The sequence below is a fragment of the Erythrolamprus reginae genome, chromosome 8 (genome assembly GCF_031021105.1).
Source record: "Erythrolamprus reginae isolate rEryReg1 chromosome 8, rEryReg1.hap1, whole genome shotgun sequence".
Classification (NCBI taxonomy): Eukaryota; Metazoa; Chordata; class Lepidosauria; order Squamata; family Dipsadidae; genus Erythrolamprus; species Erythrolamprus reginae.
In genome coordinates this window covers 31,388,088-31,676,445 of record NC_091957.1, presented here as the reverse complement: position 1 = coordinate 31,676,445, position 288,358 = coordinate 31,388,088, and the positions used below count along the sequence as shown (strand labels likewise).

General features: G+C 42.7%; 3 protein-coding genes across 4 annotated transcripts in view; 1 reads left to right on the top strand and 2 right to left on the bottom strand.

Annotated features, from left to right (window-relative positions):
- The window catches only part of ALG13 (ALG13 UDP-N-acetylglucosaminyltransferase subunit), an 83,762-nt gene extending 78,750 nt beyond the window's left edge, over positions 1-5,012 (bottom strand). Inside the window, exon 1 of the mRNA XM_070760129.1 lies at positions 4,846-5,012. Within this exon, the coding sequence (XP_070616230.1) occupies positions 4,846-4,926 (81 nt within the window). The 5' untranslated portion in view covers positions 4,927-5,012. The remainder of the gene's footprint in view (positions 1-4,845) is intronic.
- A 23,966-nt stretch (positions 5,013-28,978) lies between these two features.
- On the bottom strand, positions 28,979-29,257 carry SERTM2 (serine rich and transmembrane domain containing 2). Its single transcript, XM_070758287.1, has one exon. The coding sequence runs from the start codon at positions 29,255-29,257 to the stop codon at positions 28,979-28,981; it is 279 nt and encodes a 92-aa protein (XP_070614388.1).
- Positions 29,258-139,162: 109,905 nt separating this feature from the next.
- Positions 139,163-279,789, top strand: DCX (doublecortin). Of its 2 annotated transcripts, none has more exons than XM_070759585.1 (7): positions 139,163-139,220; positions 141,931-142,321; positions 182,227-182,567; positions 249,683-249,785; positions 252,437-252,559; positions 271,167-271,261; positions 275,422-279,789. In XM_070759585.1, the coding sequence occupies exons 2-7, from the start codon at positions 141,958-141,960 to the stop codon at positions 275,476-275,478; spliced, it is 1,083 nt and encodes a 360-aa protein (XP_070615686.1). In that variant the 5' UTR covers positions 139,163-139,220; positions 141,931-141,957; the 3' UTR covers positions 275,479-279,789. The 2 variants fall into 2 exon arrangements, with proteins under 2 accessions (XP_070615686.1, XP_070615685.1); XM_070759584.1 differs by having other exon boundaries at positions 252,437-252,574; positions 275,422-276,629.
- Positions 279,790-288,358: the final 8,569 nt, after the last annotated feature.

The following is a 288,358-nucleotide window of genomic DNA, read 5'->3' as shown; positions in this document are numbered from 1 at the left end:
CTAATTACGGGGCCAAAAAGACTTGGATTATTATGAGACATGGAAACATTGGTATCAATGGATTGAACATAGAAAATAGAAAAGTAGCAGTTAAAAAAGGACCATAATATGTAAATATGTAAATAAGTAAATAAAAATGTATTTGTAATAATGACAAAAGAAATGAGATTAAGTGTAAAGTGTTCATGCTTAGACAAAAATGGAACTATGTAACAATGTAGAAATGCTCAAAGAATTGTGACAGTTATTTTAAAGAAAAGATTTGAAAACTAATAACATTTAATAAAATAGGAAAAAAGAAGGATAACGGCTATGCTGCACACCCACTCGCATCCACTCATTTTCATCACACCTAAGACCTACGCAGTGCTCCATCAAATGATCTAAAATGGCATGATGGGTTGGCCACCTGCTTTCCTTGCTGTCAATCAACTTAGCAGGCAGGCAGGCAGGCACTTAAATCAGAGACAAAGCATTGCCTTTTAGCCACCAATGTGGAATGCAAATTGTAGATTAAGTCATTTTAAGAAGCTGTAGAATTTTCAGAAGAGAATAAATAAGGACAGGAAGTGACATTGCACTCTTAAGTACCTAATTATTTGTTACAATAGTTCAATTGCCTTATAAAATAGATTATGTAGGATAAAAGTTATATAAAAGCTATGGAACTCTGCAAATATTGTTTCTGAGTAAGTGTACTGAAGACCAAACTGTCAAACTATACTTGTTACATTCTCAGACTGAAGCAAATAGGCTGCAGTCAGGTCCTCAATTCTGGAGAGAAAATACTGACTGCTGATCGGCTAGTCTGTCTGGCAGCTCTCTATAAAAGGCTGGCTGTCAGACTGAGCCTTTGTTGTCTCGTAAACAGTTGCCAAATAAAGAGCTGTTGTTTTGAAGCTACTTCTGTCTGCCTCTTCCATTCAGCCTATCCAACACTGGCGACGAAGGATGGGATTGGAAAGCAGATAGGCTACAAAAGAGCTGAAAACCTCGCAACCGAGCCCAGGGCAGTAAGGTTGTTCTTTGACAAACAACCTTTGTAAAGTGCCAACTCAGTCAATATGATGATGCACGCCACACCAAGTGACTTCAAGCCAGCACAGGAGCACTGGGACACCTACATGACTCGTTTTGAATGCTTCATGGAGGCAAACAACCTCTTTAGGCTGTCGGACAGCTACAAATGAGCGCTATTCTTGAGCTACTACAGCACAAACGTGTTTGAGATGGCTCAGGCACTTGCCGAACCAACGCTGGTCTAGACAGTCACCTGGTCTGCCTTAGAGACAATGATCAAGACCCATTATGCCCCGAAACCCTCCAAATTCGTGCAGCAATCTGCGGAGCCAGGAGAGGGATTCTATTAATGAACATGTTGCTGTGTTGCCCAAGGTTGCTGCCCATTGTGAGTTCCGCGATCTAGATGAGCTGCTGCTTGACCGAGTGATTTGTGGGATTCGGTAAATTAACCTCCAATGGAGGTTACTTTCAAAGACCACCCTCGCTCTCCAATCTGGCTGGTGCTAGTGGGGCAATTAACAGACCATAGATGCAATGTTTAATCAGGCTTGAAAGGAGGCACATTTTTTAATGGGCATGCATGAATGCACTAGGAGTCACTTTTGAGCAAGTACATCCACAACGGGACTCACTTTTGTTTGTGCATGTCGGCCTTGCTGCTCATGCATGTACTGGAACTCCCTATTGAGCATTAAGGTTTTAATAGTTTAATTATTTTACTTGGTTTATAATCTTGTTTATAAATTATAATTCATAAAGTGCCCTGAGTCACCTTGCAGTGGAGATGGGTGGCATGTCTACACTGTGATTCACTTTTGAACATGCATGCAGACATTGAAACCCACTTTTGATTGTACATTTATGTCCACACTGGGATCCAGTTTTGGCTGTGCACATCTGCATTGGGACTCACTTCTAATGGTGCAGGCACTTGAGCATTTGAGCATTTTTGTTCCCACTAGGACTTTCTTTTGAGCATGCCTGCATACACTGGGGGTCTCTTTTGAGCATGCTTAAGAGCTGTGGTGGCACAATGGTTTGAATGCAGTACTTCTGTTGACGGACTGTAGTTAAATGTCTTGCCAGCTCAAGGTTGACTCAGCCTTCCATCCTTCAAAAGTCAGTAAAATGAGGACCAAGACTTGACCCTGAAAAATGGGGTGGTTTATAAATATAAGTGCTACAGCTATTCTATCAACAATCTGTTTCTACTAGCTTGATTTCTATTTATATGGTTGCTGACAAGGGACATACATAAGCACACCACTGTGCCTACCGTCCCTGCCCTATTGTCTTTTTATTGTTATCTTTTACTTATCTTATGTTTATACTACTACTATCCTATACATGTTTGACAAACAGAATAAAATAAATAAATATTACCCTCACCCTGCTATTACACTGCTCATTGCTATTAGATAAATCGGTTCATTCTGAGAATCATCACCACTCCTGCACTTTTGTATATGACTCTAAATGTTTTGTTTTATTTTTATTTATTTGTCAAATATGTATCAGATAGTAGTAGTTTTTTATAAACATAAGTAAAAAGTACAGTGATCCCTCGATTAGCACGGTCTCGATTAGCGCAAAACGCTGCAACGCGGTTTTTCAAAAAATATTAATAAAAAAATAAGTCCGCGCTAGTTCTCTCACTTTCTCTCCCTGTTGCCGGCGTGGTATATGAGAGAGAAAGAGAGAGGCAGAGGTCGGGCGCATTACCGGGAGGTGGAGGCGGCGTGGGGACGCTGGGTGCCGGGGACACCGAGGAGGGGGTGGACGTGGCCTCTCAGCTGCAGAGCCGAACAAGGGCGGAGGCAACGGCGGAGTCCGGCGCTGGGGCCATGCGGGGCCGCTCATCCAGGGGGGCGTGGACTGGCAAGTCGCCCTCCTTTCTCTTTCTTTCTCTCTTATACCACACCGGTAACAGGGAGAGAAAGAGAGAGAGCGGAGGGCACCTTGCCGGTCCACGCCCCCCTAGATGAGCGGCTCCGCATGGCCCCAGCGCCGCCCAGGCAAAGGGGAAACCCCAAGATCGCTTGCCGCTTGCCGTATTGCAGCGAAGGAGGCGAAGCAAGGCTCCAAGCTGCAATACGGCAAGCGGCAAGCGATCTTGGGGTTTCCCCTTTGCCTGGGCGGCGGGAAGACCAAGGGAAGGTTCCTTCAGTCGCCCAACACCTGATCCGCTCCGCAGCGCGGCAGCAGCGAGGAGCCGAAGATGGGGTTTCCCCTTTGCCTTTACCCCATCTTCGGCTCCTCGCTGCTTCCGCGCTGCGGAGCAGATCAGCTGTTGGGCGGCTGAAGGAACCTTCCCTTGGTCTTCCCCGCCGCCCACACGCAAACTCCACCATCTGCGCATGTGCGGCCATGAAAAAAAATGGCGCGCATGCGTAGATGGTGTTTTTTACTTCCGCACCACTATAACGCGGAAATCGATTAGCGCGGGAGGTCTTGGAACGTAACCCCCGCGCTAATCGAGAGATCACTGTAATGATAAAAGAGGACAGTAGGACAGAGAACGGTAGGCACGGTGGTGCATTTATGCACGCCCCTTACAGATCTCGTAGAAACGGGGAAAGGTCAACTGTAGACAAAAGAAAGAAACCAGTCAGGTAGTGCATTCTAGGCGTTGATCAATCTATTGCTGAAGTTGTATTTTCTGCAGTCGAGTTTGGAACAGTTTGAATCTATTATCTATTATTCAATAATTATTCCTCAGTAATCTATTATTCAATCTATTTAATAATTATTATGCAATAACCTATTATTCAATCTGTTGAATCATCTATGTCAGTAATGGTGAACCAATGGCATAGGTGCCACAGGTAGCACGCAGAGCCATATCTGTTGGCATGTGAGCTGTTGCCCTAGTTCAGCTCCAGCAGGCATATGCATGCCGGCCAGCTCACATGGAGTCTACCGAGAGAGGCGGCATACAAATCTAATAAATTATTATTATAATTATTATTTTTGGTGTCTGGAAGGCCTCTGGGGGAATGAGGGAGAGGCTTCCTGGGAGCCTGGGGAGGGTGAGAAACGAGCCTACCGGACTCACTAAAATGTGGGAAATGGGTTGTTTGTGGCCTCCAGAGGGCCTCCATGGGACATAAGTAATTTTCACCCTCCCCAGGCATTGAATTATGGGTGTGGGCACTTGCGGAGGTGAAATGTGTGTACTCCCGCTTTTGGCACCCAATGGAAACAGGTTCACCATCACTGATCTATTTTATTACTGTTACTATGCTTGTCCACAATACGCTCACTTTTAACCAGAGGTCTTCAAACTTGGCCACTTTAAGCTTTGTGGAGTTCAACTCCCAGAATTCCATGCTGGCTGGAGAATGCTGGGAGTTGAAGTCCCCAAGGCTTAAAGTAGCCAAGTTTGAGGACTTCTGCTTTAAAAGGGGCGCGTCTGCATTGGGGCACACCACAGGGACTCGCCTTCGAGCATGCACGCAAACGGGACTCCATTTTGAGAGGAATCCTGCCCTCAATAATTCCTTTTCTTTGGGCAATTCAAGCTGCTTCCTTCCGAGCGAGCCAACTCCTGCAAAGTGAGGTCTCGGAGAGGAGAATCGCACAGCTTCCTTTCCTCCCCACCAGGATTTTCCCACGCAAGAAAAGTTTCAACAGTTTCAAAAGACCCCAAAACGTCAGCGTGCTTGAAACGCAAAGGGACCACAGAGACGCAGCAGGCCGGAGCCTAGAAAGAGCACAGGAAGTGACGCAGAAAGGCGGCCGGTTCTTTGCTCTGAGGCGCGGCGGGAGCTTTTCAAAAAATGCTGTCGGGGGAAGCGGGGAGAACGGCGTCGGAAGACTCGCCTGGGTCGCTTCTGGAGTCGTCACGGCGGCAATGAGGTCGTCGAAGCTGGTGGTGCCGACCGTCACGAAAACGGATTTCATGGCGGACGAAGAGGAGGAGCGATGATAGAGAGGATGGCGGCTAGGACAGCCCTGAATAGAGCTGCCACACTTCCGGGACGAAAGATCGCCGGAGGGGGTCGCCGTAAGACCAAAAGTGCCTGGACTCGGGATGTTATAGAGATATGAAAATAGACTTATCCCCATGTGTGGCGCACGCATTCCGGGCTCCAATTAAAAAAAAACACCAATTTTTACAACACTGTAATGGCAGATTTAAAGTTTAAACGGACCCCAAAACACCTCGAATGCTGCTGCCCTTTACAAGTGGAGAGTTGCAGCAGCTCCCATGACGATTGGCCAGCAGCAGTGCCGATGGGGGTGTATGAAATATGGAGTCCAAAGAATCCAAAAAAGTGTTGCAGCGTGAAAAAGACCCTTCAAACTCTAGTGCCTTTTCGTCTCTACATTACTAGGTAAGCAAGTAAGAGAAATATTATGTTTTTGAGTTCTGCAATTATTATTTTGAGGTGTGTGTGTGCAAATGCTTCTCAGCAATGTTTCAGTGCCATTTAATGCTTCTGTTTCTGTTAAGGAGTTCCAGCTTTAGCAAATTCTTTTTTTTTTTCAAATATTTTTATTAATTTTCTTTAAAATGACATACAAACTTACAAACATTTAACATACAATGTAGGGATGTATCATCCCTGCTCTTCTCAAAAGTATAATTGCAGATACAGAAAAAGGAATACACAATTGAATATCTAATTCAATACTACTAATACAAAAAATATCTAATAAGAAAATTTAGTGTCATATAAGAATTTCTAATTAATTTCAAGTCAAAAAATTCTTTAGGAAAAACAAATCTCTAATCTATCTATATAAACTAGATCTAATATAAATCTTAATAAGAAAAAATCATCTAAGATATCTATACTTATTGCTACTCTTCTTTCTTTATTTTTTTATTCTTATCTATCCATTCATAAACATTGTTCCATGTTGCGTAAAATTTGGTTTCTTCCTGTTCATTCAAGCGTCTTGTCATCATGTCCATTTCCGCGCAGTCTAATATTTTTGCAATAACTCCCTCTTCTTTGGGGATATCTTCCCCTTTCCAATTTTGCGCGTATATAATCCTTGCCGCTGTAAAAATATGTATAATCAAGTACAAAATCTCTTTTTTATAATTTTGGTTAGTAATTCCTAGCAAACAAAACTCCGGGGTGAAATCTATTTTCTGCTTTGTAATTTCTTTTGTCATTTTTTCTATCATTTTCCAGTACATTTTAGCTTTATTACAGGTCCACCATTGATGGTAATAGGATCCTATTTCTTTCTTACATTTCCAGCACAGAGGTGATGTCTTTGGGAACATTTTTGCTAATCTACTTGGTGGGAGATGCCATCTATAAAACATTTTAATTTGGTTCTCTTTCAAAGAAACTGATTTTGTCATCCTCCAGTTGCACATCCAAACTTTCTCCCATGTATCTAAATCAATTTCTTTACCTATGTTTCTACACCAATGTATCATACTATCTTTTAATGTTAATTCAATATTCTTGTGGGTAATCAAATATTTATATATTTTTCCAATTACTCTGTTATGATTTTTAGTGATTAACTCACTTAACAGGTTTTTACTTCTGCTAAATATGTAGAGTATACTATCTTTCTGGTATCTGGATCTAATCTGTGCATAATGCCACCAATCAATTTGTATCCCTTCATCTTGTAATTTAATTCTAGATTTCAATTTCATTTGATTGTCTAACAAGTCTTTATATCTTATATTTCTTGTATCATTAATGGAATTTGGGTGTATTATTGCATCCAGGGGGGTAACCCAATCTGGAATTGTTAAAAAGTGGTTTTTCTTTATATCTTTCCAGACATCGAGTAAGTATTTTCTCAGCGTGTGTCTTTTAAAGTAAGAATGGTTTTTATCTTTATCATACCACATAAATGCATGCCAGCCAAGCATGAGGTCATGTCCTTCTAATATTGATGTTCTCATATCCTCTAAAGTTATCCAATTTTTAATCCATGTTAAAGCGGCTGCCTGATAATATAATTTCCAATTTGGGAGCGCAAAACCCCCCCTCTCTTTTATGTCTTCTAACATATTTATCTTAATTCTTGCCTTTTTCCCTTGCCATAAAAATTTTTTAACCACATTTGTTAAGTCTTTAAAAAAAGTGGCCCCTGGATTGATTGGGATCACTTGAAATAAAAATAATACCTTAGGTAAAATATTCATCTTAATCGTAGCGATTCTTCCCAAAAATGATATTTTTAAATTGTTCCATATTTCTAGATCCTTTTTAATTTCATTAATTAATTTTATATAATTATCATTTTTTAATGTTATTGTTTTGGCTGTTAGCCATATTCCCAAATATTTTACTTTTTTAACTATTTGCATTCCAGTAATACTTTCTAAATTACTTTCTTGTATTTTACTCATGTTTTTAGTTATAATTTTTGTTTTATTTTTATTTATTTTCAAACCTGCCACCTTACCATATTGTTCTATTGTTTGGATTAATCTTGGTGCTGTGACTAACGGATCTTCCATTATAAAAGTCAAGTCATCTGCGAAAGCCTGGACTTTGTATATCTCTTTTCTAACTGTTAAACCTTTTATCTTTGGGTCTGATCTTATTTTTATTAAGAGTGCTTCTAAAGTCATAATAAAAAGAAGAGGTGATATGGGACATCCTTGCCGCACTCCTTTATTTATTTTAAACGCTTCTAATTGTTCATTGTTTAATATAATTTTTGTCGTTTGTTCTGAGTAAATAGCGTCTATTAAATTAACAAATTTGGGGCCGAATCTCATTTTATTTAATTGCATCTTTATAAATGTCCAATTCACGTTATCAAAAGCTTTTTGAGCGTCTAGGAACATTAAAGATAATGTTTTATCTGAATGTTGCTCATAGTACTCTAATACATTAATAATTGTTCTAAGATTATTTTTAATTTGTCTACCTGGAAGGAAACCATTTTGGTCTGAATGAATTTTGCTATTTATCACATTTTTCAATCTATCTGCATATATTGCTATAAAAATTTTATAGTCTACATTCAATAAAGATATTGGTCTATAGTTTTTAATTTTTTCTTTTGGTGTATCTGGTTTGTGAATTAAAGTTATTAAGGATTCCGACCATGATTTAGGAATTTTACCATCTACTCTACATGCATTGAAAATTTGGAGCATATTATTTCTTAATACTTCATTTTCTATTTTATACCACTCTGCTGGAATAGCGTCCGGTCCCGTGGCTTTGTTGTTTTTCTGTTTTTTAATAACTATAAGGAGTTCTTCCATTGTTATTGGACTCTCCATCTTTTCTTGTTGCTCTTCTGTTATTTGTGGTAACTCTGCACTCTCTAGGTATTTAAATACGGCTTCTTCTTCAATATTATCATCTTTGTACAATTCTTTAAAAAAGTTTTGAACTATATTTGCTTTTCCCTCTGGGTCATATTTTATTATTCCATCTTTATCTTCTAATTGTCTAATTAATTTAGATTGTCTCTGTTTTCTCAGTTTATATGCTAACCATCTACCTGATTTATTTGCATGTTCAAAATATTGTTGCTTAGCTTTCTTTATTTTTTCCAGTATCTGATTTTGTTCTTGTAATCTAATTTTGTGTTTGATTAAATTTATTTTTTTCCCCAAGTCTTTATTTTTCACATTTTGTTGTGATAGAAACTCTAGTTGTTTTAATTCATTTATTAATTGTTCATATTTTCTTTTTCTTTCTTTATTATATTTTGCAGTATAGGATATTGTTAATCCTCTTATGTATGCTTTAGTTGCATCCCACAAGTTCTGAGGGGTGGTGTCTGTATTTTTATTGATTTCAAAAAATATTTTTAATTCCTTTTCCATCCATTCTTTATATTCTTTCTCTTTCAAAATATTTCTATTCATTTGCCAATTGTAATACTTTTTAATATTTCTCATATAAACTATAACTGGATTATGGTCTGCCCAAGTATTAACATCTATTTCTACTTCTTGTATATACTCTGCTGTTGTTTTGGGGGCCCACACCATATCTATTCTAGTCCAAATTTTGTGGGGGTTTGAGTAAAAGGTATATTGCCTTCTATGAGGATGTCTTTCCCTCCATATATCATTCAATAGCAATTCTGCTTTCATTTTTTGAAAAGTTGAGGGCAATAAATTCTTTTTTTTCTTTTTACAACTTTTCTTCACCCCCGAATGGTCTAATTGTCTATTTGTTATGGCATTAAAATCTCCAATAATTAACATATTTTCCAAATTTAATTCTAAAATTTTTTGATGTAATTTTTCATAAAATGCAATTTGGTCATCATTTGGGGCATATATAGAAACAATAGCAAGCGATTTGGGTTCAATATCAATCTGGACAATCAAAATTCTACCTTCATCATCACTATATAGTTGTTTGGAATTTATAGAACTCTCAACATACATTGCCACTCCTCTTTTCCTTTGGTCTGCTAATGCAGCATACATCTTTCCAATTTTATTATTTAACAATAAATTCCGATTACTCTTTTTTATATGTACTTCTTGAAGTATCACAATTTGAGCTTTTTGATTCTTAATTTTGGAAAAGATTTGTTTTCTTTTTTTTGGTTCATTAAGTCCATTGACATTTACTGAAAAGATTTTTAAGTCTCTCAATGTGGTCATTTATTGTATTTCTTGGTTTCGCGTTGAGGTTGCTTTCTTCTGGTCCCTTGGTCCTGCTCCTCCACTTGAGCAAATGCCCCCATGGCTTCGGCCTGCATTGCTTCCAGTTCTTTTGTTATCTGTTCCATTTCGCATATTCCACTGTTTTCATAGAAATCTCTTGCTTGGTCTAGATTCTCCAATTTATATCTCGTTGATTTCCATGTCAATGATAGACCTTGTGGAATAAGCCAACGAAAAGTTATATTTTCTTTAATCAGAAGTTTGGTCAAGAAATGATAGTCTCTTCTAGTCTCTCGAACACGTCTCGGAATTTGTTTTAATATTTTTATTTCTTTACCTTGGTGTTGTAATTGTCCCGCTCTTGACCAATGCAATATATCATCTCTCATGCTTTTTCTTACAAATTTGATGTGAATCTCTCATGGAAGATTAAAACGGCGAATATAGCTGTTAGAAATTCTGAAGACTTCATCGATTTCTTTTTTTATGTCATCTGGGTCCATCTGGAGGATTTTCCCAATAATGTCAGCCATAATGGCCTTTAAATCTTCATCTTTTTCTTCTATTACGTTTTGAAATCGAAGTCCATATGACGCACGTTGCATTTCCAGATGTGTGATTGATTCATCATACCCTCTGTAACGTGAAGCAGCTTTATCCTCCAAGTGACCAATTCTTTTCTCCACCTTTTCCGCCTTTTCTTCCACTGCCTTCATTCGTACTTCATTATCTTGCAAGGCTTGCTTGATCTCCTTCATCTGGTCTTTCATTTCACCTGTGTCGACTTTCATTTCCGCCATCTCTGCTTTAATTTCATCTCTCTGTTGTGTTGCATCTTGTTGAGATTTTAACATAAAGTCATTTAATGTTGTTAATGTCTCTTGGATTGAAGCCAGAGATGGTTGTTTCTCCCTGTCCTTTTCCTTGGTGAACATAGTTGCAGATAAAGTCTGCTGTGCGGGGGATGGATGTGGTGAACTTTGCGGGGAAGAAATAACAGTTGTTTGCTTCTTGATTGTTTTAGTATGGGTGGAAGTACTTGACATTTTCAAATTTAAATTTAGTGTTATTTTATGTTAGCAATATGTAAACAGATTCTATAAATTCCAAACCCTCAGTAACAGTTATACTAAATTGATAGCAATTAATTAATAGCAATAAAAATTCTAATTCAAATAAAAGGCTAAATTTCAAATACACTTAAAGTATAAAATATATCTAATTAATGCTCAACTTATTAATTCTTATTATGCTAGTCAAAGTTTATATCAAGAAGATGTAAAGAAGAAAAAGAGAAGAAGGAGGAAAGATTAGTTTAACACAGCAGCAAAAATAAGAAGGAAGAGTCAGCAAAGTGGGAAGGAGGATAAAAACATGTGAAGAAAGGGGGCAATCAGAGTTAAAGACTATTATTCAATTAGGAGGGACAGGAGACCAAAGACCAAAAGAAAATTTAGCAATGCATAAACAGAACCAAGATTAATTGTAATATAATGTAATATAGAATTAAAATTCAGGAATTAAAATTATCAAAGGGAAAACGCAAAAAACAACAACAATTGATTGAAGATCTAATTTGTTGTCAGAAACACCTTAATGAGTACTGCAAAGGTATTCCGTTATTTGAAGAAAGGTATAGTCTTTAAAAAATTTATAAAACTTTTTCCAAGCAAATGCAGTTTAATTTCACGAAGTTAAAATGAAGTCGGTCCGTCTCTCACAGCCCAGGAAAAAATCTCTCCGCTATAAATCCAACGAAAATGCTGTTAATCCAAAACCGCTATTAATCCAAACGAAATCCAATGGAAATACTCCAACAAAATAATCCAAGGAACGTCGATTAAATAATCCAAATTTTAAAGTTCTCAAATGTAGGAAAAGAGTTTTTTTTTCTTTATATATATTTATTCAAAGTTTGTAAGTAGATAGTGAGCAGTCCTGGTCCTTCCGCTAGAAAAATCCCAGCCCGGACTTCATTTTACAATATTCCGTAACCAAATGCTTCAGAAAAGGAAAGAAAGTTTTTTCAACCAAATAATATCATTTTGTAAATAATAAATCCTTTAATGTCTCATTTTAAAATCTTCTGGATCTCCTTGTTTGCAAAAATTTAACAGTTCAAAACAAGTGAAAGTGGTTAGAATAAGTTCCGGCTGTTAATTTGCGCCTGGATACAATGTTGTTTTAACAACTTTCTCTTTCGCCTTCGTTTAAACTCCGATTCAATTTTCTTATTTTTCAAACTTCTTGTTTACCATGGAACATAGAAATTTTTTACCTTAGTTGTAGCTTCTTTGGCAATATTCCTTTTTCAATTAAAGTTGTTCAGTTTCTCTGCTTTTAACTCTCTTGATGTTTCTTGCTTCCCACTGGTTAGGTGGGATCGCAATGGCCGTGTCCTCTTGGAGGAGGACCGGTGCTCCCTGCACCAGAGCTGCAGGATGAACCCTCTGTCCCGGAGCCTCGGCGATGGCTCCCCGGGCAGAGGGGAATCCCCTTTTCTAGGATCGAGCCATCCGGACTCGATCCGATCGCGCTGGGGCGACCTCTGGGAGGGTTGGAGGGGTCTCGAGGCAGAGCCCTGCCAAGAGCCTCCGCTGCGATCCTCAGCGAAACCGGAAGCTTTAGCAAATTCAATTTGTGCTTTTTGCAGATTGTTCTTTCAGGCTGCAGCAAAAGTTCCCTCCCCATTTGTTCTCTTGTGCAGCTAGAGTCACGCATTGGATTGTATACAGGCCACAATTCCGTTGCTTTCATAACTTAGTAACTTAGAACTAAGGAGAAATTTTCTGACAGTCAGAATGGTTGATCAGTGGAACAGCTTGCCTCCAGAAGTTGTGAATGCTACAACACTGGAAGTTTTTAAGCAGATGTTGGATAACCATCTGTCTGAAGTAGTGTAGGGCAGAGGTCTTCAAACTTGGCAATTTTAATACCTGTGGACTTCAACTCCCAGAATTCTCCGGCCAGCATAGGGACGAAAGCGCTCCCAGCGAAGGGTCTGCGAGAGGGGCGGGGTGGGCATTCCCGAAGCGCTCGGAGAAAGCGCTCTCACAGCCCCCTCGCTGACAGAGAGAGAGAGAGAGAGCAACAGACAGAGCGAGAGGGAGAGGGAGAGAGAAAGTAAGTGAGAAAAAGAGAAAGAAAGAGAGATAACCAGAGAGAGAGAACAAGAGAGAGAAAGAAAGCAAGAGCGAGAGAGAAAGAGTGAGAGAGAAAGAAAGCAATAGAGAGAGAGAAAGAAAACAAGAGAGAGAAAGAGTGAGAGAAAGAAAACAGAGAGAGAGCAACAGACAGAGCGAGATAGAAAGAGAGGGAGAGAGAAAGTGAGAAAAAGAGAGAGAGAGCAAGAGGGGGGGGGAGAGAGAGAGAAATGACTCTTGATTTAAAGCATATGAGATCATCCAAGGGCATGGGGTGAGGTATCATCAATACGCCGATGATACCCAGTTATACATCTCCACCCCATGTCCAGCCAACGAAGCAGTGGAAGTGATGGGCCGGTGCCTGGAGGATGTTAGGGCCTGGATGAGTGTCAACAAGCTCAGACTCAACCCAGACAAGACGGAGTGGCTGTGGATCTTACCTCCCAAGGACAACTCCATCTGTCCGTCCATTACCCTGGGGGGAGAATCACTGGCCCCCTCAGAGAAGGTTCGCAACTTGGGCGTCCTCCTCGATCCACAGCTCACATTAGAGAAACATCTTTCAGCTGTGGCGAGGGGGACGTTTGCCCAGGTTCGCCTTGTGCACCAGTTGTGACCCTACTTGGACCGGGAGTCACTGCTCACGGTCACTCATGCCCTCATCACCTCGAGGCTTGACTACTGTAACGCTCTCTGCATGGGGCTACCTTTCAAAAATGTTCGGAAACTTCAGATCGTGCAGAATGCAGCTGCGAGAGCAATCATGGGCTTTCCCAAATATGCCCATGTTACACCAACACTCCGCAGTCTGCATTGGTTGCCGATCAGTTTCCGGTCACAATTCAAAGTGTTGGTTATGACCTATAAAGCCCTTCATGGCACCGGACCAGATTACCTCAGGGACCGCCTTCTGCTGCACGAATCCCAGCGACCAGTTAGGTCCCACAGAGTGGATCTTCTCCGGGTCCCGTCAACTAAGCAATGTCGCCTGGCGGGACCTAGGGGAAGAGCCTTCTCTGTGGCGGCCCCGGCCCTCTGGAACCAACTCCCCCCAGAGATTAGAACTGCCCCCACCCTCCTTGCCTTTCGTAAACAACTTAAAACCCATCTCTGCCGCCAGGCATGGGGGAATTGAGATCCTCTTTCCCCCTAGGCCTTTACAATTCTATGCATGGTATGTATGTATGTATGTTTGGTTTTTATATTAATTGATTTTTAATCATCAATACCAAATTACTATTTTACACTGTTTTATTGTTGCTGTTAGCCGCCCCGAGTCTCTGGAGAGGGGCGGCATACAAATCCAATAAATAAATAAATAATAAATAAATATGGTAAAAAGCACCCAAATTATAACAGAGAAAAAAAAACCCAGCCCTCACCTGTTATACAAATCTAATTAATAATTAATAATAATAATAATAATAATAATAATAATAATAATAATGGAAATGGTTCAAGAGTTCACACACACACATACACACACAAGGGGGGAGGAGACAGGGATGGAAAAAGAGGAGAAGTGAGAGGGGGAAGGAATGAGAGAAAAGGGGAGGGAGAAATGAGAAACAAATGAAACTGAAAAGGGGGAGAGACAGGAGAGGGACTCAGAAATGAGAACAGTGGTAGAAATTTGAGGAGGGATGATTGATTATTAAATATGGATTGACTATGGAATATTGGTAAAAGATATGTTTAGGTGTTGTTTAATATTAGGATGTATTAATTTAAAAAATTGGATTAGAATTTTAGAACTACAGTATACAGAATTACATAGGTAAAATTAATGGAAGATACATATGATAAATAAGGGGTTTATGATATGTACTGTATGGTTTTATGAGTTTGCATTATGAATTTAAAATATACTTGGAAATGTAGAAGATTGATGAAAGTTAATAATAGTAAATGCCAAGTGCCTGAAAATTAATTGAGCTTGGAAATGTTGAATGAAATTATAGAAAAGTATAATTTATGGAAATATATTGATGCATTGGTGTTCAGATAGATTTTCATAATATTACTAGATTACTATGATACTATGATAAATATTTAAGAAATGAAGATTTTAAAGCATGGATTTATTAATACTTGTGTTTTTGGTTTTGCTGGTTGTTTTAGTTTTAACAGTAATAGATTTTGGTTTTGTTCTATTATTAATTTCTTTTAATAAAAAAGAAGGGAATTTTTTTCTTATTTATTTGTTTGTTTATTTATTTATACATACATACATACATACATACATACATACATACATACATACATACATACATACATACATACTTCTATGCCGTCCAGTCCCAAAGGGACTGCCGCTCAGACACTGCCTGCCACCCACTTAAACTTCTAAATAGTAAGAATTCTTGGCTCAATTTGGGGAAAGGGGATCCAGGTAGTCCTCAACATAACCACAATTGAGCCCAGAATCTATGTGGCTAAGTGAGACATTTGTTAAGTGAAAAAAGAAAGCACATTATGGCATAGCAGAATGAGCAAATTCAGCTAGAGATGGCACTATAAGATTATAAGCAACAATAACCAAATCCTGCTGGTGTGATGCTTGCAGCCAGAGTTGTATTCAAAGAGGTCTGATACTTGTGTACACACAGCCTGGGAGGGAGAGATACTAACCTCCACGCATATGAACTTGTCTCAGAAAACATAAGCTGATTATAGGAAGTTGAGTAAATTCCCCAATGAGGGCAATGTTATGCCACAATCTCTGATGCCTTTGCTCTGGCTCCTGCTCACCCTTGCTGATCTTCGCTTCTTAATGTGCTGTGACTGCAAGTTATTTTGTTTAATCCTCCTTAAGGACCGTGCATTGAAAAATGATAACACTCATAACCTAATCTCTCCCATATTTTTAACATCATGTAAAAGGACATTTTAAATGTGCTCTCTGATTAACTGACAACTTCCACCATCAGCAACTTCGATCCCTTGAAAGTACGGTAATCCCATCAAAATCCAACTGGGTCGTTAATTATGTGCCATTGGGTTGGGATTGACTCTTTGCGGTGACATGGATAGATTTTCCCTGCAATGATGGGCGCTCATTATCACTCTAACGGAGTCTGCCCACCAGGCTGAACATCTTCTCTTTCTTTTCCCCTTTTCTCAACATTAAAGCCTTCTGCAGAGAGTTGGACCTTCGCATAATGCATCCGAAGTAGGATGATTTGAGTTTGGTTATTTGTGCCTCAAATGAGAAAAACTGGGTTCATTTTTGTTTGATGTTACATTTGTTTTCTCAGCTGCCCATGGTATTCTCAGGAGCCTTCACAAATTCAACGGTTAAAATTGTTTAACACAGGGAGGCCTCAGCTTATGACCACAATTGAACCCCAAATTTATATTGCTGTGCGAGACAATTGTTCTGTGAATTTTGCCCCATTTTACAACTTTTCTTGCCACAGGTTTTAAGTGAATCATCCCAGTATTTGAGTGTGTTCCCATGGTTGTAAAGTGAGTATGGCTACCCCGTTGACTTTCTGTTCCCAACTGTGGCTCCAAGTCAAAACCTATCTGTAACAATAATAAAATGTGGCAACTATTTGGACAGGGAGTCTCTATTCACAGTCACTCATGCCCTTATCACCTCGAGGTTCGACTACTGCAGTGCTCTCTACATGGGGTTACCTTTGAAGAGCGTTCGGAAACTGCAAATTGTGCAGAATGTAGCCACGTGAGCGGTCAAGGGTCTTCCTAGGCATGCCCACATCTCTCCAGCACTCCGCGGACTACATTGGCTGCCAATTGGTTTTTGGATGCAATTCAAAGTGTTGGTTATGACCTATAAAGCCATACATGGCATCAGACCAGAATATTTGTGGGACCGCCTTCTGCCGCATGAGTCCCAGTGGTCGGTTAGGTCCCATAGAGTCGGCCTTCTCCAGGTCCTGACAACTAGACAATCGCTTGGTGGGGCCCAGGGGAAGAGCCTTCTCTGGGGAGGGGGCAGCCCTCAGGAATCAGTTGCCCCCCCAAAGATTTGCGCTGCCCCCACCCTCCTTGCCTTCCGCAAGAGTCTCAAGACTCATTTTTGCCGTCAGGCTTGGGGCCACTAGACTCTAGTCCCCTGGCCAGCAAATGTATTGTGAGTTGCTGATTGAATGGGAAGTGAGTGTGTTTTTATGTTTTGGATTTTTTAGACCATTAACTTAAATTAATTGGATTTAGGATGTTATATTGTTCCTCTATATGTTGTAAGCCGCCCAGAGTCCTCGGAGAGGGGAGGTATAAAAGTTCAATCAATCAATCAATCAATCAATCAGTCAGTCAGTCAGTCAAAGTCCTTATGCCTCTAGAAGAGTGCTGGTGAACCTTTTTTGGTTCGGGTGCCAAAACGGGGTATGGGGGTGTGCTAGCATGCCTGCAGGTGCCCACACTCCTTCCCTCCCTCCTCACGCATGCACACCCTCCCCCCCGCGCTGCCCCCCGCGCTTACCCACAGGCCTTACTGAAACCTGGTAGGTGAAAAAAAAAGCACTTCCGGTTTGCCATTGTGCTGTTTTTTGCGCTCAGAGGTTTCAGGAAGCATCCCTGAACCCTTCGGAGTGCAAAAAACAGCACAACGGTAAACTGGGAGTGTGTTTTTCTGGACTTCTGCTTCGTCCGTTGGGTGATTATTTTGCCTCTGGGTATTCAGGGAAGCTTTCCTGAAGCATCCAGAGGGCGAAACAGCCTTCCCCAAGGCTGAAAAATCAGCTGGTAGACTGGAGCTGAAACATGGCAAAGTCTCATGTGCCCTCCGATATAGCTCCACGTGCCACCTGTGGCACACATGCCATAGCTTCGCCATCAGGAATCTAGAAGGTACACAATCCTTCCTTTTTATGACCTGTTCAGACCATAAATCATAAGGAGGGAATAAGTCATGATCTTCCTTGCAATTAAGCCATTCTTTGGCACTCCAAGTAGAACTTTGGAAGATGCGGTGGACCATTCTTGGAAAACCTCCCGTGATGGAGCATCCACAGTACTGGGAAGCAAACTACAAGAAATCCTTGATTTACTACCCACAGTTGACCCCAAAGTTTTCTGTTGTTAAGTGAGACATTTGTTAAGGGAATTTTGCTCCATTTTATGGCTTTTCTTGCCACTGCTGTTAAGCAAATCCCTGCAGTCGTTAAGTTAATAACCGGGTTTTTAAGTGCATCTGGCTTTCCAGTTGACTGATTGATATGACCTTGGGACACAGCAACGGTCATAAGTATGAACCAGTTGCCAAGCATCTGAATTTTGATCACCTGACCATCAGGAATGCCACAATGGTCATGAGAGTGAAAAATGGTCATGTCACTTTTTTTTCAGTGCTGTTGTAACTGAATAGTCACTGAATGAACTGTTGTAAATTGAGGACTACCAGCATTCCATTGATTACTTCCTCACTCTCAGGAAGTTCGATTTCTTTCTCACAAGCTTCCACTGAAGACCCCTTGTCCTGCCCTCAGGAGATTTGGAGCATAAGTCAAGCGCCTAATCTCTGTAACAGCCCGTTAAGTACAGGTAGACCTCGACTGACAATAGTTCATGTAGTGACTGTTCATTAAATCCCAAGTTACAGCGGCACTGAAATAAGTTACTTATGGCTGTTTTTCACACAACCAATCCAACAATCCCTCTCTGTGATCAAAATTCAGTTGTTTGGCAACTGGCTCATATTTATGCCTGCTGCAATATCCTAGAGCAGTGATGGCAAACCTTTCCTTCCTCAGGTGCCAAAAGTGTGTGTGTGTGCTATCGCGCATGCATGAGTGCACACACCCATAATTCAATGCCTGGGAATGGTGAAAATAGCCTCCCTTTGCGCCCTGGCCCCCTGGAGGCCTGAAACTGCCCATTTCCCAACATCTGGTGGGCCCAATAGGCCCATTTTTCATCCTTCCCATGCTCCAGAGGCTTCTCTGGGGCCTGGAGAGGGCACAAATGCCCCCTTCTATCCCCTGGAGGCTCTCTGGAAGCTAAAAACACCCTCGCAGAGCCTCTGTGCAAGCCAAAAATCAGCCGGCCAGCATACACATGCCCATTGGAGCTGAGCTAGGGCAACAGCTTGTGTGCCAGTAGATATGGCTCTGTGTGCCACCTGTGGCACTCATGCCATAGGTTCTCCATCACTGTCCTAGAGCAATGATGGTGAACCTTTTTTTTTTTTGCTTGGGTGCCAAAAGGGCGCATGTCTGCATGATAGCGTGCACATACGTGCCCTCCCATAATGCAGTGCCATCCCCCCTACGCATGCACACACGAATCCATCCCCTTGTGCGTGCAGACCTCATTGAAGCCTCTGGACGTCCAGTAGTCCCATCGGGTCCTCTTTTTTTTTGCCATCTGGAGGCTTTCATGAGGAGGGTGAAAACGGCCTCCCCTGCCCTCTGGAATGCTGAAAATCAGCCGGCTAGCATGTGTATGCGCACTGGCGCTGTCATAGGGCAACACCTAACGTACCCTCAGATATGGCTACGCTGCCCCCTAGGTCCTAGAGGAGTCATGTGGCCACCTTTTCTGACTTCTGACAAGCAAGTCCATGGGGGAAGCCAGAGTCACTTAAAGATCGGATTGCTAACTTATCGACTGCAAGAAGTCACTGAAGAGCAGCAGCAAGGAAAGTTGTATAATGGAGCAAAACTCACTTAACCAATGTCTCACTTACTCAACAGAAACGTTGCACTCAATTGTAGTCATAAGTTGAGGACTGCCAGCCTCCACTCTGCTGCTTGCATCGGCTGTCATAGAATCTTGGGAGGGGGGGCAGGAGGTTAGGTATTTGGGTGAGGTGGGGAGCATGCTGGAGGTTGCTCCCCTTGTGTTTGATTAACAGTGTTTCCCAACCTTGGCAACTTGAAGATATCTGGACTTCAACTCCCAGAATTCCCCAGAAATGCTGGCTGGGGAATTCTGGGAGTTGAAGTCCAAATATCTTCAAGTTGCCAAGGTTGGGAAACACGGGATTAGAAAGGTAGGGAGGAAAGTTCTCATTGTGGACTGCTAGGCTACGTGGGCCTGTTTATAGCCTGCTCAAGATCAACGGCTTCGCCAGACCAGATGTGGAAGACCAAATGGCCGTTGGACCTACCTGACATCTTGGGACATGGGGATTGGATGAATTGCTCAGGGGTGTGTGTGTTATGAGATGCTTTATATATGCATTTTATGCACCTTTTGCCTCAGAACTTGCTTTCCTTTGGTTGCTATCACTTCTTGTCCAGTAAAAATATTGATTGATTGATTTAAATTTGTATGCCGCCCAATCCCGAAGGACTCAGGGCAGCTTACAATAATAAAATAATAAAAACAGTATAAATAATTGATTTATAACATTAATAATAATAAAAACCCTTGAATCATATCCATACAAACACCACATCCAACACCCCAATCAAACCATAAGTTCTCACGGCCCCCAGGCCTCCTGGAAGAGCCAGGTTTTCAAGGCCTTCCAGAAAGCCAGGAGGTTGGAGGCAGTATGGGCCTCGGGGTAGGTAGTTGGTTCCAAAGAGTTGGGGCCACCACAGAGAAGTCCCTCCCCTGCGGCCCTGCCAACCGACACTGTTTAGTTGAAGAAACACGGAGAAGGCCAACTCTGCAGGCTCTAATTGGTCGCTGGGAGGTATGCGGCAGGAGACGGTCCCGTAAAAGTACCCATGTCTATCAACATGGAGTTGTGTTTTTTCTTTCCTGGACTTTGAATGGAAGCACACCTGACAACTATCTGTGTAGGAAGACACTTCTCCCTCACACACACACACCACTACAATCCTTCTCGTCAGCAGGCTAGACGTCTCCCAGTTCTCTCAACCTCATAGCCTTGGACAGATTCTCTGCTTTCTAGCTTTAAAACAAACTGAAGTCAGGCTGGATTTGCCACAGAGAAGCAGAGCTGCCTGCATGGCCCTGAGTTCAGCTGGGGATACATTTCAAGCTTCTGATTGTTTTCTGTTTATAAACAACTTGCCCCAAGGTGCTCATTAGCTGCCAGGACTGCATGTTCAAGCCCAAGGTAGGCTGTGTTTTTGGCTGGTTTTGTTTTTCCATAACCAAGGTAAAGGCATCTAGGTAATCTTTTGAGACTGCAGTGTGGCTAAATACCATACGCCATTGCCATTCCCCTCAGCCTACTCAGGAGGTGCAGATAGTTTGTGAGCAAGGCGCAGCCTGTATTAAACGCACCGCCCCCCTCAGGCACACTGAATCATTGCTTGTGTCCGTCCTACCTACTCCTTCGGGACTTAAGGGGTAGGCTTCCATGGTTGGGTGCTAGATCCAAGCCGTCATCGTGGCACTTACGACCTGTCCTCGATATCCTGTCCTACAACCATCACAGCGCACTGTACCAGGAAGGCTGCCACGTCAGCAGCCTGGCACACCCAAGCCTCGCTGGCGGAAGTGTGCCATGCCGCAGTGTGGGCTTCTCCACTGCAATTCGTGAGACACTACAGAGTAGCTGAGTTCATGTCTGCAGAGGCGGACTTTGGCCGTAGAGAACTACAATATGCCTTGCAAGCTGACACTCGAGGGTGTATCTGTAATTCCCACCCTAGGACAAACTGCTTGGGTATCCTGGATGATAATTCCACCCCAGCGACGGGCCACCATTCCTGGCATCACTGGAACAGGACCGGGAGCGTGTGTGCATGGCACAGGATTCAGCTTCTGTGCATGCGCAGAAGATGAATCTTCCACGAGGACACACTATTTCCCAGTTTTTAAAAAGTGAAAATAAGGTAAATTACCCCTCTGCCTGCCATGCCGGTTTGCCCCCCACCCTCCTACCCTGACTATTTGCCCTCCTGCCTGCCCTGCCCATTTGCCCGCCCTCTGCCTGCCCTGCCGTGAGCGGCGGCTCCACCACGAGCGGCCCAAGTGCTCCACTGCTGCTCCCAAAGACCACAACTCGCTCGCGGTGCCATTGCCGCACCAAGAGATGCCTGCGGTGAGGGAGAATAGAAAGCAGGCCATGCGGCTGGAGCTCAGGCAGGCCACTTTTGCTGCTGTCCCCAGCTGCTGTACTAGGTGCCGCAGTGAGATTTGGCTGCTGCACATGTGCAGCAGCCGAAATCTCACACAGACGTCCTTCTGGCAGCAAAGATTGCATGCGCAAAAGCAAAAGACCCAGTATTTTTCCCCGGAATCGCACCGGAACAGCGCATGCACGCCCGGTGGCAATGGAGCTATGCTACACGCTCCATTGCCGCTACCAGAAAGCGCCTGGCCTTTCCCTGTTCCACCCATTGTGGTGAAGGGGTGTTGGCACTAACCTTAATCCGCTCCTTTTTGTAGGGTGGAACCATCATCCAGCCTGGCTCATTGTACATTGTTGCTGAGTGCGGACAGAGCAGCGGGGTCACTTCTTCCTTGCAATTTTTTTTCTTTGTTCTGGATCTTCTATTGTCTACTTTTGAGCATGTTTCACCTAGGCAAGGACTTCCAAGTTCTCTAGCCAGGCTCTGGCATTGGACATGGTCCTCACGCCCATTCCCAGGGGCTAGTGGCACAGGGCACATGGACTCCACAAGAAGCCAGGTATGCTATCAACTGGCTCGAGCTCCGTGCCATCCACCTGGCCCTCAAGAGATTTGTACATCATCTGACAGGCCACCACGTACTAGTCCTCATGGCCCTCTTTCTATGCCACTGGATCAAAAATGCATAAGCGTTTATGAAATCCCTATACAGATAGTCCTTGACTCAGAACCACAATTGAGCCCAAAGTTTCTATTGCTAAGTGAGATGTTTGGTGAGCGAGTTTTGTCCCATTTTACAACCTTTCTTGCCGCAGTGGTTAAGTGTGGCAAGAAAGGCATTAGAAAGATTGAGAACCAACCTTAAGTTGAGCCCAACGCCTCTTGAATGCCATTGATTCTTTATCTAGTGCCAATTTAGTACTGAAGTTTAGTTGACTAGATACTTCTGTGTAGGCTTGAGTAATAAATCATCTTAACTGGAACTTAACCTGCAGTCCTGATTCTCTCCACCTGACATCTCCTGGAAAATGTTTATCCGGGCTTTGGAAATAACTCCTTCCAAACTTGCATTACAGACCCCATCCCACCCCCCGCCCTTTCTCAACATTAACAAGATCTGTAAAGGTGGAATCTCTTTTCATATAAAAACAATTTCTAAATTGTGAATTACTTTAGCATTCTAATTTACCCTTCTACATATTTCTATTCTTTGGGTTTTTATTTTATATTGTTTGGGTATTACATTGTTTAAGTTGTAGGCTCTTGGAAGTATACAAATAAAAAAGGAATAAGTTAGGTTTCACAAGGGGTCTTTCAGCAAATAAGTGTCTTTCCATATATGGTCCTTCTCGTTGTCATCAGCAATATCTTCCCTCACCTTTATGGAAGTCAATTCATCACGTTTGCAACTCCCCAATAAAGTATCTGCAAGGGGATGAAAATTTCTAGCTTGGATAAGCTTTCATCTGCAAGCACTTGGTTGGAGTTGTTTGAAAGAAATAAAGGTGGTTTGGAGAGTAGGTCGATCCCCTCTTTTTTGTAGTACAGTGATCCCTCATTTATCGCGGGTGTTATGTTCCAGGACCACCCGCGATAAACGAAAATCCGCCGCTAGCCGTGCGATGCCCTTGGCCGCCACAGCTGCCTCCTTGAAAGCGCTCAGGGATCCGAAGGGGAAGAAATGTGCCCGCCGCCTTCTCCTTGTCCCGTCCAGAGCAGAAAAGCCGCCGAGGCAGAAGACGGTGAGCTTATCGCTTCCCCCTCGGCTCCGCCACAGCCTCCCGACCCCAAGCAGCCATAGAATCCCAGCCGCCAAGGCCTCCCCCGCCCTGCCCAGCCACTCACCCACAGTGGAACCACACCACCAGCTCCGGCAGACACTGCCACGCTCCCCTGCTTCATTCTGACGTGCCCGCCCAGCTTCTGTGTGGCACGCCTTCCGTTTCCCCCTCAGTTCCGCCACAGCCTCCCAACCCCTGGGCAGTCCTCTCCCCCACACAGCCACTCACCCGCAGTGGAACCCCACCGCTGGCTCCGGCAGACACCGCAACACCCTCCTGCTTCCTTCTTACGTGTCCAGCAAGCTTCTGTGCGACACGCCTCCCACAAAAAATCCATGATGAACCAAGTCCGCGAAAGGTGAACAGCTAAGTGGCGATGGAACACTGTAGCTCCTCAGATATTGGAACACTGCTATCGCATCCTTAGTCCTTCCCCCCCCCTCATTAAGTTAGACATACCCAATTCCAGCAACCATTCATCACATGGTTTAGCCTCAGTACGCTAATCATCTTTGTTGTATTATCATCCTAGGATGGTGCGTGTTGTATCCCCCTGAATTATAAGGGGGATATTAGAAGAGGGTGATTTGACTCATCATTTAAAAAGCATATTTGCCTGTTTTGGTCTTTTCTCCGAAAGCTGCTGTAGTCAAGAGAACTGGATTGTGATCCCGGTGGATTTGCATGGTTCAAATGAACACCAATTATGGTGTTTACTCTCCACCAGGGGTTTAAGCCACCGTTTTGTCTTAATTATGAGGTGAATTGTGCACTGAAAAAAGCCAGCCTCCTATAAAAGACAACCCCCTCAGGTAATTTTAAAAATCTTGAATGCCAATCAGTGTTCCCTCTAATTTTTTTTTGGGGGGGGGGCGGAAAAGTATAGTGTCTGAGCAGCAGTCCTTTCGGGACTGGGCGGCACAGAAATAAATAAATAAACAAACAAACAAATAAAAACCCACCCTGTTTTGCCTCAGAGAATTTCAAAATAAAATACTGTACTGTGTGTCTATAACAGTGAGCTCATAATAGGGCAACTCTATCAATATCAAAATGCCACTTAAATAGTTGAGCTAGTTTCAAACTAGATTTTGATTTTCTTTCTCTCTTCCTTACTCCCATTCTTTTTCTTTCTCTTTTCCTTCCTCTCTTTTTTCTATCTGTTTCTCTCTCTTCCTCTCTCTCTCCTCCCCTCTCACTCTTTCCCTCTCGGCTTCTGGGCAGGTTTGGAAAACTCTGAGTTGATGATGATTTTTAAGTGAGCGATTGCTCACTGCTCAGCTTAGAGGGAACTATGATGCCAATTATAAAATGGTTTCTCAGCACGCTTAGCAAAGAAGTAATATGCTTGTAAACTCCTTCTCCCTCTCCACCCCCAAACCCCCTATCCTTCACCCACACGCAAAATTAGTTCACATGATCACAAGAATATTATATGATTTGACCTACCATATGAATTTCCATCACTCAATGAGCTCAAAGTTGTTGGGATTTTCCTGCTGCATTTTAAAAAGTTCCATTAATTTTGTATTTGGTGAAAATGTGAAATGCAAAAAACTTGCCAGGACATAATCATTGACAATTGGTATGAGTAGAGTAGAGTAATAGAGTGGAATGGGATGGGATGGGATGGAATAGATGGTCTTGTGAGTATGAAGTCCGTAGTGAATCGCAGAGAATAATAAAAAATAAAGAAACCATTAGAGAGCACTTCACCAAGGTACCATCTTGGATCAATTCACGGTGAATGCAAGAACTTAGATAAATAAATGTTTCTTGACAGGTGTATTATAGGTTCAGTTACAGTTGTATGTTAAGGTCTACCTGTAGCAGATTCTTACAAGCCTGATTGTGCTCTCTCCTCCTTAATCTTTATGATAACTAGGGAGGTGAAATGCTTTATTGGACAACACTTCTGGTTCAGACTCCAATTTGTCTTATTTAACAGTTGTCTTGAAACTGGCTTTTCCTCCTGTTCCTCAAGATTAAATACCTTGCCCTTTATATTTTCACAATCCTAAGCATTACGTAGGCTGGGTAGGGTTGTTAGGTCAGGTTCTCAATTTGAAGGAACTCAGAGCTATGTGGTTATTTATCAAAATAATGGTATAGGGATTTCTGCTTGATCAGAAATTCTAATCCACTCTTCTAGTGGGTTAGACTAGAAGACCTCCAAGGTCCCTTCCAATCCTTCTATTATTCTACCATTCAATTGCTGCAACCCCAGATGAAGAAGTTTTATTATCACATCTTCATTCCTCTCCTCACCCCCTTACACAAATTACCCAAACTCCCACAGGCAGAAAAAATACAGTGTATCTGCTAACAAAATACAATGATACCTCGTATTATGAACTTAATTGGTTCTGGGAGGAGGTTCATGAGGCAAAAAGTTCGTATGATGAAACAATGTTTCCCATAGGAAACAATGTAAAACTGATTAATGCGTGCAAACAAACAAAAAATCAAAAACGGTGCTCCGCTGGGTGCCACCGCCTGGCTGTCACCTTTTGGAACAGCCGGGCGCTTGAACGCCAAAGCTGAAAAGTTCGGCAAAAGTTTGGGTTCAAGAGGCCGCCGAGAAGTGCCGCCACCCGGCTGTCACCTTCCGAAACAGCTGGGGGGCTTCTCGGCGTTCTCCTGAACGCCGAACCTAGAAGTTCGACAAAGTTTGGGTTCGGCGTTCGGGTTCGGGAAAACGCCGAGAAACACTGCCGCCCGGCTGTCACCTTGCCAGAAGAGCCATGGAGCTGTCGGCCGGTCGGGAGGCTCAAACGGAGGTAGGGAATCCCAATAGGGAATTCCAGGGGCGGAGCTTTGACATCACGGAGACGTCCTTCCTGGAGTCCACGTTTCGGCCGGCCAGGAAGGATGTCTCTGTGACATCAAAGCTCCGCCCCTGGAATTCCGGTGACAGCTGGGCGGCGGCACTTCTCGGTGGTCTCCCAAACCCAAACCCGAACTTTTGCTGAACTTCCAGGTTCGGCGTTCGTGGCAGCAGGTTTGTAAGGCGAAAAACGTTCGTAAGAAGAGGCAAAAAAATTCCGAACCCCGAGTTTGTATCTTGAAACGTTCGTAAGATGAGGGGTTTGTATCACAAGGTACTACTGTACACTACTATTGCTTTTGACACATTGGAGAATGTGTCTTGTTATTGTTATTGTTACAACAGCTGAGATGGGTGGTTGCTAATTTTAGCATGGCTTGAATTGGGGAATTTCAAAGTCCACAGAGATAGGGATACTGGCAGATAAATGTTCTATAGCAGGAGCTCCCCTGCCAGTTTATTTCTAGACCAGACCTACATCCTTGGTAAGTTGTATGCCTAGTGCAATTTGCTATGAAGTGATCTCCTTCTGTGAAAGTACAGGATGTCCTTGACTTAACACAACACTTCTCAATTATTTTCTGTTACGTCCCCTCCCCCAGGAAAAATAAACATTTTGTGCCCCCCTACAACTCCGTCACGACTGTAAATAGTATCACGGCACAACCTGCCAGCCCCAAATTGTGCCCCATTGTAAGACACACATCCTACATGACACTTCTACCAGTACCTCCATCAGGTTCCTTAGTGTTGTGTCCATGGAAACTCAATCTAAAAGAAAACGTCTCACGTTTGAGAAGTTGAGTTTGAGAAGTTTGATTGAACTTGCAAGACCTTTATTTTAGAATGGGCTTCCATGGACCTAATACTAAGGAACCTGATGGAGGTACCGGTAGAAGTGTCAGGTAAGCCATGCATCGTCCTCCCTGCGGCAAAAAACCTCATGTTCCCCGGGATCGCCAGTTTTACTTAACTTTGTTACCTTTAGTTGATTTAGCTTTTTAATCTGTATTTATTATCTGCATTTATACATTGTATTGTACTTTTTTCTTTTCATTTTTTATTTTCTGGGATGAATTAGTACAATTACACATCTCCTTTTTTTAATAAGGACCAGCTGGAGTTTCTCAAGTTGGGAAATCAGTGTCTACCAAAATCTATTTCAACTACGTATATGGAATCTTCATTCCAATCCTGATAGTAGCATTCATCCAGATCCTTGTACATCATTTGTGCAGAATCTGTGTATTAAACCAGAAGAAGCCACACTTTCTAAAATGGACTTGGCTCCTGCATTTTGATGTCTCAACAGAAACTATTTGGGTATGGTAATTATATGTTTGGACCAGAATCCTTTGGCTGGAAAGTAGGTCTTCATTTTGCAACCCAAATTTCTAATTCCCATAAGGCAAAAGCAGTCAGAATTTGCTTTCCTTGTTTGTGACACCCCCTCTCCAAGAACTAATTGTGCATCATTTGCCGTTAGCACTTGTATCATGCACTAAAAGACACACCTGAGACAAGCTTAAGCAGGAATTCCATCATCTGGAAATTATAATCTTTTAATAAATGCTTAAATGCTTTTTTTATCCAGAAATTCACCAAAGAAACAGCCAGTATAAACTGTCCAGACTTTGAAAACATGAGTAAAAATGATGAGTATTGGGTTGTTTTTTAGTATCATGTAAATGTATCTTGCCAGTTTGCATATATTTGCATGCATGACAGCTGGTTGCATGGAACATCACAACGGGTGCCCGCACAACTCCTAAGAATAAGCAAAACTTGGTAGAATTTTAATATTCCATCTTTTTTTAGGTTAGATTCTCCACAATCTGTGACTCCTTCCATAAATCCCCAAAACAGTCCTGCTGCATTGGGAGCCTGGAGGACAACTTTACATTCACCTAGGCCTCCAGAAGATTCTAAAAAGTAACTTCATTCAACCCTTCTAACCAATAGTACAGTTCTAAATGCAAAACTATAGGCCAGTGACAGCAAACCTTTCCTTCCTTGGGTGCTGAAAGAGCATATGCATGTGCTATCATGCATGCGTGAGTGCCCACACTCATAATTCAATGCCTGGGGAGGGCAAAAACAGTTTCCCCCCTCCCCCCCGGAGGCCCTCTGGAGGCTGGAAACTACCTGTTTCCCAATTTCTGGTGGGTCCAATAGGCTTGTATTTCGCCCTCCCCAGGCTCCAAAGGCTTCCCTGGAGCCAGGGGAGGGGAAAATGTCCGCCCCATTCCCCAGGAGGCTCTGAGGAATCCTAAAACTCCCTCCCAGAGCCTCTATGCAAGCCAAAAATCTGGTGGCCAACACACACATGCACTTTGGAGTTGAGCTAGGGGAATGGCTCACCTGCCAGCAGATATGGCTCCACCATGCCATAGGTTCGCCATCACTGCTATAGTTCCTCTCTCCCAGCTAAAGATGATGGTGATGCTCTTTTGAAAATATGAGACAAGCCTTGAGGAGGCAGAGCTGCTAAAATAAATCTAAGCCAGTCTATTAAAATCCTTGCAGTCTTCAGCTGTCCTGAAGCCTTATTTGCCTGGACCGTTATCAGCTGGGCCAGCAGTGGACAGTATTCCCACATTCCATCCAGTGAACCGAAACATGCATCTTCACATGTTTCTGTGCAGCTCGTTGTGTCCCATTTTTTAAGGGCTGGGAATCCTGGTATGCATTTCCACATCTGTAAACTCCTGGACGGTCTCTGTTCTCTCTGGAGATGTGGCAATGGGAGATATAACATGCTTTAAACGGAGAAGCATCGTGAAGAGAAGAATGAGCAAGATGGCTAGCAGTGTCAGGAACAGGCCCACGTACATATACAAGTTAGCATACTTATCTGCAGTTGCTGCTTCTGTAGCCAATGTTGGGTGTGGGTGAGCACGGCCAGTAAGATTTCCATGGTGTCTGAAAACAAGTTCAGTCATTGCTTACTCAGGCCTTATCCATTCTCCTCCGTTCACTCATAAACACGTTGCGACTTTTATTACACAGTCCAAGAAAGGGGTCCTTGTTGGATGCATGCATTGGAGTACGGAGTAAATTCTCAGAGATGCTATAAATCTTTTAAGTTATATAGGAAAGCTCTTTTCATGGGCAGTCATCTTCTTCCAAGTCTTTGCTTGCTCTGTGAAATAGAAGACCCAGATCATCATCACCATCATCATCGTCATCAACCATTTCTGCTTGAAGGAAAAACACACATCTGTGATTTGCAAGGGCTTTTCAGTCAATAGCATTGCACAACTAACGATATATCCACATAAGGTTTAATAAATACCCGTATTGAGCTGGTTTTGATCAGAATCTTTGGGGTCTTCGCCAGAAAAGGAAGCATCAAGTTGAGTTCAGAGTGAGCAACCTCAATGATGCTTTTTTCAACATCTAATTTTAAACCTCTGTTACTGTATTTTATTTCTAAACTGAGCAACATGAGTCAATTAATGCACATTTCAATTAACGTGTTCTGCAGTGGTTCTCCATTTTCTAATGGACTGCTTCACAACTGCTGAGAATTCCAGTTGGCTACTTAATAAACTTTTGTTGTTCTAGTTGTAGCTCCGCCTTCTTTCAGCATTAACATCGTAAATCAAAATCAGTACTATATTGCAAAAATTCTGAGTTTATGCCAAGGCTTGCTTTGCTTGATGGCTCTGAGCCTGTCAACAATCTCAAATGTACTGTAAAAATAATACTTGAAATTATTGCATGGATAGTGAGATATTTGTGAATCATTGGAATGGAGCTGAGCAATTCCTATTGTTTTCCTTCAAAACTGTCCCATTCTGGTATCTTCAACCATGCCGGCTATGAATATGGTAGATGGTGTCAAACCTGTGATTTGCTGTATTATAAAAGACTCTTGATGGTGAAAGAAATAGATTTAGCCAGGGAGTCTCCAAATTTGGCCACTTTAAGACTTGTGTTCCAAAGATGTTTTTCAAGAAGCAACTGGACTTTCTGTTTTTTCTTTGAAGACATTTTGCTTCTCATCCAAAAATCTTCTTCAGCTGATAAGAAGTGAAATGTTTTCAAAGAAAAAACAGAAACTCCAGTTGCCTCTTGAAAAAGCACCTTTTAGACAATCATGAGACCTGGATGACTGAGCATCTCCATAGACATTAAGACTTGTGGACTTCAACTTCCAAAATTCCCCAATCATAATGACTGGATGAAGAATTCTGGGAATTGAAGTCCATAAGTCTTAAGGTTGTCAAGTTTGGAGACCCCTGATTGAGATAGACAAGCACCCCTGAACAACAGATCCCAACTTCCCTTTTCATCATATTTCCTCCCTCCCCATCTTTTTAGCTGGATTCATTTTTTATAGTATTGTATCAATTATTGGGTCTTATTCAGTTTTACCTTTTAACGTTGTAAGTCACACAGAGTTATGGAGTGTAAGATGGGAGACGAGAGAGAGATGATAGGGATAGGTAGATAGATAATGTTCTGTCTTGCACGGCAGCCTGTCGGTAATTAGCCCCAAATGAAAGCTCAAACACACACATAGGTTTCAAAATAAAGCAAAAGTCCTTTTTACTAGACGTTTCTTACTTCACAAACACAAATTAAAGCAATGTCTCTTCCTGTGCCAAAATCCAGACATGAGACCAAATTGATAAGATAACGGCACACACATTTGCTTCCCAGTCAAAAGTCTACTCACAAAATTAACTCTATAAATGTCCAACTCTGAATCCAGGTTTGTCTCCAGAGGCACGAACATTGACTTCTTGCAAAGAACAGCCTCTAAATTCCACCCCTTAAATACTCTCGGGGAGTGCTGACTATGCACAGCTGTGCTCACTTCTTCTTTCTGATCTTTTTCAACTGCTCCTGCCAGCCCCTCATCCTTCTCACCCGAGCATTCAGTTGGGGGTTGCACATCCCCAGTTGGGGAATGTATGGCCTTGTAGGTTCCTCACACCCAGACTCTCACACTTCCTCTGGCTCGCTCTCTGACTCTTCTGGCAGCCACACAAGCCGGCTGTGCTCAGATGGCCGCGGCTCATCAGGCTCAAAGTCTGTGGCAGAGAGCCTGGCTGCGAGCCAACTGCAACAGATGGATTGGCGGACAGACAGACAGACAGACAGACAGATAGATCGGAGAGAGATAGATTTGATTGATTGATTGATTTTGTGATATTCCCCATCATGTCACTAGGATAACATGAAAGCAGCCTTCCAATATTTGAAGGGCTGCCACAAAGAGGAGGGGCCCAATCAATTTTCCAAAGCACCTGAGGGCAGGACAAGAAACAATGCATGGAAACTAATCAAGAAGAGAAGCAACCGAGAATTAAGGAGAAACTTCCTGATAGTGAGAACAACTAGCCAGTGGAACAGCTTGCCATCAGAAGTTGTGGGTGCTCCATCACTGGAGGTTTTCATGAAGAGACTGAACCACCATTTGTCTGAAATGATATAGGATCTCCTACTTGAGCAGCAGGTTGGACCAAAGACCTCCAAGGTTCCTTCCAACTCCATTATTCTGTACTGTTCTAAGCATCCCACAAGCAATGTCAACGGGGGAAGCTAAATTCCCTTAACAACTCTGTGATTTACCTAACAACTGCTGTGATTCATTTAATAACCATAGCAGTTGTGAGATTGGACAAAACTCACTGAACCACCACCTTGCTTAACAAAGAAAGTTCTGGTCCCAATTGTAGTTGTAAGTCAGGGACCAACCATAACTGTAAGTTAACTTTCTTTTTTGTTTTCACCTTTTTCAAGCTTAGGTTCATTCCATCCCATTTTTGCCTCCTTTTTGCTCAAAAACCAAAATGGGGCTACCTCTGAAGAGCGTTCGGAAACTGCAAATTGTGCAGAAAGCAGCCGCATGAGCAGTCATGGGCTTGCCCAGGAATATACATATCTCTCCAACACTCTGTGGACTAATTGGTTTCCGGACACAATTCCAAGTGTTGGTTATGGCCTATAAAGCCCTACATGGCATCCCCACCTTTTCCGGCCCTGTTTCCTCCCAGAAGATTGCTAGAGAGACCGCATGGAGGCTTCTCCCTGCCTTTTCCAGTTACAGTTTCGGAGGCTCGGGTTTGTAAGTGGAAAATGGTTCTTGAGAAGAGGCAAAAAAATCTTGAACACCCGGTTCTTAGCTAGAAAAGTTTGTAAGTAGAGGCATTCTTAGGTAGAGGTGCCACTGTATGTTGTAAGCCTCCCCAAGTCCTAATAAATAAATAAAACCAAAATTCTTCTAGCTTAGTCATGAGTATTTGAAAAATCTGTGGTGGTATAGTGGTTAAAATGCAGTGCTATCGCTATTTGCAGGACATCAGATTTAAAGGCCCTTCTTCCCCAGCCACTAGTAGTAATAAGGCTCCACTCAGCCATGTAAAGGTTGCACTTGTTCTCCTGCCTGATTTTATAACTACAATATGGACCGTTGGAATGTCCTGAAAAAGAGGCTCATGTCTCATTCTTAAAAGCTGTTATTGCTACAGCATGGTTTATCGCTAATGTTACTTTTGAAAATTAGATGGCCTGATAGGGAGACGGTTCACCTGGAGTTCAAGTGGATTACAGTCCAAAAGCCCCAGCCTAATAAGGGTCTATTGGACACTTCTAAATTTAAGGAAAGAGATTAAAAGAGGGAAATAATTACAAAGATGAGAAAATAGCATTTAAGAATCTACTTACTCTAAAATTTGCGGTCAGATCATCACTTTTAATTTAAGGGAAGAAACAAGGCTAAATATATTGAGAATAAGCATATGGCTGGTGCTTCTTTAATAAAACATAGAATAACAGAATTGGAAGGAACCTTGGAGGTCATCTAGTCCAAATCTCTGCAAGGGGGAGAGAGTCTATATTAGTCTTCAAACTTGGTAACTTTAAGACTTGCGGACTTCAATTGCCAAAATTCTTCAGCCAACATAGCTGGCAAGTCTTAAAGTTGCCAAGTTTGAGGACACCCTAGTCCAGCGATGGCGAACCTATGGCACGGGTGCCACAGGTGGCATGCGGAGCCATATCTGCTGGTACGTGAGCCATTGCCCTAGCTCAGCCCCAATGTGCATGTGTGTGCCGGCCAGTTGATTTTTGGCAAGCACAGAGGCTCTGGGAGGGTGTTTCCAGAGAGCCTCCAGGGGGATAGGGGAGGGCATTTTTACCCTCTCCCGGCTCCACAGAAGCCTTTGGAGCCTGGGGAGGATGAAACACGAGTTTCAAGTTTCAAGTTTTATTGGATTTATATGCCGCCCCTCTCCGAAAACTCGGGGCGGCTATACTGGGCCCACCAGAAGTTGAGAAAAAGGCCGTTTCTGTCCTCCAGAGGGCATCTGAGGGGTGGAAGAAGCTGTTTCCCCGCACCCCACATGCCTTTAACTGTTACAGCCTAATCATCTTGAGATATTTAAAATTTAGAACAGCTTAAAGGAGGTTTTAGCTAAGAACATTTTTGTACAACATAAGAAACTGAACAGCTATTTTTTATCCGGATGTCAAAAGTTAAGGAGGCAGCATTGGTCTTTGCATACCATAATTTGTAAAATTGATCTATTGAAGAGCAACTCAATGTTATTGGGTTTTTTTAACTGTATTGTGAATGGAGAGGGGGAAAAATAGACATTCTTTGTGGGGGGGGGAATTATGGGTGTGGGCACTCACGCATGCATGATAGCGCATATGCATGCTTTTTTGGCACCCAAGGGGAAAAAAAAGGTTTGCCATCACTGCCCTAGTCTATACCACTTCAAACAAATGGTTGTCCAGTCTCTCCTTACAAACTTCCAGTGATGAAGCACCAACAACTTCTGAAAGTTAGCTGTTCCACTGATTAATTATTCTAACTGCCAATAATTTTCTATTTAGTGCTGGGTTGCTTCTCTCCTTGATTAGTTTTAATCCATTGTCTCTTGTCCTGCCCTCTGATGCTTTGGAAAATAAGTTGACCCTCTCTTCTTTGTGAAAGCCCCTCAAATACTGGAACACTGCTCTCATGTCATTTCATAGTCCTTCTTTTCACAAGACTAGACATACCCCAAAATAAATGCCGATGACCTCTGTTATTCGAATGCCCATTTATTATTTGCTGATCTTGTCCATATTATTGTCCTATCGTATGTATAGTTTAGCCTCAGAAAACAACCACTGGCATTCCAGGAAATTCTCACTGCTGTACTTTTCTTAACTTAACATGCCACCACCAAAAAGATTGTTGTGAGGATAAAAAGAAGAGGGGTGAAAAAAAATCAAGATTACCAATAAAGTTAACCAAAGCTCTTAGATTCCCGGTGTTTTAATTAAGTGCATTGGTGCACACTGGACTTCTGTTCAGATTTCAGGTTAGCAAAGTATTAAACGCTTGAATGTGAAACCTTAAATGTCTTTAACAAAGATTGCAGAATTTAAGGAGATCTTTATTTCCTGATCCAATTTTCTACTGAAGCTACTAAAGCAGAGCTTCAGACATTGAGTGACAAGCATTCCTTTCAGCGAAGAAATTTCATTAAATTCTCTCATTCAAAGTTCTGGATGAGCAAATTTCTTAGGCTCTCGATAGAGAATGAACATTTAACTTTTACCCAGGTGTGTGTATAGAGAGAGGGGTTTGTGTAAATTCAAGAATGAGACTAAAAGTACAAGAGTGAGCAAGCAATGGTGTAGGGCTAAAATTAAAACAGGCTTAGGCACAAAATCTCTGATTTTCTCAGAAGAACTTCAGGAAATATGCAATATGATTTCAAGAGGTTTTGAAGACGAAGTTGGCTTACACACACACACACACACCGCTACCTGGATTAAAACCTTCCATTGCAATCAATTATCTGGTGTAACTGGTTTATAAGCTTGCCTCCTCCCCAATTCAGGAAACTGATATTTTAATGCATGCTTTTTTTTAAAAAAAAAATTGAAATCTTGAGAAGTGTATTCATTTCTTTCCTTTTCCAACAGATGGGTCCCCCAGTCCCTCTCTTTTACACACAAACCTGATACACTGAAAGTCTTTTAAGTAGAGAGAGATTTTAAGAAGTGTAACCCATTACCTTTTGCTGCCGAAAGGAACCCACAAGGACCCTACCTGGCGGCTATTAGAGAGGCATCCTCTTACAGGGGGTCCAGATCGGCGATATCTTTGCTGTTGGGCTACTAGACCCAGAATATTTGGCTTTCCAGAGGGAGCACAGTTGAAGTAGGGTTCCTTCTGAGTGTTCACGGTCAGCAGTGCGACAGGCAGAAACTGGTACTGCTTCTCCCTTAGCTGTCTCACTTTTCCAGCTGGGTTGCACATTCTCCTTCAGAGGCAGAGGAATGGCAACAAATCCATCTGCCGTGCGGACAGTCGATTGAGAGCTGATTTTACCCACCGGTCCTCTTCTTTCCTTTCTTTAAACAGTGGAGAGACTTGAACAGATTTCCCTCTCTGCATACAGCTATGTTTCATGAGAGAGAGTGAGAGAGAGCAAGAGATGCTCCTGGCACCAATAGCAAAGTTTTGACAAGCTTTTCCTTTAACTCTTTCTATGCCCTGGATTCCTTTCTGGGTTGAACCACTAGATAAAAAGCCAAGACCAATGCCAGGAGATAAACTAGAACTAACTCTCTTCTAACATTGAGAATCCTCATTGATTGGGGAGTTAAATAAAGCACAGAGAGTTGTTGATGTTATCTACAATAGAAACTCCAGTGGAAATTTTATCACCTAGTGGAATTCATTCCCAGAAGATGTAGTAAAAGCACTTAACCGAAGTAGGTTTAAGAGGAGATTGATTAAATTCCTAGAGGATAGCTCTATCAAAGGCTATTCATTTTAAAGACTCAATGTTGTCTCTCCGTTGGAACCAGGCATCTCAAAATAATTTCAGGAGAGACAGAGATCAACATCCCGTCTTTGTGAGCACCCCAAAAGAATCTGGTTGGTCATTGAGAAAAACAACATGCTGGACTAAAACAGACACCCGCCCACCTCCGTGTCTTCTTTCTCCTGGCCATCTCTTCAAAAATTGACCTTTGCACATTTCTATGTGTTTCTGTGTTTGTGTTTTTAAGAGGCAGGGGAATAGTCTATTTCTTTGCCAAGGAGCATTCTGTTGATCACTCAAGTGAGAACCACAAGGTTATGAGCACTTACATCCTTAAAGTTGTATATATGCCAAGTGCTTTTCTGTAAATAAAGAAACAAACAGAAATTCAGATTTCACTTGGCAAAGCGCGAGCTTGGAAATGTGAAGGTCTACAAGGAGATCTGAGGATAGCCCATAAAAAGAAACCAAAGAATAACAAGGCAGTAGGAAAGATAAAAACAGTCAGAACATGGATGTAAGAGCCCCTCTTTGAAGGAGAGGGGTGCTTTAGAAATATGGATTATAAATAAAATAAAAATGCATAAAATTCTCAAAAAAAAGTTATGGAGTTCTCCATGTCAATCAGCAATGGATAATAGACATTGGCTTATGGATGTGAACAGGAGGGCACTTGCAAAACTCAAATTAAAGGAACTGTTGGAATAAACATTTATAAGAGATAAAAAAGGTAACAGAGAAGGAAGAAAAACAACAGTAACATGTTATAAAGAAGGCATATTGTATAAATAATGGGGAGAAAAGAAAGGAAATAGAAAAAACTATAAAGCGTTTCATTTTTAAATAATATAAGCATGAATGGAGTCATCCCCCATATTCTGTAAATATTTACAGTTTCTTTTCTTTCCTTGGACATGAAAGACAAGAAACAATACATGGAAACTAATCAAGGAGAGAAGCAACTTGGAATTAAGGAGAAACTTCCTAACAATAACAAAAATTAACCAGTAAAGCAGCTCGCCTTCAGAAGTTGTGACTGCTTCACCGGAGATTTTTAAGAAGAGACTAGACAGCCACCTGTCTGAAATGATATAGGGCAGTGATGGCAAACCTTTTTTTCCTCCGGTGCCAAAAGAGTGTGTGTGCACACATCATGCATGTGCAAGTGCCCACATCCATAATTCAATGCTTGGGGAGGACAAAAACACCTTCCCCCGCCTCACCCCCGGAGGCCCTCTGGAAGCCCCTGTTTTCCCAATTTCTCAACTTCTGGTGGGCCCTGTAGGATTGTGTTTCACCCTCCCCAGGCTCCAAAGGCTTCTCTGGGTAAAAACGCCCTTCCCCATCGCTTCGGAGGCTCTCTGGAAGACAAAAACATCCTCCCAGAGCCTCTGTGTGAGCCAGAAATCAATTAGCTGGCACACACATGCATGTTGGAGCTGAGCTAGAGCAACATTTGCATGCCAGCAGATACGGCTCTATGTGCCATCTGTGGCACCCGTGCCATAGGTTCACCATCACTGATATAGGGTCTGCTGCTTAAGCAGAGGGTTGGACTAGAACAGGGGTCAGCAACTTGTGGCTCTGGAGCCGCATGTGACTCTTTCATTCTTCTTCTGCAGCTCCCTATCACCGATCGGCACCATAATTTTGAGGGGTGCTTTTAGTTGGGGGAGGAGGGAAATAGGGCATGCCAGGAAGAGACCCTCTGGCAAGGGACAGGTTTTCCAGCCAGCTCCAGAATAGATAGAGCTTTCGGTTAGGACTGGTAGAAGAGAAAGGACGCCATGCTAGAAGGAAGACTCTATGGTGGGGGAACTAGACTTCCGGTCGGCTCCAGAATTGAACGGGGAGCTTCCAGTTAGGACCTTTGTGGTTTTTTCAGTGTTTAAGATTGCCGACCTCTGGACCAAAAGTCCTCCAAGGTCCCTTCCAACTCTCTTATTCTATGTTCTATCCCACTCTATACATTATAGTAAAACCCTAGCAGCAAAAGCCCAGCTTACATAAACATGTCCATTCATCACGGCTCGACAGGATCTTTGAATTCCATGAGTGATCAATTACAAGTAGTCCTTGACTAAACTTTCATTTAGTGACTGTTCAAAGTGACCATTTGAAGTGGCTATTCCTCTAACTGACCACAAAATAAGCCAGAAGATCAATTTTCATCAATATAATTGCTGTTGTCTAAATGTCAAAATGATCATAAAAATTGATTATTCAAATGTATTAAAAAGATAAAGTCTCCTTCAATTAAACTCACCCTTATTTATATACGTAGAAAATGTATATAAGGGGTTGGGAATTATTATTATAATTATGGACAGTTGCACAAACAGATATTCAGACTGGATTTGGAATATTTATACCACTATTGAACCCTATCCAAGGACCTGGATTTTTGATAGTGTTAAAAGGTATTATTGCAGGATGTAAGCTGTTTTGAGTAAAGCTGCCTTTTGCAATTGACTGATGGTGATTTTGTCAGTGACGATGGACTTTAAATTGTACATCAGTTATTTTGGGATTGTACCCACGGAGTCTATTACTATTAGTACTACCATTGCTTTCTATTATTTCTGATACTTGAAGGTTATTCTTTTCAGAACTGATGCAACATTATTGTTGTTGTTGTTGAATCCTGATTCAGATTAAAATCTTCATTTCTACATTTTTCAATTCAGATTTTATAAAATCATAATAAATAACTGCATTCATGATACAGTGGTACCTCAAGATACGAACCCTTCGTCTTACGAACAACTCGTGATACGAACCCGGGGTTCAGAAAAAATTTGCCTCTTCGTACGAACTTTTTTTGTCTTACGAACGCCAAACCCGAACTTCCGGGTTCAGCATTCGGAGGCTGCTGGAAAGCCGCCCGGCTGTTTTAAAAGGTGACAGCCGGCGGCGGGGCTTCTTTCCGGGTTCGGGAGGCCACTTTGGGGTTTTGTCTGGAAGAGAGGGCAGGAGGTCCGGCGCTGGGGGAGGGAGTCAGGAAGGTCCTCCTGCTCTCCCCCCCCAGCGAAAAACACAAAGACGGTCTGACAGGCAGGGCAGAGCAGCCTGGAGCAAAGGGAGTCTGAAACCGCCGGCGGCTTCAGCTTCCCATTGCTCCGCGGGCGGCGGCTGACCGCCTTTGTATTTTTGGCTGGGGGGGGAAGCAGGAGGCGCAGGATCGGCGGGCGTGGGGTGAGGCAGCAGGTCTGCATCCTGGGCGGGCGAGGAGGCGCGGCCGAGCGGGCCAGCGAGGGTGCATCCAACTTGAGGGGCTGGCGGGAGGAAAGCAAATGTCTCTCTTCGTTGCGCTGCCGCCAGCATGGCCTGGTTGGCAGCGGAAGATGTAACCCAGCCCACGGGGCCGGGCTCCGTGGCGGAGACCGCCGGCCACTCAATCGGGCCGGCAGGGAACAGAATGGAGCCTTCCGCGGCGGGGCTGGTAAGGGGGAGAGCCAAGGGGGGAGCCGAGCCCAGCCCCGTGACATTCGCTTTCCTCCCGCCCGCAGCCGACTGATCGTGGGCTCCTTCGCAACCTCGGAGAGCTTCCTGGGCATGAAAGCTCGCGAATCCAACACGGACGAAAACCAGGAAGCTCTCCGAGGTCAGGAAGGAGCCCACGATCAGTCGGCTGCGGGCGGGAGGAAAGCGAATGCCACGGGGCTGGGCTCGGCTTTCCCCCTTACCAGCCCAGCAGGCAGCCGCCGCAGAAGGCTCCATTCTGTTCCCTGCCGGCCCGATTGAGGGGCCAGTGGGAGGAAAGCAAATGTCTCTCTTCGTTGCGCTGCCGCCAGCATGGCCTGGTTGGCAGCGGAAGATGTAACCGAGCCCACGGGGCCAGGCTCCGTGGCGGAGACCGCCGGCCGCTCAATCGGGCCGGCAGGGAACAGAATGGAGCCTTCCGCGGCGGAGCTGGTAAGGGGGGGAGCCGAGCCCAGCCCCGTGGCATTCGCTTTCCTCCCGCCTGCAGCCGACTGATCGTGGGCTCCTTCGCAACCTCAGAGAGCTTCCTGGGCATGAAAGCTCGCAAATCCAACACGGACGAAAACCAGGAAGCTCTCCGAGGTCGGGAAGGAGCCCACGATCAGTCGGCTGCGGGTGGGAGGAAGGCGAATCCTCCGTGGGCTCCGTTACATCTTCCGCTGCCAGCCAGGCCATGCTGGCGGCAGCGGAACAATCGCCTTCCTCCCGCCCGCAGCCGACTGACCGTGGGCTCCTTCCCGAGCTCCCTTCCTGAGCCTCTCGTTCTCTCCCCCCCCCCTCGCCCCTTCGCCTCCCTGTGTTCCTAGGAGAAGTGCTGGGGATTGAGGCAAGACAGACCTTCTGCTCCTCACCAGCACTTCTCCTAGGAACACAGGGGGGTGAAGGGGCGAGGGGGCGGAGAGAGAACGGGAAGCTCAGCATTCCGTCAGCCGCAGCGCTGGTTGTCAACTTTTCTTTTTAGCACTGGGCAGGAGCTGACTTGCCTCCCCAGTGCTAAAAAGAAAAGTTGACAGCCAGCGCTGCGACTGACGGAATGCTGAGCCTCCCGTTCTCCCCCCCCTTGCCCCTTCCGGTTTCACCGTTCGGGAGACCGCTGGGTTCCCAGCTGTCTCCGAACGCCAAACACCAAAGCCGAACTTCTGCGTTCGGCTTCAGGAGACAGCTGGGAAGCGGCGCGGCTCTTTTAAAAGGTGACAGCCGGCCTGGGGGGCTTCCCAGCACCCCCCTGAACCCCGAACCCGGGTTCAGGGGGGTGCTGGGAAGCCCCCCAGGCCGGCTGTCACCTTTTAAAACAGCTGCGCGGCTTCCCAGCAGTCGCCGAAAGCCGTTTTTTTGCGGGGGGGTTTTTGGTTGCACGGATTAATTGACTTTACATTGAACCTTTCGTCTTACGAACCTCCCCCCGGCACCAATTAAGTTCGTATCTTAAGGTACCACTGTATTTCAAATTCATGATAATGATTCCTGGTGGTGCAGTGGTTAGACTGCAGTATTGCAGGTTAATTCTGTTGATTGCTGACTGCCCAGCAGTCTAGCAGTTCGAATCTCATCAGCTCCAGATCGACTTAGTCTTCTGTCTTTCTGAGGTCACTAAAATGAGGAACCAGATTGTTGGAGACCAGATGCTCACTCTGTAAACCACTTAGAGAGGGTAGTAAAGCACTATGAAGCAGTATATAAATGTAAGGGTGTTGCTTATGACTGATGATGTCAAAGGTATCGTTCCAAATAAGGCTGCCTTTTGTAATTGACTGGTGGTGGTTTTGTTACTATTATTTTTGCAATAATATGCAATAATCTATCTATCCAACTAAATATGGAAGTCTCACTGATTTCAGTCCTATGAACAATATATCATCTATATCTGTCTGTTTTTGTCTCTCTATAATTTTTGCTATCTTTTTTGTCTTTCTTTTGCAACATTTTGATCATTTTATTAAATAAAGATTCTAAAAGAGAGGAGGGGGAAAGAATAAATTCATATAAATTGTAAATTCACTTGAACAGAATCATTTAAGATTGAAAATATTTATTCTTTCCTTTCCTTTTACTCTCAGGAAAACTAGGGAGAGAGTATTCTGAAACGCTTCCCACACCTCCTTTTGTGAGCTGAGATACCTTCACATGTCAGTTGTCCAGCCTCTGATTCTCCATGAACAGAGTTGGAAGAGACTTTAAAGGTCATCCAGTCCCCACCCCGCTCAAGCATTAATGGAGAGCTAAGCAATGGAACTGACATGAAGATGGATCCTCCAACAGGAATTTATCAGAACCACTTCAGTGCAACAGCTGTAGTGCTAAACTTCTATTTGGAAATAAAACGTCTAAATAGAACTTCTATTTGGAAATAGAGTTTCTCTGCATTCTTCAGTCCGTTCTCCCAAACAAGTGAAATCATGTGTTAGTCCGAAGCCATCATGTGGAGTTAGAGACTTTGGCCTGCCACAGTAGAATAGTATTATGGGAACTGGGAGGGGTAGTTGCATGATAGGGAAAGTTATTAGCCACAACAAATTCCTTTCTCAGAGTCCAAGGTTTCTGCATTAAGGAATGTAAGGAGGTGGTCGGTAAAATCCCTGCATTCGGACTGGTCCTTGTGATGAACTTGTGGGTGTGGGGATGTGGGTCAACCTTAACCTGGAAGGAAGTTAGTATCAGGAAGGCAACAGCATGACCAAAATGGCTCTGTTAATAAATCGAACCTTGGATTTGGACTAGAATCTGATTTATTTCCTAAATGCTATATGGGGCGCTGAAACCATGGTTATTAAGAGATGCTGTCAAACCAATCAAAAATGCCAGTGAGTGTCAACCAGATTGTTCAGGGCACCAGAGGACAAGACAAGAAAGAATGAATGGAAGCTTATTAAAGAGAGATCCAACCTAGAACTAAGGAGAATTTTTTCTGACAGAGCAATTGAATAGCTTGCCTCCTGGAGTTGTGGGGTGCCCCATCCCTGGAGGCTTTCAAAAATAAACTGGATAACAATTTGTCTGGGGGGGAATAAGGTCTCCTGCCTTGAGCCAAAGGTTGGATTAGAAGACTCCCAAGTTCCCTTCCAGTCCTGTGATCCTACTGGATGTTTTCTGTTGGGGTCAGTTCAGGTGAAATGGCTATCCTGTGACCACTATGGTGACCTCTGCATCCATCCAGAAAATGTAAGCTCAAAACATCTTCCCCACCCCAAAGTTTGTCTTTTTGGAACCATGGGAAATGAGACAATGGTGAATTCAACAACAGTAGTCCTTTCTCTGTATAACTGAGTCATTTGGGGGAAAACAACATATGATTTTATCATGAATATGTCTTTATATCCAAACCCTAACAAAATTAGGATTTGGTGGGTGAGCCAGAGTGTTGTATTTTAAAAAAAGGAATCCCTGTGTACTAAGCTATGAGAAAGTGACTTAGGAGAGTTCTCATGGCCTTTTGCCCAGGGTGTTTGTCCCTATTTTCCTGTTTTGCTCCCCAAAGACCTCAAAGTGATGTGCTCGTTTTCCTTTCGCAGATTATTCTCAATAACAGCCTTGGCTTGCCTAGCTTGACCACTCAAGATTCCAAGGTAATATGTGAACTAAACAAAAGAATGGAATTATCTCATAATTTTATTTATGGTGTATAGGGTGCTCAGGGAGGGGTAGCACCTCTGGTGTAAGGGCATGTCATATCCTTTTAGGGCAACTCATTTGGAGCAGTTTTTAGGGCAGCTAGTTCACCTTTGGTCCCCACCTGTCACTTAGCTCTCACCTGAGGCTCCTAGTAGCTGTAGCATGTCTGGCAGCCACACCCCAGGCAACAGCTTCGACAGGATGGCCAAACCAGGCCGAGATTTGCCAATGGAACATTGACCTTTGGCAAGATATTCCCCCCAGAGATCCGTTCTGCCCCCACCATCCTCGTCTTCCGCAAGAGACACAAGACTCATTTTTGCCACCAGGCTTGGGGCCATTAGACCCTAGCCCTGGCCGAACGAATATAGTGTATGTTTGTTGTGTGAATGGCAATGACTGATTTTAACACTATGGGAATTTTAGATTAACTGTTTTAAACTAATTGGATTATGATGTTGCCTTGTTTTTTATATGTTGTAAGCTGCCCAAGTCCTCAGAGAGGGGCGGCATATAAATCCAATTAAATAAATAAGATAGGGACTTGTCTATCCCAAGCATGTGAAGACAGATTCTGGCAGACTGAGCAGATGAAACCGTAATCAATGTGGTATGCTAAGAGCATGGCAAGACACGAAAGATGTCAGAAATTAAAAATCCCTAGGTAATATCATAATGCAGAAAGTAGGCCTCAGGTAAGAATGCTGAGTCATTCAGAGGCAGTTGAGTGTGCAGCAACCTAGCAATTATTATATGAAAAGTATTTAACTAGGCAAGAGCTCCTTGCTCTTTCTCTTTGTCTGTTCGCTGTTAGCTGTGTGGTGTTGCTGTTCGTGAGAAATATGCTTTGAAAAAGCTGTTACGCTGTAAAGTTGGTTTCTGTGAGTTATTGAACTAAGATAGTTGTAGCAAGGTACTAGTAAGATACTAGTTTTTTGTATGTTTAGTATAGACAGTAGTAGTAGTAGTAGTAAAAATATAAAGAAGTAAATATATTTTTCCACAATTTCCTACTGCTGTTGTGTTTCATTGAAGACTTCAACTCCATTTCTACTGGTCTGTGGCTGGCTGGCTGGCTGGTTAGGTTGGTGGGCTGACTGGACTGGTTTGCTGCTTGGGCACAAACAGGCTACCTTCCACAAATGCAAGCTCTGATAAAAGACACCCTGGCCAACCACTAGGAGAAGGAAAACTCTGACTGCAAACCTGCACTGCCTTGTGACTATATCCATCCTTGGAAAAGGCTTCAGGAATAAACCTTGAGGCAAAATTCGGGGCCAGAGTCCCCGAAGAGTTCGTGACTGTGTACAGCCACGTTCTGATAACTCCTGCAGCGTAGCTGGAACCAATCGTATTGGCCTTTCCATTGGATGATTTCCGTGACATGGAGAGGGGGGAATCTGCTGCTTGGGTAACAGTCTACCCTTCATATTAACTGTTGTGAGTGGTCCCCAACTAGCCCAGTTAGTCACAGATTCTGAGGAGAATGAACCAGGTCCATCTTGGAACCCTAGGCCAGTGTTCTTGACTACTGAGTCAGAGAGTGAGAGTGAGGGAGAATTGAAACCTGAGGAACTTCCATAGACCCAATGATGATAATGTCTGAATCAGAGGAGTGGGAAGACATTGGGGGTCAGGAGCCCCTAATAAATGTCTAGGTCAGAAGGTTACGAAACAGACAGGAATATCTTTATTGGAAAAGTTTCAGAAGGTGAGCCTATGAAAGAAAGTCTGGACAGTATATCTCTAGGAAACAGTTGACCACATCCAGACAGTATATAAGTGAAGGTTTCTGGGTAATGGGATGTGGAGTTCCAACGTTTATAATGGTGGAAGTCCTAGATTCAGGGTTCCAGAAATGCTCCACTGGCAATCTGCTTTTATCTTTCTAAATTCATCGAGCAGAGATGCAGCTGTCTGAGGAAAACCTGGAGATCTGTGAGTGTGTATCTGTATGTGTGACCAAAGAAACATTATCTCACTGAGAAATGTTTTAATTTGCTTTGATTCTCGGCTGCAGCCCGTTTCTTATCTCTTAGCCTATTTAACCGGGAAAGCTGCCAACTTTGTTTGTTTGTTTATTAGATTTCTATGCTGCCCTTCTCGAGGCTGCGATTTCACTGAGGCTTCCCTTGCTGGGAAACCCCACCTCTGGACTTCCATTGCCAGCGAAGTGCCCGTTTTTGCAATGCTGGAATTCCCCTGCTGGGATTCCCCTGCAGCATCGCAAAAACGGGGAAGTCCGGAGGTGGGGTTTCCCATGGAGGGAAGCTTCAGGGGAATCCCAGCAGTGCAAAAATGGGCGCTTCGGCTGGCGAAAGGGGTGAATTTTGGGCTTGCATGCATTAATCGCTTTTCCATTGATTCCTATGGGAAACATTGTTTCGTCTTATGAACTTTTCACCTTACAAACCTCATCCTGGAACCAATTAAGTTCGTAAGACAAGGTATCACTGTATATTGCTGTTAAAATAAAAATCAAAACATTTAAAAATAATAAAACAGTAAAAAAATAAAACACCCACCACACATACATACATACATACAACAAGGGACAGGGCATCAGTATCAAAATGGTAGCTGTCATTGGGATGATTAAAACCCCAACATTTTATACATACATACATGGGACACCATTCTTTGGTTGGATCACCCAACAGGGTAAGTCAGGAGCCCTAATATTTTTTTTAAAAAATTATTTATGAATTTCGATTACAGAAAGATAGTTTTTAAATACTTTTTAATTATTGGATTTGTTATACTGTTTATTATTGTTGTGAGCCACTGCGAGTCTTCGGAGAGGGGCGGCATACAAATCTAAGAAATTATTATTATTATTATTATTATTATTATTATTATTATTATTATTATTATCATCACATAAAGGAAAAGAACATCTTATTAGTCTTATACAGATCATTTCCCATTTCGAATTCATTTTGTGTACATCTTTACATCATTACTGGTTATAATCATTTCATTATAGGGAAAATAAAGACATCAAGAACATAGCTTATATATACAGTATGTACAGTTATTTGTATCTAGATAAATAAAAGAAAATTGCATGAATATATGGTTGTCCCTAGATTTGTACATTTACAAATCTATAATATATTCCTGTTTTTGATCCATATGCACCATTTTCCCCATATTTTTTTAGTTTCATTGTCTTTTATTCCCTTAATATCTCTTGTCATTTCATCCATTTCTGCACATCTATAGATTTTTTTCAATAATTTGACTTTCTGATGGGATGCTTTGATTTTTTTCCATGATTGGGCGTAGGTTATTCTTGTTGCCATGATTATATGCGTCACTAGATGTAATATTTGTTTAGGGTTCTTTTTATTCCAAATTCCCAATAAAAAACCCTCCAGGGTAAATTCAATCTCCATCTGCGTAATTTCTAGCAGCCACTTATGTATAGTCTTCCATAAAGTTTTGAGTTTAGAGTAAGTCCACCACATGTAATTATAGTCCATGAACCCTAATTTTTAAAGCATGGTGGCTAGGTTCAAATAAATGCCAAACCATAGCTAAACAAATATACGATGGATTCCTAGGAGGAATGAAGTCTGCCTTATTCTAAGGGAAGGCAGAGGCATATAAAGTCCCACCATGCTCCCTATAATCTGCAGAAGTGAGGTTCAGCTTCTTCCTTGCATTTTATAGAAGAGAAATAGAAATAGAAAACCTTAATATATTTCAGTGATCCTTCTGAAAGCTGGGTTGCAACTTCCCTTGTAGATCATGATTCTTGGATCCATATCAAAAGCACAGCTGGACATGCCAAAAATGGGTTGTAAATCACTGACTGATCAACCCCAGCAACTTTCAAGTGCCTCCCATCACATCAGCTTTTTGTGTAACTTTCATCAAAACAAGTGAGAGAGGAGTGTGGTTATTTTTATTAGAAGCGGGCCTCCAGGGTTTATGTTGACTCTTTTTGGTGGCATGACCAAGGCTGAATTCAGCCACATGACAACAAGAAAAATCCTATTCATTGGAGCTGCAGGAGATGGCTTCATCTAGTATGAGCTCCAAATAGATAGATTAGATGGGTTTTAGCTATATGATAGATAGACAGATATCAGATAGATAGATGATAGGTAGGTAGGTAGGTGGGTGGGTGGGTGGGTGAGTGGGTAGGTAGGTAGGTAGATAGATAGATTTGATAGATGAGAGAGAAAGAGAGAGATGATAGAATATTATTATTGCTGTTGTTGTTGCTATTATTATTATTATTATTATTATTATTATTAATTAGATTTGTATGCCGTCCTTCTCCCAAGACTCGGGGCGGCTAGCACATTCTATATGCAATATGGAATACAGAATACCAGAGTTAGAAGGAACCTTGGAACCTAAGCCAACAGCCTGCCCAAGTAGAAGATCCTACACCAGTAGTGATGGCGAACCTTTTTTTCTTCAGGTGCCAGAAGAGTGTGCATGTATGCACGAGTGCCTCCACCCCTAATTCAATGCCTGGGGAGAGCAAAAATGCCCCCTGGAGGCCCTCTAGAGGCTGGAAACGGCCTGTTTCCCCACTTCTGGTGGGCCCAGTAGGCTCATGTTTCTCCCTCCCCAGGCTCCAAAGGCTTCCCTGGAGCCAGGGGAGGGTAAAAACACCCTCCCCCATCTCCTGGAGGCTCTCTGGAAGCCAAAAATACCCTCCCAGAGCCTCCCACGTGCACATTGGAGCTGAGCTAAGGCAACAGCTTGCGTGCCAGCAGATATGGCTCCGCGTGCCATCTGTGGCACTCGTGCCATAGGTTCGCCATAGCTGCCCTACACCATTCCAGACTAATGACCATTCAATCTCTTCTTAAAAGCCTCTGGTGATGAAACACCCACTTCTGGTTCCACTGTTTAATGGTCCTCACTGTTAGGAATTTTTTTCTTAGTTCTAGGTTGGAGATCTCTTTCATAAGTTTCCATCTATTACTTCTTGTCTTCTCCTTAGATGCTTTGGAGAATAGGTTGTTCCACTCTTCTTTGTGACAGCTAGCTAGCTAGGAAGGTAAAATAGGTAGAGTGACAAAAGATTTGATAGATGATAGATAGATAAGTTAGATATACCTTATGGTGGCGCAATGGTTAGAATGCGGTATTGCAGGCTAATTTTGCTGACTCCCAGCAGTTCAATCCTGAACTGCTCAAGCTGACTCAGCCTTCCATCCTTCAGAGGTTGGTAAAATGAAGACCAGACTGTTAGGGGCAATTTGTTGACACTCTAATGTCTAACCACTTAGAGCAGTGGTTCTCAACCTGGGAGTTGGGACCTCTTTGGGGGTTGAATGATCGTTTCACAGGAGTCGCCTAAGATCATGGGGAAAAACAAATTTCCCATGGTGCTAGGAACTAACGCTTCTATTCTGGCGCCGTGGAACATATTTTTACAATCTGACCAATCGGGCATTTACAGTGGGGATGTCCCTCTGACCTTCCTGCCAATCAGCTTAAAGCTTTGTTGGAGAATTGGCACTAGACTTATGGTTTGGGGTCACCACAACATGAGGAACTGCATTAAGGGGTCGCAGCATTAGAAACATTGAGAACCACTGACTTAGAGAATGCTGTAAAGCATTGTGAGACAGTTTATACATCTAAGTGCTATTGCTATATATTAGCTACATAAGTTAGATAAAATAGATAGCTAGATGAAATAGATTAGACTTCTGTTTAAAAAAATAATTTTTATTGAGTATAAATATTTTTTTTTAAATTAACATATTAATATACAGTGGTACCTCTACTTATGAACTTAATTTGTTCCGTGACCAGGTTCTTAAGTAGACAGTTTGTAAGAAGAAGCAATTTTTCCCATAGAAATCAATGTAAAAGCAAATAATGTGTGCGATTGGGGAAACCACAGGGAGGGTGGAGGCCTTCTCTCCACCTTTTCTGGCCCTGTTTCCTCCCAGAAATTCCTAGAGAAGCCCCATGGAGGCTTCTCTCCTCCCATCTTCATCCCATGGATGCTTATATCTGCATTTGGGTAGTATTGTAGGTAGCATCAATTGGCATTCAACCAATTGGTTCCTTCTCATCCTCCAAATTTCAAATTGTGTACCGTGATACCTCTACTTATGGACTTAATTCGTCCCGTGACCAGGTTCTTAAGTAGAAACGTTTGTAAGAAGAAGCAGTTTTTCCCATAGGAATCAATGTAAAAGCAAATAATGCGTGCGATTGGGGAAACCACAGGGAGGGTGGAAGCCCTGTTTCCTCCCAGGAGATTCCTAGAGAGGCCCCATGGAGGCTTCTTCTCACCTTTTCCGGCCCTGTTTCCTCCCAGGAGATTCCTAGAGAGGCCCCACAGAGGCTTCTCCCTGCCTTCTCCAGTTACAGTTCTGGAGGCTCAAGTTTATAAGTGGAAAATGGTTCTTGAGAAGAGGCAAAAAAATCTTGAACACCCGGTTCTTATCTAGAAAAATTCGTAAGCAGAGGCGTTTTTAGGTAGAGGTACCACTGTACAAACATAAAAAAATACAATCAGGATTCAGTTGAAGCCTGTTGTCCACAATCTGCAAGCACTGCAAGGGGTCACCAGAAATGGACATGTAGTTTCATTTATTTACTTGTTTATTTACTTCATCTATTTATTGTTTACTTCTTTATTTTTTTATTTTTTTTACTTCAAATGATTTCAGCATAAGTCACCACTAAAGATAATTTTGAACACATCTTTCCAGAAAAGTTAACTTAGCTCGCCTTTTGGGGGTGGGTGGGTGGGGAATTTCAAGAGTTCTAGTTATATTTATTAGCATTTTGATTTCCTTACATTTTATTCAATTCAAGTATCTGAATTTCTCCCTTTTCATGCTTGCCTTTTTGATTCATAGTTGCAGTTTTATTTGGGGTTCTTCTTTGTCTCCAGAAAGGCAAGGGAGAATGAAGGGTGGGAGGAATCTTCCCTAAAGCTGACAGCTTAACAAATTGAAAGTTAGAGAACCAACTGAGAAGACCTATTTCAAATTAGTTTCCATCTGCTTTTTTTCTCCAGTTCCAACACATGACTCTGTCTTAAATACGCAAAAGCTTCTTTCTCCTTCTTCTTGCAAACCACTAAAGGATTTCCCTCTAAAACTAAACGAAATTTTCTTAAACAGACACACAAATTGCCTTGTTTAAGATATTGTTTATGTATTATATTCTTATTTGTTTGTTGTTTATTCTACTTTTATGCCGCCCTTCTCCAAAGACTCAGGATGGCTCACAACAAGACAAATACAAGCATGTCAGAAATCCAAAACCTAAAATGAATCTAAAACCCTGATGCAGTGGTACCTCTACTTACGAACTTAATTCGTTCCGTGACCAGGGTCTTAAGTAGAAAAGTTTGTAAGAAGATGCAATTTTCCCCATAGGAATCAATGTAAAAGCAAATAATGTGTGTGATTGGGGAAACCACAGGGAGGGTAGAGGCCCTTTTCCTCCCAGGAGATTCCTAGAGAGGCCCCACAGAGGCTTCTCCCTGCCTTCTCCAGTTACAGTTTCGGAGGCTCAAGTTTATAAGTGGAAAATGGTTCTTGAGAAGAGGCAAAAAAATCTTGAACACCGAGGTCTTATCTAGAAAAGTTCATAAGTAGAGGCATTCTTAGGTAGAGGTGCCACTGTACTTAAAAAACACACATCCACATTCTTCCCATATACCAGTGTTTCCCAACCTTTTTTGAGCCGCGGCACATTATTCATGTTTTCAAAATTCTGGGGAACACTGAAGGGGGGGGCGGGGGGGCTAAAGAAAAGTTTGGACAAAAAAAATATCTCTTCCTCCATTTCACTCTATTTCCCCCTCCCTCTTTCTCTCTCTTCCTTCCTTCCCTTCTTTCTCTCCATCCCTCTTTCTTTCTTCCTCTCTTTTTTGCTCTCTTTCTCTCTCCCTCCTTCCCTCCCTCTATGTCTTTCCCTCTCCCTCCTTCCCCCCTTTCTTTCTCTCTCTCTCTTGCTTTCTTTCCCTCTCTCTTGCTTTCTTTCTCTCATTCCCTCTCCCCTCCTTTTTCTCTCTCTCTCTTTCTCTCTCGTTCACCACGCCAGCAACAGAGAGAAAAAGAAAGAGCGAGAGAGAGCCGGAGAGAGAGTGGAGTGCGCAGCAGCCATCAGCCTCCTCGCCCTCCCAGACGTCCCCAGCGCCCGGCCTCGCGTCGCCTCCCGTTAGTCCGGCCGAAAGCCACACAGTCCCGGACTCCCGGATCGCTCGCTTCTCCGGCCAGCGCGGCGCTTTCCTGGGCAGATGGCTTTGCTGACCGGAGAAGCGAGCGATCCGGGAGTCCGGGACTGTGTGGCTTTGCGCCATGAAGAGAAAACGGCAGCAGGGAAAAGTCGGCCGTTTTCTCTTCATGGCGCAAAGCCACACAGTCCCGGACTCCCGGATCGCTCACTTCTCCGGCCAGCGCGGCGCTTTCCTGGGCAGATGGCTTTGCTGACTGGAGAAGCGAGCGATCCGGGAGTCCGGGACTGTGTGGCTTTGCGCCATGAAGAGAAAACGGCAGCAGGGAAAGGTCGGCTGTTTTCTCTTCATGGCGCAAAGCCACACAGTCCCGGACTCCCGGATTGCTCGCCCCAAGGCAGGAGGCGGCGGCGGAGGAGAGTGGGCGGATCGGGCGGGCAATGGGGCAGGGCGGAGAAGCCAGGGGCGCGTTTGGCCGGAGGCACCATGGGGAGGCAGGGGCAGGGAGGTGCGGCAGTAGGTGCCTCCGGCCAAACGCGCCCCTGGCTTCTCCGCCCTGCCCCATTGCCCACCCGATCCGCCCACTCTCCTCTGCCGCCTCTCGCCGCGGCACACCTGATGGTGTCTCGCGGCACACTAGTGTGCTGCGGCACACCGGTTGGGAAACGCTGCCATATACATTCACATCGTCAGCCAGAGTAAGGTGTGCCCCAAGCCTGCCGGCAAAAGTGAGTTTTTAAAACCTTGCAAGAGGGTGGGGGCGGTTTAAATCTCTGGAGGGAATTGATTCTGAAGGGCCGGAGCCACCACAGAGAAGGCCTTTCCCCTAGGCCCTGCCAGACAGCAGTGCCATCAACACAATCTTCATCAACACATGTCTCCTACCTCTTTGATTACTTAGTAGTGTTCTTCTCACTTCAGGTTTTGCATTTGTCCAAAGTAAAAGTCAAAACAGACTGAAATCCACTCCTCCCAAAATTAGCATTTTCCCCTCCCCTCTTTGTGAACATAATGCTCAACCACCAATGATTTTTGGAGGAAGGGACCAGAGATTTGAGTCTGGAAGTTGCAGCTGAATCAACTCAACACATATGCAGAATGATCCATTAGGCCAGCTGTCCCCAAACTAGGCAACCTCTGGGAGTTAAAGTCCACAAGTCTTAAAGTTGTCAAGTTTGGAGACCTCTGCATTAGGCCATACATGATGCTCTGAATTAATTTCTCCCTTCCATATGCAGGGTGTCCTAGAATTTGCAACCATTTGTTTAGTGACTGTTTGAAGTTACACTGATGACTGTTGTAGCATCCCCATGGCCATGTGATCAAAGTGGTTGCAGGGTCATGTTATGTCCTATTTCCATGATTGATTGATTGATTGATTGATTGATTGATTGATTGATCTATTTATTTATTTATTTATTTATTAGATTTGTATGCCGCCCCTCTCCGAGGACTCGGAGCGACTCCCAACAAACAATACAGTCTACAAATCCAATGTTAAAAAGCAGAACCATTCAGAAACCCTTATTAAGAACAATCACACAACTCAAAATACCATACATAAAGCGGGACAGCCGGAGGGAGGGGGGGGAATCAATTTCCTCATGCCTGGCAACATAGGTGGGTTTTCAGTAGTTTACGGAAGGCAAGGAGGGTGAGGGCGGTCCTAATCCCTCAAGGGAATTGGTTCCAGTGGGCCAGGGCCGCCACAGAGAAGGCTCATCCCCTGGGTCCTGCCAAATGACATTGTTTTGTCGACAGAACCCGGAGAAGGCCGACTCTGGGACCTAATCGGTCGATGGGATTTGGGCGGCAGAAGGTCGTCTTGAAGGTATTCTGGTCCGATGGTGATCCTATGGCACACATGCCACAGGTGGCATATGGAACTATATCTGAGGGCACACAAAGCGTTGTCCTTTGTCAGCTCCATGTGTGTGCTGGCCAGCTGATTTTTGGCCTTCCAGAGGGCGGTTGAGGCCATTTTTGCCCTCCTCCCAGGCTTCAGGAAGGCCTCCAGAGCCTGTGGATGGTGAAAAACAGGCTCAAGGGCCCTACTGGAAGTTTGGAAATGAACTTCCAGTAGGCCCGGAACGAAAGGGGGGTTGTGCACGTATGCGTGGGTGGGAGGGTATTGAATTATGGATGTGGGCATGCACGCACCCTTTTGTCACTCAAGCAAAAAAAGGTTCGGCATCACTGCCTAATTGCGACCTTCTGAAAAGTAAAATCAATGGAGAAGCCAGATTCACTTAATATTTATTTATTTATTCAATTTTTATGACGCCCTTCTCCTTAGACTCAGGGCAGCTTACAACATGTTAGCAATAGCACTTTTTAACACAGCCAGCATATTTGCCCTCCAATCCGGGTCCTCATTTTACCCATCTCGGAAGGATGGAAGGCTGAGTCAACCTTGAGCCGGTGATGAGAATTGAACCGCTGACCTGCAGATCTACAGACAGCTTTAGTGGCCTGCAGTACTGCACTCTACCTGCTGCGCCACCTCGGCTCAATACAATACAAAAATACAATAATAACTTTATAACTGTAGTGATTCACTTAACAACTGTGGCAAGAAATGTGGTAAAATATGGCACTTAACCTCTGTGTTAGGACTCTGTCCATAACTGTTGGGTTGGCAATATATTGGCTGCAGGTGTTGAAGACTGCCATAAGAGGGAGCTAGAGTTTATAGCTTATTTCTCTGAGTCACTCTCTCCATTTCTCTTTGTATGGCTACTCACTGTTAATGGCTACTCACTGTTAGGTTAGCGCTGCAATCTCTCTGTATTGTAGTTATGTATTATAGCTAAAATGTATTTAGGCTTGATACTTTTGTTTGTTGATTGTGACAAAGACAACTGGTAAGAAAGACTATGTACGTAATAATATTTGGATTGTTATTCTGAATTATTAGGCGTATGGCTTTAGACTGTTTATAGGAATATGTTATTTTTCAAAGTAAACTTAATTGAAGTTATTATATCTGTGTGGCTGGGTAGTTATTCACAACTAAGCTCAATCTAAACCTTTCTGTGTGTGCACGGCCTTGGTAAACAAGGATTACTCTTCTCATACATTAACAATCTGTCTTGTTTAGCAACAGAAATTTTGGGCTCTGTAATTGTTCTGGTCGTTCTAAGGAAAAGAGAGAGTTTTATTAACAGGAAAAAAATCTTCAGAAATGTTTTTAAACACTTGCAATCTATTGTAAAGTCATGATGGTTATAAGGAAACATTGGGCATGTCTAATAGGATCAATTATTTCCCAGATTATAAGGCAATTAGCCATATATTTTTCCTTTTAATGCTAGTTTTACTAGGTAGTGCTTACAATTGGAATCAGGATTTCCATCATTAAGCAAGGCAGTTGTTGAGCGAATCACATCTGATTTATGACCTTTTTTCCTGGTGTTCTTAAGTGAATCACATAATCATTAGGCAAACCCACTTCCTGTTATGACTTTTCTTATTTGGAAGCCAGATGGGAAGATCACAAAAGGTGATTACATGGAACCGGGAAACAGCAACTATTATAAATACCTGCTGGTTTCCAAGCACCCAAATTTTAATCACATAACAGTGGGGCTATAAGTCCAAGGATCAGTCATAAGTCACTTTTTTTCAGTGCCATTGTAACTTTGACTGCTGGTAAATTGAGGATTACCTGTATCTTTTGTTGTTGGTTGTAGAGTATGAAAAGGGAAAGAATGGAAGCTGGTGAGGTGAGAATCTCTGACATTTATTCCAGTGAAAGCATTAATAAATACAGGACAGATAGAGGGATCCATCAGCGGCTAGGAAACTTGCTCTTTTGTAGCAATGCCTTGAAAGAGGAGGAGGAGGAGGGGGAGGAGGGGATTTAAAGATCAGTATTCGGTTGCTAACCGGTATGGGCCACGCCATGAAAATGGAGCTGCCTGCACAATTTTGTGTTGTCGGCATGCACATGCGTGTGCCCCAGCGAGATTTTGCTTCTGCACATGTGCAGGAAGCAAAATTTTGCAAGAGAATGTATGCACACAGACATGATGTTGGCAATTTTTTGCTTCTGTGCATGCACGGAAACAAAAAAAAATCACTGGAATATCTCTCGCGCATTCCCTCACAAGATTTTGCTATCTGCGCATGTGCAGAAGCAAAATCTTGTTGGGTGCGCGCATGTGCACACCAGCAACATGGAGTTGTGTGAAGATAGAAGATTGACGGCAGAAAAAGACCTCATGGTCCATCTAGACTGCCCTAATACGATTTCCTGTATTTTATCTTAGGATGGATATACAGTGGTACCTCATCTTACGAACGCCTCTTCATACGAACTTTTCAAGATACAAACTGGGCGTTCAGGATTTTTTTGCCTCTTCTCGTGAACCATTTTTGTCTTACGAACCCTCGCTTCTCTCTTAGCTGCTGCTGCTGCAAGCAGCAGCCAAAACAAGCGCTTTTAAGTTTGTAGGCTCTGATGATCACAAGGGAACTGGAGCCAGGCTTTGCCGTGCAAGGTCTACGTTCTGTGCCCGAATTCTCTTCAAAATGTCCCTTGCCTGCTGCTATGTTCTCCATCCAATCTCGCTTCCAAAGTAACCTCTCGCCCGCCACTTCCTCCGGTCGCCGCTTTTTTTAAAAAAAAAAAAGCCTTAAAGTTTTGGATTTTCCTAATTGGTTTGCACGCATTATTCGCTTTTACATTGATTCCTATGGGAAACATTGTTTCATCTTACGAACATCTCTACTTACGAACCTGGTCATGGAACAAATTAAGTTCGTAAGATGAGGTACCACTGTATGTTTATCCCAGGCATGTTTAAATTCAGATACTGTGGATTTACCAACCCCGTCTGCTGGACATTTGTTCCAAGCACCTACTACTCTTTCAGTCAAATAATATTTTCTCACGTGGCTTCTGATCTTTCCCCCAACCAACCTCAGATTGTGTCCCCTTGTTCTTCTGTTCACTTTCCTATTAAAAACATTTCCCTCCTGGACATATGTTCCCCCTTTCTCCTCTGTCCTCCAGACTATACAGATTGAGTTCATGAAGTCTTTCCTGATAAGTTTTATGCTTAAGACCTTCCACCATTTTTGTAGCCTGTCTTTGGACCCGTTCAATTTCATCAATATCTTTTTGTAGGTGAGGTCTCTAGAACTGAACCCCATATTCCAAATGTAGTCTCACCAGCACTCTATACAGCGGGATCACAATCTTACTGCTTGTTATACCTCTTGCTATGCAGCCAAGCATTCTACTCGCTTTCCCTACCGCCTGACTACACTGTTCACCCATTTTTGAGATCACTACCCCTCAATCCTTCTCTTCTGAAGTAGGTAGGTAGGATTCCAGAGGATTCTTAGAGAGAGAACTTCTTGGCATATGCCTCTTCTTCATTCTCTGAGATTCATTCTCTGAGAGTCTGGAAGTATAGCTGATAGAGAGATGTATAAAATGAGACAGAAGGAGGCGAAACAGATAATATATGCTGCTAAAGCCTCAAAAGAGGAAGAAATAGCAAAATCTGTAAAGAAGGGGAATAAAACCTTCTTCAGATATATTAGTGATAGGAAGAAGAAAAACTGCAGCATCATAAAGCTTAGTACCGGGAATAATACATGCATTAATGGGAATAAGGAGATCGCTGACCATTTCAATAGCTACTTCTGTTCAGTTTTCTCAAAGGACACCTTACAAAATAATACTATAGAGGGATATAGCATTGCTTCCAGCTGTACGGATTCAGCTCCAGTGATCTTAGAAGCCGATGTCTTAGAAGAACTTGAAAGATTAAAGATAAATAAGGCAATGGGTCCAGATGGCATCCATCCCAGAGTTCTTAAAGAACTCAGATCTGTCATTGCTACCCCCCTGACTGATTTGTTTAACCAATCCCTGTTAACAGGAGATGTTCCTGAGGATTGGAGAATGGCCAGTGTTGTGCCTATCCACAAGAAGGGCAGTAGAGAAGAAGCTGGAAACTACAGGCCAGTTAGCTTGACATCGGTTGTAGTTAAAATGATGGAGACTCTACTCAAAAAGAGGATAAATCAGCATCTAAAAAACAATAACTTATTGGACCCAAATCAGCATGGCTTTACTGAAGGCAAATCGTGTCAGACTAATCTCATTGAGTTCTTTGACTATGTCACAAAGGTGTTGGATCAAGGTGGTGCCGTGGATATTGCCTATCTGGACTTCAGCAAAGCCTTTGATACGGTTCCACATAAAGAGCTGATAGATAAATTAGTGAAGATTGGACTTAATCCCTGGATAGTTCAGTGGATTTCAAGCTGGCTGAAGCATAGACATCAGAGAGTTATTGTTAATGGCGAGTATTCTGAGCAGAGACAGGTTACAAGCGGTGTGCCACAAGGGTCTGTTCTGGGTCCTATTCTTTTTAATATGTTTGTGAGTGACATAGGGGAAGGTTTGGTAGGGAAGGTTTGCCTATTTGCCGATGACTCTAAAGTGTGCAATAGGGTTGATATTCCTGGAGGGGTCTGTAATATGGTAAATGATTTAGCGTTACTAGATAAATGGTCAAAGCAATGGAAACTGCAGTTTAATGTTTCCAAATGTAAAATAATGCACTTGGGGAAAAGGAATCCTAAATCTGAGTATTGCATTGGCAGTTCTGTGTTAGCAAAAACTTCAAAAGAGAAGGATTTAGGGGTAGTGATTTCTGACAGTCTCAAAATGGGTAAGCAGTGTGGTCGGGCAGTAGGAAAGGCAAGTAGGATGCTTGGCTGCATAGCTAGAGGTATAACAAGCAGGAAGAGGGAGATTGTGATCCCCTTATATAGAGCGCTGGTGAGACCACATTTGGAGTACTGTGTTCAGTTCTGGAGACCTCACCTACAAAAAGATATTGACAAAATTGAACGGGTCCAAAGACGGGCTACAAGAATGGTGGAAGGTCTGAAGTATAAAACGTATCAGGAAAGACTTAATGAACTCAATCTGTATAGTCTGGAGGACAGAAGGAAAAGGGGGGACATGATCGAAACATTTAAATATGTTAAAGGGTTAAATAGGGTTCAGGAGGGAAGTGTTTTTAATAGGAAAGTGAACACAAGAACAAGGGGACACAATCTGAAGTTAGTTGGGGGAAAGATCAAAGGCAACATGAGAAAGTATTATTTTACTGAAAGAGTAGTAGATCCTTGGAACAAACTTCCAGCAGACGTGGTTGGTAAATCCACAGTAACCGAATTTAAACATGCCTGGGATAAACATATATCCATTGTAAGATAAAATACAGGAAATAGTAAAAGGGCAGACTAGATGGACCATGGGGTCTTTTTCTGCCGTCAGTCTTCTATGTTTCTATTCATCGACTTATCTAACCACCTTATTTCTTCTAGAGAATTTGGTAATGGCGAGAGAATTGAATAGCCAGACCTGGATATCAAGCTGTAGCAGAACAAATGCAAGCTGTCCAGAGGTCTGGCTTGACAGATGCACTCCACAGCCTGGACCAATGTCTTTTGCCACCTGACTCTGGTTGCTAGGCAACGCTCCTTGCAAGGGACAGCTACACTCGTCAATGAGTATTCCTGGACTTTAAAAAGAATAGCTAACTGTGCCGCTACAAAGCCACAATATTATTATATGGCCTTTTCTCCCTTCCATCAGCCCAAGGCTTGTTTTCAAATGGAGCTGCTGGTAAGGTTGTCTGACTTCAGTTCTTCAGTGCTGGCATTAGATCCTTGTATCTGCCATTGTTCGTGGAAGAAAGGTGATATTTGAATCTGTCATATTAAGTTCCTTTTCGTATGAATCCTAAGTATCCCATTTTCTTGCCTGATCCTCTTTGAATGAACTGTGCCTTGATTTATAACTATTTATGTATGTATGTTTGTTTGTTTGTTTGTTTGTTTGTTTGTTTGGATGCTGCCCCACTCCGAGGACTCGGGGCGGCTCGCAACATATATAAAGATACAATAGTCAAATCAATCCAATTAATACATAAAAAACAATCCTTAAAAATCTACTTTAAAATTTTTTATTACCATTCATTCAACAATAGTTGGACTGAATGTTTACGACTGTGTAGTTGATGATTGCTATAACAATGTATTTTGAAATTATTTTTTTAACTTTTTAATATTGGATTTGTATTTGTACTGTATTATTTTTATGTTGTGAGCCGCCCCGAGTCCTTGGAGAGGGGCGGCATACAAATCTAATAAATTATTATTAAATTATTATTATTATAATCATACTAAAAACATTCATTGGTCAGGGGAAAGATCTAGTAACCCCAGGCCTGGTGACAAAGATCGGTTTTTAGGCTCTTTTGGAAGGTAAGGAGGGTGGGGGCAGTGCGAATCTTCGGGGGGAGCTGATTCCAGAGGGCCGGGGCCCCCACAGAGAAGGTTCTTCCCCTAGGTCCCGCCATCTGACATGTTTGGTCAACAGGATCCTGAGGAGACCAACTTTGTGGGACCTCACAGACACTGGGATTCGTGCGGCAGAAGGCGGTCTCGGATATAGTCTGGTCCTAAGCCATGTAAGGCTTTATAGGTCATAACTAACACTTTGAATTGTGTCCGGAAACGGATCGGCAGCCAATGCCAGCAATGCCTTGAGAATTCACAACTGGGCGCACCTGTGTGTCCGTGCGCGATTTTGCTACCTGCCCAGGTGCAGTAGCAGAATTGTGCTGGACTCTGCTAGCACTCAGAGCGCAGGGGCGAGCACACGTCACCGTTCTATTTTAGCAGCCCACCTCTGCCTCTTGGGAAATGGGGGGAACATGGAGGTGGGGATGCAAGATGGCCTTGGGAAGTTCATCAGAAAGCCTGGTACAATAACATCTTCAGACCTGCGGATTGGTGGGAATCCACATCTGAGGGTGGAGAGGAGTTCCTAACTTCCCTTACCCTGGATTGTATGCCCTTAGGGACCTCAGAGCTGCTTTGAACTTTAACTGACTTTCAACCCTTTTCAGTAAAAGGTTCCTTTTGTAATACAAAGTTTGCTAGAGTTTATACTTTCTTGAAAGTGGGGGGAGGCTGGTCCTTACAATTGGCCATGTACCAACCGATTGGTCAACAAGCATAACAGTTCCCATTTTTAAGAACAATATTGACTCAACTGACTGTTTGTCATGTATCCATTACTCAGGTCTTCTCTGGTCTTATGGAGAAGGTTGTTTAGGACAGGGGTCTCGAATCTTAGCAACTTTAAGAATTGTGGACTTCATTTCGCAGAGTTCTAAGAATTTTATTTTATTTTATTTTGTCCAAAACACAATAATACACAATGAAGGGAGTAGAGGATACACTCAAAGTAAAATATACCAGAGAAAGAATAGAAGAGAAAATACTGTATAGAAATAAAATATATCAATGAGAGAATAGAAGAAAAGATATAGGGATAGAATAGAAGATATAGGAGATATAGGAGAGAAAATAGGACAGGGGATGGAAGGCACGCTAGTGCACTTATGCACGCCCCTTACTGACCTCTTAGGAATCTGGAGAGGTCAACCGTGGATAGTCTAAGGGTAAAATGTTGGGGGTTAGGGGATGACACCACGGAGTCTGGTAATGAGTTCCACACTTCGACAACTCGATTACTGAAGTCATATTTTTTACAGTCAAGTTTGGAGCAGTTAATATTAAGCTTGAATCTGTTGTGTGCTCTTGTGTTGTTTTGGTTTAAGCTGAATAGTCATTGACAGGCAGGGCATTGCAGCATATGATCTTGTGGACAATACTTAGATCATGTTTAAGGCATCGTAGTTCTAAGCTTTCTAGACCCAGGATTGTAAGTCTAGTTTCGTAGGCTATTCTGTTACGAGTGGAGGAGTGAAAGGCTCTTCTGGTGAAGTATCTTTGGACATTTTTGAGGGTGTTAATGTCTGAGATGCGATATAGGTTCCAAACAGATGAGCTGTATTCTAGGATGGGTCTGGAGAAAATTTTGTAAGCTCTGGTAAGTAGTGTGAGATTGCCAGAACAGAAGCTACGTAGGATTAGGTTAACAACTTTTGAAGCCTTCTTGGCAATGTTTTTGCAGTGGGCTTTGACGCTTAGGTCTTTTGCTGTTAGTACCCCGAGGTCCTTAACCGAGTGGGGGTTATCTGTGATAATTTGTTTATTCAGTTTGTAAACCAACTATCATCCAATCTGCCTTCTGTCTCACACTATGAAGATCTTTGAGAGAATCCTTCTCTCAAGGGAAACTCCGCCTCAACATCAAAAAACCTGAGTACTTAGAGACTGTCATCACCCCTGGAGTGCTTCAAATCTGTGGAGAAAACCTAAAGAAAGTGGTCATTTTTCGGTATCTGGGATCCCATTTCCAATGAATGATGACATCAAGAAAGTGGGCATTTTTCAATTTCTGTGATTCCATCTCTCAGCAATGGTGAGGTGCGAGCAAGGATGAATGTAGCCTGAATATGTTGATGAGAACTCATTGGTTTGTTATGTGACAGACAAATGCCAACCCATCTTAGATTTACAAGACAACCATCTGCCCTGGTGTTCTGAATAGCACTGAATGCTGGGCAGCAACAACAGGGACTGTTCAGTCCCTAAGGAAGACCTCAGGAGGAGCATCATGGATCATTTCTAGATGTGGAAGTCAAGGAGCTAGAGAAAAGCAGTAGGAAGATTGCCGTTTTGCAATCATAGATCAAAAATACCCTAAGGAGGATCTGCAGATATGTGTGGATGAGAAAATACTGGCGATTGTGCAGATTTATAAGATACGTTTTTGAGATGTGTTTGAACTGTTGTTTCTCAACTAATTTTTGGCTTTAAAATGTTTCCATTGTGAGATCCAATAAATCAGGAAGTCCAGGAAGTTCAAAAGAATATAGGTTTATGTACGCTAGTGTTCTCTATAAGAATCTGAACAGTCAAAGCAAATTGGTGGCAGATAAGTGTCCATGGAGTTCAAGGTGTGCTGGACTTAGCTCTCTTATGGGCATGAAGGGACTCAAGACTGATGACGCATTTGACTCCCCTCCCAATTTTGTACAGCAAAATGGGTGGCATATAAATTTAATAAATAACTACAATAAATAAATATGCAAACAACAAATCAAGAGAGACACCTGTGTAGTGTTCTTGTTTTAGATTTACATTTGAAGCAACATGTAAGAACAGCAAAAAAAAATGAAATCAAGAAATCAAGTTGTACACCATTCTTTTAAATGGATTAAAATGAGATTGTTGGAAGCAAAAAGAAAGAATGTATGGTTGGTTTATTTGGTTACTGTTAAAACAGATAGGTTATTATCTCTAGTAATGCTGAATGGACGTTTACTGACACCAGGACACCAGGAGGTTTTATGGATTTGTTTATAGATAAGAGATTTGGGAAGAAGAGGTCATTTCTTGTATTTTAAGAGAAGATGATAAGTTACAATAATTGTTTATACTTAATAAAAATGTATATAAAAAATTAAAATCATTTACAATTGTGATGAAGGGGAAGTCATTTTTTATATCTATTTATTTTCTTTATCTTTAATATGATCTAATTTTTCTTTTTCTCTGTTCTTTTTTTCTTTCTTTTTGCATATCTATTTTTTATTCTTCTACCGTATCTCTTCCATTTTTCATTATTTTTAACTCTTACAATCTGTCATCCTTAATAAAAATTATTATAAAATAAGCAAACACTCAGAGCATTCTTTTCTCCTCTTCTTTTAAACTTCAGTTGTCTGCCTCTTTCTACCCCTCAGTGGTGTCTCTAACCTGAAGCATGGAGCTCCAGTGTTGGGTGTCTTGGGAATGGTAACTGTGAGTTACATGCACCAGGTCGCTATGCAGCTAAATAAAACTCCAGAGGCTCCAATTCAGAGCCAAGAGAGAACTTCGAGCAAGAGATTATGGTCACCCTAGTAAGCAGCTCAAAGGTCTCCACCTGAGTGCTGAGAGATTGGCCCTGATTCTCAAATCACTCCTAAATTCCTAAAGTTAAGGCTTTGTTTCCTAAACCAGTGGTCTCCAACCTTGGCAACTTTATGACTTGTGGATTTCAACTCCTAGAATTCTCTGGGAGTTGAAGTCCATAATTCTTCAAGTTGCCAAGGTTGGAGACCCCTGTACTAAGCAAACTTCTTCATAAGACCAGAGAAGATCTGAGTAAAGGATACATGAGAAATCAAAACGGAGAAAGCTATTTTTCCTATCCAAATATGCTTGTTGGTTTTCAAATGTTTGTGGGATATTAGTCGTTTTTCATATTTCAGTGTAGAATCATGAAATATAAAGCAGATAAGGAGAGCTAACTGAGATTGGAAGAAGCCTCTTTTTTTGCCACTAGATGGCAAAATTAAATCAAAGTCTTTTATTACTTCCTCTTTTAGGCATTGTGAGATAAATCTAGAAGAAAGGTGATATCTAAAATAAAGGCATGTAACCATGACAAAGTTAGGAAGAACAAGAAGTAAACAAACACTCTGGTGGTTTGTTTCCGTTTGGAAGGCTGGGAATAATGACAAGAAGACAAGAAGGAGAGAAGAAAGATTTGAAACCAAGAAAGATAAAAAGACGGAGAATTAGGCAACTGATCAAAACTCAAGGACTATTCATTTTTGTATGTTTAGAGTTACTTCTTGTCCTGCCCTCAGATGATTTGGAAAATACAGTGGTACCTCTACTTAAGAACTTTTCTAGATAAGAACTGGGTGTTCAAGATTTTTTTTGCTTTTTCTTAAGAACCAGGAAATTTAAGAGCGGCACAATGACCCAGCCACTTTCCTGCCATTCCCCCTTTAATCCCGGCCATCTCGGGCTTTTCTGGGCTGCCAGAGGAGCCTTTCAGTGATGCTTAAGGAGGCTTTGGCAGCCCAGAGCGAATGGAGCATTTTCCTTTCTCTGGGTGCTTGGAGAGGGAATAAACCACTTCGCTGTGGTGACTCCCTTGTGCTGCCTCCTACACACCCGGTGCAAGGTTGCCTCCCAGATTGTCTGGCCGCAGAAAGGCAAAAGGGGGTGCTTCACCTCGAATGGATCATTCGGCTTCGGCCAAACCAAGGAGTCACCACAGTGAAGGAAAGGTGCCGGCTACAAAGTGAGCGAGCGAGAGGAGAGGGGAGCCCTTCAGCATGGGAAGGAAGAGAAAGCAGGTAGCAGCAACCGCCGCATTTTGATCAAAAGAACGGGAGGTTCCCTCCTCTCTCCCGCCTCAGTTTCTCTCTCTGGCGGAGCGTATGGGAGGCAGCCTCGCGCTGGGTGTATGGGAGGTGCGTGCTCCTCCTCACCACCTCAAAGTCCCTCTTTTTTTTTTTTAAGCCTTAACATTTTGGATTTTGATTCCCCTCACTTCACCTTCTTCCTTCGGAAGCAACTGTCCTCCTCCTCTTCCTCCTCCTCCTCCTACCCACATTTCGAGCTTTTATTTCTTTCCTAATGGGTTTGCACGCATTATTTGCTTTTACATTGATTCCTATGGGAAAAATTGCTTCTACTGACAAACTTTTCTACTTAATAACTTGGTCATGGAACGAATTAAGTTCTTAAGTAGAGGTACCACTGTAGATTTATACGCTCTTGTCTGTGAAAGCCCCTCAAATATTGGAAGACAACTATCATGTCACACCTAATCCTTTTCTTTATTAGACTTGACATACTTAGGAGAGAGGGATAGAAGGAAGGGGGGAGTGAGAGAGAGAGAAGGAAGGAAGAAAGGAGGGGGAAAAGGAAAAAAAGGAAAAGAAGCAGGGAAGTGTAAGGAATGAAGGAAGGGAAGGAAGGAATGATGGGGGGAGATGGGGGGAGAGAAAGAAAGATATTAAAACTGTATGAATGACTTCCAATCTCCTTTTTAACAATTATAGTCTCATTATCCCTTCTCCTTGATAACAACAACAACAGCAATGAGTTGGAAGGGACCTTGGAGTTCTTCTAGTCCAACCCCCTGCTTAGGCTGAAAAGCCTACACTACTTCAGACAGATGGTTACCCAACATCTTAAAAACTTCCAGTGTTGGAGCATTCACAACTTCTGGAGGTAAGCCGTTCCACTGCTTAATTGTTCTAACTGTCGGGAAATTTCTCCTTATTTCTAAATTACTTCTCCTTGTTTAGTCTTCACCTATTGCTTCTTGATCTACCCTCAGGTACTTTGGAGAATAGGTTGACTGCTTCTTTGTGGCAACTCCTGAGATATTGGAACACTGCTATCGTGTCTCCCCCGCTCCTTCTTTTCATTAAACTAGCCATGCCCAGTTCCTGCAACCGTTCTTCATATGTTTTAGCCTCCAGTCCCCTAATCATCTTTGTCACTCTCCTCTGCACTTTTTCTAGAGTCTCAACATTTATTTTGCATCACGGAGACCAAAACTGAATTCAGTATTCCAAGTTTGGCCTTACCAAGGCCTTATAAAGTGGTATTAACTCTTCACGTGATCTTGATTCTATCCCTCTATTAATACAGATGTTATTCAAATCCCTTTGGCTTCTCATTGAATCCACATCTTTTAATAGCAGTAGCATTTAGACTTATATATCGCTTAATAGTGCTTTTACAGCCCTCTCTAAGTGGTTTACAGAATCAGCCTCTCGCCCCCCAAAATTTGGGTCCTCATTTTATGCACCTTGGAAGGATGAATCAACCTTGAGCCAATAGTAAGATTTAAGATGCTGAACTACAGCTTGCAGTTAGCTGAAGTAGCCTGCAGTGCTTCACTCTAACCACTGCACCACCCCAACCTTTAAATCTTCAAATCCATAAATCTTTGTTTCGTTTCTTTCTTCTTTCAGCAAAAATGCCTGTATAAGTTTCCCAGACTTTCAGGAAAGCCTTTGTTGTTATTTTTTCCCTCTGACCAGAGAGGTCCCTTTGCCCTTCCTGCGTATTATGATATTTTCACAATGCAGACCTTCACACTGGAAATTTCATCATTATTCCACTGTCGTACATAACCTTACTGACCTACTATGCCATTCTGATGAAAGCAGTAAGCACTTGAGGAGGCACATGGTGCCCGTGGTAGTTGAACTGTAAGGTGGCTTAAGAAAAACCTACCCAGACAGAGATAATTGGATAGTATCTTTAAAATTATTTGATCAGGTACATATATTTTTCTGTATCTTGCCTTTATTGTTTTTACAGATAACGAGTTCTTCGGTTTGGGTGACATAGAAGTCAGACAGACAGACAGAGGAGAGAGAGAGAGAGAGAGAGAGAGAGAGAGAGAGAGACAGCAAACATATCCAACCCTCCTTCCTCATCCTATTTTCTCCACAACAACCCTGTGAGGTGGGTCTGGTTCAGAAAAAAATGACTTTCTGCAGGGGTTGAATTCATGATCTCCCAATTTCTAGTCTGGTGTCTTCACCACTAGAGCAAACTGCCTGTCATTAATGGAACTTTTACTTCTTTATTTTTACTATCATATATTGTTTGATCTGGAGTTGAAGGTAGCAGACTAGAAACAAGGAAACTCTGAGTTATAGTCCTGCCTTGGGCATGAAAGCTGGCTGGGTCGGGGGTGGGTTCCTTCAGATTCGAACCGGTTTGCCTGAACCGGTAGCGACCTGATGGTGATGTCACAACGACATCACCAGAGCGGTCGGTGCTATCCATGGGCGCCACCCTCTTTTTTTTGATTTTTTTTCTTAGTTTCTGGCACTGCATATGCATCGCCATTTTGTTTTGGGGTTTTAAAAAAATGTTGGGAGTTTTTTGCACTGTGCATGTGCAAAAAACCCTGAGGCGGCAACATGGCACAGGAGGAAGTGAACCGACAGCAAGTTAGGTTGGAACCCATCCCTTGGCTGGGCACATTTTAGCATTCCAGCTCATAGCCCACCATTGGTAAGCAGCGTTTCCTGTAAGCTGTGCGCGTGCGCACGCCCCAAAATACCCCCCCGCACCCTTTTCCATGGGGGGACGCTCCCCATCCCCCTGCCAGCCCGCGGGGGGGGGGGCGGGAGCGGGGAAGTGCCGGCAGTAGAAGAGAAGGGAGCCGCGGCCGCCCCTGCCTCTCCACGGTGCCTCCGGCCCCCTCGCGCCCCTGGCCTCTCGGCCCTACCCCCCGCCCGTCCGATCCGCCCCCTCTCCTCCTCCACCGCCTCCTGCCTTTGGGCGTGACTTCTGCCGCGGCCGCGGCGGTGGTGGCTGCAGCTGCGGCTTCTCAGGACAAAAGCGCTCCCAGCCAGGGGGCTGTGAGAGAGGGCTTTCTCCGTGGGCTTCAGGAATGGCTGCCCCACCCCTCTCGCAGCCCCTTCGCTGGGAGCGCTTTTGTCCCAGACTTCCAGCAAGGGGGCTGCAGTAGAGGCAGGGCAGGTGTTCCCAAAGCGCTCAGAGAAAGGGCTCTCGCAGCCCCCTCGCTGTCGGTGCCTCCCTTCCGGAGCTCCGCCTCACAGCTGATCACCCTGCCACCGCCCCACGGCTACTGCCCAATGCTGCTGCTGAGAGAAAGAGAGAAGGGGGGGGAGAGAGAGATAGCAAGAGAGAGAAGAGAAAGAAAGCAAGAGAGATAGAAAGAAAGAGGGAGGGAGAAAGAAAGCAATAGAGAGAGAGAAAGAAAATGAGAGAGAGAGAAAGAGAGAGAGAGCAAGAGAGGGAGAGAGAAAGTGAGAAAAAGAGAGAGAGAGAAGAGGGGGAGAGAGAAAGAGAGAGAAATGACTCTTGATTTAAAGCATATGGTAAAAAGCACCCAAATATAATAACAGAGAGAAAAAACCCCAGCCGTTTGTGTGTGTGTGTGTGTGTGAACTCTTGAACCATTTCCAATAGCTCACCTGTTATTGGAAATGGTTCAAGAGTTCACACACACACGCACACACAAGGGGGGAGGAGACAGGGATGGAAAAAGAGGAGAAGATAGTAATAAAATAGATTTTGGTTTTGTTTTATTATTAATTTCTTTTAATAAAAAAAGAATGGAATTTTTTTTCTTATTTATTTATTCATTCGTTCGTTCGTTCGTTCGTTCTTTCCAAAGGGACTGTCACTCGGACACTATACTTTTCCGCCCACACTGAAAAAAAATTAGAGGGAACATTGCTGGTAAGTCCTATCTTATAAATTGTTCCTTGAATTTCAGCCAAACTGAGTTTTAGGGCACTGAATTTTATCTTAGTGCCACCTGGTGGATGTTTCTGCACCCTTTTAAAATCCATGAATGACTGCTTTTTTTAAAAAAAAATAAACTTTACAAGTACTGTAGTATTGTCCAGCAGTTCACTGATGGTGCCCCCCCCCCCCCAATACATTGTTAAGTGCAATTATAGCTCTGGGATAAAAACTGTTCAGAAAACATGTGGTTCGAGTTTTAATTGTTCTGTATCTTCTGGCAGAAGGCAGCAGTCCAAAAAGATTGTAAGCAGGATGAGAAGGGTCTCTAAGAATGTTGTGCACCTTTCTAAAACAGTGAGATGTGAAGATATCATCCAGGGTTAGTGGCAGGAGCCCAATGATATTCTTGGCAGTTCTTTTTTTTATTTTGTTTTATTTTTTTAAGAAAATATAATCTTTGTTGAAGATAAATAGGGGAGGGGATATATAGAGCAAAAGGACTATGTGAATATTGGTACAAATGTATATGAATTTAGAGTATACAGTTATAAACCAAAATACAGTGGTACCTCTACTTAAGAACACCTCTACTTAAGAACTTTTCTAGATAAGAACCGGGTGTTCAAGATTCTTTTGCCTCTACTTAAGAATCATTTTCTACTTAAGAACCCGAGCCTGGAAAAATTTCCCAGGCAATTTGAGAGCGGCAAGAAGGCCCGGCCAGTTTCCTGCCATTCCCCCTTTAATCCCAGCCATCTGGGGCTTTTCTGGGCTACCAGAGGAACCTTTCGGTGGCGCTTAAGGAGGCTTTGGCAGTCCAGATCGAACAAAGCCCTGAGTCCTTCATGACTGGGCGGCCTAGAAGTCGTATAAATAAAGCATTTTTCTTTCTCTGGGCGCTTGGAGAGGGAATAAACCTGCCAGCGCCCAGAGAAAAGAAGCGCCCCCTTTGCTCTGGGCAGCAACGGTCCTCCTCCTCTTCCTCCTCCTCCTCCTTCCACCCAAATTCTGAGCTTTTATTTCTTTCCTAATGGGTTTGCACACATTATTTGCTTTTACATTGTTTCCTATGGGAAAAATTGCTTCTACTTACAAACTTTTTTACTTAAGAACCTAGTCACGGAACAAATTAAGTTCTTAAATAGAGGAGTACACACTTACATAAAGAAAGAAATTATTATTATTATTATTATTATTATTATTATTATTAATTAGATTTGTATGCCGCCCCTCTCCGTAGACTCGGGGCGGCTCACAGCAATAATAAAACAATGTACAACAAATCTAATGTTTAAAAGTAACTAAAAAACCCTTATTAAAAAGCAAAACATACACACAAACATACCATGTATAAACTATATAGGCCTGGGAGAGATGACTCAATTCCCTCACGCCTGATGGCAGAGGTGGGCTTTAAGGAGGGTGGGGGCAATCCTAATCTCCGGGGGGAGCTGGTTCCAGAGGGTCGGGGCTGCCCCGGAGAAGGCTCTTCCCCTGGGTCCCATCAGATGACATTGTTTAGTCGAAGGGACCCGGAGAAGGCCAACTCTGTGGGACCTAACTGGTCGCTGGGATTCATGTGGCAGAAGGCAGTCCCAGAGATATTCTGGTCCGATGCCATGAAGGGCTTTATAGGTCATAACCAACACTTTGAATTGTGACCGGAAACTGATCAGCAACCAATGCAGACTGCGGAGTGTTCGTGTAACATGGGCATACCTAGGGAAGCCCATGATTGCTCTCGCAGCTGCATTTTGCACGATCTGAAGTTTCCGAACACTTTTCAAAGGTATTCCCATGTAGAGAGCATTACAGTAGTTGAACCTCGAGGTGATGAGGGCATGAGTGACTGTGAGCAGTGACTCCCAGTCCAGATAGGGCCGCAACTAGTGCACCAGGCGAACCTGGGCAAACGCCCCCCTCGCCACAGCTGAAAGATGGTTCTCTTTTTAAAAAATATATATTTTTATTGATTTTTTAAAGTTTTTACAAAAAGAAAAAACATAAATTCAAAAACATAAATGTGTGTACCATCACCAAACAAAATAATATGTCCCTCCACCGGGGAAGATTCAATTCTATATCTTTCATTTACCTCACCTCCGGGTTACATTGCTCATTCTTTATAGAGTGATTTAATTTTATTTCTTACATTTGCATCGCTTACTAATATTAATATATGATTTTTAACCTTTTCCCACCGCCACATTGTTGCTGCCAATTTCTCTTCATTATAATTATGTAATCTAATTTCCACAATTTCATAGTGAATGTGATCCACCATGTACCTGCACCAATTTTTTATCATCCATTTATTAGCATCTTTCCACCCAAGCACTATAGTTGCTTGGGCACTTTCTATTGCTGCAATTTTAATTTCTTCATATTCTTTTACCTCACTATTTTTTATCAATAATGCTGCTTCCTTGGTTAGTTTACAGTCACTATTCATAATTTTATTCAGTTCCGTTTGTATTTGCTTCCAAAATTTTTGGACTTTACTGCATTCCCAAAACGAATGGGATACTAAATTAAATGCTTGGATAGAAGGTAATAAAAGATCAAGAATTTTAAAAAAAATGGTTGATAGCCACGGAAGGCGAGGGAGGTTGGGGAAATCCAAGTTTGGAGTATTACAGGGATGCATATCAAATAGATAGATTAATGGGATTACAATTATTAGAAGAGAAACCATGGGTAGAATTAGAGAAAGAAATTAATGACATTAAGAATCAAGAATTATTATTTAGGAAATGGAATAAGATCAAAATAAATAGATTAATAGACCCAACTAAAGCGATTATAGAAAGTTGGATGAAATGGCAAGGCAAATTAAAAATGACAAATTCTAAATTAGCGACGCTGCATGTGATAAATATAAAGAAAGAAAGTAACCTCACAAAGATAATATGGAAATTAAGGGAAAAAGGTATACAGAGAATTGAACAGTTATATGAAAAGGATGGAAGGATCAATAGAAACGAAATAGAGAGATGCCTTGGACAACAAAATTGGTTACAGGTTAACGCAATAGGTACGTATTTAAGTAAAAGGGAAAATAAAGAAATATTCCTCAAACAAGGAACAAATTTAGAGTAGATATTAAGGGAAAAGAGTAAGAATATAAAAGCACAAGCAGGTAATATATATAGGGAATTATTACAAGCAGAGGAGCAAGTAACAAAAGGACTGACGAAATATTGGCAGGATGAGTTAGAAATTGATGAATGGGATATGGAAGGCATAATTGAAAATATTAAAAGAATTAAAAATACAAGGATAAGAGAGATGAGAAGAAAAAATTTACATAAATGGTATTATACACCAGTACAACTAGCACACTTTCAAATGATGACCAAAGGAAATAGTTGGCATGGATGTAAGGAAAAAGAAGTATTTATGAAAGATGGTTCTCTAATGTAAACTGTGGAGCGAGGAGGATGCCCAAGTTGCGGTCCCTCTCTGAGGGGGTCAATAATTCCCCCCCCCCCAGGGTAATGGATGGACAGATGGAATTGTCCTTGGGAGGCAAAACCCACAGCCACTCCGTCTTATCAGGGTTGAGTTTGAATCTGTTGACACCCATCCAGACCCCAACAGCCTCCAGGCACTGGAACATCAGTTCCACTGCTTCGTTGACTAGACATGGGGTAGAGATGTACAGCTGGGTATCATCAGCGTACTGATGATACCTCACCCCATGCCCCTGGATGATCTCGCCCAGCAGTTTTATGTAGATATTAAATAGCAGGGGGGAGAGGACCGACCCCTGAGGCACCCCACAAGGGAGAGGCCTAGAGGTCGACCTCTGACCCCCCCCCCACTAACACTGACTGCGACCAACCGTTGAGGTAGGAGGAGAACCACTGAAGGACAGTGCCTCCCATTCCCAACCCCTCCAACCGGCGCAGAAGGATACCATGGTCGATAAGGAAATAAGGAAGAAAATAAAGCTAAAGAGAGAGAAAGAAAAAGAGAGTAAAGGGGGAGGGAAAGAGAAGAGGAAAAATTAAAAATTAAAAAAAGAGGAAAGAAAGAAGAGATAAATTCATCTATACATTTATCAAATGTCATAAGTAGTGTCAACTTATCTGTTGACCTGATTACTCTACAGCTTTTAAGATCTTTAATACCAATATAAATGAAAGTTTTAGGTTTCTAAACTTGAGTTAGAGTTTAAGTTTTGTCATTTTGAATTTGTTCCTCCTTTTATAGAAACATAGAAGACTGACAGCAGAAAAAGACCTCATGGTCCATCTAGTCTGCCCTTATACTATTTCCTGTATTTTGTCTTACAATGGTTATATGTTTATCCCAGGCATGTTTAAATTCAGTTACTGTGGATACCAACCACGTCTGCTGGAAGTTTGTTCCAAGGATCTACTATTCTTTCAGTGAAATAATATTTTCTCACGTTGCTTTTGATCTTTCCCCCAACTAACTTCAGATTGTGTCCCCTTGTTCTTGTGTTCACTTTCCTATTAAAAACACTTCCCTCCTGAACCTTATTTAATCATTTAACATATTTAAATGCTTTGATCCCGTCCCCCCCTTTTCCTTCTGTCCTCCAGACTATACAGATTGAGTTCATTAAGTCTTTCCTGATACGTTTTATGCTTAAGACCTTCCACCATTCTTGTAGCCCGTCTTTGGACCCGTTCAATTTTGTCAATATCTTTTTGTAGGTGAGGTCTCCAGAACTGAACACAGTATTCCAAATGTGGTCTCACCAGCGCTCTATATAAGGGGATCACAATCTCTCTCTTCCTGCTTGTTATACCTCTAGCTATGCAGCCAAGCATCCTACTTGCTTTTCCTACTGCCCGACCACACTGCTCACTCATTTTGAGACTGTCAGAAATCACTACCCCTAAATCCTTCTCTTCTGAAGTTTTTGGTAACACAGAACTGCCAATGCAATACTCAGATTGAGGATTCCTTTTCCCCAAGTGCATTATTTTACATTTGGAAACATTAAACTACAGTTTCCATTGCTTTGACCATTTATCTAGTAAAGCTAAATCATTTACCATATTACTGACCCCTCCAGGAATATCAACCCTATTGCACACTTTAGAGTCATCGGCAAATAGGCAAACCTTCCCTACCAAACCTTCCCCTATGTCACTCACAAACATATTAAAAAGAATAGGACCCAGAACAGACCCTTGTGGCACACCACTTGTAACCTGTCTCTGCTCAGAATACTCGCCATTAACAATAACTCTCTGATGTCTACGCTTCAGCCAGCTTGAAATCCACTGAACTATCCAGGGATTAAGTCCAATCTTCAGTAATTTATCTATCAGCTCTTTATGTGGAACCATATCAAAGGCTTTGCTGAAGTCCAGATAGGCAATATCCACGACACCACCTTGATCCAACACCTTTGTGACATAGTCAAAGAAATCAATGAGATTAGTCTGACATGATTTGCCTTCAGTAAAGCCATGCTGATTTGGGTCCAATAAGTTATTGTTTTTTAGGTGCTGATTTATCCTCTTTTTGAGTAGAGTCTCCATCATTTTAACTATAACTGATGTCAAGCTAACTGGCCTGTAGTTACCAGCTTTTTCTCTACTGCCCTTCTTGTGGATAGGCACAACACTGGCCATTCTCCAATCCTCAAGAACATCTCCTGTTAACAGGGATTGGTTAAACAAATCAGTCAGGGGGGTAGCAATGACAGATCTGAGTTCTTTAAGAACTCTGGGGTGGATGCCATCTGGACCCATTGCCTTATTTATCTTTAATCGTTCAAGTTCTTCTAAGACAGTGTTTTTCAACTAGTGTGCCGTGGCACACTAGTGTGCCGCGAGACATGGTCAGGTGTGCCGTGAAGCTCAGAGAGAAAGAAAGCAAGAGAGAGAGAGAAAGAAAGCAAGAGAGAGAGAAAACAAGAGAAAGAGAGAGAAAGAGGGAGGGAGGGAAGGAGAGAGAAAGAGAGCAAAAAAGAGAGGAAGGAAGGAAGAGAAAGAAAGAGGGATGGAGAGAGAGAGAGAAAGAGGAAGGAAGGGAGAGAAAGAGGGAGGGAGAAAGAAATAGAGTGAAGGGGAGGAAGAGAGAGAGATAATTTTTCTGTCCAAACTTTTTTAGCGCCCCCCACCCCCCGCTCAATGTGCCCCAGGATTTCGTAAATGTAAAAAATGTGCCGCGGCTCAAAAAAGGTTGAAAATCACTGTTCTAAGACATCGGCTTCTAAGATAACTGGAGCTGAATCCGTACAGCTGGAAGCAATGCTATATCCCTCTATAGTATTATTTTGTAAGGTGTCTTTTGAGAAAACTGAACAGAAGTAGCTATTGAAATGGTCAGCGATCTCCTTATTCCCATCAATGCATGTTTTATTCCCGGTACTAAGCTTCATGATGCTGCAGTTTTTCTTCTTCCTATCACTAATATATCTGAAGAAGGTTTTATCCCCCTTCTTTACAGATTTGGCAATTTCTTCCTCTTTTGAGGCTTTAGCAGCATATATTATCTGTTTCGCCTCCTTCTGTCTCATTTTATGCACCTCTCTATCAGCTATACTTCCAGACTCTTTATACCTCCTAGAGGCAGCCTTTTTTTCATTGACTATAGCCCTTACATCATTGCTAAACCATAGCAGTTTCTTCTTCCTTTTACCTTTAGTTATTTGCCTTACATACAGTCCTGTGGCTTTTAAGATGGCCTTTTTTAATACAGTCCACTGGGTGCTCTCTCCTGCCATTTTATCCCTCCCCTTTAATTCATTATTTAAATATTCCCCCATTGCATTAAAATTTGTTTTTCTGAAATCCAATACTTTGGTTGCAGTATAGGATTGCTCCCAATCAGTTTTTACATCAAACCACAAACATAGATGGTCACTGCAACCTAAATTTTCTCCCACCTTGACCTCTGAAACCCAATTCCCATTCGTAAAAACTAAATCTAGAATATTCTCCCCTCTAGTTGGTGTCTTAACCAGCTGTGCCAGAGCTGCTCCTGTAAAGGCCTCTACTATATTCTTACTTTTGCATGTAAGGGCACTGGGGATATTCCAGTCAACATCAGGCATGTTGAAATCACCCATAACCACAATATCTCCCTTTACTGCCATTTGGGTAATTTCATCCACCATCTTGTTGTCACATTCCTCAGATTGCCCTGGAGGCCTATAGATCACCCCAATTCTAATGACAGAACCATCTTTATTTTGCATTCAAATTCAGAGAGTCTCCAGATCTTTACACGTATTTTGAATTAGTGTTGTTTTTATACTTTCTTTAACATAAATGGCTACTCCACCTCCCCTTCTCTCTATTACCCAGCTCCATACTTAGACATTGAAAATCTCTTTTTACTACATTAACATTTCTCTGGCACAAATCATTTGTGCCAAGATGCACCACCACATCAACATTATTACCTTTACTCACAGCCTTGACAATGTTTGTAATCCGCCTCTTGTCCCTGCTGGCAGTGGCCCCTGGGAGACACCTCATCAGCTTCACCACATCCTTACTCAGTCCCAAATCAACACCTCTAACAGTCGAGTCACCCACAAGAAAATGTGTCCTCTTTTTATTTCTACTAACTGCACTTGACGGATTGGTGACATTATGCACCTCATTTACAACAACTTCTCCTTTGAATATCCCCTCATTCTCTGCCTGAGGGGCCTTGCTAATACCTACAACATCCTTACTATTTAAATCTGCAAGAACATTATAGGAATTTGATACAGAGAGACCAAAATTGCTATGTTTTTGGTTGACTGCACATAATCTTACAGAACCGACAGTTGTCCACACAGCCCTCCTCCTCGGGGGGCGCTGTGTAAGTGGAGGCTGCACGCATGGCTGCATTACAGCACGTGGCTGGGACAATCTTTTCACTTCTGCCTGCAAGCTACAAACTAAGGACTGCAGTCTAGAGATCTCGCCATATAAACTAGATGTCCTTATGCACAGAGGGCAGCACCCCAAGTTCCACAAGGTACTACGGAACACAACAGCCAAACAAGTGTTACACTGCACCAAGCCAGTCAACTTAACAATGTATTGAAATACAAGTACTTAGCAAGAAAATCAACACCCCCTATTGCTACCAAACTTTGCTGATTTTGGTTTATAGTTATATGATTCCCGCGCCGTCAGGCGCACAGGCCACTACCTTTCTCTCCTGTATCTCTGTGATCTGAAAGTGCAATTTAAAATGGCTTTACCCTCCTTTTTATACTTCCCAGTCTAGTCCCAATCCAGCCTAATTTGAGTGGTCTGTGCTTGAACACAAACTGCCAATAAAATTGTCCCTTACAGCCAGTAATATCTGCCCCACCTCCTTGAATTCAAAAAATACAAAATTTTATCAATGATTCATAATGTTATTTTATAAGTTTGTGGGATAATTGTTTGGGTGAAGGGTAAAAGGATCATGATGGAGTTATATATTGTCTTTTATCCAGCCAGATGTACCATTTATTCCACATTTTATAGAACTCTGATTCCTCTTTGTCCTGTTGTTCAATGGTCATTTTTGTCAGCTCAGCACATTCATGAGTTTTGTTAATGAAATTTAGGGTAGATGTGGTGTGATTCAATTTCCAAGATTGGGCGAATTTTATTGTTGCAGTGGTTAAAATGTTTACCAGTAGGTATCTATCATCTTTGTTTAATGGCTCCCTAATTATTCCTAGGAGGAATAGTTCTGATTTTAAGGGAATTGGTTTCTGTATAATTTGTTCAATGTATTTTTTAATCTTTAGCCAAAAGGTCCTAACTTTGGAGCACGTCCACCAAAGGTGGTAGTAGGTTCCTATTTTTAATTGTTCTGTATCTTCTGCCAGAAGGTAGCAGTCCAAAAAAGATGTAAGCAGGATGAGAAAAGTCTCTGAGAATGTTGTGCACCTTTCCTTCTTTTTTAAAATAATCTTTATTAAATTTCTACATATAAGAACTGTCAAAACAAACAAAACATACGAAGAAAAAAAAGAAAGGATTGTGCACCTTTCTAAAACAGCTGGAGGCCAATGATATTCTGGGCAGTTCTAATGATTCTCTGTAAAGCTTTTTTTATCCGCTACAAAACTGCTTTCATACCATGCGAGAATGTATGTTAGGATCGGGGGTGGGCTGCTGCCCGGATGGGGAGGAACGCAGTGGGGTAGCAAAAATGGAGCTCCGTCCTGGAGAACCCAATTTGCACTGAAAGATGTTGAAAGAAAATACAAGGCATCCTGCATAGCCACGCCCACAGTGTGGTAATAAAAAATTGCTAGCCCTTCACTGGTTAGGACACTCTCAATGGTACTTCAATAATAGGACAACAATAGATTCTGAGATAGATTTGTCTTTCTGAGCATTCTAAGGAAGTACAGCCTCTTTTGTGCCTTCTTCGCTTGCATGTTAACGTTCATAGCCCATGAGATGTCCTCTGTGATATGAATACCCAGAAATTTAAAACTACCAACCCTCTCAACCTCTTCGCCATTTATGTACAATGGTAAATGTACATCTTTCTTCTTCCTGAAGTCAATAATATGTCAATAACTCAGGTTGTGTTGTAAAGAACTGAGTGGTCAGGTCTACCTTCAATTCAATTTTATTACAGTCCTAGACCAGAGACCAAAACAAACAGAAACACTCAGCAAATACACAACTAAGAGCCCAAAGACAAAGTAGTAAATAACAGATAAAATCCTTGATAAAATCCAGTCATATGATCAATACCACTAAAATTACAATCCATACGCAGTGAGGGCTATAATCAGTTTAATACTATTAGGGAAAGGAATAAGCAGAGTTGCCATATTAGTTGTATAAATTAGCTATGGTGGATTAGACACTTAAAGGTATATCTCTTTGGTGAGGAAGGCACATATTTGCGACAAATCCTCCACTACGCTGCGAAGAATCTGGCCGCCTGTTCATCCTTAAGCAGCCACTGGAGATAAGTAGTGTCTGAGAAGCTAGGATACCTTGCAATTCATGGCAGAATATGTTTTTTCCTAATCTCCGTATAAAAGGAACATCTCAGGAGCATGTGTTCCACTGTCTCCACCTCTCCTGAGCCACAAGGACAAAGTCTTTCAGTGAATGGTATTCTTTTATATTTGCCACACAAAATGGCCGATGGAAGCACATGGTACCATGCAAATGGTACAAATGCTTTGCTACTTGCTGATTCCAGCTATCTAAGATAGCTGGCAGGAGCCACAACACATCTAGTGGCATCTGGAGCCAGAAACAGCAGAGCTTTCCTCAAGTCAACCTGCCTCTCATTTGGTCAGGTCTACATTGAAACTTTGGTTCCTGGTGCTAAAATATTGCTTGCTGTTGACATCATCCAGCACATTACACCTCCTATCATATATTAACCCAACATTTATCTTCAGGATCATTAATGGCACATTTCCTCTTCTTTCGTTTTTGTGAATTATTGCAAATAGACCGGACAGGAAGATATTAATGGATTGAAGGAATATTGATGTAGCCTCCAAGCTCAAAAATAACCACAAGTGACTTTCAAGGAGGGGAGGGAGAGAATATGGAAGACCTTTTACAAAAACACAAAAAAAGACAGTCTGCAAACAGCCCACCCCCATCCTCTTCGCCTTCCGCAAAACTCTGAAGACCTATCTATGTCGCCAGGCATGGGGTAATTGATGTATTCCCTTTGGCCAGTAAGATTTATGTGTGGATTGGGTAGTATTGACTGTTTTTTAATGATAGTGGATTTTTAGCTATAGTTTTAATTATTGGATTTGTACTGCATTGTTTATTGTTGTTGTGAGCCACCCCGAGTCTTCGGAGAGGGGTGGCATACAAATCTAATAAATTGTTGTTGTTGTTGTTGTTGTTGTTGTTGTTGTTCGCTGAAAATCTCTGAAAGAAATAATCAACCAAAGAAGGCTTCGGAGTAAGGAAACAAGGTTTATTTGGGTGCAGCAATCTCTCTACTGCCCCAAGCGATTGGACAAGCATGGTTTCACCCCTTTCGGGATGCACACATACAGAAGCGAAATGCAGGTTTATATATCTTATCCAGTGACCTCCCATTGCCGCCTGTTAACCTGATGGGTGGGTTACAAAACAAACCATATTTTCCTGATACATGTCCTACTCTTTCCTATTCCTTCCTACCTACCCCTCCCTTATCTTACCTTCTAGCTGCTTAACCACAAGTTTCAACAGAGATACAGGTTTTCCCGTTACAAGGGTTGCTTAAAATTACTGACAAAGGTATGGTTTACCAATTCATGTTTTCTTATCTTATATACAAAACTTTAAATTTTAAAAATTTCTTCTTTCATCATCATCATCATCATCATCATCATTATTATTGCTATTCCTATTGCTAACCAAGCTTGATTCTTCAGCCAAGGGATATATCTGATGGAGTGTGTCTGTTCATATCAGAAGCATGAGCACATGCTGACCAGGGTGTCCACAGGGTCTGGGGAAAAGCTCCCTATGACAGCCTTAGTGGCGCAATTGAAGCTCACTCTAATTTTTACCTGAGTTGTACATTGTGTGCAGCAGGCAAGGGCTCCCCATCATCGTCGGTGCTACCGGAACACTCCCAGTGACATGCGCGCATGTCCGGTATGCGTGTAAATGCACATCAGTGCAAGATTCGGCTTCTGCACATGAGTCAGAAGCAAAATCTCACATGAGGATGTGTGCATGAGCGAGATTTTGGTGATTTTTGTCAATATAGCCACCCCGAGTCCTCAGAGAAGGGCGGCATACAAGTCTAATAAATAATAATAGTAATAGTAATAATAATAGTAAATATTTTTGCTTCTGTGCATGCACAAAAGTCACTGACATCTCGCTCTACACATGTTCTCACATTAGATTTTGCTTCCGGCACAAGCGCAGAAGGCGAATCTTGCGTTGATGCGCCCGCCTGCCAGTCAGCTGGTGCTGTAGACACAGCTCCATTTTAGCTACAAGGGTGCCATGTTGCCCAATGCCGGCTGCAACCTGCTATTGATGTAGAGACCTCTGAATGCAAAGGTAGAGGAGATACAGGTATCTCCTATACCTTTCTTCTATTCCTATATCTCTTCTTCTATTCTTTCACTGATATGTTCTATTACTTTATCTTCTTTTCTATTATTTCTTAGATATATTTTACTATGAGTATCTCCTCTATAACCTTCATCATGTATTTTATTATGTGTATATAGATATATACCCACTAAAACCCTCATTGTGTATTGGACAAAATAAATAAATAAATAAAATAAATGTTCAGGGTTAGCACACATGAAGTACGTGACCCAGGCAAACTATTGGAGATATAATTAAGATATTCCTTTCTGTCCTTTCTACTGACAGTTGACATCAGAAAGGTGACTTTGAAAAGAAAAATGAAATCTCATCCATGATGTAACAGAAATATTACCTGAGTCCTATGATTAGGAATATTTAGCACTGCAGTCACACCAACAACTGCGACAATCATGTTATGAAAGAGTAGGCATAATCACTCAGGGATTTATGTCATCATTTGGGCTCTTGAATCTACAACTAACTGCTTTGACATTCATAAAGCACACATTGTATTATACCAGTGACCATATCTATCCAAATGAAAGTCACACAGGTTTCATATTAAAGAATAGCAAACGATTGTTGGGCTTTTCTTTGCATTTTTATCCATTGACTAAATAATGAAGGTATGAGATTACAGGTCATATCCAATTTTTATGATATTAAACTGCTTTGTGCTGGAATCAGTTATTATGCCAATCTGATAAGTTTGCAAATGGTGCTGTTATTAATTAATGTTTCTCTACCTATTTATGCATTGCTTATGCATTAAGGTAATCAAACAGCTCTTAAACCACATGCAATCCCTCAACTGCATTTGTGTGGTCTTGCTTGTTTGCTAAAGAATTGCGATACATTTCCATAATTAGTTGAAATTATGACACCAACATGCATGTTAGTTTTCAACTTACAAATAAAAAAATGAAATTCTCTGCCAAATATTTTGCCTCATTTATTCCACTTTTGCCCTTGAGTTACCATTTGACATACCGTGTTTCCCCGATAGTAAGGCAGTGTCTTACTATCTTTTTACCCCCAAAAGCCCCACTGTGTCTTACTTTGGGGGTATGTCTTATATTGTCCTGGGCACCGGGGCCGGCTCGTCTTCGGGCTTTGGCGTCTACCCACCCCCAGCCCCGTACCGCTTTACGGGCCGGACGATTGGGGGGGTGGGGGGACGCGATGCAAAGGAAGTGAAGGGGACTACGGGTGCCGGGAAGGCATGGAGCCACGTGCGAACGTCGCGGCGCGCGTGTCCTTTCAGACCCCCCCCCGCCGTTTCCCGCCTCCACTGACAGGGTGAAGGTAGCTGTTCCCGGAGGGCTCTTCTTGCCCGGGTTTTTTTTATGCGCCTTGCCCGCCACCGCGCCCTGGCCTTTGCCCAGGGAGCCCCGCTAAGCCTTCTGCGCCTGACTCGGCGAGGCGAGAGGGAAGAAGGAGAAGCGCAAGTGGATGCGGAGCGCCCGGGAGGCATTTATCCGCCCGGGAGGCATTTATCCGTCCTTCGCTTTGACGGCGCTGGTCCGAAGCGAGCCGAGCAGGCGGACCAGCGCCGTCAAAGCGAAGGACGGATAAATGCCTCCCGGGCGGATAAATGCCTCCCGGGCGCTCCGCATCCACTTGCGCTTCTCCTTCTTCCCTCTCGCCTCGCCGAGTCAGGCGCAGAAGGCTTAGCGGGGACCAGCACCGTCCTTCGCTTTGCCAAGCCGGGGAAGAGGCGGTGGCGCCGCGGCAAGGCGAAGGACGGTGCTGGTCCGAAGCGAGCCGAGCGGAGGGGAGCGCCGTCCTTCGCCTCGCTGCCACCGCCTCTTCCCCGGCTTGGCAAAGCGAAGGACGGCGCTGGTCCCCGCTAAGCCTTCTGCGCCTGCGGCTGGGGGCATTGCCCGGGCCCTTCCAGTAGCGGCTGGGAAAAAAGCAACAGAGCAGCCCGCCCAGACCCGAAATGATCCCGTCGCTGCCGCCTGCAGAACCTCTACCGCCGTCCAACCTCGGGGAAGGAGGAGGCGGGCTCCCTCTCCCCTCCCTCCGCCTCCCTCCACTGTGCTCGCAACTGGCTGCCCTCCCGTCGGCAGCCGGGTTAACGAGAGGCTGGGCTGTCAGCCTCTGGGAAACCCGGCGTGCCCGAAGGGGGTCTGCATCTCGGAGGCATATGCAGAGCGCAGGTGGCTGAGGGAGGCGAGGCGAAGCGAATTCAGGGCGCGCGAAGGAGAAGCCGGCTCTCAAACCGATCGGATTACCTTCCGCGCCTTAACATTTATTTATTTTTTCCCCACCTGAGCGGATGCACCGGCACTCGCGAATCCGGTCTGCTCAAAAGCAATTTAGATCGGGAGATAGGAGCCTAAAAACACTCTTCTTTTTTTTCCTTTTTCTTTTGAATACTTCCGTGTTTCCCCGAAAGTAAGACATATGTCTTACTTTCGGGGTATGGCTTATATTAGCCAACCCCCCTGAAACCCCCCATATGTCTTACAATCGGGGGGGTCTTACTATCGGGGAAACACGGTAATAACAAAGATATAATATTGATTCTAACTCTTTTCTCCCATCTATTGGTAAGCGGGAATTTTGCAGACTTGATATGATATCCCTACCTCACTTAATCAAGGAGCTGCTGATACAGTTCTACAGAGGAATTATTGAGTCTGTCATTTGTACCTCTATAACTGTCTGGTTTGGTTCTGCAATCCAACAAGATAGACACAGACTTCAGAGGATAATTAGAATTGCAGAAATAACAACTGCCACTAACCTACCTTCCATTGAGAACCCGTATACTGCATGAGTAAAAAAGAGGGCTGTGAAAATATTTAGAGACACCTCACATAAATTATTTCAACTCAAAACGATGCTATAGAGCACTGCACACCAGAACAACTAGACACAAGAATAGTTCTTTTCTCAACTGCCATCACTCTACTAAACAAATGATTCCCTCAATACTGTCAAACTATTCACTAAGTCTGCATTACTATTACTATTAATCTCATAATTCCTATCACCCATCTCCTCCCACTTATTACTATATGACTATAACCTGTTGCTTGTACCTTACGATTTACATTGATTGTTTCCTAGTATGAAGTGATTGCTTATTTGTACTCTTTGAGTATCATTGTATTATGCCTTATCATTCTTGATGAATATATATTTTCTTTTTATGTACACTGATAGATTATCCTGTATGCCCCCCTAAGTCCACAGGAGAAGGGCGGCCTATAAATGGAAAGAAAGAAAGAAAGAAAGAAAGAAAGAAAGAAAGAAAGAAAGAAAGAAAGAAAGAAAGAATATGTATGTACCAATGACAAAATGTTTGTGTGTGTCCAATCACAGGTAGATCCAACCAATTTCTGGAGAGGGGCTGTTGAAAAAAAGAAAGGCTGCAGTTTTGCACAATGCCACGAGATGGCACTGCTTCCTACCTGCTTTTTGCTAAATGAACAAACATTCAGGAATATTAAAACAATAAGATTATCAATGCTGATTGGGAAGGGAGGATGGGAGTTTTTGGGACCAGGGAATTTGAGGGGGTCAGCAGAAGGTAGAGGGTCCATTGTGTGGGGATGACAATCTTCTGATAACCTATGAATTATTATAGCACCAGTATGGAGGTAAAGGAACCCGCCCAGTTAAGGGCTAACAATTTTTTTACTACCACTGTGGGCATGGCTCATGCAGGACACCTTCATTTTCTTTAAACTTTCAGTGCAAATTGAGTGCTCTGTGGGGGTGCTCCATTTTTGCTATTTCACTCCCCCCCCCCCTCGTGGTCCGGGCAGCAGCCCACCCCTGAACCCATCCCTGAGTACATCCCAGGTCCTTGTTTGCATTTCCAACATTTAGGTGTATTAATAACCATGTTTATACCTATAACTGTTATCTAATACATGCTTGACAAAATAAATAAATAAATAAATAAATAAAAAACATGGGCTTCTGCTCCCAGGATTCTGCAGCCAATGTGACCACTGCCAAGAATGCAGAAACTGAAGTTCACACAACCACCTGCTTCCCTTGCTTTTATTTTTTTATTTATATGGCCTGGATGATAATAGCAGAAGATGAATGTTGAGCTTGGGAGAAGAGAAATAGGAGGTGGATGAATGAGTTAGTGAGTGAGTGAGTGAGTGAGTGAGTGAGTGAGTGGGTGAATGAGTGAATGAATGTAGATAGATGGATGGATGGATGGATGATGGATAGTTACAGAGAGAGAGAGACAGAAATGATAAATATATCAAATGTAATAAATGAAAGAAAAATAGGATCTCTAAAAATTTTCTAATGGAAACAAGAATACTGTACAGTGATAGTTTGTAACAGAGAGATCATTATTTTTACCTTAGTCTCAGCAAGATGCTGAAGAAAACTCAACTAGGTAAAATTGGCAAAATTTCTGAAAACGTACTTTGTGCTCAGCTTCTTGAAATGCAGAACCCTCTTTCCAATTTAAGATGATATTCTGGTAGATCTTTTTTTCTTCTGTACAAAGAAAATAAACTAATTTAAAACTGATTGAAAAGATTTGTGGAAAGCCTATGGATGAAAGTGCAGAGAATCAGGGAGGAAGGGCCCTTAAAGATTGCTAATAAAAGTGAGCATTGGTCTTAGGTTTTCCAGTATGTGGGTGGAAATGGGGTTTTATACCTCACCATTAGATCCATCTCCTTCAGTATTGTCAGCAGCAGCTGCTAAATCATGTTTGATTCCACTTAAAACAGAATAGCTTCTCCCAAAATATTAAAACATTCAACTACATCATCTTAAACATGACCTAAGCATAGCCCATAAAATCATCTGCTACAACGTCCTTCCTGTCAACGAATACTTCAGCTTCAACCACAACAACCTCATCACTTCGAGGCTCGACTACTGTAACACTCTCTACATGGGGCTACCTTTGAAAAGTGTTCGGAAACTTCAGATCGTGCAGAATGCAGCTGCGAGAGCAATCATGGGCTTCCCTAGGTATGCCCATGTTACACCAACACTCCGCAGTCTGCATTGGTTGCCGATCAGTTTCCGGTCACAATTCAAAGTGTTGGTTATGACCTATAAAGCCATTCTTGGCATCGGACCAGAATATCTCCGGCACCGCCTTCTGCTGCACGAATCCCAGCAGCCAGTTAGGTCCCACAGAGTGGGCCTTCTCTGGGTCCCGTCGACTAAACAATGTCAGAATTGCCCCCACCCTCCTCACCTTTCGTAAGCTCTTTAAAACCCACCTCTGTCGTCAAGCTTGGGGAAATTGAGATATTCCTTTCCCCCTAGACCTATACAATTTATGCATGGTATGTTTGTATGTATGTTTGGTTTTTAATAAGGGTTTTTTAATTATTTTAAATATTAGATTTGTCATATGCTGTTTTATTATTGTTGTTAGCCGCCCCGAGTCTACGGAGAGGGGCAGCATACAAATCTAATAAATAAACAAACAAACAAATAAATAAATAAATAAATTAACAACACATGAGTACAACAGATAGAAACTTAAAGTACACCGCTCTAAACCCGACTGCAGGGAATACAACTTTAGTAACTGATGCCTGGAACTCACTACCAGACTCTGTAGTATCATCACCTAACCCCAAAAACTTTACCCTTAGACTATCCATTGTTGACCTCTCCTGATTCTAAAGAGGTCAGTAAGGGGCGTGCATAAGTGCACCAGCGTGCCTTCCGTCCCCTTTCCTAATGTTTCTATTTTACTAGTATCATGTATATAAATATTATTATATACATACTTGACAAAACAAATAAACAATCAACCAACATTGCTTCATCCATCATCTTTGATTTCAAAGCATGTTACATGGTAGCTTAGCAGATGCTGGTTGATATTAAAAGGAAATCTACCAAGGTTTTCCAATACATGGAAGAATTTCTACTTGGAGAAAAATAGGATTGAATCCGGAATTCTTGAGTTTTTAAACTTGGGTTCTGCCACTCAGCAACAGCATTTGAAAGAAGGAGTTATGTGAACAAAGAAGTATACCTTCCCCACTTAAATCTAAGACAGACTATCAAAAAGGGCCATGAAAGAGCAGGAGTTATATGATTGGTCAGAAAATCCCAGAAAAGCTGTACAGTGTAGTCCTTGTTGCTCTATGAGCTTGATGTTTTTTTCTTGCAGATGTTTCATTGCCAAATTGGGTAACATCATAATGCATCAACAGTGCACCGATTATGTTACCTAGTTGGGTAATGAAATGTCTACCAAGAAATCTACAAAGCTCAGAGAGAATCAAGGACCTCATTGTTGTTCCTCCTCCTCTTCTCTCACTCCCTTCTAGCACTGATGTTATCTAGTTGAGTAGTGAAACATTTACGAAAACCACAAAACTAAGGACTGTGTGTGTGTATGAGCACTAAGGACTCTGCAGTCTAATCCTCAGCTACAAAATTCTCTTCTATTAGTAAAATTCATATGCCTGGGCTTTCAAATACAGTGGTACCTCTATTTACAAACTTAATTTGTTCCGTGACCAGATTCTTAAGTAGAAAAGTTTGTAAGTAGAAGCAATTTTTCCCATAGGAATCCGTGTAAAAGCAAATAATGCATGCAGACCCATTAGGAAAGAAATAAAAGCTCGGTATTTGAGTGGGGGGGAGGAGGAAGAGGAGGAGGACAGTCGCTTCCCAGAGTAAAGGGAGTATTTCTTTTCTCTGGGCGCTAGCAGAGGTTGATTCCCTGTCCAAACGCCCAGAGAAAGGAAAATGCTTTGTTCGCTCTGGACTGCCAAAGCCTCCTTAAGTGCCACCGAAAGGCTCCTCCGGCAGCCCAGAAAAGCCCGAGATGGCCGGGATTAAAGGGGGAATGGCAGGAAACTGGCCGGGTCTTCATGCCGCTCTCAAATTTCCTGGGAATTTTTTCCGGGCTCAGGTTCTTAAGTAGAAACTGGTTCTTAAGAAGAGGCAAAAAAAATCTGAACAAAAAAATAAGAGTTCTTATCTAGAAATGTTCTTAAGTAGAGGCGTTCCTAAGTAGAGGTACCACTGTATAACAATGTCTAGAATCTAGATATCTATAATGTCTGGGTATGAAATCTTGGTAATCCCATTCTCCGTACTGAAGGAGCGGGTCCAGCAGTCACATGGGTTGCTCATGTCCAATCCGGTGGAACTGAGCCTAGTGTTAAAAAAGCTTGCTGGATCCGCCCCTTCCCCAGAATTCGCTCAGTTCGCATATCCTGCGGTTGTATTGTGATAGCTCGTTCAACATTCTAACACCTTCCCTTCGATCTTTCCTTCAAAAGTAGTAAGAATTGTTTATCCTTATTTGTTTACTTGCACTAATAGCGCCAGCCGTTTGTGGCTCGGCTTTTTTTCCTTTGGGAGAAGTTGCGGTTTCGTTTTCCCCCGGCTGTTTTGCCGTTTACGATCCCCGCTGCCGCTTGTGGATTCCTTTAATCCTTTGGCCTGGAGGTCTTGGTGCAAGTATTGCTTCATTGATTGATTATAGTATTATTGTTAAAGGGCTTAAGAAATACCTCCTGCGGAGTGAGACGCTTGTTTTAGTCTCCTGGACTTAGTCGATCGCTTCCCCTTTAAGAAGTCTATTACGGAGCGATTTTTCGGCGCGAAGGCCTTCGCGCCCTTTTTAAATTTAGGCCTCTCGTGTTGGCCTTCTGCCAGCCGCGTAGGCCTCAGTCCACCGCTTGGATCCCGGAGTGGGCTTTGGGACACTCAGGCTTAATTCTCCACCGGCTAAGCCTCCAACCAGAGTGCCTTGGTTACTTTAATTAAAGTTTAGGGAGGCTGGCCACGCTGTATTTGGGGACACGAACTCTGGGTTTGCCCAGATTGCCCTCAAGTCTCAGCAGCTCCGAGGCCTCGGAGCAGGATCCATTCCTCTTGGGAAGTTTTTGAAATTCTTCTCCCTAATTATTCAGTTATTGGCTCAGCCTTGTCTTCTGTTAATTGTCAGACTATGGCTACTTTTCCCAAGAGAGGCACCACTCAAGGTTCCAGAGAGGCCAGGCCTACAGGCGATGAGATTACCAGTATCCCCCAGGCCTCGACCTCCTCTTCTCCAGGGGCCCGTCCCTCGACCAAAGTCACCAGGGCTGAGAAGAGAAGGGACCTAGCCCTACAAAAAATTCATGACAAATCAGCAAAGCGTTTGAAAGTACAGGCCCAAGTACTCAGTAGCCATGACCCCCCAGAGGCTTCCTATCTGCCTCCTTCTGGGGTCCCTGTGTTATCTCTGGATGAGCCAAACCTAGACAGACCCCAACCTAACCTATGGGGAGTAGGTCCAGAGGAACCAGATATTATTGAAGATTCCTCCCAGCCAGGATCCTCCCAGGCCTTCAGGGATTCTTCTGCCATTCCTGCTGATATTTCCAGTTTACCTCCTGAATTCCAATCTATTTTTTCTGTGTTATCCAAGGCCATTGATGCTAAACTCTCTACCATCAATGCGCTTCCCTTACCTCCTCCTCCTCCTCGTCCCTCCCGCCCCTTGGGTTCTTCCCCAACGGTTAGAGCTCCTATTCAGGATGAATCAGATTCCTCTCAGGACGAATATGAGGATATGGAGGAGGATGAGGATCCCTTTCAAGGCCTCTCAGATGATGAGGAATCCCAAATAAAGGTTCCTTCTCCAATTACTATTTTTCCCTCTCAATTGTTCAAATCTCTCCTCCTCAAAGCTAGAATTGCTACGGGATTGGCGGCCCAGGAGAAACAGGCCTCCACATCCACTGATCCCCCGGAGGAGAATTTACCTTACTTCACAGAGGAACAGGAGGATAATGAGGTAATTCCTATGCCTAAATTGTTTAAAGATGCCTTACTTAAGCAGTGGGATTTCCCAGCCTCGGGGCTCAATCCCTCAACCAAGGACAAAAAGTTGTACAAACTCTCCTCTTCCTATGAGGAGCTCCTTTCCTTTCCTAAACCGGATGAACCTGTCAAGATCCTTCACTCGGCGGCGGCTGTGCCAGGCGAAGCAGAGGAAGTCCTCCGCCCAGAGGACAAGCGGATTGAACAGATGCTCAAAAGAGAATTCACCGCAGATTCCTGGGCCATTAAAAGTTCTGCAGCGGCTTCCTTTTTCTCCAGAGCCATGCTTCTGTGGCTTCGCCAACTTCAACAGCATATTCCTCCCGATGACTTGAGAGGTCAACAAGACTTCAACAAGGTCTTTGCAGCTGCTCAGTACGTGGCTGATGCCACTTTACAATCTACTAGATTTTCTGCTAAGTCTATTGCAGCTTCTACTACGGCAAGAAGACTCCTATGGCTTCGCCCTTGGCAAGCAGGAGTACGTCAGAAGTGGCAGTTATCTCTGGGACCCTTAAAGCGCGACCTTCTTTTCGGGGATCTTCTGGATCCACTCCTCACGGAAACCACGGACAAGAAGAAAGTATTGGGTCCAACCACCAAAAAGGCTACCAAAACGCAGTCCTTTCGTCGCCCAGGGCGTCAGCAAGATCAAGCAGCTTCCTATCAGAGATCTCCAGGTCAGTATTCCCCCCGCTTTCGTTCCCAAGGTAGGAACTCCAGGGGCAGAGGTTTTCGCTTCCAAAGGGGAGCGTCCTCTAACAGGGCTTCAAAAAAACCTAGATGGTAGTTTTTCCTCGATTCCCATAGGTGGCCGTCTAGCCCATTTCGCCTCTAATTGGCGTCTCACCTCCAAGGACCCCTGGGTCATTGACACTGTTCAAACAGGCCTTCTTTTAGAATTTACTTCCCCCCCCCCGAAACGTTTTATTTCCTGCCCTTCTCCCAGGTCCTCCTCAGATTGTAACCGTATGGAGGAGGCCATTTCCCACTTATTGTCCATCAGAGCCATTCAACCGGTTCCCCCCGGTCAGAAGGGTCTAGGTTTTTATTCCATCCTATTTATGGTTCCAAAATCCTCCGGAGGTTGGAGAGCTATTTTGGATTTAAAGAAGCTGAACCTATTCATCAAATATAGGAAGTTTAAGATGCACTCCTTATCATCCATTTTGGCCGCCATCCACCCGGGAGATTTCATGGTCTCTTTAGACCTCACTGAGGCCTACCTCCATATCCCTATAGCCAAATGCCACAGAAAATTTCTACGTTTCTCCTTTCAGGGCAGGCATTTCCAGTATAGGGCGATGCCATTTGGCCTTTCCTCGGCCCCTCGGGTCTTTACAAAGCTCTTGGGGTCTCTGGCGGCCTATATCCGGGCGTCTCCCATCCACATTTTATGTTACCTTGATGATATTTTGATTCATGGGAACTCCCTAGAGAAAGTGAAAACAGACCTTTCTGTCACCATGTCAGTTCTACAGGACCATGGTTTTTCCATCAACTTTGACAAAAGTCATCTCCAACCTTCCACATCCATTTTACACCTGGGATCCGTTATTAATTCAGAATCCTCCCAGGTCTTTCTCTCTCCTGAGAGAAAAATCAGTATAGGGGAGTTAATTTCATGCATTTTATCTCAACCTTCAGTTGCCATAGTATCCCTGTCTTCCCTTTTGGGTAAGATGGTGTCATGCATAGGCATCATTCCCTGGGCTCGCCTTCATGCTAGGGAACTACAGTGGCTCCTATTACCCTTTCAGAGATCGGGGCACAGCAACTCAAGCCGTCGCATTGTCATTCCACCAATTGTTCGCAGATCCTTCAAGTGGTGGAAGTCTCCGGCCATGGACAAAGGATCCCCTTTCAGGTGCCCGGATCAATTTGTCATCACCACAGACGCCAGTCTATCGGGATGGGGCGCCCACGCCCAGGGGATGATAGCCCAGGGCACGTGGTCCCCGGAGGAAGCTTCCAAGCCAATCAATTGGCTAGAGTTAAGAGCCGTCTCCCTGGCTCTGAAGCAATTCTTTCCTCGCATCCCCAACCGGCACGTTCTCATTCTCACCGACAACATCGCCACGAAAAGTCATATCTGCAGACAGGGGGGCACGAGATCCAAGGCCCTCATGAGGGAGGCCCTCAAGTTAGGCCTTTGGGCGGAAAAACATCTTCGGTCGCTCCTAGCCGACCACATCTCGGGGAGCCTCAACGTCCAGGCGGATTGGCTATCTCGAGCAACGATAGACCCCGGAGAGTGGAATCTCCATCAGGACCTGTTCCATCAAATCAGCCTCAGATTCGGCCTACCAGTTCTGGATCTCTTCGCGACCAATGCGAACGCCCAACTCCCTCGCTTTTTTTCCAGATTTCCATCCCCGGGAGCGGAAGCAATCAATGCCCTCCGGAGCCCATGGCCTCCAGGCCTACTCTACGCATTCCCTCCAATTCCAATTCTCCCGGACGTGATTCACAAGGTCCTCACCGAGAGGGCCCGAGTAATCCTAATCGCCCCCCATTGGCCCCGCCGGCCCTGGTTCGCGGATCTCCAACAGTTGTCCGTCCAGGACCCTTGGCGACTCCCCGTTTCGGGGGATATGCTGCGGCAGGGGGCCTCATTCCATCCAGACCCGGAGTGGTTCCACCTCACCGCCTGGCTGTTATCAGGAGAGACCTAGAACTGCGTGGACACGACCCCGATACAGTGGAGGTCATCTTAAAGGCCAGAAGGGGTTCGACCAATCGAATCTACGACCATACGTGGTCCAAGTTTCACCAGTGGTGTCTACAGGAGGGTCTCTCTCCCCTGTGCATCCCCATACACAGGATCATTTCCTTCCTTATGCAAGGTTTCCATAAAGGACTTTCCACCAGCACCCTCCGGCGTCATCTGGCGGCCATTTCCTCTGTCCTAGCGGGGCCCCGCAGACAGCCTCTCCGTTCCTTTCCAGAAGTTCAGGAATTCCTCAAGGGTATAGCCAACCTCAGACCTTCCAAGGTCCACAGGTATCCATCCTGGGATTTGCCACGGGTTCTCCATTCCCTCACGCAGGCACCATACGAACCCTTAAAATCGGCGTCCCTCAGGTACCTATCCTTTAAGGTGGCATTCCTGGTGGCTATTACCTCTGCCCGACGCATTTCGGAGTTGGCTGCCCTCTCAATCAGGCAGGACCTCTGCCAATTTCATCAGGACAAGGTAGTCTTGCGACTGGACCCCACCTTCTTACCCAAGGTCAGTTCCATGTTCCACAGGACTCAGGATATTGTCTTACCTTCCTTCTGTCTCCAACGGGACCATCCCTTGGCAATTAGATGGCACACCCTGGATCTCATTAGAGCGCTGAGGATCTATATCCAACGCACAGGACCCTTTCGGAGGTCGGAAGCACTTTTTATAGCCTATCATCCCAGAGTCATGGGGGCCAAAGTGTCTTCTACAGTGATAGGCCGTTGGATCAGAGGGACTATATCTAAGGCCTACGAATCGGCCGCCCTCTCAGTTCCAAGGAACATCACAGCGCATTCCACCAGGAGCGCAGCCACTTCGGCTGCTTGGGCGACTCAAGCCCCGTTGGAGGAGGTCTGCAAAGCAGCCACTTGGGCCTCGCCAAATTCCTTCATCAGGCACTACAAAATTGATTCTTACGCCTCAGCGGACGCTGCCTTCGGCAGAAGGGTACTCCAATCCGTTATCTCTCACGATAGCAATCTAATCCCACCCTAGGGACCATCTATTGGGTATGTCCCATGTGACTGCTGGACCCGCTCCTTCAGTACGGAGAATAGGCGTTGATTGCTTACCTGAACGCCTCTTCTCGTACGGTGAGCGGGTACAGCAGTCACTTCCCGCCCTTGTATGTGTCTTCTTTACCTTCCTATAACCTTTCTTCCTCTAACAATGAGAGTTGAACACTACAGAGCTTCACAGCTGAGCCTAGTCTATGGATTCGCGAATTCTGGGGAAGGGGCGGATCCAGCAAGCTTTTTTAACACTAGGCTCAGTTCCACCGGATTGGACATGAGCAACCCATGTGACTGCTGTACCCGCTCACCGTACGAGAAGAGGCGTTCAGGTAAGCAATCAACGCCTATTTTATTGTGGGATTTTATTGAACGTTCAAAGATGAAGAAATCCATAATTTCATTGTTCTACCTTAACTTAGCTTCCCAATCTAACTCCTCTGCTCTATCTATTTGAAAAATGCTGCCTTAGAAAGGAAAGAATCTGGAAAAGAGCCTACGAGGATTAGCAGGTGGGTGATGAATAGACCTCCCCTTTCCAAAAATATCCCCATCACATTAACACAATGCGCTTTTCACCGAATAGGCAGTCCTTTAACTCCTAGAGAGCTGGTTGAGAAGAGCTGGGAAGCGACGTGACATCTATTTTGTAGCCCACACCATTCATTTTTGCTTCTATTATTGCATGTAATTTGGAACAGAAACCAGATGAATTTCCTTCATCCTGACACTGCTTAGGTCAGAGTCAAATGTAACGGCAGCCAGGCATTGAAGAGCAATTTAATTTAGGGGCTCGATTCTGGTTGAATATCTGTGATTCTTTTTTGTTTATTTTGCTTTGTTTGCTTATCAAGGAAGAGGAGGCATTTCATTTTGCCTTTTGTCTTATCCTATCTATTGTATTCAGCCTCATTCGCCTTGGTTCTTCTGTAAAAAAATTCCGGTTGCTGTTGAGGTTACAAATGGAAATCTATCGTTCAAATGCTGTATGCATGTAAATGAGCAGGCAAAAAAAAAAAGACTTATGTGATTTCTTCAAAAAATCAGCTTTTAAAGAGGACAGGAGGAATGCCTTCTGCTTTAAATCTAGGATTACCCAAGTCAATGCCATGCACGTCAGAGCAATGGAACAAGGGGATTCCACCTGACAGGTATTCTGCTAATAAATTTAAAGTGCGTAATGTACAGTATGAGCCAAGGAACTGTAAGAAAGTGTTGGCATTGCCTAAAATAGAACAGGTAAAGTGGGAAGAAGCCCTGGACGAGGAAATGAAATCCCTGGGTGAACATAACATGTTTGCTTCTATGACTTTGCCACAGGGTAACAAAGCTGTGGGATGTAAATGGGTGTACAAAAAGAAAGTACTACCCAGAGGTGGATTCCTGCCAGTTCGGACTGGTTCTATAGAACCAGTAGTAAAAATAGGGATTGGTTCTCTGAATTGGGAGAAATGGCAGCCTGGCCATGTAGCAATAGCAAAAGCCTTTAGACTTACCATATTTTTGGAGTGTAAGCCACACCTTGTTCCTCCCTAAAAGAGGCTGATAATTTGGGTGCGTTTTATACTCTGGATGTAGCTTTATTTTTCTAGCCCTAATAAGCTGCTAACAATCTTCCCAGCTCTTACCTTGCAGGCTGTTTCATTGTTTCTCTATGCAAAGAATGTTTTCCAAGCCCTAAGTCTTTGCAGGGTTTTCTTCATCGCTCCAACTTGCTCTGAATAAGTTTCTTTCCAGCCCTAACCAGGTGCTAACAATGTTCCCAGCTCTTACTGGCTTGCAAGCTCTTTCATTGTTACTCTCTGCGAGGAATGTTTTCCAAACCCTGTCTTTGTAGGGTTTTTTTTTCATTGCTTTACTTGCTCCGAATGTTTCTTTTCAGCCCTAAACAGGTTCTAATGATGTTCCCAGCTCTTACCTTGCAGGCTGTTTCATTGTTTCTCTCTACGAAGAATGTTTTCCAAGCCCTAAGTCTTTGCAGGGTTTTCTTCATTGCTCCAACTTGCTCTGAATAAGTTTCTTTCCAGCCCTAACCAGGTGCTAATGATGGTCCCAGCTCTTACTGGCTTGCAAGCTCTTTCATTGTTACTCTCTGGGAAGAATGTTTTCCAAAACCTGTCTTTGTAGGGGGGGTTTTCACTGCTTTACTCGTTCCGAATGTTTCTTTCCAGCCCTAACCAGGTTCTAATGATGTTCCCAGCTCTTACCAGTTTGCAAGCTCTTTCATTGTTACTCTCTCCAAATAAAGGTTATTTTAAAGCCCTAACTAGGGTATAAAATTATGTGCTGAAGCTGACCAGACTTAGGATACTAGTCAGATGAATATCTGGTAAGCAGATTCTTTTTCCTATTTTCCTCCCCCCAAACTAAGGTGCGTTTTATACTCAAGTGCATCCTATACTCTGAAAAATGTGGTATATACCACTTCACAATGCTTTACAGCCCTCTCTAAGTGGTTTACCGAGAGTAAGCATATTGACCCCAACAACCTTAATTGCTGGCAGCCGGTAATCAGAAGAAGTAGCTTACAGCACCGCACTCTAACCACTACACCATTGAGGTTCTTTGTCACCAAACTGATCCCGCTGATGCCAATTCTGCTTAGTCTACCCCACACGCCCAGTCGCCGCTCACTCATCCTGCCCATCCGTACTATAATAATAATAATAATAATAATAATAATAATAATAATTATTATTATTATTATTATTATTATTATTATTATTATTTACTAGATTTGTATGCCGCCCCTCACCGAAGACTTGGGCGGCTCACAACAACATAAACAGTGTACAAATCCAATTTTAAAAAAGACAATTTAAAACCCTTATAATAAAATAATCACACAATCCAATTAAACCATACACCAACCTTGACAATTTGGGGTATGTGTTAATTTCCCCATGCCTGGCGGCAAAGATGAGTTTTTAATAACTTACGAAAGGCGAGGAGGATGGGGGCAATCCTAATCTCTGGGAGGAGTTGGTTCCAGAGGGCCGGGGCCGCCACAGAGAAGGCTCTTCCCTTGGAGCCTGCCAGATGACATTGTTTAGTCGACGGGATCTGGAGAAGGCCAACTCTGTGGGACCTAATCGGCCGCTGAGATTCGTGCAGCAGAAGGCGGTCTTGGAGGTATTCTGGCCCAATGCCATGTAGGGCTTTATAGGTCATAACCAACACTTGTTTGCCCATCTACCTGCCTGCTGCTAAGTGATTTACTGCCAATTGCCCCGCCTCTGAGTCTGAGAGCCCTCTATATACCATGTTGCGTGATCACGACGTGGCCCACTTCCTCCACTGGCCTTGCCCTTGTGTCTTCTGCTTGCGTTAGTGGGGCTGCCTAATGGTAAGTAAGCCTACGGCTATGACTTCAAAGGGCGCAGACTGCAGGGATCTGGCAACAAATTATGGGGAGTACCGGCAGGTTTCACGGTGTACGTGAGTCCAGGGTGTAGGTGAGCCTTCCTTGCCATCACTCCCCAGGCTCACATAGACCGCAAAGCCTGACAATGCTCAGAGGGCAACTTCACGGGGTGCACCGGGGGGAGGAGGGAGGGAAGGAAAAGGCAGAGGGGGCAGCAGAAGAGAAGATCAGGGTCAGAAGGGGGCGCAACACATGGGAGGCTCCCCGCAGTTCCTCTTCTCATCTCCCTGCAGTCCCTCAGTATCTTCTTCCCACTGCTGGTGGTAAAAGGGGAGGCAAGGCAGTGTGTTTATTTTGTACATCAGATTGCATAAGTACAGCTCAATATACTGCTCAAATAAAGGGAACACTCAAATAACACATCCTAGATCTGAATGAATGAAATATTGTCATTGAATGCTTTGTTCTGTACAAAGTTGAATGTGCACAACGGCAGGTGAAATTGATTGTCAATCAGTGTTGCTTTCTAAGTGGACAGTTTGATTTCACAGCAGTTTGATTTACTTAGAGTTATAGTCTGTTGTTTAAGTGTTCCCTTTATTTTTTTGAGCAATATATATTTTGTATACAGAGAAAGAAGCACTCTTGCGATCTTTGACTTTTAGGTTTGCTGTCAGCCATAATACTAATTACTGTTTTGAACAATATGCAAGATGGGTTGCTTCTCTCTTTATTCAATTTCCATTCATTGCACCCCTTGACGTGAGTGATATTGAGCTGGCCACGTCTGCCCAATCACAAGACCATCAAGCCACATACATCACATGACCATCAAGCCACACCCACAAAATAAACCACGCCCACAGAACCAGCATTTTAAAATTTTAGAAACCACCCTTGGTACTCCCCGATAATGAGATATAATACAAAGGAAGGTTAGTGGCACAAGGTTTTTCACATATAAAAATGTGCACTATGATGAAGTATTTGCATGAACTGTAAAGAGTTGAAAACATAAGGCTACCATTAGCACTGCATCAGTATTGGGCTGCCCCCGACACACTGTGATTGTCTGATCCGTTAGCACATACGGTGATGCATGCACATCTGCACATCTCCTGCGCGCCCCTGTTCCCCCCCCCCGCCCAAGAAATCAGCGAAAATCTATGATTTTCGGCAATTTTCAGCCTTCTTTGCTTCTGTGCATGTGCGGAAGCAAAAAATCAGTAAAAATACCTGAAATCTCAGGCGTATGAATGTCCTCGCGTGAGATTTTGGCAATTTTCACCTATTTCTTTGCTTCTGTGCATGCGCAGAAACAAATTCTCTTGCGGGGGGGGGTGCGCCACTTCCGTCTACACCTGTGCCGGCATTCACTGCACTGCAGTCCTCAATGCAAAATTGGAGGAAGAAATTTACATAGTCCAAGCACCAGGGTATGAAAGTAAAAAAACCTAACACGGTGAATAAGGCCATTTAGGGGCTAAAGCAATCTGCCAGGAATGGGAATATCTGTTTAGATAAGGCATTGAAGGGTCTTGGGTTCAAGAGTTGCAAGGCTGATGGTTGAATATACACTGGAAAGTTTAAGGTGGGGATTGTCAACTATTAGCATTTGTGGATTATCTTCTGTTTCATTGCAAAGGATTTGTTTGTTTGTTTGTTTGTTTTGTTTGTTCGTTCGTTCGATTTTTATGCCACCCTTCTCCTTAGACTCAGGGCGGCTTACAACATGTTAGCAATAACCGTAGTTGTGAGCAACCCTGAGTCTTTGGAGAGGGACGGCATACTAGTCTAATAAATTATTATAAATATTTATTTATTTATTTATTTATTTATTTATTTATTTATTTATTTATTTATTTATTTTCACTTTTTAGCAGAGCCAGCATATTGCCCGCACAATCTGGGTCCTCATTTTACATACCTCGGAAGGATAGAAGGCTGAGTCAACCTTGATAGATGTGGGTCTTCAAATACAGGTCTAGGAAGAATATTAAATCATTTTATTTATGCCTCTTCCAGTCATGAAGGGAGGAGAGTTAGAATATTCATGACTGGGAGAGCCATAGTACGAAGATCAGCCCAGAAATAGGCATAACAACTAAGTCAGCCAATGAGAGCTTAAACACATCTGAGTCTGTGCAGCGAATTGAAACAGAAACTTGAAACAGATATGTGTCTGGACTTGTCTTCTCTCTTAGGCCTAGTTCTCTTCAATATCTTCATAAATGATTTAGATGAGGAAATATTAGGATACCAGTCAAATAGCCAACACCGTAGAAGGCAAGCTCAAGATCCAAAAAGATCTTGACAGATTTGAACAATGGACCCTATCCCCCAAAATGAAATTAAATATGGAGAAAAGCAAGGATTCACTCCTGAGCAAGAAAAGTGAGAAGTACACGTACAGATTAGGTGAAACCTGGCAAAGTGATAGTGGACAATCACTTAAACATGACCTAGCAGTGTGCTGCAACAGCCAAAAAAGCTAATACAATCCCTGGTTGTATAAACAGAGGCAAATAATCAAAATCATGTGAGTATTAGAACCGCTTTATAAAGCCTTAGTAAAGTAATACAGGGAGTACAGCATCCAGTTTTGGTCACCACATTACAAAAATGTTGACATTTGGGGGGGGGGGTGCAAAGAAGAGCAACCAAGATGATTAAAGGCCTGGTGACTAAAACATATGAAGAACAATTGCAGGATGTGGCTTTGGCTAATCTAAAGAAAAGAAAATCTAGTAGTATTCCAGTATTTGAGAGGCTGCCACAAGGAGGAAGGGGTCAATTTATTTTCCAAAGCACCAGAGGCTAAGACAAGAAACAATGGATGGAAACTAATCAAAGACAGAGGAAACCTGGAATTGAGGAAAAACTTTCTAACAGCGAGGACAATGAAGCAATGCAACAGCTTGCCCTCATTTGTTGTGAACGCTTCATTACTAGAGGTTTTTAAGAAAAGACTGGACAGTCACTTGTCTGAAATAGTATAGGATCGTGCAAGTAATGGGCAGCCAAACTTTTTACTGCCACACTGTGGGTGTGGCTTATTTTGTGGGTGTGGCTAATGATCATGTGACTGGGCAGGAGTGGCTTGCCGGCCATGTGACCAAGTGGGAGTGGCTTGAACGATCATCATTGTTCAAGTGAACTGTTAACAACTGTTACAACCTTACCAGTGTCACTTGCTGGGGTGACAATTTGCTTCGCGTTTCCCGTGCTCTCCTTCCTGGGTCCCCCCCCCTGCCTCTGGCTGGGTAGCTAGGCAAACGGGTGCTACCAGAAGCATAAATGCTGCCAGCACTGCTTCCACCCACGCCTTCTGCTTGCACCTCAGTGACAATTTGCTTGGCATTTCCCGCGCCCTCCTTCCTGGGTCACCCACCCCCTGCCTCAGGCTGGGTAGCTAGGTGAACGGGTGCCAATCAGCTGTTGAGAAAAGAGGGGGGAGGAAATGGGCCCCCTGCAACCCCTGTTGGTGCTGGTCTCCCTGCCATTTTCCGAGGAGGAGGAGAAGGATGGGAGGGGGGGATAGTCAGCTAAAACTGGGCACACAGCTTCATTTCCGCCGGTGGAATTGTGTTCCACCCTGTCCTGCCTGCTGCCCACCCCTGGATTGTGGGGCGAGATGTAAGCGTGGATGAGGAGGGAAGGGATGTAGGCACATGCACACATGCTAGCACCCCTTTTGACATGCAAACCAAAAAAGATTTGCCATCACTGTATAGGATCTCCTGCTTGAGTTGGGGGCTGGACTGGAAGACCTCTAAGGTCCATTTCATCTCTACTCTGATTCTCATTAGATAGCCATACTCAAATCTATTTTTTAATATTTTTATTTATTTTTTACAATATAAACACACACACAGCATAAAACAAGTGCTTTGTGAATTGTGCCCACCACCAGACAAACATTCATACCCCACCACCAAATCGGGGGTGTTTCTTGTATAAACCATTTTAACCCAAGAGCAAAGTATCTATTTACATATTATAAAGTGATTCCAATTTGTTTCTTGTAGCTTGGTCTCGGATTCTACTCGCCATATATCGTCTTACCTTGTCCCATCAGTTGATGCAAATCAGTTTCATTAACCAAATTCATCCTTTTATCTGTAATCTCAAATTGAATGTGATCCACCATATATCGGTACCAATTTTGCATTGTCCATTTTGTCACATGCTTCCAACCCAAGACTATAACCACCTGAGCGCTTTCTATCACTGCTTGTTTTATTTCTCTAAATTCTCCCATCGCATTACTTTTAACTAATACTGCCATTTCCTTAGTAATTGTCCATCGTGTATTTAACATCCTATTAATATTCTCTTGCAGTTTTTGCCAAAATTTCTGCACTACCAGGCATTCCCAAAACATATGCATAAACACTCCTTTATCTTGGCACTCATGCCAACAGATACCTTTAACATTCTGCTGAAAGTATGCGAATTGAATGTAATATTTTCCTTCTCATTTCCCTAACTCTTGTATTCTTAGTTTTCCTTATATTCTCCACTACATTTTTCATCTCTTGCACCTCTACTTGTATCTCATTAGCCATACTCAAATCCTGCAACCATTCTTCATATGTTTTAGTTTCCAGGCCTTTAATCATCCTAATTTCTCTTCTCTTAACTTTTTCCAGAGTCTCAACATCTTTTTTGCAATGCAGTGACCAAACTGGATGCAGTCTTCCAGGTGTGGGCTTATTAAGATTTTATCAAGCGGTACTAATGATTCACATGATTTTGAGTCAGTGTTTTTGATATATTTGATTCTATATATCTGATGTGACTAAAAGCAACCGACAAGGGGGGGAGAAAATGGTGATATGCAATTTTGGTCCAGAAGGATTGGTAGAACTGCAATTTTCAGCCACTGCAAAAATGTGTTGTTGTTTTTAAAAAAAATTAAAATAGGAGATTCTGAAGAGGTAAAATTGCACCCTGCTTTTCTCCTGCTTAAGCGACCGGCATAAATGACTTGAGTGTGATTTTAGCTTCTCAGCTGTTCTTAAAAGGAGGAAGACCTTGACCAGTTATTCCTAGAATGTTGTCTGACAGCCGGGGTGGTTTTGCACACAGCAGCTGAGCTCAGCCAGAATTCACACACACACTTTTACGCAGCACATTACTCATCTCCTTCCAACTGACAGGTTTCTTCATGGGGCTGCTGGAGTGTGTCTAACGCCCCTCTTCTCCACCTCAAGGGCTGCCCTTGACTTGGCCCAGGGCAAGGTCAACTGAAATGCAAACAGTTCATTTTTGAGGAGAGGCGTTGCTTTGATAATTCAAATGTTTACCTTTTTTTTAAAAAAAAGTAATACTGTAAATCCATCAATCTCAACAGCTAATAAATACAGTGATACCTTGTCTTACGAACTTAATTGGTTCCAGGACGAGGTTCGTAAGGTGAAAAGTTCATAAGATGAAACAATGTTTCCCATAGGAATCAATGGAAAAGCGATTAATGCATGCAAGCTCAAAATTCACCCCTTTTGCCAGCCGAAGCGCCCGTTTTCGTGCTGGTGGAATTCCCCTGAGACTCCCCTCCATGGGAAACCCCACCTCTGGATTTCCGTTGCCAGCAAAGCGTCCGTTTTTGCGATGCTGGGATTCCTCTGCTGGGATTCCCCTGCAGCATCGCAAAAATGCATAAGTCCGGAGGTGGGGTTTCCCATGGAGGGGAGCCTCAGGGGAATCCCACCAGCATGAAAACAGGCGCTTCACTGGCAATGGAAGCCCAGAGGCAGGGCATCCCAGCGGCGGCAGCGGGTTCGTAAGGTGAAAAGGAAGAAGAGGCAAAAAAATCTTAAACCCCGGATTCATATTTCGAAAAGTTCGTATGACGAGGGGTTCGTAAGATGAGGTATCACTGTACATAAGTCCTCAACTTATGACCCAAACTGCAACCTGGATTTCCATTATGAAGCAAGGCATTCGTTAATGAGTTGTACCCGATTTTACAACCATTTTTTGCCAGGGTTGTCAAGCAAATCACTGCGGTTGTTAAGTGAATGTGCGGTTTTTAAGCACATCTGGTCTCACCCATTGACTTTGCTTACCGGAAGTTGAGGAATGTCTGGACATATAGAGCTATGCAGTAGAACTTGACAAGATACCAGAATTTATAGGGTGGCAATTTAGGAACCAGTGCAGAGAAATAACGAAGACATTTTTGTAGAAAAACAGTAGTAAACGGTTTTACTCTTCATGCAAGTGGAAATATCTTCTGTCTTAGTCTTCTATTTAAAGGAATAAACTTTACTTTATCTATATGCATTAAAGCTTACTGACAGGTAGAAACTAAACCAATGCAGAATTCTCCATATCAACACTACAGCTCTAATTCAATATTTAACTCACACTCAAATTGCTCCAGCCAGCCAACTAACAATATCACCACCACCAACAGTTAACAGCTAATAATTGCAAAGTTGCTTTGCATTTTATAATGCTGTCGTCCAATCAGATTGCAGTTTACACCCTATGACTCAGCATTCAACCTGCTTACAATCTTCTTTTACCTTATATGGTAATATAATGGAATATCACCTAGGATTGAACTAATCCTTGACAGTGAAGAAAGTCACCAATGGCAATCACATGACCCTGGGATGCTGTAACCATTACAAATATATGCTGATTGCCAAATGCCTGAAATTTGATCATGTAACCATGGGGATGCTACAACGGTTATAATGCAAGGTCCGCAAATAAATCCCCTTTTTTTCAATTCTGTTGTAACTTTAAACAACTGCTACACAAATGATTATAAGTCAAGAACAATATCTAATTTCTGGGTTTTTATGCTATTTCATCATTGTACCTGCTGCAGACTTGATTCCACTGAGTACTGAGAGTGGCTGAGAAAAGAGGAACGCTAAGATCTGGAGTGAACAATTTGGATTCTTGGAAACTTTACTGCTTGTCGTCTAGATCAGTGATTTTCAACCTTTTTTGAGCCGCGGCCCATTTTTTACATTTACAAAACCATGGGGCACATTGAGTGGGGGGAGGGGCGGTTAAAAAAATATTGGACAAATAAATTCTCTCTCTTCCTCCCTTTCGCTCTATTTCTCTCTCCCTCTTCCTCTCTCTTTCCCTTTTTCTCTCTCTCTCCATCCCTCTTTCTTTCTCTCTTCCTTCTTTCCTCTTTTTGCTCTCTTTCTCTCCCCCTCCCTACCTCCCTCTATGTCTTTCTCTCTCCCACCTTCCCTCCCTCTCTTTCTCTCTCTCTCTTACTTTCTTTCTTTCTCTCTCTTGCTTTCTCTCTTGTTCTCTTTCTCTCTCTCTTTCTCTCTCTCTCTTGCTTTCTTTCTCTTGCTTGCTTTCTCTCCTGTTTTCTTTCTCTCTTGCTTGCTTTCTCTTTCTCTCTCTTTCTTTCTTTCTCTCTCTCTCTTGTTTTCTTTCTGTGAGCTTCGCGGCACACCTGACCATGTCTCGCGGCACACTAGTGTGCCACGGCACACTGGTTGAAAAACACTGGTCTAGATAATTTGCCAAACAATTTAAGTTGCTTAAGTCTTCCCATGTCTTCCAGTAAAGTTGGTGGAAATAAGCGTTTAAAAAACATGTAATTGTAAACAAAAATTTTTTACTAGTACTTTCCATTAAGTGCAGAATCTGTTTTTTTTCTTTTTTTTAGATCATCAACCAATTATTGATCTATTAGCTGTGACAGGAAGTGACCAAGCAAGCCGTTTCCCAAGACTGACATATGTAATATTCAAGGTGTGTTTTTATGTGTGTCAATATATTTCTCTTGCTCTCTCATGCTAGTCTAGTGAAAAGAAGGACTAGGGGTCAAATGAGAGCAGTCTTCCAATATTTCAGGGGCTGCCACAAAGAAGAGGAGGTCAACTTATTTGTAATGAATCAAAGAGAGATCCAGGCTAGAATTAAGGAGAAATTTCCTGGCAGTGAAAACAATTAACCAGTGGAAAAGTTTGCCTTCAGAAGCTGTGGATGCTCCAACACTGGAGATTTTAAAGAAGAGATTGGCAGCCTAGAATGGCATAGAGCCGTAATGGCGAGCCTATGGCACATGTGCCACAGGTGGTACGTGGAGCCATACAGGCTCAAACTCAACCCTGACAAGAGGGAGTGGCTGTCGGTTTTGCCTCCCAAGGACAATTCCATCTGTCCATCCATCACCTATAAAGCCCTTCATGTTATCGGACCAGAATACCTCCAGGACCGCCTGCTGCTGCACAAATCCCAGCAACTGATTAGGTCCCACAGAGTTGGCCTTCTCTGGGCCCCATCGACAAAACAATCCTGTCTGGCACGACCGAGGGGAAGAATCTTCTCTGTGGCGGCCCCGGCCCTCTGGAATCAACTCCCCCCGGAGATTAGAACTGCCACCACCCTCCTTGCCTTTCGTAAACTTTTGAAAACACACCTATGTTGCCAGGCATGGAAGAATTGATATATCCTTAGCTGTCTTGATTTGATGTATGGTGTGTTTAGGTTGTATGATTGTTTTTTAATAAGGGTTTTTAGAACTGTTTTAATTTTGGATTTGGACATGATGTTTTACTTGTTGTGAGCCTCTCCGAGTCCTCGGAGAGGGGCGGCATACAAATCTAATAAATTATTATTATTAATTATTATATTAGAGGGCACGCAAGACTTTGCCTTGTGTTAGCTCCAGCTGATTTTCGGCCTTGGGAGGGTTTCACCCTCCAGATGTTTCAGGGAAGCTTCCCTGAAGCCCTAAAGGCAAAAAAATTGCCCAACGGACAAACCGGAAGTTCAGGAAAACACATGTCTGGTTTTCCCATTGTGGTGTTTTTAACACTCCGGAGGGTTCTGGGAAGCTTCTTGAAGCTCTCGAGTGCAAAAAACAGCACAATGGGCAAACTCGAAGTGCGTTTTCTGAACTTCCGGTTTGCCCATTGTGCTGTTTTTGCACTCCAGAGCTTCAAGAAGCTTCCCTGAACCCTCCAGAATGCAAAAAACAGCACAACGCCAAATTCGAAATGTGTTTTCACCTATCAGTCTTCAGTAAGGCCTGTGTGCATGTGCAGGGTGGGGCAGGATGGGTGTGTGTATGCAATCATGGGGGGAAGGGGTGTGGGCACATGCATGGATGCACACCCACACACCCAGTAAAGGGCAGCAAAAAAATTTACTGCCACACTGTGGGTATGGCTTATTTTGTACATGTGGCTAGATTGTCATGTGACTGGGTAGGAGTGGCTTGCCAGCCATGTGACCAGGTAGGAGTGGCTTGAACGATCATCATCGTTCAAGTGAACTGTTAAGGTCTCGACCTACAACCTCCCTAGTGTCACTCGCTGGGGTGACAATTTGCTTGGGAGTTCCCACCCTCTATTTCCTAGGTTGCCCCCCCCCCGCCTCAAGCTGGATAGTTAGGTGAACAGGTGCCGATCAGCTGTTGAGAAAAGATGGGGGAGGAAAAGAACCCCCTGCCGCTTTCTGAGGAGGAGGAAGAGGATGGAAGGGGTTTTTAAAAATATTGGAAAGCTGAGGGAGAGTCACAAGGTTACTATTGCTGCACGATGCCTTTTCATCTCAACTGCGGGCGGAGTGAAGGCTTTGTGAGGGAAAAGGGGACTGCAGCCCAGACTGCTTTGGCTCAGCTTGGCTCTCATTTTTTCCCTTGCTGCTGCTGCTGCACGCTCCTTGCTTTTTTCCTCTTTCCTCCTTCCTGGCCTTGGGAGGTGGCGGCGTGAGGCTGGAGGGGAGACGGGCAGGAGAGAGGGAAGCTCATCCAAGATGTATTCAGGATTTCTGCAGATTTCAGCAGCAATCTGGTTCTCACCTGCCTTTTCATACCCACAGGCCCAGGCTCACAACTTCTGTCATATTTCACAGCTTCTATGCATAGCATTATTATTTAATTGCAAAAGGTGAGGGTCCCCTTTTTTAGCATAAGAAGCACTATTTGAATTCATATAATGATACCTTTGGAAGATTAACTTGGATAATGGAAATTTCAGAATTGCCACTGCATAATAGAGATGGATATTTTAATTTCACACTTCAACAGTCCTTAGTTCAAACTATTTTTGTAAGGAGTTTACCTTTAGTCAACTGGTTTTTTTCTTTAAAAAATAGGGACTATTGAGAAGTATAAAAATAAAAATATTCTTTCTCTCTACTTTTTCTCTTCTAAAGTATCTCTCTTCTAAACTTTTAAAGCGTAAAGACTGTTTTGTTCATTGTGTATAAAATACATTTAAAAGTATTTAAAAATATTTCCTCATGTATCGAGAGACAGAGACAATGGGTGCAATTTTTTCAATATGGTAATTGTTTTTATTTTTTTTAATTGCTTTTGTGATTTAATGTATTATATTTCTATCCTGCCCTGCTCAAACATAATGTTCAGTGATTTACAAGATATATGGAAAATATTTAGTGACCGTTCGAAGTCACAACAGCACTGAAAAATGTGATTTGTGTCCATTTTTTGTGGCCATTGCAGCATCCCCTGGTTATGTGATTAGAATTCAGATGCCGATTTATATTTATGACGGTTGTGGTGATTGTGATCCCCTTTTGTGACCTCCTAACAAGCAAAGTTAATGGGGAAGCCAAATTCACTTAACAATCATATATAACTGCAGTGATTCACTTAACAAATGCAGTAAGAAAAGTCTTAAAATGGGGTAAACTCACTTAACAAATGTTTCACTTAGCAATATAAATTTTTGGGTCAATTGTGGTTGTTACTCAAGGTCTACCTCTAGTCTTTGTTCTGTCGGGCTCTCTGGTGGAATCCTCCCAAAAATTCACAGGTACAAATTTCAGACACACACACGTTTGAAAATTCAAAACAATGTTCTTTATAATGAAAATTCACTTAAACTAAGCCCTCTTTTGTTGTAGCAAAGAGTACTCCTCTCCAAACAAACTGGTAATTTATACAAGTCCCTTATCAGTCCTATGATACTTAGCTTGCAGCTGTGAGGCAATTCAAAGTCCTTCTTTCACAAAGTGAAACACACTTTGCTCTGGTTTAGTTTCAAAGCAGGGAAAAATCAGCACACAAAAAGTCAGTCAGCAAAGCAGGCAGGAAACACAATGATCAGATAATCCTCCTCAATGGCCAAACACACAGGCTGCTATTTATAGCAGCCTCACTAATTACCACAGCCCCACCCAACCACAGGTGGCCTCATTTTCATTGATAATAATCTCTCAATTGTTATTGCCTATGCATCACTCTCCGCATGCGTGGCTGTATCATTAACTCTTGTTCTGAATCCAAGGAGGAGCTAGATAATTGATCTCCTTCTGAGCTGTCTGCCACACTCTCCTCCTCCCTGTCACTCATGTCTTCTTGGTCAGAGGAGCCTTCATCATCAGATTCCACCGGGGCAAAACAGGCCTGCAGCATGTGGATGTCTCCCCCACATCCACAGTCCTTGGGGCAGGAGCTGGGCCAGAGCTAACCGCAACAGTTTTCAACCTCAGTAATTCTTTCACCGCTTCAGGGAGATCTCAATCCCCTTCTATATTTTGCTCTCTTGAAGAATAATCTACCTGCTCCGTTTCAGGAATCTTTACTATCTCTTCTGCCTCTTTATCTGCTTGTATCATTTGTTGATTTATCTTCTAAGAACATAAGAATGTAAGAAGAGCCATGCTGAATCAGGCCAAAGCCCATTGAGTCCAGCATTGTGTGTCACACAGTAGCCCCACCAATTGTCCATGGGGATCTTGAGCAAAAAGAGAAGGCAAGACCCTCACTTTCCCTTGACCCCCATAAATGGTACCCAAGGGGATCCTGCCTGCCTTAAACCAACATAGAGGCGGCACGTGGACATCCATTTCAATAACCACCGATACACATCCATGAATCTCTTCAATCCTGTGTTGAAGCTATCCAGGCTGACAACTGTCACGACCTCTTCTGGAAGTGAATTCCATAAACCAATGGAATATTTCCCTTTATTTGTCCTCACTTTCTTACCTATGAGCTTTAAGGAGTGCCCCCTCGACCTAGTATTGTGTGATGGAGAAAATAATTTTTCTCTATCCACTTTTCTGTCCCATGCATGATTTTTTTTAAAATAGACTTTATTGAATATATATACAAAACTATATACAAAGACAATACAAACAGTATGGACAGGACAGGGTGTTCTTATCATATGTATCTAATTGTTATTCTCATTAAGGTCGAACAAACCATATTTAACACTAACAAAAAAAACAAAAAACAAACGTAGGACGCCCCTTCCCCCCCCCCCCCCTCTGCCAACCTGCAGTTATATTTATGTTTCATTTTTCCGGTTATATTTTCAGTGGTATCCTGTTTCTTAAAATTTGCTTGATCTATTAGTCTAGTGTTTCCTTTTCTAGGTGTTGCGTTTAAAATTCTAATTGTTATGTTTCTGGTATATTCCTTCATATTGAATAAATAAATAAAAGAGTAGAATATCGGCGAGCAATCAAATAAGTTGTTTTGTCTTGTTCTTCTCCTCCTTTCTCTTCATTCCTGGTCTCTTTGTAATTTGTTCTAGTTTCTTCTCGTTTCTGTCTCTCTCTCCCTCTCCTCAATCCAGTTATAGAATTTATCCCATGTGGTTATATTTTCTGTTTCTTTATTATCTTTCAGTTTTTGTGTTAGGGAATCATATTCGGCGCAGTCAAATATTTTTTTAATTATTTCTCTGTCTGATGGTACCTCCTCCCTTTTCCAGTTTTGAGCTATTGATATTCTGCTTGCTGTTATAATATGTTGAATTATATGATAATCTGTTTTCCTTATTTTTATGCCTATTATTCCCAATAGGAAGATCTCTGGCTTGAGAGGTAGGTTTGTGCCCGTAATCTCGAATATCCAATGTTTTATTTTAGACCATAATTTTTTTATCTTTGGACAGCTCCACCAAATATGGAAAAAGGTTCCCGACGGATTTGAACACCTCCAGCAATTTGGTCTGGTTTTGGGAAAGATCTGTGCTAGTCTTGATGGCGACATATGCCACCTATAGAACATTTTTATGCTGTTTTCTTTGAATGATACTGACTTCGTAATTTTATAATTTTTATTCCAGATTGTCTCCCATTGATCTATATGGATGTTATAGCCAAAGTTCTTTGCCCAGCTGGTCATTGGGTCTTTAGATATTTCCGCTTCCATTTCATACATTATTAAGTAACTATATATTCTTGTAATAAAATGTTTATCACTTCCTAATATAAGTTTATCCAGGGGAGTGTTGTGTGTTGCTATTCCTTCTTCTTTAGTGTCTTTTTGCCATTTTGAAAATATTAGCCTATATGGCCACCAGTTCAAGATTATGTTCTGCTCTGCTAACTCTTCTTTCGTTTTTATATTTCCTTCTGTATTTAATAAGTGGTTATAAGTTATCATATTTTTTAATTCAATAGTGTTCGGGTGAGTAAGAACTTCCAGACTGGAATACCATCTAGGTATTTTTGTATAATGGTCCTTTTTTAATTTAAGCCATGTTGTTATTAAAACGTCTCTGGTCATGTGGTTTTTAAAGTAAGTCGGAATCTTTTGGTGCTGATTCCATAGCATATTGTGCCAACCAGAGAGTAAGTCTTGGCCTTCTAGAGCTAATGTTCTCTCTGCTTTAAGCTCTATCCAGTCTTTTATCCATAGCAAGTTACAAGATAAGTGGTAAATCTTAAAGTCCGGTAATCCTAGACCCCCTTGTTTAGTTCTATCTTGTAGCCATTTTAATCTGATCCTGGGCCTTTTGTTGTTCCATATGAATTTAGAAGTGATTTTATTCAATCTGTTGAAGAAGTCGTTGTTTAATTTTGTTGGGATTGTTTGAAAGAGGTACAAGAATTTCGGCAGTACTGACATTTTGATTGTCGCTATTCTACCTAGTAATGAAATTTGCAACTTGTCCCAGTCTTTTAATTGTTTCTCAGTTGTCTTTAATAATTTTTCGTAGTTATCTTCTTTAATAGTACTACATTTTTTTGTAAGTAAAATCCCCAAGTATTTAACTGTTTTGACTATTTTAATTTTCAAAATTTCTTCCAGATCATTTTCCTGCTCCTTTGTCATATTTTTGGTTATAATTTTGGTTTTTTGCATATTTATTTTTAAACCTGCTACCTCGCCGAAATCCTCCACCTCTTTCATAGTAAATTTCCCCGATTCCAGTGGGTTTTCTAGTATCAGGGCCAGATCATCCGCGTATGCCTGTAATTTAAACTCTTGTCTTTTAGTTTTTAATCCTCTTATTTTAGAGTTGGCTCTAATTTGTCTTAGCATAGTTTCTGTAGTGAGAATATATAGTAATGGGGAAAGTGGGCAGCCTTGCCGAACTCCTTTTTCAATCTGAATTCTATCGGTTAAATCTCCATTTATTGCTATTCTTGTGTGTTGCATGATTTTATTCACTTCGATCAAGTCACTTTTTTCAACACTGCAAGTTACAGTCCAGACTTTCTATATTTTAAAGTTTAAAACCTCATAGCCCCCCATTAAAATTTTATTTCTCTTTAGGAACTATAGTCTGTCTCCCTGTATTAATTTGCTGCTTTGAAGAGTCTTTCTTTTAGAAATTCTTTTATTTGGATTTAAGTATAGAAGTTGAAAATCATCTCACCGAGTTCCAATCCCCTGTTCTTGAACAGTTCTAGCTCATAATCTTCTTGTCCCTGTTGTCACAGCTTCAGTCTGGACATAATGTCTATAGTCTCTGCTGCCCTTTGGGAGGGTTTCTTCAGCTCAAGCAAGGAAGCCACCTATCTGCACCAACCCTCCAGGGTGGCTTTGGCCCTGTAGGGTCTCCTGGCAGGCAGATATCGGCTGGGCTTCATGGAGCCCCACTAGCTCACCTCCATCTTGCTGTGATGCCAACCGGTCAATCAATTCTTTGACTCTCTTGATGGCATCGTATACTTTTATCTGCTCTTTAATCCACATGCAGGTCTGCTGTACTAATAGTAACCATAAATCCAGAAGGACTGCCAAAACATGGACTAGAAAGAGTGCACAGAAGAAAAACAAAGTTGATTAGGGGAATGGAGGCTAAAACATATAAAGAGCAGTAGCTGGAATTGGCTATGCCTAATTTAATGCAAATGGACTAGGAGTGACATAAGGCAGGGCAAGAAGTAACAGATGAAAATTAATCAGGGAGAGAACCAACCTAGAATTAATGAAAAATTAGGAGAAGTTCCTGATGGTTAAAATAATTAATCAGTGCAATGCCTTGCCTCCAGAAGTTGTTGGTTTACAGATAAACAGAGTTGGAAGAGACTTTGCAGGTCATGTAGTCCAACCCTCTGCCCAAATAGGAGAGACTACAACATTTCTGACCAATGGCACTTCAATCTCTTCTTGAAAGTCTCCAGTGATGAAGCTCCCACAACTTCTGAAGGCAACTTCTGTTCCATCGGTTGATTGTTCTCACTGTCAGAACGTTCCTCCTAATTTCTATAATTTCTCTTTAATCAGTTTTCATCCCTTATTTCTTGTCTGGCCTTCAGGTGCCTTGGAAAATAGCTTGACCCCTTCCTCTCTGTGGCGTCCCCTGAAAAATTGGAACACTGCTATCGTATCTCCCCTGGTCCTCCTCTTCACTAGACTAGCCATGCCCAGTTCCTGTATCCGTTCTTCATATGTTTTAATCTCTAAAATGGTGGCGCACTGGAGGTTTTTAAGAAGAGATTGGACAACAATTTGTCTGAAATAATATACTTTTTCCTGCTTGAACAGGGAGTTGGACTAGATGACCTCCAAGGTCCCTTCCAAATTTTTTATTCTGTTCTTTAATTTATTCCACAGCAATCCTTTTACCAGCACTGATGGTCATCATTGTTGCTGTTAAAGGAAGAATTGCATGGAATTAACAACCTCAACATTTTTTATGAATTTTGTTCCAACACACTTTTTGATTTGAGAACCAGTTTAGGTAACCTCCTATCAAAATATGAACTGAATGTCATTCTTCTTTTTTCCTAAGTAGTAATTAGATTTTCCATATGTGTGTAAAGGCACACAATATTTATAATGTTGTATTTTGGGAGACATCTGTTGCTTACATTAGGAACAGTTATGACTCAGGACTTTGCCTGCTTTCTCTCAGTCGGGGTATTTTATTACTCATCAGAGATGAATTATGACCATTTCTACTCAAGAATGTGCTAAAAATAAGAGCCTCACCCATTCAGACAGTTCTCAGATGTGAGGGGAGTTGCAAACTCATAGTTCAGATTGTTTGATTTCCACATTTGCTGGAAGGATCAGTTTTCCTCAGAAACTACCATATTACCTTAAACCTACGATGAATAAGCCATGATTTGGGGACACTCCCAAATGTTTTCTTCTTTCTAAGTGCAGCTTTGCAATTTGGATATTTTCTGCTGAAAATCAGAAAAATCAACACTTTCCCCTTACTTTGGGGGGAGAATCAAATAGTGTTTTGTGTTTTATAAGATGCTTACAAAACACTTGAAAAATTGAGAAAATCTGCCTGGGAAAAAGGCATCTCCATCTTCCTATTTTTTATTTATATATTTATATTTATATGCCACCCATTCCTATAGGCCTCTGGGCGGCTAATGATAATCATAAATACTAAAAACAGTAAAAAAAAAAAAAAAGTCCAACAGCAATAAAACAACAATACTATAAAATACATAAAAAGGGGCGTTCATAAGTGCACTATTGTGCCTACCATCCCTGTCCTTCTGTCCTATTATCCTTTTTATCACTTATTTATACTTTGTTATGTTGATTCTATACTTGTTTGACAAATATATAATAAATAAATAAAACCTAAAAAACCTAAAAAGCCATATGTACAAACAGTCATTCCTAATTCCAGGCTTGCTGGAAGAGCCAGGTCTTAACAGCTTTCTGGAAGATCGGTAAAGGTGGAGATAGTATGGATCTCTGGAGGCAGTTGATTCCAAAGGGTCAGAGCCACCACAGAGAAGGCTCTTCCTCGATTGGAGAAGGCTGACCCTCTGGGCCCTTACTGGTCGCAGCAAAGTATGAGGCAGGAGGCGGTCCCGTAATGTGACCTCACTCACCTTGCTTCTCCAATGGGATGGCACCAATCAGACATGTTTTGTTTATCTTTGATATGAGAGATTTGCTGGGAAGCTGAGAAAGGAAAGGAGGAAAATAAAACCCTTAACATAAACCATCAAGAACACAGACGCAGGCCTTCTCAATGATACGGAATGCCTATCTTGACACCATATTGACTAAACAAACACTCTGCTCTCTGTTTTATTAGAGTAAAGGTCCTCAGCTCTTTTTAAGATAAAAGATAAAATTGTTACAGAATTATAGTCCTTAATAGAAGGACTATAATTCTGTATCAATTTTATCTTGTAAGATGCCCTGAGTCCATTTGAGAAGGGCGGCCTAGAAATCCAAATAAATAAATAAATATATAAAACAAACAAACAATAGATGTAGCAATCACAGACATGTAGACATGATTTCTGAGCAAAGCTTTTGCTAGCTATGAAGAAGTCTTTCTCCCTGGTTAGCTGCAATTTATTCTTATAGCAAATTTCTTGTGTATACAATTACAATGATTGATTTACCCCAAAGATAACTAATTAGCAATAATGGATAAATGGTTAACATAGCAGCATACAGACAGATCATATCAAGCATATAGGTGAGCACATGACTGTATTTATTTTATTTATTAGATTTTATTTATTTATTAGATTTGTATGCCACCCCTCTCCAAGGACTTGGAGCGGCTTATTTAACCTTTACTCTTAACTAAAACAATAGAAAGAGCTGAGTAAGTAACCTTTGCCTTAAATAGAACAATAAAAAGAGCTGAGGACCTTTACTCTAATAGAACAGAGAGCCGAGTGTTTGTTTAGTCAATATGGTGTCAAGATAGGCATTCTGTATCGTTGACAATGATTGACAATAACCTACAAATAGAAGCCATACGGTTCTGATAAATGATTCTTAAGGAATACAGCAAACCAGAGTTAGACCGAAAATATATCATAACACTACTATGATCTCTTTTGATGGCCATAATGGAATTTTCCATCTTATGGTTTAATATTTAATGAGAAAATTGGCTTTTTTTCCCTCCTAGTCTGGCAGTCTATTCCAAAATAGCTTTATGTGAAATTCATGATATTTGATAGGGGCTGTCACAAATTATTCAGCAGGGTTAGGAAGATATTTTAAATCTTCGTCTTGCTTTTCAGATTGAGGCAAGAATAGATTAACTGAAAGAAGGAGCCCATCTTAGAACTTCAGATTTAAGATGGTAAGTAATCCAACTCTTTTAAAAAGGCTTCTCTTTGAGTGATTGCAAGATGCCCTTGGAGAAAACTGTATGTAATCCTAGAAAATGATGCTAATGCCAAAATATCAATGTCTATATAATGACATAATGCAAATGTGATTCCACAGGCTCCCACTTTCTAGTCTGGTCCCTTAACCCACTAGAAAAAAATGGCTCTAAAAAAATTAATTTGGGATATGTTTGGGGGGGTTTTGGAGAATTTTCAGGTACAATGGATTTGTCATTTTGGGATCTGGGGGTATGTATAAATTGTTTTAAAAGATTTAAAATTACTTTTTAAGTACTTTTAGAAAATGGTGCTGATGCAAACATGACAACATGTCATGACAAAGAGCCATAGTGGTGCAAATCTGACGCTGCTCACTGGCAAGAGTTCAATCCTGACATGCTCAAGATTGACTCTATCTTCCTTCCTTCCGAGGTCAGTAAAATGAGGACCCAGATTGTTGAGGGCAATATGCTGACTACCCTATTTCCCCGAAAATAAGACGTACCCCGAAAGTAAGGCATGTCAGAGGTTTTTTAGAATTTGCTAATATAAGGCACCCCCCGAAAATAAGGCGTAGTCAAGTTTACATACGGTATGGTGGAAAAACATACGGTACCATTCAAAGCTGTTCATAGCGGTACCGTAATAGTGTGGCGTCCCCTGCTGGCCCCTTCCATCGCTTTGTACCGTCCAGTACAGCAGACACAGTCTGCTGCTGTCTCACCGCCATAACAGTCTCCACTACAGTCCGTAGACTGTAGTTCCTCTGGTGGCCAGAAGCTGCAATAGCAGGAGTACAGTGATCCCCCGGTTATTGCGTCCCCGACCATTGCGAACAGGCTAATTTGCGATTTTTCAACCCGGAAGTCAAAACACCATCTGCGCATGCGTGCCCTTTTTTCTATGGGCACGCATGCGTAGATGGCGCCGGGCAGATCAGCTGCTAGGTGGCTTCCCTGGGTCTTCCCCCTCTTGCTGGCGGGAGGGCGAGCGGCGGGCATCAGCAAGGAGTTTCCCCACCGCCCACGCAAACTCCTCGCTGCCGCCCGCCCTTCGCCCGCCCACGCCGTTCATTCTCGCCGCTTCCCAGCTGAGTCCTGAAGCGAATTCGCTTCAGGACTCAGCTGGAAAGCGGCGAGAGCGAGCGCCAGCGAACGGCTTGTCCGCCGCCTGCCTGCCCGCTAGCGAGGAGCCGAAGATTGGGGGCGGCGCGGCTGTTTTAAAACGTCGCCGCCGGCATGGGGGGCTTCCTAGCAGCCCCCCAAACCCGGGTTGGGGGTCCGGAGGGTGCTGGCAAGCCCCCCATGCCGGCGGCGACGTTTTAAAACAGCCGCGCCGCCCCCAATCTTCGGCTCCTCGCTAGTGGGCAGGCAGGCGGCGGACAAGCCGTTCGCTGGCGCTCACTCTCGCCGCTTTCCAGCTGAGTCCTGAAGCGAATTCGCAAGCCTGTAGCTTTAACTTTGCTTCCTCAGTCCAAGTCCTCACTGATTTAATTATTGGTTTTGTGGCTTTAAATCTTTGTTTGTAAGCAGGTACAAGGTGAATCATGCAATGATCAATGATCCCTTGTTCCTTAGTCTATTTAAAATTCCCGCCCTTTTACCTCTTCGTCTCTGCCGGCTGCGTATGTTTTTGGTGATCCATGGTTGCCGGGAAATGGCTTCCTCCTGTGCTAAAATCTCCTCCGCGTTTGTAAAGACAGGTGGGGTTGAAATTGCAGATAGCTGCTCCTTAAAGAAATGTTCTTTAATTCTTAGCAGATGGTCTCTTGAGTAGGAAATCCGTTGAGAATTGCAGGGAATAGTAGAAAATGAAAAAACTGTTTGAGAGCATTTCACCGAGGCAGCCTTTGTCGGCGCCATCTTAAAACTCCATGGATGCTTATATCTGCATTTGGGTAGTATTGTAGGTAGCATCAATTGGCATTCAACCAATTGGTTCCTTCTCATCCTCCAAATTTCAAATTGTGTACCATGATACCTCTACTTATGGACTTAATTCGTCCCGTGACCAGGTTCTTAAGTAGAAACGTTTTTAAGAAGAAGCAGTTTTTCCCATAGGAATCAATGTAAAAGCAAATACAGTGATCCCCCGGTTATTGCGTCCCCGACCATTGCGAACAGGGTAATTTGCGATTTTTCAACCCAGAAGTCAAAACACCATCTGCGCATGCGTGCCCTTTTTTCTATGGGCATGCATGCGTAGATGGCGCCCGGCAGATCAGCTGCTGGGCGGCTTCCCTGGGTCTTCCCCCTCTTGCTGGCGGGAGGGCGAGCAGCGGGCATCAGCAAGGAGTTTCCCCACCGCCCACGCAAACTCCTCGCTGCCGCCCGCCCTTCGCCCGCCCACGCCGTTCATTCTCGCCGCTTTCGAGCTGAGTCCTGAAGCGAATTCGCTGCAGGACTCAGCTCGAAAGCGGCGAGACCGAGCGCGGACAAGCCGTTCGCTGGCGCTCGGTCTCGCCGCTTTCGAGCTGAGTCCTGAAGCGAATTCGCTGCAGGACTCAGCTCGAAAGCGGCGAGACCAAGCGCGGACAAGCCGTTCGCTGGCGCTCGGTCTCGCCGCTTTCGAGCTGAGTCCTGAAGCGAATTCGCTGCAGGACTCAGCTCGAAAGCGGCGAGACCGAGCGCGGACAAGCCGTTCGCTGGCGCTCGGTCTCGCCGCTTTCGAGCTGAGTTCTGAAGCGAATTCGCTGCAGGACTCAGCTCGAAAGCGGCGAGACCGAGCGCCAGCGAACGGCTTGTCCGCCGCCTGCCTGCCCGCTAGCGAGGAGCCGAAGATTGGGGGCGGCGCGGCTGTTTTAAAACGTCGCCGCCGGCATGGGGGGGGCTTGCCAGCACCCCCCGGACCCCCAACCCGGGTTTGGGGGGCTGCTAGGAAGCCCCCCATGCCGGCGGCGACGTTTTAAAACAGCCGCACCGCCCCCAATCTTCGGCTCCTCGCTAGCGCTGCGGGAGTAAAAACACCATCTGCACATGCGCTTTGCGAAAACCCGCTCGTTGCGGGGGGTCCTGGAATGGAACCCTCGCAATGAGCGGGGGATCACTGTAATGCGTGCGATTGGGGAAACCACAGGGAGGGTGGAAGCCCTGTTTCCTCCCAGGAGATTCCTAGAGAGGCCCCATCGAGGCTTCTTCTCACCTTTTCCGGCCCTGTTTCCTCCCAGGAGATTCCTAGAGAGGCCTCACAGAGGCTTCTCCCTGCCTTTTCCGGTTATAGTTTCGGAGGCTTGGGTTTGTAAGTGGAAAATGGTTCTTGAGAAGAGCCAAAAAAATCTTGAACACCCAGTTCTTATCTAGAAAAGTTTGTAAGTAGAGGCGTTCTTACTGTACATGGTAAATTTACGGAATGAGATTTTTTACATTTGGGTCAAAACCTTTTAAAAAATGTAAGTTGCACCAAATTCAGCAAGGGCACTGAAAAATTGCCCTCACTATTCCAAACACGTTGCAATTGCCCTCTCGCCCATAATAATCTAATTACTATAGTTTTAAAACATTGGGTGAAATGTGTTTCTTTTTTCTTTCTTTTTTTGCTAGAATGATATTCTTTAATATTTCATATCAGCATCTTCTGCTTAAATCCCCATTCTAGGAAATATCTGTGGTACACCAATTTGATTAAATATCCTTTTTTTTTTGCATATTTACAAAAATCTCATAATGTCATTGAGAAATAGCAATAATGAAAGTATTTTCTTGCTTTCTGTTATTTATTTGGTTGTTTGGATTTCTAAGTGGCCCTTCTCCGCAGACTCAGGACAGCTTACAAATAGCTCTGTAAATTCAAATCTACTGATTAAAACTTAAGCCTTTCTTAGACATTATTCTGACTGCCAGACTATGCATAATAATATAATATACCCAGAGTTACTTTTCTTTGGAGTCATGTATTTAAATAAATAAATAATAAAGGTCATTTCTTCCTTCTTTCAACCTTGTACTCAATATTTCTTCCAAAAAACATGTCTGGATGTCATTCTAAATTACAGAAAAACATTGAAAAGCAGCATCTTTTAGCTTCTTGGGGCTAAATTCTATAATTAGATTATCACACATTTAGATGGGCTGAACAGATGCAAGTCCTCACATAGAAATTTACCATTCAGAAACGTTCTTCTTTCTAATATGACATCCAGACCTGTTCTTTGAAGAATTATTGACTATTAGGTCAAAAGAAAAAAGAGGGAAGGAACACTTATTAATTATAGTTATTTAGCTACATCACTCCCGAGCTCTGGGTACCTTATTCAGGGTTGCACAGCCTGGTAGCTAGACTCATGTCTGGACAAGGTCAAGTTTTGATTGATAGATTTGACAGATTGTGGCTTTGTGTAATGAATCTAGAAGCAATAAGATCATTTCTATACTGATACTGAAAATTTAGTTTAGTATTGCCAACGCATAGCTAGTAGATGCTGTGGTTTTAGACAAGAATCTTTTACATTCTGACTCAGAGGGTATATAGGGATTATCATTAAGCTATGTTCTTTTTCATAAAGCAAGCCGCCTAGACAGATTTTAGACCCCAGCCCTGTATAGAATGTAAATATACATTGATTGACAGTGTCAACTTGGATTCTCTGACTGTAGTCTTTCATATATATATATATATATATATATATATATATATATATATATATATATATATATATATATATATACATGATATTTTTGCACTATAAGACGCACCCCCGCCATAGTTCCCTCTAAGCTGAGCAGTGAGCAATCGCTCACTTAAAAATCATCATCAACTCAGAGTTTTCCAAACCTGCCCAGAAGCCGAGAGGGAAAGAGTGAGAGGGAAGGAGAGAGAGAGGAAGAGAGAGAAACAGATAGAAAAAAGAGAGGAAAAAAAAGAATGGGAGTCAGGAAGAGAGAAAGAAAATCAAAATCTAGTTTGAAACTAGCTCAACTATTTAAGTGCCATTTTGATATTGATAGAGTTGCCCTATTATGAGCTCACTGTTATAGACACACAGTACAGTATTTTATTTTGAAATTCTCAGAGGCAAAACAGGGTTGTTTGTTTGTTTGTTTATTTATTTATTTAAGTGGCATTTTGATATTGATAGAGTTGCCCTATTATGAGCTCACTGTTATAGACACACAATACAGTATTTTATTTTGAAATTCTCAGAGGCAAAACAGGGTTGTTTGTTTGTTTGTTTGTTTGTTTGTTTATTTATTTGTTTGTTTTTTCTGTGCCGCCCAGTCCCAAAGGGACTGCCGCTCAGACACTATACTTTTCCGCCCACCCCGCCAAAAAATTAGAGGGAACACTGACCCCCGCCCCAAGAAATGAGAGTGGAAATGTCTGTGCATCTCATAGAGCGAGTATTGTGATGGGGGAGGAAGCTTGGTGCAGCAGCGGCATTTGCTGTCACAACCTGTCACTGATGCTGCCGCCATTCACCGCTGTGGGGCAAATGCTGGAGCCTTTGCTACCGAGCAGCTGATCGGCGGTTGGATCAGCCTTCTGCAATAGCACTGATCAGCTGTTCTAGGTGGCTGAGATTGCCGCTGGTGTTTGCTGCTTTTACCAGTCGCAAAATAGGTGGTGGTAGTAGTGGTGAGTGGTGAAAAACAGTGGCGGCAGTCCCCGCCACCCAGAACAGCTGATCAATGGTATTCTGAGAGGCCAATCCAATCACCAATCAGCTGCTTGGCAGCAAAGGCTCCAGCATTCCCTGGCGCCCATGGCAGCTCAGCTCAGTTGACCATGTGTGCAATGGAGAGGAGCCATGACGAAGTAAGTGCTGTGGCTGCGATAATGTGCTGAAGCTGACCAGGCTGTTTGCTGTTTGTTGCAAGGATGTTATGAATACAGTACAAATACGGGATGGATGCTGGGCAGCAGAGGCAGATTGTTTTTCTTGTTTTTCTCCTCTAAAGCTAATGTGCCTCTTATGGTCTGGTGTGTCTTATAGGTTGAAAAATACAGTAGATAGGCATTTATGGACTCTGTAACTACAGGTAGGCCTTCCTTATGACCATTTGCTAAGATACCATTCAAAGTTACAATGGCACTGACAAAAGTGACCCTTTTTCACACTTACGACCATAGCAACAGCCTCATGGTCAACTTCAGACATTTGACAATTGGCCCATATTTATGGTGGTTGCAGTGTCCCAGGGCTATGTGATCCCCTTCGGTGACCTTCTGGCAAGCAAAGTCAATGGGGAAGCCAGACTGACTTAACAACTGTGTCACTAACTTAACAACTGCCATGATTCACTACTGCGGCAAGGAAGGTCGTAGAATAGAGCAAAATTCAATTAAGAACTGTTTTGTTCAGCATTGGAAATCTGGGCTAAATTGTGCTTATAAGCCAAGGACTAACTGTATTTCGTCTATTGTTTTTAATGGATAAAAATAATATATCACAGCAGTGATGGTGAAACTATGGCATGGATGCCACAGGTGGCACGTGGAGCCATATCTGCTGGCACATGAGCCGTTGCCTTAGCTCAGCTCTAATGTGCATGTGTGTGCCGGCCAGCTGATTTTTTTTTTGCTCACACAGAGGCTCTGGGAGGGCGTTTTTGGTTTCCAGAGAGCCTCTGGGGGGATGGGGGAGTGCATTTTTACCCTCCCTTGGCTCCAGGGAAGCCTTTGGAGCCTGGGGAGGGTGAAGCACAAGTCTACTGGGCCCACCAGAAGTTGGGAAATAGGCCGTTTCTGGCCTCCAGGTAGTGGGGGAAGTTGTCACCCTCCCCAGGCATTCAATTACGGGTGTTGGCTAGTGAAAGGCTGCAAAAAAATTTATTACCACACTGTGGGCGTGGCTTATTTGTGGGTGTGGCTTTCTGGCCATGCAACCAAGTGGGAATGGCTTGGCAATCATGTGACCAGGGGCGTGGCTTAAAGGTCATGTGACTACATACCTCAGAATATATCACAAATATTGAAATAGAAATAAACAACGGGACGTTGGCTAGCATATAAATTAAGGAATCATAGAGAATCCAGAATAATAAAGAAATTAGAAGACAGTAATGGCATAATAAGATATAGAACAGATGAAAAGAAGGAAATAGTGTCGGAATTTTATAAAAAATTATACCAAAAAGAAGAAATAGAAGAAGATATGGCTTTTGAATTTTCTATAGATTTACCAATAATAACAGAAGAACAACAACAAAAGCTTAATGCACCATTTACAATGGTTGAATTACAACAAATACTTAAGAAGCAGAAAAATAATAAAGCTACCGGACCAGATGCTATACCGGCGGAATTTTATAAATTAAATAGTAACATACTTACTTCGAATATGTTAGAGATTTTTAATAAGATAATTGCAGATGTCAAAATACCAAAATCCTGGTCGGAAGCCTTAATAACGTTAATATACAAACCAGGAACAGAGAAGGAAAAAATTCAAAACTATAGGCCAATATCCTTACTAAACGTAGACTATAAAGTTTTTGTCTCCGTATACGTCTTCAGACTTAAAAATATTATGAATGGAAAAATTCATGAAGATCAAAATAGATTTTTACTGGGTAGACAAATTAAAAATAATTTGAGGACGATTATAAATACGTTAGAACAACACCCAGAAAAATAAATGGCATTAGTATTTTTAGATGCAAAAAAAGCATTTGATAACATTGATTGGACCTTTATAAAACTGCAATTAAACAAAATTAATTTCAGTACCAAATTTTTTAATATAATTGATGCCATATATTCAAACCAAATGGCTAAAATTATATTAAACAACGATCAAACAGAAAAGTTTGAAATACAAAGAGGAGTTAGACAGGGTTGCCCCATTTCACCACTGTTATTTATTTTAACATTAGAAACTTTATTAATAAGAACAAATAATAATGATAATAATTAGACATTAAAAAATTAATAAAAACAAGACGCAATTACTAACCAAACATATGATGGACTTCCAGATAAAACAATTAGAAAAGCTGACAAAAGTGAAGGTTCGTAAGGCGAAAAGTTTGAAATACGAAATAATGTTTCCCATAGGAAACAATGTAAAATCAATTAATGCGTGCAAGCAAACCCCCCCCCCCCCCAAAAAAACAGCGCTTTGCTGGCCGCTGCCGCCCGGCTGTCACCTTTTGAAACAGCTGGGCGCTTCTCAGCGCAAAGCTGACAGCTGGGCGGCGGGGCTTCTCGGTGTCCTCCTGAACCCGAACGCTGAACCCAAACTTTTGCTGAACTTCCGGGTTCGGCGTTCGGGAGGCTGCCGAGAAGCCCCGCCGCCCAGCTATCGCCTTTTGAAACAGCTGGGTGGCTTCTTGCCGTTCTCCCAAACACTGAACCCGGAATTTCGGCAAAGTTCGGGTTCGGGGTTCAGGTTCAGGAGGATGCTGAGAAACCCCGCTGCCCAGCTGTCAGCTTTGCAAAAGAGCCGCGAAGCTGTCGGCCAGTCGGGAGGCTCAAACAGAGGTGGGGAATCCCAATAGGGAATTCCATGGGCAGAGCTTTGATGTCATGGAGACGTCCTTCCTGGCCGGCTGAAACATGGCTCCAGGAAGGACATCTTCATCCGGGTTTGGCGTTTGGGCGGGTTCATAAGGCGAAAAAAGTTCGTAAGAAGAGGCAAAAAAATTTCGAACCCCAGGTTCGTATCTCGGAAAGTTCGTATGACGAGGGGTTCGAATCACGAGGTACTACTGTATATAAAAAAGCATACACACAAACATATCATACATACAGCTACATAGGTAAGGGGGGATTTCTCAAAGATGTAGCATCAAGATCATGGAGGTGATAGTACCTGGATCCAGACTGGGTTGGTCACTGGAACCAGAGGTTTAGTCTTCCAAGCTTTTGGACTCGTGCTGGGAACTTCTCTCTTAAAGAATGTGTGCTTTGGGTTATATTCGGACTCGTCGGAAGGATGGGTTTCAGGACGAACCCGAAAGCTCAGAAGACTAAACCTCTGTCCCAGTGATTGACCCAGATTGGATCCTTTAACATTTTCTGGATATATGACCCAATTCGACCTTGCCCCTCTGACCAATATATGTAATGTGATTGGCTCATATGATTGCGTATTACATTAGGGCTTTTAGTTGCATTTTTAATTATTAGATTTGTGCTACATGCTTACGTTTGTATCTATTCTGTGAGCCGGCCTTAGTTTAATTAGTCTAATTAATAATAATAATAATAATAATAATAATAATAATAATAATAAGAAGAAGAAGAAGAAGAAGAAGAAGAAGAAGAAAAAGTATACCGTATATACTCGAGTATAAGTCGCTCTGACTATAAGTCGAGGCGCCCACTTTTGCCACAAAAACTGGGAAAATTTATAAACCCCTGTATAAGTCGAGGGTGGAAATTGCAGCGGCTACTGGTAACTTATAAAAATGGAAACCAATAAAATTACATCAATTGAGGCATCAGTAGATTAAATATTTTAGAATATTTATTTCAAAGAAAGCCAGTAAACTAGCTCTGTAAGTTTAAAAGAGGGTAAACAGGTAAATATCCCACCAAGGCAGGTATAGGCAAAAAAAATGCAAGTACCTAGGTACTTACCTCAATCCCCTGCTCCTGCTGGTTTGGGTTAGGGTTAGGATACTTGACCTCTCCTTGCCTCAAAGAGATACAATTTCCCTCTATATTTACTATTACTGAACATCCAAAATATACTTAATTCTATGTATATATGCCATATGTGTAAATAAATATTACACACAGGCACACAAAAATATACTGTACATTATCTACTATATAAACTGTATGTGTATATACAGAGAGAGAAAGAGAGAGAACTCTTGTAAAATTATATATGGTACATTCAACCTCACTTACTATAATAGGAAAAACAAACCCAGAGTCCACTTTCTGCCACACAGTTAACTATAACGAGAACATTACACATGTCTTCAGATGTACTGGTACTTCCGTAGCTTGCACATCACTGTTAGAGCTAGGAAATGTCATGGATTGAGTAAAATGTGGTGATTCTCACTTAACAATGCTTTTGCTTAGCCACAAATTTTGAGTCTGTCTGTCTGTCTGTATTCCTTTCCTGTCTGTCTGTGCCCCCCTCCTCTCCCCTCCCCGGGTAAATTACAGAGTCAATACTGTATTGTTTTTTTTATTTAAGGTTACAAAGCAAATGAAGAATCATTTTGAGTATTCTTTAAAATTTCTTCAGTGGGATCCATAGCTAATCTGGCAAAAGATTTTTCACCTGGCAAAACTTTTTATTGTTGACATTAGGCACAGCCAGACAGATGTCTTAAAAGGCAAACAAACTGTCAAAAAAGTATGTTTTTTTAAAATATAATATTTTGGTTGTTGAATTTAATTCTGCCTTGGCGCAGGGCAGCCCCCGCAGATGGGTGGCTGGCGAGGACCACGCACTCCCATCTTTGTGTCCGCTGGGGTTAAAGGAAAGTTTAGGGACCCCCGCCCCTTGGAGAAATGCCTCGGTGGTGACATTCTGAACGTTTTTGCTTCCCCACTCCAAAAACCCCACTTCTCGGCAGCTTGCCGAGGCTGAGAGGAGAGTGATTTTAAAAGGCACTCTCAGCTTGGGGTTTTCTCCCCGCTGAAATGTTTCTCTCGCCACTGACAAATTGCTCGCCCGCCGCCCTCAACAGCTGCTTTGTCCTCGACCCGGCAGAAGAAAACCGCGTTCTTTCCTGTCGCTCTCTTCCCGAGAGGTGGGGTGGGGGGGTTGAGAAGACAGAAGCAAGAATCCTCCCCCCCCCCCCCCACATACACACCTCACCGGCTTTTTTTCCCTCTAGCGCGGCATTGGAGTGGTTGGCTGGCTCCTTTGCTTGCGGGGAGAGGGGGGGAAAGCTGGGGAGGGTGGATTCTTGCTTCTATCTTCTCGCCACCCCCCCCACCCCACCTCACCGGCTTAGGAACATCGTTACCTCCCACAGCCACTTCCCCACGCGCTTCGGATGTGCTTGCCTTTCCTAGAGCAAAGACAGGAGGCACCTTCCCGAAGTGCTCAGCTAAGCGGCTGGGGGAAGGGCTGGCCATTTGCCGCCTCTCTCCACTGTAAGAGAGGCAGGCGCAACCAAAGCAATGTCCCAAAGCGGTCTCCGGGAAGCAACCGAGGGAAAGGCAGTCGTCTGCCTTTCCTTCAGCTCGAAAGAGGAGGCAAATGCCCCACCTTCCCCCAGCCGGTTAACCGAGCGCTTCAAGTTAACTGGCTGGGGGAAGGCGGGGCATTTGCCTCCTCTTTCGGGCTGAAGGAAAGGCAGACGACTGCCTTTCCCTCGGTCGCTTCCCAGAGACCGCTTTGGAACGTTGCTTTGGTTGTGCCTGCCTCTCCTACAGTGGAGAGAGGCGGCAAATGGCCAGCCCTTACCCCAGCCGCTTCCCCGCACGCTTCGGATGCGCCTGCCTTTCCTACAGCGAAGACAGGCGCCACCTTCCCGAAGCGCTTGGCTAAGCGGCTGGAGGAAGGGCTGGCCATTTGCCGCCTCTCTCCGCTGTAGGAGAGGCAGGCGCAACCAAAGCGATGTTCCAAAGCGGAGGGAGGCGGCAAATGGCCAGCCCTTCCCCCAGCCGCTTCCCTGCACGCTTCGGATGCGCCTGCCTTTCCTACAGTGAAGACAGGCGGCACCTTCCCGAAGCGCTCGGCGAAGCGGCTGGGGGAAGGGCTGGCCATTTGCCGCCTCTCTCCGCTTTGGAACATCGCTTTGGTTGCGCCTGCCTCTCCTACAGCGGAGAGAGGCGCAAATGGCCAGCAAATGCCCCAGCCGCTTCGCCGAGCCCTTCGGGAAGGTGCCGCCTGTCTTCGCTGTAGGAAAGGCAGGCGCATCCGAAGCATGCGGAGAAGCAGCTGGGGGAAGGGCTGGCCATTTGCCGCCACTCTCCGCTTTGGAACATCGCTTTGGTTGCGCCTGCCTCTCCTACAGCGGAGAGAGGCGGCAAATGGCCAGCCCTTCCTCCAGCCGCTTAGCCAAGCGCTTCGGGAAGGTGCCGCCTGTCTTCGCTGTAGGAAAGGCAGGCGCATCCGAAGCGTGCGGGGAAGCAGCTGGGGGAAGGGCTGGCCATTTGCCGCCTCTCTCCGCTTTGGAACATCGCTTTGGTTGCGCCTGCCTTTCCCTCAGCCACTTCCCGGAGACCGCTTTGGGACATCGCTTTGGGAGAGGGGGCAACTGCTCCCGGTTTAAGAAGCAAGAATCCCCCCCACCTCACTGGCTTTTTTTCCCCTCGCGTGCAAGCTACCTCAGCCGGGAAGAGGCGCTACAGGCTCCCGCGGGCGCCCTCTTGTGGTGACTTGTCAGTCACCCGAGTATAACTCGAGGTCGGGTTTTTCAGCCCATTTTTTGGGCTAAAAAACTCGACTTATACTCGTGTATATACGGTAGTTACCTTCATTCAGTATCAGGTTGCTATCTGATATGCGCCACACTGTGTACCGGTAGTGAAAATGGACTTGCGTACACAGCTACGCAGCCCTGCCATGTGCACACATCTCTCAGCATGATTTTGCTTGTGTGCATGCACAGGAAGCAAACTCTCGTGAGGGGACATGCGCGCATGAGAAATTTCAGCAATTTTTTTGCTTCTGCGCATGCGTTAAAGCAAAAACAATCACCCAAATCTCTCTCTCTCACACACACACACATGTCCTTTGGTGAAATTTTGCTTCCCGCGCAGTCACAGAAGCAAAATCTCTCGCTGGGATGCACATGCATGCATGGCGCAACCTAAAGATGCGCGTGCATCACACCAGTAGTGGCGCTAAGTAGCAACCCCCACCTGCCTTAATTGGTAATAGTACCACTCTATTCAGTACTAGTGAGGCCACACTTAGAATACTGCATCCTGTTCTGGTCACCACAATACAAAATAGATGTTGAGATCCTGCGAAGAGTGTGGACAAGAGCAATGTGATGTTAAGGGGTCAGGAGTCTAAACCACACAATGAATGGTTTTGAAGGAGCTATTTATGTCTAGTCCAATGATGGTGAACCTTTTTTCCTCAGATGCCGAAAGAGCATGTGCACCCATAATGCAACGCCTGGGGAGGGCAAAAACAGCTTTCCCCACTACCCGGAGGCCCTCTGGAGGCAGGAAATGGCCTGTTTCCAACTTCTGGTGGGCCCGGTAGGCTCGTGTTTCTCTCTCCCTAGGTTCCAAAGGCTTCCCTGGAGCCAGGGGCGGTTAAAAGGCCCCCTCCTCCCCCTGGAGGCTCTCTGGAAGCCAAAAATGCCCTCCCAGAGGCTCTGTGCGGGCCAAAAAATCAGCTGGCCAGCACAAAAATGCACGTTGGAGTTGAGCTAGGACACCAACCCCTTTGCCAGCAGATATGGCTCTGCGTGCCACCTGTGGCACCCGTGCCATAGCTTCGCCACCACTGGTCCAATTTTTAAAAAATCTCTAGTTATTAAACACCCACAACGACTGAAGGCAAGCTCCTTTTATGTGGCCTTTCTCAAAGTATTTTATATGTAACCTTGGTTGGTCTCACGCTATGAATCTGATGGACCAACAGTTCTTCCAAATCAGGGGTGAAATTCAAAATGTTTCCCTACTGATTCTGTGGGGGTAGCTTGGTTGGCATGGCAGGGGAAGAGTACTGCAAAATACCCACCCACCCCCCCGACTCCTGGGGCAAGGATACTGCAAAATCTCCATTACCACTCCACTCTGGGGTCAGCTAGAGGTGGTATTTGCTGGTTCTGTTCCAAATGGAACTGAATCAACTGCCCTAGTTTTTGTCAGTTACCATTGCACGTTCTTGTATATTGAATATGTTGTACAAAATTATATTGAAATCTTATTTTTCCCCTTCTAGGGGCAAACAAATAGACAGTTTTGGTGTTGATTTATTGCTCACTAATAATGCTTTGTGCAAACAAAATGTTGCAAAGTTTTCTTATTTGGCATCAAGAATGATCAAGGAAATGGAGAACCTTATGATACCAGGTTGCAACGCCTTGGTCTCTTCAGCCTTGAAAGGCGGCGTTTAAGAGATGACTTGATCAAAGTGTATAAAATCATGCATGGGATAGAAAAGGTGGATAGAGAAAAAATATTATTTTCTCTATCACACAGTACTAGGACAAGGAGGCCCTCCCTAAAGCTCACAGGTAAGAAAGTGAGATAAATAAAGGGAAATATTTCTTCACCCAGAGGGTCGTTGGTTTATGGAATTCCCTTCCAGAAGAGGCCGTGGCGGCTGTCAGCCTGGATAGCTTCAAGGAAGGATTAGACAGATCCATGGGTGCCAAGTGGTTATTGAAAGGGATGTCCATGTGCCGCCTCTATGTTGGTTGAGGCAGGCAGGATTCCCTTGGGTACCATTTGTTGGGGGTCAGGGGAAAGGGAGGGTCTTGCCTTCCCTTTCTGCTCAAGATCCCCATGTACAATTGATGGGCCACTGTGTGATACAGAATGCTGGACTCGATGGGCTTTGGACTGATTCAGCAGGGCTCTTCTTATGTTCTGATGTTCTTATCAATGTTTCAGTGGGGGGTCGATAATAAGATTTAAGTTGGATTGCTGTATGTGCTTATTTGTACTTTTCTGTTTTGACTCTTTTCTTTCCTTTTTGATTTATTTGCTGGCTAAAGGCTGGCTAAACAGAATTGAAATGTGAATTATCATGCAAAGGCAGCAACCATGTATTTGAAGCAGAGGTCAGCTGGCTGGCATTTGGGTGACGATGTCATCATACACATTTCATCATTTTGGCATCATTGTGCTTTGCTGGAGACGCCCTGGGTTTGTCTGATAGAACTTGCATCAGATGTCAAGGTGTAACTGTATCATGTGCAGAGAGGTGTGTGAGATGTGTCATCGTTTTGATACCATGGTGGCTTCTACTGATGATCTTAACTCAGTGCTTCTCAATTATTTACTGTTATTCCCCCCGTAGGAAGATGTAAACATTTAGCACACACACACACCAAATCTCTGATCTGGGCCCCAGTGGAATTTTAGTGTTAATATTTATTATTTTAAGACCTGTATACTGCACGAGTCAAAAAGAGGGCTGTGAAAATATTTAGTGGCCCCTTGCATCCTGAACATAAACTGCTTCAACTCCTACCCTCAAAACGTCGCTACAGAGCACTGCACACAAGACAATTAGACACAAGAACAGTTTTTCCCCAAACGTCATCACTCTGCTAAACAAATAATTCCCTCAACACTGTCAAACTATTTACTAAGTCTGCACTACTATTACTACTAGTTTTTTCTCATCATTCCTATCACCTATTTTCTCCCACTTATGACTGTAACTTGTTGCTTGTATCCTAAGATTTTTATTAATATTGATTTTTCTTCGTTGCTTATTTGACCCCTATGACAATCATTAAGTGTTGTACCACATGATTCTTGACAAATCTATATTTTCTTTTGTGTACACTGAGAGCATATGCGCCAAAGACAAATTCCTTGTGTGTCCAATCACACTTGGCCAATAAAATAATTCAATTAAATTACAAGCTGCAAGCAAACTATCTGCTGGGTAAGGCTGTTCTACCCACTTACCTAGGAGTAAGTCACATTGAACTCAGGGGAGCCTGTTTTCAGTTAGGGTGGCATCAGCTACTGTGGTTAGGGCCAGTGAAGGGCTACCAAATTTTTTACTACCACACAGTGGGTGTGGCTTATTCAGGACGCCCTGCATTTTCCTTCAACATCTTTCAGTGCAAGTTTGTTTGTTTGTTTGTTTGTTTGTTTGTTTGTTTGTTTAATAAATTGGATTTGTATGCCGCCCCTCTCCGAGGACTCGGGACGGCTCACAGCATGTACAAAAACAAAACAATAATATGAATCCAATTAATAGTACATTAAAAAACAACCATTAAATTCAATTAAAAAGAAAACCTATCAAACCAATCATTCAACAATCATATTTAAAACATTCATTGGTCGGGGAAGATCTAAAAGTCCGAAGCCTGGCGGCAAAGATGAGTTTTTAAGCTCTTTCACAAGGCGAGGAGGGTGGGGGCAGTGTGAATCTCTGGGGGAGCTGATTCCAGAGGGCTGGGGGCCCCCACAGAGAAGGCTCTTCTTGGTCCCACCAGGTGACATTGTTTGGTCGACGGGACCCTAAGGAGACCAACTCTGTGGGACCTCACCAATCGCTGGGGTTCGTGCGGCAGAAGGTGGTCTCGGAGATAATCTGGTCCTATGCCATATAGGGCTTTATAGGTCATAACCAACACTTTGAATTGTGCCCAGAAACGGATCAGTAGCCAATGCAGTCTGCGGAGTGATGGTGAGATATGGGCATTTCTTGGAAGGCCCAAGACTGCTCGGGTGCTCTAGGGTGGAGCTCCATTTTTGCTACCCCACTGCGTTTCCCCCCCCCGTCCAGGCAGTAGCCCACCCCTAGTTAGGGCCTTCTTTTGATACAGGTCAACTTAATCAAACCAATGTCATCAGGTCACCGGCTTGGTCCATAAGTACTGCTTCTGCCGGGCATTCAGAGTGAATTGTGTGGAAGGAGGCTTTAGGGTGCTTTTCAAAGCTTTCACCCCGGTACATAGGATGCTCATCCTTGTCCAGCAGCAGGTTCACCATGCCGTTCATGCCTGCTGCGGCACCCACTGAGAACAATAAGAATCCATGCAGCCACCCCGCCCTGCCTGGCTGCCTTCTCTTCTGGGCTCAAGAAACAATGGATGGAAACTGATCAAGGACAGAAGAAACCTGGAATTGAGGAAAAACTTTCTAACAGTGAGGACAATGAAGCAATGCAACAGCTTGCCCTCATTTGTTGTGAACGCTTCATTACTAGAGGTTTTTAAGAAAAGACTGGACAGTCACTTGTCTGAAATAGTATAGGATCGTGCAGTAATGGGCAGCCAAAATTTTTACTGCCACACTGTGAGTGTGGCTTATTTTGTGGGTATGGAATTAATCACTCGAATAGCTTACCTCCTGCAGTTCTGGGTTCATCACTGGAGGTTCTCCACTGCATCTGGAAGGAGAGTCCAACATGGGTATTTAACCAATCCTATTGGTAGAGACTGAGTAAAAAATTAACATAACAAATAGGCACCGCCCCAACAGTCTCCCATGAGCCTCAGTTTTAAAAACTCAGTCCAAGAGTAGAGTCATACTGAGTTTTGCTTAGAGTAAATTATTGTTTTTTACCATGTTTAATGTGTTGTTTTTGTCTCCTCTCCAGATGGAACTGCGTTGGAGGAAGGGGTCTCTGTCCTCCGAGGACAACACCCCCACCGATCTCCTTAGGGGCTGTTTCCCTCCGCGGGATCTGCCCCCAAGAGGAGCACCTCAGCCCGGAGTCACTGGCCCCCGCGGTCAAACGAGGGCTGCGGGCCGAAGGTGGGGGGGTCCACCCCCCCCCACTGGGAGGTCCGAGGCGAAGAGGCACCCCAGGGGACTCCGCTGGGAAGAGCGGCAGCCTGATCAGCTGTGAAGCGGCGAGAGCTCATTATAGCCGCCGCCGCCGAGAGCGCCACGGAGCCTCGGAAGAGGCAGGAGCCGAGAGACCCCCAGGAGGTCCGAGGACACAGGGGAAGCGGCGGCAGGCAGGTTTCTCGGGCGGCGAGCGTTGGGAAGCGGGGGAAAACCCGCGAAAGCGCTGGGCGCCGCCATCTTGGGTAGCCCCCAAGAGAGCGAGGAGCGCGCCGACCGGAAGGGCTTCCGGCAGCTGGAGGGCGCCAAGAGAGCTTCGGGCTCCAGAGCGCAGGCGCAGTACCAACAGGGTGGCCGGTCGCCATTTTTTTTTCGGAGTGACGAGGTGATAAGGAGAGGTTTCGAGCTCGGTGATTAAAGCAAAGTGTTAATAGTGAGTACAATGGAAAAACAAGCCGGAGAAAGCAAAGCTGGGTCACCGGCGGGCCCTAAGGAGAAGGAAAAGGGGAAGACTAAAGAGAAATCCAAGGCTTCTCATTCCCCAGCCTCAGCAGCTAAAGAAGAAGTTAGAGGCGGCCTTACAGCCTTCTCCTTCAGTGGTGCCCCTGACTCAGAGGCAGGTAACCACTCCTGACCCTATGACCCCGCAATCAGCCTATGGGCCTACAGGGGCCTTCCAGGAAGGTGATTGGTCGCCAGATGGACAGTTTTTCTCTATACCTCAAGCGGCACCATCACCATCCCCGTCTTGGACATGACCTGAGTCGGTGGGGCCAGCAAGACGAGGCTCACAACCCCCTTCAGCCACCTTCACCCCCACGGCGGCCGGTTTGCGGTCCCAGCAGGGGTCTTGGCAACATATGCCCCCAGATATGCAGGAGTTAATGGCTGAAATCTACTCGCAGGGGGTGACCGCAGGGTCTAGCCAGTATGCACGCCGAGCTGCACCTCAGACAAGGAACCTTTGGCCAGCACCGCCCCCCTCGGGGCTGGGGTCCCTATCAGAGGAGCCGGTTTTTGGCGAGGACAGTGACAAGGAGTACGAGTTCTCAGAGGATGAGAACCCACCCGAGCAACAGCCTGTAGCAGGTCTTTTCAAACCAGCACTGTTTAGGACCTTGCTTTTTAAGGCAAAGCAGGTGATGAATCTCCAGGGAACCAAGGCAACTGAGGAAGACACCGGTAAAACTTCAGCTTCTCTGCTTAGGGAACCTCAACCCGAGACTGATTCTATTCTGGCTTCACACATTTTCATTGAAGGAGTCAAGAAACCGTGGCAATACCCCGCAGCGGCCCAAGGGCCGTCAAACCTGGAGAGAAAATTTTATACGTTTGATGAGGAGGTGGAGAAACTTTTGGAGTTCCCTCCCATCGATCAACCAGTAGTGACACTGGTTTCCAGTGCCCTAGTGCCATCTGAGACGGGAGAGAGCCTAAAACCTGAGGACAGGAAGGCAGAAACCCTATTGCGGAAAACCCACCAGATGGCCGGCTGGGGGTTCAGAGCAGCGGCCGCGGCCTCCTTCTTTAACAGAGCCTCCATAATGTGGCTCCAAGAAATGCAGTCACGAATTGGACCAGAGGAGGGTAGATTACGCCAGGATTTGAGTAAGTTACTGGCGGCAGCTGAATTTTCAGCAGATGCAACCCTCCATGCGGCTAAGTTCGCCAGCAGAGGCATGGCTACCACACTCTCTTCTCGTAGACTTCTGTGGCTCCGTAATTGGCCAGCAGATTTGAAGTCAAAGTGGCGCCTTGCTTCAGCCCCATTACAGGGTTCAATGCTCTTTGGGGAGATCCTGGACAAGGTCTTAATTGAAGACAAGGACAAGAAAAAGGTCCTGCCTCGATCCAGCAGACGCCAGGATAGGAGGTTCACTCCTTACACGCGCCGCCAGAACCCTCGCTGGGAGGCACCTACTGGTTCAGGCCAGACACAACGGCCCTTCAGCCAGAACCAATATACACAGCAATCCTTTCGGAGCGACCGTGGATTCTCCCAGGACAGACAGAGGGGTTACCAGTCAACCAGACGGCCCTTTCGGGGGTATAATCAGAGAGGCTTCCGTCGTTCAAAGTGACTCAGCCGGGAGTCTGCCGCTGGGAGGAAGTTACAACACTTCAGCCCCTCTTGGCGGAGGACTTCCTCGGACAGGTGGGTGCTAACCACCGTGTCAGACGGACTACGGTTGGAATTCATAGGTCAACCCCCTCACCGATTTGTGCATTGCCCGCTAATCCGGGACCCTCTAAAGCGACAACAGATCCACAAAGAAGTGGCTCATTTGCTAGAGATTCAAGCCATCGAGCAGGTGCCGCCACTGGAGGAAGGGAAAGGATTTTATTCCCGAATTTTCCTCGTGGCCAAAGCATCAGGAGGATACCGAATGATACTAAACCTAAAACAGCTCAATGTCTTTATAAAGTACAGGAGATTCCACATGCACTCATTACAGACCATACTCCCCTCAATCAGGACTCGAGATCTGCTAACCTCGATAGACCTGAAAGAAGCCTACCTACATGTACCGGTATACCCGGCTCATCGGAAATTCCTCAGGTTTTGTTCAGAGGGCATTCATTATCAGTACAAGGCCATGCCCTTTGGCCTATCTTCAGCCCCGCGAACCTTTACCAAGTTGCTGGACGCTTTGACGGCGCATCTGCGGTCGCACTCCATCAGACTGATGGCCTACCTGGACGACATAATTATCTTGTCCAGGTCCCCCAGTCAGGCCAGGGAGGACTTGTCCAGGACGGTGCGTACTCTAGAAGCCCATGGCTTCACCATCAACTTAGAAAAGAGCCAGATGGTGCCAGCTACCAAACTTCAGCATCTAGGAGCCATCATAGACACCATGTCAGGCACTGAGTCTCTGTCTCCCGAGCGGCAGGAGAATATCCGCCGCCTCGTTACCGAGCTGTCTCGCCGCAGTCGGGTCCCGTTGGCACTGTTGTCAAAAGTGTTAGGGACACTGGTGTCCGCTATCGGGATCGTACCCTGGGCCAGACACCATATCAGAGGCCTGCAATGGTTCCTGCTACCGGCTCAGAGGGCCAGGATCAGCCACTCCCACAGGTCAATCAAATTGCCCAGGGCAGTCGCAAAGGCCCTACAGTGGTGGACCACCGGGGCGATCCAGGGAGGTTCTCCTTTCCGGACACAAGATCGACTCATACTTACCACAGACGCCAGCTTATACGGATGGGGAGCGCACCTGGGCCGTCACATGGCTCAGGGCATCTGGACATTGGAAGACCTGTCCCCGATCAATATAAATTTTCTAGAGCTGAGGGCAGTATTTTTAGCCCTCTTAGCCTTTGCCCCCATAGTAAAGAACAGACATATACTCATATTAACAGACAATGTGGCAACCAGGGCCCACCTGAACCACCAGGGGGGCACGAGGTCACATCGACTCATGGAAGAGACTTCACGGCTTTTCAATTGGGCCGAGACTCACCTAGCGTCCCTCACTGTGGAACACATTGCTGGGGTCAGCAACACCAAAGCGGATTGGCTCAGCAGGGCGACTTTGGATCCGTCCGAGTGGAGACTCGATCCGGAACTCTTCAAGCAGTTGACCCAGAGGTTTGGAGTACCCCTGGTAGACCTGTTTGCCACCAGTCAGAACGCTCAACTCGAGAGGTTCTTCACACGGTTTCCAGATCCGAGAGCAGAAGGGACGAACGCCTTGTGGGCTCCTTGGCCCCCAGGTCTTCTGTACGCCTTCCCACCGGTGAACCTGGTCCCGAGGGTGGTGGAGAAGATCCTCCAGGAAAAAGCGGAAGTACTCTTGATAGCCCCTTACTGGCCAAGACGTCCATGGTTCGCCGACTTGGTGGCGCTCTCAGTGTCGCCTCCGTGGAGGATTCCGGACCTGTCTGTCTCTCTCAGCCAGGGGAACCTTCATCATCCGGACCCCCAGTGGCTACACTTGACAGGCTGGCACTTGAAAGGAACAGACTAAGACAATTTAACTTACCGGAGAAGGTCATAGCTACCATGCAGGCCGCTAGGCGTCCATCGACCTCACGAATTTATCAGGCGACTTGGACGGCCTTTTGTAAATTTTGCACTAAACACTCTATCGAACCTGGGGTAGCTTCTGTACTAGACGTTCTGGGATTTTTACAGGCAGGGGTAGAGCAAGGTCTGGCCCCTAATACCTTGAGGAGGCAGGTAGCTGCCCTATCTACCATGATCCAGACATCAGAGTCTCGAACGTTAGCACAGCATACTTGGATTCGAGAATTTATTAAGGGAGCCACAAATATTCATTCCCCTCCAGTTAGGAGATTCCCATCTTGGGATCTTACACTGGCACTGCAAGCGTTGACTAGGCCTCCCTTTGAGCCATTGAGGACTATACCAGTCAGGTTACTTTCCTTGAAGACGGCCTTTCTCGTAGCTATTACATCCGCTCGCAGGGTGTCAGAGCTGTCAGCATTATCTGTAAGGGCAGACCTCTGCCAGTTCTATCCGGACAGAGTAGTGCTTAGGTTGGACCCTTCATTTGTACCGAAGGTAAATTCGGCCTTCCATAGGAAGCAAGAGTTGATCCTCCCTGACTTCTGCACTCATGGAACTCATCCCTCTGAGTTACTGTGGCATAAGATAGATGTCAGGAGGGCTCTGAAGATTTATATTAAGAGAACAGAACCATTCAGAAAGTCGGAAAACCTGTTTATTTCTTTTTCTGAGGCTAGATTGGGACTTGGACTATCGGCAAAGTCTATTAGTAGGTGGCTTAAGGATTGTATCTCTGAAGCCTATAAGGCGGGAGGACATACCCCTCCAGACGGGATACTAGCTCATTCAACCAGGAGCTCAGCTGTGTCAGCAGCCTGGGCAACTCAGGCGTCCATCGAAGACATTTGTAGAGCAGCAACCTGGGCAGCACCTACCACGTTTATTAAGCATTATAAGGTGGACTCCTTTGCTTCTGCGGAAGCGGCCTTTGGTAGGCGAGTCCTCCAGAAGGTTTGTGTTTCTCCAAAGTCCCTAATTAGACCTTCTCCCTCCCATGGGCCTTGAGAGCTTTGGTATATCCCATGTTGGACTCTCCTTCCAGATGCAGTGGAGAAGACCCGTTGTACCTACCTGAACGGTCTTCTCGATGCACTGGAAGGAGAGTCCAAACCCACCCGGTAGTTGAAGGTTCGGGACTCCGGAGGTTGGGTTGTTGTTGTTTGGGTTGTTGGCTTGTTCAATAAATTTGGTTATCCTCTTTCCTTGGTGATTCGTTTTTAAAACTGAGGCTCATGGGAGACTGTTGGGGCGGTGCCTATTTGTTATGTTAATTTTTTATTCAGTCTCTACCAATAGGATTGGTTAAATACCCATGTTGGACTCTCCTTCCAGTGCATCGAGAAGACCGTTCAGGTAGGTACAACGGGTCTTTCAAGAAGACATTAGATAGCCATTTGTTTGGAATGATATAGGGCCATGATGGCGAATCCATGGTATGAGTGCCACAGGTGGCACGCGGAGCCATATCTGCCGGCATGTAGGCTATTGCCCTAGCTCAGCTGCAGCGTACATATAAGCACCGTCTGGGTCATTTTCGGCTTGCATGGAGGCTCTGGGAGGGCGTTTTCGGCCTTCAGAGGGCCTCTGGGTAAGTGGGGAGAGCAGGAAAGCCGCCAGAGTTTGGGGAGAGCAAAAAATGGGCCTACCAGCAGGTCCAACAAAAGTCAGGAAACGAGGGAGGGGGATCGTGTGCACATTCATGGGGGAGGGGCAGCATGGGGGGCATTAAAATATAGGTGTGGGCACTTTTGGTACCTGAGGAAAAAAAAGTTCTCCATCACTGATATGGGGTCTTCTGTTTTGAGCAGGTGATTAGACTTGAAGACCTTGAAGGTCCCTTCCAACTCTATTGTTCTACAGACCTATTCATGCAGAGACCTCCTCTTGCTTAACCATTCCTGCCTTCTAGCAGTTCTGCATGCCCTAACATCAAGAAGAGGCTCCTCCTCCCGAGTCACTCATGTGCACCTCTGGAGGTGAAGAAGGCTCTGGTTGGCTTTCAGCCTCTGATATCACATCCTCTCTGACCTCCGCACTATTGGACTCGGGTGCCAGATTCACAGGCCTATGATACCACACCACAACCATCTCTCTATCCTCAGGATCCGTGACCAGCTGCACTGGACGTGGACAGACCACAACAGTAACCACAAAAGATCTAAGTCCACCCCACCTTGAATTCCATTGGCTCTTATTTACTGCCAATTTGCATTAACTATTAATAGTTCAGATTCTTGTAGAGGACTTTAGCATACAATAAACTTATATATTCATCTGAACTGCCTGAATCATTGATTTTCTGCACTTGAGATTAATCAGTCAATGGAATTCTAGGACTTAGATCTCTTGTGCGAAGGGACTCAAAACAGATGCTGTGTTTGATTCCTCCTTCAGCCTGATCGTCCCCTACAGATGAAAAGGCATGAAAGCATATTGGGTCACTTTGTCAGAAGAGATCTTGGCCATAAAATGTGGTTTTTCTGGGTCAGTACGGACTTTGGATATGCTCAACTCTGTTTTAAAAACAAATGGATTCCACAATAAAGAACTAAGGAGTGTATAAGAGCAGAATAATTTCAAATTTCTTTTTCTTTATGGATGTAGTTTAGGGCATCTGGAATCAAAGTCAGAATGACATCATTCTAAATTAAGAATAGGTGTATCTCGAACCAGGTGGCTTCAGATTAAACCCCTGCCCCTGATCATTTCCTGGTTAAGCCTATCAGGGTGCTTTACACTTTGATGCTGAGGTTTGGAGGTACATGGTGTCTGATCATAAGAAGAATGTGTTGATTTACACAACCTTGCTTGCCTAAAGCCTCGCCCCTCTTGAATCCATAAGGCAGCTGAGATTTTCATAGGCATCTCGGCTAGTACTCCCTCACTTTTGTACTGTGTGCCGAAGTCTAATGCTTTGCCATAAATCAAACCATGCCTGTTTTTCGCTGGGCTGGGAAGAGCATTGGAGGAACTGTAGACAATGGGAGATTTTCCTTGGAAAAGCACAGACAATGCCTCCCCAAATATGGCTCGTCCCACTCTTTGTGGCTTCATGTGAAAATTGAAATCGTGCATCAGGCTACCTTTCCTCTTTCAAAACGTGGGAAGGGGAATCTTTATAGGGAAATTGGTCCTGGGTGTGAAGCCAAGCCAAAGCACTTCATGTTTCAGAAGGGGTCTGCCTGTCTTTCTGTGTGCATGGGCGTGCAAACCCATGTATGCAAAAGGCACTAGGACCTAGCAGGAATCTTGGCCAAACTGGCAGGAATTCCTTGCTTGGAGCACAGACAACAAAGGCAGAGTGTAGCTGGTTTTCTTTCTCTCAGCATCTCCGCCCTGTGAGCTGAAAAAAAACGGTAAGTAAAGCCTGACTTTTCCAAGCAGGGCAAGTAACAGATGTCAGGTCCTGAAAGAAGAACGGGCTGAACCTTTTGAGCCAGAAATGCCTTCTTAGCCCACCGCTCAGCCGTTCGATTTCGCCTTTCCTTTTTTGGAAAAAGTTGGCTTTTGGTGCAATTCTATTGTACATGCAGACTTGAGTAGAAAGGAGCAGGCAGGAGCGGAATCTGCAATTTGACGGAAGGGGGAAAGCGGCTGGGAAAACTGCCTCCACAACTCAAGGGTGACCATACAAAGGTCAGGGACCGGTCATTATCACCCTGTAGAAAATAAATGGTGGGTTGGGACCTGGACAGAACTGATAGGAAGTGGCTGGGAAGCTATTGCTTTTGCTCAAGATTTGTACCTGATTGCCAAGAGCATATTTCGCCCTGTTTCTGTGGTAGAGATGTGACCTGCATGCTAATTGTGTGAAGGCTAATGATAGCCAGAGCTTGCATCCTTCGTTTCCCCCCCGCCCTGCCTCCGTTATGGTCAGAGCTTGGGTTTGCATGCCAAGTTTTAAACTGCAAAAGGAGGGGATTCCTAGGATCTTTCTGTCATTCCCCTCGCTCCTCCATTGCACAAATTAAAGCTAAGCCTCTCGTTCCTTGCTTTGGCTCCGAACAATGAAAGGTGCCACTTGGAGGGGTGTGATAGGAATACGACTAGGAAGTGGCATTCTGCAATTAAAAGTCACTTCATTTTACCAGTCAGAAGGAAAGGGAAAGGGGAAAGTCAAAAGCCTTCCTGATTAATTGACCTTCACATTGCATTCCAAAGTGGAAACAATACTGTTTCTTCCACATTAACTTCCTCACTGCTGTTTCCATATTAACTCCTTCTACCCTTCCATGTTATCTCCTGAGCGGTTGAGAATAGCCCTCAAAAGTGATTGATGGCTTAGGGGGGATATATGAGCCCAGGGAAGGATTTGGGGGGGGGGCGGGAGAGGGATGGGCTGACTGGCTTCTGAAACCAGCTGCTCACAAAGAAAATGGCATTGTTGCTGTATGATCAGAGAACAGACTTACTGGTGATTCTCACCCCTCCCTAACTTGGTCACTCCAGTCACCCTTGACCGTGTTGAATCTGTTACAGATAATGGACTGGTTCTTTGGTTTGTTGGCTGTGTAACTCTAGGACATTGTTGCTTCCATGTTTCCATCCATGGAAGAAGATGCATCTTCTTTCTTCCCTTTCTCCCCCTACTATGCCCTCCCCCCCCCCGTCCACAGCCCCATCTCAACTGCAGTGAACTTCTGCTCACTCCTTACAGCTGTTCCCAGATCTGTGTTCCAAGTCCAACAGTGTCCATAAAAGGGGTTGCTGCTCCTAAGACACAGAACTGATTTCCATAGAGAGTCTTAGGAGACTCAGTGAAATGCTTTTTTCTTTCTTTCTTTCTTTCTTTCTCTTTTTGCTTATAAGCTGCTTTGGAAAGAGAGAGATCCCGAAAGATAGGAAGACGAGATGGAAATTATTCTCAGAAATAATCAATCTTGATTGATTGTATTGCATAGGAGGTTCCTTCCTTTCCTAACGCTCCCAACAGTTCACTCATGCACATATGGAAAAATCTTCTCTGGTAGCCTTCCAAAAAAAGGAAAATCCAGGTGTTTTATTTCTTCTATCCTTTCTTTTCTTTTTGTTTTAAGGGGCTTACGTCCAAGTTCTGTATCATCAGCTTTCTTTCTCTAAAGACTGTGCTGTATCATTGCATCATCATCATCATTAATTATTATTACTAATTATTAAATTATTATTCAGTCTGGGACTGGAGGAAAAAACCAAGAACCTAAGAGCTATTAAGGTAGTGTCTGAATATATAGGCAGTTCCGACTAAGGAAGGTTTTTCTGCAAAGTCAGGATATTCAGGTCTGATAAGTTCAAAATTTCCATGTATCTAGGCAACCTTTGGGTATTGCTCCAAAGGATCCTGTTGATTGATTTCTCCCTCCACAATTGTTCAACTTCAACTTGCAGATGGTGGTATATCATTATTTTTCTTTCTAGTTGTTTCTCTTCAATTTGTGTATCGCCTGCTATTGCAGTATCAATGGACCAGAGTTTTTTCTTTTCCACAATAGTGACATCAGAGTGTTGTGGGCCAGGTGTCTGTCTGTTTCAACTTGAAAGTCCCCCACAAGATCTTGACCTGTTCATTTTCAAGAACTTTGTTGATTTAGTGTTCTCAGTAAATTTTGCATCATCATCATCGTCGTCATCATCATCATCATCATCATCATTGATTTACTCTTCAATTTGATTCACAGTCTGGGACTGGTGAAAACTTAACAGTTCAAATCCTAACCAAGAACCTAAAAGCTGTTATGGTAACATCTGAGTATAGGTAGTTCTGAGTAAGGTTGTTGTTGTTCATCAAACAGTCAGCCAGATGTTTCAGACTGGGTTTGGCATTTTTGTTTACCTATCAAATCCTTATCAAGTACCTGGGATAGACAGATGTGGATATTTGATGGTGTTACAGATATCATCACAGGATGGAAGCTATTCCCACTAAAGCCACCATTTGCAATTGATGGATGGCAAACTTGTCAATGCCGATGGTGTTCAAGTGGTGCTCCAGTTGTTTTTTGAGATTGCACCCAAGGTAGCAGATGTTGTTGTTGTTGTTATTGTTGTTTCTTCTTTGCTTCCATTCTTTTCCTTCTTCTTCTGCCTCAGCTTCACATCTTTAGGGGTCACCAAGCAATGGAACTTGATTTTGGACACTTTGACGAAAGAGATAAGGCGTCCAGAAACATGCGTGGCTCCCGAATGAATGGCCTGCCAAGTCCCACTCACAGCGCCCACTGTAGTTTCTATCGCACCAGGACCTTACAGGCGCTGAGCAATGAGAAGAAGGCAAAGAAAGTACGTTTCTACCGCAACGGGGACCGTTATTTCAAGGGGATTGTTTATGCCGTCTCCGGTGACCGTTTCCGAAGCTTTGATGCCTTGCTTGCTGACCTGACCCGTTCTCTGTCTGATAACATTAATCTGCCTCAGGGAGTTCGCTACATTTACTCCATCGATGGCAACAGAAAGATTGGCAGCATGGATGAACTGGAAGAAGGTAAGAAGGACGGCATTGTAGAGTAGCTCCAGGAAGGGTGGAAAGATGAGGAATGGCCCATGTTCCAACTCATGGAAGATGACACTTTGATCCTGATTCAGGGTGCTAAAATTAAAAGTATGAATTTCAGTGGTGGGAATAATTTATCTTTGGGGTAGTTTTGACCCAAATGTGAAAAATCTCATTCCATAAATTTACCATATACAGTGGTATCTCTACCCAAGAATGCCTCTACTTACAAACTTTTCTAGATAAGAACCGGGTGTTCAAGATTTTTTTTGGCCTCTTCTCAAGAACCATTTTCCACTTGCAAACCTGAGCCTCCGAAACTGTAACTGCAAAAGGCAGGGAGAAGCCTCCGTGGGGCGTCTCTAGGAATCTTCTGGGAGGAAACAGGGCCGGAAAAGGTGGGGAGAAGCCTCTGTGGGGCCTCTCTAGGAATCTCCTGGGAGGAAACATGGCCTCCACCCTCCCTGTGATTTCCCCAATCACACACATTATTTGCTTTTACATTGATTCCTATGGGAAAAATTGCTTCTTCTTACAAACTTTTCTACTTAAGAACCTGGTCACGGAACGAATTAATTTCGTAAGTAGAAGTACCACTGTATTTGGAAATTTTTATGTGACCCACTGCAGTCATCTAAAAGTTGCCATCAAATTTTAATTTGTAATGTGATAATTTGTGGAAATTATTAAATCGTGGGGAGGATTCATGCCACCCATGTAGAATTCTATCTAATTTTAATCAAGGGAAGTACAACTGTATCTTATTTTTGGACTTGACTTTGCATAAGAATCAAGTGTGATCCTCATTCCTCAAATTGTACACTGTGGCTATCCAACCCAACCTTCTGAAGCCTGCTTTTCTGCTGTCTTGGATTATGACTCCCATAAATCTCAGACAGCATGGGCAAGATAACTGGGGATTATGGGGGTTGTCATCTTGTCCATCGGAAAGGATGTGATCTGGTTTTATAATGGTTTATTCTGGTTGTGAATTTCTTAGCCAACCACCTCTGAAAGCCTTTAAATAGATGGGGATCTTTTGCACATTCCTCAGTGGTCCTGCCACTTAATTGCAATCCCTGCAGCATGAGGAAGAAATAAAGCCTTGTTAGAAGATTAGACGTTTAAATCCACCCTGTTTTAAATATGGATTTCTTTCCCTGAAGCTTAAAATACATCGCTGGCCATGCAGTGTCGATGCGAATCGAGAAAGGCATGTAATTGAATGATCTCAGTCCAGATGGTGGGTGTGTTTGTGCACATATTTCCATAACTTGCACTGGAAGAGGGATGCCTGCTCATTTAGGCGGGTGGGCTGATGTCATGTCTTGTACATTTTCTGCCTTTCTGTAGTGACAGGCATTCCAGTGGGCTTGCAGAGAGGAGTCCCTGTGGACCATTAGTTGACTTGCCTAAGGTGGAGATATGGGTACCCATCTGTGGACCCATGAATTACATTTAGGAGACTTATCTCCCTGATTTCAGAGCATCTGTGTGCCTAAATGATCCTGACTACAATATCTTTGCAAGATGTGAATTTCTAGACAAGCTGCATTACCTGACCTTCTAGATTAGGTCTATGGCACTTTTTTGCAATATATCTGAGTATTATGAACGCAGGAGGTTGGAAATCTGCTTTAAGACTTAAGTCTGCTAATGTCCTCAAAACCCACAGTGATAACACCCTTTATGAAGCCTTAGCGTTTAAGCATCCTTTCTATGCCTTATGTGGTAAAGCACCTGTTCCTCCAATTCTTGGTGAGCCCGAAAGCTTTGAGCAAATATTTTGCAGTGGGTGTGACTGGCTGAAGGCGTGTACACTTTGCCTGTATCCTGCAGAAAGGCTTCAGCATGTATGAACCCAATCTGTTAAGAATTTGTGCACTTTTTGGCTGGGTATTTGTCCCTCGCCAGCTGAAGGGCTCCGAGAGAGAGCCGATGGTGCAGTATAGAGAGGCAACAAAGCTAAATGCAGCTTGCCTTAAAGCTTGCAAGAGTAGCCAAAACAGCGGTGGGGAATTAAATATAATGCTGATGTCATCACTGCTTTTGAAATTTGCGTTAGAATGTGCCTTTTTTTAACCCCAAAGAAAAAGCAGAATTCTATTCTTTACCGCAGCAACAATGAAGAAGAAAAACACACCTTTAATTTCTTCATTTTTGTTTTTTTTAAAAAAAGGACTTGCTGAGACTTATGTATTTTTAGCTTAAAGGTTTGGTTTTTAAAAAATATTTTTAAATCAGAGGCACTTGTTTTAAAGGTTCATCCGGGAGGCAGCCTGCAGGGTGTGTCCCTTTGTTTAGAGTGGATGTGTTCAGCGTGTCTCCAAAGTGCCTCTGTACAAGCTCAGAGGGGGTGTCCCTTTGGTTTGCCCCCTGGGAGAAGGGGTGTCTATTGAGGGAGGGAGGGGGGGGGCTCCAAACTCTCCTGAGCCAGGAGGGAGGGAAGGAGGGAGCGTGGCTGTTGTAATCGGCCTGCCGGAGAGAAAGCCGGCAATGGATGCAGTCTTCTTCAGGGAGAAGGCTTTCCATTTGGATCCAATCAATTCTAAATCTTTGCAACATTACACAGCAAGGTTGGGAGGAAAATCTGCCAAGAGAGTTTGGAGAGAGAGAGAGAAAATTATTGGCTCTGTTGGAAGGGCTGATTAAACGTGAAGCACAACGGAGTGGTCTATCAACACGATCTTCACCCAGATTTTAAACCCTGCTTAGACTGCAGCTTTCTGTCCCTCAGGGCATTGCTGGGCTTCACTCCTTGTGTTTCTGGAGATGCAAGGTGGACTTAACACATGGCTTCTTTCTGCTGCTAGGGGCTTCCCCGAGGCTTCCCTGTTCCCGAGACTCTCTGCCTCTAACACCAGAGGCTACCATTTTGAATGATGTCATTCTCCTTGGAAAACTCCCCAGAGCTAGAATGGAAAAGGGTGACGTCATGGCTATCTGTAAGCCCACCAGAACGGCTTCTTATCAGCTTCTCATGGGGGATTTTGTTCAACGGGAAGTGAAGGGCTTCCACCAGAGCTAATGGAGAATGGAACCTTCTTTGTTTTCATGAATGGAATCCTTTGTCTTTGTGTTGCTGTAGACCGAATGGTTTCAATTCACATGCATGCTTCCATGATTTAAGGAGATATTAGTTTTCAGTCTATGCCTGCCTTTTCTTCATGCAATGTCACCAGCTCACTCAGAGCCTACAGGCTTCCTGTGCTTAAGTTGTTAAACTTAGTTAGTTTTAATCTTGGCTTATTTCTCCTTGTGACTTACTGTGTGGTGCAAATTCTCTCAGGGAGGTAGTTGGTTAAGAAATAAAAAAATATAAATCAGTAAGTAAGTAAATAAGCAAGTGCCATACTTTTCGGTGTATAAGACACACGTGTTGGTATGTCTTATACACCGAATGCAACCATTTTTGGCTTCCTGAAACCCCACCCATTTTCACCAAAATCAGGCCCATTTTTCCAGAAAACATCATACAGCGGGTTAGGGAGGCCTGCAGAAGGCTCCTGGGGGCTGGGAAGGGCAAAAATGTAGCGGGTGGGGGATTTGGGAGGCAAAAAATGTGCCCATATTTTTTTTTGCAAAAACGGGGTGCACAGAGGGCAAAGTGGTCCTGGGGACTGGGGAGGCCAAAAATGTTGGGAGGCCAAAAACGCACCCGTTTTTCATGAAAGCAACGGCATTTTAGTGTTCCCCAGCCCCCAAAAGCACTCTGCATGCCTCTTTTTGTGAAAAATGGGCCCGTTTTTTGCCTTCCAAATCCCCTATGCATTGCATTTTCACTCTCCCCAGCTGCCGAGAGCATTAGGCAGGCCTCCCAAACCCTCTGTGCACCCAGTTTTTGTCAAAAAGGGCCAATTCGTTTACAAAAAATGGGCTCCTTTTCCACCTCCCAAACACCCCATGTATTGCATTTTTGCTCTCCCCAGCCCCCAAGAGCATTCTGCGTGGCTCACAAACCCTCTATGCATCCTATTTTCATGAAAACAGAGGCCCATTTTCGGCCTTGCAAATGCCCCATGCATCTCATTTTTGCCCTCCCCAGCCCCCAGAATCACTCTTCAGGCCCCTCAAACCCTCTGCACATCCTATTTTGACATGCAGAGAGTTTGGGAGGCCTGCTTTATTGTGATGGGCTTCTACGGGTACTGTCAGGTATGCAGAACCAGTAGAAAAAATTTGGTTGGGTACGCAGAACCGGTAGAATGCAATTCAGGGCTCTGGGTATGTTTTTCCTATCACAATAAATGAGGTTGAATGTGTATAATTTTAGAAGAGCTGTGCGTGCTTGTGTGTGTACACATACAGTTTATATAGTAAATAATGTATATTTTTGTGAGCCTGTGTGTAATATGTATGTACACATATGGCATATATGCATAGAATAAAATAGTATATTTTGGATGTTTGGTAATAGTAAATAGAAATTGTATCTCTTTGAGGCGAGAAGATGCCAGGCACCCTAACTCTAACCCTTGACGTGAGTGACGTCAAGTTGGCCACCTTTAAGCCAGTCACATGACCTTTTAGTCACCCCCCGTCACATGATCATCAAGCCACTCCCACCTGGTCACATGGCTTGCAAGCCACACCCATAAAATAAACCATGCCCACAGTTTGGTATTAAAAAAAGTTGCAGCCCTTCACTGCCTGCAGAGTGCTCCTGGGGGCTGTGGAGGTCAAACCCCCCCCCCCCCCCGTTTACCTCTTCAAAATCCAAAACTGAGCTTAGTTGGGTTAGCTGATGGTTCAGCTATCCAAGAGGTGGATAATTATGATGTGCCAATTGTAGAATATTTCCTAAAAAGTGCTATTGTTGAATTAAGGAAATGTCATTTTTCTGCCAAAAAAGGAGAATATTTGTAGCTCACGGTTGAAATGAGAGGTCCTTTGTGTTCTCCGAACTTGGTTCTTTTCCTACAGATGTTTCATTAGCCAAAGTAGGTAACATTATCAGTGCTAGGGTAATGTTGATATATGATCCATCTCAGTTTAGGTAATGAAACATCTGCAAAAAAACATCCAAGCTCAGAGAACACCAAGGATCCTTTAGTGGCTTTTTATTCTCATCTTCTATTCTATCCTGATCACATTACAAAAGAGCTGAGTGGAAATATAGTGTTAGAATGTATTTATTTATTAATAAAGCTGCCCACAATCATCTTGCAAGAGATACGGGTGACATAAAGAATTAATAAATAAAATAAATTTATATGCCATCCATCTCACTTTCAAGCAACTCTTCAACCACTGATTATTCCTTTACTCCTTTAATCTTACTAAAACTTTTTACTACTAAGCCTTGGGGAAGTGTGCAGGTTTAATTTAACAATGAAAAATGGTTTTGGCTAGATTTTGAGCCATACATTCTAATGTGTGCTGGAGGTGAACTCGAAATGAAGAAAGACATTAATCGGCTGCACTTTATAATATATTACCAGGAATGTTACCTGATTTAGTATTTACACTGAGATACATAAGTCATATCAGAAAGCTGCTTCCCATAGTTAGAGGCGAGGTATGTGGAGCAAAGCAAGGAGAAAAGATTGGATGGGAGAAAAAAATCTGTGAAAGATTTTTGACCCAAAGCTCAACAAAAATAAGGCAGATGTATTTTTGAATAAATTTTTGAATAAAATGTGGACTTCAGACTTAAAAAGTGGAGTATGCCTCTTCCTCGTTCTGCTAGAGTTTCAACAATAAAAATTCAATAGAAATTCAATAGAGCAACATATAAAGAATGGTTGCAGGAATTGGGTATGTTTAGTTTAATGAAAATAAGGACTAGGGATGACATGATAGCACCGTTTCAATGTCTAATGGGCTGCCACAAAGAAGAGGGGGGTCAATCTATTCTCAAGAGTATCTTGTGGCAGAAAAAGAAACAATGGATGGAAACTAGTCAAGGAGAGAACCAACCTAGAACTAAGGGAAAAAATCCTAACAGTATGAGCAATGGAGCAATGGAACAACTTGCCTCCAGAATTGTGGGGTTTTTAAGAAGAGATTGGGGTAGTGTCTAATGACCCCCAAGTCTGGCAGCATAGATGAGTCTTCAGACTCTTACGAATGGTGAGGAGGGTGGGAGCAGTATGAATCTCCGGGGGGAGCTGATTCCAGAGGGCCGGGGCTGCCACAGAGAAGGCTCTTCCCCTAGGTCCCACCAAGCGACATTTTCTAGTTAACAGGGCCTGGAGAAGGCCGACTCTGTGGGACCTAACCGGTCACTGGGATTCGTGCAGCAGGAAGTGGTCCCGTAAGTAATCTGGTCCCATGCCATGCAGAGCTTTGTAGGTCATAACCAACCCTTTGAATTGATTCCGGAAACCAATTGGCATCCAATGCAGACCGTGGAGTGTTGGAGAGATGTGGGCATGCCTAGGCTCGCCCTGCTGCATTTTGCACAATTTGTAGTTTCTGAAACGCTCGTCAAAGGTAGCCCTATGTAGAGAGCATTGCAGTAGTCGAGCCTTGCGGTGATAAGGGCACGAGTGACTGTGAGTAGAGACTCCCTGTTCAGAAAGGGCCGCAACTGGTGCACCAGGCGAACCTGGGCAAACACCCCCCTCACCACAGCTGAAAGATGATGTTCTAAAGTCAGCTGGGGATCAAGGAGGACGCCCAAGTTGCAGACCCTCTCTGAGGGGGTCAAAAGTTCCCCCCCGGGTGATGGATGGACAGATGGAAGTGTCCTTGGGAGGCAGAAACCACAGCCACTCCGTCTTGTCATAGTTGAGTTTGAGTCTGTTAGCACCCATCCAGACCCTAACAGCTTCCAAACACCAGCACATTACTTCCATTGCTTCACTGATTGGACACAGGGTGGAGATTTATAGCTGAGTGTCATCAGCATACTGATGGTAACTCACCCTGTGCCCTCGGATGATCTCCCCCAGCGGTTTCATGTAACGTATTAAACAGCAGGGGGGAGACGACCGACACCTGTGGAACCCCACAAGGGAGGGATCTCGGAATCGACCTCTGACCCCCTGCTAACACCGACTGCAACTGACTGAAGTGGTAGGAGGAGAACCAGCGTAAAACCTTTAATGGGTTGATTTGATATGATGGCAAGTCAAATGAACAATGAAATTAGATCCATACAAAAACACCTTTAAAAATGAAACAGCCAAATGACTTTCTATCACATTGTTTTGCAATCTCCTAGGTAGGTCTACCAACAGGAAGAAACTCCAAAAATCATTTTTCCAAAAGACAACTGGACTTCCTTGGTTTTTTGTTTGAAAATCTTGCACTTCTTATCCAAGAAACTTCTTGAGAAGCTTTTGACACATTTTCAAGGGCGAAAAAAAAGATAGACCAATTGCCTTTTGGACAAAGCACTTTTGGGACAATCATAACCTGAATGATTTGAAAATCTCCATAGACAACAAGAAGAAGCAATGAAGAATGGTTGCAGGAAATGTGTATGTCTAGTTTAATGAAAAGAAGGACTAGGGATGATATGATAGCAATGTCTAGCGGGCTGCCACAAAGAAGAGGGGGTCATATAAGAAGCTCCTTTGATATTTCTGATAAACTAAATGCTACAAGAGACTTCTGTGCAAGTGTAACATATGCACAAGAGCACTTTTCTTTCTCAGGAAATAACAAATCCATATTTCCTGTTCATTTTCAAAAGGTTGTATCTCCATGACCAGAAGTTGACATTGAGGGAAATTTAAACCACCTTGCATAGATTAGAAAAAGCTAATCTCCTTCTATTCAAACTTCATTGCACACCATTCTCATATCAAGTAAAGAGTTCATCTGCAGACTTTATTTAAATGAAGATCTAGCTTGGAAGATAGTTGTTTAAAAGTTTTCGTGCTTGGTAGGTCCTAAATATAATTGATACCCCAACAGTGTCTTAAAACATCATCTGTGCAATAAAATATCTGGAATAAAGAGATTTTAGGATGCCTCACTTCAATATAGTATGTGTGGTAATATTTTCTCCAGATGGTTTATGTCATTCTGTAAAAAAAAAAAATCATCCTACCCCCAAGGGCTCTTACCAGTTGTGCTGAAATTATGTTATTTGTTATGATATCATGTATCTCCAGAGGGTTCAAGTGAACTGTAGAAAGGGAAGGGGGCTTAAGGAAAAATAACATTTTGTACTATGAACTATTTTGTACATTCACATTGTATAAATTTCTAGAGCTTCTTATCTGAAGTGATTTAAAATTCAAACTGCATAATAAAAAGTGGGGTAGATTCAATGAGATGGGTGGCAATAAAAAATTAATAATTTTTAACAAATGGTGAATCTCACAGACTGGTATTAAGAATGTAAATCTTTATAAGATAAAAAAGGGTAATGAATTATTGTTGTTGTTGTTATTTCTACCTAGGATGCTGGCAGCAACCCATATCAACCATCAGAGCCAGTCAGTGATATTTGTGATACATTTTTAAATGTTCAGTTGGATAAAAGTTTAATAGTGTAATAGTAATAATAATAATATTACCTATGACATAACATCTCAAACTTAACAATTGTTGTTAGGAAAGACAAAAAAATGTATGGTAATGCCTGGAAACAGCAGAATAGAAGAATAGTACCACTAGAATAGTGGATAATACCACTAGTAATAGGCACCTTGGGTGCAATTCTAAAACAACTGGAGCATCACTTGAACACCACAGGCATTGACAAATTTTCCCACAAGTCAATTGCAAAAGGCGGCTTTACTTGGAACTGCTTCCATTCTGCGTGGCTATCTCAAACATCCAGATTTGGCTATCCCAGGTCCTTAGTAAGAACTCAGCAGATAGACAAAAATGCCAACGCAATCTGAACATTTGGCTGACTGTGATAATGTGGTGATGATAATGATGATGATGAAGAAGAAGAAGAGGGAGAGGGACAAGAAGGAAGGAAGGGAGGAGGAGGAGGAGGAGGAGGAGGAGAAGAAGAAGAAGAAGAAGAAGAAGAAGAAGAAGAAGAAGAAGAAGAAGAAGAAGAAGAAGAAGAATTATTATTGTTAGTAACACCTGTCCAGAAAAATTTGGAATCAGAAAAAAATATTTGTACGTTTGAAAGCAAAATTGGAAAACAATTGTAACAGGAAATGGGGAGAACATTAGGGAAGTCAACATCAGAAGAGGAATCTTCCAAGAGGACTGACTTTTACCATTACTGTTCAACATCACATTAATTTCACTGACAATAATCCTAAGAAACACAAAACTGGGATACCAAATTTCAAGCCAACATGACAAGATAAACCATTTACTATACATGGATGACTTAAAACTGTATGTGAAAAGTCACATAGAACTAAATCATTGGTGATTATTTATTTCTTATTATTTATTAATTTGACTTCTATGCCGCCCAATCCCGAAGGACTCAGATTATTTATTGTTGTTGTTGTTGTTGTTGTTGTTGTTATTATTATTATTATTATTATTGTTGTTGTTGTTAATTAGATTTGTATGCTGCCCCTCTCCGAGGACTTGGAGTGGCTCACAACAAGAAACAGTACAAATCCAATATTTAAAACAGTATACATCTCATACAGACCATACATAAAGTGGAAACGGCCCAGGGGAATCAATTTTTCCATGCCTGATGACAGAGGTGGGTTTTGAGGAGTTTGCAAAAGGTAAGGAGGGTGGGGGCAGTCCTGATCTCCGGGGCGAGTTGATTCCAGTAAATACTGTAATAGACTGACCTGTATCCAAAAAGCCATGGGAACATAAAGTGGATAAAGTTATCAAAAATGAGAAGGTGAAGATCTTGTGGGAGTTTTGAATACATACGGATCATTATTAAAATCAAAACTGAACGCTGGAAATATAATTAAAGCCATTAATATTTGGGCACTTTTAGTGATATGCTACCAGTGGTGGTGTTCAAATAAAATTCCTACAAGTTCTGTGGGTGTGGCTTGATGGAGGCTTATGTGACTGAGTGGGTGTGGCCAACTCAGTGTCACTTACAACCACACCCACTCAGCCTCATGAACCTCCATCAAGCCACACCCACAGAACTTGTAGGAATTTTATTTGAATACCACCACTGGTAGCATATCATGACCTCCCCCCACCAAGCCATGCCCACAGAACCCAGGAGGAAACAAATTTGAATTTCTACCTACCAACATATTTTCTGCCCAGGTTTGGCCTAATCTGTCAAAGGCCACTTCCTTCATGTCACCCACTCTCCCTTCACCAGTCCCATTCCACTCCTTTAGAGGCCCTGGCCCTAGCCCTGCTTCCTCCCCTATGATCGCCTCTTTCTTCAGGCTTACCTTCCTCCCATGGCAGCTGGTGGCAGAGCGGAAGGCAAGCCAGGACTGAGCTGTCACTGCTGGGCTCCCTACCAACCTGCATCTCATCCCCCTTGTTGCGTGATGCCAGTCCGCTTCCTCCACCATGACTGCCTCTTTCTGAAAGGCAAGCTCTCTTTTTCAATGTGACTGAGAGAAGCCTGCCAGCTGCTGCCTCTTTGCCAGGCACTTCCTGGCAGTGATGGCTGGCTTGAGACCACCAAAAACTACCGAAGATCTTGAACACACAGAAAAAAACGCTGCTGTTACCACCCTGTTCTTCTGCCATGCAGGTGCACTCCATTGCCTGCTGTGCCACTCTGCTCGGACTTGCTCGGGCTGAGCTGACTGGAGATTGGTGAGGCAACTGGCGACGTGATTAGCTGGCCCCGTGACGAAGGCAACATATGGTTATGACCTATAAAGCCCTATATGGCATTGGGGCAGAATACCTACGGGACTGCCTTCTGCTGCACAAATCCGTGACCGGTCAAGTCACACAGAGTTGGCCTTCTCCAGGTCCCGTCAACCAGACAATGTTATTTGGTGGGGCCAAGGGGAAGAGACTTCTCTGTGGGGGCCACAGCCCTCTGGAATCTGTATTCACTGTTTTATATTGTATGATGTGAGCTGCCCTGAGTCTTCGGAGAGGGGCAGCATACAAATCTAATAAATAATAATAATAAAATAATAATATATAGGGTGGGGCAAGCAGCCAGAGTAGCCTGAAGGGGTGAGTAGCCAGAAGGGATGAGCGGCCAGAAGGGGAGAGTGTCAACCAGGAGGTAATGGGCGGGATCAGCCAGGGATGGTTTTTATTGGTTTGGTGAATCACTTCAAATTGCCACTACTGATTTCGCCTGAACCAGTTGAGTTCCACCATTGTAAGTTACCCAACTGGAACAATCAACTGGACTTTGGCTGAACTGGAAGATTTGGACCGGAAAACATGTAAACCTTTTGAATATGTACCACACTTTAAATCCACAAAGTGACATTGACAGACTGTACCTGCCAAGAAGAATAGGTGGCAGAGAGCAATTACAGGTCCATCAAACTAAATAAGAAGAAAAGTGAAGTTGGAATAACTGTGTGAACCAAAGTACAGTAAAATTGCTGCAGGCTGTGAAAATGGAGAACATTATAAAACAACAGAAACAAAAGCAGAATATAAGGAAAAACATCTAGATGACAGTGATATCCATTGTCATCGGGACTCTTGGCACCATGTGCAAGAATTTTACACAGTACATCAAGAAATTGTAGTTTCCTGTAAACTGTATAAACAAATTGTGATATATGTATCTATAAAACAATAAAAAGATTTGCAAAAAAAAAAAGAAATTGTAGTTTCCTGAAATAGCACTAGGGGAACTGCAAAGAACTGTACTACTTGGAACATCATAAATTTTAAGAAGATACTTGGTTGATACCTGGGACGCTAGCAGCAACCTGAATCGACCGTTAGCACTAATCAGTGGTGTTTATGACATTTTTTAAAATGTTCAGTTTACTGAGCTCATGTTTAATGAATAAAAGAGAATAAACAACAACAACAATATGGAAAACAATTCTAATGCGAAGAACATTGGTGAAGTCAACATCAGGAGAGGAATCTTCCAAGGGGACTCCCTTTCACCACTATTGTTCAACATTGCATTAATTTCACTGACAATAATCCTATGAAACACAAAACTGGGATACCAAATCTCAAACCAACATGTTGAGATAAACCACTTACTATGCATGGATGACTTCAAAATGTATTCAAAAAGTCCCACTGAACTTAAATCAATACTCAACCCAGTTCAACTCAGCAGCAACCTCAAAATGAACTTTGGATTTGAAAAATGTGCTATATTATTCATGCAGCAAAGAAAAATGAAAAAAAAAATAGGGAAGGAATAGAACTGGGAAATGAAAACATAGTGAAAGCATTAGCAAAGGATGATGGTTGCAAATACCTAGGCATATTGGAAGTACCGTAGATAACATCTTGAATGGAAAAGTCAAAGAGTCAATGCAAAATTGACTCATGAGTCCCAGCGACCGGTTAGGTCCCACAGAGTTGGCCTTCTCAGGTCCCATCAACTAGGCAGCGTCGCTTGACGGAGCCTAGGAGAAGAGCATTCTCTGTGGGGGGGGCCGGCTCTCTGGAATCAGCTCCCCCTGGAGAGCCCCACTGCCCCCACCCTCCTCGCCTTCTGCAAGAGTCTTAAGATTCATCTATGCTGCCAGGCTTGTGGCTATTAGACCCTAGCTTCTGGCCAGTGAAGTATGTCTGTTGTTGAAATGTGAATGAATTATTATAATGCTCCAGTATTTTAAGAGTAAATAACTATATTAATTGGATTTTTGATTTGATATTGTATACTATTTTTATTATATTGTGAGCCCCCCCCCGAGTCCTTGGAGAGGGGCGGCATACAAATCCAATTAATAAATAATAAATAAATAAAAGGAATATATCAGGAGGGTCCACAAAATACTGTATTAAAATAAAAACTGAATGCTTGAAATATAATTAAAGCCAACAGAAACAAAGTCAGAGTATAAGAAAAAATAGCTGGATGAAGGATTAGATGGAAAACCAAAGCTTTGCATGGACAACACTTGAAAAACATTGAACAATCTTACATAGGCTTAAGATGGGAACCATCAAGAAAGAAATGGAAGATTTAATATTGGCTGCTCAAGAACAAGCACTTCTTGAGCAGCCAATATTAAATCTTCCATTTCCATGTTTGAACAAGCACTTCAAACTAATCCCATGAAAGTGAAGATACAAAAATCCAATGACAATCCAAACTGCCAACTTTGCAATGACAAAGTTGAAACTGTTTCACATTTGCTATGTGAATGCAGCAAAATCACACAAAGTGATTACAAAGCTATACACAACGAATTTGCTAAATCACTGGTGATTATGTAAATAGACTTACCTTAAGGTGACCAGACATCCCGCTTTTGGTGGGACAGTCCCGCTTTTGAATGATTTGTCCCGCGTCCCACCCACTTTCCAAAATGTCCCAATTTTTTAATGGAAGAGCGGGATGTCCAGAAGGGGAGTGTCCGGGGTTCTTCGGAGGATCTTCTCCGGGTGACCCTGCGGGCTCCTGAGCCAGACCGGACCAGATGGGCTCGACCGGGGAGGCATGGAAGGGATGCCACCACCCAAGCAGAAGCCACAGCCGCTCGGGCACACAGGGATGTTTTACGGCCTGGATAACTTTTCCCGCCTTTTTTTCCTTACTAAGCCCAGCCACCGCCCAACTCGCTGCCACCACCTCGACTCAGCCTGCCGTTTGCTTGCCACAGGCCCGGGGCCAGAGCTGAAAGGAGGGCAGCTGGGGACTTCGCCTTTGCCAGGGCTGGAAGATGTGAGCCGGTGGGAGCTGTTGGCATCAGAGCGCCTGCTTTGGCACCCCCTCGCCCGGGCCCTCGCCTTCCCCCAGCGAGCTTGACTGAGTATGGAGGAGGAATGAAGAGGCACACACTGCAAGAAGCTTGAGGTCCAGAGTGAAGTTTCCACCGTCTGTGTTGATTTGGGGAGGCATGTCATCTGCTGGGGTTGGTCTACTGTGCTTCATTAAGTCTAGGGTCAATGCAGCTGTCTACCAGGAGATTTTGGAGCACTACATGCTTCCATCCACATACGAGCTTTATGGGGATGCTGACTTCATTTTCCAGCAGGACATGGCACCTGCCCACACTGTTAAAAGTACCAACACCTGGTTCAATGACTGCAGCCAGCAAACGTGCCTGACCTGAATCCCATACAAAATCTATGGGGCATTGCCAAGAGAATGGTGAGAGACATGAGACCGAACAACACCATAACCAAGTCAGTTGACCAACGCAACTCAGTGGACCTCATATACTTGGACTTCAGTAAGGCTTTCGATAAAGTCGACCACAATCTCCTAATCCACAAACTAGAAAAAAATGGAGTAGATTACTACACATGTAGATGGATAAACAGTTGGCTGACCAACCGCACCCAACGAGTTGTCCTCAACGGCACCAAATCCACATGGAAAAAAGTAGACAGTGGAGTACCACAGGGCTCTGTCCTGGGTCCTGTACTCTTTAACATCTTCATCAACGACCTGGACGAGGGAATAAAAGGGGAACTAATAAAATTTGCAGATGACACCAAGCTGGCAGGGGTAGCCAACACCCTTGAGGACAGGCTCAGAGTACAAGAAGACCTAGACAGACTATTACAGTGGGCCCAGACCAACAAAATGAGGTTCAACACCGACAAATGCAGAGTCCTCCACCTCGGCAAAAAGAACCCTAGACATACATACAGCCTGGGAGATACCCCACTCAGCAGTAGTGACTGCGAAAGATCCTGGAGTCTTGGTGGACAATCAACTAAACATGAGTCAGCAATGTGCAGCAGCAGCCAAAAAAGCCAACTCAATCCTAAGCTGCATCAACAGAGGAATACGCTCCAAGACCAGGGAAGTACTAATACCACTCTACTATGCCCTGGTCAGACCCCACCTGGAGTACTGCATCCAATTTTGGTCACCTCACTACAAAAAAGACATCGAAACTCTGGAGAAGGTGCAAAAAAGAGCAACCAAAATGATTAGGGGACTCGAAACCAAGACTTACGAAGAGAGATTGAGAGAACTGGGCATGGACAGCCTAGAAAAAAGAAGGTCTAGAGGGGACATGATAGCAGTTTACAGATACTTGAGGGGTTGCCACGGTGAGGAGGGGGTCTCTTTATTCCCCAGGGCACCCGAGGGCCGGACGAGGAACAATGGTTGGAAGCTGAACAAGGAGAGATTCAACCTGGAAATAAGGAAGAACTTCCTGACGGTCAGAGTGATCAACCAATGGAACTGCCTGCCAGGGGAGGTGGTGAACTCCCCAACTCTGGACACCTTCAAGAGGAGATTGGACTTCCATTTGGCTGGGGTGCTGTAGGGTTTCCTGCTCAGGCAGGGGGTTGGACTCAATGACCTAACGGTCCCTTTCAACTCTATTAATAAACAAACTGAAGGCCACTATTGAAGCCTCCTGGTCTTCCATAATATCCCAGCAGTGCCACAGGCTGATAGCTTCCATGCCACGCTGCATTGAGGCAGTAATTGATGCAAAAGGGGCCCAAACCAAGTGCTGAGTACATGTGCATGCTTATACTTTACAGAGGTCCGATATTATTCTATGTACAATCCTTTTTTTTACTAATCGCATGTAATATTCTAATTTTCTGAGATGGTTGATTGGGGTTTTCATGAGTTATACCCCATAATCATCACAATTATGAGAAATCACAACTTGAACTATCTTGCTTTGCATGTAATGAGTCTCACTCATTTATTAATTTCACTTTTTAAGTTGCATTTCTAAAATAATGAACTTTTGCATGATATTCTAATTTTTCGAGTTTCACCTGTACAGCTTAAGAAGGTACTTGGTTGACAGAACTCTGGTAACAGCCCCTATCAACCATTAGCATCAATCAATGGTATTTTTGATGCATTTTTGAATGTTCAGTTGACTGTTTCATGTTTAATGAATAAAAGAAAATTATTATTATTATTATTATTATTATTATTATTATTATTATTATTATTATTATTGATCTGCTTATCCTACATCACTCTAGTATACTAGTTTGACTAACCAGGAATAAACCACAATTTACTAGGTTGGCCCAATCAGGTAAGCAAATCCAGAGAAATACGTTATGATGTAAGACTAGGTAGAAAGGGGCACAGTGGCTCGGCTTGTCGATCAAAAAGTTCAGCAGTTTGGTGGTTCGAATTCCTAGCGCTGCATCACGAGTGAGCCCCTGTTATTTGTCCCAGCTTCTGCCAATCTAGCACATGCACGTAGAAAAATAGGTACCATCTTTGGTGGGTCCTTGCCTTTCACAAGCTCCTAAAAACCCACCTATGTCGCCAGGCTTGGGGAAGTTGATATTCTACATAGCTACTATGATTTGTGTATGGTTTGCTTGGGTTGTGTGATTAATTTTTATGATAAGGGTTTTAACCTGTTTTTTTAATATTGGATTTGTACATTGTGTATTGTGTTGTGAGCTGCCCTGAGTCTTCGGAGAGGGGCAGCATATAAATCTAATTATTAATAATAATAATAATAATAATAATAATAATAATAATAATAAGAAGAAGAAGAAGAAGAAGAAGAACAACAACAACAACAACAACAACAACAACAACAATAACAATAGCCACTCCCACCTGGTCACATGGCCGACAAGCACACCCACAAAACAAGCCACGCTCATAGTGTGGTAGTAAACTTTTTTGCAGCCCTTCTGTACCTAATAAAACTAAGGATTGTATTAGCTTTTTTGGCTGTTGCAGCACACTTCTGGCTCATGTTTAAGGGATTTTCCACTCGGACTCCACGTCCTCTCTCACTGTTTTTGAGCCAAGTTTCACCTAATCTCTTATTGCACCAAATTCATTAATTAATTATTTTAGTGGTTGATTTGTAACAAATCTCTTGGGCTAGATTTCTAGGATTATGTACTGTGATATTCTAAGAAGTTCAGTATCTTGACTGCTCATGAGATAGGGTTACAGTTCTTTCTGTAAATATCTTTGGATTGGGGAGAATGCAGGTCCCTTCCTTTGTCTCTTTAAGGAGATATTTGCCATCCATTCGCAGCCACCTGTATAATTGCTGCTTCTCCTATACTGATAATTTGCATATCCCTCATGTATGCCATGATGACAGATGTATTGATTTATTTATACTGCCTGAATCCATTTCCTACCACAAAAAGCTCTCAAGGTAATTGGCTAGCAAAAGTAATTTGGAATACACACAGCCTCCTCTTTTTACCTCCCTGTTCTGAAATCAAAGCTAAAATAATGAAATTAATCAGCGTTTTCTTTTTGTCTTATTAAAAATGTGCTGCCTCGCCAGCTCTTCAAGGAGGGACTGAGAGAGAAAAAGAGAAAGAGAAAAATGCCAGCAAATATATCTTCCTGTTTTGTGCTTGATTGAACTGAATGGCAAGGGGAAGAGAAGAAGGATATGAAATTAAAGTGCATCTGTATTTCATATTCTTCGCTTGAAATAAAATTAGTCTGAAAGCTGGAGTTCCAAAAGAGAGATCACTACTGTCTCCCATTTCTTGAAGATGTTTAGAGCTTTTTTTTCCAGAAATACTGAAATTCTTACCTTCGGTAGTACAAAGAAACCACCACCCCTTTTTTGAGAATTTTATAATCAAATGAGGACAGGCGGGGATTGAAATTCCTGCGCTACCGGTGAAATGCGCGTGCAGCTCCAGGTGACTGGCACTTGCATCCCAGCAAGATTTTATTTATTTATTTATTTATTTATTGGATTTTTATGCTGCCTCTCTCCAAGGGGGGGCAGCATTTATGCAGGAAGCAAAATCTTTCGAGGGGACGCACGTGCATGCAAGATTTCAGTGGTTGTTTTGTTTTCTTGCATGCGCCAAAAAAAAATCTCACGTGCGTAGCTCCATTTTTGCTACCAGTGCGCAGTGTGGCCTGTACCAGGTAGCAACCCAATGCTGGTGCTGTCTGAGCTGGGTTGTTTTCTTGCTGATGATATTTGTTTGTTTGTTTGTTTGTTTGTTTGTTTGTTTGTTTGTCTGTCTGTCTGTCTGTCTGTCTGTCTATCCGTCCATCCGTCCATCCATCCATCATATCTATCTATCCATCCATCCATCCATCCATCCATCCATCCATCCATCCAATCTATCTATCTATCTATCTATCTATCTATCTATCTATCTATCTATCTATCTATCTATCTATCTATCTATCTATCGATTTATTGATTTATCGAACTCTAGGCCACCCTCCTCCAAGGACTCAGGGTGGCTTACAACATAAATAATACATCAATAATGCATAAAAGCGCATTAGAAATCTATCTATCGATTTATTGATTTATCGAACTCTAGGCCACCCTCCTCCAAGGACTCAGGGTGGCTTACAACATAAATAATACATCAATAATGCATAAAAGCGCATTAGAAATTGAAAATTTTAGACTAAATTTAAAAATTAACCCCAATAAAACATTCTAAAACCTTTCTAGACTGACTCATCCAAGCATTCAGACCATCCATTCAATCTCCACTCATACACGGCTGGAGCAGTGTGTCCAACCTCAATGGCCAAAGGCCTGCCGGCATAAGTATGTTTTAAGCATCTTCCAGAAGACCGGGAGAGTGGGAGCGGTGCCAATCTCCAGGGAGAGTTCTTTCCACAGACCCGGGACCACCACAGAGAAAGCTCTTCCCTGGGGCCCGCCAGCCGACATTGTTTGGCTGTTGGGACCTGGTGAAGGCCAATTCTATGAGCCCTAACAGGTCGCCGGTGCATTATTGGACTTATATGCTGCTCTTCTCTGAAGACTCAGGGCGGCTCACAACATATAAAAGCAATTTTTTAAAAAACAGTTCTAAAGCCCAATTATAAAACTAATTTAAAAACCCATATTTTTTAATTGGATTGGATTGGATTGGACTGGACTTGATTTGATTTGATTTGATTGCCGCCTCTCTCCAAGGACTCGGAGCAACTTCCAACAACAGTACAGTCTACAAATCAAGTATTTAAAAAAAAGAACACATTAAGAAACCGTTATTTAAAAATCAATCACACAGCTCAACAAACCATACATAAAGCGGGACAGCGGGGGAATCAATTTCCCCATGCCTGGCGACATAGGTGGTTTTCAGGAGTTTATGGAAGGCAAGGAGGATGGGGGCAGTCCTAATCTCCGGGGGGAGTTGATTCCAGAGGGCCGCCCCGGCTCTTCCTCTGGGTCCCACCAAACGACATTGTTTTGTCGACAGAACCCGGAGAAGGCTGACTCTGTGGGACCTAATCTGTCGCTGGGATTCGTGCGGCAGAAAGCACACGAATATAATTGCACTCATTCACATCACAGTCATACTAACGCCCGGAGCAGAGTGATTAGAGCTCAACCGCCCCAGGCCTGCTGGCAGAGGTGAGTTTTTAAAGCCTTCCAAAGGTACCTAGTTTGGGTAATGAAACCTATGCAAGGAAACAGCCAAGCTCAGGGAGCACCAAGGAGCCCTCAAGTGAGGATAGACAGGTAAGGATATTTTGGCATGGTGGCAAGGCAGCAGCAGAATTGGGTGGGTGGGAATAAAATTAAACTTGGACAAAAACCTGTCATTTAAAACCATACAGCACAAGCATACCATACATAAAACTATATCAGCCTGTGGGAAATAATTAATTATTATTAATTATTATTACTTCCAAGGTTCCATCCATGTTCGATTTAGAAAGATTCCAAAGTTGGCACAATGGCTCTAGAAAAAGGGTGCCCTGCCTTAGCAACATTAAGACTTGTGGACCAATTTCCAGAATTTCCCAGTCAGCAATGGGAATTTGGGGAGTTGAAGTCCACAAATCGTTTTATTATTATTATTTTATTATAAGACAAGACAGAACACCAACAAACATAAAACATATATAAAGGCTTTTGCCACCCCGCTCTTAACAGAAGTTTCTAGAGTAAAATTCTACATATGTTTTCATGCAAAGATACATATTCTTATATTCCTTACTACTATTTTCTCTAATTCTTAATATTTAACATTCTAATATAGCTATTTACACATTTATGACTATTTATTATTTACACATTTATGACTTAATTATTTACTCATTATTCCTTAATCTTTTATCTAGCCAATCATAAACCTTATCCCAGATTTTATAATGTTCTTTTTCTTGTCCTTTCAACTTTCTCGTCATCATATCCATTTCAGCACATTCAATGATTTTTTAAATTGTCCCTTCTTCTTCTTTTGGAATTTCTTCGTATTTCCATCGTTGTGCAAACATTATTCTTGCCACCGTTAAAATATGCACTATCAAATATTGAATTTATTTTTTGTAATTTTTGGGGAATATACCTAATAGGAAAAGTTCTGAACTTTCCTTATTTCATACTTTGTTAATGAAGTCCTCAAGTCTTAACACTGCTCAGGTTGAACACCCTTGTTCTAGAATATTCCAGTTTGGGATCCTATGTAGAAGACTCTTTGCCACTTATGCCTGCTTCTATGAAATTTATTCTCCAAGAAGCCCAGTTATCTCCAGCTGTTGTGCCCTAGCATGAAGCAAAAAGCTTTTTCCCTTAATTTTATCAACCCTGCATTGAATATCAATACTATTTCTCCAAATAATATGAAATACTATCAGTTCCCTTATTATATTTGGAAATATTTACTAAAGTGGTTGTATAAAGTAAATATTCCATCAAATTGAACTAACCTGTTCCAGCTAACCTATGGAGATGCCTTTTCCAGCTGCATTTGTCATTATGATCTTGGGCCGTATACAAATGCCTGATTGCATGTCTTGATTATTCAGGAAGAAAAGTGTAAAGCTCTGGAACAGGCCAATGCTAGATGTCATCATAGAAGCAGGCCTAGAGGTGGAACTCTCACCTCACAATCAGGGAGCTGTGAGTTCAATCCTAGGTAGCGGCAGATATTTCTCCGGGTGCAGAGAGAAAAAATCTGCTATGACCTCTACATAGGCATCTGGCCAGTAAATGCTCAGTTCCACTCAGTCATCCCAATTCCACCCTGAGGCAAGTTCATTGTAAATAATGCTAGATGTCATCACCATGCCAATCATTTTCTCCTCTGAAAGAGGTATTAGATGTGGGCTTCTGTTATTTTGTTGTATTCTTCCTGTTTCGGAAAGCATACATAAGATCTGGAGATAATTTGAGAAGAGCAAAAGGTTGCAGTAAACAGCAGTAACTGTGAGACGGATCTAGCTATCCTAGTGGACAATCACTTAAATATGAGCTTGCAAGTTGCTGCAGCTTCCACAAAAGTCAATGCAATCCTAAGGCTGCATCAACAGAGAGATAGCATCAGGATCATGAGAAGTGATACGACTGCTTTATATTTGCACTTGTAAGACCACGTTTGGAATACTGCATCCAATTTTGGTCACCATGTTACAAACCAATGTTGAAACTCTAGAACAGTGAGGGCAAACCTTTTTCCCTCGGGTGCTGAAAGAGCATGTATGTGTGTTATCGCGCATGTGCGAGTGCCCACACCCATAATTCAATGCCTGGGGAACGTGAAAATAGTTTCCCCCACCTCCTTGAGGCCCTCTGGAGGCTGAAAATGACCTGTTTCCCAACTTATGGTGGGTCCAGTAGGCTCATGTTTCATCCTCCCTAGCCTCCAAGGGCTTCCCTGGAGCCGGGAGAGGGTAAAAACGCCCTCCCCCATCCCGCCGAAGGCTCTCTGGAAGTCGAAAACACCTCCCTGAGCCTCTATGCAAGCCAAAAATCAACTGGCTGGCACATACATGCACATTGGAGCTGAGCTAAGGCAATGGCTTGAGTGCCAGCAGGTATGGCTCTGCATGCCACCTGTGGCACCCATGCCATAGGTTCGCCATCACTGCTCTAGAAAGAGTGCAGAGAAGAGCAACAAAAATGATTAGGGGATTGAAGCTAAAGTGTATGATGAACGGTTGCAGGAAGTGCATATAACTAATCTAACAGAAAGAAAGACAAGGGGGGACATGGTAGCAATCTTCCAATATTGGAGGGGCTATCATAAAGAAAGGGGAGGTTGACCTGTTCTCCAAAGCACTTGAAGGCATCACAAGAATTAACAGATGGAAACTTATCAAAGAGAGAACCAACTTAGAATCAAGGAGAAATTCCTTGTCACTGAGAATGATTAATCAGTGGAAGTGCTTCAGAAGTTGAAAGTGCTCCATCACTAGAGGTTCTTCAAAAGAGATTGGACAGCAATGTGTCTGAAATGGTATAGATTAGACTAGAGAAGTTCGCAGTCGAAGACTTCCAAGGTCCCTTCCAACCCTGTGATTCTATAATTCTGTAATTTTCCATTGAGCGGTTGACATCTCTTTTCTTAATGTCTTTTTGAGATTTGAAAACATGCTTTTCTTCTTCATTATTTTCACAACCAATGTTTGGCAAGTCAGGAGGCCTCGCAGCAACAACTTAACATGGTTTTTCTAGAATTTGGCTCTTCACTGCCCTGCATTCATTCCACTTTGTGTGTTACCACCCCCAGCCCTCAACAAGCTGGACATAGCTGAAGCAGAGTGAATGTTCAGCCACATCAATCATTCACAGATCCTGATATAGAGCAGAAACATGACACAGAAACTCACCATCTCCAAATGTCCTTTAGAGAAGGACTTCTCTGGGCAATGGATTAAATTGCCCAACAAAACATATCTCTGATTAAAATCTATCAGGCTCTTGCCACAACCTATCAGTTCTCCTTGACAATCTATTGAGTGTTCAGAGAGACACAACTGTTGAATAAAGAGTCACGCAAACCCTGAAGCTCGGTCATTGCTCGGTCAAATATGGGAGGAAATCCTGTATCCTTTCTCCATAGTTTGGGAAGAGGCCAAAATCTGAATGTTTACTGTATTCTTGTCAATTTTTGTTGAGGTCGCTTAGATGAAATTGCCAGCAAGTTTTGAAGGCTATCTTGAGCTCCTGGAGGAAGAGTTATAAATATAATATAGTATTTGCAGATGTCATTTCAATCAGGGACATAGAGCAGATAGAGCAGATAACTGACCAATAAAACTCTTAATAATTTATGTTAACAGAATAATAGAGTTTGAAGGTACCTTAGAGGTCTTCTAGTCCTACTCCCTCCCTGCTCAGGAAGGAAACCCTATTCCATTTCACATAAATGATTGTATGGTTTCTTTTTGAAAGCCTCCAATGATGGACCACCCATAACTTCTGAAGATAAGCTGTTTCACTGCTTAATTGTTACCACTATCAGGAAATGTCTCCTTAGTTCTAGGTTACTTCTTTCCTTGTCTAATTTCCACCCATTGTTTCTTGTCTTGCCTTTGGTGCTTTTGGTGCTTTGGAAAATAGGTTGACTCCCCTCATGTAGGAGTCCCTCAAATATTGGAGCATTACTATCATATAATCCCTAGTCCTTCTTTTTTATTAAACTAGACATACCCAATTACAGCAATCATACAACAATGTTGTAAGATGCCCAGAGTTATTGCACACGAGATGGGTGGCAAATTTAAAATAATAAAATGAAATGAAATGAAATGATATATATTTCCTTAAGATCTGATCATAAAAAAGACATTGAAAAAACCTTTCTCTCCTTCCATACAAATGGAAGCTGCTGAAATAAAAGGAAAACTGGGGCTGAAGGGATGGATGAACTTGGTTCTTATTACTTCTTTGTAGTCATGAGAAGAATCTGGGTACTTTAATTCTTAATATATGTTCATTTAGCAGAACCAATTGTTTGCATGCAACAGTTAGGGAATTTCAGCAAGATTCTAACAAAATAAAGCCCACAGCCCTTCTTGAAAGTCATCAGGATTCCAGTAAGAGAATCAAAGTAGAGCCCACAAGCTAAGAATCTGTCCTTTTAAAGATGATTTGAATTCATTCCTCAATAGAATTCTTTAGCGGAGGTATCCAGTCTTGGCAACTTTAAGACCTATGGGCGTCGACTCTCAGAATTCCCCAACCAGCACGGGGAATGGATCTTCAACATCATTGGAATCAACAATTTTAGGCCATTTCCCTATCCATGTCTTCCAGCCTCATCCAACCTTCCCGGGACAGTGGTCTCAGCACAATTGTTAGAGGTCTCTAGAACAACGTTTCTCAACCTCAGCATCTTTAAGATATGAGGACTTCAACTCCCATGCAGACTGGGGAATTCTGGGAGTTGAAGTCCACACAGCTTAAGGTATTCTGGCTTTCATGTCGGAGGTGGGACTAGAACTCATTGACTCCTGGCAATTTGCACTCAAGTTTCCAATCAACTTTTTTTTATTTTCTTTCCTTTTCCATTTCTATTGTTGGGATTTTTTTGTTTTTGTTTTTCTTTTCCTTTTTTGTTTTTTTATGCCTTAGGTAAGACTAAAACTCGCCATCTGCTGGTTTCTACCTTAATGCCTTAACAAATTGGCTGGGATGTTCCTTCTTTCTGTTCTATAACCTTCCCCTGTCAGCATACCTTTTATCTTCCTATAGACCAGTGCTTGTCAAATAGTGGGGGGGGGATGTTGGGGTGGTGCGAGGGGGGCTTATGGCCTCAGGGAATGTGCTTTTTTTGAGTTGGGGTTCTTCTTTGCACTGAACAATAGCACACAAGTGCAGATATCAAACTCTTAGGAGACATCATGGAAAAATATTTAACAGGGATGAAAAGAAAGGAGGAGAGAGATGGAGATAATGAGACAAATGTAAGTCTCCCGAAAACTAAGAAGAGGAAATATGACAAAGCGTATGCAGCACTTGACTTTTCTGTGACTATGGTGGGAGACAAGGAAAGACCGGTATGTTGACTGTGTCTAAAATGTTGGCAGCAGACAGCATGAAGCCAAATAAATTAAAGCATCACTTAAATACATTACACCCCAATCACGCTGATAAACCCATTGAGTTTTTTTCAGTGAAAACATGCCAAATATCGCAAACAATTGTCCCGGCAGAGACTTGGGGGGACGGGACAAAATGTTTACTTCTTCCCAGGTGGGGCGTAACAGAAAATAATTGAGAAACACTGCCATAGACATAGATATCAGGTACAAGGCTTTGCGGGAGAAGGCTTTGCGCATGCGTCCAGAGTAGACGCTCCCACGGAACGCTCTCCAGATGTGATTACAGAAAACAAATCTTAGCCCTCAACAGCCCTCCCAAGCTAAGTGAAAGTGATTTATGAGATAGAGAACTTGAAAGAGACTTCGAAAACCTGCTTGGATCAGCTAAAAAGAGGAGTTATAGACCAGAACTTCACTGCTAAAAAAGTGAGTAAAACGACCAAGGGAAATGGCGACTATCCCAGATCGAGGGGGAAAAATGGATACACTCCTCCAGGCATTTACTAACATGGGGGAACAACTTAAAGAAATGCAACTAGCCATGAAAGAAATGACAAATGGCATGAACGAACTGAAAGTTCAATCCAAAGATCAGGAGATAAGGATCTTGAAACTGGAGGCAGATAGGAAAAAACAAGAGCAGCGTATAAACAATTTGGAGGACAGGCAGAGGAGATCAAACTTACGATTGAGGGGATTTAAGCAGGATTTTGGTGAAAATAAGAAATTAACCCAATTGATTTACCAATGGTTCCTGGAAAGTAAAATCACAGTGGACTTGGATGAAATTAAGAGAGTCCATTGGGCTTACGGTCCTCGGAATTTAGCCAATCAAAAAGATAGTCTGATAAGATTTGCCCTGGAGCGGAGAGCAGCCGAAGTTTTTACACAGCTTAAAAAAAAACCCAAATCTTCATTATAAAGGCTCTCCTGTCCGGGTCTTGAAAGATTTATCTCCTCAGACGCTGATGTTAAGAAACCAAATGAGACAAGTGACGAATATGCTCCAACAGAAAAATCAGCGTTACACATGGAAATTTCCAGCTACGATCCTGATCTTCAAAGATGCCAAGACTTATTTTGCGAGTTCCCTGGAAGAAGGAATGCAAATGCTTCGACAGCTGGGAATAAATCCGGATATAAATCACCATGCAATGTCAACAAAAGACACAATTAGAGCTGAAGGGGGAGAAACAATTTCTCTGTTATCTACAGGAGATCCCAGCAGCCAAGAGAAGGAGGAAATAATCATCGCATTAGAAAAAGAACTAGCTTTACTTCAAGAGAAGGGAAAGAAGGAGGAGGGACGCATCACACGCCAAAAGAAGAAATAAGAAACAAGCATTGCATTGTATAAATGGTGTTGTTGTTCCCAGCTGACTAACTTTATGGGTATTCTTTTCCCTTCATTATCTAAAGGAAGGAATAGGGGGGGGGTGTTTGAGGGTTACTATTTGACTCTTAAAGGAGTATTTTTGTTAGAGCGTACTAGAGGGATAGCAAAGCCATGGGTGCCTCTCGGAGCCAATGGAGATTTCTTCCATTGATTCCCCCCAGGGGGAATGTTGAGGGAGGGGCACTTGGGTGGGGGTTCAAGATTATAAATGAAGAATCTTCCAATATGCTTCGCTTTACAGAGGAGAGAAACATAACTAAAAGGAATGGGTGAAAAAGTTCTGATGTCACTAAATGTGAACGGATTGTCGTCACAGATCAAACGTTACAGAATCATGAAACTGGCTAGGGATAAAAAAGTAGACTTTCTATTTTTATCAGAAACACATAAGGGGAGAAAAAGAAATGATAAATTAACAAACTGTAAGGATTGGGGAGGGGTATATGAGTCCAGAAGCAATAATCATAAAAGTAAAGGAGTGGCAATTTTAATAAATAAAAGAGTTCCTTTTGAATTGACCCAGACTAAAAGGGACAAGGAGGGAAGGATGTTATTTGTTAAAGGAAAAATGAACAATAAAGTAATAACATTAGCAGTAATTTATGCCCCAAATGTAAACACAAAGCAATTCATATTAAATACAAAGCGTAAATTGAATAACTTCGCAGAAGGTACAGTGATTTTGGCAGGTGATTTCAATATTGAACTGATAGCAGGGAAACAGGGGAAAAATAATGTGCCATTAAATAAATTAGGTATGAGGGATCTTCATGACGAGGCGACAAATAGAGCCACGTTCTATTCAGCTAGGCATAACAAGTTTAGCTGCATCGACTATATATTAATGAACAAAATCGGGAATGCATATCTTAAAAGAGCTGAAACTGAAAGCATTTGGTTATCTGACCACGCCCCATTATTAGCAGTAATTGTATTTGACTCAAACAATAAACAAAAAATATGGAGATACAATCCCATTGTGTCAGGAAGAGAAGAAAATAAATTGAAACTCCAAAAAGAATTGATTGAATATTTTAAATTAAATGACACGGGAAATATGAAGCAATCAACAATTTGGGATGCACATAAGGCCTTTATGAGAGGGAATTGTATCAGTACCGAAATTTATATTAAAAAAAAATGTGAGACAGAAAGGAAAAAAATAATTAAAGATGTTGAGTTAACTCAAGAAAGATTGAAAAGTACAAGAAATGGGGAGTGGAACAATTTACTAAAAATTAAAAAACAACAACTGACACTTATGGATCAACAAATATGGAATAATATGAGATTGATTGTAAAGCAGAAAATTTTGGGATGGGGCAATAAATCAATGAAACAAATGGCAAATTATTTTTAAAAAAGAAAAGAAAAATCTTGTATAGTTGCTCTAAGGGACAAGAAAGGTGTTATAAAACGTAGTAATGATGAATTGCAAAAAATAATGAAAGAGTTTTATGAAGAGTTATATAAAAAAGATCAGATTATTTTGCAAAAGATAGAGACTAAGGAGAAACTAACTGATGAAGATAAACAAATGCTAAACGGGACAATGACAAATGATGAAATTATTAGAGTTGTTAATGGACTGAAACCTGCCAAAGCTCCAGGCCCAGACGGACTTACGGGGGAATATTATAAGACTTTTGGGACTCAATTATTACCTCATTTGGGGAAACTATTTAATAACATACTTCAAACCTTCAACATTCCACAGTCATGGAAGACATCCGAGATTATCACTATTCCAAAACCAGATCGTGATTTGTTAGATCCGGGATCCTATCGCCCCATCAGCTTATTAAACCAGGACTATAAAATATTTATGAAAATTATAGCAAATAGGATAGAGAGTATCTTACCAAAAATAATTGGGGAAGACCAATATGGATTTGTTAAAGGAAGAAAGATTCACGAACCAATTAGGAATGTTGTTAATGTGTTACACCATGCTACCACTACCAAAAAGAAATTATGTGTTCTGAAGTTAGATGTGTACAAAGCATTCGACAAAGTTAATCATAATTACCTGTTTCAACTTTGTAAGGAATTAAATATGGGAGAAAACTTCTGTCAAATTATAAAAGAAATCTATAAGGATAATATGGCCTATATTAGGGTAAATGGAAATAGAACAGAGAAAATTAATATCCAAAATGGAACTAAGCAGGGGTGTCCACTTTCCCCCACTTTGTTTGCAATGGCAATTGAGGTTCTAGCAAATAAAATCAGAGATGATAGGGATTGGAAGGGTTACCGAATTGGGAAACTCGAATTGAAATTAAATCTCTTTGCAGATGATGCCATAATACTGTCTGAAACCCCCATTGAAATGATGCGAAAATTAATGGTGGTACTTCAGGAATTTAAAGACCAATCAGGTCTCTCAATTAATATTGAGAAATCAGAAATATTCTGTTTGAATATAGGTCCCAAAGAGCAAATCGAGATACGAAAAAACTCAGGATTGAAATTAGGATGTAAAAAAATGAAATACTTAGGAATTTGGTTATTTAAAAACCCAAATAAAATTGCTGAGGCAAATTATAACTTCATATGGAAAAAAATGCAAAAGCAAATTAAAAAGTGGAAAGATAAAAGTTTGAGAAAAATGGCCAAAGTAAGAGCTCTTAAAATGATGATTATTCCAAAAATGATGTACTTATTCCAAGTTTTACCAGGCACCTTCCCAGGAGTAAAACTAAAGGAATGGGACACTAAAATGAACTATTGGATTGAAGGAAATAAAAAACCTAGAACAAGGAAACGATGGCTGACTGCCAGAGAAAAAGATGGAGGATGGGGGTGCCCAAATTTAGAATTATAGAGAGAGGCATTTCAAATAGAAAGATTAATGGAATTGCAATTACTGACAGAAAAGAAGTGGGTGAAACTTGAAAAGGAGATTAACAACGTTAAAAACAAAGAAATTTTATTTAAAAAATGGAGTAAAATAGAAATCAATAGATTAGCTGGTCCTTTCAAAGCAGCTGTAGATATTTGGTCAAAATGGCAAGGGAAATTAGCAAATAGGAACTCAAAATTATCAACCTTGCATGTTTTGAACATAAATAATGACATTAACCTAGGTAGAGTTATAAAGGAATTAAATGATAAAGGCATAATGAGAATAGAACAATTATATGAGACAGATGGAAGAGTTAACAGAACTCGCCTCAAATGGTGGTTGGGCCAACAAAAATGGTTGCAGATTAATGCAATATGCAAATATTTGAATAAAACGGAGATTAAAGAAGCATTTTTAAGAGAAGAAAACTGTCTAGAGAAAATACTGAAAGAAAAGAGTAATGATTCAAAAGGACAGGCTAGTAAGATTTATAGTATGTTATTACAAGTGGAAGAGGAAGTGATTAAAGGCCTAACAAGATACTGGCAAAATGAATTACAGATTAATGAAAACAAGATGGAAGACGTAGTAGAAAATATATATAAGATAAAGAACACAAGAATTATAGAAATGAGAAGGAAAATTTTACACAAATGGTACTTCACGCCAGTAAAACTAGCACACTTCCAGAGGAAAGGAAAAGGAAACTGTTGGCACGGTTGCCAAATAAAAGGAGTTTTTATGCATATGCTCTGGGAATGTGCTGAAGTTCAAAAATTTTGGAAGGAAGTACAGAATGAAATTAACAATATGTTAAACATTAATTGGATAATCACGAAAGAATTAGCAACATTAGTTAAACATGGGGAATTATGAGAATTTAGAGAAATCAAAATAGCAGCCTTGGAAAGCGCTCAAGCAGTAGTGGTATTAGGGTGGAAGGACAGCAATAAATGGACAATCCAAAATTGGTACTGGTACATGGTGGACCACATTCACTTTGAAATTACGGAATCAAGATTAATTAACTGTGATGAAAATAAATTGGAGAAGCTGATGGCACGATGGAATAAGGTGAAAGATTATATTTTACGTAGAATATATGACGACAATGTGAAAAATAAACTTCAATCACTCTTTGTATGTAAAGAAATGTAAACCGAAGCCAAGGAAGAAATTGAAATTTACTGTAAATAACTGAACCCCCTAATGGTGGAGGGATTATTGGTGTTGGGCACACTTTTCTTTAAGCTTTTTTTCTTTTTTTGTTTGTTTGTTTGTTGTGGAAAAATTTAATTAAAAAACTTATTTTTTTTTTAAAGGTACAATGACATTATGCCCATCATGACATTTATTCATTCATTCATTCATTCATTCATTCATTTATTAAATTTGTGCGCTGCCCCTCTCTGTAGACTCGGGGTGGCTCACAGCAATAGTAGAAAACTGTACAATATAAATCTAATATTAAAAAAACTAAAAACCCATAATTTTAAAAAAAACATGCACACAACATACCACACATAAACTATATAGGCCTGGGGAAGATGTCTCATTTCCCCTATGCCTGATGGCAGAGGTGGGACATCCCAATGTTCATTGGGGAATTTTTCTAACATCATCATCCTTGTCTGACCCCAAATGTCTTTTTTTCCCTTTCTTCTAGACCAGTGATTTTCAACCTTTTTTGAGCCGTGGCACATTTTTTACATTTACAAAATCCTGGGGCACACCACCAACCAAAATGACACTCCAACACAGTACATATTATACATAGCCAGTTGAGGCTTCATCTAGTGGTGGCAACATTTACCTCCAGTCCTGACCAGGATTAGAAATCGGAGTAGCAGCTACAACTACTCGCCACGGCCACACAATGACAAGTGCATGGCAGCCCAGGGACCTTCCTGGGTGTGGATGAGAAGCAGCCTGCTATTGGTTCATCGCTAGTGGTCGGGGTGAATCCTAGAAGGTGATTGGTCAGTGCGCGTTCCCTGTGTCTCCACTCTTCCTGTCGCTGATAGCTGGAGGGATTGTGAGGGGAATGTTTATGTTTGGATGGAGGCGGCTGGCGGCAGGCTGGATAAATGGCCTCCGCGGGCCGTATCCAGCTCGCGGGCCGTAGTTTGGGAACCCATGTTTAATTTCCCCACAGCATACCTGACCATGTCTCGTGGCACACTAGTGTGCCGTGGCACACTGGCTGAAAAACACTGTTCTAGACAGGCAGGCACGCTTTTTAAAAAAGCATATGGCTGTCCACCATTTTATTTTTCTAAAAATACAGAAGACATGAAATCAATGTTTCCTTTTGCAAAAGACCCCTGTCTTGTTTTTCTTTAATTAAAAAGATATATTAAAAGCAAAGTCAGAGAACGAGATGAATATCAGATGAAATGCCATTGAGAGACAGAATTGCTGGAGATAGCAACTGTGGAGATAGAGATGTGGAGATACATACACTACAAAGGGGCGACAAGCAATAATTCTTCCTGTTAACTACGGTGTATGTAGAATTATTTCAGCAACCAGAACTTTGATTGCTACCTTTGTGTTGGCAGATTACAGATTATAGTGCTTGATTGGGAAGATGGGAGTGAAAAGGTTCTGGCTGGTGCTTGTTCTAAAATTGTCTCTCTTTCTCCTGTAATGAGTAGACATCAGGTTGGATTTGTTAGATACATTGCAATGTCAAACATTAATTACATCCATGACAGCAGATGTGTTATTTGACAAGAGTCTTTCACTGCAGCTGCCTTCAGATCCTTTCTCTTTTAGAGGTCCCAGTATAATATAAACATGGCACTTTGCAAAATAGCTAGTTTCCAGGAAATTGTTCTTTCAAAGCAGTTGGAAAGCCATTAAGCCCTGGCTTTTCTGGCCAAAAATGATTGAGAGATATGTATGGTTTTATTAAGGGTTATTAATGTACTTTTAAATTGTTTATAATTGTTGGTCTTTGTTGTGAGCCAGTCAGAGTCCTACAATTGCAGCATTGTGATGAACTATAAAGTACTTCAGTACCCGTCCACTATCTCCCCCATTTTTCCTGCCTTTATGACACGAGGCACAACCAGCCCCTGAAAACTCTCCACTGGATTAGAAGGAACTACAGTGGTACCTCTATCTAAGAACGCCTCTACTTAAGAACTTTTTAAAGAACTTTTCTAGATAAGAACAGAGTATTCAAGATTTTTTTTGCCTCTTGTCAAGAACCATTTTCCACTTACAACCTGAGCCTCTGAAACTGTAACCGGAAAAGGCAGGGAAAAGCCTCCGTGGCGCCTCTCTAGAAATCTCCTGGGAGGAAACAGGGCCAGAAAAGGAGGGGAGAAACCTCTGTGGGGCCTCTCTAGGAATCTCCTGGGAGGAAACTGGGCTGGGAAAAGTGGGGAGAAGCCTCCGTGGGGCCTCTCTCGGAATCTCCTGGGAGGAAACAGCTGGAAAAGGAGGGGAGAAGCCTCTGTGGGGCCTCTCTAGGAATCTCCTGGGAGGAAACTGGGCTGGGAAAAGTGGGGAGAAGCCTCCGTGGGGCCTCTCTAGGAATCTCCTGGGAGGAAACAGGGCCTCCACCATCCTTATGGTTTCCCCAATCACACACCTTATTTGGTTTTACATTGATTCCTATGGGAAAAATTGCTTCTTCTTACAAACTTTTCTACTTAAGAACCTGGTCATGGAACTTCGTAAGTAGCGGTACCACTGTATTTGAATTATTTTTCCAGAATCTGCAGAGGAAGGAAAAACCCTTCCACTATTTCTCCAGGAAGCAATGAGTGTACTACTGCTTCTGGGAAATTATACCCATGAAAAGCATTTTCTGTCCTCATGATTTCCTTTCAGAATTAATGGAAATATAGAAGTATAGAAAAACCAGAGGAACTGCAGACCACTGGAGGGAATGTTGTATCATGACAGATAGGACAGATAGCATATGTTTCTTTCATCTTGCAATGAATGAATGACTCAATCATTCAACCAACCAATCAATCAGTTGTAAAAATCTGAGAGATGGGAAACGAATTAACTTTTTCTGAGTATTGTGATATTGGCTTTATTTTTGTGTTGTGTTATAAGTATGTTTTGATGTATTGCCAGATGCCCAAAGATCAGTATTGGGTTCCTACCAGTGCGCTTAGTGCCATCCCACTGGTAGGGAAAACGGAGTTCTGTGTGCAGTTCTGCATGACTGGCGGGTGGGTGCTTGTGTGAGATTTGGCTTCGGCACTTGGGCAGGAAGCCAAATCTCGCATGAAGATGCTCGTGTGCATGGGATTTTGCTGATTATCAGTGTCTCCTGCTTCCACGCAGCAAAAAATGCTGAAAATCACAAAACCTCCCATGCTCAAGATCCTCGCATGAGATTTGGCTTCTTGCCGGTCAGGCAGAGCTGTGCAAGCAACCATACCAGTAGCGCCCCCGCTGAAGAACTCCCTTCTGCCAGAGTTACTGTGTTGAGCTGAGTGGCCATATAAATCAAGTAAAAAAACAAATAAACATATAAATGCATTTTCATTATGTATATCCAAACAGGGGGCAATAACTTGGTGACCAGATAGACTCGGATGGAGAAGATGATAGACAGGGATGGATAAATAACAGAAAAGATGGTCTTTCAGAAGCCATTGCATTCCACATTTGACTTCTCTCATTAGATATGTCCAAACCTCTATAGCAGTGGTGGTGAACCTATGGCACAGGTGGCACACGGAGCCATACCTAATGGCATGCAAGCCATTGCCTTAGTTCTGCTCCAATGCACATGGGTGTGCCAGCCAGCTGATTTTTGGCTCACACAGAGGCTCCGGGAGGGTGTTTTGGTTTCCAGAGAGTCTCCAGGGGGATAGGAGAGGGCATTTTTACCACCACCACTCGGCTGCGGGGAAGCTTTTTAAGCTTGGGGAGGGCGAAACACAAGCCTACTGGACCCACCAGAAGTTTGGAAACAGGCCTTCTCCGTACTGAAGGAGTGGGTCCAGCAGTCACATGGGTTGCTCCTGTCCAATCCGTTGGAACTGAGCCTAGTATTAAAAAAGACTGCTGGATCCGCCCCTTCCCCAGAATTCGCTCAGTTCGCATCCTCGGATGTGTGTGAATGCTCGTTCCTCTCGATAAAACACCTTCCCTTCGATCTCTCTTCAATAGCAAGTAAGATTTTTCCATTACTCAGCTTGCCGGCAGTTTTTTTTTTCTCAGCCCTACAGGGCTTTGAGTTGGGGGAGAAGTTAGCGGCTCAGCCATTTGCGGTTTTTTCCCTTCGTGCTGTAGCCGCGGCCGGTTTGTTAATTCCGGCCTTGGAGGTCCTGCCGTGAGCAAGCTTTATTTTTTTCAACTAATTAAGGGCTATTTACCTCCCGCGGTGTGGGACTTGTTTTGTCTCCCGGGCTTAGTCGCTCCTATTGCAAATAACGGAGCAGTTATTTTGGCGCCAAGGCTCTGACGCCCAGTAAGTTGCACTTTCGGTTCTGCCCTAAGGGGTCGGCCATTAGTGCCTACAGCCCGCCGCCTGACCCTGGAGTCGTCGCTTTGAGTTCCCTCGGGCCTATTCTCCACGGAAGTGGCCTCCAACCAGTGTGCCTTGGTTTTTCTTAAAGTTAAGTTAGTGAGGCCTGCCACGCTGCACTTAAGGACAAGAACTCTTGGTATCGCCCAGGATTGCCTCTTAAGGCGCAGCTGCTCCTGGGCCTAGGAGCAGGGTCACCTATCCTCTTGGGAATTCCACAAAATAATTCTTCTCTCCCCTATTTTTTGGCTCAAGCCTTGTCTTCTGTAATTGCTCAGACTATGGCTTCCCTTCCCAAGAGAGGCACTACCAAAGGTTCCAAAGAGGTTAGGCCTACTGGTAATCCTTCTGAGCTTCCCCAGGCCTCTTCCTCCTCTTCCTCAGGCTCTCAGTCTTTAGCCAAGCCCACCAGGGCTGAGAAGAGAAGGGACCTAGCCCTACAAAAAATACATGATAAATCAGCCAAACGTTTTAAGGTGCAGGCCCAAGTGCATATCAACCCTACCCCCCCGGAGGCCTCTAACCTGCCTCCTTCTGGGGTACCTGTGCTATCCCTGGATGAGCCAAACCTAAATCCACCCCAACCTAACCTATGGGGTTTAGGTCCAGAGGAGCCAGATATTACCGAGGATTTCCCCCAGCCAGAACCTGTTCAGGGCCTCAGGGATCCTCAGGCTTTTCCGGCTGATATTTCTTCCTTGCCACCGGAGTTTCAGTCTATCTTGACTATTCTGACTAACACTATTGATGCTAGACTCTCATCTTTAAATGTACCTCCTCTGTCTCATCCTCCCCCTCGCTCCTCCCGTCCCGTGAGTTCTTCTCCTTCCTACAGAGCCCCAGTCATGGAGGTCTCTGACTCCTCTCAGGAAGAGGATGAGGACGTGGATGCAGAAGAGGAAGATGACCCCTTTCAGCGTCTGTCGGAGGATGAGGAATCTCAGATTAAGATTCCAGCCCCAGCTGCTATTTTCCCTTCGCAGCTTTTCAAATCTCTCCTGCTAAAAGCTAGAGTATCCACGGGGCTAGCCGGGCAAGAGAAGCAAGCTACTCCTTCCACAGACCCCCCAGAGGAAAATCTTCCTTACTTCATGGAGGAACAGGAAGACAATGAGGTAATTCCTATGCCCAAGTTGTTTAAGGATGCCTTGCTTAAACAGTGGGACCACCCAACCATAGGCTTCACTCCCACTCCCAAGGACAAGAAGCTCTACAAGCTCTCCCCCTCCTATGAGGAACTCCTAACATGTCCCAGGCCAGATGAACCAGTGAAGACGCTCCACTCAACGGCTGCCATGCCTGGCGAGGCAGAGGAGGTCCTCCGGCCAGAGGACAAACGTCTTGAACAAATGCTCAAAAGAAGTCTCCTTGCAGACTCATGGGCCATTAAGAGTGCTGCAGCGGCATCCTTCTTTTCCAGAGCTATGCTCTTATGGCTTCGTCAGCTCCAACTACACCTGCCTCCAGATGACTTACGGGGCCAACAGGATTTCAACAAAATTTTCGCAGCTGCCCAATATATAGCAGATGCTACTCTCCAATCTTCCAGATTTGCAGCCAGATCAGTAGCAGCCTCCACAACGGCCAGAAGGCTTCTATGGCTCCGCCCTTGGCAGGCGGGGGTAAGACAGAAATGGCAGTTAGCTATGGGTCCACTGAAACGTAACCTCCTCTTCGGAGATCTTCTGGACCCTCTCCTTACGGAAAACGCAGACAAGAAAAAGGTCTTGGGACCTACCACCAAGAAGGCCCCGAAACCGCAGTCCTTTCGGCGCACCGGGCGTCAGCAGGATCAAAGCTTCGCATTTCACAAGAGCCCAGGTCAGTATTCCCCTCGCTTTCGATCCCAAGCTAGAACCACCAGGGGCAGAGGGTCCCGCTATCAGAGAGGATCCTCTACTACCAGAACTTCCAAAAGAACCAGATGGTAAGTTTTCTCACCTGCCTATAGGCGGTCGCCTAGCCTGGTTCTCTTCCGCCTGGCACCGCTCTTGTAAGGACCCCTGGGTCATTGACACAGTGGAAAGGGGCCTAAGGTTAGAGTTTATTTCTTCTCCCCCTAACCGTTTTATTTCTTGTCCCTCTCCCAGTTCCTCTCCATCTCGTATTCGAATGGAGGAGGCTATTTCTCATTTGTTGACTATTAGAGCTATTCAACCGGTCCCCTCTCTCCAGAGAGGTTTAGGCTTCTATTCCATCCTCTTCATGGTCCCTAAGACTTCTGGAGGCTGGAGAGCCATCTTGGACCTAAAGAAATTAATCCGCTTCATTAAATATAGAAAATTCAAAATGCACTCCCTATCTTCCATTTTATCAGCTCTTCATCGAGGAGACTTTATGGTGTCTCTAGATCTCACTGAGGCCTACCTCCATATCCCCATTGCCAAGGTCCATAGGAGATTTCTGCGCTTTGCCTTTCAAGGCAGGCATTTTCAGTATAGGGCTATGCCTTTTGGGCTCTCCTCAGCTCCCAGGGTTTTCACTAAACTCTTGGGATCCTTGGCGGCTCATATCCGGCCCTCTCCCATTCATATTTTATGTTATTTAGATGACATTTTAATTCATGGTAATTCCAGAGCTGGTGTAGCTGCAGACCTCTCCTCTACCATGTCGGTTCTACAGAACCATGGTTTTTCCATAAACCTTAACAAGAGTCATCTTGATCCATCCACTTCCATTCTGCATCTGGGGACTATCATTAATTCCGAAATATCCCAGGTTTTTCTCTCCAATGAGAGAAAACGCAGCATTTTGGATCTCATTGCTCGCATCCTGCCCCAGCAATCGGCCTCCATTGTCACCCTATCCTCCCTTTTGGGTAAGATGGTGTCATGTATTGGTATTGTTCCCTGGGCCCGCCTTCACGCCAGGGAACTTCAATGGCTACTATTACCATTTCAGAGATCAGGCCACAGCAACTCGAACCGACGCATCACCATCCCACCGACGGTTCGCAGATCCCTCAAGTGGTGGACTTCTCCAGCCCTAGACAAGGGATCCCCCTTCCGGTGTCCCGACCAGTTTGTAGTCACCACAGATGCCAGCCTCTCGGGCTGGGGAGCCCACGCCCAAGGTCTTTTAGCTCAGGGCACATGGTCACCGGAGGAGGCTTCCAAGCCCATCAATTGGCTAGAATTAAGAGCCGTGTCTCTAGCTCTAAAGCAATTCCAACCTCACATATCCAACCAACATGTGCTGATTCTCACCGACAATATAGCCACCAAAAGCCATATTTGCAGACAGGGAGGCACAAGATCCAAGGCCCTCATGAGGGAGGCCCTGAAGTTGGGTCTTTGGGCAGAGAAAAATCTCCAATCGCTTCTAGCCGATCACATCTCGGGGAGCCTCAACGTCCAAGCGGACTGGCTCTCACGAGCCACCATAGATCCAGGCGAGTGGAATCTCCATCAGTCACTGTTCCACCAAATCTGCCTCAGGTTCGGCCATCCAGTGTTGGATCTATTCGCGACCAGAGACAATACCCAGCTTCCCCGCTTCATCTCCAGGTTCCCGTCTCCGGGAGCGGAGGCAGTCAATGCCCTCAGGAGTCCTTGGCCTCCAGGCCTACTGTATGCCTTCCCTCCAATTCCAATTCTGCCAGACGTGATCAACAAAATCCTCCTGGAGAAAGCACGTGTAATCCTGATTGCCCCTCACTGGCCTCGCAGGCCCTGGTTCGCGGACCTTCAACAACTGTCCGTCCAGGACCCCTGGCGACTCCCCGCTTCGGAGGATATGTTGCGGCAGGGGGCCTCCTTCCATCCGGATCCAGAGTGGTTCCACCTCACCGCCTGGCTGTTATCCGGAGGGACTTAGACCTGCGAGGGTATGACCCAGACACAGTGGAAATCATTCTGAAGTCTAGAAGGGGGTCTACCAATCGGATCTACGACCATACTTGGTCCAAATTTCATCAGTGGTGCTCGCAGGAGGGCTTATCCCCCCTGTGTCTTCCCATACACAGGATAATCGCCTTCCTTATGAAAGGTTTTCACCAAGGTCTCTCTACCAGCACCATCCGCCGCCATCTGGCCGCTATCTCTTCCGTCTTGGCGGGGCCTCGCAGGCAGCCCCTACGCTCCCTTCCAGAAATCCAAGAATTTCTAAGAGGAGTGGCCAATCTCAGGCCTTCTAAAATCCACAGATATCCAACCTGGGACTTGCCACGGGTTCTCCACTCTCTTACCCAAGCACCTTACGAACCCCTGAACTCTGCGTCCCTCAGGTACCTATCCTTCAAGGTAGCATTCCTGGTGGCGATTACTTCCGCCCGACGCATATCTGAGTTGGCAGCCCTTTCTATCAGACAGGACCTCTGTCAGTTTCATCAGGATAAGGTGGTTCTGCGGCTGGACCCCACCTTTCTACCCAAGGTCAGTTCCATGTTCCACAGATCTCAGGATATCGTTTTACCTTCTTTCTGTCTCCAACGAGAGCATCCCCTGGCGATTAGATGGCACACTCTAGATCTCACTAGAGCGCTAAAGATTTATATCCAACGCACAAGATCCATCCGGAGATCTGAAGCACTCTTCATAGCCTACCATCCCAGATCCTTGGGATCCAGAGTGTCTTCCACAGTAATAGGTCGTTGGATCAGAGGGGCCATCTCAAAGGCCTACGAGACAGCTTCCCTCTCCATTCCAAGGAATATTACAGCGCATTCCACCAGAAGTGCTGCCACATCTGCCGCTTGGGCGACTCAGGCTCCGTTGGAAGAAGTCTGCAAAGCAGCCACTTGGGCCTCGCCAAATTCCTTTATAAAACACTACAAGATTGATTCGTACGCATCAGCAGACGCTGCCTTCGGAAGAAGAGTACTCCAATCCGTTATCTCTCACGATAGCAATGTACTCCCACCCTAGGGACCTATCTCTTGGGTATGTCCCATGTGACTGCTGGACCCACTCCTTCAGTACGGAGAATAGGCGTTGATTGCTTACCTGAACGCCTCTTCTCGTACGGTGAGTGGGTACAGCAGTCACTTCCCTCCCTTTGTGTGGTCTTCTTTACCTTCTATTCTAATTTCTTATAACACATGAGAGTTGAACATTAAAGAGCTTCACTACTGAGCCTAGTCTACGGATTCGCGAATTCTGGGGAAGGGGCGGATCCAGCAGTCTTTTTTAATACTAGGCTCAGTTCCAACGGATTGGACAGGAGCAACCCATGTGACTGCTGTACCCACTCACCGTACGAGAAGAGGCGTTCAGGTAAGCAATCAACGCCTAATTTCTAGCCTCTAGACTAGAGGGCCTCTGGGGGACATGGGAAGCTGTTTTCGCCCTCCCCAGGCATTGAATTATGGGTGTGGGCACTCGCACATGCGCAATAGCATGCACACACGCTCTTTTGGCACCTGAGGAAAAAAGGTTTACTGCTCTATAGCTATCTTTCCTGCTGAAAAGAGCCTGCCTATGCGCTTGATAAATGTCCCTATATTTTCTGTTCTCCACAGGGGAAAGCTATGTATGTTCCTCCGACAACTTCTTTAAGAAAGTGGAGTATACCAAGAACGTCAACCCAAACTGGTCAGTCAACGTGAAAACGTCTGCCAACATGAAAGCTCCCCAGTCCCTGGCCAGTAGCAACAGTGCCCAGGCGAAGGAGAACAAGGATTTTGTGCGTCCCAAGTTGGTGACCATCATCCGGAGTGGAGTGAAGCCAAGGAAGGCGGTGCGCGTGCTGCTGAATAAGAAAACGGCCCATTCTTTTGAGCAGGTGCTCACTGACATAACCGAAGCCATCAAGCTGGAAACAGGAGTCGTTAAAAAGCTGTACACTCTGGATGGGAAGCAGGTAAGGCCTTCAAACCCGATGCTCAGCATTTTTAGCCCGTATGAGAGCGGAAAATAATCTTTGAAATCTGGATGATAAAATTAGAAGTGGAGTAACACGAGATGAATGATGTACAGTAATCCCTCGCTACTTCACAGGTTTTCAAAGGGGGCTTAAATCCATCAAATCCATTAAAAAAATTTAATCCATTAAAAATTCATAAAATTCTTCTACAGTACTACTGTACTCTATTAAAGAAACTGGTAGGATATCACATGTAGTTCCAGCTGAGAAACATTATAGGATAGGATACAATACGATACGATAGAATAGAATAGAATAGAATAGAATAGAATTTTATTGGCCAAGTGTGATTGGACACACCAGGAATTTGTCTTTGGTGCATATGATCTCAGCATACATAAAAAAAAGATACATTTGTCAAGAATCATGTGGTATAGGGGTCAAATAAGCAATTGATGAAACAATCAATATTAATAAAAATGTTAGGATACAAGCAACAATTTACAGTCATAAGTGGGAGGAAAAGGATGATAGGAATGATGAGAAAAACTAGTGGAATAGAATGACTGTTTAATGCAAAGGGTGGGTTTTAAAAGTCCAAATACTTGTTAAATACATAAAAAATATCTTTCCTCTACTTCACGGAAATTCGTTTTTCACGGGTGGTCTTGGAATGCATCCCCCGTGAAAAACGAGGGATCACTGTATACCAAAATAAAACAGATAAATAATTAGGAAAATTTGGATTCAGAATTTGGCAATTAATGTTATATTGTATTGTATTTTAATTTGAAGGTATATGAATTTGTATCTCTGTAAGGTGTGGAAAAACAATAAAAAATTTATACCCAATACCTGATGTTCAGCACTGCTCAGCAGTGGAACAAACAAGGACGTAGCAACCTTTTGGTAAACTGGTTCAAATTATGGTCAAGCCATAAGTTTATGTGGAAGAAAAATGTCTCAACAGGGTGGTTCACAGGCTGAAATTTAGAATCTACCTACCATATTTTTTGGAGCATAGGCCTCACCTTTTTCTTCCCTAAAAGGGGCTGAAAATTTGGGTGAGTCTTATACTCCAAATGTAGCTTTTTCTAAGCTCCCCCCCCCCCCCAGACCTAGCCAGATGCTAACAAACTTCCCGGATTCCTACTCCCTCCAAACAAGGTTTTTTTCCAGCCGTAAGTCTTTGCAGGCATGTTTTCATTCCTACTCTTTCTGTAAAAGGCTTTTTCAGCTCTAACCAGGAGATAAACTAATGTGCTGAAGCTGAACAGAATAAGGATGCTAGCCAGATAAATACCCCCCTATTTTCCTCCCCTAAAACTAAGGTGCATCTTATACTACGGTGTGTCTTATACTCCGAAAAATATGGTAAACTTAATCTGGAGTCTAGAATCCAGAAATTAGACTTCTTAAATTCACATGTCTTTTCAGGAGATTCTATTTCTTTTGTGTCTTTTAACAAAATTTGATTTCTTACACTGACTGATAGATGTCTTGTATTGGTCTGCTGATTTGGGTCATCTGAAATTTCTATTATTCAAATTAGTATTCTCTTGAGTGGTGTATGAGGTTGCATTTAGACTAATGTGATCTGTTGTGATTTTGTGAACCTGGACATCATGTCAGTAAATCATGGCTTATGATTTAACATGATCTGTGGGGAAGTACTGTAGTGTGACTTATTCTAAAACCATAAAATCACCCTGAACTTTCTCCTACATTATACATGCACTGGGAAATAAGTAACAGTTGCACATTGATTCAAACTATTCATTTTAAATGTAGAGGAAAAGGGAGGGAAATACAACCCCATATACCGTATATAGTAATTTCAATAATTTTAGGTACTGCAAAAGCTTAAATCTATTTTAGGGGGGGGGGGGAGAACAGCACTGAAGCAATATTATGTATAAAGAAAAAGAAAAAGAGGGAGGAAAGGGCAGCTTGTAAATATGTAATTATAACCTAAATAATTCAAAAATGTTGAGCCAAATTGCTTGAAAATCCTCTTTCCTGTCTCTCTGCTGAAACCCTGCCAGTTCACCTAAGGAATGATGCCTTCAACTAATCAAACGTGGGGGGTAATTCATTAAATATTTCAAAAGCCAAGCTATTCCTTATTCAAAACCATGTACTCCCAAATTTGAAACTGTCATCCTTTCCACTTATTCCTTTCCCCTGCCCTTTACCATCAATAGATCTTTACCCTTGTCTTTTTCTGATGTCCCTTTTTGGATACAAGAAGCCATGATGAGTAAACAAACCTCCAACGAAGCTCAAAATTCACCTGCTAAAGTGGCCACCATCTGCTCCCGGACTTGTCTTGTCAGTGGCAGCAGGGAACTAAATTGTCACTATTGTTCGCATCACAGAGAGAAGGGCAACCAATGTTCAGAGAATAACAGGTGCAAAATGGCTGGGCTTCTAATCGTTAGGAATATTCCTCAAAAAACAGCTCTGTGTGAGCAGTTTGTTCTCATTTTTAGAGGGTGATTTCTCAAAGAAAGTGAGCTTGTCAGCTGGAAAGCCAGCAGCCTGGGTTCGAGACTGCACAACAGGATGAGCTCCCATTCCTTGTTTCAGCTCTATGATGAATAGCAATAGATAATTACTATATTTTTCAGAGTATAAGACACACCATTTTCCTCTTTAAAAGAGGCTGGTAATTTGGGTGCTTCTTATACTCTGAATGTAGCTTTTTTTTCCAGCCCTAACTAGATGCTAACGATCTTCCTAGCTCTTACGTTGCAGGCTCTTGTTTCTCTTGGCAAAAAATGTTTTCCATGCCCTAGGTCTTTGCAGAGTTTTTTTTCATTGCTCTAACTTGCTCTAAATAAGTTTCTTTCCAGCCCTAACCAGGTGCTAAGGATGTTCCTACCTCTTACCAGCTTGCAAGCTTGTTACTCTCTGCGAAGAATGTTTTCCAAGTCCTAAGTCTTTGCAGGGGTTTTTTTTCATTGGTCTAGCTTGCTCCAAATATTTCTTTCCAGCCCTGACCAGATGCTAACAAAGTTTCCAGCTCTACTGGCTTGCAAGATCTTTCTCCCTCTCTCCAAATAAAGTTTTTTTAAAGCCCTAACTAGAGGATAAAATAATGTGCTTGCTAAGGATGCTAGCTAGAGGTATACCCTATTTTCCTCCCCCCAAACTAAGGTGCGTCTTATACTCTGATGCTATTCCGAAAAATAAAGTATAATTATGCTATTTTTGAGTACCTTAATTTAAACCCAAGAAGCAGATTGATTCAGAATAGGTAGGCCATTTGCAGTAAGAAAGGGATTAAATTATAGAATCTCAGAAACAATGGAAGTCATTTTTCAGTGAGTATTCAAAGTGACTTCCTTCCCAGTGCCTTTGATCTTCTTTCTAACAGTCTTGGTTTAGTGGGGAAAATTACTTATTTGATGCCACAGAAATTTCATTTTTGTTCTGCGCTGTTATGGACACATCCGTCTACAATCCCAGAGTCAGAGAATTCTGTCATATTTGCTTTAATGCAGAGCTAAGGAATTGGCCAATTTTGTTGGACTGCAGTTCCAATTATCTGTTCCCATTTCTCTGTTGATTGATGAGAGTTCATTCAATGTTATTTGGAAAATGATGTTGTCCTTTCCTTTGGAATTGGAATTCTTTATTTTCAACAATGGACTAGCATGAGCCATATAATTCTGTAATGGTTTGTTTTTAAGATTTATAACCTAGCCATACATTCAGAGTTGGCCTTCTCCAGGTCCCATCAGCCAAGCAATGCCGGCTGGTGGGCGTTAGGGGAAGAGCCTCCTCTGTGGTAGCTCCAGCCCTTTGGAATCAACTCCCTCCGGAGACTCACACTGCTTCCATTGTCCTAGCCATTCAGAAGATGTTAAAAATCTTTGTCAGCAGACTTGGGGCTGTTGAAAACACTGTTGAATATCTCCGAGACCGCCTCCTGCCGCACGAATCCCAGCGACCGATTAGGTCCCACAGAGTGGGCCTTCTCCGGGTCCCGTCAACTAAACAGTGTCGGTTGGCGGGCCCCAGGGGAAGAGCCTTCTCTGTGGCGGCACCGGCCCTCTGGAACCAACTCCCCCCGGAGATTAGAACTGCCCCTACTCTTCCTGCCTTCCGTAAACTCCTTAAAACCCACCTTTGCCGTCAGGCATGGGGGAACTGAACATCTCCCCCTGGGCACGTTTAATTTATGCATGGTATGTCTGTGTGTGTGTCTGCTAGCATATGGGGTTTTTAAATATTTAAATATTTTAAATTTGTCTGATTGCTTATGATTTGTTTTTACATGTTGTGAGCCGCCCCGAGTCTTCGGAGAGGGGCGGCATACAAATCTAAGTAATAAATAAATAAATAATAAATAAATACTGTTCCAATTATGACAGTCAGGGATGAATGGGAGTGAATTGTTCTAAATGACATGGGTTTTTTTAGGTTTGGTAAATTAGTTTGTAGCATGTTTAAGGGGTTTAGTTTTAAACTCTTCCTTTTAATTTTTTTATTTCCACTGTCTATTTGTATGAATCCATTTTATGTTGTAAGCTGCCCAGAGTCTCCAGAGAAGAGCGGCCTAGAAATTGAAATACTAAACAAACAAACAAACAAACAAACAAATTCACATCAATATATTCACACTGCCCAAGGTTCTTTTTCTTTAAACAAATGGATGGACCAAAACATGCTTCTCTTTGAGAGTAATGGAGGGTTTATTGATATTTGGAGTTGGGGAAGGAAGGAAGGAAGGAATAGGAAGGGAGGGAGGGAGGAAGGAAGGAGTGGGAAGGAAAGGGAAAGAGGAGGGAAGGGACATGTGGGTGGAACAGCTGAAGACTGCTGAAGAAAAGGCAAACAGAAACATTTTGGGGGTAGGTCATTTCCTACTTTACTTAAGGGATTATCTTTAAATATATTTGGATCAATGAACAACATGAAGGTTTAAATGCATCATAGGATAAGTGCTTAAAACTGAGATGATGGGGAAATAAAATGCCAAATAAAAATGAAGACTGCTCAGGGAGAACATTAAATATTGATTTACGAGTGTGAGGAAAGCTGAAAGAGGGGAGGTGGGGAGATACCCCAGAAGGTTTGAAATCCTGAGTTAAAACCAGACCAAGCTCCCATATAAATTAACTCTGTGTCAAAATGGTGTTTATTGCACTATTTTATGTCAGTCGATATAAAAAGATTCCTAACCAGGGGCAGGGGGAGAAAGAGAATAGATGGCTGGCGCATTTCACATGTTCTTCATTGAGAAACAACCTGTTGCTTCAAATGTCAAACATACCCGCAGAAGAGTTTGCACATCAGTGCACTTATTTATAGCAGCTCCTAAAATATACCAGCAAGGATCAGAAATTAATGAGTCAAAAGGGCTCCTTTAAATATCTGTGCACAGGTCACAAAGAGTTGTGTGCGAGTGTTGCTGTTTTAAGCCAAGAATGTTGAAAAGGGACAATGTAACAAAGGCACTTCGGTTGATGAGGTTATGCGACAAGCATTTTTGAGTTGCATCAAATGTTTATCAAGGAAATAAAGGTAGACATTTTATTAATATCACTAAAGTTGGGCATTTCATGCCCCTCCAAATAAGCACTGAAATTACACCCCAACACTGTTAAGGCTGTTTGTTTCCATGTTGAAATCAGAATAGAAGGAATCATAAGCAACCTGTTTTCTTCTGCATATTGAGGCAGAGGTTTGACTAAAAGGACAGTCTCCCTGGATATAAATGATTGTAATGTGAGCCAACATGAATGCTTCCATGTGAGATGGAATCATTATTATTATTATTATTATTATTATTATTATTATTATTATTATAATCAATTTCCCCATGCCGAATGACAGAGGTAGGTTTTGAGGAGTTTACGAAAGGCAAGGAGGGTGGGGGTAATCCTAATCTCCGGGGGAGTTGATTCCAGAGGGTCGGGGCCGCCACAGAGAAGGCTCTTCTCCTGTGTCTGCCAGACGACATTGTTTCATCGATGGGACCTGGAGAAGGCCAACTCTATGGGACCTAACCGGTCACTGGGATTCGTGCATCAGAAGACGGTCCCGGAGATATTCTGGTCCGATGCCATGAAGGGTTTTATAGGTCACAACCAACACTTTGAATTGCGACCGAAAACTGATCAGCAACCAATGCAGACTGCGGAGTGTTGGTGTAACATGGGCATACCTGGGGAAGCCCATGATTGCTCTTGCAGCTGCATTCTGCATGATGTGACGTTTCCGAACACTCTTCAGAGGTAGCCCCATGTAGAAAGCATTACAGTAGTCGAACCTTGAGGTGATGAGGGCATGAGTGACTGAGCAGTGCATCCCGGTCCAGGTAGGGCCGCAACTGGTGCACTAGGCGAACCTGGGCAAACGCCCCCCTCGCCACAGCTGAAAGATGGTTCTCTGATACAGTGGTACCTCTACTTACGAACTTAATTCATTCCATGACCAGGTTCTAGTAGAAAAGTTCTTAAGTAGAAGCAATTTTTCCCATAGGAATCAATGTAAAAGTAAATAATGTGTGCAAACCCATTAGGAAAGAAATAAAAGCTTGGAATTTTGGTGCGAGGAAGAGGAAGAAGAAGGAAGAAGGTGAGGTGAGGTGAATTTTAAAAAATCAAAAACTTCAAGGTTTTTTTTTAAAAAGAGGGACTCTGAAGCGGTGAGGAGGAGCATGCGCCTCCCATACACCCGGCGTGAGGCTGCCTCCCCTACACTGTGCCAGAGAGAGAAACCTAGGTAGAGGTACCACTGTACATATATTTTTTAAAAGATCAGTTTTTATACTTGTCCTTTCTTCTCTTCGTCTATATTTCTATGAGAGGAAGAAGAATTAGTCTCCAAGCTAGATAAAAATTTAAAAAACTACTACGTAAAGAACCATCTGAAAGCTCTCCAGTAAAGAGAACTAGTTGGAAAGAAAATCAAGGTCCCAAACTAGGGGCTCGCTAAATTAGGCTCGCCATTGCAACTCATAAGTGTTCACAGGGCCAACACGATTTTGCTTCTGCACCTGTGGAGATAGCAAAATCACACCTGGAGCCACAGTTGCGCCCATATTTCAGTGAAGTATTTTTGCTTCCACACATGCCAAAGCACGGGCGCACCTGAGGCTTCGTGCCTGATTTTGCTGTCTTCACATGTGCAGAAACAAAATCGCGCTGGCCCTGCAAGCACTCACTAGCCACAGTGGCGAACCCAATTTAGCGTTCCAGGTGGAGACAACCCCTGTCCCCACCTCAAGTAGTAGAAAATGTACTGGTTCTCGATTTTAAATAGTTTACTTGCTAAAATAGTTTAAAACTAAACTCTTGTAGTTGTGTTGGATTGAATTTTGCAGTTTTTATCCCAAAATTGGATAAGAACATAGAACATAAGAAGAGCCATGCTGAATCAGGCCAAAGCCCATCGAGTCCAGCATTCTGTGTCACACAGTGGCCCACCAATTGTCCATGGGGATCTTGAGCAGAAAGAGAAGGCAAAACCCTCCCTTTCCCCTGACCCCCAACAAATAGTACCCAAGGGAATCCTCCCTTCCTCAACCAACATAGAGGCGGCACATGGACATCCCTTTCAATAACCACGGATGCTCCTCTGATCATCTAAGAAAAGTATTTATCATAGACAGAAAAATAATAGTAGTGCAACTTCTGCCGTATGGGTCACTGTGGGACCTAACCGGTCCCAGTGACCAGTCAGGTCCCACAGATTCGGCCTTCTCCAGGTCCCATCAATTAGGCAATGTCACTTGGTGGTGCCCAGGAGAAGAGCCTTCTCTGTGGGGGCCCCAGCCCTCTGGAACCAGCCCCCCCGCCCAGATTGGTTCGGCCCCCACCCTCCTCACCTTTTGTAAGAATGCCGACCCAACCGGTCACTGGGATTCATGTGGCAGGAGCTGGTCCCGTAAGTAATCTGGTCCGATGCCATGTAGGGCTTTATAGGTCATAACCCACACTTTGAATTTAGTCCGGAAACCAATTGGCACCCAATGCAGTCTGCGGAGTGCTGAAGAAACATGGACATACCTTGAGAGGCCCATGACTGCTCATGCAGCTGCATTCTGCACAATTTGTAGTTTTAGGTACCTTCATTCAAAAATTGTTGCAATGTAATGCACCATTTGGACTAACATGATGGTACAAACAGACAAACAAAATGGCATTTAGTAGCATATAGATATTATGTCAATGAACTCTCCCTCAACCCTGCCAAAATTCTATTTTTGTTAAGCAGAAATATAAAATTAATTCTGCACGTGGATGAGGCAATACAAGAAATGGGACACTAATCCTTGCTTCAGTTTGAATCAACTCAAGAAATAAGCAAACCTACATCTCCAAAAAATGCTAATAGCAAAATTCCAAACCGCTCTTATTTTAGAAGTTGCCTCTTCTGTGACTCAAATGTTATATCTCCCTGAAGCACAACCACAGGCTTTAGCTCAGGCAGCTTCTCAGTGCTGCAGATTCTGCTTCTCGGTCTCGAAAAAGCCGAGGAAAGATAATTTTCACATTTACTAATCCAAAAGCTGAGTCTAAAAAAAGCAAAGAGCTTAATTTAATTGCTGTTTCTCCCTAAGCAGTAACAAAAATCTCCTTGCTCCAATTTGAAACCAATGGAAAAGGAGAAAAAATGCTTATATCTTACTCTGGCCTTGTCATTAGCTCTTATTCTATGAATTTGTTTGGTTTTATATATTTTGATAAAATCTGAATGGTTCCCAGGTATGCGAAGTGCAAAGCAATTAAGCCACCTTTCCTTTTGGGGATTTGCTAAGGTGTCTGGAGCTGAAAAGCCAGGCTGTGGAATAGAACAAAGCTGAAATGATAGAAAATATTTGTGGCTCCAGTGGTAGATGTTGGTGGTGGTTTGTTCTACTACTGTTCAGCTTCTGAATGTTTCCTCACCAAGATAGGTAACGTAAGCCAGCAGTGTGCTGCAGCAGCCAAAAAGGCCAACACAGTCCTGAGTTGCTTAAATAGAGGGATACAATCAAGGACCAGAGAGGGGTGGGCAGCAGGCAGGACAGGATGGAATGCTGTTCCACCGGTGAAAATGAAGATGTGTGCGCAGCTCCAGCTGATCGGCGGCTGTCACTTCCTGGATTTCCGGTCTCGGCTCAATTCTCCTTTTTTTCCCTGCTGCTGCTGCATCTGAGCTCCTTGCTTTTTTCCTCTTTCCTCCTTCCTGGCCTCGGACGAGCTTCCCTCTCCTGCCTGGTTCCCCTCCAGCCTCACATGGCCACCTCCTGCCTGAGGTGAAAGCAGAAGGCGTGGGTGGAAGCACCGCTGGCAGCATTGATGCTTCCGGCAGCACCCGTTTGCCTAACTACCCAGCCTGAGGCGGGGGCGACCCAGGAAGGAGAGCACAGGAAACGCAAAGCAAATTGTCACCCCAGCAAGCGACACTGGTGAGGTTGTAAGTTGAGGACTTAATAGTTCACTTGATCAATGATCATTCAAGCCACTCCCACCTGGTCACATGGCCAGAAAGCCACTTCTACCCAATCACATGAACATTAAGCCACACCCACAAAGTAAGCAACACCTACAGCATGGCAGTAAAAATTTAGGCTGCCCATTACTGGGTACTAGTACCACTCCATAAAGCCTTAGTTAGAGCACATGTAGAGTACTGCATCGAGTTTTGGTCAGCACACTAGAAAGAAGACATTGAAACTCTAGAGAAAGTACAGAAGAGAGCAACCAGGATGATCAAGGTTCTGGAAAATAAAACATAAGAAGAGCGGCTGCAGGAACTGAGCATGGACGGTCTGGCAAAGAGAAGGGCCAGGGGAGACAGGATAGCACTGTTCCGGTACTTGAGGGAATGCCACAGAGAGGAGGAGGTCAGGCCGTTCTCTATGGCACCAGAAAGCTAAACAAGGAATAATGGATGGAAGCTGACCAAGGAGAGATTGAACCTGGAAATGAGGAGTGAGAGAAATCAACAAGTGGAACAGCCTGCCTGCAGAGGATGTGAGAGCTCCAACGCTTGAGACCTTCAAGGGGAGATTGGACTGCCATCTGTCTCAAATGGTGTAAGAACTCCTGCTTGAACGGGGGAATTGGACTAGATGACCTATAAGGTCCTTTCCAACTCTAATAATAAATAAAAATAAATAGATAGATAAATAACATCAGCAGCAAGACTTTGGTTAACAAATCATCAGGGCAATCTGAGGTTTATGACAACAAAATGGTGGATGAAATTCCCCAAATGGCAGTAAAGGAAGATATTGTGGTTATGGATGATTTCAACATGCCTGATATTGACAGGAATATCCCCAGTGCCCTTACATGCAAAAGTAAGAATATAGTAGAGACCTTTACAGGAGCAGCTCTGGCACAGCTGGTTAAGACACCAACTAGAGGGGAGAATATTCTAGATTTAGTTTTTACGAATGGGAATTGGGTTTCAGAGGTCAAGGTGGGAGAAAATTTAGGTTGCAGTGACCACCTATGTTTGTGGTTTGATGTAAAAACTGATTGTGAGCAATCCTATAATGCAACCAAAGTATTGGATTTCAGAAAAACAAATTTTAATGCAATGGGGGAATATTTAAATAATGAATTAAAGGGGAGGGATAAAATGGCAGGAGCGAGCACCCAGTGGACTGTATTAAAAAGGCCATCTTAAAAATCACTGGATTGTATGTAAGACAAATAACTAGAGGTAAAAGGAAGAAGAAACCACTATGGTTTAGCAATGATGTAAGGGCTATAGTCAATGAAAAAAAGGCTGCCTATAGGAGGTATAAAGAGTCTGGAAATATAGCTGATAGAGAGGTGTATCAAATGAGACAGAAGGAGGTGAAACAGATAATATATGCTGCTAAAGCCTCAAAAGAGGAAGAAATTGCCAAATCTGTAAAGAAGGGGGATAAAGCCTTCTTCAGATATATTAGTGATAGGAAGAAGAAAAACTGCAGCATCACGAAGCTTAGTACCGGCAATAATACATACATTGATGGGAATAAGGAGGTTGCTGACCATTTCAATAGCTACTTCTGTTCAGATTTCTCAAAAGACACCTTACAATATAATACTATAGATGGATATAGCATTGCTTCCAGCTATACGGATTCAGCTCAAGGGATCTTAGAAGCCGACGTCTTAGAAGAACTTGAACGATTAAAGATAAATAAGGCAATGGGTCCAGATGGCATCCACCCCAGAGTTCTTAAAGAACTCAGATTTGTCATTGCTACCTCACTGACTGATTTGTTTAACCAATCCCTGTTAACAGGAGATGTTCCTGAGGATTGGAGAATGGCCAGTGTTGTGCCTATCCACAAGAAGGGCAGTAGAAGCTGGTAACTACAGGCCAGTTAGCTTGACATCAGTTGTAGTTAAAATGATGGAGACTCTACTCAAAAAAAGGATAAATCAGCACCTAAAAAACAATAACTTATTGGACCAAAATCAGCATGGCTTTACTGAAGGCAAATCATGTCAGACTAATCTCATTGATTTCTTTGACTATGTCACAAAGATGTTGGATGAAGGTGGTGCGGTGGATATTGCCTATCTGGACTTCAGCAAAGCCTTTGATATGGTTCCACATAAAGAGCTGATAGATAAATTAGTGAAGATTGGAGTTAATACCTGGATAGTTCAGTGGATTTGCAGCTGGCTGAAGCGTAGACATCAGAGAGTTGTTGTTAATGGCAAGTATTCTGAGCAGAGACAGGTTACAAATGTTGTGCCACAAGCGTCTGTTCTGGGTCCTCTTCTTTTTAATATGTTTGTGAGTGACGTAGGGGAAGGTTTGATAAGGAAGGTTTGCCTATTTGCCGATGACTCTAAAGTGTGCAATAGGGTTGATATTCCTGGAGGTGTCTGTAATATGGTAAATGATTTAGCTTTACTAGATAAATGGTCAAAGCAATGGAAACTGAAGTGTATTTATTTATTTATTTGATTTGTTTAATGTTTCCAAATGTAAAATAATGCACTTGGGGAAAAGGAATCCTCAATCTGAGTATTTTATTGGCAGTTCTATGTTAGCAAAAATTTCAGAAGAGAAGGATTTAGGGGTAGTGATTTCTGGCAGTCTCAAAATGGGTGAGCAGTGTGGTCGGGCGGTAGGAAAAGCAAGTAGGATGCTTGTCTGCATAGCTAGAGGTATAACAAGCAGGAAGAGGAAGATTGTGATTCCGCTGTATAGAGCGCTGGTGAGACCACATTTGGAATACTATGTTCAGTTCTGGAGACCTCACCTACAAAAAGATATTGACAAAGCCCATCCAGTCCAGCATTCTGTGGCCCACCGTGGCCCACCAATTGTCCATGGGGATCTTGAGCAGAAAGAAAAGGGAAAACCCTCCCTTTCCCTTGATCCCCAACAAATGGTACCCAAGGGAATCCTACCTGCCTCAACCAACATAGAGGCAGCACTTGGACATCCGTTTCAATAACCTCTGATACACTTGGCGTCCCTGAATCTTTCATTCAGAAGCTACACAGCAAGCTCAGAGAACGAACCAATGCCAATATAGAGCAAAGCTTTCTGCCCATGGGGAAAGAATATTTTAAGGGAAGGACTTAATTTTACTGCAGTTTCAGATATGCTACTATTGAGCACAAATAAACAGGCTCAGCTTTCAAACACAAGAGAAATTGTGGAATCTCCACATTTAGAACAGCTTTTCACAATTGTTTTATCTGAAAATGAACCCAGGTCTTCTCCATGGCTCTGCCAAAGAGACCATCTTCAATTATTGTTGGAGCACAACCATTTCATGAGGAACATCCTGACATATTAATCTACAGGTAGTCCTTCACTCACAGCCATTCATTTAGTGACGGTTCAAAGTTACAACACTGAACAAAGTAACTTACGACTGTTTTTATTTTTATTTATTTATGTATTCGATTTTTTAATGCCGCCCTTCTCCTTAAACTCAAAGCGGCTTACAACATGTTAGCAATAGCACTTTTTAACAGAGCCAGCCTATTGCCCCCACAATCCAGGTCCTCATTTTACCCATCTCGGAAAGATGAAAGGCTGAGTCAACATTGAGCCGGTGATGAGATTTGAACTGCTGACCTGCAGATCTAGCAGTCAGCTTTAGTGTCCTGCAGTACCGCCACCTCAGCTCATTTTCATTGCAGCATCCCAATGGCCATGTGATAGTGTGGATGCTTGGCAAGCAGCTCCTCTTTATGACGATTGCAGTATCCCAGAGCCATGGGATCTGCCTTTTCAACTTTCTCTGACCAGCAAAGCCAATGGGAAAGCCAGATTCACTTAAAAAACCATGTTGTTAATTTAACAAATGTAAGTTAATCATTTAACTGCAATGATTAACTCAATGACTGTGGCAAGAAAAGGGCAAAACTCATCCAATCTCTCATTTAGTAAGATAAATTTTGTGTTCAATTATGATTGTAAGTCAAGGACTACTTGTACGCCAATGTTCCAAGTTAAACTTAATATTGGGGAATCGTGGAAAGTTAAAATGACTTCCAGTCTAAGGACAAGGATGTTATTGTTATGTGATGATTCTACCAAGATGATAGTTACAATATCTGTCAAGATCAGGATGACAGGTTATATCTGTGAAGGGGCCAGGATGTATCCCTGTCCTTGTAGAACTCAGCAGTTGTGAACTAAAAGTAAGGAAATGGTTAGAATGCAGTATTGCAGGCTAATTCTGCCCACTTGCCAAGAGTTCGATCCTGACCGGCTCAAGGTTGACTCAGACTTTCATGATTTCTAGATCATTAGAATGAGGACACAGATTGTTGGGATCAATATGCTAACTCTGTATATCTGTATATGGCTCTGGTTACTTGCATCTGACATTAATAGCAGTAAATTCAGACACAGAAATGGGTAAAATATATCTGGTCCTAAACATTTCATTTGATTTATCTAGCAAAGAGGTATGGAATGCTTTCTTTAGTGCCACCAAGTTAACTTCCAATTGTTTGTTGTTGCACTGAGTGATCTACATAATCTTGGGGACATGGCAATTCGGATACTTTATTGTTGGCAACCCAAAAAAGACTTGACTATCCCATATTAACAAGTCAATGGTTAAATATATTAAAGAATACAATGAATATTTCTTATAAATTTAAGATGAGATCCATTTAACAAAAGATCTTTTCTGATGTTTATATGACAGATTCCATTTCTAAAAGGTCTTATCTCATAAATCCATTAAATTGAAAGTGATGGTTTGGGATTATTTCACCACTGCTGAAGTTTATTTTCATATCTTTAAGTTGATTACTATTGTGTTACAAAAATAAATGTAGGTTAAAATGTGTTTAAAGTTGGGATTTACCATTGCATGAATAATTATAGATGCCAGTGACAGAATAAATTATTTTTCAGGATTGTAAAGTTCCACAGGCAATCTCATACCATCCATATATTTGTTTTATATTCTTAAACTTGGCTCTTTTATTAATCAAATTGAAAGATGTATCAATATTATTGCATATAGTCGTGACATTTGCAAAAATTAGGCTGAATTTTTATATATACCATGTTTTTTAAATATTTTTTTATATTTTTAAATATTTTTTATATATACCATGTTCTATATATACCATGTTTTGTTCTCAATTTCCCCCCCCTTTATTCATTTATTCTCCTACTCTCTCTCTAAATTGTAGGATCTTGAGCTTGATTGTTTGTGGATGTTTCATTACCCAGCTAGATAACTTCATCATTGTGAATATGTGTGAGGTTTGCTGCCTGTTTAAATATAATGGTTTACCCTACCACTATTGGGGATACAGCTCCCTCCTTGGTGGTCCTTGATTAGAGTATTGTTTTCTGCTTGATTGTTTATATGGTGCTAATCCCTGCTTATCTGGATGCTGGTTGCTGGAGGGGATGCATTCTAGTCTCCTAGTTTCCCTGTTAAATTCTTTATTGTTTCTTTTGAATGGTGTGTAAATGGGGCTTATCCTTGACTTGTCTGAATGCCAACCTTCCTGTAATTCTTCAGCATTTGGGGATGTGACTTGCTCTAAGATGCTAATAGTTTCCCAGTTTGAAACTGTGGTTGAGTCTGTGAAATAAAATGATTGAACGGTTTAAAAATGAAAAACAGCAGGCAGCAGAAAGATACAAAAGGGGTTGTGACACATCACATAGATAGATGGTTCTGCGAATTTCCATTCTTGCTCAGGTTGTAAAGGATTTGAATGGGTGCCTATTTTAGAAGTGCCAGTGGTGTTTTCCCTGTCCCAATAACCCATTAGGGGCATTATTCTAATAAAAAATCTGGAATTCATCCAGTTTTCATCCCTGGAGTTTACGATGGTGAATGATTCTGAGCCATTGCTAAAGAAAAATACCAGTAAAAATGCAGGGGAAAGAAAAAAATGAATATTAAATCAAGAAATTACAAAATCCTTGGCTATTGGCCATTCTGGTTTGGGATGGTGAGATTTGCAGTGTAATAGCAGCTAAACATCTGGCCTTGAGAGCTGTTATATTAAGGGAGCACAAAGTAACATTTGGAAAGTTTATTAGTGAGACACTTTGCATTTCACATTTATTTTTTAAGGATGAGCATTCTTCCAAATAAGCTGCACATATGTTTTGAGAGACGTTATCTCCAGCAACATTTTCCCTCTTTTTATTATTTATTGTTATAACTCTTGGTACATTCTATTGCTTTAGTGCAATGTTTGATATAATATGGTTTTGGATGATTAACATTACATTAGTTGGAAAGCTTTAAATACTGAAAATAGAGAAAAGTAAAAATTTAATCACTAATAACATAGGATGTCAGCATAATAAGAATGAAATTATTGGGTTTTCCATCCAACTTTAAGATGTAACTGCAACTTACATTAAGGTATTAGGTCTTATAGATAGATGAGAGAGGGAGAGAGAGATGGGAAGGAGGAAGATGGACTAAGCAGATTTAGCAAAAGTTAAAATGCTTAAAAAGTAAAGAGAAAAGAGAGAGAGAAAAAAAGAAAGAGGAAGAAAAAGGCAAAGTAAAAAAGGGAGAGATGAGAAAGGAAGGAGGGAAGGAAGGAAGGACTGACTATTGGTTTCTGACTCTTGCCTTTTTGTATACTATATTTGCTAGTCTGAAATATCTGTAGGCATTCAGGACCCCTTATAAGACAGACAGCAAGTGGAGATTTTATATATACTGCTCAAAAAAATAAAGGGAACATTCAAAGAACACATCCTAGATCTGAATGAATGAAATATTCTCATTGAATATTTCATTTGCATAACTATTCCATTTGCAGAATAGCATGTGAAATTGATTGTCAATCAGTGTTGCTTCCTAAATGGACAGTTTGATTTCACAGAAGTTTGATTTACTTGGAGTTATTTTGTGTTGTTTAAGTGTTCCCTTTGTTTTTTTGAGCAGTGTATACACACACACACATACACATGAATGCAGGCAAGGGTATGTCTAGCTGACAAGAGCATAACAAACTCGAAATAGATCAATACTAGGCTCCCTTCCTTTTCACTTATCAGCAAAAATATGTAAATACACACACACACAAACACACACACAATGCAACATGATGCATTGTATTTATGAGAACCATTATTTAACTGTATTTAATTAAACTTCTATTTTGTAAGGATATTATTAATTTTGCCACTGCTGCAGACTTTCTCAGTTGAAGTTCCCAATCCGATATTGTGAAGGTTGTCTCTCTGTCTTGAGAAGCTATGTTCCTCCAGATTGTTTCCATCCGCAGCAATATCGAGATACTGGAATAAAAACTCTCCAACTGATTTAATGCCATGCTTCCCTTCCTCTGCTCCTTTCCCCTAACTTCTGGCTTTTGATGGAGGTTGTGGTTCCTCCCCCCACCCCCAGCCCTTTGTGCAATCTGGCAGCTGCAAAGGCGAATTGCTAGGTGACAGTTCTTGGAGCACAAAGAAGCTGTCTGGGGAGGCTGGTCCTGCGATTTCCAAGCAGCTGTGCAGAATTTCCACTTGCCTTTTGCTCACTGTCACCATCACCAGGAGCTCAATCAGTATTACTATAAGCTTCTCCCCAAGATGAAAGACCAGCAGTAGCTCAGTTCTCCTTTCGGCCTCTTCCTTAAAATTTCTTTTCTGGCATTGCATGCAACTGGGCTTTGTGTGGCTGGAGGTGGAGCAATTGAAGGGCACCAGCAGGACACCACGTTGGGCTCTTATTCCCTTTGTTGGTGGTCCTAGACTCAGCAACAGGATGGAGCCATTGCCTGATGGAGGCTTATCCCCAGCCAAAAGCAAATCTTGCGTCCCTGCGTTGTTAACAAATGCAATCGGTATTCCACTCATGAGTAAAAAGGGAGCAAAGGCAACGTCTCTCTTGTCTTCATTTGTCAAATGGCATAATGTAAACCACCCAGCAACGTTCCATCTTAAGAGGGGGATCCTATGCTGGTTGCCTGGATGTCAAGCATACCCACTGCGTACCTGGGAGTGGGCATGTCCAGGCACCAATTCTGATACAACATTGCCACGTTGTGCAACAGCAGTTACACTGTAATCCTTCAGAGGATGACCTGTGCCTAAATTTGACTTGTTAGATGAGACTGTTTATGCATTATAATAGATTTAGTTAGAGCAGTAATCCTATATTTTAAAAAACCTTGGTCCAGCTGGCCCAGCTGGTAGCACCTTGCAAGGGCCCCTTTCCAGGATTATAGGATAAGATGTTCAATGGTTTTGAAGGCAGAAGAGGGCTCTACATCCCAATGGTAGAAAAAGCGGCAAAACCATCTTATAGAACAGAGGTCTTCAAACTTGGCAACTCTAAGAGTTGTGGACTTCAAGTCCCACAACTTGAAGTCCACAACTCTTAAAGTTAACAAGTTTGGGGACCCCTGTTCTAGGAAAAGGGAAACTCTGACTGCCAACCTCCACTGCCTTGTGGTTATATCCATCCTTGGAAAAGGTTTCAGGAGGAAAGCTTGAGGCAAAATCTGGAGCCGGAGTCCTAGAAGCAGTTCGGGACTGTACAGTCACGTTCTGATAACTCCTGAGACGTAGCTGGGACTAATCGTATTTGCTAGGTTATTTCAGAGACGTGGAGAGGGGGGATCTGCTGCTTGGATAACAATCTATCCTCCATTCTAACCTACCCAGACCTTGTGCACTGGAGAGGTTATTCCAACTTTGCATACAGCATTTTAGGAACTCTTTCCAGAGCATGATATCATAGTCTTTTTAGAGTGAAGAGTGCTAATGATGATGAATGATGAGATTTAGTTAGCTGTAGATTAATTTGTATGGGTTTTTATATATACTTAATAGTTTTATCCCTTTGTATAGGTTTATATTTGTGTGTGTGTGTGTGTGTAATCAGCAGAGAGAGAGAGAGAGAGAGAGAGAGAGAGATGTATTTTATATATGTGTGAGCCACCCTGAGTCCTTGCAGAAGGGCAGCATATAAGTCCGATAGATAGATAGATAGATAGATAGATAGATAGATAGATAGATAGATAGATAGATAGATAGATAGATAGATAGATAGATAGATAGAAGCAGGCAGGCAGGCAGGCAGACACACAGATACACAGGCAGACCTAAACACTTGTATATACATATACAATATACACTGCTCAAAAAAATAAAGGGAACACTTAAACAACAGAATATAACTCCAAGTAAATCAAACTTCTGTGAAATCAAGCTGTCCACTTAGGAAGCAACACTGATTGACAATCAATTTCATTTTGTTGTCAGCATATTCAAGTTACGCTGATGAAGGTATCTTCATCAATATGTTCTTTGGGATGAACATGATCTCTCTTGACCATCCTCATCTCAAGCAGGATGGTCTATAGGTGAAGAAAGTCAAGAAGATACCCACAACAAGTACTCAAAAACTCTTGTTACGTTGGTTGCTGTTAGAAAGGCGGGAGTGGGAGAGCATTAGTGGGGCAGTTGCAGCCACCATATTGATGTTTCTGACCCCCTTGTAGATGTCTGTTCTTCATCTACTGAATTCCCTCTTGGTTTGAGTAAAGGAGACAGATAAGTGGGCAGGATGGATCAGGATCCTTGGGCTTCTGGTGGTACAGGTAGTCCTCAACTTACAACAGATCATTCAATGACCATTAAAACAGCAATTGAAAAAGTGACTTACGACTGTTTTCCACTATTACGGATCTTTGCAGCATCCCCATGATCATCAGATCAAAATTGCAGGTGCTTGACAACTGGTTCATACATGTGACCATTGCTGTGCCCCAGGGTCATGTGATCTCCTTTTACGACCTTCTGACAAGTAAAGTCAATGGGGAAACAAGTTTCACCCAACATCCAGATTACTAACTTATCAACTGCAGTAATTAACTTCACAACTGTGGCAAGAAAGGTTGTAACATGGGGCAAAACTCACTTAACAAATGTCTCACCTAACTTAAATTTAGGCTCAATTATGGTTGTAAATCAACCATATTACAAATGGTAATTATATTGCTCAAAAATATAAAGGGAGCACTCAAATAACGCATCCTAGATCGGAATGGATGAAATATTCTCATTGAATATTTTGTTCTGTACAAACTTGAATGTGCTGATAACAAAATGAAATTGATTGTCAATCAGTGTTGCTTCCTAAGTGGACAGTTTGATTTCACAGAAGTTTAATTTACTTGGAATTATATTCTGTTGTTTAAGTGTTCCCTTTATTTTTTTGAGCAGTGTATATTACTGCATCAACTTTGGCTCTTACAAGCATCTCCATGAAAGCTTGAAATCAGATTTAAGGCTGACCTTCTCAGTAGAATCATTCCTGTTTTGCTAATTCAGAACCAAGAGACATTTTGCCAATAGAGATAGTCCTTCTCTTACTGCTCCAGAAAAAAACGGATCGCCTTTTGTTAGGGTTTGTGTGTTCATTGAACCATTCACCAATTTGATGACGCTGAAAAATCCATTTTTCCCCCTTCTGCTGTCAGAAAGAAAACCTGATATGGTACCATTGATTTTTACCTATGAACAGAGACCAAAGGCCTGATGGTTCTCACCATTAAGTAGATGCCTTTCTTGGGACCTGAATTCTCTCATTGAACCCCTTCTGAGTCTAGTGTCATTTTTTAATATGTATATATGTACTTGCAAGGATTTTCAGATGAGCAATTCATTGCTTGGATTTAGACTGTCACTGGATTTGCATAACGTATCTTACCATCTCAGTTAAAGATTTAGTAGCTACAATTCCATGATTTACTAAACTGAATTAGTGTAGCCCATGTTTTTACATAAATGTCCTATGCCTCCAACCTGAGACATGTGCAAGGAAAGTCAAAAATGTCAAGTTGGCAGCCTAAATTGTCTGATAAAAACCTTGCCATTTAAAAAAAAAAGTTTTGAGTTGTTTATCCCAGCCTGGTGTGTGTTTACTGATGCATTATTTTATTGGTGGGTGGTTTTCATCCTATGCATGGTGCACAGAGTTGGACATGAAAAATACAGACAGGAGAAAAATCATCTTGTTCCAGCTTTGTTGCTGGAGAAATCTCCTGGGCATTACTGGGACAGCAAAGGTGACAATAAGCAAGTACCGGAGCGTATAAAAGCAGACGTATCACCGGAAGGCAAAATCACAAAGTTCCACCTTATTTATTTTAGTCATTTTGTGTGCTCAAACTCACTCGAAAAGCCAGTTATGCTCAGAACTGTCAGAGATAAAAGGAAACAAGGCTACCAAACACATGAACACTAGGTTGAAACCAGGTAGAGCGTAAAACATTGAAAGAAGGTGAACAAGGACAGTATATCTGGAGAGAATCACTAAGACACTGGACATGGTTGAACATCATTGTTCTCTGTTAGGGTCATGTTAAAACATGTTAGTAGTGTTAAAGTTAATAGTGATAGTTCTGAAGAGGGAGGGAGGGAGGAAGGGTTAAATAGAAGTGAGTAGGTGAGTGACTGAATGAATGAAGAAAAGAGAAAGAAGGAAGGAAGCAATATCATTAGTGTTTAGACTCACATACTGCTTCCTAGTGTTTTTACAGTCCTCTCTAAATGGTGTACAGAATCAGCATATTGGCCCCAACATTCTGGGTCCTCATTTTACCCACCTCGGAAAGATGGAAGGCTGAGTCAACCTTTAGCAAGTGGCAAGATTTGAACTGCTAAACTACAGCTAGTAGTTAGCTGAAATAGCCTGCAGTGCTGCACTCTGACCACTCCGCCACCCCAGTTCAAGGAAAGGAAAGAAGGGAAGGGAGGGAAGGGAAGGGAGGAGAGGGGGCAGGGGAGGGAAAAGGAGGAGGGAGGAAAGAGGAGAGGGGAGGGGAGGAAAAGAAAGGAAAGGGAAAGAAAGGAATAAATAAATAAATTTGAACTTGAGCTTAGGAACTTCATGCAGACCTTGAATTTTTTAATTTTTTTAAAAAAACTGGTTTAATTTCCAGCCTCCTGACTGGCAACTCTTATCCGAGATATTATTGCAATAAATCCACTCCAAATTAAGAACACCAAAATCAGATTACTGTTGGACGAGTATTAAAAGATATAAAGAAGTTTAAAAGTTAAGAGAGAGAAGCCTGAAACATAATAAGGAGAGTTTCAACCTGGAAATAAGGAAGAACTTCCTGATGGTCATAGTGATCAACCAGTGGAACGGCCTGCCAGTGGAGGTTGTGAATGCCCCAACTTTGGACATTTTCAAGAGGAGATTGGACTGTCATCTGGCTGGGGAGGTGAAGGGTTTCCTGCTTGAGCAGGGGTTTGGACTTGATGACCTGCAAGGTCCCTTTCAACATAGATAGATAGATAGATAGATAGATAGATAGATAGATAGATAGATAGATAGATAGATAGATAGATAGATAGATAGATAGATAGATAGATAGATGATAGATAGACAGACAGACAGACAGACAGACAGACAGACAGACAGACAGACAGACAGACAGACAGACAGACAGAGAGATTTGAGCTATAAGCATTCTAGTAAGCTGAACCGGATAATTATCATAGATCAACCGTGTTCCAACAATTTTGTTGTTTAAATACCCAGATGAGACCTGCTTTTTTTCAACAAGTTACTACCATGAGGTCTAGTCTGGTTTGGCCTTCCCTTACCGTAGGCAGCCATTGTTAGACTTTCTATGTTGAACTAATAATGTTCTTGGAGTCTGATTGGAGGATGTTCCTGGGGGATGGTTGGGATCTGGGGCTGCAGGAATGGCAAGATCAGGTCTGGAAAGACTGCATTTGGCTCTTGAGATGCCTCCTCCTGATTCGTCTGGTCCTTTTCAGCAGAGGAAGGCAGGATCATGGCATTTGGAACAGAGAAAGACATTTCCTGTCTGGGAGGGGAAAACCTGGCTTGTCATATGAGTCACTGTAGAGTCAGATCCAATTCAGACTTACCAGCAGAAAGTGGTAATGCTGGTAAATGTGATTCAACACAAAAGCATACGACATATCTTTACAGTGAAACAGCTTGTTTGTCCATTTCATCATTGGCATCCTTCAGTCTGGAAAGACTAGGGTATCATGCTCTGGAAAGAGTTCCTAAAATGCTGTATGCAACGCTGGAGTAGCCTCTCCAGAGCAAGAGGCCTGGGTAGGTTAGTGTGGAGGATAGACTGTTACCCAAGCAGCAGATCCCCCCTCTCCACATCTCTGAAATAATCCAATGGAATGGCAAAGCCAATACAATTGGTTCCAGCTACGGCCTAGGAGTTATCAGAGCATGGCTGTACACAGTCACAAACTGCTTCTGGGACTCTGGCTCCAGATTTTGCCTCAAGCTTTCCTCCTGAAGCCTTTTCCAATGATGGATAGAGCCACAAGACAGTGTAGATTTGCAGTCAGAGTTTCCCTTCTCCTAGAAGATGGTTTTGCCGCTTTTTCTACCATTGGGACATAGAGCCCTCTTCTGCCTTCAAAACCGTTGACCATCTTCTCCTGTAACTCTGGAAAGGGGCCCTTATAAAGCTGGACCAAGGTTTTTTAATGAGGTATTACTCCTCCAACACAAGGGTATATCAGATGATGATCTTCCAAGTAGTCATGTAACTTTGTCCATTTAACCTAGCAATATCTACACTAAATGATAGGAACTCACCCAGAATTGCAGAAAGTGTACTTTCTCGGCTGTTCTTGCATCTTAGAGGCCCTGAATAGCACATTTGGAATTCAGAAAAGTCAAGGGCCAAGTTACAAAATGGAGAATGTGACTAATCACCAAACACCCATAGACCTGAAGATGAAGAGATAAAATTCTTCCATGCTATTCCTTGTAGTTTAAAGTGACCAGATTTTAAGATTGGGAAAGAGGGACACCATTGAACGGGGGTGGGGTGGGTGGGGGTGGGCTAAAAAAAAGTTTTGCCAAAAAAATTAGCAAAAAAATCTTTCTTTCTCTCTTTCTCTCTCTCTTTCTCTCTTTCTTTCTCTTTCTCTCCCTCTTTCTTTTTTTCTCTCTCCCTCCTTCCCTCCCTCTCTTTCTCTCCCTTCCTTCCTCTTCTCCCCTCCCTCCTCCACCCCCACGAACCCAGCCCCTTCCCTGGGGCTCAGTAGGCACTCCGGCTAGGAGCAGTTTCACCTGGAGAGGGAGGGCGGCGCTTCCACTCCTCCTTCAGGCTCAGAGGCCGACGGGCGGGACATCTGCAGCACAGGAGCTGCCCGGCTTCCCTACCCCGATGGTGCCCGGGAGGAGGCAAAGGCGGGAGAGGAGGCAGGGCAGGGGAAATGGGCGAGCAAATGCCCTACCCAGCTGGCCAGAAGTAAGCACAGAGACCTCCGGCCAAGCTGGGTTGGGGCGGGGAGGGTGAGGCAGCAGCAGAGAGCTCAGAATCCCCTCCCTCCAGCCTCTTCCCAAGGGGGCTGGTTGGAAGGGGGGAAAGCAGGACATTTTTCAAAGGGCTTGGGACACAGGACAAATAATGAAAAAGCGTGACTGTCCCACTGAAAGCGGGATGTCTGGTCACACTATTCTAGTTGTCAAGATGGTCTCTGCTACACTGACTTTAATTTGGGGAGGGTGTGTGTGACAAATGGGGTCATTGTCAGACAAGATATCAACTTTTTAAAATTGCAAACAATGCTTTGAGGGCAGGGTGTCTCTGGAATACATACCATATTTTTGGGAGCATAAAATGCACCTTTTTACCCCCCCCCCCAAAAAAAGGGTAAAAACCTGGGTGTATCTTCTACACCGAATGTAACCCCACCCTTTGGCCTCTGCCTCCCAGCAGTTTACCTCCTTGCAGCAAACATAACAGAACCTGTTAAGCCAAGCAACTCATTATCAGCTTCCTGACCCTCAGGTGGGAAGGCCAGGTGCCAAACTGAAAGTGAAATTGCTGGCAGAGAGACGCAGATTTTTATATTCTGCTGAACTGGATGCAAGGAGGTAAGTCAATAATGTCTGTAGAATGTTCAAGTTATTAGACTTATTTTTTAAAGTCTGCTTTATTATTGTTCTAGACAACAAAATGAAGAAGCTTTTTAAAATAAATGCTTGAAGAGGCCCAGTGCTATTGTATCTTCTTTTAAATAGCAGAGAATAACTATACTTCCAGAAAGCCACATTAATTTTAAAGATCTGTAAAAGTATAATCTGAAATATAACAGGGTCCTGCTTAGTATTAAGATAAACCTTGACTTAGTCATGTTTGAAACATAGAAACATAGAAGACTGACGGCAGAAAAAGACCTCATGGTCCACCTCATGGTATATTATTTCCTGTATTTTATCTTAGGATGGATCTATGTTTATCCCAGGCATGTTTAAATTCAGTTACTGTGGATTTACCAACCACGTCTGCTGGAAGTTTATTCCAAGCATCTATTACTCTTTCAGTAAAATAATATTTTCTCACATTACTTCTAATCTTTCCCCCAACTAACCTCAGATTGTGACCCCTTGTTCTTGTGTTCACTTTCCTATTAATAACACTTCTCTCCTGAACCTTATTTAACCCTTTAACATATTTAAATGTTTCGATCATGTCCCCACTTTCCCTTCTGTCCTCCAAACTATACAGATTGAGTTCATTCTTTCCTGATGAGTTTTATGCTTAAGACCTTCCACCATTTTTGTAGCCTGTATTTGGACCTGTTCGATTTTATCACTATCTTTTTGTAGGTGAGGTCTCCAGAACTCAACATAGTATTCCAAATAGTAGATCTATTGGAGTAGATCTATTTAAATAATTGGGAGGAGTTAGTGTGACTGCATTTAGGAAAACGTTTTGGCATTCATATACTGCCATAATGTATATTTCTTGAATTCTTTGCTATTTCTATGAGGGTCACGCACACATGCACAGAAATACACAGCAAACAGTGTATATCATCTGTAATGTTTGCTGTTTGCTGGGAGACAAATTGTTGTGAGGCAGAGGCTCTTTGTTTTCTCTGTTTTTGATGTCATTCAAGGAGACAGTAGGCAAGAATGCATGTTGTTGGGGAAGGCAATCTTCTCCTGGACAAGGCCTTGCACCTCTTTTTATTGTCATCCATTAGCCATGAAGTTACATCTCATTGGGTATTAGAGAATACAGAATCTTATTGGCTAGTTCAATGCATGGGTGGGCCTCATGATTGGGTGATTGTTATTCATTGCCTACGTGCAGCTTTTGGAGTAACTCTTCTCTCCAAGTTTGATCAAGGAGGAAGTCTGTCCTTTTAGAAAAGGTGGTTTTGTGGATTGTCACGTCTGGTGCCGACAGAATATCACGTCCTTGTCTTACCATGGTTTGCCAGTGATAGACTTGACAGTATTCTGTCTCCACAGTTTACCTCCCCCCAAACTAAGGTGCATCTTATACTCCAAAAAATATGGTATAATGCTTAAGACTTGCACTTTGCTTATTGTGTCCCTTTTTTGCTTTTAATCCAAAACCAATACAAATTCAAACCACTTGGGCTACGGAGGCTTGTTGGCAATCACATCTAGGCATATGACAAATGAGGCACCATATGGAGGGACCCAGCCAGAAGACATCAGACTCCAGAGTCCCTTCCATCAATTATCTTGTAATACATAAGGATTCACAAAAATAGATGTTGGCCAAACCGTGTATGTTCTGACATCTAAACACTTATATTACTTGAGTCTTTTGGGTTCCTTGTAATAATAACAAGGAACCTTGTGAGGATTTCCTCCAAACTGGAACTTCATGTCAATTCATCATTTCTACTCTTTGTAGCTGGACTATTTCTTGGACAGAATTCTGAAGTAGTTCATTACTTCTGCTGCCAAATCTGCTCCAATAGCTCTTTGTTGACTTTTCTTACTGCAAACCTATTTTGATGTTAGCCCCCATCACCCCTCCCCATCTCATTCTTGCTGGAGACTCCATTCTGCCTTCAACCCATTAATTGGCCTGAAATGTCCCTCAAAAAGCAACTCTTATTGCCAAAATTATTCTCTTTCTCTGTCTCTGTCTAAATTTACATGCTCTATGCTTTTTTGTGTCCAAATCCATTGGTGCCCCCAAATCAAACTTTGCAAAGTGATTGGTAAATCGGGAAAATGGCATCCGGGATATTTGTCTCAATAATTGAGAGATGGGAAATCCATCTTTTGCAAACCAATTTAAAAACAGTAGAGCTTGATAAATATTGTTTAGATAATCTGTGCAGTAGAATTCAAGAATGGCTTTTTTATCCAATCTGGTGATTTGATCGATATATTTGTTCCATGAAGCTTATTTAGATCCAATCAAACATACCTCAGTATGAACCTTAAAACAGAGAAGTTGAGTTCAAATTCATAGATTAAGTGTCTCTGTCAATGCTTGCAGAAATAAACTTCAGATATGATTGGAAAACATTTTAATAGGGATCAGATAGCCTAAACTTGGCTGCAATGTTTATGACAAGTCTACATATACCAGAAAGCTTGATAAGAACTTGATATTCAGATTATTTGGCAAAGACCCCACAGTTTAACCCTGAGCTACTAATATTCTATTAGTATACTAATATTTCTATTGGATAACTATGTGAGCAATAGCTTGACTCACTCTTTCAGTAAATCCCAATAAGAGGGATTATAGTTCTCTCCATATTTTTCTTAAAAAATTAAAAAGTTACTGTGTCAATTTCCGCATAGCCATAAATATAACTGTTGTTGAACATTGAAAGTGTCCACCTTAGGATCAAAGTCCAATCTAGCTTCTTCTTCACATATTTTTATGATCATGCCATGCTCATTAGAATAAAGCTCCTAGTGGATCAAGAACTCAATTTCATAATTTGATCAATGAAATAGGTATGCTACTGGAGCAGGGTATCCAACCTTGGCAATTGCCAGCCAGCAATTGAAGTCCACAAGTCTTAAAGTTGCTAAGTTTGGACACCCATATAGAAGATGTTTTCAGAGAAAAGGAAGACTCTTCCATTTCATTTTCTCCACTATCTCAAACTGGAGCTGTTCTTGGTCCTGAAACCTTTTCATAAATTTTATGAATGCATTGCATGGAATGGACAGGTCAGGTAACCAAATCTCACCTAAAAATCTGAAAACTATTGTTTAACATGCATCAAAAATGATTATCTTTATCCATCCATCCATCCATCCATCCTTCTTATAAAACTATGGATACTTTTCTCCCTTCCTTCCCAAAAACATCAGGTAAGCAATTTACATCTTACCTGGAGATATTTTGCAGGTGAGCAATTGCTTCAGTTTAGATTATCTCAACATGGGTAATAGAAACATTGTATAGAAAATGAAACCATTAACAGATGTTGGCCACAGAGTGTGTGTTATTATGTGAAATTGTGTTATAAGGGGGAAACAGCACTTGACAATAAATGAAATAGGTGTGAGGGTGTTTCCGTGGTTGTGGGTAAAAATATGTGAAGACACACCCTGGATCATTCACAGATTCATTTATCCATCTGTCCAGTTATCCAAATTTGGCAGCTATTTGAAGCCCCAAATAGCAGCCAATGACAAGGGAATAAATTATGGAGAGAAAGCAAGTATTTCGGCTTGCAGAACAAATAAACAAATCTCCAAACAGACATTTGGCAACACTTCCCCATTTACACATCTAGCTGCCTGGCTATAGACCAACCAGCTTAAATTTTCTTCTGCACTGCAGTAATTGCTTAAACAAAGAGTTTGCTGCTAACTTAGTTATAGAAGCTCAGGCAGTCAATTGAAAGAGATGCTCTGCTCACATGCCATGTGAGCAAATGGAGAATTATCAGAAGTCTTCTACAAAAAGAAGATGGCTTCCATTTTACAAACTTGTGGGTCCTGACAAAGAGGTGTAAAAGACACCTCAAGGATTTTGGGTTGTTTTTTTAATTGTATCTTTGCAACTTTGGGTAGGAGTCCTCTTGTTCTAGTCTTGTTTCCAAGGTCCATAAAAGAATGCTGTTATTTCCACAGGCAGCAACAGATTCTAATTCATCTGTACTTAAGCATATAGATCTGGATTTATCTCATCAGGGGAAATGAATAAAGTTTGAAAGAAAGAAAACATTATGCTCCTATCTGCTGCTCCAGGAGTCCAAGCAATGGGTTAAATCTCAATCATATGATTGAGGACTGAGTTAATTATAATAATTGTATTATAATAATTATAATAATAAAGCTAAGGTTTGTATTTTCTAATTGCTAAAGACTGAGCTGGTTAGTTGGTGCACTAACTAGAACCGCCACTCCTACTGGATACTGGAGTCCCTGCCCTGTAGGGCTATACTCCTGGGGAGGAGCATTAATATGGCCTGAGGGTCCTTGCCCTATGGGGTGATACCCAGTCTGAGGCTTTCTGAATTGTTTTTTACTATCTGTGTAGTCCCTGTCTCAGAAGGCAAACTTTACCAGAGTCTGAGGCTTCCAGAATTGGTTTTTATTTCCAGACAGTCCCTGCCTCATGAGGCAAACTCCAGCTGGACTATTCTTTTTATTATCAGTGTTATGGTCTTTTTTTTTTTTTTTTTTAAATCCCAATAATTTGGGCTTAAATGGATTTGGAAGGAAGAGTATTTCAGACATAGGAATACAGGAAAAGAAAGGCAGACGTAATTAATACATTTAGGCATTTTCTATATCTTTTAGTTTTAGAGTGTGTTTAGATATTGTGAGGTTCATTTGTACCAGAAAAGAAGGGAGGGAGTTATCAAATTTTGCAACACTGAGATCCCCCCCAAATGAAATATAAATAAAATGAATATCACTAGGGCTAGGTTAAGGCTAAAAGTAAATTCCTCACTGATTTATGATAGATAATTTTAATCTTTAATCAAGTGTTCAATTCTGGGGGGGATGCAATTTAAAAAGGACATTGATAAACTACAGCAAGTTCAAAGGAGAGTTACAAGGATGGTGAGAGGTCTGGAAACCATGTCCTATGAGGAACGGTTAAAGGATCTGGGGATGTTTAGTCTGCAAAGGAGAAGACTGAAAGGAGACTTGATAGCTGTCTAGAAATATCTGAAGGGCTGCCACAGAGCAGAGGGATCAGCATTGTTCTCATTAGCACATGGAAGGACTAGAAACAATGGAACGAAACTGCAAGGGAGTAGATTTAGATTAGATATCAGAAAAAACTTTCTAACGGTAAGGGTGATAAACCGGCGGAACAGTTTGCCACAAGAGGTGGTGGGCTCGCCTTCACTGGAGGTCTTCAAACAGAGGCTGGACAATCATCTTCCTGGGATAGTTTAATGCATCCTGCATTGAGCAGGTTGGATCTGATGACCGTGGAGGTCCCTTCCAACTCTATGATTTTATTATTCTATGATTCTAAAGATAATCCCCCTATCCCCTGGCGATGAATGTATTATGAGTTAGTTGACTGAATGGGAATGAGAGGTTTTTTTAAATTTTAGAATATTAATTTAAATTAATTGGATTTAGGATGCTATATTGTTCCTTTATATGCTGTAAGCCACTCAGAGTCCTCGGAGAGGGGCGGCATATAAATCCAATAAATAAATAAATAAAATAAATAATCAATGATAATTGTAATCTTTAATCAAGCCTGACAAGTATGGACAGTGTTCACTGTTGCTTGTGTAATCATGATAGGGGTTTTTCATAAATGATGGCATAATTCCAGCTTGCTCGCAATCCCCCCAGAGTGTTTGAGCCACACTCTGACAAATACAATAATTGCTTCCAGCATGCGACTTTTGCTGAAACTCTTTTCTCCTTGGAAAAGAAAAGATGTCAAATGCCCATTCCCATTCATCAAAGAGAATGAGTCAGTGGGGATTTTTTTTTTCATAGGGACGTTTTTCTTCTGGCGCTATCTTTTCATTTTCTTAATATGCAGCTCCACTGATGTGCTGCTGCATTTTCTAGCTGAAAATCTTATTTATAGGGCACGAGCAAAGTCATTCTTCAGCCTGATCTAACGGAACAAGAGGACTTCAACCATTTCACCAAAGATTGCAGAGGGATTTTTTCCCCATGGGCTTACAAGGCCAGCAAAGTGACTTTGCTTGTGTCCTGACATGTGACAAAAGGAATGGGAGGCATCCATTTATCCAGGGTGCTGAAAAGGGCTCGGCTACCATGCTTGCAGGTGCAAAATGGTGTGGATTTTCTCTGACCTGCAAATGGCTGCCACAGGCTTTTCGAACAGCTCTTTGTCCAAAGGGAATAAATAGATAAGGGTGAACCAAAATTGCTGTTGCAATAGGAGAGAAGCAACGTGCAAATTTGTCGTATTTAAAGTGCATGCAAGCATTCTTATTTTCAAGGAGAAGTAAGGTACATTTCTCTGCAGGTTTATTCATATTTCGGTCCTGTTTAAGTCTGCTTGGGACTGTGGCCTTAGCATAGATCCTAATGGGCTCTCCATCCATCAACAAAAAGATTTAAATTCAATAAATGTATAACCATATTCCTCAAAATATAAGACGCACCTTAATTTTTCGAGATAGAAAATAAGAGAAAAACATCTACCTACCAGGTATTCATCTGGCTAGTCTCCTTAGTCTAGTCAGCTTCAGCACATTTTTGTATTCCCTGTTTAGGGCTGAAAATCTTATTCTGAGGGAGTAGCCTGCAAAGACATAGGGCTAGAAAAAAACTTCTTTGAAGTAGCAATGAAAAAATCCTGCAAGCTGGGAAGATCGTTAACGCCTCGTTAGGGCTGGAAAAAAAACTTCTGGAGGTGTAGCAATGAAACTAAGCCTGCAAAGACTTAGGGCTAGAAAAAAACTTCTTCGGGGTAGCGATAAAAAAATCCTGCAAGCCAGGAAGTTTCTTAGCATTTTGTTAGGCTGGGGGGGAAAAGCTTCAAAAAAGCTGCATTCAGAGTATAAGCTGCACCCAAATTTTCAACCTCTTTTAGGGAAGAAAAAGGTGCGTCTTATACTCTGAAAAATACAGTAATAATGTAAATAAATATATAATAAATAAAATATACAATTAATTAATAAATAAATAAATAATATAAATGTGTTTCCCCCCTATCCGGGAAATGGCTCCACCCTTGCTTCCAATCCTATGATTCTATGTTCTACAGTCCAAGAGCCAACCAAGGTAGCAAAAGGGTTCTGTGCACAAGAGTAATCACAAAATCAAAGCACAGATCAGATCTGTGTTCAACTAATCAGTTTTATTTATATAATAAATAAAATAAATTCATCATATGAATTGATTAATACTAAGAAAATATGGACATGAGTTTAGGCAAACTGTGAGAGCACAGGGGAGCCTAATGTGCCATGTTTCATAGGGTCCCAAAGAGTCAGACATGATTAGTGACAACAGACAACAAAGATAAAATATTAATCATTAATTACTGAAAATTAACTTTACATACTTGTTTTCTGACTCGTGGTGGAGGTCTGGGAGCCATAGCATGGGCCTGAGGATGTCGATAATGCACATTTCACCATTTGCGCCCCCTCCCCATGCTGAAAATGTGAAAAATTGCAATACAGTGATCCCTCGATTAGCGCGGGGGTTACGTTCCAAGACCTCCCGCGCTAATCGATTTCCGCGTTATAGTGGTGCGGAAGTAAAAAACACCATCTGCGCATGCGCGCCATTTTTTCATGGCCGCACATGCGCAGATGGTGGAGTTTGCGTGTGGGCGGCGGGGAAGACCAAGGGAAGGTTCCTTCGGCCGCCCAACAGCTGATCTGCTCCACAGCGCGGAAGCAGCGAGGAGCCGAAGATGGGGTTTCCCCGTTGCCCAGGCAAAGGGGAAACCCCATCTTCGGCTCCTCGCTGCTGCCGCGCTGCGGAGCGGATCAGGTGTTGGGCGGCTGAAGGAACCTTCCCTTGGTCTTCCCGCCGCCCAGGCAAAGGGGAAACCCCAAGATCGCTTGCCGCTTGCCGTATTGCAGCTTGGAGCCTTGCTTCGCCTCCTTCGCTGCAATACGGCAAGCGGCAAGCGATCTTGGGGTTTCCCCTTTGCCTGGGCGGCGCTGGGGCCATGCGGAGCCGCTCATCTAGGGGGGCGTGGACCGGCAAGGTGCCCTCCGCTCTCTCTCTTTCTCTCCCTGTTACCGGTGTGGTATAAGAGAGAGAAAGAGAGAGAAAGGAGGGCGACTTGCCAGTCCACGCCCCCCTGGATGAGCGGCCCCGCATGGCCCCAGCGCCGGACTCCGCCGTTGCCTCCGCCCTTGTTCGGCTCTGCAGCTCAGAGGCCACGTCCACCCCCTCCTCGGTGTCCCCAGCACCCAGCGTCCCCACGCCGCCTCCACCTCCCGGTAATGCGCCCGACCTCTGCCTCTCTCTTTCTCTCTCATATACCACGCCGGCAACAGGGAGAGAAAGAGAGAGAGAAATGATAGAAAAAAGGTGAGAAAAAAAGAGAAATGAGAAAATGATTGAAGCAGAGAATGACAGGAAAGAAAGAGAAAGAGACAGAGAAGTGACTCTTGGTGATGACGTATGACGTCATCGGGTGGGAAAAACCGTGGTGTAGAAAAAAAAACCGCGGACTTATTTTTTAATTAATATTTTTTGAAAAACCGTGTTGTAGCGTTTCGCACTAATCGAGACCGTGCTAATCGAGGGATCACTGTACATCCATTTTGACAGCTTTGCTCCTCCTTAAGACCAGCTGATGAAGTGCAAGGTTTCCTATGGATAGATAACAGCAGAAGATACAGTTTCTTCTCATGCCTTCATCTCTTGCCATCTGTCTATTCTGAGTGCAATGGCTATTTATGATCATACAGCACATCACAGTGCTTAGCAAGCCAGTTGGACCTGCCACGTTTTCCTTCAAGCTAAGCTTCAGCTAGGCAGGAAGTGAAGCAAATATAGAATCAATCTATCGTAACAATCTTTAAAGAGACAACAAGAACTAGAATTAAGGAGAAACTTCTGACAGTGAGAACAATGCCTCCAGAGGTTGTGGATGCTCTATCAGTGAACATGTTCAAGAAGAGACTAGATAGCCACTTGTCCAGAATGGTAAAGCGTCTCCTGCTCAAGCAGGAGGGTTGGATTAGGACCCCCTGGATTAGATCTTCAAAAGTTCCTTCCAATCAGTGAAGGGCTACCAAAGTTTTTACTACCACACTGTGCAGGACGCCCTGCATTTTCTTTCAACATCTTTCAGTGCAAATTGGGTGATCTGGGGTGGAGCTCCATTTTCACTACCCCACTGTCTGGGAAATGGCTCCACCCCTGCTTCCAAATCCTATGATTCTATGTTCTATAGTCCAAGAGCCAATCAAGGTAGCAAAAGAGTTCTGTGCACAAGAGTGATCACAAAATCAAAGCACAGATCAGATCTGTGTTCAAGTAATCAGTTTTACGGATTGAAGTCACAGTTCTGGTAGCTTCAGTAAGAGCTGTACCGGCACAGTGGTTAGAATGCATATTGCAGGTTAATTCTGTGGACTGCCGACGACGACAATTTGGCAGTTTGAGTCTCACCAGGCTCAAGGTTGACTCAGCCTTCCATCCTTCTGAGGTCAGTAAAACGAGGAGCCTGACTCTTGGGGGCAATATGCTGATTTTGTAAACTGCTTAGACAGGGCTTGTAAAGCATTGTGAAGTGGTACATAAGTCAAAGTCAGTGGTTCCCAACCTTTTTTTTTTTTTTGGCCATGCCTCACCTAAGCATCTCTAAAATCCTGATGCCCCTCTATAATTCTTACTATTCAAAAAGTGAACTCCTACTCATTCAGAGAAAGTCTAGAAGGCCATTATCTTGGGGGTCTAAGTGCTTTTGCTATTCTCATAAAAGCACATGATGAAAATGTTTCCAGAATGGGACATCTCCAACTGACCATTAAGAGATGTTGGATTTCAATCCTCTATCTAAATTAATTAATTTGCATTATTTCTAGTCTAACAATCCAAATGGCTCCTGAATAGACTATAATAGCTGAGGAAACTTGGGTACCTCACCTCTTCTTCCTACAATCTTTTTCTTCACATAGATTGCTGGATGTTCTGGGACATCCTGATTAAGTTTTAGATCTTCCCATAACCTGGCAACTGTGTTTTTTTCTCACCTATTCTTTTGAGCTCTGGGTCATAGGCTCCATCAGTTTCTAAGGGAATAATATCAGAGGTTTCCAGGATTTTTTTCCCCTGTCCTTTATATCAGAGAACCTTTAATTAAAGTTGCATACAACTATTGTTAAGGTATAGTTGGCCTTCTCCGGGTCCCGTCGACTAAACAATGTCGTTTGGTGGGACCCAGGAGAAGAGCCTTCTCTGTGGCGGCCCCGACCCTCTGGAACCAGCTCCCCCCAAATATCAGAGCTGCCCCCACCCTCCTTGCCTTTCGCAAGCTCCTTAAAACCCACCTCTGTCGTCAAGCATGGGGGAATTGAAATTTTCCCTTCCCCCTAGGCTTATAGAATTTATACATGGTACGCTTGTATGTATGATTGGTTCTTTAAATTGGTGTTTTTTAGATTATTTTTAATATTAGATTTGTTTACATTGTCTTTTTTATTGTTGTTAGCCGCCCCAAGTCTTCAGAGAGGGGTGACATACAAATCTAATAAATACAAATACAAATAGTCCCACTGGGGCTATCTACAATTGATTTATGTAGAAGGACAAACATTATTGTGTACATTTTATGACTGCAGAAGTCTATTCGAAATGTAGAAATTTATAGATTTCAAAGGATAATTTGAGCTCATATAATGTGTTCACTAAAATTCTATTCTCTTTTGGAAGAAATATTGAAAGCAAATTCATTCATCAAAGCAAGGAGAAAAAAATGAAGGATAATTTTGTGCTAGTAAATAATCTCTATTAAAAAGGTATGGAATAGATCATAAACTATAGAAAGGATCTGATCTCTAAACTTTCAGTGGGGTGATTTTATCACCTTGAAGTCTCCCCTTAATAGAGGCCACACTTATGAATATTTATCTAATAATTTATATATCTAATAATTCATATATAATAGAATCAACACTTTAAAGCATTTATCTGGCAATTGCTATCAGCTCTGCTGTGACAAAGTACAAATCAAATTTACAGAGGAACTTCTGTGGTGCTGGTTTCCATAAGACAAGGGCAGTTTAAATGGTAATTAAAATACTTTTTACTTTTATATAATCTCCATTAAGATTATATTACTTTCTTTTCAGATTATTTTAGTATTTAGTATTGGTGGTCATAGGAATAAAACAATAAGATATACAGTGATCCCCCGCTCGTTGCGAGGGTTCCGTTCCAGGAGCCCCCGCAACGAGCGGGTTTTCGCGAAGTAGCGATGCGGAAGTAAAAACACCGTCTGCGCATGTGCAGACGGTGTTTTTACTCCCACAGCGCTAGCGAGGAGCCGAAGATTGGGGGCGGCGCGGCTGTTTGCCGCCGGCATGGGGGGGCTTCCTAGCAGCCCCCCAAACCCGGGTTGGGGGTCCGGGGGGCGCTGTCTCTCGGGGCTTTCGTGCTGAGTCCGGGAGCGAACTCGCTCCCCGACTCAGCTGGAAAGCGCCGAGAGACAGCGTGGACAGGCCCGTTCCTTGGCGCTGTCTCTCGGGGCTTTCGTGCTGAGTCCGGGAGCGAACTCGCTCCCCGACTCAGCTGGAAAGCGCCGAGAGACAGCGTGGACAGGCCCGTTCCTTGGCGCTGTCTCTCGGGGCTTTCGTGCTGAGTCCGGGAGCGAACTCGCTCCCCGACTCAGCTGGAAAGCGCCGAGAGACAGCGTGGACAGGCCCGTTCCTTGGCGCTGTCTCTCGGGGCTTTCGTGCTGAGTCCGGGAGCGAACTCGCTCCCCGACTCAGCTGGAAAGCGCCGAGAGACAGCGTGGACAGGCCCGTTCCTTGGCGCTGTCTCTCGGGGCTTTCGTGCTGAGTCCGGGAGCGAACTCGCTCCCCGACTCAGCTGGAAAGCGCCGAGAGACAGCGTGGACAGGCCCGTTCCTTGGCGCTGTCTCTCGGGGCTTTCGTGCTGAGTCCGGGAGCGAACTCGCTCCCCGACTCGGCTGGAAAGCGCCGAGAGACAGCGTGGACAGGCCCGTTCCTTGGCGCTGTCTCTCGGGGCTTTCGTGCTGAGTCCGGGAGCGAACTCGCTCCCCGACTCGGCTGGAAAGCGCCGAGAGACAGCGTGGACAGGCCCGTTCCTTGGCGCTGTCTCTCGGGGCTTTCGTGCTGAGTCCGGGAGCGAACTCGCTCCCCGACTCGGCTGGAAAGCGCCGAGAGACAGCGTGGACAGGCCCGTTCCTTGGCGCTGTCTCTCGGGGCTTTCGTGCTGAGTCCGGGAGCGAACTCGCTCCCCGACTCGGCTGGAAAGCGCCGAGAGACAGCGTGGACAGGCCCGTTCCTTGGCGCTGTCTCTCGGGGCTTTCGTGCTGAGTCCGGGAGCGAACTCGCTCCCCGACTCGGCTGGAAAGCGCCGAGAGACAGCGTGGACAGGCCCGTTCCTTGGCGCTGTCTCTCGGGGCTTTCGAGCCGAGTCCGGGAGCGAACTCGCTCACGGACTCGGCTCGAAAGCGCCAAGAGAGAGCGTGGACAGGCCCGTTCCTTGGCGCTGTCTCTCGCCGCCTTCGAGCCGAGTCCGGGAGCGAACTCGCTCACGGACTCGGCTCGAAAGCGCCGAGAGAGAGCGTGGACATCGCCCGTATCTAGAAGAAGTTGCCACCCGAGCGCTCTTGCCCGGCGGGAGGCGAAGCATATGGGTGGGGGGGGCTGTCAGGACACCCTCCCACCCCAGCACTTTGCATCCCGCCGGCAAAGAGCAATAAGGCAGCAGCTTCTGCCGGACACGGGCAATGGGCGGGACAGAGAAGCGGGAAGAATCAGGAGGTTCCTTTGGCGGCTGGAGGCTGCCTGGCACCCGCTGCAGCCAAAACAACAAAGCCAGGCAGCCCCCAGCTGCCAAAGGAGCCTCCTGATTCTCCCCGCTTCTCTGTCCCGCCCATTGCCCATGTCCGGCAGAAGCTGCCTCCCGTGCCGATGTTCCCCGCCAAGCCCAGTTCGGCTTCCCTGGCTGCTTGGCCGGAGGGGGGGGGGGGCTCGGCCAAAAGGGGCTGGAGACGCAGCGATTTGCCTCCCGCCCCTCGCCCCTGTGCCACCGGCACGTCATCTTCCCTCCCAGACAAAAAGGCCGGCCTTTGGGGATGAAGGGGTGTGTTCAGCTCTGCGTCTCCAGCTCCTTTCGGCCGAGCCCCCCCCCCCCCCCGGCCAAGCAGTCAGGGAATCCGAGCCAGGCTTGGCAGGGAACATCGGCACGGGAGGCAGGAGACGATCGGGCGACCGGAGCAGCAGCCAGGGAAGCCGAGCCGCGGGCGGGACCAGGTGGGGGCTGGAATTTCTCCGCCAGGGCGAAGGGCGGGCGAGCGGGTGCTGGGGAGGGCTTCTCGCCCTCCCGACAGCAAGAGGGGGGAGCGAACGGCGTGGGCAGGCGAAGGGCGGGCGAGCGGCAGCGAGGAGTTTGCGTGGGCGGTGGGGAAACTCCTCGCTGACGCCAGCAAGAGGGGGAAGACCCAGGGAAGCCGCTGCCATCTACGCATGCGTGCCCGGCACGCATGCGTAGATGGTATTTTTGACTTCCGGGTTGAAAAATAGCGAAGTACCCTGTTCGCAATGGTTGGGGACGCAATAAACGGGGGATCACTGTATTGAATAAGAATCTTTGGGGGATGAAGTGAATAGTATTATCTGGGCATATTTTCAGCCATTATATTCCCACATCTGCCAAAGAACTTCAGGAATTAAATCCAATTTAACAAAAAGGTTATATGTTCTGCTTTATAATCAATTCTTTAGGGGAAGATCTACTAGCAAGGGAAATCAGGGGTGATTTGTGTGGAGATCCTGGAGCAAGGAGTATTAAAGTATTAATAGCACTTAAAAATCTGTGATCATATTTGTTTGAATACCAATTTGATCTAGTAATCAAGATGCCAGGCTACAACCTGAGAGATGAATTCTAGTCTGGCCTTAGGCACAAAAGGCAGCTGGGTGACTGAACCAATCATGAGGACACTGAGTTTCAGTCATGCCTTAACCATGAAAACCAGCTGGGTGATCTTGGGCCAAACACCTAGGGAGGATAAGTTCTAATCATAGACATGAAAATTGGGTGGATGACTTTGTGTCAATCCCCAGGAGATGGTGAGTTCTAGTCCCACTTAGGCATGAAAGCCAGCTGAGTGATTTTGGCACCTGCCTTAGGCACGCAACAAAACTGGGTGATTTGGGGCCAAACAGTTCTAGTCCTGCTTTAGGCATGAAAGATGTCTGGGTAACTTGGAACCAGTCCATCTCTGTCAGCCCAATCCATCTCACAGAGTGGTTGCTATGGGCAAAAGAGGAAGAGGAAGGAATTTTCCAAAGCACCAGAAGGCAAGACAGGAAACAATGGATGGAAACTAATCAAAGACTAGAACTAAAGAGAAATTTTCTGAAAGAACAATCAACTAGTGGAATGGCTTGTATTCAGAAATTGGGGGTGACTTATTGCTGAAGGCTTTTAAGAATAGGCTGGACAGCCACTTGTCTGGCATGGTAAGTTTCCTGCTTGAGTAAGGAGATGGACTAAAAGACCTCTGAAGTCCTTTCCATTTCTGTTATTCTATGTTCTGTGTTCTGTGAATATTAGATATGTTCACCACTGTTAGTTATTTATAAAGAAAATAATACAGGTGTGAGAGATGATAGAGTCGTAGTGCCACAGTAATTAGAATGCAGTATTGCAGGCAACCCCTGCCTGCAGCCAAGAATTGACTCAGCTCCTTCCATCCTTCCGAGGTAGGTAAAATGAGGATCCAGATTGTTATGGGCAATATTCTAACTCTTAAAATTGCTTAGAGAGGGCTGTTAAGCACTTTGAAGTGATACATATATATAGTGAGTGTAAGTGCTATTGTGATAGATGTTAGATTAGATAGATAGATAGATAGACAGACAGACAGACAGACAGACAGACAGACAGACAGACAGACAGACAGACAGATAGATGAAAAAGGAAAGGAAGGAAAAAGGAAAGAAAGAAAGAAAGAAAGAAAGAAAGAAAGGAGAAAGAGAACGTTGCTTACATAAACAATCAAATTCCCAGGAATTAAACCCTTATACCAGTGATGGCGAACCTTTTTTTCCTTGGGTGCCGAAAAAGCATGTGTGCACGCTGTAGTGTATGTGCGAGTGCCCACACCCATAATTCAATGCCTGGGGAGGGCAAAAAGAGCTTCTCAGACCCCCTGGAGGCTGGAAATGGCCTGTTTCCCAACTTCGGGTGAGCCCAGTAGGCTCGTGTTTCACCCTCCCTGGGCTTAAAGGCTTCCCTGGAGGCAGAGGAGGGTAAAAACGCCCTCCCCCAACCCCCCAGAGGCTCTCTGGAAGCCAAAAATGCCTTCCCAGAGCCTCTGTGCAAGCCAAAAATCAACTAGCCGGCACACAGATGCATGTTGGAGCTGAGCTAGGGCAATGGCTCACGTGCCAGCAGATATGGCTCCGCGTGCCACCTGTGGCACCCATGCCATAGGTTCACTGTCACTGCCTTATACTCTTGAACTGGATTGTTTTGTGATCTGTTTTATTATCTACTGTACTCAGAGGACCCCCCCTCTACTAATCATTTAGAAGTTTTGACTCTGAATTTGCTGACTCTCAAAGTTGCTCAGATCTTGGAAAAGGTATTTATGCCATGATGCATTGATATCTACAAGGATCGGAAGAGCACAGGCAATGACACTCCCTGTGTGAAAAATGAGTGAAGTTGTGGGATGGTGGTTGCATTTAAAGAATGTTGATTTGGTGAAGAGGCATTTCTAATCATTACACAAAACTGTACTATTTTTATTACTACATCTGGTTTCTTCCTCTTGGTTGGCCATTTTCCCATTAATGACTTCATAGAAACCTCTAGCGATCCCCAAAGTGATAAAAAACCGTTTCTCATCAATATTATTTTGATGGAACAATTTTTGGATGAGACCAAAAAAAAAAAAAGATCTACAAATTGTTAGTGCAGAAATTGCCTAAAAGGAGGAGCACATAGATTCTGAAAACCATCTGCCTCTTCTTTTTTCCCTTGGGTTGCTAAATAGATGTTAGATCCTCTCCAAATGTTATTTTCTGGTATCTAGCATATGGAAACATGGAAGAATTTCATAGCAGACACATTTGCACTGGCTTATGTTGGGCAGTTAAAGCTTGCACATCATTTGCTTCCTTCTGTAGCATTTATATAAGCAGAAAGTAGAGATTTGGGTCTTAATTCGAAGGGGAAGGAGTCAGATGGTTCTTTAAAGTTATGCTTGAGAATCCGAGGTCCTTATTTCACATGACTCTGAAGTACTGCGTTGTACTTGCGACGTACGACGGAGTAATTATACGCACCACAGAGATGGAATTTATTTATCAAATTAGGACCTGTAGAGGTGAAAATAAATGAGGCGGAATTCAAGTGCAGCATACTTGGGCAACTATGGGCGAAGCCCCCTGTTGAACAAGGAATAAACCTTGACCTTGACCCTGGCCATGAACATGGCCATGAACTTGGCCTTGGCCTTCCTTGCTCTTAGCCCAAGGCGCCACATCTAATTTTAGAACAGTTGTTCTTTGTAGAAAAACTATATAAAACAAGTATTCTGAGTTACGACCCCCCACCCCAGTCCACTTTATCTCTCTTCTTCTCCTTCTCCTTTCCCTCCTCCTTGTCTCTCTTCCCCACTTCCTCGTCTCCTCCTCCTCTTCTTCCCACATGATTTCTCTAAGCCATTTCTTCCTACTCAATGACCAGTCTTCATATTTCAACTGTCTCAATTGTCTGGTTGATTTGAGAAATCAGCAATACAATTGTTTATGCTATATTTTTTCTTGAGAAAAGTCAGGGGTGAGCAGCAGGCAGGACGGGGTGGAATGCAGTTCCACCGGCGGAAATGAAGATGCCTGCACAGCTCCAACTGATTGGCAGCTGTCACTTCCTGGATTACTGGTCTCAGCTCGGTTCTCCTTTTTTTCTCTGCTGCTGCTGCATCTGCACTCCTTGCTTTTTTCCTCTTTCCTCCTTCCTGGCCTCAGATGAGCTTCACTCTCTCCTTCCCCTCCAGCCTCACATGGCCACTTCCCGCTTGGGGTGCTAGTAGAAGGCATGGGTCAAAGCGGTCCTGGCAGCATTTATGTTTCTGGCAGCACCTATTCGCCTAGCTACCCAGCCTGAGGTGGGGGGGGGGGGCGACGCAAGAAGGAGAGCGCAGGAAATGCAAAGCAAATGGTCACCCCAGAAAGCGACACTGATAAAGTTGTAAGTCGAGGACTTAACAGTTTACTTGAATGATGATGATCATTCAAGTCACTCCGACCTGGTCACATGGCCGGCAAGCAACTCCTACCCAATCACATGACCATTAAGCCACACCCACAAAATAAGTCACACCCACAGTGTGGCAGTAAAAATTTTGGCTGCCTGCATAGACATACCAAAAGAGATCAGAAGCACTAGGGCAACTACACCCAAATATAGATAACTTAAACTCGGCACAAAAAACGATTAACTGGGGAATTGAGATATATTCAATCAACATAAATGGTTTGAACTCGCCAAAAAAAAGAAACAAAATTCTAAATAAATTTGCCAAACTGAACCTAGATATTATTGCAATGCAAGAAGTACATATTAAAAACAAATTTGAACATCTTCTTAAAAGGAACAAATTAGGGAATCTATTCTCATCTTTAGCACAGGAAAAAAAGAGAGGTGTAATCTGCTATATTAATCCTAACATACAATCTAAACTGAAATTTAAAGATAGAGATGGTAGAGTCTTAATAATAGAATTACAAAAAGAATCAGAAATAATAACTTTAATTAACATATATGCCCCGAATGAAGGCCAAGAAATTTTTTATAAAAAATTATTAATTACTATTAATGAATATGCTACAGATAATATTTGCTTATTAGGGGATTTTAACGGAATAATTGACAAGGAATTGGATTATAATAACGATGGAAAGAATAAACAAAAGAAAAGAATCTTACCTAAAGCTTTTTTCAATTTAATTAAAGAACTAAAACTCAAAGATAGGTGGAGAGATAGAAATCCAAAACTTAAAAAATTTACTTTCTATTCAGATAGACATCAATCTTGGTCAAGACTAGATATGGTTTGGACAACAACAGAACTTAATACAAAAATACAGTCGGTCGAGATAGAACCTAATCTTATCTCAGACCATAATGCTCTTAAATTAATATGGAAAGGAACAAAACAATGCCATAGATGGACATTTCAAAAATCAATTCTAAATCAGGAAAATTTTAAACAGAAACTCCAATTGGAAATGAATTTCTTTTTTCAAGAAAACATTAAAGAACACACAAGTGTTCAAAATCTATGGGATACAGCCAAAGCAGTAACTAGGGGAATTGCTATTTCATACATGGCCAAAGAATATAAATTAAAAAAGTGGAAAATGGAAAAGTTAGAAGAAGATTACAAATTACTAGAAGAAAATCTACAAAAATATCCTCAAAAGAAAGAAATAAAACAAAAAATGTCCTTGATAAAGCATCAGTTAAATTTAATGGACAAAGAAAAACTAGCACAACAAATTAAAAGTAGCAATCAATATAATTTTGAAAACGCAAATAAACCCAGCAAATGGCTAGCCAATAAACTTAAAAAACAAAGAGAAAAGAAACTTATTAACTGTCTCAAAACAAAAAACAGGGAACTATGCCATGACCTGGAAAAGAAAAAACAGATTGCTAGAGATTTCTACAGCAATCTTTATGACAATCAGGAAAATACATCTAACAACTTACAAGACCAAAAAATACAAGAAATTCTAGAGCAGGCCAATCTTCCTAAGATACCAAAAGAAACGAAAGATTTACTAAATAAGGAAATTACTACTATCGAATTAAAAGAAGCAATTAAAAGACAAAAAATTAATAAAGCCCCGGGCCCAGATGGCCTCCCAGCTGAATTCTACAAAGATCTTCCAATAGAAATGGAAAAGACCTTGTTAGAAACTCTGAATGACGCCTTAGAAAAAGGTAGAATTCCAATGTCCTGGACCGAAGCAAATTTAGCATTAATAGCAAAAAAGGACACTGACCCCACAGAAATAGCCAACTATCGACCTATCTCTCTACTTAACACAGATTACAAAATTTTCAGTTCTATCTTAGCCAATAGAATTAAAGGCTTTCTAAATCAATTTATACATCCTGATCAAAATGGCTTCCTCCTAGGGAGACAGTTAAGGAATAACATAAGAAGAATAATAGACACCCTTGAATACTATGAAATCCACAGCGAAAAACAAGTGGCATTAATATTCTTAGACGCCCAGAAGGCTTTTGATAATGTGTCCTGGAATTTCATGTTTAAACAACTTGAATATATGGAATTTGGCTGCAAATTCATAAATGCAATCAAAGCCATATACACTTATCAATCTGCTTACATTATTCTCAACGGAGATATAACAACAAAAATCTCTATTAAAAAAGGCACACGACAAGGTTGTCCACTGTCTCCCCTACTTTTCATCCTAACATTAGAAGTCTTAACAAGAACCATTAGACAAAAGGAAGATATAAAAGGTCTAAAGTGTAAAAACGAAAAATATAAATTACAAGCATTTGCAGATGACTTAGTATTTATTCTAGAGGACCCCCTGGATTCAGGACATAAATTACTTGCTATTTTAGAGGAATATGGTTCAGTAGCAGGGCTAAAATTTAATAAAACAAAAACTCAAATCTTAACTAAAAATATGAGAGATACGCAAAAAGCTATTTTAATGTCCAAACTAGATATCCAAATAGTAAAAAAAATTAAATATCTTGGTATCAATATGACGGCTAAAGTTTCTAGCCTAAAAGAAAACAACTATGATAAGTTAATGGATAAAATACAATGCGATTTGGTGAAATGGAAGAAACTACAGCTTTCATTATTAGGGAGAATAGCGGCTATTAAACTTAACATCCTGCCTAAAATACTATTTCTATTCCAAACAATTCCAATCTACCTTAAACAATTTTTTTTTATAAAACTGAACAAAATTACTAGTAATTTCATTTGGCAGAATAAGCGTCCTAGAATTCGTTTAAAATATTTACAAGATAGAAAAGAAGGAGGAGGCCTGGCTCTTCCACTTTGGAAAGATTATTACATCGCCGCATCCCTAACATGGATAAGAGAATGGATGATCTTATCTAATACTAGGCTATTAAGTTTAGAAGGACACAACCTTCATTTAGGATGGCATTATTACCTTTGGGATGAAAACCCTAAAACGCACAAATATTTTACCAACCATTTGATTAGGAAATCTCTAGTGCATACTTGGAAAAAAGTTAAGATAAAACTCTACAAAGGAATCCCACTATGGTATGCCCCGTTAGAAGCATATGTTCACCCTAATTTTCACAAAAAAATAATATAATAAGGTATAAAGACAAAATAAATTCTAATGGAGAAATCAGAACAAGAACAGAATTAGAAAACTTGGCCCAAAAAACAGAATGGTGGGAGTATCTACAGATACAATCTAAATTCAACAAGGATAAAAATAAACCAGGAATAGTTAAAAATGCTCCTTTAGATAAATTATGTACAGGATCCCAGGAACAATTAACTAAAAAAATGTATTGCTATCTAAACTATAACGAATTGGATAATACTAATATAAAAATAAACGTTAAACAATGGAATCTGGATCTTAAAACAGAGATCAAAGAAGATGAATGGCAATTACTGTGGAACAGAAATTATAAATTAACCATAGCTACATCCTACAAAGAAAATTTAGTTAAAATGTTTTACAGGTGGCACATTACCCCGATAAAAATTAACAAAACTAAATAACAAACTATCACCATATTGCTGGAAATGTCATCAAGAACTAGGTACTTATTTCCACCTATGGTGGCAATGTATAAAAGCACAGAATTATTGGAATATAATTGTACTCTGGATTGATGAAATACTAAGTTTGAAAATAGAAAAAAACCCGGAATGCTTCCTTCTGGGTATTCTTAGACAAAACCTGCCTAAAACCCAAATACACTTAATCATCCATCTAACTACTGCAGCCAGATTAACATTTGCGCAGTGGTGGAAAAGCGAAGACATACCTCCTAAAGACGCAATAATTAAAAAAATTAAATACTGTGCAGAGATGACTAAATTAACCATACTAGTCAGAAATGAAATTGAGTCTTCATTTAATAATTGTTGGGATCCCTTTTACAGATGGCTAAAAAAAAAGAGAATAATACGTTGCAATATTGAAATGATCGGTATAAACTTGACCAGACACAAATCCAGTATATATTTCCTTTTTTATTCTTTTAATAGTAATAAGAGGTATTAGATATATAAAGATGGAATATTTACTTTTATTTTCAAAATCTCTATACTTTGATTAACTCAACGCTTGCATTTACCTATCTATATGACTAATCCGATCCAAGGTAATGAGCTAATAAATTAGAAATTAGTTCACATTTTCAACACAGCTTCACCGTACACTCGCCCACCCCTCTATCTTCTTTCTCTCTTTTCTTTTCTTTGTCTTCTTACCTTTCCCCTCCTCCTTTCTTCATCTTTCTCTATCTATTTTCTATCCTTCTTCTATCCCCCCCTCTTTAAGTTTATACGTTTATAAACTGTTATATATTGTACTATACTAAGATTCAACTGTTATCTGTTTTGATTATTCTTTTTATGTTTTGTATATTTGTAAATAAAAATAAATATATAAAAAAAAATTGGCTGCCCATTACTGAGAAAAGTGGAATCATCCAGCCAGCCCTCTATTCGGAAGGGGGGGGGGCTTCTTCCAAGGGCTTCAAGGGCTTTTATTGACCTTTGTTTTAAAAAATGTAATTTTGATTAAAGTAGTTTTCAACAGAAGGAAAACAATACAATGTTTTCAATTTTAAAAAAAGGAATAAAAAAATGAAAAAGAAAGGAAAATGTTGGAAAACAAAGAAAAAGTAATAAAGGAATGGATTCTGATCTTCATAACAGCAGTTGTAAAGGTAAATATATTTCACCCTCTCTAACGTTACATCATAACTTCCCTCTTTCCATGATCTGTCCTTTTTGCATCATGGTATGTATTTAAACCTAACATTTTCTGGCTTCCTTACAAGTTCACCAAGCATATAAAATGACTTTTCACACTGTCCACATTTCCAACATAAAACTGAAACACCTTTATACATTCTATACATTTCTGGAGTCATATACCAACTGTACATCATTTTGTAAAAATTCTCTTAAATTATCACATAGTGAGATTGAATCTTTATTGATTAGATTTGTACTCCGCTACAATTTAAAAAAAATCCTTCTTGGCAGTTCACATTCATCAAGAGAAAAGCAATAAAACAGCACAGTGAAAGAATATAAAAGGAATTAATCAAAAGTGACGTAACCATCGATTGGTCAGCCCAAAGGGGTCAGTTCATCCTCCCAAAGGGCTCTCTGATATAATTCTGCTTTTAATAGCTTGGGGAAAGTTAATGGAATGGTGGTGAAGAGCAGATGCACCCACAAACAGGTCAGATCCTTGTGGGTTCATAAGCAAGTTCTCCTAGATCGTCCAAATCAGGCTGGTTGAAATTGAGTGGAGAAGGTGACCCTGCATGTTTTCTGGTGCTAAGCCATGGATGGCTTGCCAAACCAGCATGTGGAATTGCCAAGAGATGCTAGTTGGCAGCCAATGAAGAATCTGGAGCTCCAATGTCATCTGTTCATATTGGCAGATGTTCATTAACAATGAAGCTACTAAATTCTGAACCAGTTGAAGCTTCTTCTAAAGCAGCGTTTCCCAACCGGTGTGCCGCGGCACACTAGTGTGCCACGAGACACGGTCAGGTGTGCCGTGAAGCTCCTAGGGAAGCTCCAGCTGGGCGGGGCGCTGCCGGTGCCTCAGACCTGGAGCTCCCACTCACAGCTGTCCCCCAGCTCCTGCCCATTGCCGCTGTTTCCGGTGCTCTCCTGCTGGGCCCCAAAGAAGGAAGGTGGGAAAAAGGAGAGCTTCATTCTTCACGCCTCCTTTTTCCTGCCTTCCTTCTTTGGGTCCCAGCAGGAGAGCGCCCAAAACCGCGGCATTGGGCAGGAGCCAGGGGACAGCTGCGAGTGGGAGCTCGGAGGCACCGGCAGCGCCCTGCCCAGCTGGAGTTCCCTGGCGTCGGCGGCAAGTGTCCTTTGGGGCCTGGCGGGAGGACACTGGTGGTGGGAGCAGGAGAGAGAGAGAAAGAAAGAAAGAGAGACATAGCAAGAGAGGCAGAGAGAGAGAGAGAGAGAGACATAGCAAGAGAGGCAAAGAAAGAGAGACAGAGAAAGAGAGAGAGAAAGAGAGACATAGCAAGAGAGGCAGAGAGAAAGAAAGAGAGACATAGCAAGAGAGACACAGAGAAAGAGAGACAGAAAGAGAGAGAGAGACATAGCAAGAGGCAGAGAGAGAGAGAGACATAGCAAGAGAGGCAGAGAAAGAGAGAGAGAAAGAGAGAGAGTAAGAGAGACATGGCAAGAGAGGCAGAGAGAGAGAAAGAAAGAAAGAGAGACATAGCAAGAGAGACAGAGAGAGAGAAAGAGAGACAGAGAAAGAGAGAGAGAAAGAAAGAGAGATAGCAAGAGTGGCAGAGAGAGAGAAAGAAAGAGACATATAGCAAGAGATAGTGAAAGAGAGAGAGAGACCAAGAAAGAGAGAAAAAAGCAAGAAAGAGATAGCAAGGGAGACAGAGAGAGAGAGAGAGAAAGGGAGAGAGAAAGACATAGAGGAAGGGAAGGAGGGAGAGATAAAGAGAGCAAAAAAGAGAGGAAGAAAGAAAGAGGGATGGAGAGAGAGAAAGAAGGGAAGGAAGAGAGAGAAATAGGGAGAAATAGAGCGAAAGGGAGGAAGAGAGAGATTTTTTTTGTCCAAACTTTTATTTAGGCCCCCCCCCCTCCGTTCAATGTTCCCCAGGATTTTGAAAATATGAATAATGTGCCGCGGCTCAAAAAAGGTTGGGAAACACTGTTCTAAAGAAATCCATGGAGAATGTGTGATAATGAGGGCAAGTGTTACATTCACTTTGTGCTTTTGCACAGTCTCTCTTCCAGGGAATTCACAGGAAATGTTGTTAATCTATGGACAACTCAGCTTTATCCTAAATTTTCCATGGTCCAGCTATTTCTGTAGTTACCTCTGTAATCATGGTTCCATACAAAGCTGTTTTTTTAAATTATCAAAATCAAATCTAGACCAATATCTTTTAAACAGTGTGAGATCAAATAATTTTAATTTTGTTTGCTTGGACAATTTGATGGTTATAACCAGTGACGGGCTCCTACGGGAACAGTCAGGAACACAGTTCCGGTAGCAAAATTTGGAGCTCCACCCTGGAGCACCCAATTTGCACTGAAAGATGTTGAAACAAAATGCATAAGCCATGCCCACAGTGTGGTAGTAAAAATTTTGCTAGCCAATCACTGGTTATAACCAGAGATGGGCAGCAGGCAGGATGGGGTGGAACGCAGTTCCACTGGTGGAAATGAAGATATGTGCGCAGCTCCAGCTGATCGGCGGCTGTCACTTCCTGGATTACTGGTCTCGGCTCGGCTCTCCTTTTTTCCCCTGCTGCTGCTGCTATGTCTGCGCTCCTTGCTTTTTTCCTCTTTCCTCCTTTCTGACCTCAGATGAGCTTCCCTCTCTCCTGCCTGGCTCCCCTCCAGCTTTACATGGCCACCTCCCACCTGAGGTCCAAGCAGAAGGTGTGGATGGAAGCGGCACTGGCAGCATTTATGCTTCTGGCAGCACCCATTCTCCTAGCGACCCAGCTTGAGGCGGGGGAGTGACCCAGGCAGGAGAGCGTGGGAAAAGCGAAGCAAATTGTCACCCCAGTGAGTAACACTGGTAAGGTTGTAAGTCGAGGTCTTAACAGTTCACTTGAACGATGATGATCGTTCAAGCCACTCCCACCTGGTCACATGCCTGGCAAGCCACTCCTACCCAATCACATGACTATTAAGCCACACCCACAGTTTGGCAGTAAAAATGTTGGCTGCCAATTACTCGTTATAACTCCAAATGCACCAATAATTATGGGGAAAACATCTGCTTACCGAATGAAGGAGAATATTTCTAGCTCAGCAATGAAATGAGGGGGTCCTTAATGCTCTTTGAGGTTGGTTGATTTCTTGCAGACATTTTACTACCAATGATGATGTTACCTGGTTTGAGTAAGGAAAAATCTGCAAGAAAATATCCAAGCTCAGAGATCACCAAGGACCCCTTGAAACTTCTGCTTATTCAATCCATAATGTTCATTTTTAAATTATGAAGTTCTGATATTTTACAGACTTTTCCAGTTCTTTTTGTGTTACTCTAATATCATTTTGTGTGGTCTCATCTATAGATAGAACTTAATAATAATAATAATAATAATAATAATAATAATAATAATAATGTATTAGATTTGTATGCTGCCAATCTCCGAAGACTCGGGATGGCTCCCAACAATAATAAAACAATATTACAATGAAACAAATCTAATATTAAAAGCATCTAAAACCCCCTCATTTAAAACCATGCAGCACACGCATACCAAACATAAAATATAAAAGCCTGGGGGAGGTGTCTCAGTTCCCCCATGCCTGGCGATACAGGTGGATCTTAAGTAATTTGCGAAAGACAAGGAAGGTGGGGGCAGTTCTAATCTCTGGGGAGAGTTGATTCCAGAGGGCCGGGGCTGCCACAGAGAAAGCTCTTCCCCTGGGGCCCACCAAACAACATTGTTTAGTCAACGGGACCCAAAGAAAGCCAACTCTGTGGGACCTTATCGGCCACTGGGATTCGTGCGGTAGAAGGCGGTTCCGGAGGTATTCTGGTCCGATGCCATGTAGGGCTTTAAAGGTCATAACCAACACTTTGAATTGTGACCGGAAACTGATCGGCAGCCAGTGCAAGCCACGTAGTGTTGGTGAAACATGGGTGAATCTGGGAAGCCCCACGATAGCTCTCGCGGCGCATTCTGCACGATCTGAAGTTTCCGAACACTTTTCAAAGGTAGCCCCATGTAGAGAGAGTTGCAGTAGTCAAACCTCGAGGTGATGAGGGCATGAATGACTGTGAGCAATGACTCCCTGTCCAAATAGGGCCACAACTGGTGCACCAGGCGAACCTGGGCAAAAGCCCTCCTCGCCATAGCCAAAAGAGAGTGTTCCAATTTTAGCTGTGGATCGAGGAGGACACCCAAGTTGCTAACCTTCTCTGAGGGGGTCAATAATCCCTCCCAGGGTAATGGACGGACAGATGGAATTGTCCTTGGGAGGCAAAACCCACAGCCATTCCGTCTTGTCAGGGTTGAGTTTGAGCTTGTTGACACCCATCCAGACCCCAACAGCCTCCAGGCACCAGCACATCACTTCCACTGCTTTGCTGACTGGACTTGCTTGGTGATGAAAAAAGAATAGCATATCCCTACCTTATAGAGTACAGTGGCACCTCTACTTAAGAATGTACTCTGTTCCGTGACCAGGTTCTTAAGGAGAAACGTTTTTAAGTAGAAGCACTTTTCCCATAGGAATCAATGTAAAAGCAAATAATGCATGCAAAACCCATTAGGAAAGAAATAAAAGCTCGGAATTTGGGCAGGAGGAGGAGGAGGAAGAAGAGGACAGTCACTGCTGAAGGAAGAAGGTGAGGTGAGGGGAATCAAAAAAATCCAAAACTTTAAGGCTTAAAAAAAAGAGAGGGACTCTGAGGCAGCGTCCAAAGAAAGGAAAACGCTCCGTTCACTCTGGACTGCCCAGAGCGAAGGGAGCGTTTCTTTTTTCTGGGTGCTGGAAGAGATTGATTCCCTCTCCAGGTACCCAGAGAAAGGAAAATGCTTCAGTCACTCTAGACTGTCAAAGTCTCCTTAAGCGCCACCGAAAGGCTCCTCTGCCAGCCCAGAAAAGCCCGAGATGGCTGGGATTAAAGGGGGAATGGCAGGAAACTGGCTGGGCCTTCGTGCCGCTCTCAAATTTCCTGGGAAATTTTTTCGGGCTCGAGTTCTTAAGTAGAAAATGGTTCTTCAGAAGAGGCAAAAAAATCTTGAACACCCGGTTCTTATCTAGAAAAGTTCTTAAGTAGAGACGTTCTTAAGTAGAGGTACCACTGTATGTCCCTGTTGTGGATTCTGGTCTGGTTTGGTTTGGTTTGATTTGGTCATTGCACCTTGCACAATGAAATTAAATGCCATCTTCGGTGTACATCATCCATAAGAAAACTATAAAAATAAAACAAAAACACATGTTCTATACAATTGAATTGAAAAGTCAGGATACTGCACTAGTATCACAATCTACAGTAGAATTCAATGGTGCAATTTAATCATTACTTATTTAATATTTCTACTTGTATGTAGCCCAACTCCCTAAGGACTGGGCGGCTCACAGTCAAAAAGAATAAACATATTAGTATTAAAATATCTTTAAAAGGAACAATTTAAAAAGACAGTTTAAAACCTTTAATAAAACATGCCTATGTTTTATGGTCGGCTTTAGATGATGCATCGTCTGATCCAGTGTTTCCCAACCTTTTTTGAGCCGTGGCACATTATTCATATTTTCAAAATCCTGGGGAACACTGAACGGAGGGGGGCGGCTAAAAAAAGTTTGGACAAAAAAAAATATTTTCCTCCATTTCGCTCTATTTCTCTCTCCCTCTTTCTCTCTCCTCCTTCCTTCCCTTCTTTCTCTCTCTCCATCCCTCTTTCTTTCTTTCTCTCTTTTTTGCTCTTTCACTCTCCCTCCTTCCCTCCCTCTGTCTTTCTCTCTCCCTTGCTCTCTCTGCCTCTCTTGCTATCTCTCTTTCATTCTCTCTCTTTTTCTGTCTCTCTTGCTATCTCTTTTTTTCTCTCTCTCTCTGTCTCTCTTGCTATGTCTCTCTCTCTCTTTTGCTATCTCTCTTTCTTTCTTTCTCTCTTGCTATCTCTCTTTCTTTCTTTCTCTCTCTTTCTCTCTCTCTGTCTCTCTCTCTTTTGCTATCTCTCTTTCTTTCTCTCTCTCTTGCTATCTCTCTTTCTTTCTTTCTTTTTTCTCTCTCTTTCTCTCTCTCTGTCTCTCTCTCTCTTGCTATCTCTTTCTTTCTCTCTCTCTCTCTCTCTCTCTGTGTCTCTCTTGCTATGTCTCTCTTTCTCTCTCTCTCTCTCTGTCTCTCTCTCTCTTTCTACCACGCCGACAACAGTGGCATCAGGCAGTAGCCAAGGGTGGCGGCAGAGCGGCTGACTGCGAGCGGGAGCCCTGACGGCGGCAGCTGGACGTGCTGCTGGACGCCGTATATGCTGGCGCTGCGCTGGGCATGGGCGTGGGGCTGGCACCTCCAGCCCAGCCAGCAAGCCAGTGCCAGCCCCGCAGCGCCAGCATGTACGTCTCCAGCAGCACGTCCCACCACCACCGTCGGTGCCTCCACCCTGGAGCTCCCTCTCGCCGCCGCCATCTCCCCACGACTGCCTGGGGCCGCTGCAGCCGGCACCCTCCCGCTCCCACCGCCAGTGCCCTCCCGCCGGGCCCCAAAGGACACTTGCTGCCGACGCCAGGGAAGCTCCAGCTGGGCAGGGCGCTGCCGGTGCCTCCGACCTGGAGCTCCCACTCGCAGCTGTCCCCCGGCTACTGCCCGATGCCGCTGTTCCCGGCGCTCTCCTGCTGGGCCCCAAAGAAGGAAGGCGGGGAAAAGGAGAGCTTCATTCTTCGCGCCTCCTTTTTCCCGCCTTCCTTCTTTGGGGCCCAGCAGGAGAGCGCCGGAAACAGTGGCATCGGGTAGTAGCCGGGGGACAGCTGCGAGTGGGAGCTCCAGGTCGGAGGCACTGGCACCAGCAGCGCCCTGCCCAGCTGGAGCTTCCCTAGGAGCTTCGCGGCCGCGGCACACTGGTTGGGAAACGCTGGTCTGATCAATGGCCCGAGGCCTGCCGGAAAAGCCAGGTCTTTACAGCTTTCTGGAAGGCCAGTATGGTGGGGGCAATATGGATCTCAAAAGGTAGCTGATTCCAGAGTGCCAGAGCCACTACAGAGAAGGCCCTCCCCCGTGGCTCCGCCAACCAACACTGTTTGGCTGGCGTGACCCGGAGAAGGCCAACCCTGTGGGCCCTTATCGGTCATTGGGAGCTATGTCGTAGAAGGTGGTCCCAAAGATGATCTGGCCCCTATAGGGCTTTATAACCAACACCTTGAATTCCGTCTGGAGACTGATTGGGAGCCAGTGCAGCTCGCAGAGAGTTGGTGTGATATGGGTATACTTGGTGTACCCACAAGAGCTCGTGCGGATGCATTATGGACCAGTTGTAGTCTCTGAATGCTTTTCATGGGTAGCCCCAAAGTCTAGTCTCAGAAGTCTAATAAAGGTGAATATTAGCAGATCAGGGTTAATATGAGGGGTCCTTGTGCTCTCTGAGCTTGCTTGTTATCTTGCAGAAGTTTCATTACACAAACTTTGATTATCCAAACATCCCAAATCATCAGTGCTAGAAGAGAGAGTAATTTGTGGAGAGAAGGAGAAGAACTATGAGATGCCTGTTTTCTTGCAGAAGTTTCATTACGCAAACGTTGATAACATCATCAGTGCTAGTACTACTATACTACCTAGTTACCTAGTTTGGGTCATCAATCTTCTGCAAGAAATCAAGCAAGGTCAGATTGCTCCAATGAGCCCTCTTACAGACATCTGTTTTTAGTTTCTTAAGCATATTTAAAATGATTAGCCTGGCATTTTTATACATTCATAAAAATCTGATATAGCTAGTAAAAATACACAAACGCATCTTTCAGAAGAAAATAGCAAGTGAAGGGCCCTCACCCTGACCCCTAGTAAGGGCTGTAAAATATACGAAGGCAGTAAAAACTGTATGTTTTAATTAGACTGTTCTACTAGCTGCATCTTATCTAATATTTAAAGGCTTCCTGACATCCATTTCCAGCTTTAACTGAGAGTAAAACAAGGGTAGCAAGGATATTTATAGTCTAGAGACAAGCTGGTGGTTACAATTCAAGGGAAGGTGGGAATTAAGCATTCCAGATTTTGCTTGCTACATTGAGCTTCAGTGATCATGCTTTCTCGTGATCCCCACCGCGGGAGTATCTATATCTTGATATGCCTTTTAAGATGGGAATAAGATGAAAGAAGGCATGGAAAAGAGTAGAGGATGGAGCATTTTAACCGTGGTGTCTTTTGGTGCATTTAAAGTAAGAAATACATTGCCCTAGGCCAGTGATGGCAAACCTTTTTTGGTTCGCATGCCAAAAGGGCGTGTGTGGATGTGCTAGCCTGCCTGCATGTGCATGTCCCCAACACATGCACAGAGGCCTTACTGAAGCCTGATACATGAAAAAAATGCCCAAATGGGCAAACTGGAAGGTCAGGAAGTGCAAAAAACAGCACAACGGCAAACCGTAAGTGCATTTTTTCTGAATTTCCGGTTTGTCCGCTGGGCGATTTTTTTGCCTCCGGGGCTTCAGGAAAACTTCGCTAAAGTGTCAGGAGGGCAAAATGGCCTTTACCAATACCAAAAATTAGCTGGCATGCTGGAGCTGACATAGGGCAAAGTCTCACATATCCTCAGATATGACTCCACATGCCATCTGTGGCACACATGCCACAGGTTCGCCATCACGGCCCTAGGCAGACATGGTTTGGATGTGAGGGATGAAAAGAGGGAAGGAAGTTTTTTTTTCCTCTCACAATGCCAAAACGGTGTCCTGCCATAAAGGGTAGGATTTTCAGGCAAGAAAGAAGGGATCCCAAATATTTCCAAACATTTTGAATTAAACGATATAACACATACATCAGCAAGTCACTTTGGAAACTTCTCAGTTGCATCCCTAGTAGAATTCAAGTTCACCCAGTAACATCAGTTGGTGGGAGAGCCTAGGACTTGGCAATCTCTCTTTAGGTACATCTACCTGTCCCATCAGACCCCACAGAAGAGATACAGTATGTTATGGGTCTCGTCTATTAAAGAATCTGACAAGAATTTGGCACATAGTTCTTCCAGAATAAGGACCTGAAAATGTGGCTGTGCCACCACGCTTGGAGGGTCTGGTAACAGGTTAAGAAATTTCTTAAAATTAAAGTAGGTACTTCCTTTCTAAAACTAAGCAAGTTTAGAAATTAAGTGTCTTCCTACCATGTGATTTTGGTAGCTTTTTGCAAAGACTGGAAAGAGGAAAGTCAGATTAGCTTGGAGCAAAGTGGAAAATCTAGGTAGTTCAAATAGAGATCTAGAATTTACACTGAGGATTGCTCATTCATTAATGACTGGAAGAGGAATCTTCAACTATTTTAAGCACTGATGTTTTGACACCTTGAGGCAACCATTGCAGAGCTGTTGACTGTAGACCAATGAATCTTTTCTCTAACAGAGGTTAATAATGCAACCACTGGGACCCCAGGTTGCAAATACATTATTCATATAAATAAAAAAGCATCTCAGCTTGAGACTAATTGGTTTCCTCAAGTATTGGAGGTGCCAACATTTCCCTAAACCTATTCACTTCCAGCTTAATGTTAATATTGGGTGCAATTTACCTAATGGCCAAGTGCATGCTATTTTAATTCAAGCTGATGCACAGTTGGAAAGTTATAGACTTCCAAGAGTAACATTAACTTATTCTCAGATAGGTTGGTAATGACAGACTCAGAATTTGTTTTGCATACCTTTTCAAGTTCCAAAAATGTTTCCTGAGCAGTCTTCAGAAACACACTTCTAGGTCAATTTCTATTTGCATTCTTAACCAACTGCAATGTTGTCACCCTTTTGTATTTTTTTAAAAAATGTTTGTCTTCCTGGTACAGCAGGGAAGTTTCAGATACAAGAGTTAATTAAGTGATTATCTTCGGGGTTGTACCTTTGAAAAGTGTTCGGAAACTTCAGATCATGCAGAATGCAACTGCGAGAGCAATCATGGGCTTCCCTAAATATGCCCATGTCACACCAACACTCCGCAGTCTGCATTGGTTGCCGATCAGTTTCTGGTCACAATTCAAAGTGTTGGTTATGACCTGTAAAGCCCTTCATGGCACCGGGCCAAATTATCTCAGGGACCGCCTTCTGCCGCACAAATCCACAGAGTGGGCCTTCTCCGGGTCCTGTCAACTAAACAATGTCGGTTGGTGGGGCCCAGGGGAAGAGCTTCTCTGTGGCGGCCCCGGCCCTCTGGTACCAACTCCCCCCAGAGATTAGAATAGCCCCCACCCTTCTTGCCTTTCATAAGCTCCTCAAAACCCACCTTTGCCGTCAGGCATGGGGGAACTAAGATATTCTTTCCCCCTAGGCTTCTACAATTTATGCATGGTATGTTTGTATGTATGATTGGATTTATAACAAGGGTTTTTAGCTGTTTTAGTATTGGATTTTTACATTCTGTTTTTATCTGTTGTTAGCCGCCCCGAGTCCACGGAGAGGGGCGGCATACAAATCCAATAAATAAAAAAATTTAAAAAAATAAATAATATGAGGATTAAATCAGGAACAATCTTTATAAACCTCATCAAGTGCAGCAAAAATGATTAAGAGGCTGGAGGCTAAAACATACAAAGAATGGTTTACAGGAATTGTCTATTCTATTGACAATTCTATCTACTCTATCTATAGTCTAGTCTATTGAAAAACAGTCTTCCAATATTTGAGGGGCTGCCACAAAGAAGAGGAGGTCAACCTATTTTTGAAAGCCCTAGAAGGCAAGAGAAGAAGCAATGGATGAAGACTAATCAAGGAGAAAAGTAATCTAGAACTAAAGAGGATTTCCTAACAGTGAGAACAATTAACCAGTTCTACCCCCCTCTCCGAAACTGTAGATGTTCCACATTGGAGGTTTTTAAGAAGAGTCTAGACCAGTGTTTCCCAACCTTGGCAACTTGAAGATATTTGGACTTCAACTCCCAGAATTCCACAGCCAGCATTTGCTGGCTGGGGAATTCTGGAAGTTGAAGTACAAATATCTTCAAGTTACCAAGGTTGGGAAACACTGGTGTAGACAACCATTTGTTTGGTATGGTTGATCAGAGGTTAGATTAGAAGACCTCCAATGTTCCTTCCACTTGGGTTATTCTGTTAATAAAAAGAGCATGTAACAAGGATTGCAAGTGGGCTTAATTTTTGCAGTTCCCCAAACATATTTTTATGCTCTTATATATAATTAGTCTGTGCTACTTGCTTCCATCTTCTCTTCCACAGTCTCCATCTGTTCATTTCTTTCTTCTACAAGAACACTTGGGTAATTTGGCAATGCTCATTATCCAATGCTCAGTATCGTGTTTTGTGAAAATATTGAAATGACATCTTAATACCAAGACCTCAAGGCATGGGTGCCATTCTTCCACTGAGAAATACCATTCACCTCTAAGCATAACTACTTTAGCATCTAGCAAACAATCCCAGAAATTTTATCTGAAAGTCAACCTTAACTCACATTCCATTCCAAAAAAAATTAAAGGGATCCCATCCTAATGAACCTCCCTAAAACACTGAAAATCTGCTTATTTCCCTGGTTCCCCTTTTTCTGGACACCCCTCCTTTTCTTCTTTTTATTTTATTGTTTTAGTTTTTTTAATAGACTGTTAATCTCTCAAACTCGTTTGGGATTCAGTTGCTCCTTAAATGAGTATTTTTCAACCTTGGTAGCTTTAAGATGTATAGACCTCACCACCCAGAATTCCCCAGCCAAGCTAAGAAACTCAGGGAATTGAAGTCCACACCATCTCAAACGTTGCTGAAATTAAGACTGCTAAACACTGCCTTACATTTTGGTAAATAAATAGAGTTGCGGGGGGAGTGAAGGGGTTGACAATACATGAAATAATACTGATTTTGAACTAAACGCAGACACAAAAGCCATTATGGGTCTCCTGGGATATGCCCAGCACTCCATGAGCTGCCGGTTGGTTTCCGAACACAATTCAAAGTGTTGGTCATGACCTATAAAGCCTTACATGGCATTGGACCAGATTACTTGCGGGACAGTCTTTTGCCTCATGTATCCCAGCGGCCGGTCAGGCCTTCTCCAGATCCCATCAGCCAGACAATGCCGTCTGATGGGATCTAGGGGAAGAGCCTTCTCTGTGGCAGCCCCGGCCCTCGGGAATCAACTCCCCAGAGATTTATACTGCCCCTGCCCTCCTAGCTTTTCATAAGGCCTTTAAATGCACCTCTGCCGACAGGCCTGGGGTCACTGAATTTTAACATTTATCCCGGCCTATGACTGAACCTAGTATGTGTTGTGGTTAGCTCTGGCCCAGCTCCTGCCCCAAGGAATGTGCAGGTGGATGTGGGAGAAACATCCACATGCCGCAGGCCTGTTTTGCTCCCGAAGGAATCTGCCGACGAAGCCTCCTCTGACCAAGGAAGCGTGAGTGACAGGGAAGAGCGGAGTTTGGCAGACAGCCCAGGAGGTGATCTATCATCTGTATCATCCTTGGATTCTGAACAAGAATTAATGACACATCCATGCATGTGTAGAGTGATGCATAGGAGACAACAACTGAAGGATTATTACAAGAGAAAATGAGGCCACCTGTGGTTGGGTGGGGCTGCTGTAATTAGTGCTACAGATAAAAGTGCAACCTGGTGTTTTAGCCTCATGGCAGTTTATCTGATTCATTGTTTCGTCAAGATCATGGGTTTTGTGCTGTTCAAGATTGTGTGTGGACTCTCTAGACTTTAGAATTGGACTCAATTTCCCAGTTATTGGGTGAGCAATTGGATTGCATTCAACCTGTGCCTTGTGTGTACCAGAAAATCCCTTTGACATTTAAAAAATGGAGCCGTTTCTGTTTTTCTGTTTATAAAAACTTTTGGGTTTTCCTGTTATCATGTGGTGTGTGTCTTTCTGAACTAATTACCCTGTAATTACAGACGGTTGAAACATGCTGGCAGAACAGTATGTATGTCAGATTGAATGTGGATGATTGCTTTTTAAATGAATAGGAATTGTTTAGATTTTTATATGTTTCTCCTTAAAATTTTAAATATTAGATTTCTTGTACATTTGTAATTGTTTTATTGTGAGCTGCCCTGAGTCTCAGAAGGGCAGCAAAGAATTCAATCCATCAAACAAACAAACAAACAAACAAACAAACAAATAAATAAATGTAGGCCATATAAAATTCTCTCTAAAACTCCATGGGCCAATATAGTATTTGAGAACAGGAACCACAGCTTCCCACAATATTGGTGTGGAAATTTCAGAAAAATGGAAGATGTTGACGCTAACCGCAAGCGAGATCTCTCCAGGATAGAAACACTATAAAAGAAGGGCATAATTTGTACCTAGATAAAAGGAAATCCTATCCTTCTCCATGAGAGCAAGTTTGGTTTACCGGTTATAGCATCACCAGGGGGATCATAAGATCTAGTCTCACCTTAATCGTGAAGCCAGCTAGGCTGCCTGGGCTAATCCTTTAGGAGCAAATGGCAAGTCTCTTCTGAGAAAAAAACCTTGCCAATAAAACTGCAGGGATGGGTTCATATAGTCTTTTGGAATCAAGAATTATTCAAAGGCAAAGTAAGAGGCAATTTGATCTGGAGGTTAAGGCACCAGCCTAGAAACTAGAAGACAGTGTTAGTAGTTCTGCTTTGGGCATGAAGTCAGTTCTTTTTTCTGTCCTGGGAAGAAGAAAGCAAGGGCAAACCACTTCTGAAAAACCTTGTCAAGAAAAGTTTCTATAGAGAGTCTCAATCAACCACGTCACGGTTGTTCCAAAAGGGCTTTTTCCAAAAGGAAATTTGGAGAAATTTCTTGGATGAGATGCACAAAATTTTCAAAAGAAACAATAAAGAAAATCCATTTGTCTTTTGGAAAAAGCACTTTGGGGGCTTATCAAGGAAACCTCTGAGACATGTCCATATGGTTTCAAGGGAGAGAGGAAGGAAGGAAGGAAGGAAGGAAGGAAGGAAGGAAGGAAGACCCCTTCTCACAAAGAAGAGAAGGGTCAACCTGTTCTCCAAAGCACCAGAGGGCAGAACAGGAAGCGATGGATGGAAACTAATCAAGGAGAGAACCAACATTCCACAATTCATCAGTGGAATGACTTACCTCTAGAAACTGTGAGTGCTATAACACTGGAGGTTTTTAAGAAGAGATCAGACACTATTTATCTGAAATGGTATAGGGCAGTGATCGGGAACCTTTTTTTCCCCAGGTGCTGAAAATGCGTGCGTGCATGCTATCATGCATGCATGAATGCCACATCCAAAATTCAATGCCTGGGGAGGGCAAAAACAGCCCCCCCCCCGGAGGCCCTCTCGAGGCTGGAAATGGTCTGTTTCCCAACTTCTGGTGGGCCTGGTAAACTCATATTTTGCCCTCCCCAGGCTCCAAAGGCTTTCCTGGAGTCAGGGGAGGGTAAAAATGTCCTCCCCATCCCCCCGGAGGCTCTTTGGAAGCCAAAAACACCCTCCCAGAGCCTCTGTGCAAGCCAAAATTCAGCTGGCTGGCACACACATGCACGTTGGAGCTGAGCTAGGGCAACAGCTCACATGCCAGCAGATATGGCTCGTTGTGCCACCTGTGGCACCCGTGCCATAGGTTTGCCATCACTGGTATAGGATTTCCTGCTTGAGTAAGAGTTTAGACCAGAAAATCTCTAAGGTCCCTTCCAACTCTGTTGTTCTGTTATGATTATACCCATTTAACTCATTCCTCCATTCGCTATATTCATCTCTTCCAACATCCTTCCCCAAAGATTGCTCATCTCAGCTCTACTTAAGGCAGTATTATTCCATAAGTATGCCCTTGTTGCAATTATGGTGTGCTATGCAAATTATTACGCTTATTGTGCAAGGTCTGCTGAAAGCAACATCAAAGACCATCGCCTGGATAGCTGAATTAGACATCCAGCTATACGGCCCCTGACACACCCCATAGAAGTTTTGTACAAAATTTATGTGGTTTGTGTGCATATGTTTCCTTCTGTTATGTCATGCTCTCATGCTATCATTATATGATAAAGAAATAAACAATAATAAGGCAATATAACATTTGATTCAAGAACTAAACCAAATAGATTATGTTCAGGAAAAGTGATGCTATAATAGAAATAAAATACAAGAATAAACATTTTTTTTAAAACCCCTTCAACTTGAATAAAGAGGAAGATTAGCCAAATATCTGCAGAGCTTCATGTTTTGTAAATTATGGAGAATACTCACATGAGAAATAAAACCACAGAGATGCAATAAGATTTTTGCCAAATGTGTATGCAAAATTAATCTTATTTTCCACTGTTTGCATATGTCAACAGTTTTTTGCATATATGTGCAGAGCTAGAGAGGAAACACCTGCACTGGGAAAGATCTCAATGTACTATATAGATATAAATACAAAATGTAAGGTGGTGGGATTGGAATGCACAATATGTCTCTTGAGAGAACCAATCGACCTCTGCCTTAAAGTTGCTGTGAAGTGCAAAAATCAAACTGGCAGAGTTCACACTTAGCATGAAACTATAATAGGATTTGGCCTAACTCAATTTATCAACTCAATGTTAAGTTCCAAATTTTGTTTCTGGCATAACAGAGCATGCGAATCCAAATAACTGTGACTCAGGTCTATCTCACTGCCCATTTCTTAATTAAAAGTTATTACTTAATTCCCACAGCGTTGTCTTATGCCTAAGGATATCTACCATGTAGTAGGACTATATCTCTGTTTTCTCATCTTTCCTATTACTTATTCCTATTGGTATCTTATTGCTGCTACCTGTCTGTTGGTTATATCTCAGGGTTTGTGATAAATCTTATGATTTATCACTTTGTTGCTTTTATATTGTATATGCTGAGATCTTATGCATTGGAAACAAATTCCTTGTGTGCCCCATCACCCTTACTAAGAATAATCTGTTCTGTTCTATTCTATTCTCTATTCTAGTCTAGTCTAGTCTTCTCTTCTCTTCTTTCTCTACTCTACTCTACTTTACTCCACCCCACCCCACCCCATTCTATAGTCTATTCTATTCTATTCCATATTATTCTACTCTATTCTATTTCATTCCTATTCTATTTATTCCATTCCATTCCAAATTCTATTCTATTCTACTCCATTCCATTCCATTCCTATTCTACTCAACTCTACTCTACTCCACTCCATTCCATTCCATTCCTATTCTGTTCTATTCTATTCCATTCCATTCCACTCCATTCTTTTATTATTTACTCATGCAGGCTTACTTTATTCCTAATGTGATTTTGGGCATAGCTACTCTGCAACCAAAGTGTCAGTAATTTACAAACTTGGGCTCACAACACAATATATGAATGCCACCTATTGTGCTTTATACAATAAAATCTGGACAAACAAACCATTGACTGTTTGGTGAGGAAATGCAGCCAATAAATTTTGCAACTCTTCTCTCTGCTGTGTCAGTTATCTTACTTTTTGAAAATCAGCTGTTCTTTTCTTTCCTGGCCATGATTGCTATGAGCACAAAGAAGCATTTAGAACCATTAATGAAGTACTACATGCCTTTGGGAGGTATTTTCACTAGTTTTTCCCCCTGAGAATTCTATTTCCGGACAAATTGGTCTGTATAATTAGAACAACTGATTAGTATGAACACAAACTGGACCTCCATCTTTTAAAGAGTGTCAGCTATTTTAGAAGTAAAGTATTTATTAGGCTCAATATAGAACTGGCATGGATCGTGGGAGGATATTAAATTTCAACTTGAGCTTCACTTCCTAATGACCACATAGACATAGCCATGTTTCCTTGGTAAAAATTCAGAAGTGGTTTCCCATGGCCTTCTTCTAATATGCTTTTCCAGCCTTTGAGATCGGTTGGTGCTCTCGTTCTGGGAAAGGAAACTGTGAAATTCTTTTATTGTTGGCCACAGGTCCTTAGAGAAGCAAAGCAGAATAAAATGGAGGGCAGAGGAGAGAGAAAGAGAGAGACTGTAGAAACAGGATGGATGGACAAATTGAAAGATGGGTTAACAGATGTAGATAGAAGCTTGAATGATCAATTGATAGCTCTAGATCAAAGGTCTTCAAACTTAGCAACTTTAAGACTTGTGGACTTCAACTCCCAGAGAATTGGGAGAAATGGCTGGCTGGAGAATTCTGGGAGTTGAAGTCCACAAATCTTAAAGTTGCAAAGTTTGGGGACCTCTGCTCTAGATGGAAGCAGGATTGTAGAAGCAGGATGGATGGATGGATGGATAGATGGATATAGAAACAGGATGATCAATCAATAGATCTAGATAAAAGCAGGGCTATAGAAGCAGGAAGGATGGAAGAATAAGCAGATGTAGATAGAAATTGGATGATCAACTGATAAATCTAGATAGAAGCAAGGTTGTAGAGGTAGGATGGTTGGATGGTTGGATGTTGAAACAGGATGATCAGTTGATAGGACTGTAAAAGAAGGATAGGCGAAAAGACAAACAGATGCAGATAGAAACCAGCCGACTGACCGATAGACCTAGATAGAAGCAGGGTTAGAAGCTAATTCCAAGTGTTTAGTGTATAGAATTACAATTAGAATCACCTGGGAAGGAACATTGTAAAGGTTTGCCTTCTGAGAGAATTTGCACAAGTCTTGCTTCAAAATCCTTCTGTAGAAAATCCTTCTGTACATTGTCATCAGGGTGGTCACTTAAATTATGTTCTTTAGATCCACACAAAATTTCCATTGGAGGGTATTTCAGTTGAATCTCCAGATTATTTTGCAGCATTGTAATGTTTGGGTTTGTGTCCAAATAAAAAAAGGGGGGGTGGAATGACTGCACATTTTATAAATTGAGGTAACAAACACACACCTTGAAATCCAGATTGTTAGAAATGATTGAAAATGCCTTTTCAATCTTGCTTTAAGAACTGAAAATTACTTACAACCACAATTGACATTTCTGTGGCTAAGTGTCTCTCATTTCATTGAAATTACAGGTAATCCTCGACTTCTGACCACAATTGAGTCTGACATTTATTTTGCTAAATGAGTTTTATTTTTTTAAGTGAGTTTTGTCCCATTGTACAACTTTACTTGCCACATTGGTGAAGTGAATCACTGCAGTTGTTAAATGAGCAGCCTGGTTGTTAAGTGAACCTGGTTTCCCCATTGACTTTGCTTGTCAGAAATTTGCAAAAAATGATCACATGATCCCAGGATACTTCAACTGTCATAAGTGTGAGTCAGTTGTCAAGCATCCAAATATAAATTGCATAACTTTGGGGATGTTGCAACAGTTGTGTGAAAAATGGTTGTGTCACCGTTTTCAATGCTGCTGTAATTTTGAATTGTTACTAAGTTAACTATTGTAAGTTGAGAACTACCTGAATTTATTTCTTTTAAGCAAGCTCACTCTCAGATTTAATTTAAGAAATTGTTCATTGCCCATGATGCTCCAGCTAACTAATGATGTTCAGAACTGCTATCCTGCTGCAGTGACCCAGGCTGTCTTAAGAAATAGGGGGAGGAAACAGCAGGGTGGGATCAGAGGTGGGCTGCTGATGTGGAACATTGACCTGTGCTCGCCACCGTGGCTCTGAGTGCTAGAGAGTCCAATGCATTCTGCTACTGCACCTGGGCAGGAAGCAAAATACTGCCCCGAAACATGGGCTCACCTGTGTCTCCGTGTGCAATTCTGCTACCTGCACAGCTGCAATAGCAGAATTGCGCTGGACTCCACTAGCACTCAGAGCCAAGTGGGGGGAGCACACATCACTGTTCCACCTTATCCGCCCACCTCTGGAGGATAGAAGAAAGTAAATGGAAAGTCTTCATGCCATCCCTTAAGAGCTGCGGCCTGCTCAAAGGTCATCCATTAGAATGCAACACCTTCAAGCCTACCCAGCTGGGGATTCTTACCAAAATAATTAATTTGAGTACTTATGGACAGAATTTACAGATGCAGCAAGATGGACAGGATGACCAAGGAGCTTAAAGGACAAAATAACTCAGAATACTGTACTACGAAATTTAGAATAGATGGTACAACTGGACTAAGAAAAAGAAAGGACTGTGAAACAACGTGAAATGAATGATGAAAATGAATAATGAAATACATAAATTATTGTATATTATTGAGTAGATATAATATAAGAAGATGGGTGCAGATCTGTGTTAAAATATTGTGATGTTTTAAAAATGAAAAAGAATAAAAAATAATTAATTTGAATTTTATTGGACACTCACCAGTAACCAGAGAAACAAGACCCAAAGGGAAATGCTAACTATACTCTTTGGGCATGAAATGCCAGACTCAGCTTTTCTACTCTGTAACTACTTGGCTCTAATAAAGTGTACTTTCTATGAATATGAGTCTGAGAGTCTTTCTTTGCTAACGGTCCAAGTTGGGACAACCAACAGATGCTATCTGTTCAACCGTGTCCAATTTTCAGCGATTCTGTGGGCCGGCTCTCCTCAGTTATTCTGATCTTGTGTGGTTGTTTCAGGTTTTTTATGCTCTTGACTGCTGTTGGCTTTGATGGTGTCCAGAGGTGGTGTCCAATCTATTCTGAGCATAACTGCCTTTTCCATTTGATCTCATGACATGGATAAAATAAGTCAGGGCAAGTTTTGTGATTGTTGCCTGCCTGAGATACGTCTGGTTTTATACACTCCAATACTTTCTTCTTTGTCACCTTTGCGGTCCTAATAACAAATCTAATAACTAATAACAAATCATTAAATTAACAAATGTTGAACTCTGTGATATTTCTAGATATTTCTTTGCTGTGAGTATTTCACAGCAAAGAAGACATCTGGAAACATTTTCTAAAGGATTTCCCTATCTTAAAGTCTTATTCCCTGCATTTTTCTAGTTCTGTGACACCTTAATATTTTAGGTCCCTAAAGAGAAGGTGACAGGAATGACTGTGAAATGCTCATTTCCAGGATTGTCGTTTTGTTGTCATCATGTAATTGTAACTGATAGTTTACAAGTTAAAATTAAGTTGTCATGGTTGTGCTTGTCAAGAAGCTTACAGGAACATTTTTTGTTTTCTTACTTATTACACTCCTCGCCTTTGTTATTCCCTTGCATGAAGCAGGGAAAGTCAAATTGTTTTGTTATGTGGTATTTTAATTCTGCCTAGGAGAAACTCTAAAACCATAGGCTGGCTTAAACTTCCGATAGGTCGGAAATTTGAGGCTACATAATTTTTGAATTCTCCCTACTTATTACTCACAAGAAGGACTTACTTCTCCATTGAGCCTCAAGCATCACCTGCCTACATCTTCTAAGGAAATTGGTCCATCAGTCTTGGTTTCTGGTGTAGGTTTGGAGAGTCAAGATCACCAGATTCAAGTTTATTTTGAGGTTTGGACTACCAACTATCTTGTCCTCTTCTCTACATAGAGAGCAGAATGAGATAGACCCAAGTGGAGCATCCCTGTACCAGAAGGTTCAATGAAGTGAATTTCAGATGTACATAATCCATTTTAATGTCTTCTTGTGATATAAAATGTCAGATTCTACTCTTGCAACCTGCCCAGAGAGTTTTGGTAATTTTGTAATCCCATAAACAATCAGGAACTCATAAAATGAAGCCATGGGAAGAAATTTCCCGGTTATTCATTTGGCATGAAATATAAATATATAAAATATATGAAATATAAAACAGAAAGCTTAACATACCATTGTATTATTTCAAAGAAACTGATCTCCCTTCACCCGTTTAAATGATAGATGATTCTTTTTGTGCCCACTCTACATTACACTTTGTGTTATAGTTTGTGTAAAGGGAAAGAGAGATACTGGAGGCAGAGAGAGAGAAAGTTTTAAGTTTTCAAGGAATCTGAGCAATAAAATGAATGCTGCCAACTCACACTAAATGAATGACTTTATTTTTTCAATAGGTAACTTGCCTTCATGATTTCTTTGGTGATGATGATGTATTTATCGCTTGTGGCCCAGAAAAATTTCGCTATGCCCAGGATGACTTTTCTCTGGATGAAAATGGTAAAATCTCTTCCACAATTACAATTTTTTTAAAGGGGAAGGTTATCTTCTTGCTAAATTGAGGTTTACCTTGTATTTGTATTAGACATTTTATATTAAATAATATTACCCAGACCGACAATAGAATTCAGTTTGCATTTTATACATCTCATTGGAACCCAACCTACCAAAATTGGAAACCTATTCAAATTCCTGTGAAGTATTAGTACCGCTTTATAAAACCTCAGTAAGACCACACCGGGAATATTGTCCCCAATTTTGATCACCACACTACAAAAAGATGCTGAGATTTTGGAAAAAGTGCAAAGAAGAGCAACTAAAATATTAAAGGTTTGAAGACTGAAACATATGAAGAACAATTGCAGAACTGGGGTTCAGGTAGTCTAGAAAAAATAAGGTCTAGGGGTGATGTGATAGCAATTGTCCAGTATTTGAGGTGTTGCCACAAAGAAGAAGAGGTCAATCTATTTTCCAAAGCAACAGAAGACAAGACAAGAAACAATGTTTTGTGTTTCACAAGGAGATTGTAAATCTCATCAAAGTCTTTTTTGCTTCTTGCCACATTGTCCTTCAAAATCCCCTCCATAAATCTGATTATTTTTCCTTTAGACAAAACCTGGCAATCATGGAAGACTCCACTAAGTTTCCCCTCCTGCCACTTCTGTGCTGAGAAACTGTGATTCATCTGGAAGCTATTAAAGACGTTTACTACTTTCTAAGAACTAAGCAAGAATGTTGTACCTTAAAGATTGCTTCTCCAGACCATGACAGGCACCCTTGTTTTTGTGGGAATTATCACTGCTTGTAAGAAATTATCACTAGCTGGATCTCCTTCACTTGGTTTTCCTTTCTTTTTATTATCTTGGAAATGTTTTGGATCTTATTTCAAAAAGTAGCTTTGGAGAGTTTGGGAAAGCGAATGTCACATCTTTCTGTAACAGTTTCTATACTACATAGGAATTGAAGTTCCTCCACAGCTTCACTCTCCCCCCTCCTCTCTCTCACACACACGCACATCTATCCATCCATCCATCCATCCATCCATCCATCCATCCATCCATCCATCTATCTATCTATCTATCTATCTATCTATCTATCTATCTATCACCTATCTATCATCTATCTATCTCTTCCTTCCTTCCTTCCTTCCTGCCAGCCATGCATCCATGCATCCATCCATGCATCCATGCATCCATCCATCCATCCATCCATCCATCCATCCATCCATCCATCCATCTATCTATCTATCTATCTATCTATCTATCTTCCAAGCCAAGTCTTCGGAGAGGGGCGGCATACAAATCTAATAAACTATAACTATAAAATATCTATCTATCTATCTATCTATCTATCTATCTATCTATCTATCTATCTCTTCCTTCCTTTCTTCCTACCAACCATGCATGCATGCATCCATCCAATTAGATTGTAGCTAAAATTGATAATTCCTAATTAGATTGGTGATGCCTGGAGAGTATATAAAAGTATCTTCCCATAATTCAGGATCCTAAAGTTAGATTCTGAAGAGACATTCTAGAATGTGTAGAAACATAGTACAATGCCTTATTTCAAGCCAAAATGGATAATTTAGGAAACTTACACTATCAGGAATAGGTATGTTTAGCACAAAGTGAAATTATTCTGCCAGGCATCCATGTCTCATATTTAGATCAAGTGTTGTTTTTCATTAGTCATACTAAATTATGATGAGTTTCTGATTGGTTCCCATTAGGGAAGCCACTCAAAGCAGTTTCAATACAAAATTGATCTGTTTATTCACTGAAGATTCATCCAATTAATTTGATGTCATGAAGTTTTGCAAAGACTTTTCAAACATTTCTGTAGTGCAGATCAGAAAAGGAAGTGAGACATTACAAGACATTGTCTAATGAGATACTGCCTCATCGTGTACATGTAAAAAGGATGTTGAGACTCTAGAAAGAGTGTAGAGAAGAGCAACAAATATGATTAGGGGACTGGAGGCTAAAACATATGAAGAACTGTTGCAAGAAGGACCAGGGGAGACATGATGGCAGTGTTCCAATATCTCCGGGGTTGCCACAAAGAAGAGAGAGTCAACCTATTCTCCAAAGCAACTGAGCGTAGAACAAGAAGCAATGGGTGGAAACTAACCAAGGAGAGATGCAACTTAGAACTAAGAAGAAAATTCCTGACATTTAGAACAATTGATCAGTGGAACAGCTTGCCTCCAGAAGTTGTGAATGCTCCAACATTGGAAGTTTTTAAAAAGATGTTGGATAACTATTTGTCTGAAGTAGTGTAGGGTCTCCTGCCCAAGCAAGGGGTTGGAGTAGAAGACCTCCAAGGCCCCTTCCAACTTTTGTTGTTGTTGTTGTTGTTGTTGTTGTTGTTGTTGTTATTATTATTATTATTATTATTATTATTATTATTATTATTATGTGAGAGGTACCAAGTTGAAAAGTTGGATCAAATCAGAATTCTCCAACCTGGATGGACTTCAACTGGGTGGAATTCCAAAGTTTATACAAGGCAGCATGAACATTGCAGATAATTTTGGAACTTGAATTCCATTCATCAAAAGTACATAAAAGATATAGGTGTTCAGCTTCTAAAAAGCATCACATTTACCAGGATCTCTTGAGTGTGTACTGTTTTTGTTTCATTTACAGAGTGTCGAGTAATGAAAGCAAACCCGCCTACCACTCCAGGCAGCAAGTCATCTCCAACCCCACAGAAGAGTTCTGCAAAAAGCCCAGCTCCATTGCGCCGGAGCAAATCACCAGCTGATTCAGGTAACCTTCAGGATGGTGAGTGATTGTTCTCTTCCAACAAATAAACATGAGGTCCTCATGGATCTAGGGCAGGGGTAGTCAAAGTTGGCTCTTCTATGACTTGTGGACTTCAACTCCCAGAATTCCTGAGTCAATCATGCTAGCTCAAGAATTCTGGGAGTTGAAGTCCACTTGTCATAGAAGAGCCAACTTTGCCTTCCTCTGATCCAGGGTTGGTTGAATGATCCAGGGCTGGTTGGAGACTGACCAATTCCAATGTTATGGAAGAGTCCATGAAATAACCTAATCTTTGTTTATTTATGCTGCCTTCTGTCCCCATCCTGGCTTATCTTGCATATTATGGCCATCCAAACTCTAACTCACTGGATTAGGGTTGGACAAGGGAGCAAGCTAGAAGTGAGTAACTAAGACAGTAGCAGTAGCTGCTATTGCAATTTATTGCCATTAGTTGTATCATCGGCATTCCAGGAGAAATAATATTTTAAACTATTTATTTGCATTCTGCCTTTATTATTTTTACAAATAACTCAAGGTAGTCAACATGTCTAACTTCTTCCTCCTATATTCATCACAGAAACAAAATATGAGATAGGCTGGGCTGAGAGAATGGGACTGGCTCAAGGTCAGTTGACTGTCATGGCTAAGGCAGGACTAGAACTCACACACTCCCAGTTTCTAGCCTGCTGCCTGGTTATAGTTATCCAAAAGGTGCTTTTTCAAAAGGCAACTGGACTTAGCTTTTCCTTAAAGTATTTTGCTTCTTGTCCAAGAAGCTTCTTCAGTTCAGTTATGCTGGGGGGGGGGGGTCAAGGTCAAGGCCTGTGAGCTGGATCTAACCTGTGATGTAGTCGGATCCAGCCCACAGGGCCTTCCTGGTCTACCCAATGCGTAGAGGAAACATGCCAGCAGTTTGGGGAGTGGTGTTGAGATGGCCATGCCCACTTATCTGGCCATGCCCACCTAGTCAGCCATGCCCAGTGAGTGGCATGAAGGTGGCAATGCCCACCCAGTCAGCAACCCCCCCCCCCAAGTCAACCACAGGCCTGATGTGGCCCTCCATGAAATTGTGCCCCAAATAGCATCTGGAAAATAAATCAGATTCCAGTCCAATTCTCTCACCCAAGGTTCGATTTATTATCAGAGCCATGTTGTTCACGCTGTTGCCATCCCAATACTAACTTCCTTCCAGTTTCACCCCCATCCCCACACCCACAAGTTCATCACGAGGACCAGTCCGAGTGCAGGGATTTCACCGACCTCCTCCTTATATCTGTTGATGCAGGACAAAAGATGACCTTGGACTCTAAGAAAGGAATTTGCTGTGACTAGTAATTTTCCCTCTTATGCAACTACCCCTCCCAGTTCCCCTAATACTATTCTACTGTGGCAGTCCAAAATCTCTAACTCAGGGATGGGCCAGGCCCTGAAACAGCGGGAATGCCATTCCAGTGGCGGAAATGGAGCATGTAGCCTAGCTCCATTGTCACTGGGCATGCATACAACATGCACGCACAATCGACATGATTCTGTTAGAAATTACCTGTGGTTTTTTGCTTCCATGCATGCACAGAAAGAAAGAAGCCAGCAATTTTTACCCAAATCTCACTGCCAGAAGGATGTCTCTGCGGGGGTAACTTACCTGATTTTTGCTGTTTCTGGCTTTTTTGCTTCTGCGCATTCGCACAAGCAAAAAAGGCCAGAAATTGCACATCCTCGTGTGAGAAGCTGAATCCCGCACCGTGCATGCATGTGTGCACTCACGGCCACATTCCAGTGGCGCCGGGAATGGTGGCCCATTGCTGTTCTAACCCCACATGATGGCTTTGGCCTGACATTGAGTTTGACACCACTGGGTGATGTGCTTCAAATTTTTGAGTAGTTCTTTCTTAAAACTGGAGCCCAGTATTATGAATCTTTTCCCCTAGCACAGGGGTAGGCAAAGTTGGCTCTTCTATGCCATGTTGACTTCAACTTCTATGACATGTACACATGTGGAATTCTGGGAGTTGAAGTCCACCAGTCATAGAAGAGCTGACTATGCCTACCCCAGTCCTAGCATTTTATCATTTTATCATTTGACTTGATAAAAATGTGGGTTCAGTATTTTCTTCAAAGGAAGAAAGGATTTCAGTAGGATTCTTATGGAGGGAGCACAATTTCTTTGTGCTTGTTTAATTGCTTTGTTCTTCACAATAGCCCTGCAATGACGGTATGTTATAATATATCATGGTTTGAGTAGGAAATCATAGTTATTCTACACTTCGATGAAATTCTTAGAGCTGGCTGAGAGGTGCAATGGACAGCTTTGATTCAAGAAAAAACATGGATTAATTTCAGTGATGATCAGAAGCCCTTTCTGGAGTGTGTGTGTGTGTGTGTGTGTGTGTGTGTGTGAAAAAATGAAATTATGATATATAGATTTCATTTGATAATTAGAAAAAAATAATACCAACACTAGGTAATAGAAAAAAACAAAAGTTGTGTTGTAAACATAGAGTAACAGCTTAATATGAATTTATTCTGATATCTGTTGAAAAGAAAGTTGGAAATCATTTTTATATTTCTTTTATTTTCCTTTATTAATTTATTATTTACTAGATTTTTATTCTACTTTTATTACTTTACAAGTAACTCAAGACAGCAAACATATCTAATATTCATTCTCCATAGTGAGTGGAGCTAACCTCCAAGAATGGGATGACACTGTCCCTTCAGCCAATGAGGACTGATTCTGAGAAATTGATATCTTTGTCCTCCTGCCTCAATTCCCTCTCTTTGACTCAGTCCTTGACTGTCACAGAGATTGTCAACATGAGTTGTCACTGTTGTCGCTGGGTCGAACGCAAGAGTGAGATTCGGCTCCCTCTGTTTTCTGGCCATCAAGCAGGGGGCCATTAGAAGGGGGAGGGTTCCCCCAAGCAGCCTTGCGATCGTTGCTCCATTCTCCTTACTCAGCTTGTCCGGTGGTGTTGTGGTTTGGGCCACAGGGTGACTGTATATATTGATTATCTACTGCTGGAGGCTTAAAGCTCATGCGACCACCAGCCAGGAGAGACTCTTTTTGCTTGGCCCAAGGTGACAGCAGAAGGGCTCGCAACTGCACATTGCACTAATGCACCTGTCACTTGGCCTCTAGCATTGGAGCTTGCCTCACAGGCTGGTTGTAGCCACTCACTGATTACCCGCCGGCCCATTGCCACTGCCCTCACATCAATGCAGTCACCCAGGGATAGCCTTACCATCTGGCTCCCTCCAGGGGGCACTCGCTTCCTACTGCATCAGGACATCGCTCACGGCTCTTGCTCTGTCAGCAGTAGCCATTTTAATGACACGAGGCCATTTTCTTTCCTAATGGTAGCCAATGTACCCTCTAATTTTTTCCCGGTGTGGGCGGAAAAGTATAGTGTCTGAGCGACAGTCCCTTTGGGACTGGGCAGCATAGAATAATTAATAAATAAATAAATAAATAAATAAATAAATAAATAAATAAATAAATAAATAAATAAATAAATAAATAAATAAATAAACAAATAAATAGATAAATAAATAAATAAATAAATAAGAAAAAAATCCCTTCTTTTTTATTAAAAAAAATTAATAATAAAAAAAAACCAAAATCCATTACTATTAAAACTAAATCAACCAGCAAAACCAAAAACATAACTATTAATAAAAACAGGTGAGGGCTGGGTTTTTTTTCTCTGTTATTATTTAAGTGCTTTTACCATATGCTTTAAATGAAGAGTCACTTCTCTCTCTGTTTCTCTCTCTTTCCTGTCATTCTCTGCCTCAATCATTTTCTCATTTCTCTTTTCTCCCCTTTTTTCTATTATTTCTCTCTATCTCTTCCTTCCACTCTTCTCTCTCTCTTGTTTTCTCTGTCTCTCTCTTTCTTGCTTTCTTCCTCTCTCTCACTCTCTTCCTTCCTCTCTCATCTCTCTCTCTTTTTCTCTCTCTCCCCCTCTTTCTCTCTCTTCTTCTCACTTTCTCTCTCTTGTTTTCTCTCTCTCTCTCTTGCTTTCTCTCTCTCTCACTCTTTCTCTCTTGTTTTCTTTCTCACACTCTTTCTCTCTCTTGTTCTCTCTCTCTTGCTATCTCTTTCTCTCCCCCTTTCTCTCTCTCTCTCTTTCTCACTTTCTCTCTATCTTGCTGTCTGTTGCTCTCACTCATTCTCGTTCTCTCTCCGTTCTTCTCAGCAGTGACGCGTGCACGCCCTGCCTGTCTCACCTTTGCCGAGAGCACTTTCGTCCCAGGCTCTCAGCAAGGGGGTTGCAGGAGAGACGGGGCAGGCGTTCTCTCAGCAGAGGCCGCCGAAGGTGATATTCAATGTCAGGGGCGCACGGACGGTTGCGCGCGCTCCCTATCCCCCTGCTAGCCCACTCGGAATATTCAAAATAAGAAAAGCCTTTGCCGGCGAAGGTTTTTCTTATTTTGAATATTCCGAGTGGGCTAGCAGGGAGATAGGGAGCACGCGCAACCACCCGCGCGCCCCCGACATTGAATATTACCTTCGCCGGCCTCCGCTGAGAGAACGCCTGCCCCCCTTGCTGAGAGCCAGGGATGAAAGTGCTCTCGGCAAAGGTGAGACGAGCAGGGCGTGCGTTCCGGGTGCGGGAGGAGCTGCGCTGAAAGGCAGGAGGTGGCGGAGGAGCAGAGGGGGCAGATCGGGCGGGCAGTGGGCAGCGCGGAAAGGCCGAGGGGGCCGGAGGCACCGTGGGGAGGCAGGGGCAGCCGCGGCTCCCTTCCCTTCTGCTGCCGGCACCTCCCCGCCCCCCCACGAGCTGGCAGGGGGATGGGGACTGCACGCCCATGGAAAAGGGCGCGCGGGGGGGGACATTTTGGGGCGCGCGGGCACGCAGCCTACGGGGAACAGTGATGGTAGCCATTTTTTAGGTCTGGTGGGAAAATTGTCTTCCTGAAGTGTGGGGTGGCCATTTTGGGTATCACAGCGGCCATTTCCACCTACTTGCCTTGTTAGTTGCCCTCCTTTCCAGCAGCGATTAATCTTAAAAGGATATAAAATGATGGCTAAGGCAGGCAAGAGCAAACACACGGATCTCTCTCACAAGAGCACTCATTCAATATCTGCAGCCCTGACCTCAGAGGCATTCCCAGCCACTGCTGGCCCTTCCTCCCATAGCGGGCACTCCCCCCACCCACACTCTGTCGCATCGGCTGGGTCGGACAAGGTCTCCAGGGCTGCTCAGCAGGACGAGTCTTGCAGGGTCAAGGCTCTGGACAAAATTTGCGCAAGGTCCTTTGGTGGCAAGAACCCTTCCTCGGGGAAGGGCTGTTTGGAGGGTATTGCCCCAGAAATTCAAGATGATCTTGAAAGGGCCCAAGAGGAGGTGGCATCTCTCCATCACTCTGATTCCATGTCTTTAGACAACCCAAATCTAAACCTCTCTGTCAGGGACATTTGGGAGGTTCTGCCCTGCCCTGAGGTTTAAGTGGCCTCTGCTTCCCAGACCGTCTTCTTAATGATCCCCAATTCCTCGGGTGGGTGGAGAGCTATTCTTCATCTGAAGCATCTAAATTGCCATATTTTATATAAGAGGTTTAAAATGCACTTCATTTCATCTTCAGTGTCATACGGAAGGGGAACCTCCTTGCTTCGACCGATCTCACCGAAGCCTACCTGCAGATCCCGATTCAGTCTTCCCACCAAAGATTTCTTCACTTTTGTTATGCAGGTTCCCATTATGAATGCAGGACCCTCCCGTTATGAATGCAGGGCCCTCACATTTGGCCTCTCCTCAGAACCACAGGTTTTCACCAAGGTGCTGGTGGCATTGGCCGCACTATGGAGAAGGGGTGATAGTCTTACCTGATACACCTCTTCCTGTAGGGTGGAGCTAACCTCCAATCCCACCCAAAGTTAGTCTGGTTTGGCCTTCGAGACATCAAGTTGTTGTCTTCTAGTTTGTTGATTTTGGGAGCTACAACGCCGAATCTGACCATCATCCTTCATCAAAGAGGGAGAATTGAGGCAGAAGGCTGAAGATATCAATTTCTCAGATTTAGTCCTCATTGGCTGAAGGGACAGCATCATCCCATTCTTGGAAATTAGCTCCACCCTACGAGAAGAGGTGTATCAGGTAAGACCAATGCCCTTTTCTTCTCCTTTTCCTTCGGCTTTGCTTTCATTTTCATTCTTTATTCTTTTCCTTCTGTTTTAATTATTAGTTTTTATTTTTAATCTCTTTATTTTTTATATCTACTGTATATATATATAATTTTATTTTATTTTTTAAAGAAATAGAACATCTTTAGAACAGAAGGGATGCCTGCTACCTCCAAATAATAATGGGAATCTTTCTTGCTTGTTCCCATCCTGTGTTTGGAAGGAATTGATTCCCACCCACCTCCCACCCCCGAAATCGCTGATATATTCAGAGAAAATAGGGCAGGATAACATACTTTGCTCAGCTGTAGTTTCTAGTTTAAGAGCGGACCGATCGATCTGCCAACAATAGAAAGTATTATTCAATCTCCTGTAGACAAAGAAATACATTTTTGTGATCAGGCAAAGTCAAGTAGCTGAAGAGGTTCACATGAAGCAAGAAATTAACAACAATAATGCAGTGTTTGTTTTCGCCACTGAGCTGGGGAGGGGGGGGACCTTTATAGACAAAAGCGTCCATCTCTCTGTGTTGTCACATCAATTGTTGGCAATAGCTCAGCGGAACTGACACAGCTGCAGAGTGGCTTCACTCTTCCTTGTAGGCCTCCATTTTTTTTTTACCAGGGTGGGGGTGGGGGATGATTAGGACCCTATGGAAGAAATTGACATATGTAATGTGGAGAAGCTTTACAGTAAGAGGTGTAGAAGATAGTGTTTCTAGGCCAGGATTGAAATGAGGCATCCTTGGTGGTCTAAGCTTGGTAGTTTTCTTGCAGAAGTTTCATTACTGAACTAGACAACATCATCAATGCCATTGAATATGACCAAACAAAAAGAATAGAGCACAGAGTCTTCAACACCGGAACCATGCGTTGCAATACTTCAGGATATGTAACCAGGGACAGATTCCGCTTACCACCACTACTGGTGTGCTTCCCGTAGAGCTCCGTGATCCCAGCACTTGCACATGCGCATCGGAACGTGATTTGTTTCCTGCGCATGCACAGGAAGCCAAACCTTCTGTGAGGATGTGTGCGAGTGTGAGATTTTTTTGCCTCTGTGCATGTGCAGAAACAAAAAATTGATGAAAATCATCAAAATCTCACACTTGTGCACATCCTTGCATGAGATTTGGCTTCCTGCGCAGGAAGCAAATCTTGCTCCAACACGCACACACACGCTGATCGGCTGTGTGCGCATCTTTATTTTTGCTACTGAAACAGCCTCCCCCCAGTCCAGGTAGCAACCCAGTACTGCAGGTATCTGTATATAAGAACCCGGATTGTGGGGGCAATATGCTGGCTCTGTTTTAAAAAGTGCTATTGCTAACATGTTGTAAGCCGCCCTGAGTCTAAGGAGAAGGGCAGCATAAAAATCGAATAAATAAGATAAACAGGAGACTAACCCCACATTCATTATCAAAGACAACGTCACTTACTTTGGTAATGAAATGTCTGTAAGAAAACAGCCAAGCTTAGAGACCACAAGGATTCCACTGTGAAAGATCTGTAATACCTGAATTTCCCGACCCTCGGAATTATTAAATAATAAAATTGTTTGCCTCCTGAAGTTGTGGATGATTTATTACTGGAGGTTTCAAGAAAAGACTGGACAGTCATTTATCTAGAATGGGATGGATATTCCTGCAGAAGGCAGAATTGGAATAGAAGAACACCAATGACCCTTCTAACTCTATGATTCTATGAACATATACTAGCTGCCCCGAGTCTTTGGAGAAGGGCGGCATACAAATCTAATAAATTGAATTGAATTGAATATGAGAATAAAGAAAAGAAGAAATCTAATTGAATGGGTAGAAGTTTGCTCTCATAATATTCAATCTATCTGTTTGGATTATGAACCATGGCTGATTTGAATTCAGATATAATTCTGTTTGGATAACATCCAAACCTCCATTGAAATTCCTTGGCTTATATTACTGTACTTGCACAATTGATCAAAATAATAATAATAAAATATTACAATGGAGAAAAAGACCTTGCAGCTTATACACTCACTTTCAAACACCGGTTAATTAATGAATCACAGCTAAGAATGGAGGAATGTAGAAAGAATAGCAGAACCTGGGGTGGAGTGAAAAGAGGGATCAGCCTAGAATCCCTATGTAGCAAACTCAGTCTAACTCCCCTTGAGTGCTTTTAATCCTTATCTAATTCTAATCAGATGCTGAACATTAGACGAGAAGATTCTTTTAGCCTTAAATCAGCTAAATTGAATGTGGATCTGGTTGGTCAGGCCTAACAAATAAATTCAGGTTATTCTCTCTAGAGAAGTAGACTGTGATGCACAAAAAGCTTAATGTTACCACAAGAGTGTTTCTATTGTTTCCGCCCCACCCAGGGCCGCCGATAGACGGGTATTACTGGGACTGCTGTCCCGGGCCCGGGGAAAATTGGAAAATTGGGGGGCCCCGGCGCCCCCCAAAAACTCCCCAACCCTGAAGAGAGCCTGAATAATGGGGGGGGCGGGCCCGGCGCTTCTCCTGCTGAGGCCAGTCTTCTCCCGGTGGCTTTCGACTCCTGCAAGGTTGGCCTCGGCTCCCCTTCCCTAAACCCCCGCCAGCCCCCTCCTTCCCTTCCCGCCCTGCCCTCCTTCCCCGAGGCGTCCCTTGCCCAGCTCTTCCGACGAGGGTGGGCCTCCACCCGCGCAGAAAGCATCCTCCCTCACACCCACCGTCGGCCATGGGGGCTTCCGCCGCCGCCTTCCGCAAGGCCCCCAGAGGAGCCGCGTGGGTCTCCAGACTTCTGGTGAGTCATCGCGGCAAGGATGCGGGCGAGGGAGAAAGGGGAACCCGGCGCCTTGCGGTAGAGGGGTAGTTGGTTTGTGGGGAGCGGGGGAGGGAATTGTAAAAATCACAATTTCTTGCGTTGCTTTTTCTTTCTTTCTCTCTTTCTCTCTTGCTCTTTCATTCTTTTTTCTTTCTCTTGCTTTCTTTCTCCCTCTTTCTTTCTCTCCTTCCTTCCCTCCTTCCATTTCTTTCATTCCCCCTCTCTTTTTATTTCTCTTTCATTCTCTTTCTTTTTCTTTCTTTCTCTTTCTTTCTCTTTTTCTTTCTCTCTTTTACCTTCCCTTCCTCTATTTCTTCTTTTCTTTCTCCTTCCTACCTTCTTCCCTCCCCCCTTCCTTCAGTCCTTCCTCTCTTACTCTCCCCTTTCATAAGTTTCCTTCCTTCCTTCCTTCCTCTGTTCCTGTCTCTTCCCCCTTTCTTTCTTTCTTTCTTTCTTTCTTTCCTTCCCTCCCTCCATTTCTTGCTTTCCTTCTCCTTTCTCCCTTCTTTCCTCCCTCACTCCCTTCTTTCACTCCTTCCTCTCTTACTCTCCCCTTTCACACCTTTCCTTGCTTACTTTGCACCCTTCCTCTGTTCCTGTCCCTTCCCTCCCTCCTTCCTTCCTTCCCACCCTCCGTCCATTCATTCACCCATTCCTCTCTTGATCGCCCCTTTTACAATTCCTTCCTTCCTTCCTTCCGATGTGGGCCCGGGCCGGCACAGTAGTTTGCTTTTGCACCCCGTCTCGAGCTCCCTTGGTGCCAACCCGGCCCTCCCCACTTCAGAGAGAGGGGGGAGAAAGAGAGAGAGAGAAAGAGAAAGAGAGAGATAAAAAGAGAAAGAGAGAGGGAGGGAGAGAAAGAGATAGAAAGAGACAAAGAGAGGGGGAGAGAGAGAAAGAGAGAAAGGGAGAAAAAAGAGAAAAAAGAGAGAAAGAGAGATAAAAAGAGGAAGAGAAAGAGAGAGGGGGAGGGAGAGAAAGAGAAAGAGAAAGAAAGAGAGAAGGGGAGAGAGGGAGAGAGGGAGAGAAAGAGGTAGAGAAAGTGAAAGAGAGAGGGAGGGAGAGAAAGAGATAGAAAGAGAAAGAGAGAGGTTGGGAGAGAGAAAAAAGAGAGAAAGAGATATAAAGAGAAAGAGAGAGAAAGGGAGAGAAAAAGAGAGAGAAAGGGAGAGAAAAAGAGAAAAAGAAAGAAAAGTAGAGAGAGAAAGAGAGACAAAAAGAGAGGGAGAGAAAGAGAGAAAGAGAGAGATAGAGATAGAAAAGCAGGTGGGGGGGCACACCTATTTTGCCAGCCCTCGGATGGGCCATAGGGATCCAGTGTATGTGGAGGGAGAGGTCCCCAGCTTCTGTTCTGCAGAGGGGAAGCCAAAGCCCCCACATGGGTTATGCAGAGTGCCAGTGTTTGGGGCAAGGTGGGGGGTGGGGGTCTTCCTTAACCCCCATTTCTTTGGTGGGGCTAAGAGGCCTGCCCAGCAGGGCTGATGTGTTGCGGAAGGTCTTGTTGAGGGGGACCAGTGGAGCCCCCCCCCGCTCCCATCCCCAGGGAAGGGGGTTCTGGCATCACTGCCACTGGCTTTGGAAAGAAGCCCCCGGCCTCTTCAGGGGGTGGAGGGAGGGGTCCGTAGCACAGGGCTGGACCATGGCTGAAGACAGTTGACTGCAGCTTTCAGAATTCCTCAGCCAGGAATATGAAGAAGACAGTTTGAAAATTTAAAAGGGAAGGAAGGAGGGAGGGAGGGAGGGAGGGAAGGAAGGAGGGAGGGAAAAGGAAAAGAAGAGAAAAAAGGAAAGAAAGAAAAAGAAGAAAGAAAGAGGAAGGAAGGAAGGAAGGGAAAAAAACCAAAAGAGAAAAAAAAGAAAAAGGGAAGGAAGGAAGGAAGGAAGGAAGGAAGGAAGGAAGGAAGGAAGGAAGGAAGGAAGGAAGGAAGGAAGAAGGGAGGGGGGGCCCAGACACTTAGGCTGTATGGGGCCCCAAAATTCCTGATGGCGGCCCTGGCCCCACCCCTTGCAAAATAAATAAGTAACATTAAACAACACAGTGGCTTCTTTGGCAAATAGTACCAGAAGACAGAAGTCAAAAGTTAAGAGACTTAAATTGATTGGCTTTTTAATAATAACTTGGATCAATGAACAGCACTGGTGTTTTGCTAATGTGATTTTTTAAAAATCCATATTCCTTTACCATAGAATTTCTTATGATGAGTCAACATTCTTTCTGCCACAGGGCCTGTTTTCAAGATGTGTTGAGCAAAGTGACAAATTCCAGATTCCCTAGGAAAACTCAAAATACTATGCTCCCCAATTAAAAGCATAGAAATTACCAGTTACACAGATTATCATAAATTGTTGAATCTTCCCTGAAAAATATGAACTGTAATAAAACTGTCCATGTAAATGATCATTTTAAAATGCCAGATACCGTCTCCAGCAAGTATCATTTATAAAGTAGCACCAATGGCAATCAGATACAATTACTGAAGCATGGATTTTGAAGAGACCAAAAGGTCACATAGTCCAATGTTTTTCAAACTTGGCAACTTTCAGATGTACAGATTTCAACTCACAATGGCTGGAGAATTGTGGGATTTGAAGTCTGCACATCTTAAAGTTACCAGCTTAAAATATACTGGTCGAATGGGTTTTCTTGCAAACTGCAAATTTCTTATTATCCCTTTCAACTACACAATTCTAAGATTTGCAACTACAGTGGTACCGCTACTTACTAATTTAATTTGTTCCGTGACCAGGTTCTTAAGTAGAAAAGTTTGTAAGAAGAAGCAATTTTTCCCATAGGAATCAATGTAAAAGCAAATAATGTATGCGATTGGGGAAACCACAGGGAGGGTGGAGGCCCTGTTTCCTCCCAGGAGATTCCTAGAGGGGCCCCACAGAGGCTTCTTCCTGCCTTTTCTGGCCCTGTCTCCTCCCAGGAGATTCCTAGAGGGGCCCCACAGAGGCTTCTCCCTGCCCTTTCCGGCCCTGTTTCCTCCCAGGAGATTCCTAGAGAGGCCCTACGGAGGCTTCTCCCTTCCTTTTCCAGTTACAGTTTCGGAGGCTTGGGTTTGTAAGGGGAAAATGGTTCTTGAGAAGAGGCAAAAAAATCTTGAACACCCGGTTCTTATCTAGAAAAGTTCATAAGTAGAGGCGTTTTTCAGTAGAGGTACCACTGTATATAAGAACCTCCATAATAATACATTCAAGGAGACACTTGTGTTGTAAGGGGTGAGATATTAATGCTAAACGAGGATACCATTAATAAAACCATAATTATTCAATTTGGAGACACCACATGGGATGCTTTCGCTTGGCTCAGCAGAGAGCAGCATCCAACTGGCTGGTCTAAAATGCTAATCCAGCATTTGGAAGATAAATCATTCAAATGTTCCAATATTTGAGGGGTTGCCCCAAAGAAGAGGGTGTCCACCTGTTTTCCAAAGCACCAGAAAGGAAGACAAGGAGCAATGGATGGAAGCTAATCAAGGAGAGAAGCAATCTAGAATTAAGGAGAAATTTCCTAACAATTAACAATTGAGAGAACAATTAACCAGTGGAATGGCTCGCCTCTAGAGGTTGTGGGTACTCATCTCTGGAGACTTTAAAGAAGAGGCTGGGTTGCCACTTGTCTGAAATGGTATAGATCCCCTTGCTTGACAGAGGGTTGGACTAGAAAACCTCCAAGATCCCTTCCAACTCTTATTCTCTTATGCTGTTATCACTGTGAATTCCAGAACCAGAGGCTAGATTGAGAAGCTAATAAAAAGGAAACCACAGAAGAAAAGGAATTAGACATTTCAGCCAGCTGCCAAGAGACCACCATAATGCATTAACAGGGATTAATAGCAAATAGTAGTGTCTATAGTATCTGTGTTTGCTTTCCCTCCACCTTATTATGAATTGTAATGGAGAATAATGAACATGCTAATTTCAGCAGTTGTTATGCTTTGTCAGCCCTTGGAGATAATACATAGCCAAAGCATGAACACGAGTCTTCACGTTATGTTCATTGCAAGATTCCAATAGCAGTTTGAAAGCTCTTCCCCCCTTTTTACTTTTTACATTCCAGAGAACTAGGGAGAGTTAGGGTTAGATCAGTGGTGGCAAACCTGTTTTGGTTTGCATGTCAAAAGGGGTGTGCGTGTGTGTGCTAGCATGTGTGTGTACATGCTCACACCCTTTCCCTCTCCCTCATGCACTGCCCCCCCCCCTGCATGCACACAGCCTTTCTGAAGCCTGTTAGGTGAAAAAAATACAGAAAAATGCACTTCCAGTTTGCCGTTGTGGAAGGAAGCTTCCTAAAACTCTGAAGTGCAAAAAACAGCACAATGGGCAAACTGGAAGTTTGGAAAATGCACTTCTGGTTGGCCCGTTGTGCTGTTATTTGCACTCCAGGGAAGCTTCTCTGAAGCATCTGGAGGACAAAATGGCCTTTCCCAAGACTGAAAATCAGCTGGCCAGCGCATGTATGCGCACTGGAGCTGATATAGGGCAAAGTCTCTCGTGTCCTCCGATATGTCCTCCTGTATGCCATAGGTTTGCCATCACGGGTTTAGATGCTTCCCACATCCCTTTTCTTTTGTACGCTGAGATACCTTTTTTAATGACAATTCTCTAAGCTGCATCTCTTCTTTCTATCTCTCATGGTTATTCCCACATACCACTATAGGCTGGCACTCTGAATTCCCTGGCTCCAATTTGGGGGGGGAATGTAATCCCTACAAACAATCAACCAATTTTCCTTTTGCAAAATGCCCCTTGCTTTAGTGATCTTGGAACAAAATTCATCACATCAAGAAAGCACCCGGTCGTTGATTCTCATTCAATTAAAGTTCAGTTATTGGCACTACTAGAACTAGTCCATCAAATACAATTGCCAAGCCTCACCATGAATCACAATAAACCCAAAGATCTTTTCTTTAAAGATAAATCTTTATTGTAGATTTATTTATTATTATATTATGTATCAGGCTATATTTGATGGGCTGTGCTGTTCCCATATAAATTATTATACTGCCGTTCTAGCTGAGACTGACTTTCTTGCTCTAAACTGCAGAACGACGAACAGTTTCCATGGAGAGCAATCACAGCAGGCACAATATGTGAGGCCTGGCATTTCAATTTATGTGCTTCTCTAATGGAGTTCACGAAGCAATTAAGCCCCGCTAGATTTATATCTCCTGGATTTCTGTCAAGAAAAAAGCGTCCTTCCCTCCATTTCATGCTTTAATCAAATTTAAGAAAGCAAAATGGAATCCAGGAACGGTGATGGTTCATCACCTTCTTTTATAAGAGCCGAAGTAGCGCAGTGGTTAGAGTGGAGCACTGCAGGCTATTTCAGCTAAGTGCTAGCTGTAGTTCAGCAGTTCAAATCTCACCACCGGCTCAAGGTTGACTCAGCCTTCCCTCCTTCCGAGGTGGGTAAAATGAGGACCCAGATTGTTGGGGGCAACAGGTTGATTGTGTAAACTGCTTAGAGAGGGCTGTGAAAGCACTATGAAGCGGTATATAAGTCTAAATGCTATTGCTATAAGGCATCATAATAACTAAAACTTGCAAGGGATTCAAAGAAGTCAAATGTTAAGCAACTTATAAAACTCAAATAGCGACATTATTAAATAATTCACGTATTAGTAATTAAATCAATCAACCTTAACCATTAATAATTTTAGTTTAGCATGACTCCAGGCTTGCGTTAAAAAGAAAAAAAAATGGCAAATTTTTCTGTAGTTCTTGTTATCTATCTTTCCCTTTACAGTTTAGTACAGGTTGTCCTCGACTTACAACCATTTGTTTAGTAACCACTCAAAATTGCAATGTCACAAAAAAGGGACTTTTTCACATCACCATTGCAGCATTCCCCTATGGTCGTGTGATCAAAATTCAATCGCAAAGCAACTGGTGTGTATTTGTGACGTTTGCAATTTCCCGGGGCTCATATAATAATCTTTTACAACCTTCTGACAAGCAAAGTTGATGGGGATGCCAAATTGGCTTCACAACCAAATGATTCCTGTAACAATTGCAGAGATTTGCTTAACGACCTTGGCAAGAAAAGGTCGTAAAATGGGGCCAAACTCATTTAACAGATGTCTTGCTTGGCAACATAAATTTGGGGCTCAATTGTGGTCATAAGTCAAGGACTGCCTGTATTTGAAATTATTCACCTGGTGCCTCTTCCTTCCCCCTCTATCTTTTTCCTACTGTTTTTCTGGCTAATTGGCAAATCCAGAGGGATTGATTTAGCAATTCAGATGGTTATACCACACCTTTGCTTATACTAATACTGCATAGTAGAAAACCATATGCACAATAGCCCTATAATACTTCTTTGCTCATCTGTCTTCACGCTAAATAAAATAAGCAAAACTGCTAGTACTATATACATATCTGTTTGGGATTTACAATATATAACTTAAGCCAGCAATGTTTGGTTAAAGGAATTAACACACTACTGCTTTAAGAGATGATGTTGCAGTCAACTATAAGAGGGAGCCAGCAACTATCTCTGGGTTATTAGTTGGATATTTTCTACCTCCACATTTGTCCTCTGTGCATCATGTGTAACTCTTAAGAGTAGCACTGCTTACTCCTTAACACCTGACACTGGTTATGTGCCCAGTTTGAGGTTCTCAGTGTGAGGTTTCTTAGTGTGTGGATATTTCCAATGTGATATTTCCAGTAAGATATTGTTTGTGAGTAGTGTGCGTATATTCAGCCTTACATCCTTCAGAGGTGGGTAAAATGATTGTGGGGACAATATGCTGGTTCTGTTAAAAAGTGCTATTGCTAACATGTTGTAAGCTGCCCTGAGTCTAAGGAGAAGAGTGGCATTAAAAAAATAGAATAAATAAAATTGAATAAATATTTGGTTGTATAAATAATGGCTCAACTACAGTCAAGTAAAGTGTTTTCCATAACTCAGCTGGATGGAACAAACTATGGTTCCTGGTCTACGAAATGCAGTATGCTGTTATGCTGTGAAGGACTCTGGGGTGTGGTAATGAGCCCACCAGATATAACAACCTTGGATCCTGCCGATGAGGAAGAAGATAGCTGACTTTAAACAGGACAATGAGAAGGCTTTATAGTCTGATAGGATTGACATTGAATGGTGAACAATTGGTCCATATCCGTGGAGTGGACTCAGCTGCTAGGTGTTGGGGCATTTTGAAACAGATTTATGTTAGTGATAGTGTGGGAGCACACATTCATCTCACACGGAAACTGCTTTGAACCTGTTTGCAGAAAGGTGATGCTATGTTAGCTCATTTGACTTTTATGAAAAAGACTTTGCTAGAGCTCCCAGAAAAAGGGCCAAAATTTTCTGAACTGCATCAATGTATATATAATTCTTTCATCGTTGGAGGAGAGCTATGATGTGTCTTCGCTGGAAGTGTTGACCAGAGATGAGCTAACAATGATTGGCATCACGGGAAGACTGTTGGAGGAGTCAAGAAGATGACAGGACAGAAAGCAGATGAGAGAGAAAGAACAGAAAAAACTTATTCAGATGTATTTTTTGTGAGAAAATGTTATTCTTGCGGGTCGTGTAGCAAAATTCTGTAGAAAGAAATGGTAAACAGAATGTTGATAAAATACAGACAGTACATAATAATGGTGGTTTAGCTATGAAACAAGCACCTAAAAGTGTTAACCATGGTTTATGGGTTGTTGACAGTGGTGCAACTCATTGTATTTCTAATGATAGAAAACAGTTTGTAAACATGGCTAAAAGTAACCAGCATGTGTCATTAGTGAATGGCTGAAAGATGACGGCAGCTGAAGAAGGCAGAGCAAATATTTCTATTTAAAGGAAAGTCTACCAATGTTATATATGCCTCAGCTACAGTAAAAATGGCTCTCTGTTAGAGTTCTGGTTAATAAAAGATATAATGTAACATTTAAAAAAAATAGATAGAAAAAATGGATACAAATGTTATAGCAAGGTTAGAGAATGGTTTGTTTGTATTGAAGAATAATCCATTGCATAAAAGTAACATAGATTTGAACAAACATCCACATGGTAACCACATAGAGTTAATACTTAGTAGAACAGATAGAAATGAGTTAAAGCAGAGAGATAATACTATGAAGGTTAGCATCAGTATAGAGACCCCAATGTACAGAGAGTATATTTTGAAAAGGGAATATGTAGGTGTATTGTCAGGGGAGGAAATCCCTATAGATGGTGATGTCTTTGAGACAGATTGAGATCAAAGAAGGTTCAGGAGATAAATTGTCAGGGGAGGAAGGATCCATAGATGTAGCACCTTTAGGGAAAGAAAAAGGAGAATCTTTAGGAGAGGCAATGGTTGAGGTTAAAGAGAAAGAGATTCCTAATACTATTAATGTTATGCCAAAGAGAAAAAATACTAGAGAAAGGAGTTCCAGATTGCCAGTGTTGTATAAGAAATGACTACCATATTTATTGAAGTATCAGATGCACCTTAGTTTTTGGCGAGGAAAATAGGGGAAAGTGTCTGCTTACCAGGTATTCATCTGGCTAGTGTCCTTAGGGTGGTCAGCTTCAATACATTGTTTTAGGGCTTTAAAAAAACTTTATTTGGAGAGAGTAAGAATGAAAGAGCTTGCAAGCCAGTAAGAGCTGGGAACGTCTTTAGCACCTGGAAAGAAATTCTGAGCAAGTAGAGCAATGGGAAAACCCTTGCAAAGACTTAGGGTTTGGAAAACATTCTTTGCAGAGAGTAACAATGAAAGAGTTTGTAAGCTGCTAAGAAATGGAAACATTGTTAGCACTTGGTTAGGGCTGGAAAGAAACTTATTTGGAGCAAGTTAGAGCAATGAAAAAAACCCTGGAAAGGTTTAGGGCTTGGAAAACATTCTTCACAGAGAGTAATATTGAAAGTGCCTGTAAGGTAAGGGCTGGGAAGATTGTTAGCAGCTAGTTAGGGCTGGGGGGAGGAGCTACATTCAGAATATAAGATGCACCCAAATTATCAGGGTCTTTTAGGGAGGAAAAAGGGTCTTATACTCCAAAAAATATGGTAAATGCTGAAAATGTTTGTAAAATGTAGTAGGTGTTATATATTGACAAACCCAAAGGGGAAAATGTTTGTACTGTGTACATAACTGGTTGGGTTTTACAATATGTAATTTAAGCCCATAATGTGTGGTTTAACGGAATTAGCACACTACTGCTTTAAGAGATGGTGTTGCAGTCAGCTATAAGAGGGAGCCAGCCAGCAGCCTCTCAGAACTCAGAGCCTAATGAGACTCTCTTCCTATTGAAAGTCTCTCATTCGATGCTGGTTTGTCTATGTGACTATTCCATTGTAAGGACTACTATGTGTAGTAAGAACTATGCATTTTAATGCTTGTATGTATATGTATTGAGAATATTGAGTGGTGTATTTGTGAATGACTGGGACTGTTACTGACTATGATATTTGCCTAATAATATTTGTACATTTAATGTATGTGGTCTTGTTATTTGTAGTACTACTCATATCTCTGGGGTATTAGCTGGATATCTTCTACCACCATGTTTGTCCTCTGTGCATCTGTGTAACTGCTTACTCCTTAATACCTAACAAAAACCCTAATTATGAAGCCAGAAAAGTGAGACCATCCAATTCCTTGTTTCCCAAGTATAGATTTCACAAAGTACAATGTAAATGAATTTTTTTAATAATGTTGATCTTCATTCATGAGTGATTTTCCTTTTGTTCCCTGACAGCAAATGGAACTTCAAGTAGCCAGCTTTCCACACCGAAATCAAAGCAATCCCCGATCTCTACACCTACTAGTCCAGGAAGCCTCCGTAAGCACAAGGTATTACGTTTCTTATACCTTACTAAACCTCCTTCCAGCAGATTACAGTGTTCAAAGTTACTTGAAGGTAACAGAATTGAGACCACATCAGACACGGGTTGATGTTGCTGCCTCTACCTTGTGCTGCGCGCGCAGCTTCAGGTGTCCAGCATGCGCAGAAGCAAAAAATCACCAAAATCTTATGCACACGTCTCCTAGTGAGATTTTGCTTCCTGCACATCTCAGAAACAAAATCTTGCTGGGACATGCATGCATGTGCGACGGATGCCCAAATCTGTACATGCATTTCCCATTTTACTACCGGTGCACAGTATGGCCCGTTCTGGGTAGGAACCCAATATTGGATCACACTTGAAATACTGCATCCGATTCTAGTCACTAGGATCCATAAAAGATGTTGGGACCCTAGAAAGAATGCAGAGAAGAGCAGCAAAGATGATAAAAGGTCTGGAGGCTAAACCATATAATAAAGAACTTGTCAGAGTTCCAAATAGCACCTAAATAGCACCTAAAGTTACATTTGCTTCCTCAAAGTTCCAATTTATTAAAAGAAGCATGCTGGCACATCTGGATGAATCCTGAATCTGAAGTCCTTTGGAGTTCACCACCCAGCTGAAAATTCAAGCCCTTGTCTCCACACCCCCAAGTTCATCACGCTGACCAATGTCCAACTGCCAGCCTGGCAAGAATCCACCCATCTCCTTCCGTGTAGGTGCAGGAGTGTGAATGACCTTGACTTTCATTTGTCATGGCTACATACAAACAGCCCTTGTGCAATTCCCCCTACCAAATCCCCACAGAAAAGATGCACATTAAAATACTATAAAGTGTGGCAGGCTGAAGACTCCAACCAAAATGGTTTCATCCTGACAGGTGGCCTCTCCTCAGGAAAAGACCATGTCCTACAAGAAAAGAAAGGGGATAACATAGCGGGTTAATACAGCCTCCTTATCACCCCTCCCACCCTCCATGGGGCCCTTTGGTTTCTCTGGATATTTGTTGTGTAATTGCTTCAGTAGCCTGTCAGTTTTTACATTCCAATTCCCTCCCAATGGATTAGATATTGTAATTGACCACTAAACATTCTGGAGTCTAAATTTTCTTCACTTCATAGTGTGTTTCTCCTTGTATGACTACAGGGAGAAGTGGTGGTTAGGTCTGTGATCTTATGCTTGACCCAATCACTGGTTTCAATAAGCTGCGATGAAATACTGGATGAATTTCCCCCAATATTCTAGGCAATTCAAGCTGAATTGTGACTGGGTTGATAATTTTAAATGTAGAGAAAGGACCAAGAACTTTGGCACTAGCTTCTTACTAGACATTCTCAATCAGATATACAGTATATGGTGGTTAAGAAAATTGTATCCCTCACTTAGAAGGAGGACTGGAGTGATCAGTGCTTGTTATTGTTATTCTATGTTCTATGAAACTGTGTTTGTTTTTTTAAAAAAATATTGATAAAACACACATAACAAACAACAACAAAGAAGAAACAATTAACAAATACGTGGTGAATCTTCTAGTATATACACTTAAATACCCTAAAGTATTACATCAATATTCACATTAAAACTCTATTGTTCACAAATTGTGTGTGTGTAATTCTTGTTGATAATGAAAAGGAAGGGAGACTACTATAGATCTATTTTGGGCTTACTTGCCTTCATCAGGTAGCCATCTCCTTACTGGGATTTGAACCTTGGTCTCTGCCTTGTAAGGCAGTGGCCTTAGCCTCTAGGCTACAGACTCAACTCCTGTATCAGCTTGTACCAGGTAAGGGTTAAGTGTGATTTTTTGTTGAGTCACCCTGCTATATGGAAGGAGCATCAAATCTTCCTTTTTGCCTCTCGGCCTCACCAAGAGCCATATTACAAGGCTTTTTATAGCCGACATCTATAATCTATAAGTGCAACATATTTTTGCTGATAATGAATATATGGTTGTTTATATACATATAAACAACCGTGTGTGTGTGTGAGTGTGTGTGTGGTTGTTTAATAAAGCTTAGAGGTTAATATCCTGCCTTGCATATAGAAGGCTACAAGTTCAAATCCCAGTAAGGGTATGTCTGTCTGATGATACCTAACAAGGCTGAAATAGATCTATAACAGGCTTCCTTCCTTTTCACTTATCAGCAAAAATATGTTTGTTTGTTTGTTTGTTTGTGTGTGTGTGTGTGTGTGTGTGTATTTTACTTCTCCATAGGGCTTCCTTAATTTGAAATCTTAGTTCTCCTTTCTTCCCACCAGTGATATAATTTATTCCAAGTTTCATAATATTCAGTCTCATTTTTTTCCCTTTTAATTTAAGCTATGAAACTGTGTTGAAGTGATCTCTATGAGGGTAGAAAGCTTCTACCTCAAATAAGGCTCTGGATCATTTAGCGAGTCGGAAGCCATCTTCTCTTCCCCAACTGTGCCAGTTCTTTGCTTATTTATTGTTAACATTATTTTCCCCACTTTTTTCCAGGAATTTAAGCCATGGGGAATAGCATTCCTTCTTCCTATTTTTCACTCCCCAACACCAAATATATGGGATAGAGTGGGTTGAGAGAGAGAGAGAGAGAATCTGGCTGAAGGTCACTCAAATGAGTTTGCACAGTTTAGACCTGTCAGAAATCTTTAACTACCCTGTTTCCCCGAAAATAAGACACCCCTGAAAGTAAGACATATGAGAGGTTTCGTAGAATTGCCTAATATAAGACATCTCCCAAAAGTAAGACATAGGAGACGTATACCGTAGTTTTAAATACGGTAGGGAGCAGTGTTCCCTCTAATATCCTGTTCCAAATAACCATAGGCATAGGAATCTATATAATCTGTTAGAATATTTTTACTGTGTATATTTTATAATTTAATAATTATAAGCTAAACTAGTAATTAAGCTAGTGCTGGGGTGGTGCAGCAGGTAGAGTGCTGTACTGCAGACCACTGAAGCTAGATCTGCAGGACAGCGGTTCAAATCTCATCACCAACTCAAGGTTGACTCAGCCTTCCATCCTTCCAAGGTGGGTAAAATGAGGACCCAGATTGTGGGGGCAATAAGCTGGCTCCGTTTATTAAAAAAGTGCTATTGCTAACATGTTGTAAGCCACCCTGAGTCTAAGGAGAAGGGCGGCATTTAAAAAATAAAATCAAACAAACAAATGGTGGCATTGATAGGGCTTGATATATTTTACTTCTATTTATTAAATTTTTGATTGATAGACATGAGTTCCAATTTACCATATTTAAAGCTTATTATAAATTAATTGTTTAGTGGAAGACTTAATTCTTCATTTAAAAAAAAATAAGACATCCCCTGAAAATAAGACGTAGCACATCTTTGGGAGCAAAAATTAATATAAGCCGCTGTCTTATTTTCAGGGAAACAGGGTCTCAGGAGTTTTGCCCCTGCCCCCTCAAAGAAAGGGTGATACCGCAGGAAAAAGCCCTAAGCCAGCAGCTGGGTGTGCTTTTAAAATGGCACTGAAGCAGTGGTGGGTTGTACCCAGTATGACTAGGATTGGGGTTCTGGTAGCAGAAATTGAGATGCATACGGGCCTCTCCACCCTCAATGTGCATGCCCGCACCCCTTTGCAAGATTTGGTTTCTGTGCATGCGCAGCGAGCTAAATCCCATGCATGGACCCTCTCGCGCATGAGATTTTGCCCATTTTCGGCATTGTTTTTTTGCTTCTGCGCATGCGAGGAAGCAAAGAAATCACCCAAAATAAGTGAGCGATTACATCAGTCAATTTCTCTCAGTACATATATAATACTATAAGCCTTACTTGTTCAACTTACAAATACATTAAACCATCATTTGAACACACAGTTCTTACTACAGCATAGTCACAAAGACAAACTAGCGGAGAATAGCTGAGAGAGAGAGAGACGCTTCTGGCTCCCTCTTATGGCAATCCGTAACACTACCTCTTAAAGCAATAGTGTTCTAATACATGTAAGGATACATTGTTGGTTTATTTTACATATTGCCAAACCCAACTACTTATGTACATAGTACTAACCTCCAAAGTCCCTCCCAACTCTGCTATTCTGTCCCAGGGCAGCTTTTTTCATCCATACAAAAGAAGGTTTTGGCTGCTGTTGTTTCCCTTCCTCTTGATGCCACCCAGGCTAATTGTGGGATTTAATGCTTGTCCCTTTCTTCTTACAGGATCTGTACCTGCCTCTATCCTTGGATGACTCTGATTCTCTTGGAGACTCCATGTAAAGGAAACCCAGTTCCCTGTTTCCGTAGTACATGCTCTGTTTTAAACGCAGAGCTGTACTTCTGCCCAACGGAGCAGAGAGGTCCACTGGTGCTCGCAATCAATCCAAGGACACAAAACCTATGGTTATGCTTTCTTTGCTTTGCTTTCTTTGTTTTCCTCCTATGAGTTCTCCTCTGTGTTACAAAACTAACAGCAACGGACCAGAGGTAAAGGGATACCAACTATTTGCAGAACTTCGCCATCCAAGTTAAAAAGGTTGTTCCTGGTGGGTTTTGGAGCTGGAGATGAAGTAGAACATCATAATGTTCTAATTTCTATACTTTCTCTCTTTATACTGGGTGCAATGACACCAGGACTGGCTGTCAGTGTATTGGGGAAATGATCATGTTTTCAAAAGATTCCATGTCAAAATATTCCATCAGCAGATGAGGGGACACTGCCCCTAAATTTCAAATTTTCCCACCAGGTTGTTTTTCAGATATTCATAGTTACCAGCAACTTTTACCAAGGTAGCTTTATTCCACTCAATCCTACTGTGTTAAATTTAATACTTTCCTGTTAACTGTACGTGATTTATGCTCTCAACCACCAAGGGCTAAATCCATGATGGTAACAAGGTCAATATATCACAGCATGCCCCAAAAATAAATGAGCAAAATGGTAGTTATGGTAGTTTTCCTGCAGGACCTTTAAGGCAAGGATCCTTTCATTGCAGTGGGTTTTTTTTTTAAGGAAGTGGCAATAAAAAAAATGATTTGGTTGAGATGAAGTTACTGCAAGTGCTGTGTGGTATCTCTTGATCTCTGAAAGATTCTTAATGCCTTGCAAATAGCTCACTTGAAAACACTGTGAAGGTTTTGTTTTCAGGTTTCTAACACTTCTCTGTTCCTACAACTACTGTGATTGTTGTTAATATGAAATCAGTACAATTTTATAATGGAAAAATGACTAGTTAGGTTATAGAGAAGCAATTCTCCAAGCTTCTTTCTTTCTTTCTTTCTGTCTTTCCTTTTTTTTTTAAAAAAAGTAAAAATTGATGACTTGATTTTGCTTAAAAAAATAGAAAAACAAAAGTATAGAAAAATGTTCTGTGCAGAGAAACGTTTTAGAAGTTGCAGTCGAATTTGGCATCTGAAATAGGAAAAAGAAACCCAGGGCTGGCATCATGATTGGGTTCGTTGGGGAGGTGGGCTGCTACCATTCAGTTGAAGGGGTTTGTAACATTAGGGGCCTGCAGAAGAATTTTAAAAATCAAAATGTCTGCTCTCCCCATATCATTGAATTGGAGCCCTGACTTGTTTTTTGTATGTGTTGCGAGCACAAGGCGCCTCAAAAACAGGTTGGGTTTCAATTGAGGAGCACCATGTTGATTTTTTTTTTTTTGCCTCCAGCCCCACCTCAACACACACACACACATGCACACCCCTGTGGAACATGCTGGATTTATCTTGCCATTTTCGGCACGTTCAAGAATCCCAATTAAGGCCAGGAGACTACTTTTGAGTCCACTTTTTTCTATGAAAACAGCCCATTAGAACAGAATGCAAAGCATAAAGCAAGCTTTCCCCTCTTTCGTAATTGTAAATGCAATGTTTGATACAGGGCTGACCATTTTCCCTATGCCTTTTTATCGGTGCTGGATAGTGTGTACCGCCTTGTTCCTGATTCATCAAAATAAGTGCTTTGATTTTTTTTTAAAAAAAAAATCTTGGATCTTTCCATGTGAGGTGCTCTGCTTTTTTTTGGGGGGGGGGGAGATAGCAACCCCTTTTTGAATTTAGAATGTGTAGGATCAGTTTGTTCTTTCATTTTGTTTGGAAAAGCTGCTTTGGGGCCCTTGCATGAGATGGAAAGGTGAGCTGAACAGGCATGATTTTAAATGCTTTCACGTGGCTACTTAGCTCACTTCTTTTCTCACCTAGTGGAGGGGAGGAATCCCATTTCTTAAAATGACTTTCCCTTAACCCACTGGTTAAGATCATTGCACCACTAGCAAGTTTTGAGTTGCAGTGACAATGTGAGTGAGCTGAGTGTTAGGATATTATTGTTGCAGAGAAGGTGTCAAATGATGGAGTGGCCTGTAGTTAACCACAATCCTGCACCACAAAGACAAGTTAAGACTGAACCCACTGCTAGCCAAAGCAGTGTCTAGAATTCCCTATTCCCCAATGTTGTCATTTGGTCTGATGCATCCACTGAACATTGGTTCAGGAGAACCATTTTCCTTGTAGGATCACAGTCAGATTGCCATGGGGAAGGCTGACTTTGAGGACAAAGCACAGAAAAAGATCTACAGGAGAATTTCCCATGGTGTGTTTGACCCCCTCTAGCAGATCTAGTGTATAAATTGGAGCAGGTCTCTTAATTTCTTGGTGCCTCAATTTACCTTATCTGTCAAAATAGGGACAGGAATACTTCTCTACCTCACGGGAAGGGTGGCTGGGTTGGCAGGTGAGTCATTTGGTTAATGCCGTAAAAGACGTATTTGGTGGAAAAGTACATATAGCTTTGGAAGGGGTGGGATTTGTTGAGTTCAGGTAAGGTTTCCTGGAATGGCCTGAAAGATCATCTTTCTACAGACAGCTAAGCAGTCCTGACCACCACAACTAATCAATGCGCACAGGGTGAGCTTTGACTGTTGTCCACACCAAAAACAGGAACTGATCTCTCCCTCACAGATCTGGCAAATGGTGAACTCTGTCCCTCCTGAGATTCTGAACCATGGTTGCAAAGCTGACCTCCCTTGTGAGTTGCTTATCACTTGTCAACTTGGAGAGGTGCTTTGTTTCCCAGGCATTCACTTTGCTCCAGTTTTGATCTTCTCTCTCTTTCTCTCCCGCTTTGAAGGGTTGTTCTCACTTTGCCAGTTGGGTGTGATCTGAGGAGCTATACTCCTGGAAAGTGAAACTGAGCAACCCTTTTCAGCTCAGATGCTTCTTGACAGCACTGCCTTCTTAGTCAAGAGTCTTTCCTGGTTTAATAGCCAAGAAGCGATGATTTCCATCAAGACTGAGAATGTGGAGAACAGACCCTCTCCCTCCCTCTTTCTCTCTCTTATACACAAACACACACCCGTGCAAAATACATCTATGGATGGTTGATCTATTTCAGTGATGGTGAACCTACGGCACGGGTGCCACAAGTAGCACGTGGAGCCACATCTGAGAGCACGTGAGGCGTTGCTCTATGTCAGCTCCACTGCCCTTGTGCGCGCTAGTCAGCTGGTTTTCAGCATTCTTTTCAGCAGTTTTTGCTCCTGAACCCTGGGGACGGTGAAAAATGGCCCAACAGGCCTACCCCTAGTCCGGAGGCTTCAGTGAAGCTTGTAGGTATGTGCGGGATGGCAGTGTGGGGGTTTGTGCACAGGGATAGTGCAAAGGTTGTGCACATGCACAGGGGGAGAGCATTTTATTATGATTGTGGGTACGCACGGTCATGCACCCGAGCCAAAAAAGGTTCGCCCTCACTGATCTATTTGATTGCTATTCTTGGGCAATGCCCTAGCATTAAGCCTATCCTTGGTAGTAGTACTGTAGAGTCTTTTGAATGTTAACTTTACTCTTTCTCGATTGCACAGAGTGGACAAACGTAGACTGTTTCTATCTGCCAATGGAAACACTGAAATAGCATTGTCCTTTGTATAAAATGCTGGGAACACAAGGGAGAAGCCACCATATTTATCTTCTTCAGCTTGTAAGCCCTTGAGAAGCTCATAGATAGAATGATAAACTAGATCCGCTTTCCCCAGCTGATTGACTTTAGACTTCCAATTCTCTGAAATCCCAAAGAGAATTGAAGTTCCTTTAGACATACAGCCTGGACATTTTGACAGCTGGAAACTGGATAGAATTTTGGTCCATTCCAGTAGTGATTCTTGATCATGGTTTACATGCTATAGCTGAACGTGTTTGCAAAAATGCAGATTTGGGCTTTCATTTTTATTGCACTTAATAATGGCATGTCTGAAAGACTGATCTGACGGGAATGTTGTTGCTTGAGCTGTGCCATGCTGTGCGTTACTTCTGAATCCAGAAATGGTGAGATTCAGAAAACCAGAGGCCTAGTCAATGGAAAGTGGAGGTTCTTCTTTCTAGAAAAGGAATGGGGGAGGGCAAGGGGGAACCATTCAAAACTTGCAAAAGTGAAACAGGGTAAAGAACAAGACTCCCAGGTTTTAGAAGAATCTTTCAGGTAAGTGTTCTTGAACTGTAGGTAGAAATCAGTGACTATGTCAGATGTAAAACTGCCTATGTAGTGGATGTTGCATGATTCTTTGTACAAAATAAATAAATTAAAATGCATGCCAAATAGCCATATATACCATGCTAGGTGTGTCCAGCTCCAAACTCATCAAAAACAAAAAAACAACACTAGAGGCTACAGTGTTTTACTCTTACAGCTCACTCATTAGTGCAAACAGATGCCACTTATTTTATAGAAATTGATTGTATTATGACAGAAGCAATGAAGGACTGTAACAGCAGTTTTCAATATACAAGTTCAAAAGTTGAGTGGCCAGGAGTGGCCTTTAAGGAGGGAAGGGTTGAGGGCCACACAGTGGATAGACCATTGTATCACACATGTGAACAAATTTGATGTTTGGGGGAGGGGCAGTAGGGCAATTATTTAATTTTTGTTTGACTCTTATATGCCTATTGTAGATTCCCACTACAGTGTGTATTGCTTCCCCTTTCAAAATAGCAGCTTCCTCTTTTCACAGAAGGAATTCAAGGACCACAAAAATGGTGACGTTTTAACTTCTGACCTTGAGGATACACCCCCATCCTGCCAGGCACAATCAAACAGACCCACACGAGTAGAGGTCAAGCTAGCTACTTTATGGTTCTGTGCTTATTCCACAGGAATCTTCCCAGACTAGAAGCTTTCACCTGGAAAAAGCTAGATAACATTCTTATGTCTCTGTAACAGATTGGAGACTAATTCCCTGCTAGATCCCTCCTCCTGAACTGGGACAGTCTTTCTCCAATACATCCCTGTTCCAGCTCTAGGAAATTACATTTGGTTTCTTTTAAAAAAAAAAAAACCTCTTGCACTTGAGCAGATGCAGGATCAGGGTGTAGAAGGAAGATTTAGAAGACACCTGGCCCTCATATAGTTCTGTAGCCCTTCACAGGTGCCTGCAACTTTGCTTTTATCCATTCCCTCTTGATTTAACTACCCTTGACCATTGTTAATATCTTTAAGGTCCTTATTGCCATCCAGCCCATAAATGAAAGTCTTCTCACTGCGGAGGACCATTTGCAGGGATGGACTCTGAATTACAGTCCCATGCTTTTTGTTTTGCACAGGCAGCCGCCTATTGTCTATATATATGTAAAAATGTCTTTGTCGGTCATGGAGACGATCTGTCCTTTTAATCTTAGAAGCTCATGAATTATGAAGGACATGCTTTAGAGACAACCGCGAAGTTCTCCTAGTTTTGTGAAGCAAAGGTGAGGCAGCTATCTTGAGGACAGATTATGGATGACTCAAAAGGGCAGATCCGTGGTAAATATTGGAAAAGATTTCTGGGAGATGTTTGGGCTTCAATGTGAAGTTCACATGTCTTAAAGTTGCCAAGGCTGGATGGATTGAAATTTTTTTTGATTTTGCATTTACTTCATTTAGTCCTTTAAAAATATGCTAAAAAGAGTCAAAGCTATCTGCCTCTAGAAAAAAAAACCTCAAGTTTCTTTGGGTATATTACCTCTTCAATGGAAGCATAGACCACAAAGGTTCCGTTTCTTCTCTTTGGCTACTAACTTGAATATTTTCCAATAGAAAAAAGGTCATTCCTATATAATAAGTCACAGCAGCTAACAGCATCTGGCAAATTGCCCTTTTGATCAAAGTTACTTAATTTCCTTCCCAAACTTCCAGGTTTTCATATCATTTAGATATGAAAGTTCGAGAAAGATCAAGGAAGTTCAAACATATATACTTGAACTATTTGGCATCACTGCTCTTGTCAAGCTTACAGCTAACAAGGAGAATACAGAGATACACAATCCCCCATCCCAGGACAAACTCAGCAAATTTAGAACGCCAATGTAATTTCTGATCCATCCCTTCCTGTATGTAGCACCCCATCTTTAACATCACCTATTTCTTCCTGAAACAGGTTTTGTCAGAAATAAGAATTCTTATTCATCCGTCACCATTTATCAATTCATGATTCAAATTATAAGAGCTAAAAGACCCCATATTCATAATACCTTAAAATGGAAATTTACTAGGCACATAAACTGTAGCCTTCTGTAGCACAACAGTAGAGTTAGCATCCCAAAATATCGCTTAGGTGCATGATCAATAGTACAATGAAATGTCTTCTGGGTTTGTAACATGAGTACAGAACCCTCACTTGCATGTAATTGCAGAAGTAGAAGAAGGTAGAAAAGTTTTGGTTGCAAATTACAGGTATTATCATCTGGGTTCAGAGGTTTTAAGTCTAATTTTGTCTTTTTGCACATATTTAGGCAACCTTCTTTCTTGGCTTTGTAATATATTTTCAATCAGTTCCACGTTTGATCTTGAGTCCCCTAGAGCAGTGTTTCCCAACCTTGGCAACTTGAAGATATTTGGACTTCAAATGCTGGCTGGGGAATTGGGAGTTGAAGTCCAAATATCTTCAAGTTGCCAAGGTTGGGAAACACTGCCTTAGAGAGAATGCAAACACCATCCTTTTTGTCCATGGAGATTCTTTGTCATCCAATTCATGGTTGTTCCAAAGGTATTTTTTTTCAAAAGGCAACTGGACTTTCTTGTGTTTTCCTTGAAGATGTTTCACTCCTCATCTTAGAAGCTTCTTCAGTTCTGATTGAATGGTGGGGAATGGAGGGGTTCCAAGGATGATTGCAAGGAATAGAAATCTTTCCATTCTCCACCGTTCAGTCACAACCGAAGCAGCTTCTTGGGTGAGAATGAAATGTCTTCAAGGAAAAACAAAGATAGTTGTAGTGTGAAATAAATACCTTTGGGACTACCTTGCTTCTCATACAGCCGATGTGGTGCTTACTGTGGCTTGCAGCCTGGGAAATTCTGAAAGTTAAAATCCACACATCTTAAAGTTGCCAAAATTTGGGGAAACAGCTCTGTAGGCAGGGGTGGGCTGCTGCCCGGACTGGGGGGGGGGGAAACGCAGTGGGTAGCAAAAACGGAGCTCCACCCTAGATCACCCGATTTGCACTGAAAGATGTTGAAAGAAAATGCGGGGCATCATGCATAAGCCACGCCCACAGTATGGTAATAAAAAAAATGGTAGCCCTTCACTGTCTGTAGGCCATGTCACAAGGTGATATTAATATAATTTCATAGACTCTTGGTCATCTTCACAACTGCTAGCTTTTTCTGTCTTGGTATCTATAGCTTGGTTTCCACCAAATAATCCAACAAATTAAGAAGATATTAATGCTTCTCTGAAACACATTTATAAAGGGAATTCATGGAAACTATAATTGCCTAAAAATTATCTTAAAAGGAATCATGGAAATTAACTGATTATTAAACAAAAGTGTCCGGAGAATGGACTGGGGATTGTGTCTTGGGTTCCGTAAGATTCCTTATCCTGAAGGAATAACATCTATGCATATTCACTTTTGTTCCATGACATATATTTAAATTGTCAGACTTCTAAACCAGGTTTCCCATTAAATGATTACAATTTTATTTCACACTGTTATCTTAAAAATCTGTTCACTTGAGATTCTTACCAAATTTTATCTTCTGTAGAAGAGACTCCTCCTCTTCCTCCTTCTCTCTTTCAGATTTGTCATATATTCATTTATCAATTGATCAGTTTTCTATCACTCCAACCTCAAGGCGACCTCATAACAATAAGCAATGAAGTAACACCAAGCAAAAATATCTTATCAATATCTTAAAAGAAATCATATAAGGTGTCAGATCGCAAAAGACCTCTGGAAAAATTCTGTCTTCACTTCCCCCCCCCCCCCCCAGAAGGCAGATAATGTTGGAGAGAAACAAATTTCTAATTAAAAAAAAAAAGCTTCCACATTTTCTGCCTTCAAAGTTCCCCAAACTGGGGCCAGCCAGCTATTTCTCTCAGCATCATCAACATGCCAAGCTATAAAGGGCTTTTATAGGTGAATACCAGCATTTAAACAAGACTCAGAAATTGGTAGGAAGGCAGTGAACACTTGAAAAGCTGATGTAGCCACTGTATGCCCCAATGGAAGCTTCTAGATAGTCTTTCCAGGCAGCCCCATGTAGAATCTAGTGCAGTGGTCACCAACTGGTGATCCACAGACCACTGGTGGTCCATCAGAAAATTTTGGTCATCCGCAGAAAAATTATTTTCATTGTTTTTTATTGCACAAATTACTATTTGTCTTTTTTCTTTTTTAAAAAAATCTTATTAGTGGTCCACAGGATTTAAAAATATGAATTTAGTGGTCCCTGAGGTCCAAAACGTTGATGACCCCTGGTCAAGTGCTATGGATACTGATGGGGGCACATAGTGAGATCCTTCTATCTGAAGTGAGGCTGCAATTGGTGCACCAGCTGAAACTGGGCCAGGACCTTCATTTACTAATCTAGAAAGAGAAGTCTAAAGGTCCTCAAGTTGTGGATCTGGTCCCTCAGGAGCTGCGCAACTTTCCCAGAGTTAAGACAAGAGTCTAAAGGTCCTCAAGTTGTGGATCTGGTCCCTCAGGAGCTGCGCAACTTTCCCAGAGTTAAGACAAGAGGTCATAGAGGAACTCCAGTGTTCAAGGAACATTGTCTATCTTGCTAGAGTTGAGGTTAAGACTGATGTCTTATATCCAGTTCTTCACAACCTCTAGACATCAGAACAACACTTCAACAGTGTTTTCAACACAGCCCAATGTCACAACGTACTGTTGAGTATCATCTGCCTCTTGATGATTCCAGACCTCAGACTGGCAAATGACCTCCCTAACAGCTTCTATAAGTGTTAATAATGGGAAGAAATACTCAGCCTTATATACCTCCACAGGAGAGGAGCCACTAAGTTGATTTAGCCTCGGTGGCACAGTGGTTAGAGTGCAGTACTGCAAGCTACTACTGCTGATCACTGGCTGGCAGATCGAATCTTAGTAGGCTCAGGGGTGACTCAGCCTTCCATCTTTTCAAGGTCGGTAAAATGAGGACCCAGATTGTTGGGGGCAATAGGCTTACTCTCTGTAAACCGCTTAGAGAGGGCTGGAAAGCACTGTGAAGCGGTATATAAATCTAAATGCTATTGCTATTTCTTCCTTTGGAAACTGTCTTCTGAGGAGGTACTGGACTCAATATGAAACAGTGTCTTCAACCTCTGCAGCTTGTCCAGAAGGATGTCATGGCCAATGCTATTGACGGCCACTGAGAACTGCAGTACCTTCATCCAGATCCTCACCAGTGCCAACTCTGTACTAAATCCTGGTCAGAACCCTGACCTCTTCTCTTTCTCCATAACCTATTACCTTATAAAAAGTAGAATTGTGTAGAGACATCAGAGGTGTAAATACCACCAGCCAATTTTCTTAATCCTTAGCAAGTGACAGAGCAAAAACGAATTGAATTATAAAACTCTCTGAGTGACATCTACATAAACATTCATTACTTTTTTTGGAGATGCATCTTTCTCTTTACTGCTCTTTTGCAAAATAAACTGTGGCCTAAAGACTGTCAGGAACTAAAACCAGACAGTAATTTAATATCTTGAGTTTTTTGAGCTGATTATGTATGATTTGCTTCATTTGTGAAAGAAAGCTGCAATATAATATAACCAGGATGTCATAATGTATTTTCTTCTATAATCTTTCTGTGTTGAGTGGGAATGAAGTGGAAAAAACAAGAATTTTAAAAAGTAAATAGTAAAAGAAGAAGAAGCAAGGTAAGGTTTAAAGTTTAGCTGGCATACTTTAAACTTTCTGTACAGACTCTTTAAAAACAGGTCCTTTGTATGAACTGTTGAATTTTACAGGGTTGATAATTTAGTTTTTGTTTTGTTTTGAATGACATATTTAACGAATGAGTCATTGTAAAGAGGATGAATTAATTAAATTAAGGGTTTTTTTAATCTTTCTCTAACAGATCCATCTAATATTTTCATAACCCTCCATCAGTACAGTTGAAGGACTTAATAAAAAAGCTGGAAACCTTTTTTTTCCCACCCACATCCAACAAAAATAATCTATTTTTCAGTAAATTTCAGAATGCTTTACATCTCTGCAACAATTCCCCCTTCAAGCGATCAGCACTGGGTGAAATTCAAGTGAAGCTGCATCATGAAACAAGGTTGACACATATCAGGAACATCTGCAGAGGATAAAAAAAAAACCAAGATGGCAGTCTCAATCATATGACCAAAATTCTGGGCCTTTGTATGTTTGTTGCAGGCACACATAAAGGCTGTAGCTTCCATCACATAATTGTGACAGCCATCTTTACTTTTTTTGAAACCCAGGCTCCCATGGCAGATGCCCCTTTTGAGAAGTTCCCCGAGCTTCCAACAATCCCTTCTCCAACCAAAATAGCTCATTGTAGTATTGCTATAGAGAGACAAATGATTGTAAAATAGGCAGCAGCATTTTTGGTGCCCTGGAAAACTTGACATTAAGGACATTAACATGGATTGGCCATGTGGCAATCGAACTACAAAATAGAGGGGCCAGGAGTTGATCATGGCCGATGCTTCAGATAGTTGCTACAGCCCATATCTCAACCTGCTGAGCCAGCTTCCTGCTCACAATCATGAGCTCTTGGTTCCATGACATCTCCACTCTTGGGTTGTCCATAGGAAGCAGGCATTCAAGAAAAGTCAATTTGGCGGCTATGTTTGTCTGGTTGTAGCACTATCTGGACTTTTCACCCACCTGTACAAACAGCAACAGAAGAGATGGAACAGCAATTTTACAAGGCTTATGATGACCCTATGATCTGCTGTGCAGTTCAGATTGCAAATGTTCTTCCTGTCCCAACCTGTTTCCATCCACAACACTGATCCATAATTCTAGGTAGATGGAAGAAGAACCTTCCAGAAAACTCTTTGGGCAAGCATAGCAATATGATTTCTTTTCCTTAATTAGCTGGGCTCAGGGAAATTACATGGTGCCATTGACTATGTGTTATTTCCTCCTTTGACTATGAGATTGCTTGTCATGAACTCCTGTATGTCCTTAGCCTGACTCCAGTCTGATGAAGACCTAAGCAAACGGGAATTCTTTTAAAGTCTGTCTTTTAAAGTCTCTTTGGTGTCAATCAGGTAATTTCATTTCTATCGGTGATGTCCTGCTTGGGGATGTTAACATTTTCTACATGAGGAACAATAATTAGAGTTTCCATCCCAAACTATTCTCAGCTGTTATTGCCTTGTAAAATATTGCAGCTTTAAACCAATGAACCCACTCTCTTCTCAAAGGGCATGTTCCGAACCCATTCCGCATTCTAAAAACTCATGGCAAGCCAGTTATAGCAGTCCGTCCTCCTTGGGGGGGGGGGGGGGGGGTTTGGCCATTCAACTTGTATAGAAAGCATTTTTATCTAGATCTTTGGGGGAAGGGGGGTATAATTTTTTTTAAATCTTTAGTTCCATGGCTATAGGTAGAATTAGGCTACTTAGCTGACAGACGTCAAAATAGTTGTGGTAGTTTTTAGACATTTTAGATTGCTAGCGAAGAAGAGTTTGAGAGTAAACGCATGGTATTGACATCTCATGCCTTAAATCATTTCTTTTGCCCACTCTTGGCTTCTCTCTGTCCTTCTGTGTTTTGCATTCTTGTGGTTTTCTTTCAGTTATTGGTATATACATGGAATATAGCAAGAGGACAAAACCTGAATAAGCACTGGTTGTGGGAAGGTGTTTCATTGCAGTTGTATTGTACAATTCAATGTCTTGCTCCTAAGAATAACCTGCCTTGATTTTTTGTCTGTTCACGGCAACAGGCCTCACAAATGTGTTTCCGGAGCATTATGCCCAATGCCATTCAGGGTTTTTTGTACTTTTTTAAAGGAGAAAATGTATATAATGTCAAGAACTTCCCTTTCCCCCCGCCTGAATATTTGAAATGGGGTAGAGAGGGTGCCCGATGGTACCAAGGATCCTATGGAGAAATGTTGCGTTCTATCCTAATGGTTCCCTCTTCTGATGATGACCGAAAAAGTGTGATCGTTTACATTTGAAGGAAGCAGAGTTCCTGGGTTGACTCCAAACAGAGTCTTGCAGAGACTAAGAACCCAGGAACTTGCGAATCAGTGACTTTGAATGAAAAGAAGGCAAACTGGAGGGACATACCCCGGACTTACTTTTTTGAGTCTCTTTTTCTCTCCACTGGAAAAGGCCCCGTTTGAAGGCCTGATGTTTTCAAGCTCTTGGTTTTCCAATCGTGAAATATTGTGAACTGCTTTTATCGCCCATCGTCCTCTCCGCCCAATCCTGACCAGATGAGGTCTGTAACACGCAGCAAGAAGAATTTGTATACGCGATAGCTTTGCTCTTAATATTTGTTATGCATTGTTTTTCCCCATCTCAATGTACATTGGCAACGTGTGTGTAATGTCATCTTCCAAAATAAAATTTGGTTTCAATACTTAGGTGAAGAAAGATGGGATGGACTAAAAGAGTGTGCATTTTCTATTCCATTGGTGGTGCTTTCAGAAAGAACTGAGCAAAGCTTTGGGTTGGGGGCAGCTTTTTTTTGTAATTGAAGTTCCAAGATTATAAGGGAGTAGAGATGTTGATCATCCCCATAATTGGATGTCCTGATTTGTAAAATGAAACTGGTATTAAGGTAAGTAAACATTCAGCCTCACAAGTGGGAAATATTCACAAACAAATGTAATTAATTTAGATTTGACATTTGTCCATGAAGCTAAAAGAATCACATATGATTCCCATTCTATATTCTCTTCAATTTGTAT

Bases quoted from the DNA above. Each gene is read 5' to 3' on its own strand.
- SERTM2 (XM_070758287.1), bottom strand. From the start codon at position 29,257: ATGACTGAACTTGTTTTCAGACACCATGGAAATCTTACTGGCCGTGCT.
- DCX (XM_070759584.1), top strand. From the start codon at position 141,958: ATGGAACTTGATTTTGGACACTTTGACGAAAGAGATAAGGCGTCCAGA. The intron at 249,786-252,436 runs GTAAAATCTCTT...TTTCATTTACAG, and splicing joins CTTTTCTCTGGATGAAAATG to AGTGTCGAGTAATGAAAGCA. The intron at 271,262-275,421 runs GTATTACGTTTC...TTCTTCTTACAG, and splicing joins GAAGCCTCCGTAAGCACAAG to GATCTGTACCTGCCTCTATC.